The sequence below is a fragment of the Melanerpes formicivorus genome, unplaced genomic scaffold (genome assembly GCF_026170545.1).
Source record: "Melanerpes formicivorus ecotype bairdi unplaced genomic scaffold, bMelFor1.0.p_v2 SCAF_30, whole genome shotgun sequence".
Lineage (NCBI taxonomy): Eukaryota > Metazoa > Chordata > Aves > Piciformes > Picidae > Melanerpes > Melanerpes formicivorus.
Window position 1 is genome coordinate 7,733,649 of NW_027142382.1, and position 251,130 is coordinate 7,984,778.

Sequence of the window (251,130 nt, forward strand, 5' to 3'; positions counted from 1 at the left end):
CTTAATGAAGGAGTGCAAGAACATGAAAACAACTGGGTCAGCCTTCCTCTGCTATATCTTAGGAGTTCCTGGGGCCAATGATCCTCGAGGTCCTTTCCAACCTAAGTTATACTGTGTGATACAGCACCTCTCAGAAGCAAAAATTGGAATCAGACCATCATATTCAATTGCCGCTGGCAGACTTCTTCCATTAGTTCCTCTACTCCCTTTTTTGAACCCATTTAGAGATTACAATTCTGTTATGTCCTTTTATTTGCCAGTGAGTTTGTTCTGGAGTTACACTACCTAAAGCAGCCTTTACACAAGAAAGGAGAAATACAGGAGACCTTCTAAGATTTATTGATGACAAAATATTCTAGGAAAGAAAGGATGTGTCAACAGATTGCAGAGCAGTTAGGTACAGAGCTCCCTATACTGTCTCTGCATGAAATAGCTTTGGATCTGGAAGAAGTAGAAGCATCAAGCTGTGCCCAGGGTAGCTGGTGGGCTGAGGGGCAAGGCAAATCAGCTTGAGACACATCACTATGCTAGCAGTGCAATACTGCTTCTGGGATTCAAGCTTGTATCCCTTCCAAGGCTGCTTTTTCCTCTGAGAAAGACTGGCCCAATCAGACCAGGGCTGGGGATCTGCAACACAGAGATGTGTTGTGCTACACTTGGCACATTCCAAGAAGCATGAAAGCTTTGCAGTGCCTGGGGATATAGACCCACCTCCCCCATGGATCATCTAACCTGGAAGCTGTCGGGCAGTAACTTTTCAGTTCTTTTCAGTTTACAGCATCCTGTTTATTTCCTGGAGTGGGTGCAGATTCACAGGAAGAGTCTTACGCCTCCTTCCATAGAAGAGGTGCATGAAATTGCACAGATCTGCAGACAACTTGCCTCTTACCATTGCTGTAGGGACTCTTGAGGCAGGAGCTGCACCCATCCATTACTGAGATTCTTCCTCATCCCATACAATATTTATTGAGCAGCGCAGATGGTGATGGAACTATGATCTGTAGGATTATTTAAGCACCTCTTATCCAGCGCCAGACTAAGAAATAAACTTGCCTTGCACCGTGCCTTGATTGCTCTCATGTCTGTGTCTAAGCTGAGTCACATCCTGCATCCATCAGAAAGCCCCATGCCCTACATTGTGCTCTTAGGAAGGAGCTGAAGTGCAGCCCCTGAGGCAGGGTGAGTTGCTTAGTGTGTCCAAAAGCTCCCTGCTGCTGCACGCTGCTTTCAATTGATGGACTTTTGGTAAAGTTCTCCAGCAGACCTTGTTCTGCTGACCAAGATTTGTCCACACTAAATGAGTAATCCTCTTCTATTGAGCAGCATGCTTACCAGGGAAGAGGGCAGACCTATATCCCAGCACACAGTCCCAGCCAACAGCCAACAGAGTCATGCTGGCTGACTTTTTGGTTTGTTTTTTTTTTCTTATCCAGGAATTTTGAGTCCCAGAGAAGAGGGCTATTAGCAGCTCATATCCTTTTACTTATGTAAGGCATAATAAGTCACATTAAGGACTGGAACTTTTGTTTTTTAAATCCAGTGAGTGAAGTTAATGTAGATGGCATCTCTTTTATAATAATCTGTATATCTTGGTAGATTTACTCTCATAAATACGGCACTGAACAGGGTCAGAAAGAACACACTGGAATCAGCAGAGGCCTTTTGAAAAGTGCCAGAATACTGCTTATGGCGTTGTGACTGTTCATAGAAAGCAAGAATCAGCATTGCAGTCCATTTCATAACTAACCCATATACTCCACAAGTAGTTTAAAGCACCAACAATGAAGTCTGCTCTTCATGCTCCCTCACCATTTCAGAGATTTACAGTTCAGCTGTCTCAAGGGTTTGCTTCCCTCAGGCCTACTTTCTGAGTACTATCACTGAACCCTGTCAGAACTGTGCTTTTAGTTTGCACTGCCTTCTCCAGTTCTTTTATAAAAATCATCATGTTTCTGCTTTTCCATTTGCACAGGAATCTAAAAGCAGTATCAAAACTCAGCAGGTTTATGCCACTATGGCATCCCGTATTTACAATGTGTGCCTGTTTTGGGACATTATTTTCTATACTTCAAGCAGAAGCAATCACAAAACATGAAGGGGATTTATTTTTATTTTCTTCCTCAGTCCTCTTTCAGAGTGCTATATGCATCCACAGGATGTGGGCACTTCTTTGACTTCTAAGTAAGCATATTCCCTGACTGCACAGCCTCCATAGGCAGCAGGTAGCTCAGCTCCCATGCTGCACACACAGTATGTACCGCAGACTGCCTTTGCACAGTCAGACTCAATTCTATCTGCTTGCATGGGCTATAGCTTGCTTTTTCTTTGTCAAACTCAGGAGCAAATTTTTGCATTATCAAAGGTTTGGTGGTTTGTGGTTTTTTTTCCCCAGTTGGTATAACATAAGCTGCATGTAAGCAGTGTCTGTGGTGACTATAAATTACAGCTTCCCCCTTAGTAGACCATGTAGTGGTAGGATGCTACTCATATAGTTAAACATGACAAAAATGGAAGCTGTCAGAACCCCCATTTTCCTGTCATATCTAGACCCAGCCTTGCCCCTATCTCATATTCCAGTTCAGTTTTGTATCATCACCTCCACTGCTGACAATACTTTTTTTTTCAATGGGAATATCACAGCCATAGCCACTGCCAGAATCCCTTGGCAAATGAGCTGCTCTCTGAGTCAGAGCCTAATGCCATTACAAGGTCTGCAACAGCTGCAGCACTCGTACATCTGCAAGTCATTTGAACATTTTATGATGAATAAAAACTATCCATTACATAGACCTATACATTATATATTAACCCTAATACTTATTCAGTTACACTAACAATAACCTTTTCCCTCTGCTTGCTGTAAACTTCTTTGGCTACAGCATGTGTTAACAGAGATACTTAGAGCTCCGGTCCACAGTGGAGCAGTCCCTGTGTACGTATTACATAACTTATTCTACCTATTTAAACATGAAATGGGATGATGGAAAGAAAGTGAATGTAAAGCTATAAAAAAATCATACCATGCATAAGGAAACCATTTTTGTGTAATTGTATCAGACTCCTACAAATGGAAAGGATACAAAACAGTGAGAAATGCAGGGTAAGAATGAAAACATGAAATCAAAAGATACAATGAAGAGACTTGATTATGATATGCACAGATCTCAAACCCATCCAGATGTCCCCAGCCTGCAACCTGATCTTCAACACCATAGCCAAGATGTGAAATCTAAAAAGTCAAAGTATTGAAGATGGGGTAGCGGGGCTTATGGAGAAAGGAATGGGAGTTGTGAGTAGTTAAAAGCCTTTAAAATAATAATTATAATAAAGAAACATAAATGTGGTTTCCTGAAGGAAATATATGCATGGCCACAAATTACAAAGTCAGCCCTTCAGGACATTCCATTCCTCATGCAAGCTGCTGAGCCCGCTCAATGTAAATAGGTGTAAAATACACTCACCAGCTTAGTGACTTCAAGGATAGAGTCCCTTGTGTGATTCCTTACCAGTAAGTCTTCTACATATGTATACTTTTACAACAGTAAATGCAAACTGGGCAAGACATACCTCCCTATGAGTTTCACTGTAAGAGTTTTAAAGGGAAAAGGCAAAAATCTGGCATGACAGAAATGTATCATGAGATTCACCCAGAGCAAGAATGTTTCTAGCAACTCTCACACATGTGAATACTACTTTATGTTGGTTCATTATCTACCATTTGCAAACCCTTTTTGGGTTCCCAGAAATCTATTGCTTTCCATTCATTTTTACTCTGTATTTCATGTCTCATTCTAGTGCCTAGTGCCTAGTATCACTTTGGAGGCAGCATGTCAATTCACTTGCACTTCCACACTGAATTATATGTGTGGACAAGTAAGCTACAAAATAGTGTAGGTTTTAAATAAGAAGCAGCTATCAGAATAGTTTTACAGTTAGAGAAGTGACTTTTAGGAAAGGTTTTCTCTTCTTGAGCTGCTTCCTCTGTGCAGTCAAGAGTCCAGACTGTTTATTCTACTGGTGATCCATCCTTATTGCTTGTGCTGGCTTTAATATTTCCATTCAAACAATTCATGTATTAAAAATGAAAGCAAAAATTCTGATAAACAGTTCATTTAAAGGGGATTTGAAAGGCATCCAGCAGAGATCTTTTTTTTTTTTAAGGGTCAGAAAAGCATTACATTTCAGGGGTGGAAAGCCACCTTGCCATTGATGAATGGGGTGTTTCACTTGACATGGACAAATCCCCGTGGTGAATTTGTGGAGAACCCACGTCCTCCTTAAAAAAAAAGAAGGAAAACCCTGTCCCTTTTGATTGCAAAGATAACTTACCAAGCATGACGTGATGCAATGATGTCTTTCTAAGTCAGCAGCCAGCCAGCTGTGTCTTTGCTGCTGCTCCTACTTTTCCCATGCTCCGGCAGAGCGGAGCTGAGCAGCCAGGCCAGTTGCACAGCCGCTGTTGAGTCAAAGGGCAAGAGCAAAGCTTAGAATAAACACGTTGTTTTCACTCGCTTGCTTGAAGTGCTGCCAAATCTCTTAACATTAGTACATATAAATCAGTGAGTATCATGGAGCCCGAGGCCCAAACAGCTGGAATCTTGTAGTTGTTACCTGAAGTCTTAATGTCCAAAAAAAAACCCCACCACCACACCACCAAAAAAATGCTTCCCCATTCCTTGGGGCTATGTGGAAAATCTCAAAAAACAGGATCATAAAAGCACGACTAACATCAAGGCAAAGAGCTCCCAATTATTTCTTTCTTTAGTTCTCTCTTTTCTTTTTTTACAGTCATCTCAAATTTGCAGGGGTAGTGAGGGGGAAGGGGGGGTCTTTCTCAAGATTTTCAAACGTGCTGGTTTCCCAAGACTAGCAGAAGAAAGCAGTCACTAATTCTAGAGGCAAATCCTAAAGTTGTTCAGAGAGGAGGAAGACTATGAAGATAAGCAGCTCAGGGCAGGAGCTAAGCAACTGGAGGAAAGGTAGATGGGATGATTTTTATCTGCCCAGCAGCGAGCTTCAGGAGGCAGAAGTGGAATAGAGTAGTAATGTTCCTCCCCTGGACAAAAGCTTTAAAATGGTTCTTCAGTAAGGACTTGGGAGAAAAGGCTCCTTCTCCATATCCAGCCACCAAGAGAAAGGGAGCTGAGAAACACCGAATCCTTATGGCTAATGGGAGGGTGATATAAAAGATGGAGTCCATTGACTGGTGTCCAGAGACAACAACCTGGTATGAATTCCAGCACCATTCCACTTCCCAGCAGCTGGATTTCTCACCAGGGTGGATTGCTGGTTTTGGACACCTCCCCATTTTTTCCCGTCTGTTAACAGTCTTCCACTAGTAAGTATTTGGAACAGTTGTAAAGCTTTTTTGTATCTAAACGGCCTTGCCATTGCCTGAATGCAGTTTCAAAATTGCTGGCATTTCTGCACAAACTATCTGAAAGTGTATTTTTGTCATGCAGCTAATAAGCATTGCATCTCCTGGGAGAACTTCAGCTAGCTCAGAGTTTCTAAACGACGTGCTTGCTCCGTGCAGAAGATGTAAGAAAAGAAATCTTTCCTCTTTTTTCACAAGCTTTTGTTCCGAGTGGCTTGCTAAACAGACGTGATGAGTTGGGACCACTAAATTCTTGTCTATAAAGTGAGGATGAGAATGCAAGAAATGGGGTGACTTGCCAGTGATGACACAAGCAGCCAGGGGCCTCACAAATGGTCCAGAGCAAGTCCAATACCTGAGTCATAAGGACCCTTCTGGCTCTCAGGTCCTGCATTATCCTTCTGTTTTCTATATTCTGAATTTCTTTCCAACTCCCCTCACATTTCCCCCAGTTCTCAAACAATAGAATATAGCTCACTTTCAGGGATACTGCAGGAGAGTTTGGGAAACATCGATACTGAGCAGTCTGATGTGGTGCAAGGTGTCCCTGCCCATAGCAGGGGTGTTGGATCTAGGTGATCTCTAAGGCCTAGCCTGCCATGATTTAAAACTGCATTAAGTTTAGGAAACGCTTTTTGGGAAAAGTGTTTGAAAATGAGAAATTAAAGCATGAAAGGTTGGTTCTTTCTGGCCCCTTTCCAAGCCTCCAGGGAATAGTAACTATTGCCCCTTTCTTTGATATTAGACATTACTGTTTGGATAGCACAAGGTGTGTTTAGGCTTGCATGCTCCATCCGCAGTGCTAGACAGATGCTGTCAGAGTTTAGAAATCAAGTGTATCTCCTCTGTGTAAACAGCCAAACAGAATACCAAGAGCACCTCATAACCATGGAGAGGCAAGGCAGAACCCAAATTTTAAAAAGCCATTCAGTAAAAAAAAAAGCAAGCATAAATAATCTTGAGTAGCTCATATTTTTTTTTTTTTTTTTAAACATTCCTGGATATTAATTGCTATAGAAACTATTTATCCAGACTACATGAAACCCCCTCACAGATTTGGAAAGGGATACTGCCATTTGAACCACGTCAGACTGCAGAGGCAACAACTATTACTAAGGATTTTAGGCATCAGTTTTAACTAAGATGCATGGTGTGGGTTCTGTGAGCATTCAAAGATAACATCCATATAGGCGGTATTCTGTGACACCACAGATTTACAGAACCGTGGTCCTTTTGCAGAGAAGGTTTGTTGAGAGTGCAGGAGTGACCAAAGTAAATTTTGAGCTGACCCACTGGCTCCATACAGACTTAAAATTAATGGGATACCTTATTATAATAAACACAGCTGCTTAGACTTACATCCTTAACTGTGAATTTACACACTCTGCTCTATCCCATGGCTGCTGCATATCCTAAGACTTTCAGAGCTGGGTATGAATTTCCAAATGTAACTGAATGTGTACCAATGGTGTGGTATCCTCCTGAAATGAACACTAAGGATAATATGTCCTATGAGGACAGGCTGAAGGAGCTGGGGTTGTTCAGCCTGGGGGAGAGAAGACTCTGGGGACATCAAGTAGCCTTCCAGTAAGTGAAAGGGGCCTGTGAAGAGGCTGGAAAGGGACGGTCCATAAAGGCCTGTAGTGACAGGATAAAGGGCAATGTTTTTAGATCAGAGAGGAGTAGATTTAGGTTGGACATCAGGAGGAAGTGCTTTACCAGGGGTGTAGTGGAACACTGGAACAGGTTGCCCAAGGAGGTAGTTGAGGCCCCATCCTTGGAGATATTCAAGGTCAGGCTCAACGGGACTCTGGGCAACCTGATCTAATGAAGGATGTCCCCGCTTACTGCAGGGCCTTGGATGAAGGGACCTTTGGTCCCTTCTGACCCAAGCCAATGATTCTATGATCCTATGTAATCACCAAAACTACAGAATTATAGAAAATACAAGTGTTTATAATTCCATTAACTAGAACCACATGAGAGGAGAAGGACCACCTGGAAACTTGATGGGATAGTTTTAGTTAAATTAAAATTATTGATAGTTTAGAGGAGTTTCTCTCAAAGGATAAAATTAAAACAAATAAACAAACAAAGCCACAATATACACCATGACTATAAAGTCAGTCACCCAAATCTTCAAAGATTCTGTACTAAAGTGACTGGATTACCCTTATTGTGTTAGCTCCTTTTGCTTAAGGTTGTGTGAAAACAACAGAATAGCATAGGAGGGTTGTAAATCACAGGCATATAGTGACTACTTGGGTCAAGAACAATGCAAGATTCTTGTTTGTTTGCTTGTTTTTGCATCAAGACACAGTTTGGCCCTGAATCTGCCTCAGACTGCTGGTGGTGCATAGCATCTTGAGGAACAGAAGTCTCACAGGTCCCTTCCCATTCACCACAGAAGATTCCATACTAAGAATTAGGAAGATTAACATCAGTCCCCTTTAGCATGTTATAGCCTGGAGCATAACTCAAGGGGAGGAAGACAGTCCAAGACCAGTAAGGCAACTTGCGCTGGCACAGAACAGAGTGGGATATGCCAAGGGATGCACTGTGATCACACAAAGAGCAAATGGGCCTGGAGCATATTGCATAAGATGAGCCTGAAGGGATAGAAATTATCTAGTCGGGATCTTACGACTACCTTCAACTACCTCTTTACAAGGTATAGAAAGGACAAAGCCAGGCATATAGTAAGGATGAGTGTGAGAAAACAAACAACTCCCAGTTACATTAACAGGTGAAGGTTTTACTTGCTGTGGTTTGTTTTGTTTGTTCTTGTAAGTAATAGGAGTGTTCAAATGCTGGAGAAGGTGACCAGAGAGATTACATCCTTGAAGTTATTAAAAAAATCAACTGGACAAGGGCCAGGACAATATGATCTAATTGCACCTGCTAGAGAAGAGACAATTGATCCTCCCAAGATCTCCCTTCCAACCTCAATTTGCATGATTCTAATGTTATGATGCTACAGTATACTTTAAGCATGCCTTCTGCTCACCCACTGTGCAGTAGGCGTCAACTTGACTCACTAGGAATTAAAACTGCTTGGAACAGGCAAGCAGCCTTTTTCACCAGCTTCTCCTACTCTTTCTCTCAAATGCCACAAGATCACCAAAGCACCTTATGAGCTGTGGGATTTTGATCAGCATAAAGCAGAGAAGCCCTGGACAGTCTGGTGACCCTTATGAACTCATGTCCTCTGAAGCATCAGTGGCTGAAGAAAGACTTGCATATCATCCTGAGACAGCCTTAAAACTTCTCAACATTTTATTCATCACACCTTAAGAGCAGATTCAACATAACTGCACAAGTAGCTTAGCTGATGGCACCTCTTGTGATCAGAATAAAGACCAAGGGGCAGGTTTTTATGGCTTATGGATTTATAGGAAGCCAGAGTGAGGGGCACTGAATGTGTTGATTGTTGAGAGTTTGGGATATACTGTGGAAAGTCTGTAAGCACACCCAGTTAAAAGTCTGATTTCCCAAATTTTGAAATAAATCTTGAAGGTAGCCTCACAGTGCTTATCATGACTGAATGCCAAAGGAAGCACCAGGAGGACAAAAAATATCTTGACCTTATATAATAATAATAATAATAATAATAATAATAATAATAATAATAATAATAATAATAATAATAACAATAACAATAATAATAATAATAATAATAATGATCATATAAACCAGGTTGGAAGAGACCTTCAAGATCATCGTGTCCAGCCCATCAACCAATCCAACCCACCTGAACAACTAACCCATGGCACCAAGCACCCCATCAAGTCTCCTCCTGAACACCTCCAATGTTGGTGACTCCACCACCTCCCCAGGCAGCCCATTCCAATGGGCAATCACTCTCTCTGTGTAGAACTTCCTCCCAACCTCCAGCCTAAACCTCCCCTGGTGCAGCCTCAAACTGTGTCCTCTTGTTCTGGTGCTGGCTGCCTGGGAGAAGAGACCAACCTCTGCCTGTCTACAACCTCCCTTCAGGTAGTTGTAGAGAGCAATAAGGTCACCCCTGAGTCTCCTCCTCTCCAGGCTGAGCAGCCCCAGCCCCCTCAGTCTCTCCTCATAGGGCTTGTGTTCCAAACCCCTCACCAACTTTGTTGCCCTTCTCTGGACTTGTTCCAGCAAGTCAACCTCCTTCCTAAACTGAGGGGCCCAGAACTGGACACAGGACTCAAGGTGTGGCCTAACCAGTGCAGTGTACAGGGACAGAATGACCTCCCTGCTCCTGCTGGCCACACTGTTCCTGATGCAGGCCAGGATGCCATTGGCCCTCCTGGCTGCCTGGGCACACTGCAGGCTCATGTTCAGCCTACCATCGACCAGCACCCCCAGGTCCCTCTCGACCTGGCTCCTCTCAGCCACTTTGACCCCAGCCTATAGCACTGCATGGGGTTGCTGAGGCCAATGTGCAGAACCTGGCGCTTGGATGTGTTCAATCTCATGTCCTTGGATTCTGTCCAGCTGTCCAGCCTGTCGAGGTCCCTCTGCAGAGCCTCTCTACCCTCCAGCAGATCAACTCCTGCCCCCAGCTTGGTGTCATCTGCAAATTTACTGCTGATGGACTCAATGCCCTCATCCAGATCATCAATAGAGATGTTAAAGAGTACAGGGCCCAGCACTGATCCTTGGGGCACACCACTGGTGCCTGGCTGCCAGCTGGATGTGGCACCATTCACCACCACTCTCTGGGCTCAGCCTCCAGCCAGTTCCTAGCCCATTGCAGTGTGCTCCCATCCAAGCCATGGGCTGACAGCTTGGCCAGGAGTTTGCTGTGGGGGACGGTGTCAAAGGCCTTGCTGAGGTCCATAAACCTTGCTTTCAGTACTACTACTGGACCTTGGATTAGTGGGGTTTTGACTGCTGTCCAGAACTTTCTGGGCTCATAAATTGCTTTTGAAAGATCTAAGTGGGAGAAAATTATGAAAAGTAATTTCATTAGCAGTTTGCTAGATTAAAAAATAAAGAAAAATTCAAAGTACCTAAAGTTTGAAAACTACTCCTTCTTACAAGTAGTTGCTTCATCTTTTTAATGAGAAATTAGTGAATTGCACCGTCCAGATTTTCATGTACTCCCACAGTAACACACTATTTACATGGAAAACCTTGCTTGTGAAGTTTATGGTCCTTCTGAAGAGTTGGTTTTCACAAAAACTAAGCTGAGACTTCATTTCTTTCACATCTGAGGCTTTCCAGGAATTATGTAATATCCTGAATTACACGTTCGTTAAAACAAGGTCCTTGACTGTACCTGACAAGTGCCTAGCACAGCAAGACAAAGTTACTAATGTTACAGAATTTAAGCATATTATATGTCACATCCTGCTTGAAATGTAAGTGCTAGCATGACTCAAACACAGTAAAATCATAGAATAGTCAAGTACAAAAAACCCAACAACAAAACCCCAACAAACACACACACAAACACAACCAAAAAAAAACCCAAATCCTTTTGCATTGAAGTCCAGGAAAACACAACAGTGGGAAAAAGTCTTGGTGCCCTTCCTCACATTATCTGCCCTTCCTGGAGCAGACTGGTTCATTGAATAGAGCAAATGTATGACAAAGTTATGAAGTTGTTTGACTTTCAACTTGATTTCAGTGATGCAGAAAAAGATCACTAGAAGACACTGAGGCCAGATTACGCAGAGTAAGAGCATCCCCCATTGATTTTTGCTGGAAATGTGAAACAAGGGTAGCAAAATCCCTAGTCCAGATGCAGATTAGAATCTCCTTAGCCAAAAATGCAACTAAGGAGAGTGTAGGAGTTGACTGAAAGCAAAACACAATTCTGTTTCAACCCACTCCTCCTTAGCCGATTAAACCCAGCATTTATAACACCAACCCTCCTTAGAAATAAAAAGGGTGAACAAGTCTGACTCCAAACAACTAAGAGTCACAGCTGCTGTGGGTAGATTTAGTAAATGCATAAGCATATTAAATTTTCCTGTTTAGATTACATCTAAGAGTTTGGAGCCTCCTTCCACAATCACAGAGTAACTGGGGAACAGAGTTCAGCACCAAATCAGATCCAAGATACCAGGTTGATGTTACTAGAGAGTCCTAGTAACAAAACAGAGCAGTTTTAATGGGGCACTCTAGTGGGCCCTTGGTGAAGGAAGACCCTTTTGCCTTTTCCTTTCATGTTTTTAATGCTAACAGCAAATTTCTTTCCCAAGTACGGTGGATGTGGTACCACTGGTGTCTCAAAGTGACTTTCTGCTCTTTATTCCTGGATTTATTTATGGATTTATACATTTGCTGATTTTTAACTTTCATAGAGTCAGTAATACGCTTTCTAGTTTTTACAGGACAATAAAATTGCTTGCCAGAGGTTTCTGACTTACAATTCTACACAGCAGATTGATGTAGGCCTCTTGATCCTTCTTACCACGTTTTTGCCAAGTTCAAGTATAAAATATCTGTTCTATTAATTGCACCCAGGGATTTGCATCCAATATCCACATAGACTCCTAAAGCTGACTCTGTTTTCCCTTTGATCTCGCATATTCTGTTGCTTGAAAGAATACAGACAGGTGATGGAAAACGCTGGAGATATTGCTCAAAGACCAATTAATTCCAAAACCCCCAAAATGAACAAAAAGCCAAAATGGAACTAAGCCCACAACAGCTGGTGGTCATCAAGGCAGTTTTCCCAGAGGGCAGCAGACTGTTACTAATAGGATGGAAACACAAAATTTACAGAGATCAACTGTAAATGCTGATGATGTATATTGAGAACTGCCTCATTTCTCACATTTTCTGCAGAGCAAGGCTGAAGCTGGACAGCAATTTGAACTTTTATTGGAGAAAAAAAGTAGTGGGAACTGAAACATAGTCCCACTGAACAATTAGTACCAGGAGCTGATTTTACCATAATGCTATTTTTTTCATTGCATTTAAAAATAACATTCAAGCAATTCTACCCCTAGAAGAATGTTATGTCTCAAGAGTTCAATCAATGTAGTATATAGCTCATTAGGAACTGCTCACTGAGACTCTTACATCTTAAACTATTTCAATTACTGCAGAAGCTGGATGTTAGAACCCCCAACAGAAAGTTAAAGAAAGTTGTATGTTTTCCCTTTAAGAGAAGCACAGTTTTGAGATGTTTCAATCACATTACATAACTCTACCAACACAAAACATATACTCTTGCCACAGAAGACAAGTAGAGAATAAACCATTTATTTAGAATAAATCAAACCAGGTTGGAAGAGACCATCAAGATCATCGTGTCCAACCCATCAACCAATCCAACCCACCTAAACAACTAAACCATGGCACCAAGCACCCCATCAAGTCTCCACCTGAACACCTCCAATGATGGTGACTCCACCACCTCCCCAGGCAGCCCATTCCAATGGGCAATCACTCTCTCTGTATAGAACTTCCTCCTAACATCCAGCCTAAATCTCCCCTGGTGCAGCCTGAGACTGTGTCCTCTTGTTCTAGTACTGGTTGCCTGGGAGAAGAGACCAACCTCTGCCTGTCTACAACCTCCCTTCAGGTAGTTGTAGAGAGCAATAAGGTCACCCCTGAGTCTCCTCTTCTCCAGGCTAAGCAATCCCAGCTCCCTCAGTCTTTCCTCATAGGGCTGTGTTCCAAACCCCTCACCAACTTTGTTGCCCTTCTCTGGACTCGTTCCAGCAAGTCAACCTCCTTCCTAAACTGAGGGGCCCAGAACTGGACACAGGACTCGAGGTGTGGCCTAACCAGTGCAGTGTACAGGGGCAGAATGACCTCCCTGCTCCTGCTGGCCACACTGTTCCTGATGCAGGCCAGGATGCCATTGGCCCTCTTGGCTGCCTGGGCACACTACAGGCTCATGTTCAGCCTACCATCGACCAGTACCCCCAGGTCCCTCTCTACCTGGCTCCTCTCCATCTATTCTGACCCCAGCCTGTTTCCAGCCAATAATTTTAACTTCAATCCAGAGTAAATATAACCTCTTCAGAGCTGGGAACATGTTTGTGTGCAAGAACAGCCTGCTGCAGTGCCAGTGATAACACCACCTATTAATATCAGAGTGCATACTGAACATGGCACATGCACCAAGGCCATTAACACACTTTGGGATGGTTGGTTTTGAAAGTTTGGAGACACTGAAAAGTCAGAACTCCTTTAAACTATCACCAAGTAATATATACCGAGAAGTAGAAAACCTATTTTCATTGAGTGATGATTCGTTTGCAGCTCATTCATAACAGTCAAGAAGTGAGGGACTCCAAGAAGAATTGTTCAAAAGCACAAGCATAAGGTATTGTGCAGTTATTTATTATCTGATTTATAATACAGATGAAGCTAGATAGAACAGTGCTAAACAGAACAATTTATCATTCTGCCTGGACATGTGTTTTAAATGTGGTTCTTTCAGTGCCTTGGTGATGGTCTTCCAGAAGATGGCTGAGGCTGCCTGTATTTTGAGAGAATAGCATTATAATCAGCAAAGGTATAAATGTTGTATTCATGGTGCTGAAGGTTCTTGTAGGTAGAATTATCAAATTCTTCTGGAGCAGGCTTGTCAGCTGATGTGGTCTCTGTGAAAACAAATAGCAACTGGTGACTATGAAGAATATGGCCTTCTGATGTGGTACCCTAAATAGTAAGCCACCTTTCATAAACTGCCAGATCCCTCATTCAGTCAGCAGAATTTATTTTCAAAAAGTAAATTAAAAAAATCGAAAGAAAAGGAAAGAAAAGGAAAGGAAGGCAGGAAAGGAAGGCAGGGAAGGAAGGCAGGGAAGGGAAGGCAAGGAAGGAAGGAGGGAAGGGAAGGGAAGGGAAGGAGGGAAGGGAAGGGAAGGAAGGCAGGAAGGAAGGCAGGGAAGGGAAGGGAAGGAGGGAAGGGAAGGGAAGGAGGGAAGGGAAGGGAAGGAAGGCAGGAAGGAAAGGAAGGCAAGGAAGGAAGGCAGGAAGGAAGGAAGGCAGGAAGGAAGGAAGGCAGGAAGGAAGGAAGGCAGGAAGGAAGGAAGGCAGGAAGGAAGGCAGGAAGGAAGGAAGGCAGGAAGGAAGGCAGGAAGGCAGGAAGGAAGGCAGGAAGGCAGGAAGGCAGGAAGGCAGGAAGGCAGGAAGGCAGGAAGGCAGGAAGGAAGGAAGGAAGGAAGGAAGGAAGGAAGGAAGGAAGGAAGGAAGGAAGGAAGGAAGGAAGGAAAGGAAGGAAGGAAAGGAAGGAAGGAAAGGAAAGGAAGGAAGGAAAGGAAGAAAAGGAAGGAAGGAAAGGAAGAAAAGGAAGGAAGGAAAGGAAGAAAAGGAAGGAAGGAAAGGAAGGAAAGGAAGGAAAGGAAGGAAAGGAAGGAAAGGAAGGAAAGGAAAGAAAGGAAGAAAAGGAAGGAAAGGAAGGAAAGGAAGGAAAGGAAGGAAGGAAGGAAGGTAGGTCAGCAGCTATAGCAAAAGAGTAAGGTATACTAAGTTCTGCTGGTAGCTTGTCTGGTCCTACAGCAGCATATTAGTATGCAGGAGTGGAACAGGAATCAGTACAAGTCATCTAGAACAGCACAGCTTTTAAAATCCAAACTACTGCCTAATGGTGGGGGTGGACAGGGCAGAAGGTCTCATTTATATTTTGCAGACATATGTCTGCATTTCCTGGCTTTTTCATAGTTGCCTTGGTTTTCACTCCAGCCAGAACAGTAGGTGACATTCTTAGGAAGCCAGAAGAGGCAAAGGAGCAGTACAAATGATCTATCACCATGTCAGACTACAAGATATAGCTATTAGAACGGCTTTACAGATTGATTTCTTTGCATGGGGAGAAGTGATAGAATTATTGAGATCTCCACAGTTTAATTTCAAATGTGGTTACAGTGAACAGTAATATATCACAAGCCTTTGATCTAATTTCCCTTTCTTCCCAATATAATCTTCTAAACTTTGTATCAGCTCTGCTTTCTAAAAGAATAACCTAATAAATTTATTCAGAATCCCTTACTTCACATTAAAGCCAACATTAATTCTTGCACTTTTAGAATATAATGCAAATGTAGGCAGTAACATTTACATAAAGGCTTCCTGTTACAGAATGATTTTAAAACCAAGGGCATTGGAAGAAATAAAGCTTCACTCTCAATATTGGTTTCTTTCCCCTCACATATCCAGAGTTTTAACAAAAGACATAAGCACAAGCTAGTGAAAAGCTTTGTCTCAAATTTCTAGGTAGTGGTTTAGGTTGGGTCATATTAAACTTCTTTTTGCAATGCAGTTGTCTACAATAAAAACAGGAGGACTCAAGCAACTGAAGACCAGGATTTCCCTTCAATTATGACATAATTATTACGGTGTAACACTAGCAGTTTAGGAGGCATGTACCCCTGAAGTTTAAGCACCACTTGCTTATAAAACAATGTATTAAGCCATGGTTTCAGCAAAACCACACGCAACCTATGAAAGGAAATATCCCTGTGCCTGCTACTCAGTTTCTACTGAGACAGACCACAGAAGGCAACACTACAGATATAAAAGCCAGATGATACAGTCTATGCTACAAATAGCCCCAAGAACAAGCAAGTACAGGCAAGTATTCAACCTGCAAGAGACAGTTGTTTGAAGTTAGGAGACAGATGCTCAGGAAGAAAAAGCAGATGGAGTCTCTCTCACTTTTCCTGCCCAAATACACTGTACTTGGCTTCTTGAAAGAAAAATTTCTTCCAAGTTCATTCTCCTCATACTTCAGACTTCATCTCTGCTTGCTCCCTTGAAGAGCAAGCATTTCACAGGATGTTCTTCCAAAATGAATCAGAAGTATATTTCTGAGTTACCATGCTACTTACTATTTTGCTACTTACTTAGCAGTTCAAGCCAGCAGTTTTTGCTAACTGCTTAACATGCCTCCTGTGAAAAATGGATGATATCACCTTAACATCCAGGTTTGTAATGGGGAAAAAAATGTTTTTACACCTGTAGCACCTCCAATGACCAGTTTGCAGATGAGCAAAGGAACACAAGAAGTACAAAATACAGAAGGTAGCATTAATTATGAACACTGAACATGGAAAAGCAGTAGCTGTTCTCAAAGAAGGCTTTGAAGGGAAGAAAGAACAAGATAGGCCTGGAGATACCAGTAGAACACAGTGTACCTGGGTTTGACTCTTTACTACCCTTTAGCACCCAAAGATATTACACCAGCAGTAAATGGGTATGAACTTGCCTGTACTAACCCTCTCTAGCAGCCACTGCAGCACAGCCATCCAGCACCTACCCAAGAGAAACCCTCCTGCTGTCACAATCTTACCGCCTCCACAGCACAAGACAAGCTCATCAGCAAAAGTGCCACTGTCAGTGAAGCCCGGCCCTACTTAGGAGGATTTTGCTGGTGTGGTTATGACAATGACGGGTCTGAGGCACAGTGGTATCACTGCCCCATGAATACAGATCTGCAGGCAAAGTCTGTCACATGGGCTTAACCTCATTCTGGATTTACATCAACAGAGAAGGCCATTTTACAGATCTTTGATGTGTCATCTTCACAGTATCACAGTACCACCAAGGTTGGAAGAGACCTCAAAAGATCAAGTCCAACCTGTCACCACAGACATCATGACTAGACCATGGCACCAAGTGCCATGTCCAATCCCCTCTTGAACACCTCCAGGGATGGTGACTCCACCACCTCCCTGGGCAGCACATTCCAGTGACTAATGACTCTTCTCAGTGAAGAACTTTCTCCTCACCTCCAGCCTAAACCTCCCCTGGCGCAGCTTGAGACTGTGTCCCCTTGTTCTGGTGCTGGTTGCCTGAGAGAACTTGCTGTTCACCTGGACTGCTAGAGTCTCTTCTACAAGGACATCACTTGAAGGATGATATCCAAGCAGCTTTACAATTATACTGGTTTAACTTCCAAGTAGGCAAATTCTTCAATTCAAAGCAGCAACCAGAAAGGGAGTCTCAAGAATGGTATACTGCCCAAGGTGAAAGGGAAGAATGGTAAGCCACCACAGATCATGACAGAAAGGCATTTGCTAATGAAATACACAGAGTAAGATCAATAGGCAAGTTGACAGAACTGTGAATAAGAAAGGTAAGTTAGATGGGGAAGTATAGCTAAAGATGTGACTGTATGATGCATGATGTTCTTTCCTAAAAAGAAAGTGGTCTCCTCCTCAACTTGCTAAAAAAACCAGGCTGTAAGGTCAATTGTGTGCTACATCAACACGACTAGCTTACAACCTACCAATCTCAGAATCAATACCTGTTTCTGGCATTAGCACATGATTTCATAAAGTCTACTGAAATCTGAAAACACTGGAAGATTATTATATTTTTTTTAAGGAAAGAAAAAAAATCAACAAAACAAACTAAAAAGTCAGCAGGATTCAAGCAAAGAAGCAGATGGCATCAAATTTGGCTCAGGAAAAAGGCTGCTACCAAACCCTTCTGAGAAAAGAGAGAAAACAAGTTTTGTCATATAACCCCCATGATTTTGCTCACAGTGGAAACAGCCTCATCTTCATTTTATAAGTAACTGGTTTATGAAACTGTAAACACAGTGAAATGAACACCACTTCCTTTCAAAGCATAACTGGAAATTGGCTGTTGCTGAGTGCCTATAACAATTAGCAATGAACAAGAATTTATCTTCCAGAAAGTCACTGCTACAGAGCTAGCTTCGGTATAAAGAGAACCCCTTAAAAAAACCCTAGTCCAGATGAGTCAGTACAGTTCAAACAATTTAAAGTTGTACCCTCTATTGTGCCTCTTTCTCCATCCTGGAGTCCTGCTTCTTGAATGGTCTCCTTTGCTGCAGTGCCCACTACCAACACTGTGCTTTCAGAAGTCTCTTGTAGTTCAGGAGCAGCTGCTGCTTCTGCTTCTGCCTTCTGCGCCTCCTTCACCTTCTTTTCTTCTCCTCTGGATACTAGCTTTTGCTTTTTGTCTTCCTGAGTCACTGATGAAGCTTTCATCTGAATAGCTGATACTTGGGTTCCAATGGACTTTTCCTCTAAATAATCAGATTTGTAAGTGACGTTGCCCAGGTCTTTGCTTTCAACCGTGCGTGGTTCTAAGACCAGCTTCTGCCGACCTGCTTCTTTTGGAGTTGATTTTACTTTGGGGTCTCTTGCTTTGGATTTTGGCATTTCATGGCTGACTGATGTTTTAGAAAACGTGACCTGCTTGACAGGAGACATACTAGTTTCTGTTTTGCGTGGGTTCTTCTTGGCTACATATTCTTTCTGGGATTTCTGGGACAAGCTCTCTTTTGCTAGCATTGATGCCTTTACCGCTATGTTCTCAGAAAAGACAGAATCTTGTCTGGGTAACCTGGGTTTTGTTTTAATGGCAGCTTCTGAATCATCATGTTCTTCCTCTGAATCTGAGCTAGAATCTGAATCTGAGCTGGATGAAGATGAAGTTTCTTCCTCAACTAACTCCTTCCTCAAGCCTCCTTCTGTTGCAGGTGAAGTGACGTTTTCCTCCTCAAGGGAAGAAACAGCTATTCGCTGAGGAAATGCAACAAGAGTTTTTCTTGACATGAACTTCCTCAAATCTTCAGCAGAAGGCTTGGAAGCTTCCTCGAGGTTAGTACTAGATAGGCTCTCACCTTTGTTTGAAGATGCTAAGAGAGAGCTAGAAGACAACATTCTAGGGAATTCAACTGGTGCCTTGATGGCTAGCAGCTTGGTGCTTCCCTGTGGTGCCACTACATCTAGGAAACGGCATAAAGAGGATTATCATCATTATATCCAATACTGCTGTTAATTAGTGATCTTAGTCATACGATTTTAACTTTCTGAGATAATCTGGTACAAAAAAGCAAACTCAAAGATGTTATTATACTAAACACAGGCATTATAAAGCAGAAAGTTTTAAGACATTAAGTTAAATAGAGTTCTAGGTAGCACTTAGCAGTTTTCACTGCTGCAGTGCTGAAACTCATGAGATGCCTTTTGCTGCTTGCTTTGCCAGACTCCTTGCCAAGTGCTGCTTTTCTCAGTGCTTCACTGAAAATGGTTTACAGACACCTTTGTATCTCAGATGGACGTTAAGATAGCTTGTGAGCTGAGCTCTTCAAATGTACTGCTACAGAGATATTTGTCTAAGAATAAGACAGCAAAACAGGAGATAATAAACAGATAAAGCAATAGCCAGCATGTTGTAATAGTTATTTTAAAGCAGTAGGCAGGGAGTGACTTCCAAGAGACAAACTAGCAGAGTAAGAGATACCTAAGGCTACACGTTAAAGCATTACTTGTTCACATGTCCATGTGAACTGCCAACTGAATTGTGTCTAATGCAGTTGTTTTCCCAAGACCTTATCTCCTCCAGGCCCCACTGTGTCCACTCCTTTTTTTTGTTTTTTGGTTTGAGACCTCTTCACAAAAGTCTTAGAAGATCTCTGCCTGCCTTCCTTTCTTTCATTAAGCTAAAGAGAAGAGGCCAACAGTTAAAAGAGCAACTTTCTGTCTCTTTCAGAGTGTACCAAATACCCCTTGGATGCTTGTGCCAACTACATCCTCAAGAGGCTGATCCACAACCAACACTGCTGTGGTTACAGAAAACAGGAAGACAAAGAGGACTGGGAGCAGACTGGGATGGTCTGTTAAGAAGATAGACCATTGCTGAAATTTTCTATAGCAAAGCCAGCTCCATTATGAGTTCCACTGCTTCCAACCAGCAGCATAATACAACAGATTTCCAGTCTATTGTGCAGATTTATCTTCTGGGTTTGGAAACCCAGATCTACCTTACAAGACCATAAACTGGATGCAATTTTCCCCCTTACTAGTATTTTACAGTGAATACCTTATATGATCCAAGGAGACACTATAATTAGTTCTGAGTAGGAGCAAGCCTTTAGCACTGCCCAAATGAAAACAACACAGAAGAAATATGAAACCAAATGACACATGAAATTAAATGCAAAGTAATTAAGAAAGAATTTATCATATAGGTAATACTTTTGAATAATTTCAGAGTGACACTTCTTTCTGCCACATGGAAAGTGCAGGGCAGGGAGGGACAATAGAAGGAAGTAGGAGGATGGGCAGCCACCTTTGAAAGAAGCTTGACTCTTTCCACAGTCTAATACAGCCAAAGAGCAGCCTGTAGACACTAATAGGCAAGGAGACATCACTCAGGATTGAAGAGCTCTTCAAAGCATAGAGGAAGGTCAAACTAACAGGGAATGCCCAAAGGGCTGACAGACAAGTGAAAGCTGAGCAAAAGTTGAAGAAGTATTAATGTTAAGACATCTTAAGACACCTACAAGGCAGGTAATATTCCACTTGACCAGGAACAGTAGATGGGGATGGAAAATTACTTCAGACAGTAATTCTTGGAAGATGCTATGCCTTTCAGCTTTTAATCAGAAAGTCTTAACACAACTGGTACAGCTCTTTAGTTAGGGGACTTCAAACTTTGTACCACCCGATCTGCATTTGCATTCCTTTGCCAAAACAGTACATCCAAACCAGTAACACGGCTATTATTCCCAGATTCTTTTTTACTTATCCTTGTAACATCAGTGTCATTACTGGAATGTGTTTAGGACATGTTTGGACTTCAGAAAGATGGCATACAGAAATTACAGGTGTATTCCCCATCACTAACTTTGTAAGTAAACATGATTGTTTTATCAAAGCAGAGAAAATTTGCACACCCTGTTCCAGCTAGAATCTGAAAAAGACAGCTGCATCCTACACACCTTAACCTTAACCATTTGCAGGGTGAGCAGCTGGCTGGAAGACGTGGCCTAAGAGGTCTCCTGACACCTTCTGAAATCAGAGCTGCAGGACAATGAATCTAGGAACTGGTGCTAAAGCACATCTCAAATGTGCTTAAAATAATGAAGAAAATTTATAATAAAAAGTGATTTATTGTTCAATCAAGCTTACAGCATTCTATGCAGCAAAGGTTGCCTTAATGGAATAACCAAACTTTTTTTTCTTAGCATTTAAGAATCTAACATCAGAAGCCAGGTGACTGCACTCAAATAGTCTTTCAGTGATCTTTTCAACAACTGTCAAAACCTCTGATCACTTCAACACATGGCTCCATGGAGCTTTGTTGTTTAAGTACCTGGATCCCTAATTTGGGATGGGAATCCTACTCAGTGAATCAGTGAGTCTCCATCTACTAACAGCAGTTTGCATAAGATATCCTCCTTTGAAATGTGCAATCATGGTTCGACTTTGGACAGGGACAGAAAGTGTTCAGATACTTCTGAATATTCAATGTACTGGAGCAGCCAAACCCAAGTCCGGCCTATGGGGCAAGAAGCTTTCTAACTATATTTAACACCAACAGGGCCATGGTAATTTTTTGCAGCCTCTCAATACTGCTGTCTGGAGTAGATATTAATGTCTTGCAAGTCTTTCTCTCTTTCTGTAAAATGGGATGCTTTTTGACCCCCATAATCCAAACATTTCAAAAGATAAGGGAGAATATATGCATTTCAAAACCAGAACTATTTGACTCATTACAAAAAAGTAACTCACTACTCTCATTTCCATTCATTTTCAGGCAACTTGCAAAGCTGCTTTATATTAAGACAAATGCAATTATAGCGCTTCAAGTCTCCTAAAGCATCACAGCAGCTAATACATTAAGGTGAAGGTTAAGAAGGAAGAAGTGTCAGTCTTGTAGCATGGCTTATGAATACATTCTATGTAGCCCCATTTAGATCTTTACTTTTATTTTTTTTACTACACAGCACGATTGTACAGAAATCCTCATTTACATCGTGACGAACTTTCATTTACTTGTCTTGCACAGCAGTTGTTCAGAATCGTGGTCACAGGCTCTTATTGCCTTTTTAACGGCAGACAGAGGGACCTGAACCTTCAGACGGGTGCTCACCAGTCTGGCAGGCAGACAAACCTTTACGGTTTGGGCACCAGCAAGGGGTGCAGAAATCTCCCATGGAGGGCAGCTGCAAGGGAAGAAGGTTAGCTACCTTGCCGGTTTAGCACCGAAAAGAAGGAGAAACGCTCCTACGAGCAGCTGCAGGAGCATTTCTTTTATTTACACGGCTCCGCCACTCAGAACACAACAAACATCTTACTCGCTGGCGGCGTCCCGGAGCCTGCCGGCCTGGTGCAGAGCGCCGCGGAGGGGGCCGCCCCTCCCAGCCCCCGGGCCTCCAGCCGCAACACCTGCAAGGCACCACATAAAACAAATGAACGAGGCGGCACAACAATTATCTCCAGGGCACAGGAAGTCCCGGCGAAATCCCTGAAGTGCGCGGTGACCCCACCACCTCCCCGGGCAGGCGTCGCACATGCGCACCTCTCCTCTCCTGGGCCCGTTGCGCAGGTGCCGGCGACTCGGGACCAGCCGCGTACCTGCCTCCGAGAGGAGCCGAGCAACTCTCCCCTGCCCCTCTCCCCAACCCACAACGGTGTCCATCCTGCCCCATACCTTGCGGGTGGCCGCCCGGCCGCAGCCCAGCAGCGAGGGAGCAGCCATCTTGACGTGGGTCCCGACGGCGCGCCGCGAGTGCCGGGTCCCGCCGACAGGGCGGAGCCTGCGCGACGAGGCTCTGCCCCGCCCCGCCCCGCCCCGCCCCGCCCCGCCCCGCCCCGCCCCGCTGCCGCTGGGGCCGTGCGCGGCTGCGGAGGTGTCGGGCGGCGGCGGCGGGCGCGGGGTGTGCGCGGCTGTTGAGGTGTCTGGGGGTAGGAATGGTCTGCAGAGGCATCTGGACAGGCTGGATCGATGGGCTGAGGCCAGTTGCGTGAGGTTCAACAAGGCCAAATGCCGAATCCTGCTCTTGGGTCACAACAATCCCATGCTGCTTGGGGCACAGTGGCTGGAAATTTGCCTCACAGAAAAGAACTGGGGGATGCTGGTTGATAACCTTCTAAACATCACTCAGCAGTGTGCTTAGATGGCCAAGGCGGCCAGCAGTACCCTGGCCTGTAACATGACTAGTGTGGCCAGCAGGAACAGAGAAGTAATAATCCTGTCCTCAGTTCTGGTGAGGCTGCACCTCGAATACTGAACTATGTTCAGTTTCGGGCAGTGAGGTGCTGAAGCATGTCCAGAGAAGAGCAATGAAGCTTATGGAGCATCTAGAGCACAAATCTTAGCAGCAACATACGGATCTGGATTTGTTTAGCCTGGAGAAAAGGGGGCAAAGGGGAGACCTTCTTGTTCTCTACAATTACGTGAAAGGAGTCCTGGGTTAACATAGCCCATGCTGACAAGCCCCCCTCTCCCCACACGAGGGAAAAGCCTCTGGGTGGAGAAGGAATCTAAGGAGATAGTGCAATGCACAATTACCTTAGCCTGTTTGCAGAAAAGTGCAGCAAAATGCAGAAGCAGCAGCACAAGCCAGCGACCTCCCCACCACCACCGTGACCCACAGCCCACCCCGCGGAAAGGACCAACACCCCAGAACCGGACATCGGAAGCAGCAGCTGGAACAGAAAGCCACTCATGTGACAATCTGAACTTCAAGCCCCACAATACTTTGCTGCAGCCAGCACTTTCATTTTGAGGCTGGTGTGACTGCAGCATGGTATTGAATACAGATATTCCCGGAATCAACTCAACCCATGACAGGAGGTTATAGAGAAATGTGTATCACTATCTTCTCCCAAGTGAAAAATGACAGGGCAAGAGAAAATGGCCTCAAGTTGTGCTGAGGTGGTTTAGGGTGGAAATTAGGAAAACGTGTCTTCACCAAAAGGGTTGTCAAGCGCTGGATCAGGCAGCCCTGTATCGTAGAATCATAGAATGGTATGGGTTGGAAAGGACCTCCGAAGGTCATCTGGTTCAACCCCCTCTGCAGTAAGTCAAGTAGATCAGGCTGCTCAGAGCCCTGTCGAGCCTCACTTTGAATGTCTCCAGAGATGGGTCCCCAACCACCTCCCCGAGCAACCTGTTCCAGTGTCCCACTGCCCTCAGTAGAGTCATCCTCCCCGGAGGTATTTAGAGGACGTGTAGAAGTGGTGCTGAGCGACATGGTTTACTACTGGACTTGGCTGTGTGAGGTTAATGGTCAGGCTCAGTGCTCTGAGAGGTTTTTCTCTAGCCAACACGATATTACAGTTCCCTGAAGGGCGAGCACGGCGGGCAACTCGGAGTGCCGTGCGCCTTCCGCAGGCAAGGGGAATTTCCAACCCCCGCCCTGACGCGCACTGGGGCAGAGGCTCCCCAACAGCCTCAGCCCCGCCCGGGGCCTCCTCAGCGAAACACAACCTGGCGTCATCGCCTCCTGCCGTGACGTCAGTATCCTGCGCCGCCGCGCGCGCACGTGCTGGTGCTGACGCATGGATGCCGGCGGCGGGGACGGCGGCGGGAACGGCGGCAGGGGTCGCGGCCCCGGCCCCGGGCCGGCTCTGGCAGTCCACGGGGCGCTGATGGTTGCTAGCGGTGGCAGCCGTCTCCTGGTGGCGCGGTACAGGGAGCCCTGGTCAGTGACAGGCGGGGCGGCTGCGGTGAGGGTCTTACCCTGTCGGCAGGCCGCGGGGCCGAGAGGTGGAGGTAGCCTCGCTCCTTTCTGCCGGAGGCTTCCCTGGGGCGGGTCTCTGGGTTCGCTGCTCGTCCCCTGCGGCTTCCGCAGCCGGGGTGGGAGATGATGGGAGCGTGGAAGAGGCTATGCCTGTTCAGCCTTTCAGGAGAGCCCTGCGTGACCGAGCGCTGGCTTTTAGGGGCTCCTCGTGTCTGTGTCCTGTTACTGAATATTCCTTTAAAGATCATAAATCTTAATGGTTTTCTGGCACGATTATGCCCCATGAGATACACGTCACTGGTGTGTGAACAACAGGGCTAATGCTAGCGACAAGAATGTTGCACCTGACAAAATACCACAGTTCCTTTGCCTGAGGGGGCAATTTGTTTTGGCATGCATGTACAGTCCGAGGTTTTAAACTTCTACTCCGTTTGTAGTGCTTCGAGGGCCCATTTGACAGGTGGTTCCTCAAGACAGAGGGTCAGTTGCATAATTAATTGAAATAATAGCATGCTGCTAAGGGGTTGGCACTGTTCATAGTAAAGCTCATGGTTGTTCTAGTTCCAGTGTTTTCAATCTGTTGTTCTTTATTTGCAGTCATGATGGTCTGTTTGTGTATGATTGCACCAGTGCAGAGAAGACAACATTAGGAAATAAAGGGTGAGACTATTTGCTTATGCAGTGGACTGTTTTCTTAGAGGGTGCATCTCCTGAGGTGCACTGAGGTGCAGTGAAGTCATGGGATGACTACTTGATCAGGTGATGGCTAGGCTGGTTTTGCTAACCATTGTAGATATATATGTATGTTTTGTGGTTTTTTTTTTTCTCGTTCTGTTTAATCCCAGAGGGGAAACTGTTCATTCTCTTCCTTTTTTCAGAGAAATACCATCAATATAATCAGTGATTTTGTGTGCCTCTTCTCAGTCAAGATGTTTACAGAGAAATGCTCCATGTTTTTTCAGTGGACCATCTAAGACAAGTTAGGAGTAAAAAAACCAGCACAGCCACTAATCAATTACATAACTCCTTCAGATCAATTCTCTGAGTTATGAGATTCCAGAACCTGGAAAAGTCTTTTTCCTACTTTAAATTCAGCCACTGGACATCGTTTTGCCTGTGGCCAGTTTTAGTGTTTTCCTCTGAATTCCTATCAAGATCTAGCACAAACTGGGGTGTTTGTTTTGTTTTCTGTCCTTTTTTTTTAAGCACACAGTGGTACAGGCTTAGGCCTTACATTGGTTTCCTTTTTCTTGTCTTTTTTCTTGGCATGGATGTTCAAATTGGCTCAACATTTTAAACACAAGGAAGACCTTTAGAGTTGTATTTTGTTCTTCCTGGTCCTTGATAACAGTGAGAATAACCTTCTCTTCTTAAGGATTTCTATAACTCTTAGGTTATTATTTCCCTTTCTCTATTAGGCAGGATGGGAAACCAACAGATAAAGGAAGTGATGACATCCTAGCTTTTGCCTTCTCCCCATCAGGCAATTACTTTGCCTTGACAGATGACAGCAAACGTCTGATACTGTTCTGTACGCAGCCCTCCTGGCAGTGTGTTAGTGTCAGGTAAGTGGAACGTTGCGTGTTGCTTCGTTAGGGACCTCTGGCTGATGAGAGTTAGAAAATAGTATTTGGGATGCTGCTGTTTGTTTTTACTAAGTTTTCTTGTACTTGATAAAATAAGGTTAATGTTCTTGGAAATTCAAAGATATTTGTCAAGGAATGATCTGTGGAATGTTCCACACCAAGATGAGAGTGGAGCTGTTTGTATTACTGGCTGAGGAAAGGATAATATCTCATTCCAAAAGACAATGCTGGCATTTTCAAGAACTGAAACTTCATCCACTCCTAGTGAATGTGTAAGAGTGCTACTGACCAGTTTAGTGAGTGCATGAGGGTCTGTTGATTTGGAGATATTTTGGGGTCTTAAAAGTACATCTTAATAGAGATGCTGCCAAATATTTGCCGTATATAGTATGGTCCTTTTAAGAAGACAGTCTGTGTCTGTCCACCAGAGGTCCTCCAGTTACAAGTTTTCTGCTGCTGCTTGTGAGAATCTTCTGTTAAATAAAAGAACCATGAAGGTCTTCCTGAGAAAGTACCTCAGCATGTGAAGTCTCTGCATCTGGTGGTCTCTGACAAATGTGAGGCCCTGGTTGCTAAATTTAATTGAGTCCTTGTCAGCTTGGCTCTGTATGTGGGGTGCATGGTGGACCTTCTTGGTGGGTTAAACAATATTGTAGTGAGTAAGCAAAAGCTGACAAACCCAGAAACAGCAAATTCTATTCATTCTGTGTTCTGTCTCCCCTGTTGCCCTGCCCTGTATGTGTTACCTGTAATATGCCTTCAGATAGATGTCTGATGTTCCAGTTTTCTACTAAAAGGTCAACTAGGACTTCAGCTGGATTCTTTGGGAATGCCATTGCCTCCTATTAGGATACTAGAAATAGAGGCAAAAGGGTCTCTGCATGGAAAAAAGTGCCAGAGTTGAGCTCTGTCATTTATGTTGTTGTTTTGTGGGAAGTTGTATGAAAGGTTTCACATAGTGCTGCTAGTTGTTGTAGTTGGCTCAGTTCAGACATGGGGAAACTTTTGAATTGTGTTTAAGATCAAAGCTAAAGTACAGTAAACTCAGAGGAAGACTTTTTCTTGTGGGCAAGATAGCCTATTTTGAAAGTGTGCTGACTGAGTCTGAAATGTGCTGTTCATACTTTTTTCACATCATTATGGTGTTGCTTCAAAGAGTCACTAAAAAGTATTAGAGTTTCTGTATTCCTGCATATTGCTCTTTTGCCTCCAGACAGTCACCAGTTTCTGAGTAGATGAATAGAAATGTCTTATGTTAACACACAGGACACAGAGGGATTTGGAAAAGAAGTGTTAGGTAAAGAAAAGAGTAACCGTAGCAGTAATGGATGTTAAGGTGCAGAAGCACTCTCCAAATGAAGTGATTAAACCCTTTTAAAAACTCCTTTTCTGACATATATTGTTCTTACATTTGTCTGAAAAGTTGTAAGAAAATTGCTGCCAGCTACACTGGCAATTAGAACTGTAAGATACTGACAGATGATGAGGGAAAGACAGAGTTCAAGATCACAGCTTTGTCTGGACAAGGTACCCTAAGACTGTGGCTCTCTGACTCTGAGGAGGAAGAGGCCTTGAGGCTCACAAAGAAGGGCTTCCTGTTATGCTATGAATTGGCAATTGGAGAAGTAGTTTCAACGCAGTATTTAAGGTTGTTGTTGCAGAAGTATTTTCCTAAGAGAACTCCTACCTTGTCTTCTCTGTTCCATGAGTTTAACTTGCATTTTTGTTATGGAGAGTGCAAGACAGTCTACCAGATTTCTTTAGAAGACTGGCAGGGCTGCCTAGGCAAAATGCTCACTTGAGAGGGTACCTAAGCAAGTGCAGGTGTGCAGCTTTAATGGTCCTTGCTGTTTTTTTCTCCCATTCCACCAGTTGTTTATTATTACATAACTCAGTCATTTAATAGATCTCAAAAGGGCTTTTGGGGCCCCATACTCTCCCTTAACATTATTCTCATTGCTGCTGTTTCAAGAGTGTTGCGTCTCGGAGCTTTTTGTCCGGTCTCTTGGTCTTTTTAACTAGATCTGAATTCAGACTTGCTGAAGCTGCCATACAGAGCTGTTCAAACTGTGCCACTTTTCTCATAGGTCAGTGAGCAGGAGATGTACTTCCCTGGTTATTACAGCTGCAGAGGATAAGATTCTGGTTGCAGACAAGTCTGGTGATGTCTATTCTTACTCAATAACAGAACCCCAAGCGGATGGAAAGCTTGAGCTGGGTCATTTGTCTCTGCTATTGGATGTGGTAAGTATGTGCCTCTGTGTAGGTAGTGTACAAACTTGCATTCCTGCGTGTGTTTGGGTCTTTTGTTGTTGTTCTTGTCCCAGATTTTTTTCATATGTGGTCTGAGTTTCTTTTTACTGACATGTGTCTGCGGGATTTGGTAAGCAAACAAGCTTGTTAAAGGGTTATGCATTCTGGAGTGTGAATGTTCAAAGTATCTTCATGTTAAAGCCACAGAAGACTTGGTGATGGAATTTATATAGGGATTCACCCAGACTGCCATGTCAGTTAAGCTCTTCAGTGCATTTTTAAGATGCAGTGTGACTTGCAGCTGTACTGTGGCTTTTACTGCACCTGGTAGTCAGTGTCACTTGTCCTAGTGAGTGAGAAAGTTACTTTCCTGAAGGTTTGTGTTTCCATCATCAGTGGAAGAGCACAGCTTAATGTTTGCACCTGCCATTCAGAGCCAGGACAAACAGTTTGCTGCTTATCTTTTTCTCCTAATGTTTAGGAAGAATTGTGTTAAAACAGACATTGAACTGCTGGACACTAAAATTCTTCCTTTACCAACAGGCACTGAGTCCTGATGACCGGTATATCATAACTGCAGACAGAGATGAAAAGATCAGAGTCAGCTTGGCAAAGGCTTCTCATAATATTGTATCCTTCTGCCTGGGACACAAAGAGTAAGTTCCCTGTGTGCAAAAGTTGTATGCAGCTCCTTACTGTGTCTTAGTAATGATGAAATGGATGAAATGGCTGTCTCCTGAAATCATATTGATAAACAAGTAGATCTGTGTTAGAATCATAGAATGCTTTGGATTGGAAGAGACCTTTTAAAGTCATCTAGTCAATGCCCCCTGCCCTGAGCAATGGTACCTTTAACTATGTGAGGTTTCTCAGTGCCCCATTCTTGAATGTTTGCAGGGATGGGGCTTCTACCACCTCTAGACAACTTACTCCAATGTTTCACCACCCTCATAATCAATTTTTTCTCCTTAGCTAGTCTGGCTAACCTACTGTCTTTCAGTTTAAATCCATTACCCCTTGTCCTGTTGCTTCAGGCCCTGCTAAAATGACTTGACCCCATCTTTCTAATATTCCCCTTTGTACTGTTAAGTGCCACAAGAAAGTCTCCCTGGAGCTTTCCACAAGCTGCAGAGCCAAAACTTCCTCAGCCAGTCCTCACAGGAGAGGTATTCCAGCTCTCTGATCATTTTGTGGCCCTCCTCTGGACCTGCTCCTAAAGTTTCATGTCTTTCTTGTGCTGAGGGCTGCAGATCTGGATACAGGACTCCAGGTGGGGTCTCACCAGAATAGAGTGGCGGAATCACCTCCCTCAACCTGCTGACCACAAGATACTGGGGACTGTTAGTTCAGGATGAAGCCTGCCCTAGTCTTAGGAAGTCATTGTGGTTTTGAACAGATGCTAACCTTATGGCATCTCAATGCAGAGCTCAGACTGGAGGTTCTGAGGTAGTAGAATATCAGTAAGAATGATAGAATAGGATAGGATAGGATAGGATAGAATAGGATAGACCAGACCAGGTTAGAAGAGACCTTCAAGATCATTGTGTCCAACCTATGATCCAACACCACCTAACCAACTAAACCATGCAACCAAGCACCCTATGAAGTCTCCTCCTGAACACCTCCAGTGATGGTGACTCTACCACCTCCTTGGGCAGCCCATTCCAGTAGAGCACTCTTTCTGGCTGTGCTTTAGACTTCAGTGACTTAGAGGCTGCAGAATGGTTACATGGTTTAAGGAATCGTGCTTATGTAGCTACCTAACCTTTCTAGTAGCAGGGAAGAGGGACTTGGTGTTTTTTCTTGAGATTGATTTAATTACTATGGGCAAGAAAGCTTAGGCAAGTAGAAGGGTCTGTGAAAGGTGGATCATAGGGGATGCCCCTGTGGAACGATGATGTGTTGCTGTGTTATTAAGTCCAGTAAAATGCAGGGTTTATTCTACAGAAATCCAGGAAGGATGATCTTTCTCTTCCTGTCCTTTGCTTCCTTCTCCATCCTGAAACGAAGGGTTCTCTAATGGTAGTGATTGGAAGGGTGGAAGGTAGCAAAGCAACCTCGTACTATACCGATGTGATTCAGATGTGCTCTGCCTTGCTGGGAGACCAGTGGTTCTTATGGTATAGGAATAGAGGTTATATTCTAGCCAGTTTATGAGGACTTCCTTTTCAGTCTGCAGGAGGGACTGTACTTTTCTTCTCAGTAGATCTTTTTTTCATGAAGGCAACTCAAATGGCAGTCTTTTGGAAGACTTCCATGTCTGTCAGTTGTGGTATTTTCAAAGTCTGTTGCCTTTGTCTTCCACCTCTGCATGATTTCCTGAGCTTTTGGGTTTTTTTTATTGTCAGTTTTTTTTAATAGAGTAGGACTGTTCTGCAAGTGTGGGGTGTTTTAATGTATGTGGCCACTTCTACAATTTGAAGTCCACAGTGACAAGGCAGAAGAGAAGACGTGACCCTGTATAGGGTGCATGTAATTCTGCTTATCTGGCAGCTGAGTTACTTGGGGATAACAACACCCTTCCAGGCACGTTCTTCCTTAGGGTGATGCAACATGGTGCAGTTCACTGTATCAGAAACAAGTTAAACAAAGATGGTGTGACTGGGGAGCTTGAGATACAGGTAGCAAGCTATCTGAACTTGCCTGCCAAGCTGTTCTGATATAGCATGTAGGACACTGATTAATTTGGAGTATCAGTCTGATTTTAATATAATGTAGTCTAACCTGTCTAGAATTGGCATAGTGTAAAAGCAAGAGTCTACTGATGTTCAAGGAACTAAGTAGCCTTTGATCATGTCAGTTTGTATAGCACGGGTAGAGGGCCATGTCTGATGTTTCCACCTACTGTGTACACAGTTGTACTTTCTAATGGCTAGCATTTGATGGTCAGAATGACACATTTAAATGGGAGCTGTTGTGTTTGCACAAAAGAGTTCATTATTGACTGCAGAGCAGAAGGGCAGTTAGTGTAAATTGATTTAAATATATATTTAAAATTCAAAGAACTCCATAAAGTAGCTATGATTATCTTGTTTCATGCTCCTGGGTTTTCTTTTCTCAATGGGGTGCACTGTGATTCTTGCTGGATCTATTATGCCTGCATGCACCTGCCATTACTGCTTTGTCATGAAAGTTTGTATTACAGGGACCAAACCTCTCTTTCTGTTTCTAATGATCTTAAAATTGTGGCTCTTTTCAAAAGCAAGACTGTTCCACTTGGGTAATTTTCTGCTTAGGTTTTAAGTTGCTGAGTTCTAATTACAAACTCCAGAAGTTCAGATCCTCATTCTCGGTTAAAACAAGTCACAGTAGACACAGCAGTATTGCCTACTTCTGAAAAAGCCCCAAGACTTCTGGCTTAATGTGGATACTGGTGGGAAGTTGCCGTGCTTGATTGAAAATTTTGTGAAGACAAATAACATCCTGGCTTGCATTAGAAACACAATGGCCAGCAGGAACAGGGAGGTGATCACCCTCCTGCACTGGTGAGGCCACACTGTACTGTGTTCTGGAGCTTGTCCAGAGAAGGGCAACAAGGCTGGTGAAGGGCCTGGAGCACATAGCCTACAAAGAGTGTCTGAGGGACCTGAGGTTGTACAGTCTGGAGAAGAGGAGCCTGAGGGAAGACCTCATTGCTCCCTACAGCTACCTGAAGGGAGGTTGGAGTGAGGAGGGGGACAGCCTGTTCTCCTTGGTGTCAAGCAACAGGACTGGAGGAAATGGTTACAAGCTGCACCAGGGGAGGTTCAGGCTGGATATTAGGAAATACTTCCTCACAGAAAGGGCTATTGGACATTGGAATGAAGACACAGTCTCAAGCTGTGCCAGGGGAAATTTAGGCTGGAGTTAATTTGTCATTGGAATGTGCTGCCCAGAGAGGTGGTGGAGTCACCGTCCCTGGAGGTGTTCAAGAGGGGATTGGACATGGCACTTGGTGCCATGGTCTAGTCATGGGGTCTGTGGTGACAGCTTGGACTCGATGATCTTTGAGGTCTCTTCCAACCTTAGTGATACTGTGATACTGTGATAGGATGGTCTGCCCAGGCAGTAGTGGATTTGCTGCCTCTGGGCACGTATCAGCACCATGTGGACCTGGTGCTTAAGGACATAGTTTAATGTTGATCCTTCAGTGCTGGTTGAGGGTTGCACTGGATGACCTTTGAGGTCTCTTCCAACTGGATGTTTTCTGTGATTCTGTGACTGCTTTTGAATTATCTTCACTGTGATGGGAGAGATCTGGTACTCTGAAAACTTGAGTCATCACTTGTGTTTCAAAAGCACCTGTTGACTCTTGTTTTTAATGTGCATCATGAATTGAGAAAGGGGAACACGCTACATGAGTAAGTTTGTCTCTCTTGGCATTTTTTGATCTAAATTGTAGTGTCCTCAATCAGGAGGCAGTTAGTAAAATCCCCTCAGTGCAGATGGGGAAGGATTTTTTCTCTTAAGTAGAAAGTCAGTAGTTTGTATAGTATATATAGAGTATATTAAGTACTGGAGACATTTATTTTACTTCTTTCTAATTATTTTGATGTGGAGAATCTGTTTGTTGTAAGTCCTCTTCAGAATTGATGTTTTCTATTACTATGTGTTTAAAGAGAGAATTTAACTTTTAATGGCTTTCTCTTTAGGTTTGTAAGCAGAATACTTGTAATACCCAACCACCCTGACCTGCTGCTGTCAGCTTCTGGGGTACGTATTGCAGTTTCTTCTATAAAGTATTTTTCTTGAAAATTTAGACTTCAAAGCCATTGTTTGCTTGTGGTTTCCCCAGATTCCTTAGAATACTTGGTAAAAACTCCTATGGTTTGCAACTCTCTTTTCTCCTTACCTCCCTTTCTCAGCTTTTTGTTGTTTTCAGCCGGTCTGCTACTAGGTCATGTAAGAGCCACTTGCTGTGCTTACAGGATTACTAGCTTATTAAGATCTTTAGGATGGGGAAACCACAAAGTCCTCATTATTTCTTCCTCATCATTTTTGCTTTGGAGCACAGACAAATTTAGACTATTAAACAACTTGGAAGTAAATGGGTATTATGCCAGCCTGCTATGATAATGGGTGTCTTGAGGATGGATGGCATTAGAATCACAGAGGTTTTCTAGAGCTTTTAAGGTGAGAAAATTGTTCCATCTATATCCTCCCACTTGCTTTCCCCTGCAAGACTTGTTCTGAATTATGTCCTTGTTTGTATGTCCTCATAGTAAGTCCAGTGCATGTTGTGTAGAGATTGCAGTGCAGTGCTACATAATGCTTGGATGAGGACTCAAGAAGTGAGTGTTCCCTCCTTTCCCTCTCCCCAGCTCTTTCCTTTAATTGATGACATCCTCCTGTCACAGCAGACCTATACAGTGTGAGTAGATGGAATTGGTCTAAAAGAAGGAAAACAACATTCTTTGTTTCCTAGACTACCAAAACTGCATAGGAAACAAATAATTTCTGCAAAGATTGTAGTAGTTGTTAGCATTTGATTTCAGCTGCTGCTCTTGCTTCCCTAAGGCTCTTGCCTTTCCTTCCTCTAATTCTTTAAGGAACTGTACCATTAGTGCTGTGTGCAGCTATATTTTGGTCACAGTAAATACTCTTTCATGACTCTTTTTCCAGAGAGGTGTTTAGCCCTTCTCCAGGAGGTTACTAAATCAAATGAGAATTTGAGTGATAACAAAAACGGACAGAGGAGGGCAATCTGAAAGGAGGGGCATCAAACTGCTTAGAATTTGTGTTACTCTGCTATTCCAGGCAGACTTGAGATGTGCTTCTCCGGCTATCCAATTTCTACTTCAAAGGAAGAATTACAGTTAGCATGATTGAATAATTTAGAATGGAAGGGGGAAATTATGTTAATTAAAATGATTTATCTCCAATTTGAGGTCTTAACTAAGTGACTATTTAGCAGCTTCTGTGGGAAGCTCTTCAGGGAAATAGGATTTAGCTGAAGGCCGTGATAGCCTCTCTTTGCCTGAGGTGTTGTTAGTTATAGGCTTGTGTCTGCTTCCATCTGTCCAGGATTCGACTCTGAGACTTTGGGAGTACAAAAGTGGAGAAGAAGTATACTGCTGTCATCTAAGTAGCATCTCTGGGCCTGAGACAACCAAATCTGAGCAGGTATGCTTGTGTGTGTTAGTGCTTTTGTTATCCTCCTGATCCTTACGACTGCAAAATGTGTTCCACTTTGTTAGGATTGCCTCCCTTCTGTCAGCGGGTTTGGAAGTCATGTGAGGCTTAAAAACTGTTGCAGTAGCCTGGGATTTCAAGAAAGGAGGAAAGTCCCTGAAATCCATTCCTGTGTCTTGTGTACATTTCTAAACAGTGCCAAGCAGTGACCAAAAGAAGCTATTTGTAATTATTCCCAAATACAAGTTCTGCACACTAGACAGTACCTTTGCTTGAGAATGTTTCCAAAACCATCGGTGCTTTAGTCTCTTAGCCAGAAAACATCTTGTAACACCTGGAAGACTGAAATATCTAAGAATTCACCCATTAGTGAAAATACTTAGAATTTCAAATGTTAAAATTGCAATTTATCTGGGCAGAAAGCAGCTTTGTAGCATTTGTAACCAGTGCTGCAATAGTGCTGCCTTGTGGAGTCAAGACATTGGGCTTGTTCCGTGGGGTTGTTCTGAAGCTGGGCTGTATGAGACCTATGTGAAAATATCCTAGGAGCTCTCCTTAGCATACAGCTTGTACATGAGCAGTGTCATATGTACACAGTCCAAATGGTACTGTGATTTGGGATGCTAATCTGATGTGAGCAGTGATTCTTGCAGTCCTTGATCTCTGGTTTTGTTCTTTCTTGTCACATGAATTGGCATACGACCTATCGGCAGCAAAACAGCACTTGTTCTTGTCCCTGCTGTGTGCATCCTATTAAGCCAGCTGGTAATCTGTTGGGTCATTTAAGAGGTATTCATCTTAACATCCATCCTGCTGAGTGTATTTTCATGTGAATTTCTGAAAACACTTCTTCTCTGAAGACCACAGCAGTTTCTCAGTTGTTAGGTTACTAGGTGAGCTGTAGCCGTGCATGGCTCCTGAGACAAATCCACTGCCTTGTGTTTTGTTGTGGTTTTGGTTAGTGGAAGTGTGTTGTGCTTGTCCTCTCACAGCAGTTGGACCTATTGCTGGGGATCACTTAGAAGATTCTTTGCTGTCTGTGTAGGTCTGGCCTGATACTGTTACTGGGATTCCCAATTACTGATCTGGGAGCATAACCCACGGGAAGACCAAGCTCAACAGCTCAACATTTCTTCTGTGCAGAGGACACCTTTGTGTTGGAGTAGTAGTGTGCATAAGCCCAGGAAGGCAGCCACTTGCATCAGAGCATTCAAAGCTTAGATACTAGAAAGCTTGGGTTTGGCATAGAGTTCCTGTTAATTCAAGGAATTCAAGGTATCACAGTACCACAGTATCACTAAGGTTGGAAGAGACCTGGAGGATCATCGAGTCCAACCTGTCACCACAGACATCATGACTAGACCATGGCACCAAGTGCCACGTCCAATCCCCTCTTGAACACCTCCAGGGATGGGGACTCCACCACCTCCCTGGGCAGCACATTCCAGTGACTAATGACTCTTCTCGGTGAAGAACTTTCTCCTCACCTCCAGCCTAAACCTCCCCTGGTGCAGCTTGAGACTGTGTCCCCTTGTTCTGGTGCTGGTTGCCTGGGAGAAGAGACAACCCCTTCCTGGCTACAACCACCCTTCATGTAGTTGTAGAGGGCAATGAGGTCACCCCTGAGCCTCCTCTTCTCCAGGCTAAACAATCCCAGCTCCCTCAGCCTCTCTTCACAGGGCTGTGCTCAAGGCCTCTCCCCAGCCTTGTTGCCCTTCTCTGAACACCTTCAAGTGTTTCGATGTCCTTCTTAAACTGAGGGGCCCAGAACTGGACACAGGACTCAAGGTGTGGCCTAACCAATGCAGAGTACAGGGGCACAATGACTTCCCTGCTGCTGCTGGCCACACTATTCCTAATGCAGGCCAGGATGCCATTGGCCCTCTTGGCCACCTGGGCACACTGCCGGCTCATGTTTAAGCAGTTGTCAATCAGCATCCCCAGGTCCCTCTCTGGGAGCTCTCCAGCCACTCTGACCCCAACCTGTAGCTCTTCATGGGGTTGTTGTGGCCAAAGTGCAGCACCTGGCACTTGGACTTGCTGTATGCCATCCTGTTGGACTCTGCCCATCTGTCCAGTCGGTCGAGGTCCCTCTGCAGAGCCCTTCCACCCTCTAACTGACCAACATCTGCTCCTAACTTGGTGTCATCTGCAAATTTGCAGATGACTGACTTGACCCCCTCATCCAGATCATCAGTGAAGATGTTGAAGAGGACAGGGCCCAGCACTGATCCCTGGGGGACACCACTGGTGACTGGCCACCAGCTGGATGTGGCACCATTCACCACCACTCTCTGGGCTCAGCCTCCAGCCAGTTCCTAGCCCAGCTCAGAGTGCTGCTGTCCAAGCCACGAGCTGACAGCTTAGCCAGCAGTTTGCTGTGGGGGATGGTGTCAAAGGCCTTGCTGAAGTCCAGGCAGACCACATCCACAGCCCTCACCACATCCACCAGACGGGTCACCTGATCATAGAAGGAGATCAGGTTGGAGAGGCAGGACCTGCCCTTCCTAAATCCATGTTGGTAGTGTCTATATGGGCCGTTTAACCTGCTCTTGAACATGAAGGTGTACTTTAAAGTACACTCAAACCAGAGACCTCTTGTGGCCGGTTGACGTTGCCCCCTTAAGAAAGGGAATATGGTGGACGGAAGTTGGTAAACGGAAGGAATAGTCTAAACTATTTCATTGGTAAAGTGGGAGGAGGCACCTTCTGAACTGGGACTATACTGGACATTTCCAGCACTTCTCGGTCAGTCTTGCTTCCGCCTCTTCTTGGTGCAGCAGCTCTGCAGCTATCTCTGTGCTGGGCTTTCTGCCAAGGCCTCGGCCTTGAAAACAAGATACCAGGCCTGTATATTAACTCTTTTCCAATTAACACAAAACTGCTTTTAACTTCTTTCTTTCGCTCTCTCTCTCTTCTAACCTAATCTGGGGAAAGGGGGGAAAGAGGGGAAAGAGGAGGTGGGGAACCCCCTCTCTGCCGAGGGGTTTACTCTCATTTCTGTGTTGCTCTGCTGTATATCTTTGTATATATTGTAGATATTGTAGATTTGTAAATATCTCCCTGCAAACCCTACATCGCTGTGTAAATATAGCTCCACTGCTTTGCTAATTCAGCTTGCGAGTTTTTTTTTCCTTTCCCTTCAATTTTTTTTCCCTTTTACTTTACAAAGGGGGAAGGGAGGAGGCTTCTTGGCCTTACCCCTTCCATCCCACGACACCTCTTGCACACATTCAGAGTCTATGGCTCATTGTAGCTTGAGTCTGGTGCTTAAAATCTTTGAAGTATCCATTGATTTTTTTTTTTTTTCCACAAGTGAAAAATGAGTGTACCAAATTAGGCTGCAAGCCATCCACCTGGTATCCTCTTACAGTCTGAGTGCAACAGGGTTTGAGTGAGGAAGGAAGGATTAAGATCGAGGCAATCCTACAAAATTACCACTAGAAGTAAGTGGCTTGGGGAGTTTCAAAGCCAAAGTGTTTTAGCTTTGTGTTCAAAAGTAGCTCAGAAGAGTGCTTTGTTGAAACAACAGGGTTTGACAGCCATCAGATCTATGTCTACAATAGTCTTGCAAAGTATTTCTTGTGGAGGGAAAAAGGCTTATATTTTAAAATGGCCTTCTGTCCTTGTTGGATCATTGAGGACTAGCAAGCAAATAACTGTCAAGTGGGGAATCCCGTGAATCACTTGAAAAATGCTACTTCTTGTTTAGTGTGGCTTAGCATTTAGTAAGACAGCTTGTGTGCAAATTGGTGGTGCTTGATCTCACACTGAATCATAACTCCACTGCTTACCAGCCAGTTTATATATAACTGTGTAATAAACCCTGGACATAGCTTTGGATAAACTAATAAATGTTCCTTTGACAAAGTACTAGAAAAAAAACCCACTCACTGCTGCAAGCAGGGACTCATTTGCCAACTGAACTCCACAGTATCACAGCATCGCCAAGGTTGGAAGAGACCTCGAGGATCAGCGAGTCCAACCTGTCACCACAGACCTCATGACTAGACCATGGCACCAAGTGCCACATCCAATCCCCTCTTGAACACCTCCAGGGATGGGGACTCCACCACCTCCAGCTCTTTTAGAATGTTTTTGAAGGTGTTTGAATGTAGTTTAGTAATACTTGCCTTACCTCCTAACACACCTGATAAAGTCCCTTCCATAGAGTACTTTTCATGCTGATGAAGTCTCAGTAGAAATTTGAGGTGGCCTCTCACTGTTTGAGGAGTCTCTGTTTAGCTTCTTTACCTCACTGTGAGTAAGCAGTGACAGAAAGGGAAACCCCACAAACTGCAGGTTAAAAAGTACAACACAGTTTATTCAGTGTGGCTGAGCGGGAGTTAGTTCTCCTCAGAGCATCTTCCTAGTGCTGTGTTTTGCAGTCCTGCAGCTGGGTGTTGGTAACACACCAGTATTTGGGCTACTGCTGAGCCAAGCACCAAGACTGTGCTTTTCCAGCATTTCTCCACCCCAAGAGTACGCTGAGGGGTGGGCAAGATCTTGGGAGGGGACACAGCCAGGCTAGCTGATCCAAACTGACCAAAGGGGTATTCCATGCCATATGACATCAGCTCAGATATGAGAACTAAGTGAAAGAAGGAAGTGGGGGTATATTCATCAATGGTATCTGCCCTTCAGAGAAATCATTATGGGTAGAGCCCTGCTTCCCCAGACCAACCAGTGTCTGATGGTGGGAAGTAGAGAATAGCCTCTCTTTGCTCTTGCTTCCACATGTGGCCTTTTGCTTGTGCTTATTATTAAATTGCTTTTACCTTATTACTGGATTTTGTTATATCTTCCCCTCTCCCCTGCCTATCTAAGAAGGGGAATGCTAGAGCTGCTTGGGTGGACAATTGGCGCCCAGCCAGGGCCAAACCATCACACAGAGCAGTTAATATACTGAATTCCTGCAGTGCTTTGAAGTTCTTCTGTCCCCTGCCATGTGCGTAATAGCGATCTTGGAAGCCTCAGGCTGGCCTGTTCCTTCAGTCTATGAAGTTCTGCTTGCTGCTCACTCTTGCAGCCATTTTGGAATCTGTCTTGCATGACATTAAATTTGCACAGTGCTTGAGGGATGTGGAAGACTCAGTTGACTTCCAGAGTTCATACGTATTTGTAACAATGATCAGGCACTGTCCCAGAGATTACAGACAGCTGACAGATTGAAACCTTAGTGTGATGCATTGCCACCATTGTGCTGTGTTATCACACAGCTGGCAGTATGCACAGAACAGTTGCTGTCTCAATGGCCAGCAGCCTCAAAAGGGAATAGAAGCATGTCTTTTGCTGGGATCATAGAGCTAGAAATGCCAGAGGTGATGTCTGGTGGTATTGTTTAGTCATACTGTGCATCCAGGTATATTAAAGATCATCTTCACAACTCAGTGTGACATTTATAGTCTGAATTTAAGGGAACAATATCTTGAGTGAGCAGTTTATAGGTTGCAACTAGCCTGCTGTGCACAAATTACTTTGGCCAGCAAAGATCAGATGGGGATGTAAGTGTTTGGGGTTTTTTCTCTTCTTTTGCTTTGCATTCAATTTTGACTGTTGAATTTAATTTTGACTGTTGATAGCTGCTGTGAATGCACTGAAGCTTGAAACACAACTTGAAGCACAATGATAATGGAGTCATCATTAATGGTGGGCACATAAATGTGGGCTTATTTGAGAGCACATAAATGTGGGCTTATTTTGCTTGGCAGATGATGAACGTGTGTGTGTTTTAGGCATGTAGGAGTGTTTTTGACCAATGTAGCTGATGAGTTGCAGATCCTTCTTTCATTTTCCCACTAGAATGGAGGTAATTCTCTAAATTTGTAGTGCTATATAAATATTTTCCCTGCTTTGGAGCTTTCACCTCATGTGATCCTCCTGACAGCAGAGGCTTGTTTAAAGTCCAGAACATGAATTGCACAGCTCTACTCCAGTTCTCCAGTGCATTAATTTTCATGGGGTCAACTCTTCTCACAGATGACATCAAAAATTAATTTTAAGATGTGGGCAGTGTCATCTAAATGCTGAATAAGTTCAGAGAATATCAAGTGAACACCTGCTTATCATAGACTGCTCTTGTAGCTCTTCATTAAGTTAACCAATTTCGTACACTTGTCTTAGAACAAAACCCTGCTCTAGGGCTTGTGTTCACTTTGCTAATTGTTAACTTAGCCACCCACGTAAAGAAAGGAGCTTGTAAAGAAGATCAGCTTTCTTGTCTCTGTCCAGCTGTGAACAGCACTTGGTTCACATAAAAAAAGCCTCCTTCTCCCTACCCCAGTGAGGATGGAGGAGCGCTGCTGTACACTTCAAGTTCACAGAGTCCTTTGTCTCTCTGACAAGGCACTCAACTGTGTAGGTGGCACTTCCCATCGCTGCACTTGCCCAGCATGCTTCTCACGAGACAGGCAGGACAGCAGAGCTTTGTTAGAAATGAGTACTACAGGTTTGGGTTGTTTAATCTTTTGGCCTGTTCTCAATGTCTAAAGAATCCACTGGTGTTTTACAATAGGAGCTGTCAGTTCTACTCTAAAGCTGTGGTGTAAATGGCTCCACACTGCAGTAACTACATTTAGCTTCAGAGAAGCTTTCTGATTCAGCCCACTCATCCTACTCACTGTTTGGAGCCATAAGCATTTTTTATGTCCATGTGAAATGGGGGGGAGCTGAATATGGACTAACACCTTAGTGTTTTTGCAGAGTAGCAAGAGATGAGTACCATCTGTTCCCAAGAGCTCTGAAACGTATCACCTTTTTTTGACAATGCTTTTCATAGAGTGTTTTTCTGTCCAGCCTGGTAATCAAGTATGTGAGTGAGAAGGGTGTGCATGTCCTTGGTCTTGCTTTCCCCCCACCCCTTACGAGATTGTATCACACAGTGGATTTTATTTTAGATGCACTGTTGAACCCTGAGGTTTGCCTACACATATACCATTCATTAACATCCTTTCCCACAACTGTTTTGTCTTTCAGTAATTGTGCCATGGTTTGCTAACAAAATAGTTAGCTTCTGGTATTAAACTTGCTGACTTGGATGCATGGACACTGTGCAGCTCATTTTGCTTTCCTATGTTGATGGCAAAATTCTCAAACAAGCACCCTGACAATGCCTATACATCAGCTGGTAGCTCAAAGGGTAAAGTCCCGTGGTTACTCCCAAACTCAGCTCAAGCTGGTGAACCAGTGGTTCTGTCCACTGAGCAGTGTCATGTTAGGGAAAGAGGTGAGGACTGGAAAGGAGGCAAGATGTGAAGACGCATCTGAATTCTGGCAGCACAATCTCTAGAAGATGTGCTTTCCCTGCCCTGAAGGCAGGAGCTCAATACTTCTGTGGTAGGAAGGTTTTATTAATTAGAAGTGATGGTGTTGCTATTGCTTATATAATATACTTCAGAAGCAGCCTTTTGCTTTTGCAGTTTTGTCCTTCACGTTATCTAACACATACTTTTTCAAAAGCACCCTAGGGCATCTTCTTGCAGTTCCTCTCTCTTTTCAAGTTCTTCCCACTCGAGGAGCCTCAAATCAGTTGTTAGATATTTCAAGTAGTATGGCTTAGACAACAAAGCTATTTCTCTGATTCTCTCCCAGATAAAACTATCTATCTTCTAAATCAGGAGTGTGGGGGGGGAATCTTTTTTTTAATTGATTTTTATTTTTCAAATGAGGAAAATGGCCTCAGGCAGTCTTGCCTTAGTCTTCAGAACAGTTTCTGTTCAGCTACATGACGTTGCCCAGAAGCAGGTTGAAAACAGACAACACAGCAAGGACATTAGCTATGCATAACTATCTTCTTAACAGAGCAGCAGCTAATGGCTTGTGTTTATAATCTCTAAGTTGCTGGTGTGATATCCTGGCTGAGCAGACTTGATGAGGATGTTTTTGCCATTAGCATGCAGGGGAGAATATTTGACAGCAGTGTGCTTTCCCCTCATCTATTTTTTTATCTAGTGAGAGTAGTTCTCTAAAACTTTTGCAATCCCTCTCTTTGGATGTCTGTGAAAGAAGATGTGTGGTAAACTTCATAGAACAGCAAACATTGATACAAAGCTCTACTTGCCTGCTGTTTAAAGGTAGTGGTGCTGCTTAACTTGCTGTAAATTATGGCATCTACTAAATTGGAAAGACTAAGATGTGAAATGGTATATGAATTTTCAGCCCGTGGGTTGTCTTTAGTTGCAAAGATGTTTCTGTTTCTTTTCCTAACAGAAGTATCCTGTGTCAAGAATAACCTACTGCTGTGAAGGTGGTTATGTTGCCATTCTATGTGTATGGTAAGAATAAATGCAACAGTGTCTAAAACCATCACATTTACAGAGTCAGGAGCAGCTTTCCCCATTTGTTGCCTTAACTTTTCCTTAGCCTGCATGGTACATGGTGCTGTGAATGTCTGAATGTCACAGGCCTGTAGTCTCTCAGTGAGCTTCTAAGTCCTTACTGTACTTGGGTTTATTTATTATTACTACTGCTACTGTTGTTAATTGTTATTAGCATTATTACTATTATACTATTGTGCAGAGGTGACTGCAAGGGTTACCCAGCTTAGTTCATAGAATCATAGAATGGTTTGGGCTGGAAGATACCTCCAAAGGTCATCTAGTCCACCCCCCCTGCAGTGAGCAGGGACATTTTCCCCTAGATCAAGTTTTGCATGTTTTGTGATGCCTTTCCTTTGCAAGACAAAACACAAGGCTAGCATGTGTGAGCTCTGTTCAGTGCTCTGGATGTCTACCTAAGTTAAAGTGCCTGACCACGTGGTTTAGGTCCTGTTTGCTGTGGCAATGCAGCAGCCAAACTTAGGTGACTCTGTTCTGTTCCTGTTAGTTGGTTAAAATCATAGCATTGCTTCACTTTAAAGCTGTGAAGAGGTTAGGTTGACTTTTGGCTTCAAGCACTTGAATTTACATAAGGAGAGAGCACTTGGGAGCTGAAAGGCCCAAGTGCTGAGGAATCTTTCAGATGTGAGCAGCAGGGGAGTGCCTTGCTGGGACAGACAAGCCTTTACCCACTCTCATTCAGCAGCCTAGTTCTTCCTGACAAAAGCTTGCCAACAGGAATGGGAGAGATTGCCAGAGCTGCCTGTACTATGAAGCCTGCAGTCTCTCCCCTCAGTGAATTCACTCTTCTCCAGAGCAAGAAGCCTTAGCTGCTTGCTGTCATGGACATCCAAACTTATCCTGGAAGGGGAAGTTATGTCAGCCAAGTGCTTTGCCCTTGTGACTTACCCCAGGGGCTGTGGCATGCTCTGAATCAGGCTTTTATTGCAAACTCCACAGCCCAGAGTTTTTGAACAGTGCTGTCACATGGACCTGGCAGGTGACTCACCAGGGAGTTGATGTGACCTACCTGGAACACTGGGGACTTGTCTCAGGGAGTTTAGGAAGCTCTGCACATTAGAGGCTGTGGCTGTTAAAAAGTGCTGATGGGAGAGATGGAGATGAATGCAGTGCCTGTGTCCTGTCCTTCAGCCATGTCATGTTTTCCTGTCCTTCTCATTTCCTTCTCCCTTCCCTGGCATGTAATTCCTTTCCTGTTTTATTTTGACTGGTGCTCAGCTATGTGTTCCTTCGGTGAAGCCTTGCAGATCAGTGTGCTGTGATGCAACACCCCTGATATAAATGCTTTGAAATTCCATATACTACCTTTCTTTTAAGGAGCAGGCAGTGTTGACTGCCTTTTCTTTCACAGAACACTTGAAAAACCATTTGGCACGTTAGGTGTTTACAGCTTCTGCCTCAGATGATGTAAGCAAACTGCACTTTAAGTGCTAGGCTAATTTTTGCAATTCTTAAGGACTTTGCTTTGGCTCTGTTTGGAATTAGAGTGGGTGTTAGTAGTTTGCTGTACAAGTGATGGCTGTGGGTGGATTTGGTAATAATGGTAATTCAGTTTTTCCCTCTCAAAAGTATTTCCACAGTCTACATCTTTCAGCTTGATGCCATTGCCCGGCAGCTAGGTTACAGGCAGCAAATCTCTTTGAAACAGAAAATCTGGGACATTGCATTTGAGGAAACAGGAAATCTATGGATTTTGGAAGAAGACAGTGAAGCTCCTCTGCAGTTGTATACCCCGTGTGATGGAGAGTGGAAGGTAGATACTTTTGTTTTGTTCACATCCCAATGTTTTGTGTTGTCTTGAGGCTGTAACAAAAATGGAGCGAAATACAGTCCTTGAAAGCTGTACACTTACCTATGTCTTGAGACTGAGTAAAAGACATAGATGCACTTCTCATTCTACATCTGTCCCCTGTGTATAATGCAAAGCTGCTGAGAGCTTGTTCTGAATGCCCCTGTACACTGCACTGGTTGGGCCACACCTCGAGTACTGTGTCCAGTTCTGGGCCCCTCAGTTTAGGAAGGAGGTTGGCTTGCTGGAATGAGTCCAGAGAAGGGCAACAAAGTTGGTGAGGGGCTTGGAACACAAGTCCTATGAGGAGAGGTTGAGGGAGCTGGGGTTGCTTAGCCTGGAGAAGAGGAGACTCAGGGGTGACCTTATTGCTCTCTACAACTACCTGAAGGGAGGTTGTAGACAGGCAGAGGTTGGTCTCTTCTCCCAGGCAGGCAGTACCATAACAAGAGGACACAGTCTCAGGCTGCACCAGGGGAGGTTTAGGCTGGAGGTGAGGAGGAAGTTCTATACAGAGAGAGTGATTGCCCATTGGAATGGGCTGCCCAAGGAGGTGGTGGAGTCACCATCATTGGAGGTGTTCAGGAGGGGACTTGATAGGGTGCTTGGTGCTATAGTTTAGTTGGTTTGGTGGTGTTGGATGATAGGTTGGACATGATGATCTTGAAGGTCTCTTCCAACCTGGTTTATTCTATTCTAAATGCCTGTTCTCTGGTAAAGCTACCATCTAGCAAAGCAGGATCAGGCAGAATGATTGCCAGCTCTTGTACTTTAACCATTGGCTGTGCTTTCTCTGTGCTGCACTTGGGTTATTTAAAAAAACCCCTACAAAACAACAAAATCTCTTTTGGGGTTTGCTTAGGAGTGCTTTCCACACAGCCTTCCCTGTGCCTGCCTGTGAAGGGTCCTTTGGGGAACAAGGCTTTCTGGAAGCATTAGGAACACTGAGACCAGGGAGTCAAATTTGAGGGATGTGCTATCAAGTGCTTTGTAATAGCCTATTAAGCAACTGGAAACTCACTTGTTACCCATGTAATTACGGTATAATTGTGAAGTTAAATTAAACTTCTTTGACCCTTATGTGTTCTTTGTGGTATTCCTTTTCCTCACAGATTAGTAAGTAGGGATCCATTTTCTTTTCCTTCAGACTGCTAAGTTTCCCCAGCAGGCCAAATTTCTATAGGAGTCCTGGAAAAAAAAGAGCCTAAAAGACATCATGGAGGACTTTACATTCTCATCTTATCTGAGATGAGGACATTCATCTCGTCTGAGAGCTGTAGCATTTTTCAGTGTGCTGTGAAACATGAGGTTGTTTATTATTTTCAAATTACCATGCAGTGTTCCTTCTTTTTCCAGCCTGTATTTGATGACAAAGGGTTACAGAAGATGTCAAAATACCTTCAAGACAACTGGACAGTTTTTCAAGGTGAGAAAATTGGCCTAAAGCCCTAGGAAATGCATTTTTTACAGCTCAAGCATAATGTCTAGGAGCAAAATTGGATTTCAGGTCAGTTCATCTGGCTGTTGAAGTCATTCAGGCTTTCAGTTTTCAGGTTACTGTTACCACAAAATGATGTAGTTATTTATGTCTGAATTATAGCTTTATAGCTTTTACATAGACATCTTCTCAGAGAGATGTATCTAAACACCCTGTGACAGAGCTTCTGGAGTCTTATTGCTCTGACACCAAAGATTATTGTTTGACATCCTGTCTCTTCACCTGGGTGTGACACTTTATCTGAAGTACAGAGGAGATCATAAGAACACAGTAGCCATGGGAGGAGCAGCTTCACTGTAAATACAGCTCATTCTGGTCTGCCTTCTCAGGGCAGATTGCAAAAAGCTTGCTGTGGCTGGAGGGTGTGACCCTGGATGGTATCGTCAGGGATGAAATTCATCGATGTCAGCTGGGTTGGTTCATTTTGGTTTTGATTTCTGCCCTGTTTCCAGTCTCTGGCAGAAAAATAGTATGTGGTTTACCAGTTCAGGAGCACCTATGTTTGCAGGAGCTCCTGTATTTAAAACCCATCTTGTTTAAAAGTTTAAATAACAGCAGTGATGGCAGCCAGGTAGAGAAGGGTTGTGGGATGTGCTAGTGGATGTTTCATTATGTATGGAGAGTTGATTAATTGAAATCTCTCTCCTATGCATTGCTAGGGGACTGGGAACCATCTTGCTTTAAAAAAGTGTTGGAGTCCCCACTTACTACCTCTTGGTCTGTTCTTAGTGTCAGACCACATTAGATGAAAGAATTACAGGAATGTGCAGTCTAATGTAAAGTCTCCTTATTATCTAGTATTGGATGGTTTAGGCTGTCACTAAGTTGTCACTAAGTCAGTACAGTCTTTGAAATCTAAGAGAAAGTCAGATACTCCTTTAGAAGGGGGGGAGTGTTTGGATGTAGGTGTTGCAGACTTGATAGTTACAGCCAGGCAGATAATTAGAAGTATGAGGTCTGAGTGAAAAGGAGCAACAGAGGAGTAAAAAGAGCAGGCAGGGAAAGAGAGACTGAGCATAATTAGCCAACATAACAAATGACTGTGGAACACAGTAGCTGGCCACATCTGCTGAGAAAGGAGGACTGCTCAGATGACAGGGTCTGTTAATTAGTAATGGGAGGCTCACTTGATAAGCACTTATTCCAGTGCATAATTAGTGCTTGAAAAGGTAGTTGTTTCCTAAAATATGATGATTACTTTCTTTGAACCCAGTCTTAATCCCTGCATATCATCCTTTTATGAACTTGTTTTGCCTGATTGATGTAGGATCTAAGATCCATAGGTCAGTCTGGGAAGTACACATTGAACAGTTTGATGTTCTAACTGTGCTTAGGAAAAGGCAGAGCAAGATTCAGTGCAGTTAATTCTCTACAGTTAATTTGGTACAGTTAATTCTCTGTTATCTGGGAAAACAATGAAATGGGATAATGAAAAATATGGGTAACACAAAATACTGTAAAATTAAACTGCAAGATCATGCTGAGGTGAAATAGGTCAGGGCTGCTGCTCTGTGAAAGAGTATTTGCCTAAACTTGTAAATGCACTCTCTATAGTACCATACAGAAAAGACTTCCTGATTCATGACCCCTGTTAGATCAGATGAAAGCAGCTCAAATGTTTCTCTACCTGCATCATAATTTGGGAACAAAGTGGATAATCCATCCATAGACATCTGTGACCAACCCTAGGTGATCCAGCTTTGGCAGGGGGGTTGGACTACATATCTTTTGAGGTCCCTTTCAGCCCCTAACATTCTGTGATTCTGTGAGGCATGACTGTGTAAAGACTCCAGTAGTGATCCTTACCTATTTCTTATTGCTGACTGTAGCTCTTTGAGACGCTGTTGCTCCTGTCTCTCTGTTCACTGTTCCCTTGCAGGTTGTCATCCTGCAGCATGGGCAGCAGAGTGAGGTCTCTGAGGCTGCTGTCATAGGAGCATTTGGCAGACTGTGTCTATGTAGGTCAATGGTTGGACTCAATGCTTAAGGATCTTTTCCAGTCAAAGCAATTCTGTGAATTCAGTGCAGACTGGTCAAGTAGAGGGCAGCATGAATGTTCAGACTGATGGCATGCCATTTCTCCCAGGGCCAAAGGCCAACCAATTGGTTACTGTGTGAGTGCAAGACCCTCAAAAGTAAAGGCTGATGAGGATGAGTATGAAAGGATGATGATGAGTATCAGTGAGGGAAAGCTGTTTTGTTGGTGTACCAAGAATCTAGGGGATGTTCTATGTAAGTTACTGTGGAGCAGCACACTAGCTTCAGGAGCAAATCCTAGCAGGTACTGGATTTCCTTGCATTTGCCCTTTGAGATCAAGAATTTTTGGAAGTTGGAAAAGGTAGGAGCACAAAGAGAGCATAAAGTAACTAGCTTCTTCAAGTACCACTATGTGGACCTAGCCAACTAGTCTCATTCTGTAATTCTCTGCAGAAACAATCTGATTGGGTTTTGGGCTTTTTTGCTAGTTCCTTGTTAAACTTGTCTTGTAAACTTACAGTCTTGGAGATGGTGTGGTAAATGTTATGCTGAATTCACAGAAGGTGTAACAGAACCATCAGAGGGGAGAGGTAGAAATGTGTATGTGCTGTAGGACATGACTGTTTGAAGTCTATTTCTATGACCTTCTTTTAAGGTAATGCTCTAAGAGACAAGACAGCTAAGCACAGTTAGGTATCATACACCCTTTTCAGTGCTTAAGTCTTGGGGAAACAGCTCCAGCTACTTGTCTTAACAGTAAAAGGCAACAGCAGTCATTTTAAAAGAGAAGCCTTGAAGTTCTGCAGAAGTCCAATGTGTACTGAGAGCTGTGTGACCTGTGACCTCTTTGCCTGAATGTCAGGTGCTTGCCTCTGTGCAAATCTTTTAGCCCAAAAGCGGAGGCTGTGCTTGGCTCTGTGACTGCAGCACAGGTACTTACCAACATAAATCAGGCTTACACAGTGTGAATGCTGATATTTGATAAAGTGGATAGGACCACAGTGAATGCCTTGAAACACCACTCTCTAAAATGATGGTAGAGGAAGCAATTGGTGAGACTGCTAAGAGAAGTACCACTTGTGTTCTTGCTTTGCCCAACTGCAGGGTTTGTTGGTGCAGAGAGCCACTACAGCAGCCTCTACAAGGCTTCCTTTGATAACATGGCTGCTTACCTGGAGAAGAAAGAGGAACGGTTACAGCAGCAGAAAAAGAAGAAGCAGGATTTGCATGGTTCCAATGGACAAAGCAAAAAGATGAAAACTGAAGAATCATCACTCTGACCCTGCTGTGAGTTTGCAGCTTTGACCTTGCTGAAGGGAACCGATCTGACCGTGGACTGTTTGCAGACATAAACTGAATTGTGGAGGAAGGCCTGATTAAACTTGTATTCAAATCCAAGTGTTCAGGTAGCCTGATAGGAAAACAAGTGTTTTGCTTGCAGCAGGTAATGCTTTTACAATATGCCTAAGCTTCCAGCAGTGTACAGGTGTTAGCAGTTCTATCCTAGGAATCTCTACAAGCATGAGATAGGAATATTGGAGGTGGTGTTCTCCTTGAAACAGGATTTTCTTTTTGCCTACTGTGTTCAGGCTTTCTCCTTCAGGTGGAAGTGCATGGGTTAAAATTGATGTTATTTCATTTCTTTCTTTTTCTTGGTTTGGTTGGGTTAGTTTTAAACTTTTTGAAAGGTCTGTTGCTGTAAGTAACTTGGTGTACCTGGGAAAGGGAATATTGCAGAATTCCTGCTGTATAGGGCAGATTATTTTAGCTGAGACTTCACCATCTCTGTTTTTACCCTTTGCCTTCAGTTTATATGGTGTGGATTTTGCCTATCTTCTAATCCATTGCTTGGTAATTGTGTCCTATTTCTATAGGAAGAAGAGCAAAAATAGATTTTATATGCTGGAAAATAAAACCTGTCAATCGATTTTGTGGCTTCTTTGGAGGATGTTTCTATTGCAGTGTGATCCTAGTGTGTCTGTGAAAATTATTTGAGAGCCCCATGTGCAAAACTTGGGAGTGCGTGCTGCTTCTTTCAACAAGAGCTCTTCTCATGTTGCAGTCAGCCAAGAAATACATCATTTTGAAAAATTAGAAGTTGGCCTTATGGCATCACTTGTTGCTTCATCATGGGGCAGGGGATATGTGTTCATCTACCAGATGGTGTCATGCATATATGGAATATCCTGTACTTCTTACAACCAGGAGCAGAAATCTGTATAATCCATTACAAGTATCCAGAATTAGCCCATGAACCATGAATAGTTCTCTAAGGTCTCTTTACATAACTGTCCTTGGAATATCAGGACACCTACCATTTTTGCAGGTATCTCAGCCTTCTGAAGGACAGTTGCATGCATGAGGTGAAAACCTTTGAGTATGTTAGGAGCAGTAAATACATTGGTACAACACATAGGGTTTGTGAGAGGTCTCGAGCACAAGCCCTGTGAGGAGAGGCTGGGGGAGCTGGGGCTGTTTAGCCTGGAGAAGAGGAGGCTCAGGGGAGACCTTGTTGCTCTCTACAGCTACCTGAAAGGAGGTTGTAAACAGCCAGGGGTTGGTCTCTTCTAGGCAACCAGTGGCAGAACCAGAGGACACAGTCTCAAGCTGTGCCAGGGGAAGTTTAGGCTGGAGGTGAGGAGAAAGTTCTTCACAGAAAGAGTAATTGACCAGTGGAATGTGCTACCCAGGGAGGTGGTGGAGTCTCCATCCCTGGAGGTGTTCAAAAAAGGATTGGATGTGGCACCTGAAGCCATGGTTTAGTTGTCATAAGGTGTTAGGTATTAGGTAATAGGTTGGACTTGATGATCTCTGAGGTCTTTTCCAACCTGATTGATTCTGTGATTCTGTGAACACTGGAAATGTGTATTTTGCTTGGTCTTCAAGAAAGGAGGAGAAATTGCATCTTAAATGCTTGGTATTATGGGTAGGAATGGTGACTTGGAGACTGAGATACCTGCTTTATGATGGTGGCTATTAAAACTTTGTTCTTGTATTCATCTAACTCTTAAGAGAGGGCTTTAGGGGCAGTAGCTGGGGAAACAATTACAGAAACTCCAGCCCCAGGGTGTAGTTTGGGGGTGGTTGTGGTGAAGAGATGTCTGCAGAGATTCGATTCTGTGATCCTGTGTCTTAGGTTTAGTTTTAGAGCAGACTGCAGCATTCTGGAACAACTTTGAATCTGCAGTAGGAGCCTGTGTTGGATCACTTCCACATGTCATGAGGTCATACTGGTTTTGAGGTGGTGGTGTGAGCTAAAGGCAGGGGCTTTTGTTTCATCAAACCGTTATTGTAGCTAGGTCTCCCAAGACTGTGAGGGCTGGCCCCAGGAATTGCTCTGGTACTCTTACTGAACATAGGAGAGATGCAGGGATGCTGGAGGCTGGCGGGGAGAGAGGGGCTTTCCTGCAGAGGATGGCAGTTCTTTGACAGTGCTGCTCACCACAAAGGTTCCTTCCCAACCATACCTTCTCCTTAGCAACTTTGATGTTGAGTGTTTGTGTCCATGTGCATAAACAAACACATTTATTCAGAGAGGAGGAAGTTTTTCTGAGGACAGGTAACTGCTTTCAGTGTGTTGGTCAGAGACCCTAGATGGGGTTTTGGTGTGAATGTCAGTGTTGTTGCACTTCTAAAGTATAAGAGACTGCCACACTGGCAATTCCTATTCCTAAGGAATATTTTTCCCCAGCCCTTTTCTCAGTGCAGGATAGACTTTGGCAGTGATCTTCAATGGCTGTGGGGTGCTCTTGTGATCTCGCTCTGCCTGCTGTCCTGGAACAAACCCAGAATTTCTCCCAGTGTTTGAACTCATGACAGATTGCAGTGTGGGGGAGTAGGATGGGATGTGTTAACTGGCAGAAGTTCCAGGCCTTTTTGTTCTTTTTCCTGCAAGCTTTCCTTTCCCATTCCATTTCATGTTTCCCTTTCTGTGCACAACAGTTCCTGAGCTTAAGAGGCTCTGTATCTCTGTGGACTGTTTTGAATCACTGAATCCTAGAATCATTAAGGTTGGAAAATACCTTTAAGATCCACAATCCATAACCATAATCCAGTCCAACCATAATCCAGCTACCGTGACCACTATACCATGTCCTGAAGCACCACATCTACAGCCTCCTGAACACCTCCAGGGAGAATGACTCCACCACCTCCCTGGGCAGCCTGTCCCAATGACTCACCACTCTCTCAGTAAAGTTCTTTTTAGTTGCTTTTGCACTTCTGTACTCAACCTCATTGCTTCTGACCTGCATGACCAGTGATGGATAATAATCAGAGGGCTGTACCAGACTAGGGAGTTTCCTAGTCTGCCACCTCTGACCCAGCCCCCAGGGAGGCAGCAGACTTCCCTGTGGGATGGATCCAGTTGGCATATGGAGCCCTCTCTTTCCTTCAGAAGGGAATCATCTACAACAATTACTTTCCTTTCTCTCTTAATGCAAGTAGTTCTGATCTGTGGGGCTGGCTGAGTCATCCCAGGTAACCCTCTGGACAGAGCTTCATCTACTTCCTCTGTGAAACTGGCCCTTCAGTTCCAGAGCCCCATACCTGTCGAGTGAAAATGGTTAGGCACCCACAAATCATGAAAAATGATTGAATCCCCCTGCTGCAGGGAGTGATCCAACACTCCTCTTCCTGGTATTTGAACTATTTCTTTCTGGTGGTTAATCCTGATGTCATTTGCTTTTGTTTATTTTCTGAGCCTGAAATGCAGCACATATGTATGCCTAGCAAATTGGGAGTGGGGTCAACTAGGGTGTAGTTTCACAGCAGACCAGGATTCAGAGAGTCATGAGGGGTACTTGCAGGCCGAGTAAGTTCACCTCATACTGCACTAGGCTTTATTTGTGGTGTTTGTGTGACTCTTCTGAGCACTGACCATCCAAAGAGTTTTAAAAAATGCAAGTAAGGAAAGAGTTGAAGCAATAACAAGTTTCTTTTCCTCAGCATTTTAAACTGAACCATATGCTTCCTCCTCCCATTGCTGGGATTTCACTGAAACCCCTTCAGCAACATGTTGAACAGAGTGACCTTTCCTCTGTCATAGCAGCAGGGAATCCTAATCTAATGCAGCCTAGTAGTATGCTTTAGAGCAGTCCTTACATTTTAAACAGCAGTTCAAAAGCTAATTTAAACAAGAATCATAGAGTCAGTCAGGGTTGGAAGGGACCACAAGGATCATCTAGTTCCAACCCCCCTGCCATGGGCAGAATGTCTGTAAGCAAAATGTCTGTAAGCAAAACCATGCCTCTCTAAACCCACCCAGCCAATCAACCCAAAGCCCCAAAACTAAAAAGCAGTAACATAAACACACCCCCACCCCTGCAAAAACCCCAAACCAAACAAAGCAAGCCCCACCAAACAAAAATCCCAATGCAATATAGTTGGTTTACCTTCAGGCTAATTAAAAAGTTGCTGCCAATTTCAATCCATTCCAAAGTCTGTTTCAGCTTTTCTTTGCTGAAATATTTTGTGTGATGTGCTTTGATTTGGAAAGGAAAAACCCCAGGGTCTTGAATGCTGACATCAGCCATGCAGCCTGAACCACACTGAAGTGACTTAGTTACCACATTGAGTGTGGTAGTTCACAAATGAGACAGAACAGGCTGGACACAATTGTCTGGCTACAGAACTGAAAGGCTGTAGAGGCTGACAGATCTCAATTTCCAATGTGTGCTTGCACAAGTTACTGTGCACCTCTGAACACCAAGGTTCTGACAAGTCCTGCAAGAGCTAGAAGTAAAGGCTCTTCCACTCCAGAAGTGGAATATTATTTGATATCCCACATGAGCATCTTTTTACTCAGTGGCCTTCTGCACATTGCCTTCCCTCTGCCAGGTCAAGCTCAGAGTGGAAATTGCAGGGGGAAAAAATATCTCTCAGTAACTAATGTGACCCTGGCATGCAAAGGAGCAGCTGAGGGATAAACCAAAGGCAGCAGGGAGATGAAATGTCTGACAGAAGGTAGGGACCTGTGTGTGAAGGCCACAGCTGAGGGCACATCTGTATTGCACATGCAGGCAGTGAGCTTTTATGGGTCAGTGCTGATTGACTGGGCACATGGCTGCTGTCAACACAGGACCAGGGTGCAGAGCACAGCGTGACAGCTGCCTGCAGTTGTACTCATCTTCACCCTTGCCACTCAAAACAAGAATGGTCAGGCTTTTTGCTCTGCACTGTGGTAGCTTTTCTCACTGCTATCATCCTTTGCTTTAGCCACCCACCCCAGCAGGGGCTGTGGCAGTGGCAGTTCTCTTGGGTGCCTTTAAGCACAAGCCTTGTTTCAGTGCTGAGGTTCCCAAGCAGCAGTGTTACAGCTTGTGTGTATTCACCATTAATGCTGAAGTGCAAGTCTTGTGTAGCAAGTGGCATTTGGCAAGCCAGTGAAGAAAGGCCACCACCTCTGGAAGGGATAAGTAGCTGAGCTTTGTCAAAGCTCGTCTCCAGATTGAGCTACCCTGGCTATGGGTGCCTTGGAGGCTGCATCACAGCTGTGAGTAACCATTAGCAAGATCAAAGGATGTGTTGTGTGGTTTGATGGTTTGTATTCAAGAAAGCTCACAGAATCAGCAACTTGTTTCTTCTAGTACCACATTTCTCCTCCCTCCCTTTTGCTGTTAATTGAGATAATGGATGTATTTGCACATGCAGAAGATGGATGTTCCCATGTGCTTAAAGAATACCCAGGAGTGGCTACCCTCATTTTCTAATCAGTACTTTAAAGCCTTGAGTCCCAGTGCCTTTTGCTAATGCTATCAGAGTCTGTGGCATTGATGTTCATTGGATATGGAAGTTAGTTAGTGCTGGTAAATTAAACTTTTAATTCACACAGTTCATTATAGGTAGGTGGATGAATCAGCACAAAACAAACAAGTAAAAACAAATATGACATTAATGCCATCATGGAGCTCCCCTGCTTCTCTTAACAGTGAGGCTTGAGCTTTGCATGCTTGCTCAGTTGTCTAAGGTCAATCAGATGGCTATCCACAAGAAGGATGTAGTGTTTCTCCTGATTTCCCCTATGGAAACAAAGCAGAATTTTATGGTCTCATCTGTAACTGAAATTTGGAGTTTGGACTGCCAGACCTAGTCATGTGTATTTATAAATACAATAGATGTAAAAATGCACACAAACCCCCAGCCGTTAGTAGGAGACCCAAACTGCTTTCTGACATGATGTAAGGAGACCCTCACCATATATTGTATCTTGCTGTCATCCTTTGGCTTAAACTTTGCTCATACATGGGAAGAGAACAATAACACCTGTGGCCCTTACGTCTCAACCACCATGGGAGAAGAAGGGGACAACCTAAAACCTGTGTGATGGCCAGGAGCAGTATCAGCTTGCACTTCAATTTATTTAGAATAAACCAAACCAGGTTGGAAGAGACCTTCAAGATCATCGTGTCCAACCCATCAACCAATCCAACCCACCCAAACAAACAGCTAACCCATGGCACCAAGCACCCCAGCAAGTCTCCTCCTGAACACCTCCAATGATGGCGACTCCACCACCTCCTTGGGCAGCCCATTCCAATGGGCAATCACTCTCTCTGTGTAGAACTTCTTCCTAATATCCAACCTGAACCTCCCCTGGCGCAGCCTGAGACTGTGTCCTCTTGTTCTGGTGCTGGCTGCCTGGGAGAAGAGACCATCATCCGCCTGTCTACAACCTCCCTTCAGGTAGTTGTAGAGAGCAATAAGGTCTCCCCTGAGTCTCCTCTTCTCCAGGCTGAGCAACCCCAGCTCCCTCAGTCTTTCCTCATAGGGCTTGTGTTCCAAACCTCTCACCAACTTTGTTGCCCTTCTCTGGACTTGTTCTAGCAAGTCAACCTCCTTCCTAAACTGAGGGGCCCAGAACTGGACACAGTACTCAAAGTGTGGCCTAACCAGTGCAGTGTACAGGGGCAGAATGACCTCCCTGCTCCTGCTGGCCACACTGTTCTTGATGCAGGCCAGGATGCCTTGTGTTAAAGAAAAGTGTAAGCAAATGGCTGTTGCTGTTAATCCTTTCTGAAGTGACTACTGGAGGAAGGCAGTTATGAAACACAGTATTCAATATGAAAATCACCAATTAAAACATCAGTTTCAGCATTCCATCTGTGCAGGCTTTTAGGCATGTAGGTTGATTTAACTGCCTTAATAGCTCTGTTGCAACCCACCAAGGCCTTTTGTTTGTAAATAAGAATGGTGTTGCTATATTTTCTCATCAGCATGTTGTCAGGATGGCAGCATCCAATATACATTCTAGTTAGTCTTCTGCAAAGCTGGGTGCCTTGAATTTTTCCATTGACTCTCCCCCTTAATATCTGCAGTATTTCACATTGCAGTGCTTCCTTTGCTGTCTGATACTCCAAAGATCAAGAAAGGTAAGACGAGACACACCAGCTATTTTAAATCAAAAGCAACACTGATCTGATTTCTTTCCTATTTCCTGGCCTATGAAAAAAACCCTACTATTATTATCTATGTGTCCTTTATATTTACCTGAAATACTAATTCATCATCGTATCTAAGGCCAAGAGTGTTCAGCAAATAGACTGGCCCTTAGAAACTGAAGGCTTCTTATCTTCAAGGAATTAGGAACTGTAACAATTAGTCACTGTCTTAAGGTTTGCATGTACTGAGCTTCTGGAATGCTCTACCAAGAGATTCTTCTTTGTGAGCAAGGCAGAACTGTTTTGTATCAGGCAGCTTCTACTAAGAACAATCAAAATGAATCAGTACTTCTCAGTTTTCCTGAAATTTCTTAAGAGAGCTTCTTTAGAGTCTAGTTTCTACCTGCCTGTTTGTCCTAGTTTTGAGCCATAAGATGCCCAGGGCAAAAGGACAGAAGAGATATAGTACCCCTTTTCAAGGAGTTCAATAAAAATGTTCCACACTGGATTGGAAGTTTAAATGGAAATTCTATTGACAAATACATAGAAAAGGCATTATATATATCACAGTGTCACAGTATCACTAAGGTTGGAAGAGACCTCGAGGATCATCGAGTCCAACCTGTCACCACAAACCTCATGACTAGACCATGGCACCAAGTGCCACATCCAATCCCCTCTTGAACACCTCCAGGGATGGTGACTCCACCACCTCCCTGGGCGGCACATTCCAATGGCAAATTACTCTCTCAGTGAAGAACTTTCTCCTCACCTTGAGCCTAAACTTCCCCTGGCACAGCTTGAGACTGTGTCCCCTTGTTCTGGTGCTGGTTGCCTGGAAGAAGAGACCAGCCCCTTCCGGGCTACAACCACCCTTCAGGTAGTTGTAGAGGGCAATGAGGTCACTCCTGAGCCTCCTCTTCTCCAGGCTAAACAATCCCAGCTCCCTCAGCCTCTCCTCACAGGGCTGTGCTCAAGGCCTCTCCCCAGCCTTGTTGCCCTTCTCTGGACACCTTCAAGTGTCTCAATGTCCTTCTTAAACTGAGGGGCCCAGAACCGGACACAGTACTCAAGGTGTGGCCTAACCAATGCAGAGTGCAGGGGCACAATGACTTCCCTGCTCCTGCTGGCCACACTCTTCCTAATGCAGGCCAGGATGCCATTGGCCCTCTTGGCCACCTGGGCACACTGCTGGCTCATGTTGAGGCAGCTGTCAATCAGCACCCCCAGGTCCCTCTCTGTTTGGCAGCTCTCAGCCACTCTGACCCCAGCCTGTAGCTCTGCATGGGGTTGTTGTGGCCAAAGTGCAGCACCTGGCACTTGGACTTGTTGAATGCCATCCCCTTGGACTCTGCCCATCTGTCCAGTCAGTCTATATCTATATATCTATATCTATATCTATAATGTATATATAAAATGTGTATACAATATACATGTGTATATGATATATATTGTGCATATGTATGCATACATGTACAATATATGTATATACAAATATATACCAAAGGCATTCTATTTACAAATGTATACAAATGGTAAAAGGACTACATCTGGGCCTATGAGGCACAGCCTTCCAAAGCCTTCCAGAAACCTTCACCTCACTCAGCCTCAGCAGGCTAAAGAGCAGGACAAACTGCTCCCCCCCAAACTCAGGCTGACTGCAGGCTTCCGCTGGCCCTGTGGCATAGCTGGAAATTCCCTGCCAGCCACAGCCAAGAGAAAAACCTCTCCCCCACAACAGATAACATCACACGTGTCCTGAGGTGGAGAGAAGAGAGTGCTTTGGCTGTACACTCCCTTAAATAGAGAAATACAGGAAAACAGAATAGAATAACAGATTACAATATCCTAGGACAAACTGCCTGTCCCCCTGGGACTCCCTAGACTCTGGAGGACTTTTCTTTGTGGCTATATCAATTCACTCGTGGTTTCCCTGAACCTACAACATTGTTTAACTACAAAGGCTTAGGAACATTTTGTCATTATGTCACAAGGCTGAGCTCTCAGCCTTTTTTTCCCACTCTTGCCATTGCTTTCATTCAAAAACACAAAGGCTTTCCAAAAACCCAACCCAACCAACCGAAACTCCCACAGTCAAATTAGGACAAGATACTCCAGGGATTGCCCTCTGCTGCAAAGCCAGCTATATTAAGATTTTTTAATTGCTTGTCAAAAATAGTCATATCAAATCAGGCTTTGTCCCTTCTCTGTGCCACATGGTACAGCCAGGAGGGTTTCAGCCACTCTTTGTTTAGGTTTCACAGCCCAGCACAGACAGGAAAAGTAAAGTACAGAAAAACACAGGTGTTGAAGTCTACAGTGAAATGAAGAAAAAGAGAACAGTTCTTCTGACTACTTGACCATTGCATCTTAAAATGGCTTAAAATTCAAAGGTGCTCATTGGTCAGATTCTATAATCACAGAGTCATTTAGGTTGGATAGGACCTTCAAGATCATCGAGTCCATCAATTAACCCTACTCTACTGAGTCCACCTCTAAGCTACATCCCCAAGCACCACATCTACATGACTGTTAACCACATCCAAGGATGGTGACTCAACCATGGCGCTGGGCAGCCTGTTCCAATGCCTGACAACCCTTTCAAGGAAAGTGTTTTTTTAATTAATGTCCAGCTTAAACCTTCTCTGGTGCTGCCTGAGGCCAATCCCTCTTGTTCTAGAACTAGTTACTTGGGGGAAGAGATCAACACCTGTGTCATCATAACCTCCTTTCAGGTAGTTATAGAGAGCAAAGTGGTCTCTCCTCAATCTCCCTTTCATTCAGACTAAACAACCCCAGTTCCCTCTGCTGTTCCTCATAAGACTTGCTCTCTAGGCCCTTCACCAATTTAGTTGCTCTTCACTGGACCTGCTCCAGCACCTCAGTGTGATTCTTGTATATTGAGGCGTCCAAAATTGAACATGGTGCTTAAGGTGCAGCCTCACCAGTGCCAAGTACAGGGACATGAGCACTTCCTTACTCCTGATGACCACGGTATTCTTGATACAAGCCAGGATGCTGTTGGCCTTCCTGGCCACCTGAGCACACTGTTGGTTCATGTTCAGAAGGCTGTCAACCAGCACTCCCAGATCCTTTTCTGCTGGGCAGCCTTCCAACAACTTTGCCCCAAGACTGTGACCCATGTTCAGGACCTAGCACACAGCCTTGTTGAAGCTCAGACAGTTGAGTTCAGCCCATCAATCCAGCCTGTCCAGATCCCTTTGCAGAGCCTTCCTACCCTCAAGCAGATCAACATTCCCATCTCATTTAGTGTCATTTGAGGATGCAGTCAATTCCCTTCTCCAGATCATTGATAAAGATCATTGATAAAGATGTTAAACAGAACTGCTCCTAATACTGAGCTCTGAAGAACACCACTTGTGACTGGTTGCCATCAGGATTCAACTCCATTCACCACCACCTTTTGGGTCTGGCTGTCCAGCCAGTGTTTTACCCAGCAGAGCATACACCTGTCCAAGCCATGAGCAGCCACTTTATTTCAAGAGAGTGTTAAGGGAAACAGTGTTGAAGGCTTTATGGAAGTCCAGGTAGATAACATCCACAGCCTTTCCCTCATCCACTAGGTGGGTCATCTTGTAATAGAAGGAGATCAGGTTTATCAAGCAGGACCTGCTCTTCATAAACCCATGCCGACTGGACTCGATTACCTCGTTGCCCTGTATATATTGTACCTAGTGGCACTCAAGATAACCTGTTCCATGACTTTTCCTGGCACCAAAGTCAGACTGGCACATCTGTATTTACCCAGGTCCTCCTTTTGGCCTTTCTCGTAGATATGAGTGTCATGTTTGCAGAAGCTTGGGCAACAGGTGAGTATAGCAGCTCTCTTTAGATGTGCCAGGTACCAGCACTGAACAGCTGCTGCTGCATTTTTGCTTCCTGTTAACGTTGGAAAAAAAAAAACCCACCCTGAGAATGGGCCGTAGAAATCAAAAGCAAGAAGGTGTTTTCCACCCTGGGTTTTTTTATATATACTTACTGGGAATGCCAACAGTGTTATCTAGATAGCAAAGGGGAAGTCCATGCATGAACTAATAATAACTACTGTAACTCTTAGGAGGTCCCCGATTCACTTATTGCCCTGTGGCCTGACTTGGAGCTTTGCTGGCACCATGCAGGCAATGCCCCGTCCTGCTCCTTGCCTGGCCTGTGCCCCAGTCCGCTGGCACCCGTCTGTCCCCATGCTGCTACAGAGATGGCAATGCTGTCTGACCTAGTCTGTAGCTGGGCTCCCCACTACATCCCCTTCTGGGAATGCACAGCACAACGAGAGCTGCTCTCTTTGCCTGGTGGGTATGGGAAGGCTTGTGTGTCTCCTGGGGGATGAAGGACTTCCTGAGCCATCAGAGCCCTATTTCCAGATCTGCCTTGGGCCTGACTTGTCTTCTCCTCTGCTCAATTCACCTTCACACATGCTGCTTGTCCTTTGGCACGGTGCCCAGTGCTTCTGTTCCGCTCTGGGTTCTGACATCTCGTATCTGCAGGCTCTCCCTGCAGGTGTCACTGGCATCATACTTCTTGCTGAGCAAATGTGTGTTTGCACCAGCCAGGTCAGTAACAAGAAACATGGAATTCACTCCCCTGTTAGGACTTTCTGGGGAGTACTGTTGCCCTGCCATTTCCACGTCCATCCTTCATCGCTCAGTGAGAGAAGCCAGGCCATCTTTCCTCAGGTGTAGTCAGGCCTCTGTACCTTGCATCTTGGCTCTTGCTGTAATTGTCACTGAGAGTCCAGTTGATCTTACTTGCCTGAGAACAAGAAGAAACATGCACAAATCCAATTGTTCTGCTTATCTAAACATTGTGATTTAAAACAATAAATAAACACACTATTGAAAAAAAAAAAAAAGTCACATCATCAAAGTTGCAGGAGGTGAGGAAAAGGTCAGGAAATGGTGCGTGCTCCCTGGTAAGCAATGAGGAGCATTGCAGTTGTGGCTGCTGCTTTATTGAATGCCTGAGTGGGAGATAAGAAGGTATCTCGCCACTCAGCTGTTCAGTCCTTTCTGCTGCCACAGGGAATGGGGTGGCAGTGAGAGGGTTACCTGCTGCCCTCACCCATCAGCTTCCCTTCCTTTCATAACTGCAGGCCTGCAGGAGTGAGCCTGACAAAGGCAAACTCACTGAGACAAGCTGACAAGCCGAGGGAGCTGGCTGTGGCTGGCCATCGTGAGGGCACAGAGAAGGAAGTGCTGTGTTTCTAGCGTGGTTTTGACATATTTTCCCACCCATGAGCTGTGGGCAGGGGAGGCAGGTAGGCAGTGCTGCTCAGGCTGGAAGCTAATCCCACCCTGGCCACCTCTTAAGTGGTGGAGGACTTCTGTGGAACCACATGCCAGAAAGGCCAACATGCACTTGGGTTTTCCTGGCAGTGTTGATCCTGAGCTGGTCCACCCAGTTTGCAGCAGGGTGTTATCTAAAGCTGCACACCCAGCTGACACTGGGCGGGCTCCCTGTCGGGACAGAGCAAGCTCCTGCCTGCCTGCAGCCTATCCATCACATAGACACAGCCCAGTCTGCTCTGGCTGAAGGAGGTCCCCCAGGGCCTCGAACCAAAGCCCTAGTGAACACTGAGCACTTGTTTTCAGTCCTGGCATGAGGAAGATCAGCTGCCCTCAGAGAGGCACAGCTACACCACCGCTGCAGCAGGAGGCACTTCAATGAGTGAGCCCTTACTCACTCAGGAGGTGGTAAAGTGTGTGACCTGAAATGACGTTTCTGCCCTGCTCCCTGGGCTGTAGTACTCACTGATGTCCAGCTCACACACCCCTGATTAGTCAAGCACACCCCCAATTACCCTGGGGAGGGTAAAGGCATCCTGGGTTTTGCCCCAGTGTGCTTCTCTTTGTCCCTGTGAGTTTAATGAGCTCTCTGCACTTAGCTGAGCTTTGTGTTCCCAACTCAGCTTATCAATTTCCAATAAAATGATGCCATTCAGGAGGAAAGCATATCTAAATCATCCTGACTGAAACAGATAAGCTGAACACAAAGCCCAGCAATCTAGGCAAGGAAGGAAAGTCTATGGATCCAAGCGTTCAGCCAAGCTCCTCTGAGAAGCAAATAGATCATTTCTTTACAGAGTTATCTAGCAAGCTTCTGTTCAGGTGTAAAGGATCTGCATGTGCTGCCGTGGGATGAATTGGTGCAATCAGCAAATCTTTCCTGAACTACTGCAGAACGAACATGCTGTGACCATCACTGCCACAAGGCAAGCAAGAAACTTCAGATGAAAAAAATACAAATAGGTTTAAATTGCCAATGCACAATTTGAATTAATTTATGTCCCATTTTGGATGATGCTGAGATAGAAACTATGCTTCCCTATGCATTTGCAGACTGGTCAGCAGTCAGGTACCACACTGTGAAGTCTCCTTCCAGCAGGAAGTAATTCATGGGATCAGAAGTGAGAAGAGAACATCTACTCTACCCTATCCCAGGAAGGGGAGACACCTGCTTCCATTTTATCCTTACAGATATCTGTTTCCTGGTGGAACATAGTTGTCCCTGGAGAAAGTTGGATGAATTTTAAACTGAGAGGCTTCCAGTGAAATATTCCTGTTTAAGGCACCCATGTGGATAGCCACTGTAGAAGTGTCCTTATAAAAGCTAGACCACGAAACCAATGTTTACATTTGATGGACATAGTCTAAAATTTGAGCTCAGGGTTGCAACTGAGCCAAATCCATTTGGGATGATTTGTGTTGGAGGCCCTCAATAGGGTCTTTAGCTGCCCAGGCATTTGCTGGAAGAACAAACTCTAGTTCACATGTCATCCATCAACTTTTTGGAGTGCATAGAGGACTTGTTCCTCATACTGAAGTTAGATGTGCCAACCAGGAATGAGGCACTGCTGGACTTGCTGCTCACTAAGCAAGAAAACCTGCATTGTCATATCTCAGTCAGTGACAGCCTCGGCTGCAGCAATCACAGTACTGTGGAATTTGGGTATGCAGAGCTGCAGTTATGAAAGCAAAAGCTCGGCTTGAACTGGAATTGGCCCAAGATGTCAAAAACTTCAAGAAAGAGTTCTTCAGGTACATTAACAACAAGCAGAAACAGAAAGAGACTGTAGGCCCACTACTAAACAGGAGAGGTGAGCTAGTCACCAACAAAGGTGAAAAGGCAGAGGTCTCTTTTCTCCTTCTTCACCTCTGTCTTTAGCAACACTGCTGGGTCCCAAGGCATAGGAACAAAAATGCAAGTGGATGCAGACACAGACCTGCCTTCAGTGAAGGAAGAGATGGTCTGTCAACTATTACAGGAGCTTGATCCATACAAATCGATGGACCTGGATGCCATCCACCCAAGGGTGCTAAGAGAGCTGGCTGATGATGTTGCAAGGCCACTCTCCATAACCTATGAGAAGTCATGGAGATCTGGAAATATCCCTGAAGACTAGAAGAAGGCTAATGTCACCTCCATCTATAAGAAAGGCTCCAAGGAGGACCCAGATAATTATAGACCCATTAGCCTCAATTCAGTCCTTGGGAAAGTTATGGAACAAATCCTCTTGGGGACTGTCACAAGTCAGCTGAAACACCTAACTGGGAAAAACCAACATGGATTCACCAGGGGTAAAACATGCCTGACAAACCTGGTCACCTTCTGTGACAAAGTAACTCCCTTGGTCAACGCAGGGGGAGCAGCTGACATTGTCTGCCTGGACTTCTCCAAGGCTTTTGACACGGTCCCCCACATGCACCATGTAACCACTAGGAGTAGTGGCTATTCTCCCCACCCTGCTCACTTGGTAAGGATCAGAAAACGTGGAAAATGTGAGCAATTTTCTTTGATCCTCCTTTGGCACTTCTTTAACACTATGGTCATGCAGCTGGGAGAGAGGAGACTGATGTGGCTGTCATCCAAGGGATTTCAGTGTGTTTTGTGAAAGGATGATGAAACTGCCTGCTCAGTGCAGCACACTTTCAAAGACTGGAGAGTCCTTTTAGATGATTAGTCCCTTTCACCTGTGAAAAGACAGACATCATTAATTTTCTGCTAGGATATTTTGAAGAATAAGTGCCAGCATGAAAAGAAACATCAGGCTCCTATATGTTTCCTTCTTATTATGGTGCTTTTACATACATAAGACTACATTTAGATGTGCTAAAAGGGGATCCTTAATGGACTAAAGTAGATAATAGCATCCTTTAGGAAAAATGAGAAGCTGGAGAAGATAAAAGGTTTCAGATTTGGACAATGTGGGGAATGGATGGAGCTGATACAAGCTAATGAAGAAGCTTTTGGACATCAGAGGCTATACTCACATCTGATGTAAACACCACAGCCATGATGCAGCATACACCAGGACACCTGCTTGGCCTGCGTGGGTGCCATTCTTGCATGTGCTGAATGCTTAATTGGAATTTTGTCTAACGAGGCTGCTATGCAAATGTGTATGCTTTGTTCAATGCTGTATGGCAAATTGCAAAGCACACCAGTAGCATGGAGGCATTTAACTCTTGTGTGCAGGTGACCAGTACTTCCTATTTTCTGAGCTGATTACTTGGCAGTCCTGTCTGGCACTTTGTTCCTCAGAGCTTGCACAAGTCCTTGTCTTTATTTTTAACAGGTAAAGCCCACGTGGGAGATGCCAATGTCCTAGCTCCTTCTGGCTTTGCAGTGCTAGCTCTTACCTCCATTGCTCTAGGAGGTACATCTTCATGGGCTTCACTGCCCTTCCTAAGACTGATACCCTCTGGTCTTAGCAGCACTGGCAGAGCAGATGTGTGCAACCTTGAATCACAGAATTAACCAGGTTGGAAAAGGCCTTCAAGATCATCAAGTCCAATCTATCACCCAACGCCATCTAATCAACTAAACCATCACAGTATCACAGTATCACAGTATAACTTAGGTTGGAAAAGACCTCAAGGATCATCGAGTCCAACCTATTAACACAGACCCCATGACTAGACCATGGCACCAAGTGCCACATCCAATCTCCTCCCAAACACCTCCAGGGGCAGTGACTCCACCACCTCCCTGGGCAGCACATTCCAATGACTAATGACTCTTTCAGTGAACTTTCTCCTCACCTCCAACCTAAACCTCCCCTGGCTCAGCTTGAGACTATGTCCTCTTGTTCTGCTGCTGGTTGCCTGGGAGAAGAGACCAACCCCTTCCTGGCTACAACCACCTTTCAGGTAGTTGTAGAGGGCAATGAGGTCACCCCTGAGCCTCCTCTTCTCCAGGCTAAACAATCCCAGCTCCCTCAGCCTCTCCTCACAGGGCTGTGCTCAAGGCCTCTCCCCAGCCTTGTTGCCCTTCTCTGGACACCTTCAAGTGTCTCAATGTCCTTCTTAAACTGAGGGGCCCAGAACTGGACACAGGACTCAAGGTGAGGCCTAACCAATGCAGAGTACAGGGGCACAATGACTTCCCTGCTCCTGCTGGCCACACTATTCCTAATGCAGGCCAGGATGCCATTGGCCCTCTTGGCCACCTGGGCACACTGCTGGCTCATGTTTAGGCAGCTGTCAATCAGCACCCCCAGGTCCCTCTCTGCCTGGGAGCTCTCAGCCACTCTGACCCCAGCCTGTAGCTCTGCATGGGGTTGTTGTGGCCAAAGTGCAGCACTTGGCACTTGGACTTGTTGAATGCCATTGTGTTGGACTCTGCCCATCTGTCCAGTCGGTCGAGGTCCCTCTGCAGAGCCCTTTGACCCTCTAACTGACTAACATCTGCTCCTGACTTGGTGTCATCTGCAAACTTGCTGATGACTGACTCAATCCCCTCATCCAGATCACCAGTGAAGATGTTGAAGAGGACAGGGCCCAGCACTGATCCCTGGGGCACACCACTGGTGCCTGGCTGCCAGCTGGCTGTGGCACCATTCACCACCACTCTCTGGGCTCAGCCGCCAGCCAGTTCCTAACCCAGCACAGAGTGTTGCTGTCCAAGCCACAGGCTGACAGCTTAGCCAGCAGTTTGCTGTGGGGGATAGTGTCAAAGGCCTTGCTGAAGTCCAGGCAGACCACATCCACAGGCCTCCCCATGTCCACCAGACGGGTCACCTGATCATAGAAGGAGATCAGGTTGGAGAGGCAGGACCTGCCCTTCCTAAATCCATGTTGGCTGGACCTGAGCCCTTGGCCATCCTTCAGGTGCGCAGTTATTGCCGCCAGGATAATCTGCTCCATCACTTCCCCTGGCACTGAGGTCAGGCTGCCAGGTCTGCAGTTTCCAGGTTCCTCCATCCGACCCCTCTTGTGGATGGGGACCACATTGGCCAGTTTCCAGTCATCTGGGACCTCACCTGTGAGCCAGGACTGGAGGAAAATGATGGAGAGCGGCTTGGCCAGCTCATCTGCCAGCTCTCTCAGCACCCTAGGATGGATCCCATCCGCTCCCATGGACTTCTGAGTGTCCAAGTGGCTCAGCAGGTCCCGAACTAATTCCTCATGGATTACTGGGGCACTACACTGCTCCCCAACCCCATAGCCCAGCTCAGGAGGCCACTCCTCCTGAACTCCTGCCTTGCTGTTAAACATTGAGGCAAAGAAGGTGTTCAGGACCTCAGCCTTCTCCTCATCTTCAGTCACTGTGTTCCCCTCCAGGTCCACTAGGGAGTGCAGGTTCTTCCTGCCCTTCTTCTTATTGTTAATATATTTATAAAAAGTCTTTGACTGTGGTGGCCAGCTTCAGTTCCAGCTGGGCCTTTGCCTCCCTAATTTTATTCCTACATAATCTAACAGCTTCCTTAAACACACCTCGAGAAGCCTTCCCCTCCTTCCAAAGGTGATACAGCCTCTTTTTTTTTTTTTTTTTTTAACATGATCTTCCAATTTAATCCAATACAGACCTTATGGTCAGGTTATGTGTACTAAAAACAATGAGGGTCACCCTTTTTCTGAGCTGTCACGGTTTCTTTAAACAGCTAATAGTGGCAAATACAGGGTAGGGAACCTTGCAGGGCAGTAACTGAGACCAGTAGTTCTGAGTGAAGAAGGAGCAGAAATGTAATGAATTGAATGTCTGGCTGGGGATCGTGCCTTGGCACGGTGCCAACTCTTGGCCCATCTGGTGTCAGGGAAGTTTTGGTATTGATTTCAGAGGAAGCAGAGCATCGCCTCAATGGCGACTCTTGCAGAGGTTCGGAGCTCATGTTCACCTCTCCCAGGGCAAATCATCTTCCCGGGCGATAGCAATGAATCTGTGCAACCCAAGCCTGGGTCTGCTGGGAGATGCAGAGGGCAGTCCTTGGAGTCACAGGAGGGCTGTGCAAGATAGTCTCTTTAGCAAATAGTGCCTGAGGGCACCAAGTGCCTCATCCAGTCTTATTTTAAACACTTCCAGGGATGGTGACTCCACCACCTCCCTGGGCAGCACATTCCAATGGCCAATCTCTCTTTCTGTGAAGAATTTCTCCCTAACATCCAGCTTAAACTGCAAAATCGTTTTAGAATCCTATGATTGTTGGGGTTGGAGGGGACCTCAAGCATCATCCAGTTCCAACCCCCCTGCCACCCCCCCCACCCCCCCCCAGGAAGGGCAGAAGCCCCAGGCTGAGCCCATCTGGGCTGAGGGATCCTACTCTCATCACTGGTGAGTGCCCATGGTGCATACTGAGTGATGGTGACAACAAAGGCTGGTTAGGTAGGGCAATGATTGATGACTCCTCCAGTATCATCCACAGGTGCTGGCTGGGCCTCCTTACTGGGGCTGAGCTCCTCTGTGTGGTATCTTGGCTGCTGAGGGTCTTGCTCCTGGCTCTGGGGTGGGTGCAGGAATGGTGGTGGTGGAGCAGGAGCTGTTTAGTCAGATGATATTATGCTCATTACACTCTTTTTACCTGGAGGCCCCTTGAGTCTGCTCTCATCATTCAACAAATCTCTGCCTTTGTGCCTCATTTACAGACCATTTCTTCCCCCTCACTGCTTCTTTTCAGAAATAAGGAAGGAAATGAGTTAAAAAAAAGCAATAAAGTATATCTGAAAAATGCATTTACTTATCAACCAGCTGTGAACAGGAAACCCTCAAGAAGAAGGGCAGGTTGGAAAGTGAGTATTGCTTCTTATGAATCACATGTGGGACCCTTTCTTTCCCAAGGAGAGCTGGAGGTAAAGCTGGGGCCATGGGATGGGGATTTTAGCAGTGCCAGATTTGCTCTTTTTGCTACAGTAGTATCCCTGCTGCAGGGGCTAATCTGTCCTGGCAGCTGCCAGCTGCCCTACATGTTAGTGACAACAGCAAGGTTGCAGCCATGCTGCCATCCCTGGTGGCTTCATGCTTTTGTCCTTGCCATCTCTACCACCCAAAAAAAGGGTGAGCTATGCAACTGCGCACATTTGGCACCGTTTGGAATGCAGATTGGAGCATGAATTCCCCTTCTTGTAACCCAAAATGCTCTTGCGGTGCACTGAGGGAAATGGTAAAAAGTATAGTTGCAGACCACTCTCTAATGCCTGCTGTGGTACCTTCTCTGTGTGAAGGCAGCACAGGATGCCCTTACAGCACAGAGCATCTGTGGCTATGCTGCCAGTCACCTGGCAGTGAAAATACAGCAACAGCTGGGATAGTAGTGTAGGGGCAGCATGTGCACATGTACCCAGGGCTAATCCATGTCCTTTTATCTGTGCCGGAGTATCTGACCTGCTTATAGCAAAGCTGATTTTCCAGGCAACTAATTGAAGGCACTTGCATGCCACTTCAGGAAGACAGCACTGTGTAAATGCACACTCAGAGAGCAAGTTCTGCTGAGACTCACTTTTTACCGAGGCCTAAAAGACAGGGCTCAAAAAAACCCCAACAAACACTCAGGCAAACCCTATCTGCCAAACAGAGTTTGATTTTGACCCCACTGCATGGAGAGCACAAAGCACAATTCACCTGTGCTTGCAAAGCATGTCCCAGGGGTTGTTACTCTCTTTTACAGTCTGCAAACACCATTCTTACTCTGCAAACTTTGAGTTCCTCTTGTAAGTCACGCCATTGCATCCCCCACCCTGTGCAATGTGTCTTTCCAGAAGGTTATTGTCTCCCTAGTTAAATTTTAACAACTGGGATGAGATGAGACCTTTGTCCTAGAGATAAATTAGAGGTGTTGTAAGCTTATTAGCTGGGAATAATGGATTGAATCTCAGATTTGAGGTGGTGGTGGGGAAAGTGATTCTTCTGAGTTAGATTGCACAGTTGATATTTGGGGGAAAAAAGATCTCTAACGTACTAACTGGTGCAAGTATTAATCAGCTTGTGATCTTTGCAGTTTAATTTGATGTATTTTCCTGCAAAAGGCATTCTGAGCCTTGCTTTATACAACACCTAAATGAAGCTCAATGGATGCCTATAATTCAGTGCAGTTCAAAACTGTGGGTGCCACTATCTGTGCTTTCACAATTTTCCCTGAGTCCTGTGTCCAGTTCTGGGCCCCTCAGTTTAAGAAGGACATTGAGACACTTGAAGGTGTCCAGAGAAGGGCAACAAGGCTGGGGAGAAGCCTTGAGCACAGCCCTGTGAGGAGAGGCTGAGGGAGCTGGGATTGTTTAGCCTGGAGAAGAGGAGGCTCAGGGGTGACCTCATTGCCCTCTACAACTACCTGAAGGGAGGTTGTAGCCAGGAAGGGGTTGGTCTCTTCTCCCAGGCAACCAGCACCAGAACAAGAGGACACAGTCTCAAGCTGCACCAGGGGAGGTTTAGGCTCAAGGTGAGGAGAAAGTTCTTCACCGAGAGAGTCATTGGTCATTGGAATGTGCTGCCCAGGGAGGTGGTGGAGTCACCGTTCCTGGAGGTGTTCAAGAGGGGACTGGACGTGGCACTTGGTGCCATGGTCTAGCCATGAGGTCTGTGTTGATAGGTTGGACTTGATGATCCTCGAGGTCTCTTCCAACCTTAGTTATACTGTGATACTGTGAAATAAGATGCATGCATAGGAATGCATTTTTGCTGCTTCTGAAATGTACTTGCCAGCAGATGAAGCAGAATGACCTGCCATAGCCCAGTATCTCCTGAAGGTGCATAGCACTGTACAGAGATCAGCCATCAGCTGATGCTTTCTGCATGGGTGGAAAGGGCAATGTGAAGCACGGACCAATGAATACATCACCATACAGGATGAATAAATAAAGCAGCTGGTAGGACAAAATGAAACACCATAAATAAAGAAGAGATTCCTGTACTTTTTTGTCCACCAAAGTCCTACAAACCAGGGTCTCCCTAGATGCAGGCTGCCTTCTAGATAGAGATGAATCCTGCCGCCCTTCTCTGGCAGTGTGGCCAGCCTCTGGCAACTCTGGGTGTTGTAGCCTTGGTTCACCTTCCCTGAAATTAATAGTGTGTTCTCTGAAAGCAAAGGAGGTAGGACGAGTCACTGAAGTTGAAGATCTGTCTTTGGCAACACACAGAACATGACAAGGAGGATCAAAGTCTTTCAGTGAGGAAAAATACCCAACAGGCTGGAAGAACTGAAATTGTCACTTATGACACATACGTCGCTTGATGAACTTTCTGAAGTACACAGTGTCTTAGACTTGTTACCCTGTAACCCTTAGGAACATATTTCTTCAGCTCTCCACCAAGATAAGCACCTATCTCCCTGCAGCTGAACCCCACCAGCCAGTCCCAGTGGCACCATGTGAGTCCCTGTGCCCTGAATGATGTTGAGAAGCAATGGAAGGGCAGCTGCCTTTGGGGAAGGGTGCACCAAACTCCCAGGACAAGTGGGATTTGGGCACACCAGTGCCCACCCCTGGCTCTTCCCTGCTTTCTAAGGTGTGCTGGTCTCTTCTCAGATGCAAGGTACTTACCTGCTGCCCACACAGCTCCCCTGGCCTGACCCTTGTCTTCTGCCCCCACTTTCCTTGCCCCCACCCCCCCTCAATCCCAATGGGATTTCAGCCATGGCTGTAGAGTAAAAATATTGGGCAAGTTGTTTCAAAGCAAGGAAGGAAACATGGTGGAAAACATTTCTAATAGGGACATTGTGGGTTGGTTTGTTTCAAGGAGAATTGTACTTTAAAACTAATAACATTATTTGGAAGGGAAATAATAGCTCAGAAATGAAGCAACACATAGGCATTGCTCTGAATGTTCATTTCATTTAGCTAAGGAGTTTTTAGTAAAGACCATTCAATTTCAAGCTTTCAAGTTAGTGCTGAAATATGGAGGGGGAGGGAAGAATTTGCTCATCAAACTGAAAACCTTGTTATTCCTGCAACTTTTATACCCAAAGCTGTGAGGCTGTCAGAGGCTTTTCTCCACCACTCCCCTCTTTCCCTTCCATTATGGACCTGCGGGGGCATGGTGGCCTAGAGTTAGCTCTCCTCCCTTTTCTCCCACCACTTCCTCCCATGGGGGCTGCTGGAGTGCCTTGGACTCAGGTCCAACCCCAGGGCCAGCAGCATGCTCTCTATGGTCCCCGGGGCCTTGGTGCCCATGGCAAGAGCTGTGCTGCTCTTCATGCTATGGGCAATGGCTCTGTCTCACCATGCACTTTTCAGAGCCACAGGCTCACTTGGAGGCTATGCTTATAATTAAACTGCAAGAGGGAATTTCAGTCTCTGGTGCCCATTTGACATGGCCTCAAACGTGCAGGCCTGACAAGGCAGCTTTTGTGTGACAGGAAGCCTGGCCAGTCCCCAGGTGCTGGCTGCCACAGGACACAAACATGGCCATTATGCTTCCAGCATGCTGATTTGAAAAGCATACCAGGCACTGCAGGGCCAGATGGAAAAGTGCTTGAAAAAGCCCCATCCAGCCAAAAAACTAAGTTCCCCTTCAAAAAACAACCTCAACCAGCTTCCCTGCTAGAAAGCTGGAAGGAGCAGAGCAGCCTCAGAGCCAACATCCTGTTCATGTGGCCTTCACTTGGCAAGCCATTTGCATTTATATTGAAGCCTTTGCAATGCCAGCTGCTGATTGATGCCGGTCATGGCTGGGCACAAGAGCTGTGGTGTTCAGAGCCTAACACATCCATCACCAACAGTCCTTTGTGGGGGGACATCTTCACTCCTCAGATATGAAGAGCAGGGGCAGTCAGGCAACAGACAAGCGGCAGGAGCAAGCCATGTACACCCAAGCAGTAAATCTATGTGGGAAACCCTGTGAAAAGCCCATAGGATCTGAGGGTGGAAAATGACAAGGGGATGCTATGTCCTCATACCAAGCTATGGCCTCACTCTCTCTCAGATCCCTCGGTCACTCTGACTCAGCATCGTCTGACTCAGCATGGATTTGGGGGGTGATGATGGATGAGAAGCTGGACATGAGAAGGCAGTGTGCACTTGCAGCCCAGAAGGCAAGTCACATCCTGGGCTGCATCAAAAGATGTGTTGCCAGCAGTTCCAGAGAGGTCATTCTGCCACTTTACTCTGCTCTGGTGAGACCTCCCCTGGAGTACTCTATGCAGGTCTGGAGCCCTCAATATAGGAAGGACGTGGACCTGATGGAATGGGTGCAGAGGAGGGCCATGAAAATGAGCAGGGGGTTGGAGCACCTCTACTACAAGATCAGGCTGACGGAGATGGGGTTGTTCAGCCTGGAGAAGAGGAGGCTCCAGGGAGACTTAATTGCCACCTTCCAGTACCTGAAGGGGGCCTACAGGAAGGATGGAGAGAGACTATTTACAAGGGCCTGTGATACCAGGCTGAGGGGCAATGGCTTCAAACTAGAGAAGGGCAGATTTAGATTGGATATCAGAAAGCTCTTCTCTATGAGGGTGGTGGCACACTGGAACAGATTGCCTAGAGAAGTGGTTGAGGCCCCATTCCTGGAGATATTAAAGATGAGGATTGACAAGGCCCTGGGCAACCTGATCTAGTTGGGGATGTCCCTGCTGACTGCCAGGAGGTTGGACTGGATGATCTTTGGAGGTTCTTTCCAGCCTGGACCATTCTATGATTTTATATTCTTCTGTTTCAGGCCATGCCAGGTCTGGATCTGTCTCTCCAGTGAGGTGCTTGCATAACCAATGGTTTATAGCTTAGCTGTTCATACACAAGCCAATTACTTATAGGTGCTTTAGAGCAACTTGTGTGCTATGGGGTGACTGCAAAGCCTGACAGCTATTGCTAGTACAAGTGCCATGGGACAAGCTGGCTTCCAGGGGTTAACCAGGGGACCTATTAGATCAACATGCTAGAAGGCATGGCTGGGGCACACAGATTTTGAGGAGGATTTATATGTTTTTGTGTCTATTTCCTTGTTGTGTTGTGTCGCCTAGAGCAGTCCTGAGCCCAGAACATAATGGACAGGCTGAGAGCAAGCTCTTTTTGTCTAGAAAGAAATAGAGCTGCTGCAAGCCCCTGTCACCTTGGATCTTCCTTCACAGCGGAGGATCTGCCAGGTCTGTCAGCCAGGCAGTAAGTGCGCTTCCACACAGTTTGGGAAACAGATTTTTTCCTCAGAGATGTTATAGCAAGCGTTGCCTGTGTCAAAACTAGTTTACACTTCCCAAACCCTCCTGGTTCTGCGTTTGTCTTGCAACAGAGCCAAGAGCAGCTGTACAAAAATGACTACAGGCAGCCATTTCATATGTGTGCACACACCTGTAATTCCCAAGTACCTGCCAAAATCTTCAGAAAGATTTGTGTGTGTGTGTGAGAGAGTGAGAAATAAGACTTCCCACTAACAAAGAGCCAGATCTACTGTAACATGAGCATGAAGAAAAGAGGTTTGTCTTGTTGGGTACAGCTTCTTCATTTGTGAGGACATCTCATAAGTTTTTTTGGCCGTAAGTTTCTATGAAGTCATATTTCCTGGAAATGGTTAACTGTTGCTTCTTGCAGCAAGGAGCATTTTACATCTGAACAGAACAAAGTTCTTGACAAAGGTGGTTTTGTCTGAAAGGAGAGGGAAGGCCCTGGGCTGGTGACTCACTCTAGAGGGTATTTGAAGTCATTTGCAGATCTAGGTTTATTTTTAAGACTTACTGGTTTCTTTCACTATCATAGCACCCCCACACAGACCAGGGCTCCAATGCACCAGGTCTGTCAGAATACAGAGAGAAAGGAGACATCACCTGCTACACTGCCATGTTGCCTAGAAAGACAGCACCCAAGCTGTTTTAAACATACTTCAGAAAGCCTTTGCTTCACTTTTCCAGTGCTGAACAGCCTTAATCTCAACGGTGCTGCATAGTAGGGGGCTGTGCACATGGACGGGTGGCTCAGGAGGGCAGAACCTACCTAGTTTCCTCTGAAGCACAGCCTGGAGCTGGGATGTGCCTGTTTCCAGGGCAAGCTCTTGGAAAGTAACTTTTTTACATTAAAAGTTAGAGCGGCAGCTGGATGGCCCTACATCAGGCTTTCCTTTCACACACATTCTTCCTGCAGGCTGGGACTAAGTGCTCTTTGTCACTAAGAGGCGTGTTGCTGTGTTTTGTACCCCACCTTGCCACAGGGAAATCAAGAAGATGATAGTGTGTGAAAGAGCATGACATTGTGTTTGTAGAACAGGTGATTTGCTCCACTGTGTCTACTCTCTAACAGAAACCTTCACAACTAAACAGAATATGAGAGGAGAATAAAATGAAGTGTTTATGCTCCTAATACCACAAACCAGACAAAAAAGGTAAGATGTTCTTCACATGTTTCCAGAGGGAAGGGTCAGTTTGCAAGCTGGAAAAACGAATACTACCTGACAGTGATTCTCCCTCTGAGCTCAGACTCAGACACCAACACTCTGCTTCACTGCCATATGGAACAGATGCTGTGATCATTGCTGCATGGAGGCAGACCTGAGATGAACAGTTTCCATGTACAGATAACTCTTAGGCATTACATGATCTGTGTATTTAACACACACTACATTTTCATTACAAATTGGCTACGGTGGGGCTACTCACATTGTTAGGAAGCTGTTTCCTTCCCAAGACATGCAATTATACTATAACTTCAGTCTGATCTAATTATCAAAGACATACCAAAAAATGCAGTGAGCATGGGGCTGTGGGATCTCATCATTTAAACAATAAGAGAAGCAGCAAAATCCCAGGGCTCATCGTTAGTTTTCCAAGTAAACAGAGCAGAATAGCCCTACAATCTGATCACAGCTATAGGAGTAGCAGGATAAAGCTGGGGTGCATGTGGCACTGTCAGGTTGCTGAAAAGATGCCTGCAACAGATCATGTAAAAGTTCTTTGTAAACTGGAACAACAGCACTGAGATACAGTATTTGGTTTTATTCATTGGATTAGGGAGAGAAAAGTTTAAACCACACTTGAGACATCTGGCAGGCTGGCTAAAAACCTCTTTGTTTCCATACTAAGTGTGGTTTTTAAATGTCACCCTGAAAATGTGTGACATTTTAATGGGCTGATTGCCAGGATTCTCCAGGCTTTTAATTTACATATGAGTCACAACATCAGATATTGCAGAAAAAGTGTAAGAAACTAGAACTATGAGAGAATGCCTTGTGTTCCCCTTGGTTAAACATATGTTGGGAGGATTGTCTCTTAGAAATCTAATATTGCAAAGGCAAATAAGATTAGGAAATGCTGTGGTATTCCTATTTATACCAATAGTGGGTTATGAATGCATGTGGTCTCTCTTACAGCTGTCTATGAAGAGCACTCTAGATGTTGCCTGCACAGTGCATCACAGTACCCTGGCAGTCACTAGTGCATCCCTGGGGAAGGGCTGTGCTCCCTTCTTCATTTTTCTAATGCACCTCCAATAATGTCAGTGGGATTTCACCATCATCTTCTGATCATCTCTGTAGTAAACAGTTTCCAGATGGTTCTGAAAAGGGATGGATCCAAAACCAGCACCAAGGGTCATTGATTTTCAAATTTGTGGTCCAGAGGAGGGCCATGAAAACGGTCAGGGGGTTGGAGCACCTCTGCTATGAAGACAGGCTGACAGAGCTGGGGTTGTTCAGCTGTGAGATGGCTCCGGGGAGACCTAAATAGCAACCTTCCAGTACCTGAAGGGGGCCTACAAGAAGAATGGAGAAAGACTGTTTACAAAGGCCTGTAGTGATAGGATGAGCGGGCAATGGCTTCAAACTAGAGAAGAGTAGATTTAGATTGGATGTTAGGAGCAGGTTTTTGCTATGAGGGTGGTGGAACACTGGAACAGGTTGCCTAGAGAAGTGGTTGAGGCCCCATCCCTGGAGATATTCAAAGTGGGGCTTGACAGGGGTCTGGGCAACCTGATCTAGTTGAGGATGCCCCTGCTTACTGCAGAGGGGGCTGGACTAGATGACCTTTGGAAGTCCCTTCCAACCCAGACCATTCTATGAGTCTATGATTTAATTAGAGAAAGCTGAAGAGCAGGCACTATGCAATTAGCTACTGTACACCAGAGTCCATGTCTAGGCTTGTAAGGGTTAATCACATGTATAAATACTTGTTGAATTAGGGATTATGGTTAGAGAAAATCCTTCAAATCAAAATAAAACTTCCTATCAGGACCTAACTCTTAAAACAGTTTTAGTGAGAGGAGGGTGCAGTCAAGTTCCTATGGCAGGTTTTCTCATCTCATTTAACTAGCTCAGTGCAGGACTTGTCATGTCCTAAGCAGTGGTTTATAGCTCCTGCACAGCATGCCTTCTTTGCAGGACTCGTCATGTCCTCAGCAGTTGTTTATAGCTCCTGCACAGCATGTCTGCTTTGAGAGATGGTAATTTTTTTATTTACCTGTGCAAAAGAAGTGAAGAATTTCCCAGTAGATCAATCTGGGCCACAATGTACATTGGATTTCAAGATTTAGCACAAAAGAAAGGCTCAAACCACATAAATTAAATTCAGCTTTCAGTTATCAAATTTTTGAGGTTAATCAAAACTCAGGCTTAGTTCTTCCATTCATGAAGATGTCTGTGTAGCTTGCAGCTGACCCTGGGTCTTCCCATCTCTTTTGGGGTCCCCCAGGGCTGTTGAAATCCAGGGATTAGACCATTTTCTAGTTTTCAACAGAAGGCTTAAAATCACACACACACAAACTTATTTAAAGCAGAAGGCAAGCTGGGTAGAAGAGGCATCAGCAGAAAGAACTAGCCCTGAGTCTGTCCAGGATCTCTGGAAATGTGTGAGCAGGAACATGGCAAAGGGGTGGATGCTCCAAGGTAATATTGATCGCCCTGAGAGATTGAAGAGTAGCTGGAGTAATAGTTTTGTGCAAAAGAATGAGACCAGACATGACAAATGACACTAGGGGAAAAACCCAATGATTCAGTTCCAAATTCAAATGCTGGGACAACAGGAGAATAAATCTGAATTTCCAAAGCAGGAGGCAGGGTTTGTTGTTCAGAGGTGAGCTTGGTACTAGACACCTGTCACAGAGGCTGAGCATACTGAGGTGTTACCTTGGTAATATTACCTTAAAAGACTGGTCCCCACCTGCTCATCCCGTTTCTGTTTTGGAAAACAAGCTAAGCCAATGCCTGTGGCTCTGGACTTTGTGGATGCATGGCTACTGGTGTTACCCTTATTGGTGATACACCTAGCAAAGCTGATGTGGCAGCCTCAGGAATGGAGCCAAGGAGGAGCAGAGCAACATACATGATGCTTCACTGGCTGCAAGCCCAAGGCTACCAGTGGAGGGAATGCAAGCAAGCCAGGGTGCATGTGCTTCACTGGTTGCAGCAGCCATGCTGTGATAGGAACCAACCCTGTCTGCTGAAACACCCAGGGAAGATGACCTTTTCCCAGTGGGAGATACCAGGAGCAAGTGAGCAGCATGGCAGTGGCTTGCCTCTTGTGGCAAAGAAGGGGGGTTTCTTCTGGCCCCCTCTTTGGCAAGACAGCCCACAGAACCTGACCACAGTATTGCCTGCTGTTTATTTGCATGACTTTAACTACAGGCAGAGCTTGGTTCCCAACCTTTACAAAGTCATCAATGGAACTGAAGCTCTTTTGGTGTTGCGCTTATGATGCAAGTGTGCAACAAAATATGTTTCTGAAGCTTCTGTTAAGAACTGGCCCTCTCCTCTCCTTCACAGCCCCTTAGCTTGTATTCACTCTGAATACTCTGCTGAGACACCCCCCACCCCCTAAAATACAGTGTTTAGTTCTGGTGTCCCCATCATAAGAGGAATGCAGAGTTGTTGGAGTGAGTCCAGAGGAGAGCCACAAAGTTGGTCCAAGGGCTGGAACACCTCTACTATGAAGATAGGCTGAGGGAGCTGGGGTTGTTCAGCCTAGAGAAGTCTCCCAGGGGACCTTATAGCTGCCCTCCAATACCTGAAGGGATTCCACAGGAAGGGTGCAGAGAGACTTTTCATAAAGGTGTCTAGCAATAGGACAAGGGGGAATGGCTTGAAGCTGAGGGAGACTAGGTTCAGACTAGATCTTAGGAAGAAGTTCTTCAATTCAAGGGCGATGAGACCCTGGAATAGGCTGCCCAGGGAGTTTGTGGATGTCTGCTTCCTGGGGGTGTTCAAGGCCAGGTTGGATGAAGCCTTGAGAAGCCAAATCTAGGTGAGAGGTGTCCCTGTCCACGGAAGGGAGGTTGGAGTAGATGATCTCTAAGGTCACTTCCAACCTAAGCCATTCTATGATTCTGTGAAAACATTTGTCGTCAGAAATGTAGGCAGCCCTCACGTGAGCACCATTGCAAAAGAAAACAAGTGCAACACCCCTTTCAGTAGAAGAATATATTATTTAGCAGATCAGTTTAAAAGGTTTTAAAAAAAACATCTGTACATATTTAAAGATTTTTCTTGTTCTTGCCTTTTGTTGTGGTTGTTGGTTTTTTGCATCCACCAGGATGAAAATATGCTTGCACAGTGGTTTCAGCTTTGTGCTCCCTTCTTTGCTCGTGCTGAGGGATCCCATCACGTCTAGCTGCACCAGGCCACAAAGCAGCACTGCCAGCTCCTTAAGGTTTCTTTGAGTTTCTTCTAGTGTACAAAGCAAACAAAAAAAAATTGTATCCCACTCTGCTGGGCTTCTGAATGTACTTGAACACTATAAAGTTCAGAGAATAATACAGAGAAATGTGTCATTAGGGCCTCCTAGGCAAACAAAAATATATGCCAGGTCCCCCTGTCAGAATACAAGCATCTGCTAAGCTATGCTGTAGTTAGCATACTGCTGTACACTCACAGACAGTGTTTTGACTAAACCAGCATTTTCCTTCATTTTTAGATGCCAGAGGATCATTTTCCAGAAAAGGCTTCTTAGCTAAACTCTGCTCTGTCTCTGCAGCTGCAGTCAGTGTGGTCACAAAAAAGGCAAATCTACTGACGGTCTGAGCGGCGCGGCAACCTGTGCAATGTCCACAGAGGAAGTCCTGCTGGGGGGTGCTGTGGTGGGCATGCCAGAGAGTCCTTGGTGACCAGCATCGGCAGTGCCAGTGAGGGCAGGCTGCAGGCTGTAGACAAGGCACCCCAGCAGGCAGGCAGGGCATCCCTGCATGCCACCTCTCCACGTATATGGTCCCAGCTGGATTGTGATGTAGCCACCACCTCTGTTTGGCAAATGCAGCATTTCTCTAAACCAGAATAGCCTTAGGGCTTATGTTTTCTCAATGACTTTTTAGTCTCATTTGTCAGTGCTGCTGGTGGTCAAACTTTCACTTTTCTTTTGCTGCAACTGAAATGAAAAGCAAAGCAGGATTAATACTCACACAGTGCTGCTTTCCACTGCTGTTGCTGTGAACTGAACACTCACTCCTGCACAGATCATGTGCAGCATCTCTCAGGAAAGAGCAGGCAGCAGCTTGGTATATCACACAGGCACCTTTCCACCCAACAGCTGAAGGTGTATGTCCTAAGCAAACAGCACTCAGTCTTTATCTGCCATGCTAGGCTCTCAAACTATTAACTAACTCTTTGTGTTTCAGAATATTCCTGACTTTGGGCAGCTGTTTTTGTCCAACCCCTTGTGCCAGTACAACATAATTAAAGCTCCATCAGGTTGTATAAAAAATCTGTTTTGACAGCTTCTGTAAATTGGAAGTAACATCCCAGCTCAAAAGATGAATAGGACTCAGAAAGCCTGACACTCATATCTGAGTTGTTCTTTCTTCCTTTGAGAAATGCTCCTCTCTAAACAGATGAATGTCCAAAAGACTTTCTTCTTTATAACTTAGTGTCCTCAACACATGTGCCCTTTGATTAGCCAGTCTTAGTATCACAGAATGTTAAGGGCTGGGAGGTACCTTGAAAGATCACCCAGTCCAACTCCCACTACCAGAGCAGGATCACCTATAGCAGATCACACAGGACTTGTGCTGCTGATGAGCTTTTCCTACAAAGCACTTGGGAGAAGGTAAGAGCTACACCAGAAAGCTACTCTTCTCCTCACCCAGTCAGGGATGATCACATGAATGAACTTTAATCAAATAATATCAGTGCTCCAGGGCACTGCCCAATTTATTTTAATGATGGAGTGACTGATAGTATCCTGTCTGTACAATAAATGTGTTCATGTCAGAAAACCTCTAGATTATAATGTCATTTGAATTGCTTTTGTTGTCTGTCTGGGCATGCAAAAGAAATACTTGAAGAGGCATGCAAGGAAGGCATGCAGGCCCAGTGTCACAGGCTGCAGGGTGCTGCAGGAGTTGCACCAGCACGCCAGCTGCTGCACTGTAGGCACCAGGCACCTGTTTACAGTGCCTGAGCCTTGGTCTCTGCCCTGCCTGGCTCCTCAGCTAAGGCACTCATGGCCAGAGACAGCAAGTGTGGTTACATCCTACCGTTCTTAAGCTAAGGGTCAATGTGAGAGAAACTCTGTACCCAGAGATCTCTACTCAGTCCAGGCCATAAAATGGCTTCATTGGTTGTGTGTTTAATCCTGCTGGGTGTTGTGTATGGGAGAGTAATTCCTCATAAAACTTCAAACACATCCTTGATAATAGATATGTGAGTGGAAATTTCTACTGGGAAAATAAACTTACGCACTGGTGCTTTAGTGCCTTGAACTGCCTAACCCCAAGGACATTTTGTTGCAAGCTAGCCCAGGCTAGCTCCTTCACAGGGGAAGATAGCTCCCTCCAGGAAGAAGTGTTTGCTGGTGTGTTCTGGTGGTTATATCTGGGTTTTGTCTCTATGTCCCTGCCTTGGAAGCAGCTCCCTTCCCATGGCTGTACTTGTGTGGTGGCTGCTGGACTTTGCAAGGACACACTCTGGTGTAAGTTTGCTGCTTGTGGTTCATGCCTCTCTCCAGCCAGGTATAATCAATGTGTTTCTCATCACCATGATTATGCCATAGGCATTGCTACTATTTCAGAATGAAGTTGCTATTAAGTTATGACGTTTGACTTATTCAATCATAATATTTGCTTTATCAAAGAGAGATTTAGAGCTCACCTCTTTCATAGCATCATCTATCTGTTTTAACTCCTCATAGCGATCCCTGGATTCCCAAAGGGGCTGGAGCATCACCTCCTCCACTTCTGGGAACAGCTAGGTGAAAACAAGAACATCAACACTTCCTTTTGTATTCATTCACCCGTACCTGCTAGCAATGGGGTGAAAGGCAGGGTGTGAACTGTACATCCCTATTTCCCTGGCTTACTAAACACTTGTTGGAGCAAACAAGAAAGCTCTTTATGCCTCCTCTTTAGCTTGTGGCCTTGAGTGACTTACCTTTGTAACTGTTTCAAACATGGGGATCAGAACAAACTTCAGGAAGCCAATCTGTGCTGTCGGCTTGGTCACTTTATCGCGGTCCATGAATGGTGCCACTGGAAGCCCTTCAGATTTTTCTCGGTCACTCTGGAACAAACCCAGAGTTAATCAATGTTAATCTAGGCTAGAAGCCTAGATTGGTAAGGTACCAAGAAGGTCAGTAGCTAAAGAGCAGGAGACTTTGGATACAAATCTTAGTGGTACTTGAAGACAGCACAGAGTAGCAATATGCTCCCACTATGTGAATGCAACCTGCTTTGTTATATGCATGCATCTGAATAAAGAGCACTCCCTTCAGTTACACCTGCACAGGGCTGGCATGAAAGCATTCACCTCCAGGCTTACAGGGCAATTAGGCCACCTGTTTCCCTTTGTAAATCCATGGGACTCGTGAGGTAAAATATTTCTGAGCATTCAGAAAGGTGGTAATGGCTTTTGTTGCTCTGTAAGAGAAGGTCTTTGATTCCCTCATCATTCTCCAGAGAGTGCTTATTTTCAGGTATTCAACCAGAAATTACATATCCTTCTTCATTAGTGATTAAAACTAGTTTCAGCTAGCAAGGTCAAATGAGAACAATTTCATTGACTGCAGTGAGTGGAACAACTTCCTTATGAGGAGAGACTGAGGGAACTGGGTCTCTTTAGCTTGGAAAAGAGGAGACCAAGGGGTGAGATCATTAATGTTTATAAATAGGTAAAGGGTGAGTGCCAAGAGGATGGAGCCAGGCTGTTCTTGGTGATGCCCAATGACAGGACAAGGGGCAATGGGTGGAAGCTGGGCCATAGGAAATTCCATGGAAACATGAGGAAGAATTTTTTCACTGTGAAGGTGACAGAACTCTGGAACAGGCTGCTCAGGGGGGATATCTCTGGAGATATTCAAAACCCACCTGGATGTGTTCCTGTGTGACTTAGTCTAGGTGATCCTGCTCTGTCAGGGGGTTGGACTAGATGATCTTTTAAAGTTCCTTCCAACCTCTAACATTCTGTGACACTAAGCTACATATCTGACCACATAGCTCCCTGTTTCTTTGTGAGTTCAAAGAGGTTGCACGCTTCACATGCAAATAGGTATGCTACAGCAGACTGTGTCTCTCAATAGTAGGTCTTTCACTAGGTAACCAAAACCAATAAGGCACACAGGACACTGCAATTTTGAGTAAAAAGCTGCAGATGCAGTCAGCAAGGAGTGTTTCTGACACATCATCAGAGGCCTCTGTGTCTTGTGAGAAGCCCTCCCCAGCAGGCATCCTATCAAGGTATAAAGAAAATGCACAAGAAAGCTCTGGCATCTCATCCTCAGAGTATTGCAGCTGTATGTCTCCTGAGAATTCCACTGCTGCTGCATGTACACAGCACATGGAAGCTCATGTGCTGGAGGCAGCTGAGTGCTGCTTTTCAGGGATCCTTGTTTTAAGCTATCAGAAACCGTGTCCAGCTGGGAATCCAGTGAGGAACAATGGTCTGAGGAGCTTAAAATCTGACCTTGCACACCTCAGCAAGTTGTCTGCTTTCTCTTTAGGCAAATGTTCACACAGAGTGAAATTTATCTAAGCTGGTTCCTGTGTGACATGTGATGTATTTTACTTGACAGCTTTCTCTTGCCACTGCTCTTGTCCTCAAAAATTATATATATGTCAAACAAACTTGGAAGACTGTGACTTTACACAGAACAAGCTTCAATCTGCTAGCACTAGGATTTCTAAGTCGCTATTGTCTTTCATCTGCAAATTACAGTCAGCTGCATTCACTTGCTTTCTGAACAGCTTTTCTTGCTGACATCCTTCTCACACTTCTGTCAAAGAAGCCTTTCTGTCCTAGAGGCAGATCAGGCTGTCAGACAGCAGAGCACCTGTAGCAGAGGTGGGATTCAGGAAGAGCAGCAAGTTGTGCAGTTACACCTCTCTCTCATTCTTACCTGCATAAAATATTCCTCTAGTAAGCAATCTACCCAGGGCTCTGCTACTTCCATTGGGCGGACTTCATTGGAGATATCACAGCATTTTATCAGTACCATCTTCAGCTGAAAGAGGAAAACACTTTACTGCTGCAGCCTTATTGCCAGCCCTTTTCCCCTTATCCAGAACCTGTGTCTTTATAATGCAGTGGGAGGTAATGTATATTCAAACAGAAAGGACAGTAGGTCTTAAATGATCTGGATTATTTACCATTCTCTCAATTACCCTGTTTATATCCTCTCTCTGTCTTGGTTTCCCTGTCAGTAGCACTGGGATGTATCACAGTAGGACATGATCTTATCTGCTGCATGAGGAGATTCAGCTGCAAATGACCATGAAGTTGTCTGTGGAGCACTTAGAGGCAGTGGGGAAGCTTCCATGTGCATCAAAGACGATTGGATTATGAAATATAGAAGACTAGAGTTTGTACTTTGGTGGATCCTTTTTACCTCTTGGTAATGGATAACAAGAATTTGTATCCTGACAGAGTAATTGGCAAATTTACTTTTTCTTGATGAGAATCCAGGATTTCTAAAACTGGAATGATCTGTTTCACACAGAGCACTTCCAAATTGCACTTCTTTGTGGTGGGGCAGAGGATCTAAGAAGGATTTGGTTTTGCTAATGTATATTGACTCTTGGGTTTTAAACAAGCAAATGTTAACCTACAAGCTTTCACACTGTGCACAGAGAATGAATAATTGACAAAGCCTCCTTACACAGGTCATGTGTTCTTCATTGGAGTAATCAAAATTCTCCATTTTTTCCTTGAAAGAGTCCAGTATTTCTGCATGTCTCGCCATGTCTGTAGCCAGGATTAATGTAATTATCCCCTAGCAAAGAAAACATGTTCACATATTAACTTGACATTCTTCACAAAGTCTGCTCTTGCAGAGCCAAGCATGGTCATTCTTACACACAAAAGTCCTCAGATCCCTCACATTGTTGACATTGAAAGGGCAAGTTTCTGACTTGAAACTGCCAAGCAAACTGGAAGAGAGTTATAAAGAGCTCATGGTATAAAGATCATGGTTGGATCAATCTTTAACACTGGTGTAATGTTCCAGAGGCATCAAGGGTTTTCCTTCCTGATTGACTAATTGTGGAAAAACAAACTGTACTTCAGGATGTTAAAAAAACCACGCTCTGTTGGCCAGGATCCACTTTTGGCTCCTTGGAGAGCACTATGGGTTTTGTTGCTGACTCTTAGTGACCCTAGGAAGAGGCAGAGATCAGTAGAAGTGGATGTCCTCTGTGCTCATTCTCTTTGAGTTAAGGGCTTTGAAACACACAGATGCAGCCAATGTGTTAGGAACTCTATATCCTCCCACTAGGCAGAGTTTATGATAGGAAAGCCTGTAGTTAATTTAAAGCTGTGGGTTTTCATGCAGATATATCCATTTGTGGCCCACGCCTGATTCCCATGCTCTAGCAGAATCACTAACTTCAACCAGACTGGTATTTGAGCCCTTACACTGATCTGCCTTTTCATTGGGTGTGTAGGGAAGGTGCAACATGGCAACTAAGACTGAATTTTGGCCTTTAGTGTTCTAATGGGCATTGTAGCACTGTTCACCGTCTGAGAGGAAACTATGGCGATTCCTAGCCCACTAGAGTCTCTTCCACAACAGTACAAGTGCTCTGCTATTGTCTTTTCCTGCTTTGAAGCCCCCCTTAAAATTAATGTCCTCTTAAAGCATAAACTTTTGCCTTGAGAGCTTAATTTTTTTCCCAGTCAGAGCCAACCTGCTCTCTCTCTAGACCATATCCACATATATATATGTGTGTGTGTGTGTTGTGTATAGATATGTGTATATACGCTCCCAAAATAGAGGGTTTAAAAGTCAGGATATATTATTTCTCAGCAAGCCATTCCAGGGAGTGCTGTTATGGAAAATTTCCAAGAATTCCTCTTGGATCCTTTCAGTGTGAGGGGCTTTCTGAGTCCTTCCCTCTAAGGAGGATGATTCACTCGCATTGCGCAGCAGGGAACTCTGCACATGCTTACATCTTCAGGAACAGTTTGCAGAGCACAGAGGGGAGCAGCATTCATACCTGTCTTATCTGTTTGAATTGGTCCTGGTTGACATTGGAGAAAATGTTGTACTCTGGCTGAGAAATGATCTGAAAAGCCACAGCACAGTGGTGGTTCTCCAGTGGGGAGATGTCATTGTAGCGCACCGCGAGCTCCGTTCGTGCGTTGATCTGATAGCTGCCGTGAAGGAAATCAGTCAGAACTCCTGCAGACGTGCACCAACTGCTCTAAACCCCGCTGCTTACTACTGTTTATATTCTTTTCAACACTTGCTCCGTTAGCTGCAGTTTGGTTTTTGATTGCTAATACTAACCCAGATTTCTACAGAAGATAGACAGGCTGGAGAGTTACGCAGGGAGAAATTCAATCAAATTCAACAAGGCCAAGTGTAGAGTCTTGCATCAGGGAAAGAACAACCCCATGGACCAGTATAGGTTGGAGAAGGACCTGGGGTGGTTCTGGTGGATAGAAGGGTGACAACAAGCCAGCAATGTGCCCTTGTGGCCAAGAAGGCCAATGGTATCCTGGGGTGTATTAGAAGGTAGTAGATTCTCCTACCCCTCTACTCTGCCCTGGAATATGTCCAATTCCAGGCCCCTCAGTTCAAGGACAAGGAACTGCTTGAAAGTAGCCAGATGATGGAGTGGAACATCTCCCTTATGAAGAATGGCTGAGGGAGCTGGGGCTCTTAGCCGGGAGGCGACTAGGGGCTGACCTCATTAATGTTTATAAACATGTGAAGGGCGAGTGTTGGGTGGAAGGAGCTAGGCTCTTCTCAGTGATGTCCAACGACAGGACAACAGGCAGTGGGGGCAAGCTAGAGCACAGGAGGTTCCACCTGAACATGAGAAGACTTTTTTTCCTTGTGAGGGTGACTAACCACTGGATTGGGCTGCTCAGAGAGGCTGTGGAGCCCACTGGAGACATTGAAAACCTGCCTGGATTTGTCTCTATGTGACCTACTCTAGGTGATCTTTCTCTGGCAGGAGGGTTGGACTAGATGATCTTTTGAGGTCCCTTCCAACCCCTGACATTCTGTGTATTCTGTGTACTTGTAGGCTCTTGGTGGGTTTGGTGTTTGGGTTTTTTGTTTGTTTGGTTGGTTGGTTTTTGTTTTAATTTTGTTTGTTTTAATTTATTTTACTTTATTTTATCAAGTCTGTGTATCTTCAAATGACATAGAACAAGCACAGAAGGAATTGTCTGGGCTTCATTCAACCCCCACTAGTGCTGATGGAGAGATTCTCACTGATCCCAGTCACAACTGGGTTCTGCCCTTATTTAATGAATGGCTACAAATAAATTAGATTCTCTCTCTTTCTTTTCTCACACACACATGCATGCAGACACAAGTGTCCAGAGGTCAACAGTTCTAATTTCCTCATGTCATAATAAGCAGAGTAATATGCACTTCAGGATTGACAATTAGGAAATAATGTGTAAGCTGAATCACCCTTTGCATTTTAGTGTAAAAATTCCATTTCAGCTGATGGAGCTATAATCAATTATGTCCTCTCTCTCAGCTGTGAAATATTTTACCTCATTTCTCAGGAGTGGAGGGAAGTAGAATGGAAATCTGAAAAAACCACTTTCCTGACATGGCCAAGGACAGCTAGCAACCCCAACCCAGACCTGAGTTTTCTACATGAAGCTCTGCTTTGGTCCATGTGTGAGTGAAGAGCAGGGCACTGGGGGAAGGTCCAGCTCAAGCTGTGAGAAGGAAAACTTAATCCACTAATAATATTGCTGTCTACAACTACCTGAAGGGTGGTTGTAGCCAGGAAGGGGTTGGTCTCTTCTCCCAGGCAAGCAGCACCAAAACAAGAGGACACAGTCTCAAGCTGGGCCAGGGGAAGTTTAGGCTGGAGGTGAGGAGAAAGTTCTTCACAGAGAGCGTTGTTAACCATTGGAATGTGCCGCCCAGGGAGGTGGTGGAGTCACCGTCCCTGGAGGTGTTCAAGAGGGGATTGGACGTGGCACTTGGTGCCATGGTCTAGTAGTCATGAGGTCTGTGGTGACAGGTTGGACTTGATGATCTTTGAGGTCTTTTCCAACCTTGTTGATTCTATGATTCTATAATAACAGCTGCTGTTGCCTTCCCAGTATAGCTGAAGACAAAACAAGAGGCAGGCTTACGTATTGTTGTAGCCTGGATGGTCCAGGTCATGGCACACCGCTGCAGTCATGAGAATCAAGATGTCAATTTGGGAAAATTTCTCCTGTAAACCAGAAAATATTAACACACTATTATGATTTCTACATTTCTACCTCCCCTGTCCCCAGGCAAATCTGAGCAAAAGGAAATATTTTTCTATAGATCAATTTGCTGCACTCAATAAAGAGAATTCTGCTGTCCATTCCACTACAAATGATTCAGATTTGCCTTTGCTGCATTAAATAACAGCAGCTCCAAGAAGGCAATTTGCTTGTAACTTGCTTTTACTGGAGAGATCATATAAAGGCACTGAGATATTAGCACAGTCTTCTGTTCATTTAAGCACCCTGATTAGTTAAGGGAAGGCTGGAAGATAGTTTTGTTGCCATTATATTCTACATGAATTTAGGTTATGAAAAGAGGGAGAAAAAGGAAACATTGTGTTCCCAAAGCTCCTGAACAGGATGAGCTTTCATTAAAGCAAGTATTTCTTCATATTTTCTTCATTTCTCTTACTGGCAAGAAAATAGACTTAAGCCAGTAACTAGATGTTTAACTATGGGGAAGCAAGGTGGGGTTTCAACAGAATAAAACTGGTTTGTACAGAAGTGAAATGAATATATAAACACAGGTTATCCAGCCCATGAAAATAAGCAATGCCTATAATCCTGGACAAAGTACAGGTCAGATTTGAATCTTGACACAGTACATGCAAGTCATTATTTGCTGTAGCCTACCCAGGTGCAAACAAACATTTGGAGAAAACCTTTTGTGGGAACATTTTAGCGTCACAGATGAGGACCATATCCACAGACTGCAGTTCAGCAGGCTCCTGGATCTGATCCACAGATATTTCATGCAGAGTGTCATAAGTTCTCCAGTGTACAAATTTGGGATATCCAGGAGGCGGAGGTAGCTTCCTAGCAGCCTCAGACAGCTATGCAGGTTCTTAGGGTCTGGGGTGGGATGACTGGGTGGGCAGTCAGAGGTGGAAACACAACAACTCTCCTCAAGTGAGCTACTGCAAGTGCGACTACTGGGAAGCTCATCACTTGCCAGAAAGATGGTGGCCTATTTTTCAGGAAAGGTGGTGCAGGTGTCATTGTGCTCAGTGGATGAACACGTGCCCCATGATGGAAATGGAGTGATCCTATTGAGGAGGGGGTGATACCTGGAGGCTGCAGAGTGAGATCATGCTGTACATCATCTGGGTCACGCAGAAGCAGTGTCGGAAATTATGAAAGGGGTTGTTCCTGTAATTGTCATGAATGCACAGCTGCAGAGAGAGGGAATGAAGCAGTCAGAGAGAGGGAATGAAGCAGTCAGAGAGAGGGAATGAAGCAGTCAGAGAGAGGAGAGCTCTTTCTTTATGAAAAAAATCGTTACACAGATTTGCTGAGCTCCCTGGAAGCACTGTATAGCCCTACAGGAGCCCTGTGGAGCCCAGTATTATCCTCTGCTAGGACAGAGTGACAGCACAAAGCTCTCTGACACTCCCTTATCTTCCTGGGGGAGGGTGAGAGATTACTACCTTTCAAGAATTTGTCAGATGGTGAAGCTCATAGCAACTTTTCTCTCAATACCAGCTATCAATGAGCAAACACTCCAGCACAGCTGCAAGTGTATCTCAGTCTTAAGACAAGGCTCTGCTCTCATCCTGATTTTGCATTTCAGCCTGTGTGGTGGTTACATGGTGACTTTAGGGTGTGTAAAGTACTCAAAGTACATCCCTATTCCCCTCTCTCACTGAATGTAAATTACAGTTCTGAAATCTTTGAAGCTGAAATGCAGTTATTATTTCATTTGCAAATGCTCAGAGCTGACATTTTGGGAGGTGTTGCTTGGCAAAGTGAGGATGTGAAGGCACATGTACTAGCATATCTTTGTGGATTTCCAGCACTAGGCATCATGGGAGAGATGTAGCCATACAGGCATAAGGCACTGATCTTTCTGTGGTTTAACCTTCCACAGATCCTGGCTATGTGCCCTTCTTACAAATGCAGGCCAAAGCTTGTCTTTCCACATGTCTTTGCTGTGGTCAGCCAGGCCAGCTGAGTGAGGCTAGCACAGCTGGGTTAACACGTCACAGGCATTCTTCCAATGCACTGGATAGTTTTTGATATCCTGTCCTGCACAAAACAGCCAAGCATCAGCAGCCTTGCTGGACCCCTTCTGCTGAGTCCTCTATAGCCTGGACCCAAGAGAGTCCTTATGCACATGCTTCAGTTACTGAGCCCAAATTAATGACACAGACAGAATTTCTGTCTCCTTCTTCAGCTAAATAGTGAATTTACTTCAAGAGTCCTCAAGCTTCATCAGGATCCCTTCAACCTGGGGTATAACTTTTAGGAAGCCTCAATGCACTGAATGAGGTCAAGGGGTCTTCAATGCTTATTCAATATCTGGGGACTTCATTGCAAGAGTTGTTCATACCGTTCTGCAGCAAGTACTTTGGAAATGTGTGATACTTTTAAAATTAATAACCAATTAATAGTTAATGGCATAACACCGTTGACAGCCAGGTACATAGGCACTGAGCAGTATCTCACAGCCTCCACATGGACACCATAGTCATATCCTGTCACTCTATGACACTGCATAGATGTAATATATACATCCAGCAGTGGAGCCCAAAGCATCCCAGAGGACTCCTGACTCAGAGCATTGAAGGGTTGTATTAGTCATCTTTTCCTCCCCTTTCTGGAACATTTCTGTAACCACTGGATATGGGAGATAGCAAGCAAGCATCTGCCTGACTTGGCTGTTTCTTGGGGGTTTTTCTGCAAAACTAGTGTTTAAGAAAGGAAATCTCACCCTGTCTTACCTTTGTAGAAAACACATAATAAACTCCCCTCAGTCAGAGCAAGGCTGCCTTGAATGCTAGTGGAAACAAATTGCTTGGAGATAGAAGCTAGCAGGAAGCTGCCTGCAGTTCTATGTGTGGGTGGCATGTTGATGTGTGTTGACATATCACCTTGTGTTCCCATGTTTTCAGGCTGTGAGACAGGAGGAGGAAATTTTCTGTTTTATCTACACTGTGCTAGCCTTGATTGTATTGAGTTTCATCCCAGCACTTCTGCTCAGCTGCTTTATAAGGTAAATAATACTGAGCTTTTCATCCACCTTCTTTGGGGAGATATTTCCTAGGTCTTGTTAATTTTTTATCTCTCCCTTAATGTAATCAGACAGTTTTTCAGAAAAGACTTAACCAGTCCTGGGCATAAGTTCCAGGTAAGCCTTATGCCTTCTATGGAGACAACAGTTCATTTTATCTCTTCTCCCAGTCACTGATCAGCCTAATGCCTTGTTTGCTTCAGCCAGACGCAGCACACCATGCAGTGACTGTCACTGCCTAGTAGGTGCTGGTGCTCAGGTGCTTTTTGCCCTTGCTATACTTTGATATGATGAATCCAGTGGTTGCTTTGTGTTTTCTAGACACCTTCTGAATTAGTGAAATTCATTCAGGCCATCCTGGGAATGTACATCAAGCACATAAACCAATTCCTTCTATTCTGCCCCTACTCTTCAGGTAATTAAAAGAGGTTAGTGAGATATAATGCTTTGTTACAGGAATCATATGAAACCTCTGTAAAATGAACTTCACATCATGATATTTTCAGTTATTGTTTCAACCCATTTATCAGTTAGAGATGTAAGTTGTGTAAGCCATCATTCAGAATCACAGAATATATCCCCTTGGGAAAGACCTCAACGATTACTCAGTCCAACCACTGAAAAGTCAACACTAAATCATGTCCCTAACCTCCAGAACCACACACTGCTTAAACACCTCCAGAGATGATGACTCCACCACTGCCCTGGGCAGACCACTCCAGTGTTTGAGAACCCTTTCAGTGAAGAAGCATTTCCTAATATCCAACCTAAACATCCCTTGGCTCAGCTTGTAAACCATTTCCTCTAGTCCTGTTGCTTGTCATCAGGCAGAAGAGACTGGCCCCTCCTCACTCCAACCTCCCTTCAGGTAGCTGTAGAGAGCAATGAGGTCTCCTCTCAGTCTCCTCTTCTCTAGACTTGACAACCCCAGGTCCCTCAGATGCTCCTCATAGTTCATGTGCTCCAGACACATCCTTCAGGGTATGCCTAGATCCTATTTAAACAATTCAACATACCAATCATATTTACTGTCCTACAGTCCTCTAGAAATATGATGGGTATTTCTGAGAGAGCAAATTTATTCTGTAGCTTTTTAGCAAATTCTTTCCTATGCTCTCCCTTGGACCTGATAACCTCAGGTTCTAGTTACTCTCATATTTCTTCTTTAAGCATTTTGCTTTTGGTATGATTTCATCTTTACCATGTCTTGCACCTCTACAACATTCTGAAGATTCAAGACCAAGGAAAAGAATGTTATTTAACTTCTCAACAATTCCTTTTACTTCCTGTCTTGCTCTTCTACTCCTTGTGATTTAGGACTTCTAAATCATAGAATCACAGAATCATAGTATCAGTCAGAGTTGGAAGGGACCACAAGGATCATCTAGTTCCAACCCCCCTGCCATGGGCAGGGACACCCCACACTACATCAGGCTGGCCAGAGCCTCGTCCAGCCTGGGCTTAAACACCTCCAGGGACGGGGCCTCAACCACCTTCCTGGACAACCCATTCCAGGGCTTCACTATTCTCATGGGGAAGAACTTCCTCCTCTCATCCAGCCTGAATCTCCCCACCTCCAGCTTCATTCCATTCCCCCTAGTCCTGTCACTACCTGAGATCCTGAGAAGTCCCTCCCCAGCCTTCCTGTAGGCCCCCTTCAGATACTGGAAGGCCACAATAAGGTCACCTCAGAGCCTGCTCTTCTGCAGACTGAACAGCCCCAACTCCTTCAGTCTGTCCTCACAGGAGAGGTGCTCCAGCCCTCTGAGCATATACCAGATCAACAATTCCTTTTACTTCCTGACTTGCTCTTCTACTCCTTGTGATTTAGGACTTCTAAATGACAATTGCATATACCAGGTTTTTGGGTCATGTCTGAAGACACACATCTTGTCTCCCTTTACAGTAGGTACCAAGAACATTCACTAGAAATGAACTGCTTTCAATAGTAGAAAACTCAGCAAACAAATGTGAAACAGTGAAAAAAAGGTCATCTGTTACCACAAGAGTGCAAACATTTGCTGAGGTGCTTAGGTTTTAAGAATTTGTATGGATTGTATAGATGACTGTTTTCAGGGGGATAATAATAATAATAATAATAATAATAATAATAATAATAATAATAAAACAACCAGGTTGGAAGAGACCTTCAAGATCATCGTGTCCAACCCATCAACCAATCCAACCCACCCAAACAACTAACCCATGGCACCAAGCACCCCATCAAGTCTCCTCCTGAACACCTCCAGTGATGGTGACTCCACCACCTCCCCAGGCAGCCCATTCCAATGGGCAATCACTCTCTCTGTGTAAAACTTCCTCCTAACCTCCAGCCTAAACCTCCCCTGGCTGTGTCCTCTTGTTCTGGTACTGGCTGCCTGGGAGAAGAGACCATCATTCGCCTGTCTACAACCTCCCTTAAGGTAGTTGTAGAGAGCAATAAGGTCACCCCTGAGTCTCCTCCTCCCCAGGCTAAGCAACCCCAGCTCCCTCAGCCTCTCCTCACAGAGCTGTGTTCCAAACTTTGTTGCCCTTCTCTGGACTCATTCCAGCAAGTCAACCTCCTTCCTAAACTGAGGGGCCCAGAACTGGACACAGGACTCGAGGTGTGGCCTAACCAGTGCAGTGTACAGGGGCACAATGACCTCCCTGCTCCTGCTGGCCACACTGTTCCTGATGCAGGCCAGGATGCCATTGGCCCTCTTGGCTGCCTGGGCACACTACAGGCTCATGTTCAGCCTACCATCAACCAGCACCCCCAGGTCCCTCTCTGCCTGGCCACTCTCCAGCCACTCTGACCCCAGCCTGTAGCACTGCATGGGGTTGTTGTGGCCAATGTGCAGAATCTGGCACTTGGATGTGTTCAATCTCCTGCCCTTGGACTCTGCCCATCTGTCCAGCTTGTCAAGGTCCCTCTGCAGAGCCTCTCTACCCTCCAGCAGATCAACTCCTGCCCCCAGCTTGGTGTCGTCAGCAAATTTACTGCTGATGGACTCAATGTCCTCATCCAGATCATCAATAAAGATGTTAAAGAGCACAGGGCCCAGCACTGATCCTTGGGGCACACCACTGGTGCCTGGCTGCCAGCTGGATGTGGCATCATGCAAGTAAAGCTAATCTCATGACTAAATGCTTTGTTTATTTTCTTAAATTAGAAAATTTGCAAATATTAGGAATTTTAAATACTTACCAACCACCTCTTTAACGTGATAGGATTGATGTTGAAGTCTTTTACCAACCCAAGGTCATGGTACATATGCTCCAAACAACTCAGCATCTGCAGCCAGGAACAGATAGGTTGTTGGCTTGGTAAAGATCGCTTTACTTTATGACACATTGCAGAGTGAATTTCCTCCTTGCAAAGCCCACTTATTAAGAGGAAAGAAAGATACTCAGAGGTTGCAAAAGGGGAGACACAAAGCTTCTGAAAGCTTTTGCATTAGACATGTCGCTGTAGACTTCATAGGTTTTGTGCAGGGCTTTGAATCACACCAGCTCTCTCTATTGTAGCACTTCCTTCTCACAAAAGAACTATTGCCATTTTTCTGGTTCAGCTGACTCCAAAGGCCCTAACAGTACAGAAATGGATCAGGCTCCAGCTGTAAAGAAAATGGCAGTAGAAAACAGACACTCTTAAAGAAACATTCATTCCAGGTAAGTGCCAGTATCCTCCTTCTTTGTGAATTTTTGCTGAGTTCCTTAATCCACTATCTTGGACTTCTTGTTTAACACCATGAAATAGCAGCAGGTTTATGACCATCCACTCCCATGGGTGAATCTCACTAGCTGAAATGCAAAGGCAGGCTCATCTTTTGAGACAACATCTGCTCTGTGGTAAGAAGGTGGATGCAGATAGTTTAGCACTACCACTCCTGCTTAATCTTCCAGGTTTGGAAAGGTTGTAAAAGACAAGTAATGACAATTTCATGTGTCTGGGCACTTAACAGCTGCCACTAGTCAGAAATCAACAGACTTCCAAGAGTTCAGGAGTTTGTGTGTCTCCATTCCTATTTCTGAAGGCAATATCTGCAGGGGATGAAATTTACTCGTTGCATTACAGGTCTTAGACTGTAGCCTGATCTAAGAGTTTCTACCATGATGAGTGTAATGTCACAGATATGGCCTTGGAGAGGTTTTTAATTAGGTTTCTGTTATTTAGGCTCTTAAAAACTCCCCAGAAAATTATTCAATCTAATGAAATTGTATCTGGGGAGCACACACAGTTCATCAGTAATAAGAGGGTTGGTTTTTGCATCATCCAAACAAGAAGGAGACATTCTTGCAGTACTTGAAGGACTATGTCATAAGCTGAACTGTGCTCAGATCACATGGCCAGCATTTTGCTGCAGACCACCTTGTCTGGTTCCCAGCTCCTGAGGCAGAATGGATAATTTGCAGCAGTTTCAGGGAAGATTTTCTGAGACAATAAACTTGATCTGGAAGGGCTGAATTACTCTCAGAAATGCCTGTCTCTCTCCAGCTGTTGCCAAGAGAGCTTTGAGTAGTGAGTGGCAGAATGACTGAGACCCAAAGACCCTGCCCCTGACCGTATAAGAATTTCAGTTTTGATTATTATCTTTCTTGGCCAAGAGCAAAAGCCTTAATATTGAACTCTACTAAGGCTTAAAAGTGGCATTAAGAAAGAGAACACAAGTTTGCTGCATAGCTCTCTTACAGAGAGGCAGAGCACAACATTATTCATTTGCTTGCAGAAGACTGTGGTTTATACCCTGCTGTCCCACACTGAGCATGTGGGCAAGTGCTCATTGCTAAATAAGCATTGACACCACTGAAATATTCTAAGTAAAAGTAAACCAGAGGTAAAAGGAGGAGATAAACCTGCAGAGTGCCTAGCTCACCAGATTTTGTGCTGTGTCTTATTTTTAAGCAGCACTCCTCCTTCCTCACAGGGCATGTCTAATCTGCACCCTCTTGTTAGCCTTTTTCCTGCCACCATATAGTATTTCCTAGTACTCTGAATGAATTACTGTGCTAAAATACTATGCTTCAGCATGCAAGAATCCGTGGAGACCTTTTTTTGTCTCTCCTTATACTTTCTTAAGAGTCAGAACAACAATCCAGCAGAGTTATGGTCCACCTGGAGGGCCATAATTCACTCTTGATGTAAAGACCTGACAGGCATTCAAAAGCTGGGGGTGAGCCCTTTTGCCTGAGCAGTTGTATGGCCACGATACAGAGAAATGAGGCTGGAGAGGAAGCAGCAATTGCAGAGCACCAGCCTCAGGTTGCCATGGACCACACATGGGAAGCTCTGACAGCCTGTGTGAATAGGAGATGGACCTAAAGCCACCAGAGAGTCCTTCTGCTGTTCTACCAGCCAGAAAAAATATCCTGAAGGGAACATGCTTTTCCTGTGCCTGCAGTATGGGGTATTTTCCCTTGTCATGTTGATCTACTGCTGCTGAGCCACAATGACTTGTGTGCACATCCAATCAGAAGGTAATTAACTGCTGCTGGGGCTGCTGCTAGAATCCTAGCAGGTGCTGCATAATCCTTCCCCTGGGAAAAACCCAACACCAAATCCCTACTAAATCCTTAAAACTCTGTCCTCCCATTCATTTTTCCTAGGTGAGATTTGCTCATATTTGCTCAGCCGAGTTTTATATTGTACTATAAATTGGCCATTACCGAAACATCTTTCTCCTTCATGCTTCTGCAAAGGTTTACACATGAGCCTTCCAGAGAACCTCCTGCAGTACAAGTCATGAACAATGAATAATACTAATAACAATTAAAAAAAAAAGAAGCAGCAGTAAGAAAATACCAATAGGCCTTGCATGCACTTTTGCAACCTCTTCAGAATGCATCACAGAAAAACCCTTATCTCAGAGGGTGTGAATCAATGGATGGATCTCTGCCTGGATTCACACAGCACCATGCACCTTCATCGATTTGAACAGGGTTATTGGTTGCGCTCTGCTAGGCATTGATTTAGTCAAATGAAATGGCCACTCACGTGGCAGCAGTGACAGTGCACTGGCTGTTGTGGGATGCTACTGGGAGGACATCAAACTCAAAATAAAGAGGGATTGGATTATGACAATTAGTGTAATCTATCTTGCATCTGTAGGGAAAAAGTACTGTATTCTGATGTGACATGGAGACAAAAGACAGAGGGAGATGAAAGGGCAGAAAAGGGGAAGAAGTCTGTAGACCATCTCAAAGGGCTTTCCTGGTCTTGCTGGCTCTCAGAAAGAGTGCTAACCCAGCTAACATGGCAGCCTTACCTCATTGGGCTCCCACAGCCAGACGTCAAAGGTTGGTTTCCGAAGTGCTTCTATGGTCTCCTGGGACAGCATGTACTGCAGACAAAAAGGCAGTCAGCGTGAGGGTTCTCTGTCCCAGTGTAGGATTTGCCGTTGGCATATCCATGGGACTCCTGGGGTCCCATTCACACAGGATTTAGCTGCATTTGCCACAGATAAAGCACCTGATCTCTCCCTTTGCCTGCCCAATCCTCCTCTCTCTCCCCACTTGTGGTCATGCCAGGATACCCACATCTGGTGGCCAGCAAGTTTCCAGGCAGCTTGCTGTCAGGGAGGTGGAGAGTTTGGGAGAAAAGGGAGGAGAGTGAGGGTGTTACAGTCAGGGTAACAGGCAGATTCTACAAGGGGATGCAAGGACACAGGGCACAGGTCCATCACTGGCTGCAGAAGATCATCAGTGACAATGCAGCCAGTCATGGCTGGGTGGTGTGAAGTGTCTATGCTTGTAGTGTTACATTAGCTGGTGGGCATGATAGATTTACTTTCAGATTATTTATGCTCTCATTTAGAGTATTTTTTCAACAACACCCTTATTTCCCAAGTGGTTGTCAGCCTGCAAGATTCAAGTGATGTTTTTTTATCATTATGCTCAGAGGTTTCCAATAAATTCAAGCTCATAGGCCAGCTATGAGTTCTATTAAAAAATACAGTAAAATACCCAAACAACCAACAAAATAATGTGGAGAGTTAAAAGACCAGGGGAGATTTGGACTCTAACAATTCATATTTTCGAGGCTCTATTGATCAGAGTCTTTCTGGGACACAAGCTGCTCGTAGCTTTAATTGCCTAATTTAACACCACTGTCTCTAACTAATTTTGTCTTACTGTACTGAGCAGGTGAACTAATCTTTCAAAGTCATCAAACTGCTGCTATTTAATCCAAAGGAGAATAGCACTGCAGATTAATTTCCTTCCTTGAAAAGCCAATGGTTTTTGCCTTTGCCTCTATAATGTACATTTAATATGATGTTCTGCAAGAAACCCATGGATTAGCAGTACAGATCTGTTATTTGGCAACACTGTTGTGATGTTTTCTTTCAGTTGCCTCATTGCTCCCTCATCTCACTGACATTGAACAAATCCATCACTTGACATCTGAGGACACATTTCACAGATCTGCCAGACAGAACCCAAAACTCCTATAAGCTATGGTGTAGGGACAACGTGGACTAACAGTTTACTTTGCAGTCAGTAAGTAGAATTCTTTTTTGCACTTGCTGTTAATTCAAGATCCTAATATCACAGCAGTAGATCAAAGGTTGACCTTTGACACAGATCAAAGGGAAAAAATCATTTGTAGAGCTGATACAGTTTATGAGAACATGCCTTAGTGTCAGAAGCACAAAGCCTCCTGGGCACAAGTCAATTAAAAGAGATGTAAGTGTCATGGTGCCTGCTTTAGAGACCTAGAGATCACTTTTGTTATGCAGAGCACAATAAAGAGCAGCACCTATCCTTTGTTGCTCTGTAAGGTCCTGAAGACAAATATGGAAGGATGCAGGTCCACATCACACACCTGCATCACATGGTGACCTTGAGAGCAGCTCAGACAGCTTTGATGTGTGCAGGTGAATACCCATGGCAACTATGATCTGCACGTGTGCGAGGATGTTTTGTCACAGTGTGAGCTGGCCACTGTGCAGACAAAATCTAGCAGCTTTAAACAGCTCCTGTGCAGACACTGCTGGTGCTAGGACCAGAGATCCTGTGTTCTTCATGATTTCAGCCTCATTTATCACTGTGGATTTGTACTTGCACTTGCCCAGTAGACATTTTTCTTCCAGCATTGCTTTTTCTCTATCAAATACAGTAAGTCATTTTCACAGGGCCAATGAATCATTCTGGAGACAATCCAATGTCTCATTTTCTCTTGGTTTCCCTAGGCTAAGCAGCCCCATAAATTGCTTTTGAAATTAAAAAAATAATCCATTAAGAGAAAGCAGACATCAGCACTATTTTTCAATTAGGGTGCATCATTACAGGATATTTTTGATTGTTTGCTCAGAAGACAGAGAATAAACAAATATGACTCGATAAAAGAGCATTAAATGCTGACGAATGCAAAACGTTCATTAACATTTCAAACACTAACAAGCTTTCATGTTATTAAAGACTACTGAGGATCCAAGTTTAAACCATTGCAAGCAATGAAAGGTTTTTTCATTGGCTTCCAGGGAGTTTTGGTCCAGGCCCTGGGTTTAGCATTACTAGGAGGTAGATGTCTAGGGAGCCATGCATTGTAAACAGCACTCGTTGGGATGGCAAGCCTGTGGTGGGGTTCTGGGATGAGCAAGCGTTGCGTGGTACCTTTGGATAGGATGGTACATCCCGCCAGGGAGTTGGCCTCTTGTTTTCATCCAAAAAGCTGTACTTGCAGGGACAGTTAGTCCTGAAATGAAATAATTAGCTCTTAATATAGTGGAAAGATAACCAGAGTGCCTCAGAAAGTGCTGGAAGTGCTCTAAGTAGACATCGCTCACACTCCCCAGCCTCTCCCTTTCTAATGTGGTATTGCTCAAGTGGTTTAAAAGTGTGAGCTTCTTTAGGATTTCCTCCCCTTGTGCAACACCAACATTACTCCTTCCCCATCTATTTGAATACAAGCAAGGAGCATCTGTCTTCAGGCCTGTATCCATGGATACCAAATCACTTCTGTTTAAACCAACTAACTTTCCTTTCAGTGGTCAGCTTGCTGTCTGTTGCAGGCATAGCTGTTTGAGGAGAGCAGACTCTTGCTAGAGGCCATGCAGAGCACCAGCTCTGGCATGCCTGTGCTTATTTACTAGCGTAGGCACCTACTGAGCCCATGGCTTATTGCAGCCCAGCTCCAGGCCTCATATAAGCTTGCACAAGACCATCTGTTTTGATGGCATGACCATCTTGCCTGATGCCCTTTAGGCAAGACAATGAGGCATAGGCTCATCAGACACAGTCTGCTTGACTCCCCAGTCCTGGAGGAAGGGAGTCACGGCCAGCAATTAGACATCATTAACACTTGCCTGGTTATTAACACCAGCACCTGTTATCTGCTCTTTTTTTCTTTGCATGTGGAAAAGCCAAGCTGATGTCATCCTGTCTGAGCAGAAGACCTTAGAAGCAGGAGGTGCACACCAGCCTTACTAGCTTTGCAGAACATCTAGGCTGCTGCATTGCAGAGTGAGAGCAGTTTCTTGCCTTACAGCCACAAGATGCACAATAGACCTAAGAGCTCTGTGACATCACCAGTGGCAGTCATGATGCTAACTCAACATGGGTCACACGGACTTTAATAACTCTCCTGTGAGGAGATCAGCTTGTATTTTGCATTTATCCCTGTAGCCCTAACATTTGGATTATCCATTCTCATTTTTCAAGCCTCTTGTCCAATGTAGTTGAAAGAAACACCAGAAGAACCTGGGCAAAATACTCCATTTACTTTATTCGTCCCTTCTAAAATTAGTTCCCATATCCTGTCCTACAACTCTTCTTAGTGCTTTTCTTCTCTGCTGGGAGTTGATCTTTTTTCTTTCCCCTCTTAACACTGAATCTCTCTTTTCTTTCCCCTCTTAATGCTGCTGTCTGCTATAATTTCTGATGATGTCATCTGAATCCTGACAACAAATTTTGTCAGGACAAAATCCTGACAAAAATCCTGTCATCACACAGTTTCTGGTGGTCACCTGGCTTCAACTGGCTGCCTTTTCCTGCCCTGTTTAAGGGTATTCTCAATTGGTGAAAAGCTGTCTTAATAATTTCTAAAGCTGTTTCCTCAAACCTCCACTCTGAGGGGTGTTAATAGGATAAAAATAGTGAGACTGGGGCATTCTGTGCCCTAATTGGAGCTGGCTGCCAGGGTCAATGGAGGGTCAGCCAACTGTCTCTGATTCCAAGCTGCAGCAAGACATCCTACCTTCATCCTACCACACTGGGGAACATACTAGAGCCAGGATGCATTAGACCTTTACCAATGCAAAACTGTGTCTGCAAATGATCATGATTTTAAATGACACCATGATGTTATTAGCACCTGTCGACAGTGAGTGCAAAAAAAACCCCAGCCATTTGAGGAGGTGCAAGTGAGGCTGCTTTGCTCTTCTGAAGAGAAGATGCACAACTGACTGTGTGATGACTTTTACAAACCTAGCTGTTCATCCTTACTCTGTCACTTGGTAATGTAACAGCAAATGTAAAAGTATGGGAACACACAGGAATACAGCTGTGTGCTGTGACATTTTGGGAGGAATATACATACTCACATGTACCCATCCACATCAATTAAATTTAGAAGTGATGCCTGATTGCAGCTGTAACACGTTATTTAGCAATGTTGCACAAGGGATGACAAGTCTAAGCAGGAACAAAAACATTTTCCCTTGCCCTGGGATTCCTTTGCTCTTCTCTCCCCCACCCCCAGCGCTTGTATCTCGCACCAGTGGGAGACAATTTGCTCAGCCACTCTGAGGTAAAGCACCCCTATGCTAGAGTCAGCAAGAACTGGCAGCATGGCACTTGCTGAGAAGTGGGCACTTGGGAACGTGGAATCACAGCTCATTGCTCAGCAGCTCATGATGGGGTCACCCTTAGCAGGCAGCCATCAAGGAGCATCCTCTCCTCAGTCTTACAGCAAAGAAAAAAAAGTGCTCTTAGGGTACAGACAATCGTGGGCAGACTTTTGTGTAAGAAGGAGTTTTTGTGCACTTGGGAACAGGAAGTCCTAGCTCAAGGCAATCAAAAAAACTCAAGGTATTCAAGAATAGCTGTGACAAGTAGCTGCCACACTGACACGGCCCAAAGTGCCGCTGAGCAGGGCAAGTTAGGCTCCCGCTTCCGTGAAAGCAGCTACGCGGTGTGAGCTCCAAACGAGCTATCTTTGCTGTCTGCGTCCAGCGCTAACTGCCGCTGACCACCACACCCACTTTTACACAGCTTTCCAGCAACGCACCACTTGCTGGCGCCTGGCTTTTGGCAGCTGTCTTATCTCACTAGGAGCCCTCAGTGAAGAGTACACCTCAGTGGGAGCTGGCTGCCCTGGGTAGATGAAGCACTCTGCATTCCTGTTTTTCTTGTTACTAGATTGTTGTTTATACTACAAAATACAGATTGTAAGGTGACAAGGTCTGGGACAGGAATGAGTCATGGCTTCTGCTAGGACAATCTCCTACTTCCTGATGCGTGTGGCGGCAACCAGGCGAGCATGGAGCGGCTGCAACTTTTTTGGGGGTTTAATTCCCTGTCTCCCTGTGCATCAGTGTAGTTGTAAATGAAGCTCTCTCAGCTCCCTACAACAGCTGAGGAAAAGTAAAGACACATGTAGGGCCACATACGTTATTCCCCCAGTGCAAACCAGCATACATGGTTTTGCATTAGCTGCCAGTCTCAGCTCTAATTTTTCTAATGGGATTTCCCCACACACCTGACCGAGAAACAATGCAAGTCACAAGGCGAGCTGCAGTCCGTCCTACTGGTCTAAATCTGGAGCAGATGTGAGGTTAAATAATGTTGCATTGCATTTATGCTAGTATGACAGCTGAATTTGGCCTTAGACCTAATAGCAATGTGTAACACTGTGCCTCCTGACATATCTGGAGAGCAAAATGTGTGAAAGCAAGTGATGATACAACCTAATTCTTTTAGCAAATCTCCCATTGCCCTCAATAGAAAATAGCTTTGATTGAAAGTCAGAGAATTTGACCTCAAACGAAGAACAAGAGAGTGGTTGTCAAGACAGCATACTCACATTTGCTGAGAAAAATCCCTTTCACCCACACTTTGAGCAATGCAGTATATCCCTTTCAGCAACCTTCCCAGAAGTGTTCATAATCTCACAGTGGTGATTTGCTTGTCCTAGTGGGGTATGTCAGTGACAGAGGGGGCAGGCTGTCCAGCTGAGACTGTTAAAAATGATTTTTCTTATTTTTTCCCCCTGCTGTTTTAATTACAGCTAAACCAAGCCTCAGAATCACAGTGAGCCTTGCATCAGAAAGCAAGGTCTCCCTTTTTTGTTGAGTTTGAAAAGGATGTTTTATGAAAGCATGAGATCATAATTAGAAGAGCTGCTACATTTTTCTTTGGTATTTTCCCAGAATATATTGGAGTTGGTTTGAGTGTTAGCTGGTTCCCAACCAAACAGTAGACTATGCAGAAGTTCTTTTCCCATTCCCTTTCTCACACTAAATCTGGAAGAAGAATTCTCATTCTATGTGATGAAAAAGAACTCATTTGCAAAACCTTTTTCTCTGCTCCTGTGGCCTGAGTTATTTTAATTGCTGAATGGCTGTAGGTCTTCAAATGGTAAATTAAAGCTGCTGTCCTTAGTGGTTATTGGTTTCTTTGCTCTTGTACTTCTAAGCCCAGAAGGTAACTCAATTCTGCAGAAAAGTTGCATTTGAGTTTGAAACCAACTGTTATTTCTTTAGTTAGGTCCAAAGCAGAACTTACCTGCTGTTTCTTGCTGCCATTTCCTCCCTCATCTTTTTAATGTCGCTCTTGCATTTCTCAATCTCCACTACTTTCAGGCCTTCCACTGTCAACAAAGGAAAACAACAGACACGTTACCATGGCAAAAGTTGAAGGATCTCATTTCACAATTGTGCAAAATTTCAAAGGGCTTGCACAGTGGGGTTATCCAGTGAGCCGGCAAGCTCTTACAGTCCGCCCCAGTTCTCAGACACGCAGGTGCTGCCAAAGCAACATATCTCAAAAACCCCTAGGAGCTCTCTGCTGCCAATTTTAGATAATAGCTACAGTATTTTAATTCACAGAATGGCTATAACATCCCAGCTTTTCCACGACAGTCAGCAGCAGTCAGCTGTCCTGATGCTTTCGCTTCTCTGCTGTAGAATACGAATCAAAGGAAATCCTGAGCGAAAAAATCCCTTCCCTTGATGGGATGATAAGCACAGCCAGGCAAACACGTCCCACCAGGATTAGAATTCCCATCAAGATAAAAGGTTTTAATTTGAAAGTTCATGCAGAGCATTAAGGAGCTCTGAGAGGCACTACTAGTTAGAGAGGAACCAAAGTGAGAATGCAGGAGAGAGAGAAATGTTAAAAAGTTTTACTCTAGTGATTGATTTAATTTTGTTTAGATATTGAAGATCTGTCACTTCTTTTTGCCAGTCAATTTCATAACCAAAGGTTATTTCTGCATGTGGCACACACACACACACACACAATCCTATATTCTCTTCTGCATGTAATTGTGAAAGCCACGAGGCAAAAAGTTTGATTGCCTTTTCATGCAACAATGCACTTCACTCCATGTAGCCGTGAGAACCTAAGGCAGAGCAAGTATGAGAATGTTCTCCCTTTTCTTCACCTTTCATTGAGTTATCAGCATGCTCAAGGACATAATACAGCATCATTTACTAAGTACACGTCATTCGTATGCAATCGCTTCACAGCTCATTTCTTTACTGAACTCATTGTTTGCATGGACAAGCTGTGGTTCAGGGGAACACAAGGGAATGTGCAATCCTACCATCGGTCTTCAATCACTGTCTTAGAAAAAAACCTACTAGTAAAAATCGCACTGGTCTGGAGGGTAGTAGTATTTAAGTGATAAAAAATGCCCTTGGAAGGGCACAACTCTGTAGATAATCAGAGACGTCAGTTTGTTTTCCTTATGCCAGTAACAACAAAGATTGCTGTGGCAACTGGGAAAGGGGAAAAAACAATAAATAAAAGAAGTGTATGGACTAAGTAAAAAAAACCATGAAAGAAATATACAGGGGTGTGAAGGAAAGATACAGGGGTTTGGTTTATGTTTGATTACAGAGATACTCCTCCCCCTTAAATATTCCATCTCCAAATTAAAGGGGTTTTTTGTGTCTAGCATTGTTACAAGCAATTTCTTTGGGTGATCACAATGTGGTGATACAGGCAAGATGCCGCCCTGCTTATTCAATGTCTTCAGCCTGGATATATGGCTGCACTTTTACAGATTCTTTGTTCAACTGCTGCGATGAGTTGCAGCTGACTTGCAAGCCCTGTGCTGCTATGTACCACCCTTGTGTATTCATCTGGAATAAGTTTGTGCCAAACTGCCTAAGTGGTGGCCTGTGCCTATTGGAAGCAGTGAGTGAAACGCAGACTTATCAGACTGAGAGTGTACTGAGGCAGGCAGCTGCAGAGAGAAGATGAATTATGGTGCAAAATGGCAGCCCTGAACACTTCTTCATATGGTATCTTTAGTTTGCTTCCAAAACCTCTCCAGGGAAGCAGAGGATTTACATAATTCTGTAGGTGTGAGATGCTTACAAATTGTAAAGGGTTTTTTCCAACTTCCTTGTTCATGTGTGGGCTGCTGTGCAAACACTGGAGCAGAGAAAGTCAAGCCATGGGATAAAGCATTCCCCCAGTACTTGCCCTGCATGGACACACTTTCCAGGGGGAAGTCACAGGCTTTAGATGGGATTTAAAAATCATTTGTAAAATTTGGCTCCTTGAAAATACATCCATGTGATGCAGTCTCTGGACAGCAACAGGAAGGAAGCTGAGAACATTTTATGAGAGGTACAGATGTAGGGCTGTCATGAGCACTTATCCCCACACACATATCCCCTCTAGGGAAGAAATCCTAGAGATCACATGTGAAAGTGGTAGAAAAGGGATCTCTGAAGGAGGTAGGAGAAAAGGCAAAACAAAAGCACAATTCTATTGACATTTGGCTTGTAAATGATAAATGGCCTTGTCATGTGCACTGATTAAGGTCTCATTATATTATCCTGCAGCAAGAAATACCTTCTGAAAAGACCCTGTGCTGTCTAAAGAAATCCTTGGACTGAATCCAACACTGAAACATGGCTCTTAAAGCAACCTCTGGGAGTCCAGCTCAAGTACAGAAGTTGGACATCCTTTTTCTCACAGTTTTGCTTTTTAAATGTGAAAGCCTGGGATTCTCTCAAAATGTTACAGATTTGGCTCTGTTGGAAATTCTGGAAGTCCAATTTCAAGTAGATGGGTGCCCTTGTAGGCAAGCAACCCAGGGAGCTCCTTCCCACAGGCTGAGGCTGCTGGAGAAGGGATCAGCAGAGCTCAGGGAGAATGGAAAGAGATTGCTACATTTGCTGTGATTTCCATCAGTCCTGAGACCCACTTAGAGAAGGAAGCCTCATCTGAGGACCAGTGAATTCTGTTCACCTGCATGGCAGGTGTGGGTAGGCTGTTCCCTCAATAGCAATAAAATGCAAATGTACAACTCTTCCCTGCCAGGAGCAGCATGCAAATCTCCACCGGATCCCTCTCCACTGCTGCAGGCTGCCAGTGCTGAAAGGCAGCATGTATGCAGGGTGCAGCCAGGGATCCCAAGGTGTCGTCAGGGGATTCAGGGGCCAAAGCATCCCCTAGCTGGCTGGGATAGTTGCTTGCCTGAGCTGTCAAGGGGATGGGAAGACCCACAGGAGCACTTGCCTTGTTTGCTCTGGACCATGGCTTCTAGGAGTGAGGACTGGAGTTCGTCAGCAGTTTCACAGAGAATGCAGAGTAACTAAGCTGATTTCGTTTCCTCTTCATATTTCTCTCTCTTTTTTTTTTTTTTTTTTTCCTCTCTTTCCATTTTTTTCTCCCTCTCTTTCTTTTGGACAAAAGAATGATTCAGTGGAACCTTGGGAAAAATGGAAGCCAAGCAAACAGGGAGGACTTGCGGCGGTTTGTGTTGTGGGTAGGGACGCCACAGGGTGCCTCCTCCGCAGCTATTGCTGGAGGGCTCCCACTGCATCTGGGATGGCCCTCAGGGAGAGATTCCCCTGCAGCTGCTCTTTGAATAAGGACATTTTTTTCCTCTCCCTGCTGACAAAGGCATCAGTCTCACTGAGCAGCTGCAGGGTCAAGGTAGCTTCTGGTCAGGGGAAGTTTCAAGAAAACAGCTTCAGCTTCTTCCATGAACCAGAAACTTTCTTTTTTCTTGTTTTTTCCCCCCAGAACAGCTCTAGTGAGAAAGTGCTTTCTGCAGTGTAGTGCTGGGGAAGATTCTGCCTGCTCCTAACTGAAATGCTGTGTATAAGCAAACATGTGGCCTTTGGTGTCAAAACAGAGATGGGTGACAGTGCCTTATTCATACCCCTTGCCTGCCTCTCTGAGACCTGTCTTCCTCATAATATACTGAAAAACAAGCCCAACACTGTGTGAGAGAAACAAAACAAACAGCAGCAGCAACAAAACCCAGAAAAGGAGCTCTTTGACCAGATGAACTTGGCTGTTGCCCAGTAAATGAATATGGTTGTGTTGCTGTTAACACACTGGGCAAACACTGGGAATTGATGCCACATAGTTTGTCAGGCAGTACGGCCAGCAAAGGGTGAAGCCCCATGTTTGCAGCCCAGAAGTCACTGGCCTGTGAGCAATGTGCTCTTGTGGTCAAGACGGCCAGTGCTGTGCTGGGGTGTATTAGAAGGGGTGTGGTTAGTAGGTCAAGAGAGGTTCTCTTCCCCCTCTACTCTGCCCTGGTGAGGCCACATGTGGAATATTGTGTCCAATTCTGGGCCCCTCAGTTCAAGAAGAACAAGGAACTCCTTGAAAGAGTCCAGTGCAAAGCCACGACAATGATTAAGGGAGTGGAACATCTTCCTTATGAGGAGAGACTGAGGGAGCTGAGGGCTCTTTAGCTTGCAAAGGAGGAGATCAAGGGGTGACCTCATTAATGTTTATAAATACATAAAGGGTGAGTGCCAAGAGGATGGAGTTAGACTGTTCTTGGTGATGCCCAATGACAAAGGGCAATGGGTGGAAGTTGAGGCATAGGAAGTTCCATGGAAACAGGAAGAAAAATTATTTCACTGTGGAGGTGACAGAACACTGGAACAGGCTGCCCAGGGGTATTGTGGAGTCTCCCTCTCTGGGGATATTCAAAACCCACCTGCATGATCTGGTATAGGTGATCCTGCTCTGGAAGGGATGTTGGACTAGATGATCTCTTGAGGTCCCTTCCAGCCCTAAACATTCTGTGATTCTGTGAGACAATGAGACCTACCCCCAGCTGCATGGGAACACATGCTCTGCTGCCTGTTTATGAATGCTCTGTTGTTCGTGCTCTACTTGTGCTGCATGGCACCAAGCAGAAACACAGCCAGCCCTAAGTTCTGGGCCTCAGTCAGCCGTGAGGTCCAACCTGACCCTTTCACATGCAGTAAACAACTTTCTGAAAGAAGAAAGTCTCTCTGCAAGAAGTGTTTGATCCATGCAAGTGTCTGACTTAAAACAGAGGGAAAGGACCTTTGTTACCCTCTTGTCATTAGTGACAAAACACAGCAGCAAGTGCCCCAGTTCTGTCAAGGGAGCAGACCCGTGCAGGGAGTGCCTGTGCAGAAGCATGGAGGTCACCCCTGGGTGCTGGGGAAGTGACAGGAAGATGGGGCTGGGGCATGTGAGGACATGACAGGTCAGGCCAGGGAGCTTGGAGGTGGAGGGCAGGGAGTGGAGTAGTGGAGACCCTCTGTTGCGGGGATATAGTGGCCAGAGACCATGGTCTTGGGCCCAAAGCCTGGTGGAGAGCTCAACAACCCCTAAAGGGAAGGGCAGGAGGTGCTCCAGATATCTGCAACACCAGATGTCCCTCCCCAGCCTTACTTTCTCAGTGGGTGCTACCACAGGCTCTCTCTTTCCAATGCCTGACTCTGGGCTGTCCAGGGCCCTTTTGGCTTCAAGACTGGCCAAAATATAAGCAACTGTAGAAAGCAGAAGGGCTGTAAGGAGCGGGACAGACCAGGAGTACAAGGAGGAGAGTGAGGTGGGGGTGATTCTGGAGCACCATTTCCCCCTGCAGGATGAATAAAGGGACACTCACATTCAACCTTTTTCTCCAGCATGGCCAAGTGGTTAGCTACTTCCGTTTTCAGCTCATTGATTTTAAAAACCCTGGAAAGAAAACTCTCATGTATTAATGTTATACATTTACTGCCATCTCTATCCTAGGTGCAAAGCATTTTTGCTAGCAAGGAGTATATTTTTCAGAGAATTGCTGTGTCCAACTGCAGTTGCCCCAAGAACAAGAAAATTTTCCATGGGAATGCTGAAATTTGAACAGAAAGTACACTCAAGTTTAATTTTCAGAAAAAATGGTTTTGTTGTGGCCCTGGGAATGTGCTTGGGCTCTGCAACACTTCATTAGCCACTCTCTCAAAAGTGACTTGTTATTGTACCCCTACGGGGAAGCATAATTAAATTGATGATGTTTTGTGGAACAGCAGCATCTTGGTGTCTGCGTGCTCTGAAGCCCTCCTTCTCTTGAGTTACATTGGTGATTTGCTGAGCTGTGCTGGCACTGATCTGCCTTACTGAAACCAGCTGGAATGAAATAAACAGCTATACAGCTATGGAGAAGTCTTCTCAGAGGAGAGTCATGTTTGGGTGATAGAGGGAAAAATGAAACAAATCATATCATTTGACTTTGCGACAAAGCAGCATTCCTTGTGCTTCCTGAGAGGGGAGGAGCACAATGAGAGCACTTACATTAATTCCTTCATTTCTTTTTTAGGTCAAAGATAATCACCAAAATGACTTTTGGTTTAAGCTACCATATTGCAGTCAGCAGGGAATAACATGTGTGCTAGGCCTAAATTTGGCAGCAAGAGTGGGATTTGCAAGAGATCTTACATGCCTCCCTGTCTTCTGTAACAAATTTACTTCAAGCTGATAAAAGAAATCATATTTTAAATTAATAACGATGTTCAGCTTCTTACCTCGAGAACTGTTCAGCAATCTGTCCCAGTAAATTCTGGAACAGTTCTTCTTTCTCTGAAACAAGAAATAAATAAAAAAATAGGAAGGAGGCATAACAGAAAATGACAGAGGAAAGGCAATCTCCTCAACCCCCTGCAGCGTGGTATCCACAGAGTTCCAGATCTCACGGCAAGGCATTTGGCCAAAAAGTCATTCTGGTCCTTTGAACAGTGACAGTGTTTGGGAATGACTCCTCGCCTCACCTGCTGTCCTGTGCCTGGAGATTACAGTCAAGGTTTCTCAGAATTATTTTTCAGGGGTGCTGGATCTCTGAGATGTGACTTGTTTAAAAGCAGCACTCTCTTAGTTGAGACACCCAGAATCACTGCCCGCTTCTGAAAGGTTTGGCTCGCAAAGACGGCTTCTGCACCATCAGCATACTCTGCCAGGGTGCCCACGAACAACACAACAACAGCTTATGAACACAAGAAAACTCAGCTTGCCTTTCAGATTTAGATGGGGACATTATCCTGGAGAACAATTTTTTTGCTGGAAATTCATGGGGATCACATCGCAATGCGTAAACCTCAGGCAAGCAGGAGATGCCAAACCAACTGCCCGGGCAGAATGAACTCCACCTTTTCTGGTTTGTGGGACAGACACAGCATGGCGCAAATTTCCCACCCCACTCTGCCTTGAGAGCATAGCTCGGACAAAGCTGATGCAGGGATCCCATCAGGATCCTGCCACTGTCTGAGCTGCTGCTGCAGTAGCTGCACTGGGAGCACTCACACTAGCAACTTCCCACCTCCCACTGCCAACTCCAGTGCTCGGGTGCTACAGCCAGCTCGGGAAAGGCAGCCCGGTGAAGCCTCAGCCCCCTTCCTGAGACCATCACAACCGCAGGATCTAACAGAGGGAAAAGCAAATGAGTCCTTAAAACGAGACCCTAGATTTTAAGGGACAGTACACTTCAGGTCCTAAAAGGAAGAAGTACAACACCAATGTTTTCCTGCCTTTCAATCTATCTACACTGTACTCACACAGTCAGGACAAGTATAAATCACCTTTGCTGAGCTTGGACCTGCTATGTTGAGATTGCTCCCACTTTCCCCCACCAGCTAATTTAAACTGCGCTGTGGTGCAGCCTTCTTACACCTGCAATGTGGATGAACTCCTGGCTTTTCAAGCCGAAGGTGGGGAAACATTGCATGCTCTCACATACATGCTGCAGATTATAGAACACCCATTCATACCCTGCTTAGAAATACCCTGCTGGCATTTCTGAAGAGACTTCTTGCACTTGCCAGGAGGAGCACAATGCCTCACAAGTGCAATCGCCTAGGCAAGACACAGGAGAGAGAAATACAGCTCAATGTTTGCACTGTATTTCTAAACAATAGCTCTTGTACCTGTTGAAACGATTTGCAGTTCCTCAGGTATGGGCAATGCCAGAAGTCTTTGTCATGAGCGTTCGCTTTGCTGGTCAAAACAATTTGGGTGTTACAGCTGTGTATCTAAACCGGATCAAGCGCTCTGTGCTCTCCCTGAAAGTCTCTGATCCAGTTCCCAGTTTTTTTGTTGTTTTGTTTATTTTGCTGTGATCCAGCTGCCAGCAGAGTGGCTAGCAGAGCAAAGGAAGGCATTAGTGCTTTTCTCAGAGAGCCGTTTCTCCGTTTTCTCAGGAGCCCCCTTGGAAAGCTCACGCACTGAAACAAAGCAAACACTACGTCCTAATTAAGACAGGAGGAGAGCTTACCGTGCGCAGCACCTGGGATGGTACCCGAGTCCAACAGTGAAAATAAGCAGAGCAACCCGTGTCCTTTCACTTCGATGCTGCTCAGCTCTCTGACAGTGGCTGTAGCATGCCAGAGCCTGACAAGTTTCCTATAAACACTGTTCCAGTAGAAAAAAAAAAAAAAAGCCAATCTTACTTTCACTCCCTCCCCCTGTCAAAACTCAACTGGAGTGCTAGGACATTCCCATCCAGGGAACAGTCAGCTGCAATCTTATGTTTATGGACGTAATAAAAGACTTTCAAAATGAAGATGTATGTTTTTACAACCCTAGGGTGCAGTAAAGATATACGACTAAGAGTGGCAGTTTGTCTCATCTTAAAGAGACAAAGATCCATTTCTTTGCCCTCTTCCTTTCCAAGAGGAAGACCTCTCCTGACTGCTGATTCTGAAGAAAAGGAGACATCATTCTGATATGGTTCAATCTCCATGATCTACCGCATCGTCAAGCAGGAGGGCTAGGTGTTCTTTTGCTCCCTTCATTATCCTTTGTCATCTACTTTTCATGCCCCTGGGCAGGGCTGATACACCAGGTGCGTGCAGCTACCTTTTCCTCTCTGTTGCTTCATTTGTTTTGCTGCGATTCGCTCTGCAAGAAGGAGATCCTGCTGCATGTAGCATGGGCAGCCGCAATCTCTGCACCTTCCTGAGAGTCTCCAGCTCCTGCCTGCGGCACCCCAACCGCCAGCAGCACCCCCCTTGCCAGCTCACCCCACACTGGCACCATGAATGCACAACGTTTGCAAAGGCAGGCGTGTGGCAAGTCAGAGTTTTGCACAAGGCGCGGGGTGTTTTAGAGCTGACACATGAACATTAGAAACCCACCTTCCATAAGGTGCTGCGATGGGGCAATGCCATGCAGGGGACAAGCCAGCTCAGACCTCCCCGGGCTTCCCGCAGCTCATTCTTGTGCTTGCTGCGGACAAAGGGACTTTGGCTCCTTGTCTGCTGGCCCTTGCCAAGCTCGGCAGGGAGCTTGGCCAGGACATCACCGAGCAAGGAGCCATTTTACTCTCCCTCCTGGCAGCCCCAGCTCGAGCAGGTCTGGACAGAAAGCAGGTGCAGGGGAACATGGCAGCAGCACTTTTTCCTGTGACTCCCGCCGTGGCCAGATCGGAGGGTTGGCAGTGAGCACACATCTTCCCTGCCAGAAGGGGCCAGGTACACACTGGAGCAGATCAGGTTGCTCATGCACTGCCACAGATGGTTTATAACCCACTGGCACCACCCTCTGCTTCACATCACCCTGCTCAGCAGCAACTTTTCGTCTCCCATCTTACCTGCAGGGATCATGGATGGTAAGCTACCTCCACTCACCTACCCTCTCCAGCTTCCCTCTCCATTCTGCCAGCCTCAACAGGGTGCAAGCAGAGAGTGCATGGGGTTGTGGGGGTGGGCTCATTTCCTCCAATCTTTTCTGCTGTGGCCAAGCAAGGCTGGGAGGACATGGGTGTCTGCCTTTCCCTACCAGCATCAGGCTGGTGAATTCCTGCCACAGAGTCTCTTTCTCACATATTCTTGTGCCTCTGGCTTGGACTCCTGTCTGTATTTCACTTTCTGTGGTTTGTTTGGATGTGGGCAGTCAGAGGAGTTTTAAAACCACAAACAGCCAGGTGGACATAAGCCTCAGGAAGGTGTGTGCTTCAAGCCCAGGCCCACACCTGTGAATCATGTCATATCAAACTCCAAATGTGATTGATATCTCAGGCTAATTTGAGCTGTCCCATGCAAATCCCCACTCAGGTGAGTAATCCTGAAGCACTTGTCCATGTTCCAATGCATGCATCCACATGGAATGCCTGTAAGAAGTGGCAGGTGGGAAGGGGGATTTTTCTCTCACAGTCTCTGCCTCTTCATTCTTGACTGAGATGCAAGCATGAATATGCCTCCAGATGGAGAAGAGAGAGATCTCAGAATAAGATTCAGACAGTTTACCAGTAGCAATATTCACAAGACCTTGTGTATTTGATCATTCAGGGGGAAAAAGAGGTCCCTGTGAAGCTCTGGTGCAGTTTGTGGTGGGCTCAGTGGTGGGCAAGGCAGGGTTAGTTGTGATTCAAATGTAGGCCCTTCTAGCAAGTGACTACTACACAGGAGGTCTTGGCTGGGCTAGCTCTCCTGCTGCAAGCTGATATCCCTGGGGAGAGACCCTGGGCTTTCCTCCATGCAAGTGCTAGAAAGCTTCTTAGCTGAAAAGGCAAGTAACTGGGTGGTGAGTGAAGTGGGAGGTAAAGATGCTGCCTACAGCCTCAGCTTAGCCAAGCTGCTCTGATACATGCTGGCAGGGCTCCTCAGCACTGAGGCTGCTGAGCAAGGAGTGGCAAGTGGCAAGTTCTCTCCACTTGCTGGCTTCCATCCCAGGCAGGCGCTGCTTCCTTTGGGTTTCCCTCTCCAGTTCCCCAGGGATGGGAGGGACACTTGTATTGAAGGACCCACCAGAGCAAGCCAGAGACAGGGATGCAGAGGCAACTGGGGCTAAGCTTGGCACATCTCATGTTCTTTCAGGTTACATGCCTGGTGAGATCTTGAAGTGCTATGTGCTTTGCTGCCCTAACTTTGGAACTGTAGGACTAAAGCCCCCAGTTGTATCTCCTCTCTGTTTAGGACCATGGTGGATTAGGCTCACTTGAGGTCCACAATTTCTCTTTTCTCTGCACTATCAGAAACTATTAGACTTCAGTTTTATTTCTCAAGAGTGTGCTGCTAGTAGGCTTTGTTCATTTAATTGGCATCTCCAGCAATATTGCAGAGTGTCTGAATCCTACTAATTACAGCCACAACACTGTGAGTTTTGAGCCTGTTCCACCACAAGGATGCAGACCAGAGCCTTTCTGCTGTCAGGAGGGAGAAGAGGTCCGTTGAATGGGTTGGAGTTTGAACACCCCAGATAGAAGGAAGAGTTTGCCACCAGGGCCTTGATGCTCTACTCAGACAGCTGTGCACCTTCTGGTCCAGGGCCACAGGAGGAGGGGCAGCACGTGATGCAGTGGACCCACAAGCTCAGAGCCAGCCAGCTGGAGCCCTGCCTTTGCCTTGCAGACAGCTGACCCTGTGGCGATACAGAGGTCATTGCTGCTTCCAAAAGATGCTCACTGGAATAATATTTTTTTTTCATTCCAAATGTCTCCCATGACTACAGCCAGGAAATGAAGAACAGTTTTGTAGGAAGACTGCAGTGGATATCTCCTCTGCTGGATAAGAGCCACTGCTTATATTTTCCTTCCAAAGGACGGTATTTTCCAGTCTTACCTTTTACAACCTTTGTCCCACTGAAACATGAGTCATTCTTTTCCAGCTGCCTGGGAGACTGCTGAAAAGAGGTGCATAACTCCCCACTACTATGAAAGCTGGGGGGACTGCTTTTTTTTTTTGGCATGTGTTTGTACAAGTTGCTTTGGGAAGCAGAACCATGCAGGCAGAGTTGTTTGAGAAGTGAAGAACAGAGATGCTACCTTTTTTAATGAAGAGGAACAATTTCCCACTCTGTTTATTCTTCCTACTCTCAGCAAAATGTCAGGAATGCTCAAGATTAATGACAACCCATGTGAAAGAGAAACAGATACCAAGGAACATTAGTTCCATCACACTCAGTTCAACTTTCCTCCTCTTTCCATAGCAGTCTCTGTCTTAGGCTTTGGCAGAATTTTTCTTGCCCTTTTCAGCTCAGATCTTTGGAAATCCTTGTTTTATAAAATGCAGGGAGGGAAGAAAGTCCTTGCTGACAGTTTGCTGTGCTCTGCACAAAGCAGAGCCATGTGCTGTCAGCTGGGGTGAAAAATGAGGGCCCTGGGAGAGTGTGAAAAGTCATACATGGTCTTATAAAAATATACGGTTAGCTTCATGTTAGGGGAAAAAAAAAGGCAGTAGATTTTCTAGGGAAAAAAAAAAGAAGGCCTATTTTCCAGGCAGCCCTTCAACCAGCTTCCCAGCTGTGTAACACAGTGGCATTCCCTGGCACAGCCCTGTTGGCCTTTTATGCCACTCTTTCTCCATGTTGGGGCAAATGACTATCTGCCTACACCAGCCAGAGACACACGCTCCAGTTAATACTTCACCTTCTCAGAGATGAAAAAGCAAGTACTGTACTCCTGGAGCAGAAGAGTGATGCTGCTCCTACAGAGTTTGTTACAATAAGGACATTGTTTAGGAGAAAGCTTCTTTCCCGCTAGTCATGTGAATCCCTTGGCTTTGACTGCCTCCTTTGAGCAACAGTGGCAACCACTGGTGTGGAACCTATTTATGGTTTGTAAAACATCTTACTGTGATGAAGTTCTTCCCTGTTTCCTGACTTCTTTGTTCTTTTTGCTCTCTACATGCACATGGTTACCACTGTTGCCTCTGTCATCCTTGCATATCCTCCTAAACTGCCTTGCTGTGCCCTTTTCCTACAGGTGTTCCCACCACAGCAGCTGTGGGTACCTCAGAGGGTGGCTTCGCTTCCCTGTGCCTCCCCATCTGAAAAAGGACAGTGCTACCAGGCACCGCTTCCTTGCATAACACAGGAGCCTAAGAAAGAAGAGGTAGGACCTGCAATTATCATTACTAAGAAGACAAGATGGGACCAGCAAAACTGCCTTGCCCTGGTCCTAAGAGCCTCACCCATTCCTGTGAACTACATTTCACAGCCCCAGACCTCCTGGCTCTGTCTTGTTCTTTCTGTGTACTTTCCTTTTCCAAGGAAATCTGTCTCCCCATTTTACTGCTCCAGACGGTGTCTCCATCTGACATCTGCTATCCTCCTGCTGCCCCTGTCTCAGTGGCCAGTCTCTCCCTCTAGCACCATGCTGTACAGGCTAGGGCTCTAGCTCAGGCTGCTTCATAGTGAGTGGCACCAGATACTGGAGTTACACAGATGGGAGAGACAGATGCTCTGTAGGAATTGCCCCAAGAAAGTGCTCTGCTCTGGTATCTGAGAGCTACTGGCCTGAACGTGACACTGGCAGGTAAAGAGAAATGATAGAAGAGCCACTTCAGTTCTGCCTGTGGAGTTCAACAGTGTTGTGCAGTAGGGTATTTGTTCTAGATGGGTTCTGCTTTGATCTTGTCAGGTGTATTTAAATATGTATTACACTCAGAGCTACCATGCCCACAACAGAAATTATGTTCTGTCCTTAGCCATTTGGAAATAACATGGGGTTCAAATGTCATGCTTTCCAATAGAGCTTTGCTGGGAGCTGCACAAGGTTGACAAAACACTGCAGGACAGGCTTTCAAACAGCTTCTGCATGGCCTGAAAAAACAATCAGCTGTTCCTTGTGAGACTTCCCCCAGAAAATCATTGGTGTTGAGTCAAATCAGAGCTAAGAACTCTGAAAGTCCCCTGGACCTCAGTCCTTCCACCTCCCCCTCAAATATTTTGAAATGTGGGGACTTTTTTTTTTTCTTTTCTTCTTCTTTAGCTTTCCTTCAGAGCACTGTGATCAAACACTTCCTATTCTGCTATAGCTACAACCACAATACCATCATCATTCCTTTTTGTTTCATAATCACATAATTTCCACATACAAATAGTCACAAAATTCAGCTGTAGTAAATTCAGTTCAAAAGGGTCATTTTACCTGAGAGCTGCCCAGTGGCAACAGGTATCACTTTGTATGGAGACCTAGAAGAGTCAGAGAGGGCTGACCTTAGCAACACTCAGAAAGCAGTTTGTATTTTACATCCTCACTACCTGAGAAGCAGGAAAGAGTATCTGAATGTGTTCTCAGCTTTCTTGAAACCTTTCAGTTCAAACATGCAATGGGCACTTTTTTAATGAACACCCAAACCCCTGATTTACTGCTGAACTAGAAGACAGAGAGATCTTCCTTGTGCTGTATGACCATGTAATGAACATGGTTAAAGTGGCATCTTTGGCAAGCCTTGAGAGATTGTGAAATGGGATGCTGAGGAAATTTTGTATGTTAGAAGGGAGTTCCATTTATGGGAATCATCTTCTTGCTCTGTGTTTGTGCATTGTCCTCTTGGGCTGATCCCTCCCAGCTGTTGGGGTTTTGCCATGTGGAGTCAGTGAGAGTAATGTCAATGGTAAGTAATAATGAAGTAAACAATGAAGTAAATAATAGCAGAAGGAGTAACTGCAAACAGTCAGAGTGAAACTAAAAGTGCCAGGCTGAATAAGTAACAGGAAGCCAAGGAGAAAAAGAGAAAGGGATGTGGGAAGGGACAAAGCCAGCATGGAAGAGACCCACCCTCATCAAAGACTTTGACTTCTCTTTGCAAGTAATGTCATGCTTGTGTCCTAGCAGAGCAATAAAGAAGTGGGGAAACAAAGGAGCTGGGATTCTTCACAGCAAACAGTGTGGGATGGCAACAGATGTTCCCCATTAAATACTTAAAAGTAGTAATTTTTCCTCAGACAATGACTCCTACTTTAATAACAAGTAACAAAGTCTTCAAAACCAGCAGGCATTGGTGTTACAAACTAGCATGCGATCCTTACTGTCATCTCCCTCCAGGGAGCTACCCACCTCCCATACAAAAGGTGTCTACAGCAGCCACCCCCAGTTCCTTTGGGCTTGGCTGTTCTTCAAGAGCGGGTTGCAGCAAGGCTTACCTCTCTGAGTTTGCAGGCATTGTCGGATCAATGGATACCATACAGTTGTCTGCTGTCAAAAGGGAGATGGTTGTGTTCCTGAAAAGCATGTTTCAAAGAGGTTTATTTGACCTAGAAAGGCTGGCTGAAATTCTGGGCTGCTGCATATTGTGCAGCAATCTCTGCAGCTCTCCTCACCTGGCCTGGCACTATCTTGGACCCATTTTACCTTGGCGCAGGAAGGGTCAAAGCACAGGGCAGGGTAGGCTTGATGCTTCCCCCACTTCTATTACTGCAGATTTTTCTGGCAAAATGTTGTGTGATCATCTTTGATCTTGGAGCAGACTTTGTTCCCTGCTATCTTATGTATTCTTTTGACTCACCAACTAATAATTCCTGCTAAAAAGTGATACTTGGTGATAAATTCACTCCACAGCTCTGTATTGACTCACAGTATGCAAATGACTACTGGTGCTATGAGTGTCATGAAATTAATTAGTTACTCTTTTACCAAACCACACTTAACAAATGCCTTGATGAATGTGGGAAATGTTCTTCTTTTTCATTTTCTCCTACTGTGCTATGTGTGATCTCATAAGCTCAGGCTCCAGAAACCTGAAATGAGCAGTTGAAAGCCACATTTTTTTTTTTAGAAGTCTTCTGCCAAATATGCAGTGAACATCCTGATCATGAATCACTAAAACTGCTAAACAAAATTTCCTGGGTGATGGAGTAGAAGTATATGACATCATAGGCAAATGAGAGTTATCAACTTCTCCAGTGTCAGATGAGAGGAAATAGCCAGGCTAAATATCAAAGGGCACTCATTCTGCCCAGCAGCTCGTGTAAATTCTAAGTCAATATAAACAATTTTGTCTTTCAATCCCCAGAGCTGGAGTCATGCAATAAACATTTAATTAAAGGATTAGCATACCTTTTCCTGTGCTTTTTCTCTACTGCAAGGCTGTAAGGACTATGACTTATTGATTGTATGCTGCTGTGCATCTGGCCTGTGCTGCTCACCCTCTGTATGCAGACAGCAGATGTCCCCTCTAGGTGTGACTAAGAAGCTTCCCTCCCCATGCACCATCAGGCAGTGCAGAAGTGCCTGGATGTTACACCATGTCATCCTCCACCAGGCACTGGCCTCCCTCACCCTGACATACACTGAGATTTGATCATGGGTCCTCACAACTCAGAGAGTTAAGTTGGGTGTTGTTCTCTAGGTTGAAGGTAAGAAAAACCCTGCAGGAAATCACAGCAGAGAGAGATACATGGACTTTGCAGGATAACATAAATGAGGAAATACTTGGCCCAGACAAATGGATTTGGGGATATTTATGTTCTCTAAAATAGTTCTGCTGTTTGTGTTTCCAATACTTGGTGTTAGATTGTACTGTATCAAAATAGAAAGCTTAACACTTAATGGCAATGCTTCTTCTTGCCCCCAAACTTCCCCTAAAATCCAGCCTCTAAGTGTATGGCTGCATTTCATTCAATATGGGCAGAATTGTTGTGCTGAGGTATTACTTGTAGGTGCACTTAACCTGTGTGTACCCAAGGCTGAGATTCTGCACTTGCTTTTATTTTTTTAGAATATATCTTTATTCTGTTTTGTTCTATGCCACTCTGTTCCTCAGGCACAGTCAGCACTGAGGTGGCTCAATACCTGTCAGAGCTTCATACCCTTTTCCAACTGGTGATCCTTGAATTGCCCTAATTTCTTCTTCCAGGAGACTGGAACACAAGAGAAATCTGACTAGCAGGTAAATTAACACTTCATGGCCTGTCTTTAAATTCTCCCCAGAAATAAAGGAACAAAAGTGAAATGAATGTCTCAAATGAAAAGAGAGACCTACCTTGGTAGCCCTGTTGCAATGCAGAAGAGGTCCATAATATCTTTGGAGTTGCAGTATTTACTAAAGAGCACCTTCCAAACCCAACAGCAGCAGGGTGGGAGGGGGGAAATTAAGACAAAGAGAAAGGACAGTTAGTTCCCATTGAGATATGAGCTCTATTCAGACATGAATTGGGCTAATTTTAAAGCTTATCCGACCGTTTCAATTCTCTGATTGGACTCAGGAGCTGCAATATTTTTCTATTCCTGTTTAATACCTGTGTCTTTATTTGCTAAAGGAGGTGAGCACTGGAGACCTAATTGCAGTGTTCAGAAGTAGAGCAATAATGTATGTGAACTGAGAGCAAAAGGTTTCTCATAACGCAATATTGGTGCCCGATGGTAACAGCTGCAGATTTAAGGATGCAAAAGCCCAGATTTAGGAAGAAAATAGCCCAGATTTGGTGAGGTCCTTGGATAGCATAAAAGAGCACTGCTTTTTGGACTACACCATCCTGAGCTAGCTTTAAACTGTACAGAGAGTTTTTTCCCCTCAGGCCATGCCAAATCTCCTGCTGACTATCAGGCTGTATCAATCCTGCTGTTAGGTCAGAACTCAGACCTTGAATTGCAAAGTCTGCTGCTTGTTTCCCATGCCCCCAAACATCTTTTCTTTCCCCTGCTCTTCCACACGCACCAGGCAGCCCCTGTGCAGAGAAGACTATTTGAGCAGTGCATCCCCTGAGCTTCTTGAAGTGCAGATATCAGGGGAAGGGGTGGGAGAAAGCTTCTCTGTGTGCCTTTGGCTATGGTGGAGGCTTTGAACTTGCCATGGAAATAAAATGCCTCATAGCAGCCAGGTTCAGGTCATCTTCTCAAAGCCAGAAATGACAGTGAGTGGCAGGGCTGATTTCTCTGGGGGGCTGCTGGTGTTACCAGAGCAGAGCCCAGATTACTGTGGGGAAGAGGGAGAGAGTCATCTTCCCTGGCCAGTGCTGGAGCCTGCCTACTTCACACTTCCCATAAAGAAAGAGCCACAGAGCCTCTAGGTTAAGGATGAAGCCACTCAAAGGGACTTGTGGAGACCTAGTAACAAAGCTCAGGGAGAGCATAAAAGTGCTGTTTTGCAGATAAGGTTGTAGGCATGGAGACATCAAGGTCAGAAGTCTCCGCTCCTCTCCTCTCCTTGCAAGCGCCTTACTGGAAATGGTATTTTCTAGCCCCACCACCACCCGCGTCACATAGTCTCAGGCACAGTTTCTATTGCTGCCCATGATAGGCACAGAGAGTGTGCACAACCACAGATCAGCCTTCAGATTGATGACCCAGAAAATGAGGAACATGTCACCCAGGATTGCCTTTCAACTGTTTGTTTTCATTGCCTTGTCTTATGCTGCCAGGCAAAGGCAGGGACTGAGGGTCATGAGAGCTGCTGCCACCCTCCTCAGATTGAGCAGGCTCTGTGTGTTCAGTGAGGCAAGGACCATGCTGGAAAAATAACATGTCCCCATCTAATTAAAGACTTCTGCAAGGCAGAGGTGCCAGAAGTTAATGAAGCCTGCAGCCTCACTCCAACAGCCTTGGCCTTCGTGTGCTTTATTCTTAAATTGGAATAGCGTGGCAGTCACATGGTTCCCATGAGCCCCCTCTAAGGTGCCTTTTAAACACCTAGAGAAATCCTTCATCCAGAGGTGTTGAGCAGTACCAACCCAGACCTCTGCTACTGGCAATGGAGAAGCCATGGGAGAATACACAGGATACTGTGTCAGCGAGGCTCTGCTAATGTTTGCTCATAGCCTGGGGTATCACAAGCCTGAAGAATCCAGAGAGCCAGGGCAACACTTCAAGATCTGGCCAGCCTGACTGAGAGCTGTTGTGCCTAGGATCAAGTGCACATACACTTGAGCTGAGGCTGAAGCAAGAACTTCAGTCTTGTTTTCACTGGTGGTGAGAAGCTCTCTTACTCTTGAGCAGAGCGTCAGGTGTTTTGTAGCAGAGAAGAGAACGATGTTGGTCACCTCAGGAGGTCATTGATAGACATCCACCGTCCTTGCTTTCTGACCCTGATGAAATCATACCTGGCATTATCTTTACTTTATAATACACCAAGGCACTTGATTGCTGAGGCAGTTAGTAACTTCTGCCAGGAAAATGGGTCGGATTAATGCCTGGGTCTGTTTTGAAAGCCTACATTGCCCAGCGATTGACCCTTGGTAATTAAAATACAGCAGCAATCAAAGCAATAAAACATGGCCAATCAATTTCAGATAGGCCTGAACCCCCAGTCCTAGCAGAACACAGCATCCTGCTGGAGTGATAGCTGCTAAAATTGGCTGACAGAGCATCGGAGGGCAGGACAACTCGTGCACGTGGTGACCGAGCAGATGATGTTAATTGCGGCTGAACAGAGGGTAAAGGCTTATGATGTGCCAGGAGTGCTATTTCAGGTATTGAGGCTTCTTATTCTGGAAATCAATTATTATTGACCAGGACAGATAAGATTAAAAAGAAATGGTGGGGGTGGGGGTGGGGGATGATTAAAACCCATAAAAGGTAAGAGAAGCTGACCTAACTCACAGAAAGCAGCAGGAGCTTCAATGCATCAAGGATGAATGTTAATGCTTCCTTTCACTCCGTGTAATAGTGAAAGAGTGGGAAGCAAAACAAAGACTGTAGAGACTAGATCATGAGCTATCTCCATACATGCTTTTTAGCTTTCCATACTTGGCATTTTTACTTAAGTTTGCTAAAAGTGGATTTGTGAATCACCCACCACACTTTGGTACTCATCTCAGGATGGTTGTCCTCAGATGTCTGAGTTTTTTTACTTGAACTACACTTTGGTACTCATCTCAGGATGGTTGTCCTCATGTCTGGGTTTTTTACTTGAACCACACTTTGCTACTCATCTCAGAATGGTTGTCCTCAGATGTCTGGGTTTTTTTAATCAAAGAGCATATGCTGCTAAAGTTTTCTTCTGTTGAAACCTACTGAGCTTTTCTGACCAACTAGCTTCTGTTCTAAACCAAAGCAGCCAGCCTCAGACATTTCCCATCAATATGGAATTGTTATTGTCTGCAAGTTATGTTTCCAATAAGGTTCATGTCAGTTGTGCGGATGGAATATGATTGGAATGTGTTTTGTAGAAAGAGCAGCACAGTACTGTGTACTATTGATGGCTCCAGTGCAGTATAGGAATTGTATTTGCCTAAAGTCATTATCATTGCAGGGACATCAGCCACATGAAGGCAATATAGTGACATTTGGCTTTCATCCATACTTCAGCCATCTAGATCACATGGATCAGGGAAGTGGTTGACCTGCAGCTTTGAGGACAGGCAGCCCTGCAGAAGTAAGCATCTAAAGATGTCTTTGCTTGGATAGTTCTCCTGAAGCAATTGCTGTTCAGTTTGGATCTCCACAATTACACTTCTCTGGCATTGTTTGTAGGTCTGATCCATATTCACAGGCAGTCCTGAGGGACTTCATCTTCTTTCAAACCTGTTTCATCTGACTCTGACCCACAGTCATTGTCTTGGTTATGTCCTGTTCCCATGCCTGGGTGGAAAGTGACTGCTACAGCTTCTCACAGCAGCTCCTTCCCTGCATTAACACCTGGCACTGGAAGATGCCATTGTTTAGGACAGGACTGAGACCTTGCTGTGGAGTATAACAGAGGTCAAAGACAGGATCCTACATGGGCTATGATCACGTGCGTATAGAGCACAGACAGGTTTCCCCACAATGCACATCCAAAAAGTGCATGATCACACAGGTCAGCACAGCTCAAAAAAGCCAGGGATGCAGCTCCTGACACACCTCCTCCAAAAAAGGAGTGGACACAGGGACTCACAGGGATCCATGCTAGGGTGCTGAGAGAGTTGGCAGATGTGCTAGCTAGGGCACTCTCCATCATTTTCCTCCAGTCCTGGCTCACCGGTGAGGTCCCAGATGACTGGAAACTGGCCAACATGGTCCACATCCACAAGGAGGGTCAGATGGAGGAACCTGGAAACTACAGGCCAGTCAGCCTGACCTCAGTGCCAGGGAAAGTGATGGAGCAGATTATCCTGGCAGCAATAACTGCGCACCTGAAGGATGGCCAAGGGCTCAGGTCCAGCCAACATGGATTCAGGAAGGGCAGATCCTGCCTCTCCAACCTGATCTCTTTCTATGATCAGGTGACCCGCCTGGTGGATGTGGGGAGGCCTGTGGATGTGGTCTACCTAGACTTCAGCAAGGCCTTTGACACCGTCCCCCACAGCAAACTGCTGACTAAGCTGTCAGCTCGTGGATTGGACAGCAACACTCTGTGCTGGGTTAGGAACTGGCTGGAGGGCCGGGCCCAGAGAGTGGTCGTGAACAGTGCCACATCCAGCTGGCAGCCAGTCACCAGTGGTGTCCCCCAGGGATCAGTGCTGGGCCCTGTCCTCTTCAACATATTCGTTGATGATCTGGATGAAGGGGTCGAGTCAGTCATCAGCAAGTTTGCAGATGACACCAAGTCAGGGGCAGATGTTAGTCAGTTAGAGGGTAGAAAGGCTCTGCAGAGGGACCTCGACCGACTGGACAGATGGGCAGAGTCCAATGGGATGGCATTCAACAAGTCCAAGTGCCGAGTGCTGCACTTTGGCTACGGCAATCCCATGCAGAGCTACAGGCTGGGGTCAGAGTGGCTGAGAGCTGCCAAACAGAGAGGGACCTGGGGGTGCTGATTGACAGCCACCTGAATATGAGCCAGCAGTGTGCCCAGGTGACCAGGAGGGCCAATAGCATTCTGGCCTGCATTAGGAATAGTGTGGCCAGCAGGAGCAGGGAGGTCATAGTGCCCCTGTACTCTGCTCTGGTTAGGCCGCACCTTGAGTCCTGTGTCCAGTTCTGGGCCCCTCAGTTTAAGAAGGACATTGAGACACTTGAGCGTGTCCAGAGAAGGGCAACAAGGCTGGTGAGAGGCCTTGAACACAAGCCCTGTGAGGAGAGGCTGAGGGAGCTGGGATTGTTTAGCCTGGAGAAGAGGAGGCTCAGGGGAGACCTCATTGCCCTCTACAACTACCTGAAGGGTGGTTGTAGCCAGGAGGGGGTTGGTCTCTTCTCCCAGGCAACCAGCACCAGAACGAGGGGACACAGTCTCAAGCTGCTCCAGGGGAGGTTCAGACTCGAGGTGAGGAGGAAGTTCTTCACCGAGCGAGTCATTCGGCATTGGAACGGGTTGCCCAGGGAGGTGGTTGAGTCATCGACCCTGGAGGCGTTCAAGAGGAGATTGGATGTGGCACTTGGTGCCATGGTCTAGTCATGAGGTCTGTGTTGATAGGTTGGACTCGATGATCCCCGAGGTCCTTTCCAACCTAAGTGATACTGTGATACTGTGACTCCAGTGTTGCCTGCTGGTACAAGAGTCTCCTGTAAGACAGATGGCACAAGACACTCAGCTGACAGTGTCATTTCTGAAAGCCAAGTCAAAGCCAAAATCACGTGTAAGCAGAATCACAGTAGTGATACACTGCATGGGAAAGGGAAACAGTGGCCTCTGCTTCATCTTGCAGATTGATGACTAAATGCCATGAAGAAAATCAGCCACATATAAGCCCTGTTAATTACATTTCCCCTGGATTCGTGCCAGGAGGGAAAGAATGCATTCCTCAAAAGCAAGGCAGCATCTGCACACAGTTCCTTTCTACTGTGTGAGAGTTCAGTTTATTTCACATTTCTACCCTTGTTACTGTTAGCAAAGCTTCTACCAAGTCTAGGAAAAAATGTCAGAAAGACTGGTCTTCTCTGAGTGCTTATCTTGATTGTTTCAACCAGTCTCCATCAAGACCACGAGGCAGCCATTTGATTGAATACTGTCTGTCTGCCTTGGAAAACAAAACAGAGCCAAGCAGAATGGATAATAATGGAGGCTTTTTGGAGTGGAAATAATATTGTGGTGAAGCATGCAGTGACTGTGAAGTAGAACAGGGCAACTCTATGGGGATGCCTGCTTCCTAGCCCACAGTTTGCTTCTGTGAGACTGGCTTCTTTTCCAGGGACAGTTCTGCATTTTTGGGAAGCATGTTGTTCTGAAATAGGAGGCCATTGTCTCTTGGTCCATAGTATCCACCTCTGCATATAAGGCAAAGATTAAAAAACCCATCTCAGAAAGAGCAGGGATTGAGAGCTGTAGTACCCTGTCTGCCTTTCCCGCTCAGAGAAGCAGTTCAATATTAAGGACTGGGATAGAGATATTACTGAGGGACCACTGTGCACACACTCTGCAGTCTACCAGTTTACAATTAATCACATTACATTTTGCTTTCAGATAGGATGGGTAAAAACACAGCTTACAAATCCAATTCCTGTTCTGTATTTGATCCTCAGAACAGCTAATCCTCTCTGTAAACTGCAAACCCTGCCCTGAGTGCTGTCCTGTTCTGATCTGCCATTGGTAATTGCTTTGTTCTTGTTTTCACCCTAGTAAAATTCCTGAACAAATAATGCAGAAATCGTTTCAAAGCCCACATACTCAGTTTCCTGTCCCTCTGTTGCTCTCAACCTGCTGTATTCCAGACTTTTAGCACTTGCTGATGTCTTTTCACTCAGCTCAGTGAGCAATGTTCAGAGTCAGGGATGAAATTGCAGAGTTGAAACAATCTCAAATGATAATCTTTCACTAATGAGATTGGAGGGGAGTGTGTCAGAAAAGTCTCTTGTAAACTTGGATATGTATCTTGCATGACCTGCAAAAACTGCTGCTGCTCCTGTAAGAACAGTTTACATGGAGGATTTTGGAATTGCTAAGGCAGAGGGATGATATGAAACTTTTCATTGTGAGTTTTTTCTGTCTCTCTAGTGGTCTTTGTTGTCCATCTCAAGATGAAGCAGGATCCAGACTTTCAGATACCACTCTGTAGAAACCACTGGAAGGGATTAATAGTTTTAAATGTGTAAGCAAAGAGGTTTTCTTCAAAAAGCCACACCAAAAAATAGTGCTAAGTGACCTATCACCCATAGGTCCCAATACCCAGCAGAAGCCTTACCTAAAATCCCATTTCTAAACATGTTCCATGTTTTGCACTCTTTGGACTCAGATATAAGTATAGCATGAGCCCAGGTACATCCAAACTACCTGCCTGCTTTTTACTTCTCACACTAATTAGCAGCTGGCATTTGTGAACACTGCTCAGTTTCTCTACGCTTCAACTGTTAGGTAGTATTAAAAATAGTATGCCAGATTTGCCATCTGTTTGATACAGTAGGAGCTCCTCTAAGAGAAGAACAGAAAATGAGTGCACATGTGGGGAAGAAAACAAGAGAGCCCTCAGCTGGGACTGTCCAAGCCAAAATGAAAGCTCCCCCAAGCTCTTCAAACATCACTTCTGTCAAAGGGTGGGGGAGCATCATAGAGGTTTTGCGTGGAAAAAACAGAACTCTGTAGTCCTGCTGATTCACACTTAGCTTCAGGCAGTGATGCAGCTTGACAGTGTTCAGCAGGACACCCGAGTGAGAGGTAGGGCTGGGATGTGTCTGATGTAAGTTTAACCATCTACAAGGTCGGCATCTCACGCATGTCACTCTGCTAGAATCACTCTCTCCCCAGCAGAGAAAAAGGACAACTTCCAAAGGGTAAATCAGCTCACATGTCTCTGAAACGCAGTTTGAGGCATGATGAATCACTCTCTGGAGACACCACCAGAGGTTGTGGGGGAACCTGTGTGAGTAGCTTGGAGCAGTCATCACTAACTTGTAGACAGCTGCAGTGAATGGTTAAGTGGGGTGAAGCCCTTTAGTTTCCTAGTCATGTACGTTAGCTTCAAATAAGAAACAAGAGCCTCCAGAGAGAGCTGAGGGATCAGGATCCTGAGGCATGTGGCTATATGGTAAGTCACAATTCCCATCCCTGTAACATCCCTGAACAGAGAGCTATATTCCCATTTCAGGAAAGAGAAAACATCTACAATAGGCTCATTCATATGGCCCCCCTGGCTCATCTTGGACGTCCATTGAGAGGGCCAGCATGGCAGTGGTTGGCTATTTCACTATGAGCCAGGATATAGCTCTTTACTTTTTAGAGTAATTGGGGCGTGTAGAAGAAGTGAGATTACTAGTGACTGTACTGAGGGATATATTGCTAATATTCAGTCTTTCAGTACTAATGATTAATGGCACAATATTACCAGGAACTAGAAAGGCTGATTGTGAGAGGCTGAGCTGAAAGTTTCTTCTCTGCAGCAGCCATAAAAGTATTTCAGCCTTTGACAAATAACACAAATGTCCATGCTCTGCCTTTTCTTAACATAAAAAGGGCACATGTTTGCTACTAATGGAGTACTAAGTGCAATTAACCCTGTAGCACAAAAATGCATTAGGCTTGAAACCAAATACCCTCACTAAGGGTGAGTGAAGCTAGGCTGCTTGCTTCAAAGCTACTCGCAATCTATGTCTGACATTACAACCTTCTTGATCATAAAGGACTGTTTGAAGGACAATGACAGTTAACAGAGTTAGGAAAAGCAGCTGTGGTGGGAGGCCAGTGAAAAGGCAATTGGCAGATGTAGAAGTAAATTCACTAGAAAGGTGCTAGAAACAAAATGAGTTTGTTTTGCTTGTGCTAAGAGAGAAGAGCTGTACACGAGTAGCATAAATTGCTAACAGTGGCCTGTGCAAATCCATCAACAATGCTAGCAGGAGAGCTTTACTCTTACACTTTGTCTTGGCTAATGTGAGATTAAACTGCTACAGCTATACTGGACAGCATGTGACTTTGGGAAGGTAAAAGCAGTAAACAAGGCTTTCTGGGTGATGGGTATAGAGCTATGCTGGAATTACAGAGATATGCTGGGATTATGGTTTGTCCCTCTAAATGCTCAGAGGAGCCATTGTTGAGGAGGAAAGAGAAGGAGCACAAGAGAGAGAGGCCTTGAGTATGACATTTTCTTTCACATTTTTAAAAGCATGCTTTTAAGACATTTTTACTCTTTCAAATGTTTATGTGCTGTATTGTGATGGAGGTTTATGAACCTGCTTTTCATTTCTTGCTGCTGTACAGCAAGAACATCTAGAAGCTGCCCTGAGTTGACTGGGGCCAGGGAGGCAAGGTTAGCCAGGACCACTGGCCAGACACAGGCTGTGCTACCTTGCACACCTCACCCACAAGGACCTGCCAGCACTAAGAAAATGGCTTTAATCACACAAAAATATACTTATGCCTCACTGTGCTAAGGCTGATTTTGACATCAGCTTGCCCATCCATGGGAAGAACCTGCAAACACCAACAAGACAGAGTGGCTCCTGGAGGTATCTGTGTCCTGACTGCCCATGAAGGGGGGGGCTTCTTTCCCCCCCTCTGACAGTCATCAGCTGAAAGGGTGTTGTCCTACATCCCCAGTTTGAACAAGTAGGAATGAAGTCCCTGGGCACCAGCATGCAAACATATTGAATCGCTTGGAACTGATCATCAAGTCCTTAGTTTTCTGCTGTGTTTTGGGTTTAATCTGAATCCAGTTTGGCATGTTGAAAATAGCACTGGGAGCTAAAATCTGTTGGGTTTGATAGAGTCTGAGCATTTATACCACAGTTGCTGTTGCTCTAATTAAAAGGAAAAGCTCACGTGGCAGAAATTATTCCTGTACACTGACATTTCAATGTAGTAACTACAGCACCAAAGCACTCCAAGTGTGGCTCTGTTCATTGTGGACCTTGAGTCAAGAGGAAGAATGGTTGTGGAGGGCTCAGTGTCCTGCTCCATGGGTCAGTACAGTAGATTACCAGAAAGGTTGAAATCAGTAAATTTCTTTGAGAAAAGAAAGCAGGTCATTTCTCTGGCACCCAGAGTGGCTCAGTAAACCAGAAACAGTGACTCAAAAATTCTTTGCTTGGTTTCTGAAGAGGAAGAAAATACCACTCTGAATGATTTCATAGAATCCATGACAAAGGCAGCAGTTCCTTTCCTCCTCCCCCCTCCCCCCAGTTAGTTCAGGCTCTGTACCCCTATGACATTCCATCCTTGTTACAAGTGTGGTGTTGATTAAGACACTGGAAACAAACCCTCTCAAATAAAGCATGTTGCTCCTTACAACGCTGTAAGTAAAGCCCCTAGCCTGTCAGAGTTGTCAATAAGAGCCTTGAAGCCACCCACCCGGGAATAAGACCACTGGGTGGTTTGGCTCTGCTACCATTTCAATCTCAAAGGTCAAAAGAAAATGTTCCCAAGTAGCTTCTTTGTGGAAAAAAAAGGAAGAGCATGAGCTAGGGAACATTTTCTTGTTGGTGGATTTTTAATTGGAAACAGACTCAATAGGATTCTTCTCTGAAAAATGCAGACAAAGGGTTAATAGCATTATGAAGAAAATAGGACTCCAGATTAGGCTGAAGTTTGATGCATTAAACCTCACTTCTCAGCTAGCAGGTTGGGGGTTTGGGTGCTTGACCCCATCTAGTGGCACTCCAGGAACAACAAGCACCACACCATGGTGGTACTGCAAGATTACCTTATCTACATGATATGGCCGTGGCTTCCCCCCTGCCCTGCCCTCTTCTCAGCCTGGCAGCAGAGCCGGCTATAGTAGAGGTGGCACACGGACATGTTTGAGGGGTGTGCTGAGCAGAGGGAGGTGTGTGTCCCGGAGTGCTGCACCGCTCTGGGGGGGAGGCTTCTTTAAAAAGAGATAAACGGAGCAGCGCTTGTTTCCCCCAGGTGAACGCTGCCTTTGCTCAGGCACTGGGTAGGAAGTGCATTACTCTGTAATTTCGTGTTTCAATCAGCTCCCAGAACAAGTGACATCTTTGAAATTGGTTTGCACAGAGCCCTGGTTCAGTGTATGATTATAATGCCATAAAGCTTTGATCTTCCCTGTCTTACAGCACTGGCACAGCTGTCCCCTCCATCTCTTGCTTTCTGCTTGGCTCTGCCTTCACCAGCTCAATAGGTGACTGTCTCATGGGAGACCTCCATCCCCTGCCCCTTGATTGGGATGCAGCTATTAGCCCAAAGCCTTCCCCTGACAACCCTTCTGGGGATCTTGATCTCATGTGCCTGTGGGGGTACCATGGTTGGCACCCTGTGGGTTGGGCTGGGTCATCTGATGTCCCTCCCAAAGCAGAACTCTTGCTGCTCCAAAATGGAGAAATGCTCAGTCAGCTCTGCCCACTGGAGGACATACCATCTCTATAGTAAGCTTTGGGGAAGACCATTTTGTGCCTGCCTATGCCTCTGACAGGTCAGTTTATCAAACAACCAGGAGTCTTTGGAGATGCAGGCAGAATGAGGACAAGGGGAAAGGGCAGGAGCCATGGAAGTTGTGGAGACAAGGGCTAAACTTCCCCAATGTGATGTAGAAGTAATACAGAGCAGCACTGGGTTGGGCTCGGCTCCTCTCTGCTTCTCACCCCTCACCTCCCACTTCCCTCCCACAGGAGGCTTCTGGACTCCTGGGTGTTCATGGCACTGGCCTTGTGTGTATGTGGACCTCAACCCTTCCTCTTGGGCATTCTAGTCTCCGATGTGGTTCTACATTCAACCTCCTTTATTTCAGTGATGACTGAGAAGGGTTTCAAAGCCAGCAAGCTCCCCTTTGTTGACGGCTGCATCCCTTTGCCCTCCCCACTGTGCCTCTCTGGGCCTGCCAACACACAAACCTACTTAGCTTAATTCAACTCTCCTGTTGCAGAGCATTTTCGAGTGCTCATCTGCAATGCGTGGGTTCCCGGGGGAGATGGCAAGCAGCTCTCTGTGCCTCATTTGTCCCTTCAAGTACCTTGAGGAGAAACAACTTCTCCCAAAGTCAGCAGCACACCCTACGGTTGCTCAGGTAGAAATTCAGGATGAGGCCATGGAAACACCAAATTACCTGTGCATAATTGCCACCTCAACTAGTGCTATTGTAGGAGGCCCATTTCCATAGCATGACTCTATGATGTCCAGCAAGCCATTTCAAACTCAACAAGTGTTGCTATAATGAAGCTTATACCTTATTACAGGGTTGATGAATAGCTTAGTATTGATTTAATGAGCTCCCTTTTAGAAGCCTCCAATACTGCGTTCCTAGGAAGATTAGGGGTTGGTGTGGGGTTTTTTCTTTCTAATGATGTTGTTACTTAGGAGGCATGAGAATCTGAGGCATGCCCTGCTTACCCCTGGGTGAACCCCATTTACATGGTGTTTTTACAGCAGGAATTCTTCCAAACATTGCACAGATGGAATTTCACATATGACAAAAGAAACAGATTAAGTTTATTGAGGAAAAATAACTCCTTAATACTGCCAGAGTATGCATTTGCTCGCTCCTACAGTTGTGCCTCTTCAGTGTTTTTAGCGTCACAAGTGCTCGCCAGAGACTGGTTCTGAGAAATGTTTTGTTCTTTGTTGGTTTTGTTTTCTTAAACCAGCACAGATGATAGACAATGTGTGTTACCAGCAGCTATGGAAACACTCACTATCCTTTCAAAATACTGAAACATTTTCATACTGAACTGTAAGGATGCCAGAGCTTCATCCGAGCCTTGCTTCTAGGGACTGTCAGGTAACCAACTCATTAAACCCCAGCAAAATCAAAGCGGTGCCTCCCGCACAGCAGAGCCAGCATGCTGCTGCCCACCAGTACAGAAGAGCCCACAGCAGCAAAGGGACCACTATCACATGTGAGCCCTGAGATGGTTGAAGGGGAACAGTCTGCTCTGGGGAACCTGGCCCAGATTTGGATTCTCTGAGGTCTTGTTCCTGAGGACACAACTTTGGTGGTTGTGGTGGGTCTCCAGGGAAATGGCAGAGAGGACCAGAGGTAACAGAGGCAGGGGTGATGGGATGAGGCTGGGAGTATCAGCTTTATCTTTCCTTTCTTTCTGTGGTCACCCACACAGCAAAGGGCAGGGAAGGAAAAGGATATCTTTGCTGCTTCTTTTTAAAGGAGAGACATAATGTGAGGCTGAGTGAAATTACAATGAAGAGCAGAAAGACAAGAGAGAGAGATCTGACTTTTGCCAGTCGGAGTTTACTTGCTCTTGAGCTTGGCATCAGCTCTCTGTTACCACAAAGGCAATTGGTTTGTGGCCAAGGAATTGCTGACAAAACAAAGACGACCAAAAAATACCCACAAAATCGCGGCGGCATTGTTTCTGTTTAAAAGCAGCGGGCTGTCAGCTCAGCGGCGTGCGAGCTCTCCCTGTCAGCCAGAATACATCTCTCCAGCAATTTTCTCTGCGCTGTGAACCGTGGTTAAGCAAACAAGGCAGGCTAATGGAAGTGAAAGTTTTAATTAATGTTTACCGTCATTTACGAGCAACTTGGCAAAGGTGATGAGGACACCACGGCCCCCCCAGCAATGCAGCAGCACACCCCATCGCGCAAAAGCCGGGCACCTGCCTGCCTACCATTAGGAAATGCCCGTTGCTAAACCCCCCCCTCCCCAAGCAGGCAGTCTCCAAACAACTCAGCACAACATGGTTTCCAGCTCCCTCTGCTTGGGTGAAAACATCTCCGCAGGCAAAACTTTGTAATCACATCGCGATGCTACCCGGGGAGAGGAAGTCTGCATGGCTAATAAAGCAAGGATCCCCTCCTGGCAGTGCCCAGCCCTTCCCTGCTGACAGCCTCCCCTTCCCCTTTAAATAAACATTCATGTACAAAGCAGAACCCACTCAAGATCCCCCCGCCCTTCCTCTTAAAAAGAGGTTTGAAGCCCGCAACGCCGCTGAATGCAAGCCGGAGTCTAACTCGCGGCACAGAAGGAGGTCGTGCGGCAAGCGCAGCCTGCAGCCGCCGCCGCCGCCGCCGCCGAAGATGCTACTTTGTGAAAAACGGCAAAAGTACCTTTTGAATTCTTCCGTCGATATCCAAATAAATGCACTTGGACCGGTAAGTTGAAGAGGCAGATCCCATCTTGCTACAGCTGGGCTTTCGCTGGACCTTTTTGCCCGGCGTCAAGCAGAGCAGAAAATAAGGTTTATTGTAGCGAGCCGAGCCACCGCTGCCTGACAGTTTGGTGTCCCCGCGCTTCTGTATCCCACTGCACTCTCATTCTGGGAAGGTCCCTCCTCTAACGTGCAAGCATTTTGCTGTGCCTCTGTCTCTCTCTGCCACCTCCTTTTAGTTTTGCTTCCCTTCAAATCCAGCTGCCTCGGACAGGGAAAGACAGGCTCCAGACGCTGTCTGTAAGTGCCCTCTCGATTCCCATAGCAACAGCCCCCCTTGGCTTTAAGGCTGAGAGCTGCTGGGCATCCGCATTGCCACTCTGACCCCGAGGCTGACCGCCTCCTGTTAGAGGCAAGATCCAGTGTCACTTATTCCTTGGGAGGGGCTGGGAGGTGGGAAAACCTCTTTCATCAGGGTGGTGAGAGATGCCATTTGTTTTTATGCTGAAATAGGACCATAATTAGTAATTAGTGCCAGCCCTTCTTGTGAGCTGCCTGCAGCTCCTCGCAAGCAGTGTGGCGGGTTCCCAGCTGTGCCCTGCATTGGAAGTGAGCTCTTAGACACCCGCCACATATGGGGTTCAGACTGTCTCAGCCCAAACTCAGTAGCTTAATTTCCACATCCCTCCTGTAACCATCACAAGGACAGAAAGAAAAAGCACCAGCTTTTTTTCCCCCTCCCTGTAAACTCCAGGAGCTCAAAGAAAGTGTAAAGCCCATGCTCTCACCCAGTGCCATCTGTGCCACCCCCAGAGTGAAGGAATTTGTTATTTGATGGAATGTGAAGTGTCCTGGCAAAGGCATCTCCCATGGGAAGGCACAGCCAAAATCCAGGAGGGTGCAAACCGTCCAATGGTCGATTCTCTGAGCAGATGCCAAATGCCATCTGCTGTGTGTCTGTGCTGTGTTGCAGTGCCTGTGATTGTGGGGAGCTGAAGCAGCAGTGGGTGATGCTCAGCCACAGAGGGGAGAGGGTGTTGGAGGCAGCAGCTCCTCCAGCCTCACCTGGGAGAGGCTGTCTGACAGGCCACAAGCATGCACAGTGCCTGGGAACAGCTCATCCTGCAAGTGCCAGTCCTTGGTGTTTTCTGAGGCTTCTGATGGAGAAGCTGCAAAAACACTTCCCAGCACTGCAGTCTGGGACAGCTGGGCTTGTGGGTTGGTGCTGTCCTCCCTGCCCACCCCAGGCCCTGGTGAGAGAGCAAGACATAACTGACCTGCAGAAGAGGCCGAGGCAGCCCTCCAAGCTACGGCCTCGGGTGCCCTCGGCAACATGCAGTCAGGGCTCCTTCCCTCTACAAAGGGGATTTGTAAGAGACTGCAGGGCTGAGCGGGCCCTGGAGCCAGTCTAGTACTCAGAGCCAGGCTGGCCTTTCAGGCTGAAGCCATCAGTAATCCCACTGCACTCAGAGCAAGGTGAGTCTTTTGGGAGGTACAAGCCTTTGGTTCACATCCTTCCCTTGCCAGCTTGAGGCAGGAACTGGAAATCTTCCAGGAAAGAAGACTTCCTTGCCACTGTAGAGCTATGCTGTAAGATATTCTTTAGGCTATTTTGTGGCCAATCCCATAGTTTGTGCTGTAAAACATCCTGGAGGTTAATCCCTCAGGCTATCCCATAGTCTTTTCCCATGGCTATTCTGAGGTGGGCACCGCCTCCCCCCCTACAACAGCCTTTCCACATTAAGCCCACCACTTCTGTACATCAGTTAGGACATACATGACTAATCACTCTGATAAGCATTACTTTAAACCTGTTTCAGTATGGTTCACTCCCAAGTGACTTCATTGACTTTGATATACAGCAGATACCTAAGGAAGGCAGACATGGCAATGAAAATGCAACCTTTTAGAGAGAGGCAGTAAGAGCACTTGCGCTGGGAAATGCATAGGAGGTGTAGAGGAGGAGACCAAGATCTCATCCCTGATGACCTGCTCCAAGCGTGCTTGGATGAAGTCACTTGTGCATTGCAGGAATTGATCCTACATTATTGAGACATCTAATGATCAGCATTGTGCACTGATGAGACTCTATGTTTTGATTCCTGTTTTAAAACTGAGACCAGCTGCTCCTGTTAGCAAAAAGCCAAGCTCTGAAATTCAGGTAATGACCCTGTTGCTGCCTCTCCATGCTGCTGCCATATCTATCATCCCTACCTGTTTCAGTTGTCTTTCTTAAGCTCCAGCACAGACACCCCCCCCCCCCCCCCCATTAATTATATTAATACTATTATCTGGTGAGACCTCATCTCGAGTACTGTGTCCAGCTATGGAATCCTCAACACAGGAAGGACACAGGTCTGCTGGAGCAGGTCCAGAGGAGGGCCAAAATTATGATCAGAGGGCTGGAGCACCTCTCCTATGAAGACAGGCTCCAGCACCTCCAGATCCTTCCTGTAACAGGGGTTCCAGAACTGGATGTAGTACTCTAGGTGGGGTCTCACCAGAGTGGAGTAGAGGGGGAGAAGCACCTCCCTCAACATCCTCCCACTGAGGCTGCGTGGGGCTGGACTCAACACCAAATAGCTTGCCCCAGCTGAAAGGCAGGGAGAGGTGCCTGTGCTCACGGCTGAGAAGGGAAAACTTTGGGGTCTGTGCAAAGCTCAGAAAGTACCCCGGTGTCTATGGAAGGGGCCAGTTAGGGTCTCAGGTTGCATTTGACTTCCTGGGCCTTTGGAACTGGAAAGGTGCAGTCTGGCCTGAGAAGATCACAAAATCACAGAATCACAGAATGTGAGGGGTTGGAAGGACCTCCAGAGATAATCAAGTCCAATCCCCCTGCTGAAACAGGACCATCCAGGGCAGGCTGCACAGGAACACAGCCAGGAGGCTTCTGGAAGTCTCCAGAGGAGGAGATTCCACAGCCTCTCTGGGCAGCCTGTTCCAGTGATGGGCAGCTAAAACATGCTTCAGACCAAGTATTCTCAGAGCACTGACAAATTTTGAACAAAGTTTGCCTAGGGAAAAAAAGAGAACAATATTTTTTTTAAACACCCAACTACTCCATATCTAAGAGCCTCAGCTACTTCCTCCACCCACTAATCCTTTCTCTTGCAGGTCTCCTTCACCTGCAGGTCTCTTGCACATGTCTGCCTGTCTCCACATTCCTACAGGGCCTCATCTTACTGCTTTAGCTCTCCACGGTTCCCTCAAACCTACTGAGATGCCCAATTGTCCACGGGGCCAGGAATGTTTCCCTTTCACTCTCCCAGCTCCAATTCCCCCCTCAGGTTTGCTTAGTCTTCTCCGTGTTCTTTCATCATCTTTGGTGTTTCACCACTCTTGCTGATAGGTTTTTCTCCACCACAAACCTGTGAGTCAGTGTTGAAGCTCCACAGGAATGAACTTTTCAGGGCAGCTACATTTTTATGGCTGAACCTGTAGCCATGGCCCTGTAAGCTCCTCCAGCAGGCCTATTGCAAAGCATGACTGAACTTCTCAGTCCAGCTCTCCCTCGTTTCCATAACCCTATGGAAAGTGCATGACTTGTTGTGTAGAGAAATTTTATCTCATTTCTTTGCACATTTCTTTCATACACTTCTAGGTTTCCACAGGACCAGTCCCAGAAATCATAGAATTGTCAGGGTTGGAAGAGACCTCAGGAACCTCCACCCTCCCTGCCATGGGCAGGGACACCTCACACTAGATCAGGTTGCCCAGAGCCATATCCAGCCTGGTCTTCCAGGAATGGGTCTTCCACCACCTCTTTGGACAACCTGTTCCAGTGTCTTGCCAGCCTTATAGTGAAGAAGTTCTCCCTAACATCTAATCTAAATCCACCTTCCTCTAGCTTGGACCCACAATGATCATATTTAATGCTAATTACAGAATGACTGATTATTAATACTAGGACAGAATACAAAATACAGAATCAACCAGGTTGGAAAAGACGTCAGAGATCATCAAGTCCAACCTATCACCCAACACCATCTGATCTACTAACCCATGGCATTAAGTGCCTCATACAGTCTCTTTATAACACCTCCAGTGATGGTGACTCCACCACCTCCCTGGGCAGCACATTCCAATGGCCAATCACTCTTTCTGTGAAGAATTTCTTCCTAACATCCAGCCTACACCTCCCCTGGAGCAGCTTGAGACTGTGTCCTCTTGTTCTGTCACAGGTTGCCTGGGAGAAGAGACCAACCCCCACCTGACTACAACCTCCCTTCAGGTAGCTGTAGACAGCAATAAGGAGCTTTATATGATTTGTCTGTGCAGGCCCTGGAAGCCTGTATTTGGCCCATTGACAAGCAGCAGCACAGCTTCCCACATTGCTTGTGGCTCCAGCCCCATCTCCGTGTCTGTTGCTCACCCCAGCTGCACTTCCAATCCATGTGGTGCAGCGGTAATCGCCTGCATCCCAGTTTCCATGGCAAATCCCCAGGCATGTGGGCTGTCAGGGAGTTGCAGCATCTCATGACGTGGCTGACCCAGGGCACTGGGGTGCAGATACAGAGTCTCGTGGGCTGGGGATGTAGTATTACTCACTCCGGAAGCAGTCTCGCAGTGCTGGCCACCTCGATGCTAACATCTGCCTCTATCCTGATTACAATTGTTGTTACAATTCTGGTACCAGTAGTTCTTGCTTGTGTCTCTGCACTCACACAGAGCAGTTAATAGGCTGCAATGCTGGGAAAGTGAAAACAGTAAACCCACAGGTCCATGTGTGCAGTACTGGCTTTGAGAAGCAGAGCAGTCTCAAGCTGCAGGCAATCCTTCCACTTCATGACAGTACGTGTCTGTTGCAGCATCTGGCGCTTCTTGACTGGCTTCTTTTGTCTACTGGGGGGGAAGTCCCTTCTTTATCCAGCTCTACACTAGCCATTCTTTTAGTAATCTGCTTCAGAAAGCACTGGCAATACCTGGCAGCTCCTCAGGTTGATTTCCTGTAAGTCTCCCAGAAGAGGGAACCCATTGTCTTCCCCTGCTCCCTGCTGGGTGTGGAGAAGGCTCAGCCTCCACAAGCATTTATTTTCTTTCCAGTGCTAGCATTAGGTCCCTGACAAAGACCCAGCAATGCAGTGGCACAGACAAGCCTGCGTCCTGACTTTGCTAAGAACACTTTGCACCACCTCCTGGGGCAACACTTTCTCTTCACCAGGAGTGAGCAGGACCTGGAGCATTGCCAGGCCCCATGCCTTGGTGCTGAGTGCTGCCAGATGCCTATGTAGAGACTTGGCTACTCTCTCTTCTGTTGCAACCTCTCTGCTTATTCTCAGGTTCCCTTCCCTCACTTCTTTCCATTTTCCATCTCTTCCCTTCATTTCTCATTCCACTCCCACCTTCTCAGTCCAGCTATTTGTTCCTGGGCCCCCATTTAAAGTGTCAAAGTGGAGCCAAGAATGCCTAAGTGCCTTGCAATCTTGCCTTAGGCACTGCTGTAGGCCATAGGACCAATACAGAGGTACTCACATAGACCCTAACTAGCTGCTAATGACACACAGAGTCAGCATGCAGCATCCCTGGTATAGATCTTCTGGGAAAGCCCAGCTATATAAGCTGTGTTTTCATAAGGTTATGGAAGAAATTAGCAGGCTCAACTGGAACTTGCAAGAGCTGATGAGAAAAAAATGGATTAACTGTGTCTGGAGTCACCCACTAGATCATTCGGAGGGATGACAGCCCAGAAATGGAAAAGTCAGTTCCCTCTGTTGGACAAGGCTGGCTCATGCCCTTGGCAGAAAAGCCTGAACAGGGGCCACAGCCATGCTCCCCAACTGGAGGGAAGCAATATATGGCTCAACTTGAAGCAAACTGCCTGGCATTTTATGTGGTGCAGGAAAGTGAAGTTACTTCAGATGCCTGTTTTGGAAGACTGCCATCTGAGCAGCTCAGAGCTGTTCAGTGACTCACTGTAAATCAGTTATTTCCATCTTTCTGACAAGCAGACCTCAGACACCCTAAAGTCTTGGCAACCCAAAGATTAATGAAGGGCTGTCAACACCAGTTTCAGCCTGGCTGAATGTATTCCACAAGCTCCTGAGGTGTGGAGCCTTGGGGATGGTGGCATCCATGCACACTTGTGTCTGGGCTAAAGACCCAACATGGGCAGAGCAGATACAATCACTGCTACATCTGTGACTCATCCCTGGGTGCCTCCCCATCTCCATGCTGCCCCTCACCCCCTCCTTACAACACCGAGCCAGCACCACATGGGCAGGAATGGCTGTGAAACCTTTCACTACTCGGGGTTGCTTTTCAGCAAGCTAGGTGCATTGGCAAAGTTCACACCCTGGGTGAGACATTTGTACCTCAGCTGTGTCATCACACCTGCAGCTCACAACAATCAGAACTAGCCACGTGGATACCTGGGGGTTTGGCATAAGGGGCCTTTGCACAGACCTTTGTACTACAGATTTCTTTGCAGTACATGTTTCAGTATGATTTTTAAGGTACAGACCTCCATAGACAGCTGGGTAACATCTCAAATAGAGAACACTTTTCTGCAATGCATAGATTTTCTCATATTTGTGCTGTTGGCACAGACCATTCAGCCCTATTTCCATTAACAGGCAGAAGCACATTTGTTCAACAAAGAGACGAGAGAGTTTCATCTTTTCAGGTGGGAGGCCAGAAGAGAGACACAGACACTGTGTGAAAAGGATGACAAGAGCCTCAGGAAGCACTGAAACTGCCTGAGCTGCTCCCACAGAATACTCAAGGTTGTATGAAATGGAGAAACGTTTACCTATTCTTGTAGTTTCCAAAATGACATTGAGTTCAGTGATACTTTCTCCCAAGGAGACTCACCCAGAAAATCACCATCAGAAGTCTCTCTGTCAGGACTGTCACTGTCTCTAAAATGATAACATTCACAACCAAAGAAACTCCAAAGACTGGCTGAGGAGTCATTAGCCTCTGCTTTCAAATAACACATTTGTGCCTTTCCTTTTTCACATGTCTCCTGCCTTCTGGGCCCGGCTGTTCATTCACATCACATGCATGAACTTCCTGAAAGCCAGAAACTTTCACCAAGGAATAGAATTGAACAGAGATTTTTCATGCAGTAAGATGACTCTGTTTCCCAAGGAAAACAGTGAACATCATAAGTAATGGCACAGTCAGGGGAAAGGGCATCCCTGAAACATTTCAGAAAGTGAAATGGAAGTAGTTCATAGGGGAAGAGAGAGCCTCACACAAAAATTGGCTTGTTTTTTCCTTTTGGTAGATATTTTTCGCAACCCTTCCTTCATCCCCCATTGGATTTTGCCCTGCACAGCCCAAGCTTTCACTGTGGTGCTGGGTCTCAGCCAATCCCTCTTCCTTTCAGTCCTGCAGCCTTCCCTTTCTTAGAGGCAAACCCTAAGACGAGTAATGCTTGTTCTGAGATGTGAACATTCAAGTCCAAGACACTGCAAAAGGTAAAGAAAATAAGCTCAAGCCAGTAGCTTCCCTTCATAGCTCCTGCACAGGGAAAGACCCAATGTCACCATGTTGAAGCTACCTCTGCAGCATGTATTTATCCTCAAAATCTAGGAGAGCAGCTCACAGAATGTCACTTGGGACAGCTCTCCCAGCTGTCCTTGAGGGCTTTTGGCATGACAGCTACGGGCATTTAATGAGAAGCTTTATCCCAAGGGGCTTTCCTCTCTTCACAGAATCACAGAATGTTAGGGGCTGGAAGAGACCTTGAGAAATCATCTAGTCCAATGCCCCTGCCAGAGCAGGATCATCTATATCAGATCACACAGGAATGCATCCAGGTGGGTTTTGACTATCTCCAGAGAGGGAGACTCCACACCCCCCCTGGGCAGCCTGTTCCAGTGTTCCATCATGCTCACAGTGAAAAAAATCTTCCTCCTGTTTCCATGGAACTTCCTATGCCTCAACTTCCACCCATTGCCCCTTGTCCTGTCATCGGGCATCACTCCCATGCAGCTGAAGCAATGTCTCCTTCCTAGACTTCCATTCACCTCTTCCTCTTTCCTTCCTTTTCCTTCTTCTTTGAATGAATTTCACTGAAATCACCCAGATTTTTTAACCTTTTTTTTTTAATCCTCATCCCCTCACCTGTAGCTGCTGCTGCACAACCTAGACAATGGTTGTGAAGATTTCCCCCTCCTTAGATCACTTCCTCTGACCAAGTATTTGATCAAAATGTACTATTGCTCCTTTGACACTATTCAGAAACATCACATAGGCAGCAAACAAGCTTTTGTACAAGAAACTGAGAAGAGCAAGAACATGGAGAAAGAAACACACAGAAATAAAACAAGAACCCAGCAGCCTTCCACTGAAAAGAGCCCAGCTCTGCCCTCCAGCCCCACACCTCTTCCTTCACTTCTCTTTCTGTTTGTTTCTCGTGCTGCTTTTCCATCATCATCTCTTCTGATCAGTACTCTGTTCCCCATTATCTGCCCCAGTGTCTTGGTCTGCTGTGGCTGCGGGAGTTTCACACTCTTCCCTCTGCCCCATTTCATCCAAGGAGCACAGTCTCCCTGTCTTCTGCCATCCTGCTCTCCTGCCATCAGCCAGCTCTATGCCATCCCTCTGCCCAGGAGAAGAGTGCCCACAAGCGGCAGAAAAGCCACCGAGCCAGGATCCTTTCCTGACAAGATGGGATTCCTGCAGAGATGCCAAGCCCTGCTTGCTTTGGAGCATTTGAATGCTTGAGACTCACGCTTGCCAGCGAGACAGCCAAAGGCAACACATCAGTTTGTTTCTCTTAATAAAATGCTGCTTTTAGTGTATTTATCTTCCACACATCTTTCTCCCCTCCTCCAACCCAATCACACCAGGTTGCCAGAAGCATGCTGGTTGCTGAGGAGCTGCTGCTCAGAGGGACATCTGGTTTGTGTGCTCATCTATGTACAGCGATGTGTCTGAGTGAGCCTCTATAAATCTTTGCACAATGGCAGGCATTAGGAGCATATTCCCAGCCACAAACACACCCACCCCTCAGAGGGGTGATGCCCACCATGAATTGCTACCATGCTGGAGCATCAGACTGCAATATGCAAAACATCACCATTGCTAACTGTTTCCACATTGCTGAAGATTGTTTGTAGGAATGTTCATGGAGCCTTCCATGAAGACACCCAAGTCTCCTTCAAGGTTAAGACATCCCTCTGCTACCTGAGAGGAGCTGTATGCTCTCCTTGTGCCTTTGGAGTCCTCTTTCTCCCCAGTGCTGTCACCACTGCTCTCTGGGTACATTTGCTGTGTGCTTCTTTTGGTGTTGGTTGCTTGAGAGCCTGTCAGCTTCAACAACTACCTCTGCCTCATATTCTGTGGTGGGTTGAATAGCACAGAATAAAATAGAATAGACCAGGTTGGAAGAGACCTTTGAGATCATCATGTCCAACCTATCATCCAACACTATCTAATCAACTGAGCCATGACACCAAGCACCCCATCAAGTCTCCTCCTAAACCTTGAAATTAGCCCCCAGCATAAACTTGCCAGACCAGCTCAGTTGAAAGCAAATGAAGCTGTATTTACAAGCAAAACTGCAATCTAGAAATACAGAATGCAATGAATATGTACAAAATACACAACAGTTGCATTTATTTACAATTTATAAACAGCACAAGAACCCCCTTTGACAAAACCAGGGAGTTACCTACAGCTTCCCCCTCTCCACCTCTTCCCTCTTGCACACAGGACAAGGGAAAGAGAAGGACAGAGCTAGTTAGTACTTAGCCATGAGAAAGAAACACAGCCAAGGTCAGAAGCAACCAGCTAGTATCACAGAATGTTAGGAGCTCAAAGGGACCTTGAGAGATCATCTAGTCCAACTCTAGTATCTGCTAGAGCAAAAGAAGCTGAAAAGAGAAAGAGTTACTTTACACAACTAGCTTTATGTTAGTAATCAGACCAATGGGGATTATTTAGACCTTATAATTATTTTCCCTTTTACATCCAGTGGTGATTTATTTACATCCTACTAATTTTCTACTCAATCTGTGGTAAATTTTCCTAGGCACAGCCTAAAACTGCCATGTATTCTAAAGGTGAACAGGTTTAAGCTTGGATGAGCTCTCCCAAGACACAAAATCCATCACAGTGGATCACACTGTGAAAGTGTCCTGTCCTTGGCACCTCAGCCCAGGCTCTGACAGCCAGTGCATCCCCTCAGGGACCATTAGCTGCCACAGACAGCCTACATACCTGTGCAGACAGAACCCAGCAAAGACTGCCTACTCCAAAACAATCCAGGATCTGATTCTGGGTGAATCAGTCTGTAATTCACAAAAGAAGTAACAGCTTGAACAAACTTGCTTGCAAATAGACTCAAGCCATGGAACACTAAACTGACTGGAAACTCCTGCAGCCCCTGAGTGCTTAGTAAATGTGGTTTTGGACATAAAAATTAAGACTAGCAAGATAGTTTACCATGGAGCTATTTGTCATTGTTTTCAACAGACCAAATTTAGGAGGACAACTTTAACTGTGCTTGAAAAACAGAAACAGTAGAAGGCAGTTCCTGATGGGAGCACAAGGGATGCCTAAGGTGAACGTACCAGAGCTGCTAATCATCCATTTTGTCTGCTTTCATGGGGCTAGAAGAAACTGTGTGCAGGAGCCACTCTGCACTTAGCAACAGTATTTCCTTTCTGATGACACAGAAATGACATTTAGATACTGCTTTGACAGATGCATTATTTTATTAGAGGACTGCAAGCTTTGCTTTCACTGTTGCTGTATGACTCACATTGTCTGCAACCTTTCTACCAAGAGGTCTCATTTCCAATTCCAGTGAAAATTGTTCCTAGATGCTAACTCTACTTCAGATGTTCAGGGGATTTCATCCATTCATCATTTCTAGGTGCTTTGCTGGAGAGGGATTTCATCCTCCTCAAAAGTTATTTTCCTAGAATCTGGGGTTAGTTTAGAGTCTCCTGAGTTGCCTGGCAGCAAAGTATACATAAAGTCAATCTAATGTAGCTCTAATGCAGATCAGTTCTCAAAAGCCCATTCTCAGGCTCCTCTGCCTGCACCCTGGATTTGTCAGGCAGCCCAGTTCTGCCTTTCTGGGCAGTTTTATTTTGAGAACTGCTGCTGTAAAAGTTAGAGCAAGAAAACCAGAAGGTTTCTCTTTATTTCTCTTTGCTTTCACCAACCACACCATTTTGCAAGGAGACACACAGACCAACTGTGCTATTTCATTCTCTTGGTGCCCTGCAAATGGGCAAACGTTCTTACTTCCAAACCCATCCCCTAGCTCAGCCAGCAAGAAAGTAAAGAACTAGCACCAAGCTTAGTGCACTCATGCTTAGGTAGGGTGACAGCCACCTGTCAGAGATGAGCCTGCAGGCCATTACAGCCCCTTCTCTTTTGGAGAGAGAGGATGCTTTTGATACTTTCTTGTGATCTCTTCTGTTCTTTGTTAATATGTTTTCTTCCTTTCATGTAACTGGTAAGCTGCAGCCAGAGGAAAAGGGAAGGAAACTTTATAAAGGCTTTTGAGAGGGATGGCTAAATCCTTCTTACATTTAGTGGTATAAACCCAAATGTGTAGATTGTGCCACAGAACAATGTAACATTCAGGTGTTTCCTACCAGGCAACCAGAGCAGTTGAAGAATAGGTCCAGAGCCTGCTGTACTTATTAAGCTGAAGCCTCACGTGCCCTGTGGTGAAACTGGGTTGACTCAGACTCAAAACCAATACTCTGTCCTTTGCAGCAGAAATAATATCACTAGGCTTGGCAGAAGATGCAGAAGAAACCCATTCCCTCCAAAAGTTTTGCCTTTACATCACTCAGCTATGAGGGGCCTCCTGTAACAATTACCTTTCCTATCACAAAAAAAGAAAGAGCAGGTGAGAACTGAAGATACTGATCTTCACTGCTTCGTTTGAGCTAGACTCCCTGTGCCTGTTGGACAGTGAAATGCAGCTGTCTTGGTTTAAGCTGACTGGCTCCAGCAGAAGCCCCCCTTCCTGGCAGTGACACAGTGCAAGCTGTATGGTTACTCTGGATGCATTCCTGTGCAGACTACCCTAGGTGATCCTGCTTTGGCAGGGGGGTTGGACCTGATGATGTCTGGAAGTCCCTTCCAACCTCTAACATACTGTGATACACCATGCTGACAATAATGCTCACTGAATGACAGGAAGGGGTTGGTGGGAGCTTATTTATGGCACTTGAAGTATATTCTGTAGCTTGCAAAGCTTCCTGTTCCTGTTTTTTGTGTTCTTTTGCCCTGGCTTCCAGGCACAGAGGTGCTTCCTTTTTGCTGGTCCTTCAGTTTCACAGGGGTATGCCGCTGCATACTTCACTATTTCTGTTTTCTTTTGTGTACTCTCATATCCCTGTAACAGAGTAGCAAATTGTTCTTACCTCAGCAACATCTCTGCCTCCTGGGTGCTTTTCCTCCTTACCCACCCAGAGGGGAGGGAAGGAAAAGAAGAAATCCCTCAATCTGTGGACAATAGGAAGAAATTCTTCACAGAAAGTGATTGGCCATTGGAATGTGCTGCCCAGGGAGGTGGTGGAGTCACCATCCCTGGAAGTGTTGAAAATAAGACTGGATGAGTAACTTAGTTGCATGGTTTAGTTGATTAGATGGTGCTGGGTGATAGGTTGGACTTGATGATCTCTGAGGTCTTTTCCAACCTGGTTAATTCTGCGTGATTCTGTGTGACTTACAGATTGCTGGTGCTCAGTTGCCAACTGCATTAAAACCAGGAGAGTCCATATTTGGTGCTCAATGTGGGGCCTGAGTGTTGAGGTAACAAGAGAATTCAATTCTGCTGGAGTAAATCTTTTCACCCTTTATTTGCTTTATTATGCTTCCCTTTTCTTGTTGTGTTGCCATTTCTGGTTACACTACATAAGCTCTTGCACATTTCATGCATTTGTTTTCCTTATGCTGTCTTTTGTGGTGCTGTTTGTCACTTTGGGGAAATGGTTTAAGGCTTGCCCTTTGCCTGGAAAGGACATCCAAAATCCAGCTCCACTACGGCTTTCTACTACCTGCTTATTTAACTCTGCATCCAACCTGCCATCGCACAAAGGAGCACAATGATGTCAAGAAGTAAAAAAATAACTGAGCCCTACTGGATGCAAGTCCTGTGACAGCTCCACAGGGTCCTGCAGAGACCCTCAGTGACTGTGGCACTGAATTAGGACCAACCCTCGCAGGCACTGGAACCAATTAGTTCCTGGGGGGTACAAAAAAGAGAAAACAATTATGGATGTTAGAACAAAAATGCCAACCTTCAAATGAACCCTTGGGCAAATGAAAAATCAGACAATTCTTCAAGCCAAAGCATCTGTTTATTTTGCAGGTTATGTAGGCCAAAATAATATAAGAGAAAGGACCCAGTAGCTGAGTAGCTCCACAGCAGCCCTCTTCCTTCAGTCCCTGAGAGGCTCCCAAGTTCTCCACAGGCCAAGCTGGTGCCTGCCAGAAACACATAGGGAGTGTGTTCTTGCTTCCACCTGCAAACACTGCTTAGCACACAGAATCTTTGGGGTGAGGGTTTTGTTTGTTTGCATGTTTTTTATCCAAGCACCAGGTTTTCACCTCTTCACAGTTTTCAAGTCAACTCAGTTTTTCACACTTTGTCTTCTTTGCATTTTTACCCTTACCCCATCCCACTTTCCCATTTCCCTAGCACCTCAGTTACACTCTGCACTTAACTGTGTTACCACTTGATGCCCTCCATTCTTTTCATTTCCAAAAATTGAATCATCTTTCTGTCCCTGCTCCAGCTTCAAAAAGGGAAGTGCAGATTTTCCATACCAAAAGGCCATTGCTCTCTTACAGACAAAATCCTTTCAAGCTCTTGAATGAAGCTTTCTGCTTGAATTATGCTAATGGACTCCTGATTTCCTTTTTCTTTCAAACCTCACTAGCATGCAGATATAACTCTAGGGTAGGGAAAAGAAACCAAACCAACAACCAAAAGACAACAAACCCAACTGACACTGGTTTGTGTTTATTTACACCTGGATAGTTATTTAACAGCCACGAGCTGGGGGTGTGTGAGTGCCCTTGTGTATGGCACAGAATACATTCACCAACTCCTCAACCAGAAAGGCAGAATCTTATGAAGTTGTGGCACAAAGCACTCATGAAAAGAGTTCTTAATTGTCTTCCATTTCTGAATGGCTGGTGTCTTCATTTAAAGAGCAGACAGATATCATTTTACTCCCAAAGGAAGTAAAACTAAAGAAGCTCCCATTAAATTGGAGAGAAATGCAGAATTATGTTCAAAAATGTACAGGATGCTACAGAATATGTGAACCCTGAACACCTAACACAGATACAGATTACACGAGAACCCCTAACACCTAATACACATTACACAAAAAACCCCAACCAGACTAAACCACAAGCCCCAGGCCTCCTTTTCTCCCTATCCCCAATTGTCTCCCTTCCACTAGGTTTAAACAAGGCCAAAATTATGCAGGATAAATCAGCCAGACCTCCTCCCCCATGTTACCAAATAAGAACTCCCTCTGGAGAGCCAAAAGGAGGGAGGAAAGAGACCCAGTTGGCCTGGCTGCCAGTTTATAGAATTATGGGACTGAGTAACAAAATTACAATTTCCTGGGTCCACCTCCTGGACTGTCTAGCCCCTGGAGGATATTCTGTCTCTGTGGTTAAGACTTCCAGTGATTAACCCCACAATAGCTGGAAAAGCCTGGAGTGAAGACTGTGATCAACCCCTAGGAAGGAAATATCCCATCAATCTCATTGAAGCGAGAGACATTACCTGGGGCATCAGCCTTTTGACAGCATTCCAATGGTTAGACTTATGTGGTAGTACACCTGAAGTGTAGAGCCCTCCTCTGCCTGAAACAAACAAACGGGCCAAAGGGAGCATTGCATTGCTTCTATAAGAGAAGGGAGAGAAATCCTACCCCCAGGAACACTACGAGGTGAAGAATCATAGAATTGTTAGGGTTGGAAGTGACCTCAAGAATCATCTAGTTCCAGCCCCCCTGCCATGGGCAGGGACAGCTCACACTAGAGCAGGTTGCTCAGAGCCACATCCAGCCTGGCCTTAAAAACTTCAAGAGATGGGGCATCTACGACCTCCTGGGCAATCTGTTCCAGTGTCTCACCACCCTCAAGGTGAAGAACTTCTTCCTCACATCCAATCTGAATCTACCCATTTCTATTTTTGTTCCATTCCCCCTAGACTTATCACTAATAGAAACCATAAAAAGTCCCTCCCCAGCTTTCTTGTAGGTCCCCTTAAGAAAACACCCTTAGAATCCTCTAGGTAAGCACAGCATCAAGAAAAACCTTCAACACATTTTTGATGCTTAATCTCCTGATGCAGCAGATGAGCAGGTCCCCTGAAATATGCCTACAGAAAATCTGGTTCTTTAATTCACAATTTAGAGAAAGTTTCATTGCAGCAGAAGGGTAACCAGAATAGAATAGAATAGAATAGAATAGACCAGGTTGGAAGAGACCTTCAAGATAATTGCGTTCAACCCATCAACCAATCCAACACCACCTAAACAACTAACCCATGGCACCAAGCACCCCATCAAGTCTCCTCCTGAACACCTCCAATGATGGTGACTCCACCACCTTCCCAGGCAGCCCATTCCAATGGGCAATCACTCTCTCTCTATAGAACTTACATCCTAACATCCAACCTAAACCTCCCCTGGCACAGCCTGAGACTGTGTCCTCTTGTTCTAGTACTGGCTGCCTGGGAGAAGAGACCAACCTCTGCCTGGCTACAACCTCCCTTCAGGTAGTTGTAGAGGTCACCCCTGAATCTCCTCTTCTCCAGGCTAAGCAACCCCAGCTCCCTCAGTCTCTCCTCATAGAGCATGTGTTCCAAGCCCCTCACCAACTTCGTTGCCCTTCTCTGGACACACTCCAGCAAGTCAACCTCCTTCCTAAACTGAGGGGCCCAGAACTGGACACAGGACTCGAGGTGTGGCCTAACCAGTGCAGTGTACAGGGGCACAATGACCTCCCTGCTCCTGCTGGCCACACTGTTCCTGATGCAGTATACTACACCCAGAGTGAAATACAGAGGAAGAAATAAACCCCAAGAATCAGGTGGTGATGGTAACTAATTCTCTCCTTATTCCAAACTGAAAAATAACCAAAAGAAAGGAGACAAAGAAGGGAACAACAGCAGCAATCAAGTTTAATAAAGTCAGGCAGTGAGACAGAAAACATTAAGGTCACTGAGATGAGGCTGAAGCATACCAGCAGCAAAATCCTCTTTTCCCCTTCCCACCTTAAAGGATGACAGATTTTTAACTGAGCATTGCAAAGAATGTGGTTCATGTGGTTACCCAAGTCACAGAGCATGCAGATGCAAACCTCCCAGTGAACTGTCTATAAGCATGGCAGGCTGTGAAAGGAGAATGGGAGGTAGAGCCTGGACCATTGCATGGGTAGTTTAGCAGAGAGCAAAACAAAATTGAACCAGACTTGCTGTAAGGTGAAAGTGACGTAGTTCAGCAAATCAGAACATCATATCAGATATACCCTGAGGTTGGGACAAATAATGAAATAATCTAATCTAACCTCTTTTATAATATGCAGGCCATAAAATTTCATTCTGGCCAGAGGACACCACTGTTATCAATTCCAGGCCCCATCATTTGATGGGATTGTAAACAATCTCCCTCAAATTAACCCCATATGAAGACCAGCTGCCTCCAACAGCTCTAAACATCCTCCAATTCAATTCATACCCTCTTAGCATCTACCTAGCTTTGAGCAACACTTCCCATAGAAACAGCCCCATGTTTCAGTCACTGGAGAGACATACCAACAGCAACCAAATGCCCAAGAACAGGCATGATGAGGTCACCCAGTCTGAGGCAGTGTGACATTAGCACAAGCACACGAGAAGGATTGCTATTGCTGCTGTTGTTCTAAGGACACTGTGCCACAGACACATGCAATAACCTCCCAGAGCGGATGACAGAACCCCTTCTGGAATTTCCTAACTGGCAAAGCATATGGAAGTGGATCTCTGTGTACAGAGCACATTACCAGTTCAACCTAGAGGCAAAAGAAGTCTCAAAGTGACCTGTGAGCATGACACTACCTCCCCTGCTACCTATTCATCTTTTTCCCACTCTACAAACCCTTCCTACACAGGATGGAGACGTATCTGTACTGTAGAACACCCAGCAACTGCCAAAGTACTCTCAAGGATACAAGCATCCTCCTGGAGGCTCCTGCCGATTCAGGCAGAACAGAAATGGAATGTGAACCACTCTGCTTTTGCATGATGCCCTAGCTACTATTTGCTGCATCTGGGAGGCACTTTGGATACATTTTGATGAGAAATTCTGTATAATGCCTCAGATACCTTTTTCTAACCAAGAATTGTTTTCCTTTCTACACTGTTTTACCTCAGCACACCTACCATTTTGGACATAGTATTTCTGGTAGAGACACAAAAACCTCATCAAGCATCATAACAGAACCAAGACAGTAACTGTTCAAGATGATTAGAGGTAGAGAGAAAAGATGCAGAACAGGCAAACAAAAAAGCCATCTTAAAGCTGTGCTGGAGGAGCTGGACTCAGCCCCTGACTCAGGTGGGTGTCCTTCCCTGTTAGACCAAGTAGGCCAAGAAGGCCAACAGCATCCTGGCCTGTATCAGGAATAGTGTGGCCAGCAGGACCGGAGAACTGATTCTCCCCCTGTACTTGGCGCCGGTGAGGCTGCACCTCGAGTACTGTGTTCAGTTTTGGGCCCCGCACTACAAGAAGGGCATTGAGGTGTTCAAGCATGCCCAGAGAGGAGGAACGAGGCTGGTGAGGGGTCTTGAACACAAATACTATGAGGAGCAGCTGAGGGACCTGGGGTGGTTCAGCCTGGAGGAGGCTAAGGTGAGACATCATTGCTCCCTACAACTACCTGAAAGGAGGTTGCAGTGAAGTGTGACCCAGCCTCTTCTCCCAGGTATCAAGTGACAGGACAAGAGGAAATGGCCCCAAGTTGCACCAGGAAAGGTTTAGATTAGAGATTATGGGAAATTTCTTCACCTAAAGGGTCACTGGGCACTGGAACAGGCTGCCCAGGAAAGTGGTGGAGTCACCACCGTCTCTGGATGTGTTTGAACGACGTTTAGATGGTGTGCTCAGCAATATGGTCTAACAACTGTGTACAGGGAGAGGCTAGGTTATGGTTGGACTTGATCTTAAGGTCTTTTCCAACCAGGTGATTCGATGATAAGTAAGCAGAACACAGCCATCTGGTGCAGCTGGCTGGAAATAGAGATGTTGTACAACCTACAAAATGTGCCTGTTCCGGTTGAGGAGGGCATTGTTTGCAAACCCAAAGGCTCTAGTTTGTTCTTCCACTGAACCATTTTCCTTACCCTCACAAGAGACAGGAGCGCTGTCGCAGCAGGGACACGGAGATATAAAAGATTAAATAAACAACATTTCTCATTTTAAGGAGGTTTTATTCAACACAGGAAGGTAAATGGATGACATTCACAACCACCAGCATTAAAACCAACGCACAAACCCTGCAGCCATGTTTAAATCTGGCTCTACCTACTGGCCACTCACATTTCTACACAGAAAATGTTGTCAGTCTTGCCCATTTCCAGATTGATGGATATTGGCACCCAATAGTAACAAACCCCACACAGTTTACTCACAACTTGAAGAACCTTTAGGGTAGTTAAGAAAGAAAAGCAAGTATTTTCATCTTTTTGTCCAACAAATCATAGATGGGAGGAACTGAAATGCTGTACATCAGCAAGGAAGGGCACACCAGTACGCTATGAGTCCTAGAGCTCCTGCCCACAATCAATGGAAGGAAGGACTCAGCCCAGCACCTCCAACACTCTGAATTCCATATCTAAGTAACTACAGTGCAAAAGCTACTCAAATAAATAAATAAATAAATATGAGCAGCAGCCCCAACAAGTAAAACAGAAAATCCAAACCACAATTTGTAACTATCTTTACAACGTATAACTTAAATATAACTGAAAGCATTTTAACCTAAGACTTCTGCCCATCAGGGACAGCCACTCAACATCTGAGTGCAGCAGTTTAAATTGTTTCAATAAACTAATACATAGCTCCACATACCTTTTCCAGGGCAAGGGCTTGGCATCTTCAGCTGAAGAAGTTCTCCTTCCCTCCCTACTCATGCAGACATTGAAGCTGTGCCAGTCCAGGGTTTTTTTGGGGGTTGTAATGCTATTTTTTTCTTCCCCCCCCCCCCCCCCAATCAGAGACCTGATTCCTCTCCAGGTCTGGCCAGCAGTCCCCTAGGGTCAGTGTGGCTGAGTGAGGGGGCAGTGTGCCATGCCACTGGGATGGAAATCCTTTCAACTAACAGTGCTGCAGAATTCTGTCACATTTAAGTACAGCCTAAAGCCCAAACGACACAGCCCAGATTTATGACTTTGTTTGTTGAGCATCCCCATCGGTCTCAACAGGTTTGCTCACAATATGTGAAGTTAACCATTCATCTGGGTAACTGCAGAGTTAGGGCCTACATAGAACCTTCACTTGCAAGGACTTTGGTACCTTCTGTAAGTCTTTGTGGGACTGAGGTCTTCCCTGTAGTTAAAAATTAACACATTTTTACACTGTTCAAGTCAAGCATAAAGCATGTGCTGAATCAAACCAGTGGGAAAAACAACTCATTAAAGACTGAACAACCACAAAACAGCCCTGGAAATGAAGTGTTGTGCCAGCACATGGACCACACCACCAGACATTTATCCATATCTTGCCAGGGCTATTTCAGGTGTGCTGTTTTGTTTATCAAGTTTAAAGACCACTTCATTGTTTCACAAAACTCAAAAGAGCATAGTTCAGAACAAGACATTATGCCTAGGGCTTTAATAAATACAGTCACAAATAGTACACAGCTTATCTAGCTCTGCTGATCCAAGTATAAACACTTCATACAAAAACATTTTTACTTTGTACATCTTGCAGAAAAACCAAACAATAGAAAAATCACAGAAACATCTGATTTGCAAAGGAGACAGCAGTACCAAGAAATGATGTGTTTTGAAGACATGAAACCATCAGTTTGCTGAGTAACACTAGTTACTCAAATGTTGCCTTAAAACCTGTCACCCAGCTCATTTTTCCTTTGTGGCAGTTTAGCTCCAAATCTGGAATTCAGAGCCACTTCAAATTAGCCACCTGAAAGAGATTTGTGGGTTTGAAGGCCCTGGTCTGACAATGACTTCCATGTGCACACACCAGCACCGAAGTCAGGAAGCACCCAATGGAGATCACTGCGGCAGCAGGCACTAAAGCAGCTCATCTGTTCAGTCCTGTAGTACTGAAGCGTGACAGCTCAACTGTTCTCTGCCACCCCAAAGGTGGCCTTTTCAACCCAGCACAATTATGTGATGTTAGCACAACCAGTTTATAATGCCCTGGAAATCATTAGAGCTCACTCCCTGGAAATTCTGACTCATAATCTACATTTGTTGCTTCAGATTCCTTTTCCCACAGTCCTAACATCCATCCAGAGAGGCTGTGAGAACTGCTAACTGCAACAGCCAATTCCATTTCATTACCTACCAAAAGAAAGGATGTTGTCCTTGGGAAATAGAAGTTGTACTGTAGTTAAAAAACTAATAATGCAGTGAGGTTATTATTGTCTCAGCAGCTTCAGAATACTAAAAGCAGTGCATCTTAATAACCAGCTGGTACTGTCCTCCACAACATGATGCCCTTGATGTGTGCAAGATGGCATAAGGGATACATACTTTGCTCACTGACACTGGGGAGCTTCACTGCTGTACCATTTCAACTTCCTTCTGCTCTAGTTTTGACTTGTTTCTGGAAAATACACAAGTTGGCATTTTAAGTAAAAACATTCTATCAAAAGAAATAAAAAGGCACTTGGCATTTCTCTTTGGCTCAGTTGAGGCACACTGCTAAAACCTTCCCACTGTTCCTGTCTCTTCTGATGAATAGTCGCCATCCTGAGGTACTTGTGCGAAAGTAAGAGCTTCAGGGGTTTACCAGCTGCATCTCTCACACTGCTTCCAGTAAATACATACAGTTCTTCACCAAACAGAATCTCTTCAATACAGAATAATGCATTCTGTGGAGTCTGTTTTACAGGGAAACGCTCTGGTCACTGACACAGTCCTTCTGATCTTGCAGCTCAGTGCTCTTTAAACCTGGGAAAGAACAGCAACCAGACAGGAAAAGGTAAGGTGTGAGGTGTAACAGTCACTAACTTCCAAATGCAGGATCCCAGTTCAGGAAGGACAGGGATCTACTCAAGAAAGTCAAATGGAGGATTATGGGGATGATGAAGGGACTGGAGCACTGCCTTATGAGGAAAGGCCAAGAGCCCTGGGGCTTTTTAGTCTGGAGAAGACTGAGAGGGGATTTAATAAATCTTTACAAATATCTGGGGGTCAGGAAGGAAGGGACAGCCTCTTCTCACTTGTGCTCTATGATAGGACAAGGGGCAGTACATGTAAACTACAGCACAGGAAGTTCTACCTCAACATAAGGAAGAACTTTGTCACGGAGCACTGGAACAGGCTGCCCAGAGAGGTTGTGGAGTTTCCTTCTCTGGCGACTTTCAAGACTAGATGCATTCCTGTGTGACCTGCATTAGATTCTATGGTCCTGGTCTGGCAGGGTGGTTGGACTCGATGATCTCCACAACCCCTAACATCCCTTCCAACCCCTAACATCCTGTGATCCATCCCTTGTCGTGTGTTTTCTCACACTCTGTCCATTTTACCGCAAAACTACAACGAAGGGGCTCAGTTTAGATTCTGCACACGCAAGTCTAACTCCATCGAGTCAATGGATTATGCTTTTCCCCTCCATTCAAAACACTGTAAGTTCAGACACCCTCTCCTTTAAGGACACCTCTTGGAACAAGTTACATTTGAAACCATTAATAAACAGAGGGAAAGCAGTTGAGTGGCTTCTTATTTCTCACCTGCGTGCTCCATGATAAAACCCAGGGAGATGACATGTTTAGAGAAAAACCAAACCATAACCAAGAGACTGACAGAGCTGTTTTCAGAGCAGATACTTCTCAAAATAAAAGGTTCTGGAGGAAAATATCAAGGGTTTGAAAACACCAAACTGAGATTAGCCTTCTGAAGCAAAACTAAGCCAGACAGACAGGGACATATAGAAACCTCAACACATTCAATCTGCATGAAGGTACCAGGGGATAAAGGCTCAGCAACATGTTTTCCAACTGTTGCTAGAGAGCAACAGCCATGCACAACACTTACAGGGTGTGATCTGTGTGACACCGAAGTTCCTTCTGAATAAGACGGAGTAAGAACTGCAAAAACAGTCACAGTACCTGTGTCAGGATCTATACACACATGTAAATAAGCCAAGATTCACTGTAAGATTTTCACTGTTATTCAAAGAGCTCCTCATGTAAAACATTATCCTGTAATGCTGAACTCAAGTTAAAACAGATAAATAAATCAAAGGATTTACAGGTGCTTAGTCCGTGTTTGGAAGAGGAGTTTTCACAACAAATAGCCAAGAGGAAAGTAATTTCGTTTTCACACTTGAGGGCTCCATTTCTTAGTAAAAACCTGAATGCTTTCTAGTTACTTTACCAGCAGATGTGCAAAGAAACCAGCAGGGGGAACCCAAGACCTCAAGGAAGCACACAGCAGATAGAAATTTTGGACCATAAAAGCATTTTAGCTGCTATTCTGAAACATAACTCTGTATGTGAAAAGCTTTGGGCACACAATTAGTCAAGACAAGCAGTCAGTCATGCTTCCTTGCCTGGGCAGGGTCAGGACTCACAAGTGCACTTTAAAAGATGTAGTGAGACACAGGAAAGTGATTTTACAAGTAAGATTTGATGATTCCCAGGGACAATAAAGACAGAACTTCCAGGGTTCCTCACTGTTACAGGTTTCCTTATCCTCAGAGGCTCACTGTTATAAAGGGAAGTTTCTTCACTCTTCAAAGTATTAGTCCTTTAAGAAGTTAATCCTTACATTCCAGGATGTCCTGGTTTTTAACTCAGCTGGCAACTGAGACCCAGCAGTCTGCACATGGCAGGGATTTCTTTCCACTCCCTCTCCCCTCCCCTCTGGGTGAGCAAAGAGGAAAAGGATCCAGAGATGTTAGTTGAGATAAGGACAATTTACTACTCCATTGCAGGGACATCAGATTGCACAAAAGAGAGCAGGAAATTCTGGGGTATGCAGCAGCAGGGGTACAGACAAAATGCAAACCACCTGCACCTGAGAAGCCATCTCGAAGGATGGGCAAAAGGGACACAACTCTGCCCATAAGCCAGGGGAGTGAAAGACAAACAAAACAACACACACAAAAACCCCAGAATAGGAAACTTTACAAGCTATAGAATATACTTCAAGTCATAGTATCATAGTATCAGTCAGGGTTGGAAGGGACCACAAGGATCAGCTAGTTCCAACCCCCCTGCCATGGGCAGGGACACCCCACACTAGATCAGGCTGGACAGAGCCTCATCCAGCCTGCTCTTAAACACTTCCAGGGACAGGGCCTCGACCACCTCCCTGGACAACTCATTCCAGTGCTTCACCACTCTCATGGTGAAGAACCTCCTCCTCACATCCAGCCTGAATCTCCCCAGTCCCTCCCCAGCCTTCTTGTAGGCCTCCTTCAGATACTGGAAGGCCATAATTAGGTCTCCTCAGAGCCTTCTCTTCTCCAGACTGAACAGCCCCAACTCCTTCAGTCTGTCCTCACAGGAGAGGTGCTCCAGCCCTCTGATCATCCTCCTGGCCCTTCTCTGGACACCTTCCAGCACCTCCAGATCCCTCTTGTCATAGGGGCTCCAGAACTGGAGGCAGTACTCCAGGTGGGGTCTCACCAGAGCTGAGCAGAGGGGGAGGATCACCTCCCTTGCCCTGCTGGCCACACTTCTCTTGATGCAGCCCAGGATCTGATTGGCTTTGCGGGCTGCAAGTGCACACTGAGAGCTCATGTTGAGCTTCTCCTCCACCAGCACCCCCAAGTCTCTCTCCTCAGGGCTGCTTTCCAGCCAGTCACTGCCCAGCCTGTATTTGTGCCTGGGATTGCCTCGACTCAGATGCAGGACCCTGCACTTGGTCTTGTTGAACCTCATGAGGTTGGCTTGTGCCCACCTCTCCAGCCTGTCAAGGTCCCTCTGGAAGTCCCATAAGCCCCAGCCAACCCCTTCCTGTCATGCAGTGAGCATAATGTTAGCATGGTGTAGAATACATGATGTAGCTTGAACTGCAACACTGTGGGGGTGTGGGGAGGGAGAGCAGCCCTATGCCCTGTACCTTCTAGTGGGGCCAGCCAGTGCAAATCTATACAAAGGGGTATGGCAGTGGCCAAAACTGAATGCCACCTAAGAGGATAAAGCACCATGAGATAACTTCTAAGAAGTAACACCGGAACACAGGCATCTGTATGCTGTATGCAAAGAAGAGGAAAAGCAGAATGAACAAGAGTTACAAAACCCAGGATATGCTACAACAGCAGAGTCAACCCCCTCAACGCCAGGGCCTTACCAAGGCCTTTCAGCTGCTGCTGTGAAGAAACTGGGGATCTTTCTCATTTGATTTTAGCAAGTAACTACAAGAGAAAAAAACCTCAACAGCAGAGCTTTAGTTTCCCTGCAACAATCTCCCAAACCTCACTCCACAGCATGGAATACCTAATGCTGAGAACAGCACAAATCAGGAATTAGAGAGCTGCTGATCACCAGTGGTAACACACTTCAGCTATTAACTTAACCAATTTATTTACTTAATGTCCTGATATTTCACATCTTACATGGGGAAAATTTAACTTTTTATTCATTTCACTTTAATTAATTTACTTCCAGTTAACTTGAATTTAGACCAAAAAAAAGCCTCCATCAGTCTGCAGAAGAGAAGGCTCTGAGGTGACCTAATTGTGGCCTTCCAGTATCTGAAGGGGGCCTACAGGAAGGCTGGGGAGGGACTTCTCAGGATCTCAGGTAGTGATAGGACTAGGGGGAATGGAATGAAGCTGGAGGTGGGGAGATTCAGGCTGGATGTGAGGAGGAAGTTCTTCCCCATGAGAGTGGTGAGACCCTGGAATGGGTTGTCCAGGGAGGTGGTTGAGGCCCCGTCCCTGGGGGTGTTTAAGAGCAGGCTGGATGAGGCTCTGGGCAGCCTGATCTAGTGTAGGGTGTCCCTGCCCATGGCAGGGGGGTTGGAACTAGCTGATCCTTGTGGTCCCTTCCAACCCTGAATGAAACTATGAAACTATGAATAAATCAAAGCAAGACTCTACTTTTCTCATGTCACACCGGGCATTAGCTCCTCTGCAGGAGCGCTGAGCTGAGTGCAACACCCTGCAGGCACAAGCCTTTGTCTGGGCACAGCCAGTCTGGAGGACGAAGTATTTCTGAAGTGTTTCATAACCACCCTGCCCTTTCATGAGCATTTCCACCTGGCACTTCAAAAGGAGGGAATAAGTAGGTGACACCTCAGGACATCTATGAGGTAGGCATGGATAGTGTTCTTTGCTGCAGAACAAAGCCAATACACAGGTAACTGCCAGGAAAACCTGTGGCAACTGCAAAAACATAACCTACAGGCTAACCCAGAGGTGAGTGCAGGAACACTGACTTCAAAATGTACAGCCCTGTCTCATCTCATGTCTTCTTTAGTCTTTAAAAGCAAGCAGAGAAGTCAGAAGTGAAAAAAACCAACACAACCAAGGAAAAAACCAAACAACCTAAAACTAAACCAAACCAAACAACAAGGAACTAAAAAGCTTTTCAGCTCTTTCTATCAATCATACTGGATCTCAACAGGAGAAAAAGGGGAAAATGGCTGTGCTGTGCACCAGGCCACTATCTGTGTGTTGCACTCCCTTTCCCTAAGCTTCTCAGATGTTACAATGCCAGTTTTTCATCCTAGTACAGCAGCTTTGGGGCCCATCTGGAGGATGTTATATATTAACTTCCAGCAGCTTCATTATCATGGTGATATAGCAATGCAGCAAACATTTGCTACTGCTTTGCTAAACAGGCTTTTTAGAAAAAAGAGGTAATTCTTCTGTGAGTGGAATCTGGGGTTGTTCAGCCTGGAAGAGAAGTCTCTTAGGGGACCTTATTGTGGCCTTCCAGTATCTGAAGGGGGCCTACAAGAAAGCTGGGGAGGGACTTTTTAGGGTGTTGGATAGTGATAGGATTAGGGGGAATGGATCCAGTCTTGAGGAGGGTAGATTTAGCTTAGATGTCAGGAAGAAGTTCTTCACCATAAGGGTGGTGAGACACTGGAACAGGTTGTCCAGGGAGGTGGTGGGAGCTGGAGTTTTTTAAGGCCAGGCTAGATGGGGCTCTGGGCAATCTGATCTAGTGGATAGTGTCCTTGCCCATGGCAGGCAGGGTGGAACTAGGTGATCCTTGGGAACCCTTCTAACCCTGACAATTCTGTGATTCTAGGTCTATATATGAAGGTTTAGTTAAAATGATGCCTGCTGTAATCCACTCAGCCAGCAGTTGACACATGTGCGTTTGCTCAGGAGCTGAAGTGTATCAGAACTAATCTGCACTTTTGAAATTCTCATCTAATTTTAATCAAAGTGAGCAAATTTGCTGCTTAATTGAAAATTTCCCACAGAACTGGAAATTTTCTTGAAGATGAAGCACTGCAAATGCAAAAGGAAAATGTGCATTTTAAGATTGTCTAGCACAAAGGAAGTACATAGCCATTAAAAGAGTATTTTTAGACTTACTAGCAAGGCACATGCATCTGCCACCATCAGCATGTAAAACACGTTGTTCCAACCAGATGGGGAAATCAGGCCAGCTAGGAGAGGCCCCAAAGCTGCACCTAAAACATCAGATTGGTATTGTCAGAATGATGCAATGTAAGATTTACTATGCTCAAAGTCAGTTATTCTGAGTTGGACTATCAATTTTTCCACCTAGTTAACTCAGCATAGTCTGATGTCTCAAAAGGTAGGGATAGTACAGAACATTACTGGTACAGCTGCAAGCCAGTGGGCAACCTAACACAGGAGAAGCTGGAAGACTGGAAGTTTGGGAAATGTTTACCTCTAGCTCAGCCAAATGTCCATCCAGTATCAAGCTACTACTCAGTCTTCCACATATGAGTGCAGAGGGCATAAATAAAATATCCCTGTCAGAAACACCCCAACATCATCTGCTTTTGCTGCTTGTGACCAGTGTAAGTCTACCATCTTCTTTGTGTTTCCCCTTCAGTGTTGGGTCCAGGGTTGGACTGGTTACTCTTTGAGGTCTCTTCCAGCAGGATGCATTCTGTGATTCCTTCTTCCCTCCCTCAAGTGTGGGATTAGAGAGCTTTAAGTCTAAGTTTGCTCTACTCCTCATTACCAAAGGGAACTGGAGAGAGAGTGGTTTCTCAAAGACCCTTTGTCTGACCCTACCCCAGCTCAGGCAGGCTATGCTGCAGCTCTGGCTTACCTACAGATCCTGTTCCATCGATGATCGCTGTCACTGTGGACAAGGCTCTTGCGTTCCCTTTCAGGCTTTTATGGGTACCCTGAAGTGACAAAGATGGATGAGACCTATCCTAAGACAAACTCTGAAAAAGCCCTTACAGATTATTTAGCTCACAGCCCTGCATATTAGATGTACATTGTGAAGAGGCCTTAAATACCCTAGCTCATACCTTTCATAATTAATTAAAGAAGCCTTCTACCCCTTCAACCTGTCACCTATAGCATTTCACTTTATCAAATCATGCTGTTTAAACTCCAGGTGCCAAGAAGCTTTCTGCTCTGCATGTTGTGTAGTCAAGCAACAGGGATGGCACTTCAGTTTTGCATTATGCTGCTTTTCCCATGGCCCTCTTTTCCCTCACTAAGAGAGAAAAGCTCTTTAGAGCAACAACAACAACAAAACATCACTGTGACAGCAATACTGGAGTACCAGAATTGTGGATATATACTGAAATGTTAATCCAGAGAATTCTTGAGCTAAAAGAAGTTTTTCACTACCAGTTTTAGAAGCCAGGCCTTCAGAACAAAACAACTGATAAAAAGAGTAATTTACAAGACAGAGAAATGGAATAGTTCAGCGAACTAATAATAAAAGACAGCTCTTTGCCTCCAGAACACTGAGGAGAATCCAGTCAGGTAATCAGTAATTTATATTAACTTGTGTGAGCTGTTTTATTCTTGACATACAAAGCAGCTGTTAGCAGTTTCAACCCTCTTCTCAAGGGCCAGATTGGGATCCTATGCCAAACCCTACTTTCTAGCTAGCAGCCCCTTCAGAGCACTCCAGAGGACGTCTGCAGATTTCTGTCCTGCCCCTTTTCCTATGTTAAGAGCATTTGTTGTTAGAGGACTTTTGCCTCCTGCTTGGTGCCTTAAGGAGCCAACACCTTTGAAAGCAACCTTACAAAGCTTGCCCAATGAAAGATACCAGAGTCAGTGTTTTTACATGGCATTTGTGATATGACTGACTTGATGCAGCTGGAAGTGCTGGCAACCAGAGTAACTACAAGAAAGGGCAGAGGGTAGCAGGAACAAAAGCAAAGCTATGTGCCAGGTATAACTTCACACACCAATGGAAATTAACTCTCCAGCTCATCTCTCACAGAGGTACAGCTCCTCTCCCCATTTAACAATGCAAAGTATAAACTGGGAAAAGGCACCTGTTTTCCATGAAACCTTCACGTTCACTTTGGGTTGTTGTGAGAGACTAAAAGTTGGCTCTCCTGGTGTGACTCAACAAAGATAAAATCACTTGCTGCTTGCCCAGACAATAGCTGATATGTGTTGGGCAGAGCCCTTGGAAGGAAGGTGCAAAGATCATGTAGGAATCCTGTCTACCAATCCTGGATGCAAATTACCTTGCGATTGCATCATGATAACACTGGATTGCAGCTGGCCTACAACAATGGACCTAGGACCCAGCCACCAGGCCTTCAGGACAAGACCTAAGGATGATTTCCTGGGCCCTGAATTCCTGAGGGACAATACTTGGACACATACCTAAAAACTGTATAAAAGACTTTAGCAACTACTGGTTTGTGGAAGAAAAATGTGGGGGACTGTGTCCCCCGGACTGGATGATTAAAAGAAAGAAAAATGCAGGAGAAAAACGGAGATGAAGGAAAACACAGAAGAAGGACCACGCCGCTGAGAAGGAAAAGCCCAGGACAATGCTGCTCTGGAGAAAAGAGGCCGTGGAGCCTGGAAGAAGCTGATCTGCCTGCTGCAACTCATGGAGCTGAAGAGGCTGCCCAGAGGACCACAGCTCTTCTCCAGCCAAAGCCTCAACACCCTTTCTCTACAGACCCAGGCTGCCCAGAGGACCACAGCTCTTCTCCAGCCAAAGCCTCAGCACCGTTCCTGTACCAACCCAACATCTCCTGCAGCACCTTTCCTCCACAGACTCAAACTGTCTTGGGGGGGTGAGGGGTGTGGTAACATAATTCCTTTCCTCTTCTCTCTCTCTTCTCTCTCTCCCTCTCTATTCTCTCTCCCCTTCTGATACATTCACTTAATTTATGCAATAAATAGTCTAGCTGTTGATATTTTGGCCTCATTTGTGCCTCTCGTTTCACAACACGGGAATGTTCAAAAGAACTGAGTCTCTTTCCCTCTCCGGACTGAGACAGTTGTTATCTGCAAGACTTAGTCTATTTTGTTCATAGGTAAGAATCATTTAAAAGCTTCCTGCAAACTCAAACCCAATCTCAATAGCTGAGTTCAGCACTGCCTATCCAGCTCCTTAACCCTTTGCTTTGAGACAATACAGCCCCTTCACTGACAATCTTGGAGAAGTCAAAGGGCTCTCTCTGGAGGGCAAAGCAGAAGGAAACCCTGTGGGAGGCAAAGGGTTCCTCGGCCCAGAGGAGCTCGACCTTGATGAAACAAAGTTGAGATAAGCACAGATGCCTTCTGAGGGGATTTGCAGTGAGAAACGAGATGCTGGCTAACCTTCAGCAGCTAACAAAGGAACTGGGTGCCGTGGCAGAAGACCAATCACGGTTTGCAGCAGAGCGCGTCAACTGGAGGCTCTACCCCATCAGACGTGCGTAGACAGCACGTGGCTTAGCAGGAGTAGCATATGAGCACAAAAAGCATAACAGGAAAGGTCTCTGATCTGCACATCGGAGCCCATCACCAATGGCGGCAAAACCCAAACTCACCAAGTCAGCAGAGACGGCAGTGGTGATCAGTGCGTAAGGGCCGTTCACCAGGGCACCACTGATAAGCAGCATCACTATGGAGAGCAGAGAGAAATGGAAAACATGAGAGCCTGAAAGACTGTTAACCATATCAACAGGAGATAACAGAGTCCATGGTGTGCGAATGAATAGGATAGGACAGGATAGGATAGGACAGGATAGGATAGGATAGGACAGGATAGAACAGAACAGAACAGAACAGAACAGAATAGAATAGAATAGAATAGAATAGAATAGAATAGAATAGAATAGAATAGAATAGAATAGAATAGAATAGAATAGAATAGAATAGAATAGAATAGACTTAACCAGGTTGGAACAGACCTTTGAGGTCATTGACTCCAACCTATCATCCAACACTATTTAATCAGCTAAACCATGGCATCAAGTGCCCCATGCAGTCTCTTCTTAAACACTTCCAGGGCTGGTGACTCCACGAGCTCCCCGGGCAGCCCATTCCTATGGCCAATCACTCCTTCTGTGTAGAATTTCTTCCTAACATCCAGCCTAAACCTTCTCTGGTGCAGCTTGAGACTGTGTCCTCTTTTCTGGTGCTGTTGCCTGGGAGAAGAGACCAACCTCTGCCTGGCTACAACCTCCCTTCAGGTAGTTGTAGACAGCAAGAAGGTCTCCTCTGAGCCTCCTCTTCTCCAGGCTAAGCAACCCCAGCTCCCTCAGCCTCATAGGAGAGCCTCATAGGGCTGTGTTCCAAACCAGCTTTGTTGCCCTTCTCTGGACACCTTCCAGCAACTCAACATCTTTCCTAAACTGAGGGGCCCAGAACTGGACACAGGACTCAAGGTGTGGCCTAACCAGTGCTGAGTACAGGGGCAGAATGACCTCCCTGCTCCCACTGGCCACACTGTTCCTGATACAGGCCAGGATGCCATTGGCCTTCTTGGCCACCTGGGCACACTGTTGGCTCATGTTCAGCCTACCATCAGCCAGTACCCCCAGGTCCCTCTCTGCCAGGCTGCTCTCCAGCCACTCTGACCCCAGCCTGTAGCACTGAATGGGATTGTCCTGTCTTAGTTTTAAGAGCAGAGAGAAATGACATTTTACCCCTCAAATGAAGTAAATTAGAAACGCTCTCACAGGGGATTGGAAAGAGTTGGAAGTTTAACTGGAAGTACTGTTCACACCTATAGACAGACATCACAAAACAACCAAATTCACTTACAGTCTCAGCCCAGTCCTTCCACCTGCACTTACAAAAACTTCTTTCAACTTTTCAAAACCTCTCCCAATTAGGCCAAAGCCCCAGGTCTCCCTTCCCCCCCACCCTTTCCCCCTATGCCTCTAGGCCCAAACGGTGCAGAAGAAATCCACTTTTCCCTGGCAAACCAGGCTGCCCAAGGCTGAAACCCTCCCTTGAAATACCAAACAACAGATCAGCTCCATCCAGGAGAAGAGGAGAGAGGAAAAGGGCAGAAAAGACAGTAATGTCTATTTATAGAGAGGAGTAGATGCAGGCATGATGGAATGAAGTAACAGATGATTACAATTTCCTGCATCCCCTCTGGAACTCCTGGAGGACCTCTCTGTGGTAGGACAGCTAGGCTAGTCCTCAACCCACAACAGCTCCCTTGAGCCCATTACAGAATTGAGAAAAAGCAACATACATTCCTAGCTTACTTCAGTGCTTACTGCAGGATGTGAATTATCAAAAACAACAGGAGATGGGTCTGAGTCAAAAAAGTGCTTCCCAGGGCTGTTGTGGATCCTGGTAGGTCAGAGAAAGGGGAAAAATCTGGCAAAACTGACTCTGGAGAGCATGACACGCTCACGGGATCCACCCATAAATCTCTCCTCTGCTCTTCTACAGCATCAAGCACCAGAGAGCCTTAAAACTTAATGAAGTCTTTAGGGTGGTGAGATGCTGCTATCTTAGATTTCACAGTATCACAGTATCACTAAGGTTGGAAGAGACCTCGAGGATCATCGAGTCCAACCTATCACCACAGACCTCATGACTAGACCATGGCACCAAGTGCCACATCCAATCCCCCCTTGAACGCCTCCAGGGATGGTGACTCCACCACCTCCCTGGGCAGCACATTCCAATGACTAATGACTCGCTCGGTGAAGACCTTTCTCCTCACCTCCAGCCTAAACCTCCCCTGGTGCAGCTTGAGACTGTGTCCTCTTGTTCTGGTCCTGGTTGCCTGGGAGAAGAGACCAACCCCTTCCTGGCTACAACCACATTTCAGGGAGTTGTAGAGGGCAATGAGGTCACCCCTGAGCCTCCTCTTCTCCAGCCTAAACAATCCCAGCTCCCTCAGCCTCTCCTCACAGGGCTGTGCTCAAGGCCTCTCCCCAGCCTTGTTGCCTTTCTCTGGACACCTTCAAGTGTCTCGATGTCCTTCTTAAACTGAGGGGCCCAGAACTGGACACAGTACACAACAGATAGAAAGCAGCAAGTGGTTAATGTTGCTGTCAAAAGCACTACAAATAATATTTAAACAGCCTCTGACATTTGGCATAGGGAATATAATAAAGCCTGTGCCAACACAACAAGCTCCAGAAAGAACACTAGTTAGATTAACTAAAGCATTATTCTCATGCCACCCTTCATGCATTTCCTAGCCCTCCTTCCTCATGCTGTATAAAGCCTGCAAGAAGTCATCAAGGAAAATTTGATTCCATGCTTCCTCCTCTCAGAGAAAATGTAGAAGGGAAAAAAAAAAAAAAGCATCAAAGGATTGTAAATTAAAAGTTAACAGAAAGCCAGACAAAGGATTTAGAACTACTCACCTACAGTGGCCTCAAGGCCCATTTTACTGACTGCAGAGAACATGTACAGCTGTAAAAACAAAACAAGCCAAGCATGATGAATATCAACATATGGACTAACCCTAGGTTCCTGATTTCCCCCATGTTAACTACAAAATATCTTAGCTGGCACTATGTGAAAGCTAGTTCTGGGTTTTTCAAGACCCTTTTAGACCACTGCAGAATGACTGTTTGATTTGCCACAGAAGGGAGACAAGGGGTCCTATTTCTCCTATTCCTCAGTGTGTCCTCTCAGAAGAAAGGGCTGTGTTACAAGACCAGTCAATTTTAAAGTCTCAGGTTGCCAGCTCTGACACAGCACAGAATCCTGTTCACAAAAGAATCAAAGATGCCCAACTGGCATTTTCCCAGAAGCTACAGCACAAAAATTTTCACTGTTGAGTGGTCAAAATTCTGGCTAAGAATCACACAACACATTGTATGAAGGAGTGATAAAACTTTCTATATAATCCTGTAACAAGCAATATGTTAAACTTCTTTGCTTAATTAGTAGAGGCAGCCCTAAGGTCCATGCTTGCTCACATGCTCGAGTTTTTATGTCAGCTTTTAACTTGGCCCAAACTCTTTCTATCTGAACTAGAAGGTGCTGTCTGCAGAGCTTCTCAAGCAATGCTGCCAAATCTCAGCCACAGTGGTAAGAGAGGTGCAAACTCTTACCGTGGGTGCTGCAAGCAATAACATCATTCCACAGGTTGATGCCCTCTTCTCCAGCCTGTCTGATATCAGGCCTGCCAAAATTCCACCTGAAACAAGACATGGGTGTGTGAGGAAAACACTCAGCATGTTTTACACAGAAGACATCAGTTACACTTAAGGAAACCCAACCCAGATTAGAATATGATACAACTTCTAATGCAGTTATACACAGCAGCACAGAGTGTGGGATTGACAACACAATTCACACTTCCCAATATCCTTATTAACCCAACTGGTTTTAACTTCAAGGGTAACAGAACAGACAGCTGCTATTCCTTGTTGTTTACTCCAACCAAATATCCAAGGTGACACGGGTCGGGGAGAGATGACACGGGTTGGGGAGGGATGACACGGGTCGGGGAGGGATGACACGGGTCGGGGAGGGATGACACGGGTCGGGGAGGAATAGAGATGGAAGAAATGTTTAGAAATCATTCTTTTGCAGCTTTTGAATGAAAACACCTTTTTATCAGGTGCCCCATTGCTGGCATTCTGGAATCCAGCTGTGCCCAGCTACTCACTGGTCTCTTAACTACTCACAGAAATCACAGAAAACATCCGTCTGGGAGAGACCCCAAGGACCATCCCATCCAATGCCTGACCCAGCACTGAAGAGTCGACACTAAACCATGTCTATGCCCCTCTAGACACATGCTCCAATTAGTACTTCTGTGTACAGTCATTGGCAGACACAAGAAGTAAGAAAAATCAAAGAGCCTCTAGTGATTAGCTGGAGAGAAAAACAACTACTTCATTTGCCCCAAGACCTACAATAGTTCATTTCCCTTGCTTGCGGTGCGACATGAACAGAGCACTCAAGAGTCAAGTTTATTGTTGCATCAAACACTGGCATGGTCTGCCCAGGGCAGTGGTGGAGCCACCATCCCTGGGGGTGTTCAAGTGGCATGTGGACCTGGCATGTAGGGACATGGTTTAGTATTGATCCTCCAAGTACTGGGTCATGGGCTGGACTGGATGATCTCTGAGGTCCCTCCCAACCAGATGTATTCTCTGATTTTGACAGGTGGTGTGACCAAAACTTACAGGCCAGAGCTGATGAAGCCATAAGATTCTGTAATATATGGCTCTTACAAACTGTACTGGACAATATGTGCTGGATGGGAGGTTGACCATGAGCCAGAAATGTGCTCTTGTGGCCAAGAAGGCCAATGGCCCAAGAAGGGGTGTGGCTAGTAGGTTGAGAGAGGTTCTCCTTCCCCTCTACTCTGCCCTAGTGAGGCCACATCTGGAGTATGGAGGCCACAGTTCTGGGCCCCTCAATTTAAGAAGGAAAGAGTCCAGAGCAGAGCCACAAAGATGATTAGGAGAGTGGAACATCTCCCTTGTGGGGAGAGACTGAGGGAGATGAGGGCTCTTTAGCTTGGAGAAAAACAGACTAAGGGGTGACTTCATTCATGTTTATAAATATGTAGAGGGTGAGTGCCAAGAGGATGGAGCCAGGCTCTGCTCAGTGGTGCCCAATGACAGGACAAGGGACAATGGGTGGAAGCTGAGGCATAGGAAATTCCATGGAATCATGAGGAAAAAGTTTTTCACTGTGAGGGTGATGGAACACTGGAACAGGCTGCCCAGGGGGGTGTGGAGTCTCCCTCTCTGGAGATATTCAAGACCCACCTGGATGTGGTCCTGTGCGATCTGGCATAGGTGATCCTGCTCTGCCAAGGGGGTTGGACTAGATAGTCTTTTGAGGTCCCTTCCAGCCCCTAACAATCTGTGACTCTGGATATCACTGGCTCTGTGAGTGGCTCAATTAAAGATATTTTGCTAGGTCTTCAACAACCAACACAGCTTTCAACCTAGCACCTCTACTGCTGCTTTTCCTGAGCTGGTCTGTTTAAGAGGGAAATATGGACTCAATGATCTTAGAGGTCTTTTCCAACCAAAACAATTCTATGATTCTGTGATTTATCCATAAAACTCACCAAAGATTCCACCCACATCAAACAGCGTAGAAAGGTCTCCAGCTCTTTTGGCATCAAGGTGCTCTAATGAAAGAAGAAAAACATTTGTTTCATTTCCAGACTACAAAATGTAGCAATCTCAACACAGTCTTGTCATGCTAGAATAAAAGCTTCTTACAGCAGAACTGTTTGTTCTCAGGAATAAACTGCCAGAAGCTGTCACAGTATATGACAATTAAGAACCTAACATAACTGTGTACTCAGACATAGTGTCTTCTGAATGAAATTATACCAATGGCAGGGTAGTTTCCTACTTTAACTGCTCATACAGTCCAAGCAATAGAGCTGTTAAAGTCTGGACTAACAATATTCTTGTGAGTGAATAGCCACTGATTCAGAAACAGTTAAGAGATGCTTGTGAGGCTCTTTAAAAGCATGATTAGTGTACATTTCATTCCCTTACAGAGCCCCATCCTGAAGCCTCCATCAATATGACCAGTAGTAGTTGTCATCATGCACTGTGCTGCTCCTGGGGACGAGGAAGAGTCACTGATTTCCTGAACTCCACCGTTTGCACATGTTTACCTTTAGTCTAATGGAGTTACTGCTAGGCTATGGGGTCAGGTTTCCAAAAGCACACCATGAAGCTGGGCTACCCAGCCCTATTGCATTAAACCTCAGGTTTCAAAAAGGAGCTGAATTGCTAAACCCCTTTGGCACTTTTTCCCCAGAGTCTCTGAGATACAACTGAAAGAGCAGTATGGGCTAAACCAGTGGGGTCAGTGGTAATCCTATGACCTCACCAACATCTGCCACAGCACAGCTGGCAGTGCTGTGGCAAGCATCAATACATTTTATTATTAAAAGCCTGCTGCTTACAAGGTACCCAGTCCTGCAGAAGCACTGATTATTCGGAGTCCACACATAACAGCCTCTAGCTGTAGGATTTGCATCTCTGCCTGTTTCTGTAGGGTGTTCAACCTGTCCCTCTCTGCTAGCTGTTACTGCCATACCTGTCCAGCATAGCTTTTTTGTTAGTTGGGGGTTTAAAGGCCGTATCATGGCTCACAAGACCACAGATTCCTCTGGCTGGGCTGAACTCCTTTCTCTACCCTGACAGCACAAACCAAAGCAGCAGTACTGAACAGATAAAGAAGCTCATTCAGGTTTTTCTTTTTTTTTTGGATATAAATTTAAATAAGCCACTTCAATCATGTCAAGACATTGTCAGAAAGCATACCTTTCTGACTGGTTTGCAAGAGCCAAACACAAAGCAAAGATGCTTGAAATTGTTGAAGCTAAATCAGATTCTTTGGGGTTTGTTTCGAAAATGCCCTGAATTCACAGAACTGAGAAATATGTTAGCTGGTGAGTTACAATTCTCCTGCTGCTGGAGCAGAGGGAGCTTGTTTCTGAAGCAGTAAAGTTTATTTTCTTATTTCAAGCTCTTATTCCCAGATACTTTATAGTCATAGCATTGTGATACTTACCTACATTTGTGATATAGAGGGGAAGCCAGAAGAGGAAAGTGTAGCTCACCAGCTTTGCAAACAGGAGACAAAGGGAGAATTCTATCACTCCCTGAGAGGGGAAAAGAAGGGGGGGGGTGGGGGGAGGGAAGAAAGAAAGTTAGTTTCTTGATAGAGGCTGCTATTTACTGTCAAATATCACCATGGCAAAGGAAGACCAATAGATGTTATCTATCTGGACTTTTGTAAAGCCTTTGACACTGTCCCCCACAACATCCTTCTAAGCTGGAGAGATATGGATTTGATGGGTGGACTGTCCAGTAGATAAGGAATTGTTTGGATGATCTCACACAAAGGGTAGTGGTCAATGGCTTGATGTCCAAATGGTGATGGGTGACAAGTGGTGTCCCTCAAGGGTCTGTATTGGGACCAGTGCTGTTCAGTATCTTCATCAACTATACAGACAGTGGGATTGAGTGCAGCCTCAGCAAGTCTGCTGATGATATCAACCACACCACTCAGCTTGGTAAGACTGAAGGATGGGATGCCATTCAGAGGGACCTGCGCTGAGGAGATTCTCATGAGGTTCAATAAGGCAAAGTGCAGTCTTGCACCTAGGTCAGGGCAATCCCACATATCAATACAGGCTGAGGGATAATGAAATTGAGAGCAGCCCTGCAGAAAAAGACTTGGGGGTGCTGGTGGATGAGAAGTTGGATATCAGTCAACAGTGTGCGCTGGCAGCCTGGAAACCCAATCACATCCTGGGCTGCATCAAAAGAAACATGTCCAGGAGGTTGAGTGAGGTGATTCTGACACTTTGTTCTGGTAAGACCTCACTTGGAGTACAGCATTCAGCTCTGGAGCCCTCAATACAGGAAGGACATGGACCTGATGGAGTGGACAGCCACGACAATGGTCAGGGAGCTGGAACTCCTCCGCTATGAGGACAGGCTGAGGGAGCTGGGGTTGTTCAGCCTGGAGAAGAAGAGGCTCTGGGGAAACCTGATAGCAGCCTTGTGGTACCTGAAGGGGGCCTACAAGAAAGCTGGGGAAGGACTGTTTATGAAGGCCTGTAGCAAAAGGATGAGGAGCAGTTGTTTTAAATTAGAGAAAAGCAGATTTAGATTGGATGTTAGAAATAAGTTCTTTACCACGGTGGTGGTGGAACACTGCAACTGGCTGCACAGTGAAGTGGTTGAGGCCACACCGCTGGTGATATTCAAGGTCAGGCTCAACAAGTGTCTGAGCAACTAAATCTAGTTGAGGATGCCCCTGCTCACTGCAGGGAGGTTGGACTAGATGACCTTTGGAGGTCCCTTCCAACCCAAATCATTCTATGACTCTCTGAAAACGGTTTCTACAGCTGGCATCTGGTCACAAGCAGTGTTCCTCAGGGTTCATGACTAGGGCCTGATCTCTAATATCTTCATCAGTGATCTGGATGAGGGGATTGAGTGCACCCTCAGTGAGTTTATAGATGACACCAAGCTGGGTGGCTGTATCAATCTGCTAGAGGGGAGGGAAGCTTTACAGCATGATGTAGACAGGTTACACTGATGGGCCAAGGTTTATTGTATGAGGTTCAACAAGGCCAAGTGCCAGGTCCTCCACTTGGGTCACAACAACTCCATAGTAAGCTATAGACCTGGGGATGTGTGGTTGGAAAGCTGTAACTTGGAAAGGGTCCTGGGGGTAGTGGTTGATATTTGACTGAATATGAGTCAGCAGTGTGCCCAGGTGGCAAAGAAAGCCAATGGCAGTCTAGCTTGTACTAGAACCACTGTGGCCAGCAACAACTGGGAGGTGATCATCCCCCTGCACTCAGCACTGGTGAGGCTGCACCAGTTGAGTTCTGGGCCTCTCACTATAAGGAGGACATGGAGTACTGGAGTGTATCTAGAGAAGGGCAACAAGGATCATGAAGGGCCTAGAGCACAAGTCCTATGAGGAGCAGCTGAGGGAGCTGGGGGTGTTCAGTCTGGATGGAGGAAGGAGGCAGCCAGCCTCTCTGCCTTGGCAGCATGCAACAGGACCAGAGGAATGGATACAAGCTGTGCCAGAGGAGGTTTAGCCTGGATATTAGGAAATATTTCTTCACTGAAAGGGTTATCAGACATTGGAATGGTTTGCCCAGGGCAGTGGAGGAGTCACCATCCCTGGAGGTGTTTAAACAGCATGTGGACCTGGGACTGAGGGATGTGGTGTAGTGTTGACCTTGCAGTGGTGGGTCAAAGGCTGGACTGAATGATCATGAAGGTCTCTTCCAACCAAACATATTCTGTGATTTGCTTTTGTAAGAATTCCCAAGAAGCACTCTTCCCCTGAGAGCACAAAGCTTACACTCAGAGCACACTCTCATGTCATTTTATTTACATACTTTCTCTTCTCATAATTGCACCAAATTGACAGAAGAGAGAACACTGCATTGAACAGGAAGGATTCGATACTGTTTGGAAAAACTGCTTCACTTCTTATCCTCATGTCAAGAGCTTTTATATATCATTATAGCAGATTTGGAGCATATTCAGGAGAAATTGGCATAGTTTGGTATTCTTTAGATCCTTCCTTCAGATGAGTCTGAGATTTCTCCCTTGTTTAACTCCTTACAAAAAGCCAGCTACCCAGTGGGATACAGTTTAAATCATTACATTGTAAGAGCAGGGCACAGACAGGGCATATGTCCACTTAAAAGAATAATTTGTTCCATCCTCTTTCCTGCTGCATACCTGTAAATTATACTTACTGTACAGGGCTGCAACAAAAATGCCAAATTCAACTAGTTTTCATTCCTTTCACCTTCTAATACATTTTTGTTTGAAACTGCATTTCTTAAAAGCTCTGGTGTGGAGTACTGCAGTTATCAGCATGGACTACACAGAGACACAGCTGACTGTACTTCACATATGGTTGTGACCATTCCCAAAACCACACAGGAAAAACACCACAGAGTTACAGAGATTCCAAGTGGCAGCAGTAGCAATTTTCCTACTCATTTCTTCCATTCTGAATGTGGCACTTGAAGCCAGGGTTTAATTAGTCGCGAGGTGTTGGGCGACAGGTTGGACTTGATGATCTCTGAGGTCTTTTCCAACCTGACTGATTCTATGATTCTAAATCTACTCTTCTCAATTTCAAACCAATCATCTACCACTCCATCTAGAACTTCATGGGAATATGAACTCTGTGGTGAAGCTGAGCTCTCAGAGGAAGAGGCAAGAAGAGCAGAGGCACTCACAGGTATTCGCAAAGCCCCAAGGAAGCTGATGGCTGATGTCCCATGTCTACCTTCCCCAGTGACCACAGTGCTGGAGTTCAGCAGCATGCTGCAATTTTCACTGTCAAGAAGCAAATGCTGCATTTCTGGATCCTGCAATTTTCCCCAGCAACACCATATGAAAAACAAAGGGAACAAAGCATCAACAGCAGATATCAAGGAAGCAGATAATTTCGAAACGTTGCAAAAAATAAAGACATGTTTTATCACAGAAAGCTACAGCTTCACCAACCTCTTCACTTGGATACACAGTGTACATAAACTGAGTATATACAGAGCATCAGGTGAAACAAGCCTGGTTGTTCATGTCTGAGAGCATAACACTCCATCACAGAATCAAGTTTCTGTGCTGTTGTGGCACGATTTCAAGTTGCCAACCCCAAGTATTAGAGTATGGTTTAATGGCACAAAACAATTGCCAGTCTTCCCTAATCCCACCACATAAATGAGCTCTAATTGAAGCTGACAATACACACATTTGTGTACAAAAGCATGCATTATTTTCCTTCTGCACATATATTAAGCCCATTTTTCAGATTCTGCAACATCATCTTATTCAGCAGTTTAAATACAGGCCATCTTTCCAATGGAATTATGGAGACCAAGTGCTTTACTTCCTCATTTTTTCACGTTTCACTTGAGCATTGGAATTCACACATGATAAACCCCTCAATTTTAGCAGTATTACTGAAGTTGTGAATGCCAAGTTCTTTACTAGCACCAGGGAGGATTTTACTTTAATAATTCCACTGGCTGCTAAGAATACTGTGGAGCAAGTTTGTGGAGCAAGTTATCCCTCAACAAGAATGAGCCATCCCTGTCTAGCCATGAGGACATCTTGTTATTTTTATCTATCCAGCACATTGAAGTGAGCTCTCAGAATAGAACTGGAAGTTTACATCTCACAGCTGTACACAGAAAAAGAGAATTCCAGTATAAATACTCCTGAATACTTCTTTTCCAATCCAGAAAAAGGATGAGATGCAGCTATTGTACACTGCACTGGTTAGGCCACACCTCGAGTACTGTGCCCATTTCTGGGCCCCTCAGTTTAGGAAGGAGGTTGACTTGCTGGAACGAGTCCAGAGAAGGGCAACAAAGTTGATGAGGGGCTTGGAACACAGCCCTATGAGGAGAGGCTGAGGGAGCTGGGGTTGCTTAGCCTGGAGAGGAGGAGACTCAGGGGTGACCTTATTGCTCTCTACAACTACCTGAAGGGGGGGTGTAGACAGGCAGAGGTTGGTCTCTTCTCCCAGGCAGCCAGTACCAGAACAAGAGGACACAGTCTCAGGCTGCGCCAGGGGAGGTTCAGGCTGGAGGTCAGGAGGAAGTTTTACACAGAGAGGGTGATTGCCCATTGGAATGGGCTGCCTGGGGAGGTGGTGGAGTCACCATCACTGGAGGTGTTCAGGAGGAGACTTGATGGGGTGCTTGGTTGCATGGTTTAGTTGGTTGGGTGGTGTAGGATGATAGGTTGGACAGGATGATCTTGAAGGTCTCTTCCAACCTGGTCTATTCTATTCTATTCTATTCTATTCTATTCTATTCTATTCTATTCTATTCTATTCTATTCTATTCTATTCCATTCCATTCCATTCCATTCCATTCCATTCCATTCCATTCCATTCTATTCCAACTTTTACCTACTCAAGGAGAAGCTTACCAAGCTCTGTACTTTTACTAGGTATGGATGTATTCTACGTACTGCCTTCTTTCTTCTAGTTCTTGTGCATTTGAATAAAGCCTTAGTGAAGAACTAAGTGTCAGGTTTGGCAGTAGGCTAAGTTAGTAAGGATAGAATGGCAGGCCATCCCATTTCCAGTAGTTATAACAAAGATGAAAACTTTCCAATTACTTCCAAGAAGTAAATAAATAAAAAGCAAGTGCTGGGCAAATTAAATTCTGGTTTTTTACACATAAGTCTAAGTAAGTTCTGCTTCTGACATAGTTCACTTAGCAGAAGACACTAGAGAACAATCTGGGCACCTGAGCCAGGACATTTAGCATAATTTCAGAAGTCAGCATCAAAAATATTTGCACAGGATAGATAAAGGATTGACAGGAAACACTGCCACTTGATGAAGCATTATCTAGAAGACAGGGGAAACATCTAGGGACCTCTGATACGGCACGAGTCCCTCCGGCACCATCGTAAGTATTTACCCTTTGAATTACTTGAGCCGCTTCAAAACTTGAATGATAGCAACTCAAATCATCAGGCCATCAGCACTTAAAAAAATAAATAAAAGGAAGGGAAAGAGAGAGGCAAAGGAAGAAAAAGAAGAAAAGGGTTTAAGCACTGAAGCTCCTCACTGGGTTCAATGAAAGACACTTCTAGACAGTATCCTAAGCTAGTATTTATTGCACAGTTTGAACAGCAACTTCAACCAGGACTGTGAAATAAAGCTGCTCATTCCTCATACAAGTACCTCTAATTCTGTTTAAGAAGAGTGGGCTAAATAATGAAGAGAAAGTGACCAAAGTCCAAACACTTTATTTAGCTCATCAGGCTGGAAACTTCTTTTGACAATATGGGATTTTTATGCCACACACAGATAAATGATAAATAAAACCAGCAGCTTGTGCTTGGCAGAGAACAGTTGTGCCAGTCTGTCCCAGACTGTGATTCAGCATATGGCACACTTAATCTCTGGGGAAGGACTCATTATCCCTCAATTTCTGTGTAATTTTTAAGAGGCCAATTTTACATAAGTAGTAATGAACACATAGATGTATTTAGGTCATGCAGCCAAAACCACATTCTGCTTTCAATCACTGCATACCCTGAATATTTGCTTTCTTTTCACAGTAATTGAAGAGGTCAATGAAAAATCAGAGTCTTTGAGGGAGACCCGCTCAAAAGTGCAAAACATCTGTTGTTTCTACAGGCACAAAAGCTGACTGCAATAATCAGCTCAGCATAGCTGTAACACAGCCACTGTAAAAAGGAAAGATCAGCTCTGCTTTGGCAGGAAAAATACCACCTTCTATCACTGGCAGAAAAAACAGGGAGTCCAAAAGAGTGACAAGCAAATATTTTTCATCTTTTATTGATTTAAAACTCTTGTGAGGACTCCGTACTACAAACATATAATCCAGCTGGGGGTGGGGCAGGACACAAGATGGAGAGGAGAATATTGGCAGGATTGCCAGCAAGTGCCCTCATTCTTTCTAATTCATATTGTCTCTGTCCTGCACACAAGGGAGCACCAGGCAGTGAGCAAGGGAGCACATTTTCCTTGCCCTCTTGTTATGCAGAATCTTTGCACAGGCTTACTGTAGAGGTACTAGCACAGTTAGAAAAGAAATCTTTGTGTACTAATTTGCCAACTATATTTATCTCTGTCTTCATGACTTGTCTGAAGTCACTCAGTGATATTTTTATAACTGCTCCCCTTATCTTCCAGATGGTTGTAAAAAAATACTACCAAATAGTTTCTGGAGACTGTTCTTGAGCAGCCCAAAACCAACGTGACTAAACTCAGTACAGAGCAGGTTAAAGCTGCACTCATCAGAATTATGAGAAAAATATTTCCTTAGAAAAAATGTCAAAACCTTTTCCATCAGCACTGATTCTTGCACCCTCTGAAGCCTGATTATTATTCTATGGGCAAAGAATGAAAAAAAAAGTCTGTAAAAGTCTGAAAGGAGTTCAAAAAAACCTCAGTTACTCTCTCAGGATATGATGTCCCCAGCATACTGAATACAAATACAAGATTTCAAAGGGATCTCTTCAGTTAAGGTCCATCACAAGATAAACTTTTTGCTCACAGAGAGGCAAACCCAGAATTTTCCAGTGAGAATTATCAGCACTTACAGTTAAAAGTTTTAATCATGATTCCTGTGAATAATTGCTCTATTTAGAACACTCCATCTCCAAGTATAATCCTGTTAAGTACATACATCTATTACACTTAAAAGGAGGAGAAGTGAGACTGCAAGGATGGCACAAGCATGATGTAAGTAGCTTAAGGACTTCAGATCTTTAAGTCTTTAAAATATTTTGCAGGAACTGTATAAAGATCACAAGAGAAAATCAACCAAGTAAATATCTCATTCAGCTTGGTTTGCAGTACTTATGCTAGATAAGGCTTAGTTCTCTTGCCTGAAGTTACATTTGTGTATCGAAGATTGATTTCAGCACCACAAGAGGAAGAGCAATATTTACTAAGAGTAAATTTACTGCAAACATTCAGTGTGCTTTGGGAATGTATTTTGCAACAATATATTACATTTTACCTCAGGTTTGCTGGTTTCCTTAGCATTCAAGGTTGTCTGGACTCTGAATCGAGATGCACCATTCAGGAAGGTTTTAGAACTCTGAAATAAACAAAATAAAATCCCTCATACTTTAGTTGCTTGGTTTTGACAGGATTATAACAGCGTTAATCAGTCCTCTGTAACAAGTGTCTTTGTGCATTTTAACTTCAATATAACTCCAAGTGGAGCATCTTTGGAGGTACTTAATGGATTACACAGACCTACAGCAATCTACACAAAGTCCTGTCACAAATTTATTTGAAGGTTAACTTGGTACTGTTTCTATACAGAAGTAACACATTAAATTAAGAGCACAGCCATGCCATTCTGAACATCTTTAACTGCTTTCTCCTTTACTGAACTTTCACTGACATTGCAAACAGTTTTTTCTCATAGGCAGGTAATAAATACAGAGGTTGAAGGGTTTCAAGAAAACCTTGATTCTTCATCTCCCTATCCCTTATTAAAGAAATACCCCTTTAGGATATAGTAAGCATATTTTTCTAACTCAGAATGGATGATGCTTTTGTGGGCAGGAGGGTTAATTAAAAGTCTGAGCATCTCAGGCATGGTCAGTAGTGAAACAAAGGTAAGAAGCCACATTTTAGGCCCCAGATGGACCTGCTTTTTATACTTACTTATTAGCAAGTATATTAGCTTATCAGCTCACACCAGAATTTCATTCATTGGAAAATGTAATTCTGAGATCTTTGGTTTAAAAAGATTTACCAGGGACATTGAGGTTTGCATGCTGAATTAAATAAACAGCTTCAAAGGAGGTTTGCATCCAGGCAGGGACAACCTGTTGCTAAGATCAGAAGAGGCACTGTGTATTCTTCAGGGTTGAGATGTTTAAGAGTCTAATCACACTCTGGATGTCACATTAAACCCACCTCTCACCAAAAAAACCCCAAACAAACCCCAAAACCCTGAACACCACCAAAATAAAAAAGAAATCCCCAAACTATGCCTTATGTCTATACCCCAAGGCCACCACCATAAATCAAAAACCAATGCCCAGCCTGACTGAATGTTGTAATCCAAAACTAATCACTAGCTAATTCTTCCCCCACAATATAAAGATCTGTATTGCAGCAGTGCTTAGGCAAGCTTGCTATTCACTGACCAAATCCTTCCAAGGCAAAAAACTTTTCAGAACAAAACTAAGCAATTTCTGATGCTCAAATATAGAATGGAGTTGGAAGCAGTCTTGGGCATACATTCTCCAAACCAAACACCACCCAAATCCTTTGGGCCTGGTAAAACAGGTTTTTAACATTTTATCTTGCAGAAAATGAGGCTCTTGTCAAAAAAAGTGATTTCCCAGAACCTATCGGGAAGAAAATCCATTAACTAGAAACAAGTCATCCACATCTCTAGTCAGCAGCTCATCAGAGGGAAAAAAATTACTTTTCTATTTGACTGTCAAAAATAAGATTTACTGTGGTAAGGAGGAAATATCTGGGGAAAAAGACCTAGACTGAGAGGCTACACATTTAATACTTGTCATTTCTTTCTCCTTCTCATAAGGTAAAAGCTGCAGCCTGGTGTATTTTAAATGCACAAGGACTATGCCACAGGAGTTCAAGAGACCTAAGTTTCCTGGAAATACAAAGTCAGGATGAAGGAAGCTCCTAGAACATAAAGACAGGTCTCAATGAATATGCTGCAACAAACATGTTTACCTATGAATGAAAAAGAGACAGACAGGAAAGATGACAAGCAATGAAGCCAATTCTAAATCAACACATTTCAAAAATGCTGTTAAATCTACTCTCTAACTTCCATTATGAAAGTGCAGCAAGGCTTAATAAATGCACACCGACTTCTTGCTTGCATTTGTCGTAGGTACAGCCTATGACAAAGGCACAGATTAGGCCTAGCATTTTATCGTGCTCAAATATTTGTTTTGAAACAATTGTCAGTTTGATAAATCAGAGCCAAGGTGAATACAAGCAAATCAAGCCAGAAATTCCTGAATAACAAATAAGAACCCTGCATTCAGGGCTCTGTGCCTGCCTCTCCATCTGTGCTCCTGGACATTTCAGAAATCAGATTACTCACCACCACAAACTCTGCAGAAATATTGGTCTCATGATCGTGCTGCAAATAAACAGCAGACCAAATTCCCCCAAGATAGTGGTGTGGCAATGCCAGCGACGAGCAGTGTGAGCAATCTGGCAGTGCAGGCCTAGAGCCTGACATGGTGGGAGGCCATGCTCAGAATAAGTGCAAAGCCAGCTAGCAGTGGAGCAAAACAGTGCTGTGCCTGCAGCATGGAACTAAAACAGGACACTGGTAGCTATAAACATGGACAGTTATCTTGGGACAACAGGACATGCACCTGCATCAACAACCTCGTTGTGTCATTAGTAGTTGGACCAATAATCTGTAATAGTGCAATGTGTGGTCACTCATAGGGAACCAATGGAGCTATGCCAACGAGGCTCTCCGAGTTTATATAAGTTGTAGCAGCTGCCTTGCTACGCACTTCTGCCTTTCCTGTCTCCTGTTTCTTCTACACTTTACAGTGCTATACTTGCACTACAGGACTGCTCCATAGGCCTGCACCTCAGGCCTGCACCATAGGCCTGCACCACTGGAACAATAAAGGAACAATACTCGATCACATTGGTCAGCCATATTGATTCCCAATCTCCGTCGTCCTACATAGTGGTATCACACAGAGATGAATCTGACCCATAAATCTTACTCTAAGTCTACCTTATGTTCTTCCCTCATGCTGAGCATTTATTTCAGGTGTGTTTAAACTGGCTTCATTCCTCCACAGCGAGGTTCCATTTTTGGCACCAGCTGGCAGAGCTGCCTGCACCTAACCAAAACTTCTGACCAAAGTGACCTACTACAGCCTAAAGAGCAAAGCTGGTGTGTATGTGTTGGTTTTTTTTTTGTCTTGGGAAAAAACATTTCTAACTATTTGCCAAAGAACACAGGCTGTGCAGGTTGTCACGGAAATGACAGGAAGACTTGTGGATGTCAGCATATGGAATAGGGAAAGAAGTTCTACCTTTTGCTCTGGAGAGCAAGGTTCCAGGAAAACATTTCATTTTCTGAGACTGGGGGAAAGGGTGGTGAATGGAAGTGGGAGGGAAGCTCCTAAAACACTAAAATTTTGCTTAAAATATCATGGCAAGTAGATATTGAATGCCAGATTTTTCCACAGCAGCTTCTTGAGACATACAAGCCACACACTGCGTACAAGCCTTTGGTTATGCTTTCCAGTAAAAGCACATCTGAAACAAATAACAAGCATTTAATTCCACTAAGTTTAACAGTAAGTTCTGTAAACATGATGCTATAGGTATTAAAAACAGTGACTGAAATGCCCATGAGAGCGTTTCTGAGCTCCATAAAATCTAAGGAAGAAAATCCCTCAAGAGGCTCTACAAGTCACACAACATTTCTATACTTGACAGAAGGTACTTTTAAGAAATGAAAGAATTAAATTACAAGCACACAACACATTGTAAGCACACCTTATCTCACAGTAACAACCTAAGATAGGAGTTTCAGAGACCACTAAGAGTATTCAGAGGTTTCATCAGGAGCACTTCAAGAGGAGAGAAAAAAATAATCCATTAACTAATACAGACAAGAGAGACAAGAAAAGTCACCTAGTTACCACTCAAAATGAGAGCATTTAAAGTGTAAAAAGCCATCTATATGAAACTATTAAGAGAGTGTTGAAGAATCAGCTATCATTCCTGTACAATCTACCTGTGAGATTTGCATAGTTCAGGTATACCTCCACATGGAGACCATCTCCATGTGTAATCCCCTAGCACAGGAAACCTACGTACGTTCCTATAGAACATTCCCTTCAATACGTTCCCCAACAGCCCTGATTTGCCCTCACTCATGTGAGACCTAAGACTTTCTTTGCCCATCTTCCCCTACTACTCTTCCAAAAAGCTAGCTGAAAATGTGGCAGACCTGATTGCTGGGATCCAAAGAAGAAAAAGCCTGGAGCAACATGCTGCTCTAGGTTTTGGTTACAGAGGAGACAAGCACATACTGGAGTCTTACGGAACATGAAACAGACGAATCACAGAATCATAGAATCATAGAATCAGTAAGGTTGGAAAAGACCTCAAAGATCATCAAGTCCAACCTATCACCCAACACCATCTGATCAACTAAACCATGGCTCCAAGTGCCACATCCAAGCCATTTTGTAACACTTCTAGGGATGAGGCCTCCACCACCTCCCTGAGCAGCACATTCCAGTGCCAGTTTTGGGAAGAACTTTCTCCTCACCTCCAGCCTGAACTTTCCCTGGCATAGCTTGAGACTGTGTCCTCTTGTTCCGGTGCTGGTTGCCTGGGAGAGGAGACCAACCCCCTCCTGGCTACAACCTCCCTTCAGGTAGTGGTAGAGAGCAAGAAGGTCTCCCCTGAGCCTCCTCTTCTCCAGGCTAAGCAACCCCAGCTCCCTCAGCCTCTCCTCACAGGGCTGTGCTCCAGACCCCTCCCCAGCCTTGTTGCCCTTCTCTGGACACCTTCAAGTGTCTCAAATGTCCTTCCTAAACTGAGGAGCCCAGAACTGGACACAGGACTCAAGGTGTGGCCTAACCAGTGCTGAGTACAGGAGGAGAATGACCTCCCTGCTCCTGCTGGCCCGCAGACACACTCCTAAACAAAACAGGGCTATAAATGACATTCTGTTAAGAGAAGTTATCCTAATGCTCTCCTTTTTGCTACCCTTACTTGCTTTTTATTTTTCTCTTGTTCTATTTGGATTGCCTCCCTCCTCTTGGATCACAGCTAAGCCAGGCAAGAAAGGAACTCTTCATATGTGGTACCTAAAGCTTCCTAAGGCACATCTTTCTGCCACTGACATGGTTTTCTATATTTCTTGAGTACATGAACTGTTGTATGTGAACTTTGGTTTCAAAAGCACTGGGCAAGCTCCCTTGTACTAGAGCTTAACTACTTCCAATCTTCTTTTAAAACAGTGTTTAAACAACCTTCCATTAATACTTAACGGCAAAATTTCCCTTTCAGAAAGGCACAGGGAAGTATTCACACAATGTTCAGCAACCCCAAGGACGCTTAGACATCTGCACATACACTCACACTTCAATCCCGCTTCAATGATGCCTTAAACAGTCAATCTTGTGTTGAGAGTCATATAGAATAGAATAGAATAGAATAGAATAGAATAGAATAGAATAGAATAGAATAGACCAGGTTGGAAGAGACCTTCAAGATCATCCTGTCCAACCTATCATCCAACACCACCCAACCAACTAAGCCATGCAACCAAGCACCCTGCCAAGTCTCCTCCTGAACACCTCCAGCGATGGCAACTCCGCCACCTCCCCGGGCAGCCCATTCCAATGGGCAATCACTCTCTCTCTACAGAACTTCTTCCTAACATCCAACCTAAACCTCCCCTGGCGCAGCCTGAGACTGTGTCCTCTTGTTCTGGTACTGGCTGCCTGGGAGAAGAGACCAACCTCTGCCTGTCTACAACCTCCCTTCAGGTAGTTGTAGACAGCAGTAAGGTCACCTCTGAGTCTCCTCCTCTCCAGGCTAAGCAACCCCAGCTCCCTCAGCCTCTCCTCATAGGGTTTGTGTTCCAAACCCCTCACCAACTTTGTTGCCCTTCTCTGGACTCGTTCCAACAAGTCAACCTCCTTCCTAAACTGAGGGACCCAGAACTGGACACAGGACTCGAGGTGTGGCCTAACCAGTGCAGTGTACAGGGGCAGAATGACCTCCCTGCTCCTGCTGGCCACACTGTTCCTGATGCAGGCCAGGATGCCATTGGCCCTCTTGTCTGCCTGGGCACACTGCAGGCTCATGTTCAGCCTACCATTGACCAGTCCCCCCAGGTCCCACTCTACCTGGCTGCTCTCCAGCCACTCTGACCCTACTTGTGATCCGGGAAGAATGCATTCCACAGCTTGTGTGTGTGGTAGTCTGTTAACAGCTTAGTGAAGCTCACCTCCTTCTCAAAATTTAAGCCCTTGAGGTATAAACTCTCACAGTAGCATGATCCACTGTCTTGATATCAGTAAAACATGTGATTATTATAAAAACTTAGCGTATTAACAAAACAAAAAAACAAAAAGCCACCAAAAAACTCCACCAAAAAAAATCTGTGTAAAAAAAGCATCTCTATTGCATGAGGATTTAAAAATCTGACAGACAAGTCCTTAACAATTTGATCCAATAGAATAGGATAGGATAGGATAGGATAGGATAGGATAGGATAGGATAGGATAGGATAGGATAGGATAGGATAGGATAGGATAGAATAGAATAGAATAGAATAGACCAGGTTGGAAGAGACCTTCAAGATCATCATGTCCAACCTATCATTCAACACCACCCAACCAACTAAACCATGCAACCAAGCACCCCATCAAGTCTCCTCCTGAACACCTCCAGTGATGGTGACTCCACCACCTCCTCAGGCACCCCATTCCAATGGACAATCACTCTCTCTGTGTAAAACTTCCTCCTGACCTCCAGCCTGAACCTCCCCTGGCGCAGCCTCAGACTGTGTCCTCTTGTTCTAGTACTGGTTGCCTGGGAGAAGAGACCAACCTCTGCCAGTCTACAACCCCCCTTAAGGTAGTTGTAGAGAGCAATAAGGTCACCCCTGAGTCTCCTCTTCTCCAGGCTAAGCAACCCCAGCTCCCTCAGCCTCTCCTCACAGGGCTGTGTTCCAAACCCTCACCAACTTGGTTGCCCTTCTCTGGACTTGTTCCAGCAAGTCAACCTCCTTCCTAAACTGAGGGGCCCAGAACTGGACACAGTATGTCAAAAGCTATGTCAAATTTAGACCTACCACAAGCAGAGGGTAGGGCCATACCATGTCCAGAGGTCCTGTCTCTTCCAACTGAAACTATCCTGTGATGCTACATCAACTAAAGCATTGATTTGTCATGTGACCCATACCTCTAAGCACAGATTATCTCTCTCCTTTTCACAGCCCTTTGTTAATGTCAGTTTGCATTAAATAAAGACCATATTATATCATGACTGTCACAGACTGATTGCTCCAATCTCTTCTCCAACCTCAGCTTCATATCCATCCCTTACTTCCTCTTTTTCCTAGCCACGTGCTCCTGCTGTCCTACCTTCTACCAAAAGGAACCCCCCACCTTCCCTCCCCTGCAGATGCAAGGTTTATTGACACTATGTCAGCAAAAGAGGTGTTGGCTCTCTCCACAATGCCTAGTACAGGATTCTCAGTAAGACTCCTCCCAAGATACAGTTAGCAGCTCTCTTGTTATGCCATACCTAAGCAAGGCAAGCAACAGCAGGAGATGGTCAAAATGCTCTGAAGATACTCAAGAAGACTGGAGGAATGTAATAAAAATAAATAACAATGCAAAAAGAACCATTTTTACTTGGTTTACTCTGGTAAGATCATCTATTCCAAAACTGCAGTTAAAACAAACTCACCTCTTGATTCACATTGCTTTAATTGTTAGTAAGCTACTAGTTTATCAGTGAAGCACAGAAGAACAAGCATTCACCCAAACACAGGGCCAGCTATAACAGCCTGGCACAAAAGTGGCACACAGAGTATCTCATTTCCAGAACTATCAAAATAAACACGTGTATTAGGAAGCGAAAATCAAAACAGAAGTATTGACTTACACTGGATGGTGTGCAGGAGCAACTTACATCTTTAGGATCTGAAATATAATACCATGCATAGTTAATAGTGAAACCAAGCATAATGGGTATCTCTTAAAACACAAGTAGTCTAATTTACTGACAGTAAACCAACAGCACAGACAACACAGAAGTAGTTATTGTAGAAATGTCTATCTGTAGCTTTAGAGAAAAATGAAAGAGCGCTCCATGGTACCCTTCCCATCCTATGGCCACACCGAGTTCTATTCTGGGAGTCCAACTCATAACAGCATTTGAATTACATTTGCAGAAATGTTTACTGCCCAAGATAGGACAGTCACAGTAAAATGAGCATCCAAACTAATACATGAGTCTACATAGGGTCAAGGCAGGGCATTCCTTTTTCAGTTCCAGTTCAAAGTGACAAAGCTTGGTCTCTCTGCCAACTGCTGTATTTCATAGTACAGAATATGGATGGCATGGGTTGAATGATAGCATAGATTAGAGATTACAGCCAGGTGGGACTTTCTTCTAAGATACACTTGAATAATTTATGAAGACAAGGAACCAACAACAGGGCACTGAATTGAGTTCTGAAGTGTCACTCTGTTGGGTATGCCAGTCTCGGTGTATAAACTCTTTAGACATACACAGGTTCTTCTAGCATGAAGCTCTTTAAGTACCGGCCCAGCATGAGGAATATACTTTGCACAGGGTCATTTAGCTTAAAAACCTTGGTTTTCCACCCATAATGAGCCCTCCATGGTTTTATCCCATAACAGCACTTACGTTCAATAAGAAACAGGAAGCAAACAATCCCCATCACAGCAATGATAACACCAGGCATCACGAAGGAGAGACCCCAGCATGTTGACACCCAGTAAGCAGCAATTAGAGATCCCAAGATATTTCCCACTGAAGTGTGTGAGTTCCAGACTCCCATGATCAAGCCTCTCCTGCATTTAAAAGAACAACATAAACGTTTCTTACTATTCCAACACTAAGCATCACCATGTTCAGAACTAGTGGGGGGTGGGGAGATTTAAAGTAACAAAAAGAAAGGTGGAATCAGTTGCCATGTATCTTTTCTAAAGTTAAATCTTCACATTTCTCTAAACTTATTAGAAGACATTACACAAAACCAGACTTAATAGAGTTACACCCTGACAACTGCACTGAAACACAAATGGAAACACCAGAACTTCCACACTGAAATGGCATAACAGCAGTATTTATTAAAAGTGGGCTTAGACAATTTAGTTTGATAAACTAAATATTTACCACAGAAAACTGTTGTGACATGAGAGTGAATATTTTAAACAGATGTACAAACTGATCAGCCTAACAAAGGAAACTCTTCTCAAACATCTACATAAGTGCCCATTTCATCCAGAAAAAAAAAACAAACTACTGAAGCAAAAGAATCATAGAACATTAGAGGTTGGAAGGGACCTCCAGGGATCACTGAGTCCAACTTCCCTGCCAAAGCTAGGGCAGGCTGCACAGGAATGCATGCATGTGGGGTTTGAAAGTTTTCAGAGAAGATGACTCCACAGCCTCTCTGAGCAGCCTGTTCCAGTGCTCTGTCACCCTCACTGTAAAGAAGTTTCTCCTCATGTTGAGGTGATACCTTCTATGTTCAAGTTTGTATCTGTTCTTCCTTGTCTTGTTACTGTGCACCACTTAAATGAGATTCGACCTCTCCACTTGACATCCACCCTTCAGATACTTTAGACATTGATGAGATCCTCTCTCAGTCTTCTCTTCTCAAGACTAAACAGCCCCAGGTCTCTCAGTCTCTTTTCGTAGGGGAGATGCCCAAGTCCCCTAATCTGCACTGCACTGCACTGGTTAGGCCACACCTCGAGTGCTGTGCCCATTTCTGGGCCCCTCAGTTTAGGAAGGAGGCTGACTTGCTGGAGTGCATCCAGAGAAGGGCAACGAAGTTGGTGAGGGGCTTGGAACACAAGCCCTATGAGGAGAGGCTGAGGGAGCTGGGGTTGCTTAGCCTGGAGAGGAGGAGACTCAGGGGTGACCTTATTGCTCTCTACAACTACCTGAAGGGAGGTTGTAGACGGGCAGAAGTTGGTCTCTTCTCCCAGGCAACCAGCACCAGAACAAGAGGACACAGTCTCAGGCTGCACCAGGGGAGGTTTAGCCTGGAGGTTAGGAGGAATTTTTACACAGAGAGAGTGATTGCCCATTGGAATGTGCTGCCTGGGGAGGTGGTGGAGTCACCATCACTGGAGGTGCTCAGGAGGAGACTTGATGGGGTGCTTGGTTGCATGGTTTAGTTGATTAGGTGGTGTTGGATGATAGGTTGGATGCAATGATCTTGAAGGTCTCTTCCAACCTGGTCTGGTCTATTCTATTCTATTCTATTCTATTCTATTCTACTCTACTCTATTCTATTCTATGACAGGTATTTAAATTCCATATAATATTACAGTCCAGAATGTATTGATTTGTACTTCCAAGACTTTGGATTACATAATATTTACCTTCCTTTTCCAAACCAGTTGCCAATACATGTAACAACACTCGGCCAGCCAGTAGTTTGCACCAACCCATTGGCTATCTGAAAATATACAAAAGTAATAATAAATAAACATACACTATAGTAAGTCAGGCTCCTACAGAAGCCCTGCCAAGTGCTGTATTGGAAAGAGGAAACTTTGGGTTTGGAATTTTACTGGGGAAGGGCAGGGTTTGAAAGCATTTTTCCCCAAGAATAAACAGGTTACGACGGTTTGCGGAGACTCTCCAGTCATTTTATGATTTAAACCACAAAAGACTGTATTTCAATCTCATGCTTATTAAAAACCACACTGCACTGAACTGAACAGAGAAACAAATTCCCCATACTCAACAACAACATAATACTTTTGTCAGTTTGAACACACAGCAAAGCATGTTTGCAATCAAAACAGATAAAAGCCAGCAGAAAACTGGAGGAGGTTGGAGAAATTAAAACATTAACTGTCAGATGCTTACCAGACACCTGTAAACAGAGGACAAACTTAATTTACTAAATTCAGGCTGAAGAATGGAGTATTTCAGCCTCCACATTGCACAGAGCATAATCCTAATTCATCTCAACAGCTAAAATGCTCCCTGTTTGGAATTACACATTAAAACAAAGACCACAAGACAGGAATTCATACGTAAAATGAACATTTGAACACACAATGAAACAACCTCATTATACCCAGCAAAACCAATTAGGCTGGTGATAGGAGAACATCCTTGGTATTACAGGATTCACTGACCAGACTGAGCAGTGCAGCACTGGCAGAGTTAGTATAGCTTAACCCTAAGGAACCCAGCCTGTCTTTTAAACAAGGTTAAGCCAGGAGTGCTGGATGACTTGGTGGAATGGTTAATAAAAGCCTGCAGTACCCATGTTAGTACCACTGCCTGCCACGTTGCACAATCCCATGCAAACATGCCAGCAACAGAAGTGCTGCTACAATGACACAAAGAAAGCAGCAATGCAAGGTGCAGACCTGTCCAAAATGACACTGAAATCCTAACCGTTATGCTGGTCCTGAGCATTTAAGCCAATGGTAAATATTCTTGTGACACCTGACTAGATGTACAAGTGCTCTGAAAAAACCCAATGAATCCTGTGACAGAAACTGCTTGTTCTCAGCCACCAATGTGGGAGACTGTTCATCACTAGCAGCATAAATACAATTTTCCTGCAGAGAAAGCCAGGATGTGTCACTCAGGTGCTGGCAGGCTGACAAAAGTAAATACATTTGTTTTAAATACATTTGCCCACGTTTAAGCTTGCAAAGATTTGATCATTGATTTGACACATACTGAAAGATATTAATTTGTTTTCAAAGTTTTTTCCCACAAAAAAAGTAATCAGAAATACACCCAGAGCCTATCCACTCTGTCATTTTTGCCTGTTATCAACAACAGCAACGACCTATGTCAGCGTTTACATCCCACAGCTAATCACTGCTTGCACCTGAAAAACCAACAGTACAACACTTAAGAGCGCCATGGAAACTCAGAGCATCTAAATAGCATCATGCCTACCTGGGCCATTATGTAAAACCACAGGTTATGTATGTTATAGAAATAACCCAATCCAAACATTGCTGTGAAGAGTCCGCTAGCAAGCATCCCAACGGTCAGGTAGTAGCGGATAGGCAGCCGCTCTCCTATTATGCCACTTGGAACATGGATGGGAACAAAAACAAAGGCAATAATTAAAAATTAAATCATACCCCAAGTTTTCCCAAATTAAAAATATTGTGTGACAATTCTGGTTGAGGAGAGGTTTTCCTGGTCACTCATGCTTTCCTTCACAGAAGCGAGTAAGCACCCATACCATGTGACAGGGAGATAAAACCAACAAACATTTGATGCTCACTAATTGTCAACCACTGACACGGCACAGCCATCTTTCAGGGAGATACTCACCTGAAGCACATTGGAAGTCATAAACTTACAAAATTTATAGCCATTTAAAATGAGACTTGTCTCCCTTGCTAAGGATTCTAGTTACAAAGGGTCTGGGTTTAGTCAATAAAAAGAAGCATCTCCAACCAGCAGCCAATAGTGCACATTTTAAGATGGGTTTGCTATCACTTTTCTGCCAGGACACTCAGTTCAGTCTACGTGTGCAAGTTGGAGACTGATAAAATACCTCAGCATACATTCCTTCACATTCCACATGACAGAAAGCCAGGGTGGATTGCTAGATAGCATTCCTACACAAGGCAGTCAGGACAGGTGCAGGTAAGAAGCTTTCTATACACCAACGGGTATCATTCCGCTTGGGAACTTGGGATGATGTGGTTTTGGTCCTCAGCAAGCAAGTACTCATTCTCTTCACCAGAAACATCACAGCAAGAAAGGACACTATCTCCAGAGTAGTACAGCCTCATAAATTAACAGTAAGAGATAAAGCAGGTTTCCAAGAGTGTGAGGTTTACCTTAAATACATTCCAATTGCGTATGCACACAGAAACGAGTAATCCAGTGCTCCCAGTAACTGTTTGTAGTTGTTCTTATCTAGGAATAATTTTCAAAACAAATGATCACTTTAAATGTACTAACAGTTTCCCAGCCATTCTTACACATTACAAGAATGTTAGTGAACGTTACACCTTCAATAGGAACTTTTAGACTTAAGCATGCATTTTGAAAAGCATTTTATTTAACCAATGAAACCATTACTCAGTCTGTAGCATATGAGGAAAATATTGGTAGACCCATTCTTAATTCCACTTTACTCAAAAGAGGATTTTGGAAGAGAAGAAGAAGGAGATTTGATGGGGTGCTTGGTGCCATGGGTTAGTTGTTTAGGTGGGTTGGATTGGTTGAAGGGTTGGACACGATGATCTTGAAGGTCTCTTCCAACCTGGTCTATTCTATTCTATTCTATTCTATTCTATTCTATTCTATTCTATTCTATTCTATTCAACAAGGTATCCTGTTCTTATAGGTCCTTAGGTAAAAGAAAACCCAGACTTTAAAAAGTCACAAGATGTGTTGCAAACATGCAAGGACCTAACAGCCAAAATGGCTAAACAAGCTATCATAATATAGGCTTTTAGGAAGCAGCTTTATATGTATAAATAAATAAATTAAATGAAGACTTTTGCATTTTATAATGGCACAGAGACAGAGGACTTGTTAAAAAAAAACACAAGAGAGTTCTGCTCTGTACAGCACATGACCAAAATCACAATTAAAATGGGACTTGCAGGCAAGATGGAGAGAGCAGGAGGGACACCACCCAGATAGAAACACTAGTCTCAGGAGGCCTGAGTTCATACCAAGAAAGGCAGTTTGTGTATTTTCAAGAAGCCACAACTCCCATTGACTTTACAGTCAGTTATTAAAGCATTCCTTCTTTCAGTGTCACTCTCAACTCACCAGCTCTGTTTCCCAAAAAAAGAGCTGAAAGAACAAGTCCAGAGTGCCATCCCAAAGGGGTAGCTTTGCAATAATGTGTGCTTATGTAAAAAGGAGGGCACTGGAGCTCAGAAGTATCCATTAAGAAAGCAAACTAATGTTTCAGACAAGCAAATTCAGTCTCCCCTTGGTCTAGGGACAAGAAACAGCAAACAAGTTTAACTGCATCCAAATATGGTTGGAAACCTCTGGGACTAAATGATGTCAGTAGGCTGACTGCCTTGCAGCAGGCAGTTAATATAGAGTTTTGTCCATAGAAAACCCAGGGCTCAGATCTTTAATTATGTTTGAACAGAGTAGGACCTTTTTTTTAATTGCTAATTAAAGACTAATTAGAACGGATGGCTAGATAGGCTGGACTGGCCCACTGACAGAATGCACTATTCTACTTCACTTAAGTTCTTGGTAGTGATAAAAGTGTCAAGGAATGAGTAGAAACCTCTGTTAAATTGAAATACAATTAAATTCAAATGTAATGGGGAGTAGGCAAATATTTTTCTGTTTAACTGAAAGGCCAGGTTCATAAGCTATTGAATAAGCTGTCAATTCTATTCTGCAAGGAAGTCTGCCATTCTGGCAGAAAAAGACTGTGAAAAGTTCCACTTTAGACAGACACCAAGTAATTTTTCCCCCAGGGATCAGTGCTGGGCCCCATCCTCTTTAACATCTTCATTGACGATCTGGATGAGGGGGTTGAGTCAGTCATCAGCAAATTTGCAGATGACACCAAGTTAGGAGCAGATGTTGGTCAGTTAGAGGGTAGAAAGGCTCTGCAGAGGGACCTCGACAGACTGGACAGATGGGCAGAGTCCAACAGGATGGCATTCAACAAATCCAAGTGCCAGGTGCTGCACTTTGGCCACAGCAACCCCATGCAGAGCTACAGGCTGGGGTCAGAGTGGCTGAGAGCTGCCAAACAGAGAGGGACCTGGGGGTGCTGATTGACAGCTGCCTAAACATGAGCCAGGAGTGTGCCCAGGTGACCAAGAGGGCCAATGGCATCCTGGCCTGCATTAGGAATAGTGTGGCCACCAGGAGCAGGGAAGTCATTGTGCCCCTGTACTCTGCTTTGGTTAGGCCACACCTTGAGTCCTGTGTCCAGTTCTGGGCCCCTCAGTTTAAGAAGGACATCGAGACACTTGAAGGTGTCCAGAGAAGGGCAACAAGGCTGGGGAGAGGCCCTGAGCACAGCCCTGTGAGGAGAGGCTGAGGGAGCTGGGATTGTTTAGCCTGGAGAAGAGGAGGCTCAGGGGTGACCTCATTGCCCTCTACAACTACCTGAAGGGTGGTTGTGGCCGGGAAGGGGTTGGTCTCTTCTCCCAGGCAACCAGCACCAGAACAAGGGGACACAGTCTCAAGCTGTGCCAGGGGAGGTTTAGGCTCAAGGTGAGGAGAAAGTTCTTCACTGAGAGAGTCATTCGTCATTGGAATGGGTTGCCCAGGGAGGTGGTGGAGTCACCATCCCTGGAGGTGTTCAAGAGGAGATTGGACATGGCACTTGGTGCCATGGTCTAGTCATGGGTCTGTGGTGACAGGTTGGACTCGATGATCCTCGAGGTCTCTTCCAACCTTAGTGATACTGTGATTTCATTTAAATGATTGCTGGACCTTGGAATTAAAACAGCAGAAAATTACTATGATTTATTTCATTCTTTATCTGTTTTTCCCCCTTAATGTAGACATTCTAAAGACAAATTTCATTTTCTGATAGAAAACTGATCTACTGAAAACTGATAGCTATACAGGTAAAATAATATCAGTTGTTTAAAATACTTTAAGTAGGAAAGACATCATAAGGTAAGCCCCAACTTACCATTCTTTGGAAAAATCAGTAAGAACATGGAAAACAAAACACACCTCCCATACACATCTCCTGAATCCTTCCACACACAGAGAAGAAACAGCAAGAGGCAAATCATCTAATGATGAACATCAGATCATTATTATGAAAGAAAACAAAGGGAAAAAAACAAACACCCCTTACCAAATGGCTCCCAACCACACTGAGACATATTAGATGGCTTTTTGACAGGCTGAATCTGGGCAGCATTCTCTTTGAAGGAGTTGAGTTCAACTTCACGTGAAACAGCGCAATGCTTATGGAGCTCTCCCTGATACAGAAATTTGACAATGAGATTTTCACTTGTGACTGCTAATCCACATACAGCAACCAACTGAAACATGCTAGCTCCATAGGAACCTGTGTCAAACCCACTGAAACCTGTAAAATTGTTAGCCATTATTAATTGCTTGCTATGTTGCTGGGTGAGGCCACCATTACTTTACATAGCAATTATGTGGTTGGAAACCACATGGTGCAGTGAACTGGTGCTTCTGATACCACAGAATGTCAAAATTCTTCACTAACATCAAACTATCTTGCCAACTATGACTCATCAGTCATGTGCAATACAGCTGTGGGGGATTTGATTTGTATTTGGCAAAGTTGCACAGGCCAAAGATTAAACCAACAAACCTAGAAGTATATCATTGCCCTCTAAAACTACCTGAAAGGTGGTTGTAACCAGGAAGGGGTTGGTCTCTTCTCCCAGGCAACCAGCACCAGAACAAGGGGACACAGTCTCAAGCTGTGCCAGGGGAAGTTTAGACTCGAGGTGAGGAGAAAGTTCTTCACTGAGAGAGTCATTCGCCATTGGAATGTGCTGCCCAGGGAGGTGGTGGAGTCACCATCCCTGGAGGTGTTCAAGAGGAGACTGGGCGTGGCACTTGGTGCCATGGTCTAGTCATGAGGTCTGTGGTGACAGGTTGGACTCAATGATCATCGAGGGCTCTTCCAACCTTAGTGATACTGTGATACTGTGATTTTGCCACCAGCTTCACTGGGAGCAGTCACAACTGCACAGACAACTTTGGCTATGGTGTTCAACAGTGCTTGGAACAGCCTTGTAAATGTCAGTGGAACTTTGCCACACTTAACTCATCAGGAATAAACAACTTCTCTCAAACATAGGAATGTAAACCTGTGCACTCTGAACTCTCTATAATTTGATTATTTTAGAGGCTTTCACATATGCTACTTGACATAGCTTTTTCAAGTCTTGAGTCCTAAGATAAGATGTACATGCAATATTCTAGGTGTGGTCTTGCTAAAGTTTATCAATTAAACATCACTATGTACTAGCTTTATCAGCTTTTCATCTTTTAAACCATTCCAAGTTAAACTTTAACACTGCCTTTCACAAAAGGAAATAATGAAAAAGACAAGTACTTCCGTGTGTGATGCTAACAGAAGGATGTTTAAACAAGGACACAGCCTTGCTTACCTTAACTATACTAATAGGTTTCCTTGATAAATGGAAGCTGGCATACAAGAAGAAAGTGAGGGAGAAAATGAAGGCTCTATACCTACAAGGCAAAACAAAGAGTATTTGAAAATTATTTCATTCAGGTGTACTTTTAGCACTAAGTTACAAAAAACATTACACAAGACATTGATGACTTTTTTAACGTTCTCCAACAGCCTGAAGAACCACCCAGGCAGTTCCACCACTTAGCATTTGCTCTAATCTAGCTTTGGGAAGCACACAGGTATGGGCAGGAGAACACAGCAGTAGTCTGGAGTCCACAGCCTTTCCTTGGGGGCTGTAAACAAGGCAGTACATTAAACATACTGACAATCAGATTTCACATTTCACTGTCTCATGGGGTTTTCTGGCTCTGTAAATTGTCAGTCTGGCTACTGTGAGTTACTACTTCTTTCTTTCCTTACTGCTTTTAAGATTTTGCTTTACTTCTGCCTTCCTCAGTACCCACAGAAATCAGCAATTTCTAGACATGGACAGGGAGATGGACAATGAACTTGTACTGTCAGCTGGTGCACAAGAACATAATAAACAGCTTTGAGACTGAGTCTTCCCTTGTACTTCACTGGCATCCTCGGGTCCCTCTCTGCAGTTCATCTGAACTGAAAGCACAACGGTCAGCGGGTTACGCATCGGACCCTTAATGGGAAGGTCGTGAGTTCAAGCCTGCAGTGGGCAGTAGTGTCCTCCCTACTCTAGTCATGAGGGCTGTGGTGACAGGTTGGACTCGATGATCTTTGAGGTCTCTTCCAACCTTAGGAATACTGAAATACTGAAACTCAAACTCCCTGTCACTGCAAGTGTTACACAAAGATCACAGCTGGATCTATTCTATTCTCCACTTGCAGCACATTTCAGCTCTTTCAGGAGGATGGTGTTTTAACAACACACAGAGATCAGTGCCTATCTCCTGGCTCCTTTCAGTCTTGATTTTCAAATTAAGATCTATAAATAAAAGTATATATAGACATAAAAAGATCTGATATCACACATCCTTTTTCAATCACCTTCTGCCTTATAAAGTTTTACATTACAATTGTCTTGTTTTGTAGTTCTGGCATATTCACAGAGGCATTAAAGCAAGTGAGTTGTCCTAACTGAAAACGCCCTCACAAATAACGACACTGAAATGACTTTGCCTTTGCTGCTCTACTAGACAAAGCATGTGATTAAATTGCTCAGATGGGAAGTGCTTGGTCTTTCATTTGTTATTTTTCTGTTATTCACACACAATTGACTCAGGAAGCACAAGAACTGATGCCATCCAGCTTCTGGGATTAGTTTTCCTACAGCAAAAAGTTTTTAGGGTTTGTTTCATGGGGATTTTTTTGTGTTTTATCACAGTCACAAGAACTAAACCATGCAACTGTAATTCTAGAAGTCTGTATTGCACATCAAATTTATGGGGAAGAGAATACACTTCCTGTTAAGAAAAGAAAGATAATCTGAAACACCCCTCCCACCCTACAGTCTGAAAACCCAATAATCTGACATTTCTCCCTTCAAATGCATGCCTTGCAAACAAAGAGACAAACGGCTTTATTCTCTAGCACACGACACTAGGAAGGGTCTGGGTGGGTTCTTCCAACAACGGATCTCACTTTTTGAATATCAAGCAATGAAAAAACCCAAAAACCCAGAAAGGCAACAGCACCACCTCCCCCAAACACAAACTCACATCGTCCCAAACAAAGACCACCACCGTAACAAGTCAAGACTTACCACTGATCTCGTGAAAATGAAGTGATGAAGCGAATCCCGGGAGGAAGCTGAGCCATCTACTCTACAGCTGGTATCGAATTTTAGGTCACACAATTCTGCACTTGTGACAATGCAATCTGTCCTTCAGAATGTGTAACGAAGTTCCTCCCAAAGCGTGCGCTGGCAGGCTGATAACAAATGTGGAAGATCTGCAGCTGAGTCGATCTCCCCGTCACTTGTTTGTCACGACGTGGCAGAGTCTTCACCCTGCCTTTGTTAATTGCTGATCTTCAGATAAGAATGTTTACTTATCAGTTTCCCTTATCAAGTTACTCTTAATATTTTTCTAATCATAATATTTGAATCAGCAATTATCTAGTTCAGAGACAAGTAATTACCATAACTAACCTCCTAGACATCAAAAGTGTAATGGAGAATTTTAAGCTACCATAAATCACAGCCTGTTCTGAATCCTATGATGTATTATCTATTTTGAGAACTCATCACTGTATAAAGCAGAGTGAACACAAGAGAAAGATGCACTTAGAACACGATCCAAAGCCAGATGACACCCAAACACTCCGCTCGCCTCCGAAAGACTGCAAATTGGCAAATCCTCAGCTTACAAAGCTGTATTCTAACACATCAGAAACATTCCTGAGGTTGAAGTTTGTTCGGAAATGACTGCAATGTTTCAGCCAAGAACAGAGACTCCTCCAGTTTGAGAGTGGGTGCTGCTGAACAACGCTGCCAGTAAAACTTGACCAGCACTCCCTCTCCTGCCCGATTTCCCTTTCCCAGTATCAGTGCTTGGAAAAGAATGTGTTTTCACCGCTCACCAGCTCATCCAGCCCTCGGAAGAAGGCAGGCTCACATGCATACATGACGGGCAGGGAACAGACTCCAGCAGCATTGGTTCAGTTTGGTTTTAGTGTAGATCTCCTCCTGTTTGTTCAAACCTGGGCCAAAGTCCCTTAAGAGAAAAGGATGTACACTACCCTTCAGCACTACTGCAACAGGAACTAGCTGCACTGTTATTTCTCACTAAGGCTGAGCCAACAACTGTCAATAAGATGATAAAAGGCACTGTAGACAAAAGGTGTGACTGCAACTCATGCATGCCGACCGAGCTTCCCTGTGACCTAGCAGCAGAGCATGCTCTCCTGGTGAACAACAGAAGGCGACCTAAAGAAAAACCTTCTTTGAAGAAAATACACCTGCCAAGACCAAGGGTTAGTCTTAACCTGGAACTTTTAGAGGCTGCCACAGGGCAGGCAAAGGTGTGAGCCTCACTCCTCTCATCTTTACTGCCACATCTGACTACAGAAAACAAGACTGCTTCTCATCAGTCAGCTAAATTACACTGCCAGGCAGTATCTGCTGTGTCAAAGCTAGAAACCTGAAAGCACACAGGCTTTTTTTTCCCAGGAATGGAGGAAAACTATCACGTCTTCACTTAACAAAATATCCCACCAAAAGATCAAGGCTCTGCTCCATTATGCTAACACATTTTTGTTATATCTTTATTTTTTTCCCCAGTGTCTCCATTGAGCTTGACACCTCCCTCCCTTAAGTGTCAACTGACTTGATAATCTAGTTTGGCATGTTCCACCTCCTTCCTTCTGCCCCCGGCCCTGAATCAGACAACTGGTTGTGCAATCGATCAGCAAACCCCATAATCATTCCCACCTCCTGAGGTTACAGGTTAGGGAAAGTGCAACCCCACACTCCTCCCCTCTTCCACCCTCAGCTGTAGGTCCCTCCCTCTGCATCAGACCTGGTAGTTACACAGAAATGGCTCAAGTGGTTGATCCACCACAAAACCTGCCCTGAGAAACTATTGATCCAATAGAGAATCTAAATTAACTCTGTGGCCACGAAATCACTATGCAGGATGAATTTAAAGTAGGAGGAGCATAAAGGCAGGGAGTAAAAATGGGACCGTCCCTTACAGCCATGGCTAGCTAGTTAGGTCAGCTGAACTCTCATCTGAAACCAGCAACTGCTTGTCAGTAATGTCTTGTTCAGTTGACATGAGTTGTGGATAACTCCAGTGGGACCTCCAGCTTTTACAGAAAAAGAGGAAGGTCTAAGCAGCTGACAGTAGCAGTGAATTTTTGTTCCAACAGTAACAGATCTATTTTGGGGTGATCCCAAATCCCATTTCCCCTCTCTCACAGTCATGCCAAACACTGAAACTATTACTTAACTGACTACACTAAGTAAGGTGACACAGATTATCTACTGGAAAAAAGCAGCCAGCAAAGAACAAAAACTTGAGCTCATAAACCTCCATAAAGGTTCTTTTAAACATAATGGTGTAAGAGAATTATCATCACAAAAGTGTGTTTAACAGGTTACTATTTAACAGCTTTAGAATAGGAAGACTTCACACATCCTACAAACAGTTTCAATGCTAAGTGGTCAAGTTAACATTTCCATTTTACTAATTGAAGCCCGAGGGCAAGCTTCAATTCAATCACTTGAATTAGTATGTTCTTTCATCTTCACCAACTATTGTTATCGGCCAGTAAATACTTTCACTACCTTCGTGTTGTATTGTAAAGCATAAAGCAGTATTCTGGTACTTACTTTGAATCTATATTTACCGTTCAAACTTCTTACTGCTTCTTCAAGCTTTCCACCGCACTGGCTGAAACATAGCTCCCTCCCTGTTTCAGGAATACACAGCCATTTGTGACTGGCCTTTGCCACGGCAAATACTGCAAACCTTGGCTCAGCTGCTCTGCGCGCAAGGGAGATGGAGCGGAGCTCCGGTCTGTCCCCTGCCCCATTATGCACAGCTTCCCTGGAGGGCAGGCATTAATTCTGTGCATGCAGACAGTGGGCAATACAAGTCGTCATCAGGGTATCCTTAAAGGACTCAAAAGACCTTCAGACACATGCAGATCAAATGTATGCTGTGCTCTGCACCTGAGCCACAGACTGCTAAATCCATCAGCTTTGGCCCTTGAATGGCCATATGTCTTCCACTTCACACAGAAAGCAAACAGCAGTTAATCCTGCCTTAGCAACAGGGGACGAGAGTCCTTGTGAACGCACACTGAATCCGCGCCTGGGTCCCGGGACCCGCATCGCTGTCCGCCCCGCACCGGGAGCTATCGCGACACGAGATGACCCCTTGGAAGCCCGGGCAGCCACCCAGGCTCTCTGAAGCCGAGTCCAGGCCAAGCACAGCACGACCTCACCCCGTAGTCCTGCGGGGCCGGGCTAGGAGCATGCAATGGGAAAGTGACAAGCACATGGCTCTCCCTGGGCAGGCCTTCCACAATGACACGAGGTGCGCCTGCTCGCACCCCACGAAGGGGTCAGGCAGAGCGACGCCAGCCGAGGGCTGGTCTCTGCCCCTAGGCTACAACTGCTCATGGGCTCCTGTATGCAGCCGCGCACCCTTAAAGGCAAAAGCCTACGGCTGCTCCCACCGCTAACAATGAAACCTAGAGGTGCCCCCAAAATAATCCTCCCCGGCTACGGGGCCTGATCCCGCCGCCTGGGGGCGGACGAAGGGTGTCTCGGGGCAACCCAAGCCCTAGAAGAAGTAGAACGGAGAATAAAAGACAAACGGTGAAGAAAGGAAAAGGGAGAGCCGAGAGCGGTGATGGCCAGGCAGGTGAACGCCTCCGCCCCTACAGCTGCCTTCCCAACGCCTACCAGCGGGCAGTAAAGAGCCGCCGCCCCCCTTCCGAGCAGCCCTGCGGGAGCAGGGGCCGCCGCACAGGCGGGAAGCAGCGGCGACTCCCCCGCTCCGCCCCCGCTGCGGGCACGGCAGGTGCACGGCCGCCCCCCCCGCCCGACAAGCTCACCCGCTACAGCTGCCCTTGCCCTCCCGCCGCCGGTAGCTTCCTTCTTCCTGTCTGGCCTGCGCCGGGCGGGCGCGGCTGCGGATCACCGCCCGGCCGCGGGAGCTGCGCGGCGGGACCGGTCTGCTAGGGCCCCTCCCCGCCGCGGAGGAGGAGGGCGCCTGGCGGCGGCTGGGCGGGCCGCCGCACGGTTGGGCTCGGCGGGCAGTTGGGCACCCACGGCCGGCCGTGGCGGCTGCTAGGAGACAGGGCACGGGCTGGCCCTTCCCGGCAGCGCGCCCCGCGGAGGCTCTGCGCCGCCTCTCAGGGTCGGAGAAGCCTCTGAGGACTCCCCGGGCCTCGCCGCTGAGGGGAGGTGGCTTCTCGGCGGGGCCCCAGCCCGCCGGGGAGAAAAAGCCGCTGCTTGAGCTGGCGCTACTTGCTGTCCCTGCCAACCCACCTGCCACCCCAGCGGCCTCTCCCCATAGAGCGTGTGCCTGGGGGCGGCCGCACGCCGCCTGGGCTGCCCGGCTTGGCCCCAGCCATCCTGAGGCAGGCCCCGGGCTGAGTGGGTGCCCGCAGTCGCGTCACCAAAAGACTGCCAGTCGCCTGCCTGAAATACGCGAGGGCAGTGCCGGTGTCAAACGGCAAATGTTTAAGAAATCACGCAGCAGGACGTCTGAAAACGAATGAAAAAATTCGGGGGCGCTTTATCAAAAGCGAAACGATGCATTCGTTGTACTTGTCTTACAGTTTCCTAATCCTGCTGTGCATTTTCAATGTCAGCAACTATATGCATTTCAAAGCTTATTTATAGAAATGCAGACTTAGGGCGGCAGGTGCATTTTTTTGTTGTGACCACATCGCCAGTGCGGGTAGTCCTATGCTGCCTAATTCATCCACCACTGAGTAGCTGCTAACAGTTTCGTTGTGCAGGCTTCATTTATATGTATAACTTTGCCCCTTGTAGAACATCACTTGCCTGGCACCAGCGAACCACTTTAGGCAGTCACTGAATTGCTCAGTTTCATTTTGTTTCTTCCCTCCAGTCCTGTACTGCCTGTTCTAGTAATACTAGTACAAGAAATGCTTTAACTCCGAGTGTGATGTTACTTAGGGCTCACATTTCAAACACTTTGCTCCACCGTAGAATTATAGAATCAATAATATTGGAAAAGACCTCAAAGATCCTCAAGTCCAACCTGTCACCCAACACCTCATGACTACTAAACCATGGCTGCAAGTGCCACATCCATCCCTTTTTGAACACCTCTAGGGATGGTGACTCCACCACCTCCCTGGGCAGCACATTCCAATGGCTAGCAACTCTCTCTGTGAAGAACTTTCTCTTCACCTCCAGCCTAAACTTCCCCTGGCACAGCTTGAGAGTGTGTCTTCTTGTTCTGGAGCTAGTTGCTTGGGAGAAGAGACCAACCCCCTCCTGGCTACAACCTCCCTTCAGGTAGTTGTAGAGAGCAATAACGTTTTCCCTGAGCCTCCTCCAGGCTAAGCAACCCCAGCTCCCTCAGCCTCTCCTCACAGGGCTGTGCTCAAGGCCTCTCCCCAGCCTCATTGCCCTTCTCTGGACATGTTCAAGTGTCTCAATATCCTTCTTAAACTGAGGGGCCCAGAACTGGACACAGTACTCAAGGTGTGGCCTAACCAGTGCTGAGACAGGGGCACAATGACTTCCCTGCTCCTGCTGGCCACACTTGATGCAGACCAGGATGCCATTGGCCTTCTTAGCCACCTGGGCACACTGCTGGCTCGTGTTCAGCCAGCTGTCAATCAGTACCCCTAGGTCCCTCTCTACCTGACTGCTCTCCAGCCACTCTGACCCCAGCCTGTAGCTCTGCATGGGGTTATTGTGGCCAAAGTGCAGCACCTGGCACTTGGACTTGTTGAATGCCACCATGTTAGACTCTGTCCATCTGTCCAGCCTGTCAAGGTCGCTCTGGAGAGCCCTTCTACCCTCTAACCATCCCAGTGGCACCTTTCTTTCTCCCAGTCAATAAACGAGCCCTTCTTTTTTATGATAAGGTTTGCAGAACTAGGGTCTCCAAGCTGCACCCACACCATTGCAAATACAGATGGTGTTGCATAATCTGATGCTTTTGTCACTTGCAGATGTTGGTTCCTTCTCAAGCCTGTATCCTTGAAACTGAAGTTTGTAAGCAGTTAACCAGAGATTAGAAAAAAAAGACTCTTCACCTCATCTGCCCAGTTTCATCCAGTGTGCACAGTTGCTTTTTGACAGTATGGTCCAATGCCCCTTGCAAATCCAAAATTAAAATTACCTGCCCCAAGCTCTTCCACCTCAGCTGAAATGGCTGATGCCCTGGGCAGCAGGACTAGGTTTAGCAGACTTTACACTTGAAGTGTAAACAGGCAGGTCCTAGAGCTATTTTACCTCCCCGTGTTTATTGTCCCCTGTATGATGGTGCATGATCTGGAGAAGGAAATACTTCAAAGCCTCTTTATTCTTCTGAACAGGTATATCATGGAAATGCCATTGCTTTATGGAGAGGACATTTGCTTTCTGGGGTGAGAAAGCACACGCTAGCATCAGATGGGGTGATTACAGCCAGAGCAGAGTGTCTATGTACGAGTAGGTTTGGATGAAGCCTTGAGCCACTTGGTATGTGGAAGGTGTCCCTGCACATGGTGGGGGGTTGGAAGTAGATGATTTATAAGGTCCCTTCCAAACCAAACTATTCTATGGATCTATGTAATTTTTGCTCTAGCAACCATTTAGTAGAGACAGAACTAGTCAGGGAATGCTTTTACAGGAACAGTAGTTGGCATGAATCATGTGACTGCACTTCTACAGCAGCTTGGGAAGGCACCCAGGCACCATCTATCTTGACTGGCACACACACGCACACAGAAATGAAGATTTGTCTCTTAACAGCAGAAAAGGTCAGACCCATCACAGTGCATTTGTTTGCATACATGATTAGCTATCCCAAATTATAACAACTATCATCATCACATGGGATCCTCATATTTTTTTATATATATGTTGGCTTGGCCCTTTTAAAGTTCCTTAAAGAATTTAACCTTGCTTGAATATGGTTCTATTTTTGTTTACAGGCAGCTTGCAAAAAGCATGAGCCAAACAGCCACAGAAACTGCTGATGTTTTTCCTACTTAAAGCGGAAACTGTATCTTCCATTAAAATTAAGGTCACTTGTAATCCATTCCTCTAACATCACTGAAAGCTGCTCTCTGCTATGCCAGTGCTGGGCAGCAGCAGCCAGAGTTGCCAGAAGCCATCGAGTAGAGTGCAGGGAGAAGGAGCAGCCTGAGCTTGTGCTGCTGGTTGCACAATGGCCTGCTGGTGCAGAGTATCAAAGGCGGGTCAGAGGTGTATCAGAGATAAAAAGTGGGCGACAACCAGGAGTAAGTGGTTTAAAAACAGAACATGAGAAAAAGCTGTTTTAAAAAACTGTATGTGATCTAGAGCCTCTGTTTTTATTTTTCTAAAAATAGAAAGGGCATTTTGCAAGTTCCTTTCTAGAAGGAAGTACAAATGAAGGACATGGTGCAGTACATGGTTGTATTGGGTAGTAAGTGTGGCAGCAGCTTGGCTTTCTGAGCCTGTGATATAGTTCATACTAAAGCAAATAGGAAAGGGCACTGTCTGCAAAGGCAAACAAGTAAAGATGTATGAGTTGACAGATGCTTATGTATGCTTCTCCTGATGCTTCTCTTGGAAAAGATAATCTAATTTCCTGGCTGACAGTTGAGTTTTGCTTGCACAAAACAAAACTGGTGCTCTTAACTCCTCATGTCCTGATGTAGCAAACTGCTTTGAAGTCAGTGGATGTCAGTATAGTCTTTCCTTTGCTGAATATGTGATGCTGGCTGAACAGAAGTCTGAATGCAGATTATTGATTCCTTTAGCTGTTTAATGTATTTATTTTCTTTCCAGTAAGCTGCACAAATATATTTTATGATTGATAATTGCACAGGTGGAAATGGCTCCTCTGTTTAGCCATTGGGTGATCTCTTTTGTTCATCAAAGTTCATCACTTTTTTACACAACAATGGGTTCTTATATAGTATTTTGCTGTAAAAAAAATAAAATCAATATTTACTTAGACTTTATTCCACACAAGTAGCAAGATTCTCAGGAATGCTATAATTGCTGCTTTTAGTTGCTTTTATTAGTTTTACATGCTTTGTTATCCCAACAGAGCAGCTGGGATATTGTATAAACAATTCACATCATCACTGGGTGCAATCCAAATATAACCTGCCATTGAGCTTTGACAGACAGAAAAAAATATCCAAAAGTGTGCACACACACACAAACACACACATACAGAGAGAGAGAGAGAGAGAGAGAGAGAAAATAAAGGCTGTGAAAGCTGTGTCTGTGTGCATGAGAGCAGACAGGTATAGCCCTGCTGTGTCCACACTCGGGCAGGGCTGGAGGTAAGCCACTCGTGCTCTGGAAGGTATCTAGCTGAGTATGTCCTGCCTGTCTGTTGATGAAAAATTCTAGTGCTGGCACAGCTCCACACTAATATGACTACATACTTTCCAGGCTGGTATTGTCATCACATCTAGCTTGCCAGAAAGCTAGTGAGAATCACCAGTGAGTAGCTTCAGGAAAAGAGACCAGCTTTAAGAAAAGAGACCACTATGCACAGCATTTTGCCCAAACAGAGCAGAATGGTACCTAAATACTAAAGGCTACTTATGAAGAAAAACCTCTATAGCCTGTGGAACGTGGAGAGGGAGGACCAGTTAAACTACCTTCAGGCCTCTTATATAAAGACAGATAGTGCTCTGACAGCGGGGGCCGTTTAGGAATAACGGCATTTATGTGAACGCATGAGTTGCCTATCACACTCTGGTTTCAATCAGAAAAACAAGATCAATGGTGCTAACAGTATGCTACTCTGACTCTTCCCAGGTCTTTCCAGAGGGGTACAGAGTAGGACTGTTAAATCACCTCATGTCATCGAAGGAAAGATCTGTAGAAAAAATAGTTATAGCAGCAGTGGTGTCAAATGGGGTAGGATCTGCTGGGGGGGAGTCCTGGGCAGAACTGCTGCTTGTGACCTGCTGCTACAGTGGCTCCTATAGCTAGGAGGGAGGTTCCTTGGTTAGAGATCCAGATCAACTCCCATATCTTCACCTACCTGTTCACAGAAAAATGAACAAGAATGTACCAGATCACAGAACAAAATAAACCCAAAAAAAGGTAATATACAACCAAGCTGTATTTTGGTATGTGGAATCTGTCAGGGGGAACTAGATAACCTTTAAGGTCCCTTCCAACCCAAATCGTTCTATGAATCTATGCATCTCTATATACCATCTTTCATTACAAAAGAACATCCATTTTGAGGAACATATCTTGAAGAATTTAATTCTACTTCCAACAGGAAGTGGAAATATGTTACTTTGCTTTTATTTCTACTCTTAAATTTCCTGGAGAAGTGAGTGGAAGTGAAAGAAATGGCTATGAAAACAACTGCTGAGGAGTAAATAGATTGAACTGGACAGGCAGACTACTGATAGATTTAGTTTCCTCATGCTTGCAGACTTAATCACTGGAGGGTAGTTATAGAAGGGAGGACTGAGGCATATTTTAATAGAACTCAAATACCAGAACAGACACAAATACTATGCTGAAATAGAAAGCAGACCAGAATAGAGTTCATACTAAAGAAGACACCTTGCAAGTCATGTATAAGGAGATGAAGTGTGAAGGTATTCAAACTAACAGGAATGAGAAGGCAGCAAATTAGTCCTATCTACCTCAATTGTTTCATTCTTCTCTATTGAATTCACTGAAGTCAGGACTTCAGATGGTATGAATAGAAGGACTGGGCTGCTTTAGCTTTATGCCATTACAATCTATGCCTAAGTAAAGAAGCTGTGGTTTAAGGTTTTGTTTATTTAGTGAAATAAAACCACTTTCCAGAGACAAGTAGAGTAAAATGCTTTATTCTTATACTGACCATATGAGATATTTTTAAATCTCATGAATGCCAGCTGCTTTCATGGTAGCAGTAGTAATGCTGGCTGTCACAAACCCTTGAGAACAGATGTAAGAAACAATTTCCTTGAGGGAACAGAAGTGGCCTGTATATGTCCCTGTTGTACTTTAGTGGAAAGGAAGACCCTTTTAGGTAAAAAAACAAACAGACAAACAAAACCAACCCAACAAAACCAAACACCAGCTTGATAATTCTCCCAAATTCCTTTCTGGGGAGTGGAATGCACTTCAGGATGAGCAGTAAGGTCAGAAAAAAATGGGAGACAAGGGTATAAACAGAGCAGAATGCTTTTCCTTGGATATTTTGCAGGAGGGAACTGTTATATTTAGCCAAGAGGGAGAAAAGTATTCCTGATATTTCAAGAACAGCTTTCATAAAAACTTCTTTTTTTCTAATAATCCTGCCTTCAGGATATCCCAGTACTAATTGCACTTGGAGGCAGTTGTAACCTAAGTGGCTAGAAAGATCATTTACTTGGTTTTCTGGCTTGGTTATGAGCACAGAAAGAGGCTATCTTTACTTGGCATACAAACATACTAAGCAGCTTTCATTTTGCCTATAAAGGGCTTAAACAGGGAAGTTGCCATTTTGTAAAGGATTTTGACATTTCAGAATCTGCCTTCATTCTGAACTAGAGTGAAAAATCATGTATGGAAGTTATTGACAGTAAATTCCACTTTGTTGATTGTTTGCTCCCATAATCTAAGAAAATGTTTTGAATCCTTTGAATGTGTCCCATGGTGTATATTGCAGAATAACAAAAAGATGCGAAGTATGTATTCCCAAACAAGAACTCCCTTTTATTTTAATACTTTAATCCCACAGTTTTCATCCAAAAGGCTGATGAAATCAACCTGGCTTATATTTAAATTTCATGAGGAAGAGAGCTGATTCCAATAAGTTTTTCCTGACAGCTCCCGTTTATAGTTTGTTAGTATCTGGTATGATCATGCACTGTACTTGGCAGTGCTTTTAGCTTTTATAAAGAGGAAGATGTAAATTACCATCTTCTAAGACATAACAAAACATTTCCCTGCAGATTTCTGTCCTTTAAATTCCTGTCAAAAGACATAATCTTGCCCAGGTCTGCCCTGCCAAAAGCAATAAATGGTCATTTGTATCTCTAATTCAGCCCAGAGCAAAACTCAAACTGCTTTCAGTTCCCAGGGACTGGAGCTCACAAAGCAAACATCTCTGTCAGTAATGATTGAATATTATGTGAAGTATGGGGAAACCAACCTGTGAATTAATTACCTCCACTCTTCCTATTAATTTTGATGTCAGAATTTGAAAAGGCAGCTCCCATGAGCCACGTGGCTGATCAAGTGCAGAAAACTGATCCACAAAGGCATTGGCCCTGGAAGAAGGATGCATGCTAAGATAGGGGCATAGAGCAGAGACCTCTAAGAAGCATGCCACCCTTATACGATATCAGAGGTAATGTGTGCCAGCCTATTGCATTATCCCCACTTTGGAGTGTGACATGATTAGAACAGAACAGAACAGAACAGAAAAGACCTTTGAGATTGAGTCCAACCTATCACCCAACACTATCTAATCAACTAGACCATGGCACCAAGCACCCCATCCAGTCTCTTCTTAAACACCTCCAGTGATGGTGACTCCACCACCTCTCTGGGCAGCCCATTCCAATGGCCAATCTCTCTTTCTATGAAGAACTTCTTCCTAACCTCCAGCCTAAACCTCCCCTGGCACAGCTTGAGACTGTGTCCTCTTGTTCTGGTGCTGGCTGCCTGGGAGAAGAGGCCAAGCCCTAGCTGGGTGCAACCTCCCTTCAGGTAGTTGTAGACAACAGTATGGTCCTGCCTCTCTAGCTAAATTCAGAGTGAGGACCTGCCGTATAGGAGGCACCTTACAGGAGGATGCCGTACCGAGCAGCCTTTTGCTTTGCCATGTGACTGTCTTTCCCTGTTTGTAAGCACCTCTGGCAGCAATGGCTTCTGCTTTTTCTGTAGCTGTCTCTCCCTGTGGGGCTTCTGCTCAAAGTGCAGACCAGGAGTTCCCCCATGGCGGCTTGAAGCTCTGGCAGCTGCTGCCCTCTCCTGTCAGTGTGACTGGCAATCAGTGCCAGCAGCTGCCAGCTGAGCCAGCAGTAGGAGCAGAGCAGATAATCAGCACACCCACTAGCACTCTCAAGCCTTTTGCTAAATGGAATTTATGTACAAGATCAGCAGAGATTTTCAGTGTTACATTGGCTCTTTGATGGAAAGAAAAGAACAAGAAAATAAGGGGGATAGCAGCCCTTCCTTCAACAGTAACATACTTAATTGGTATGTTAAGTAACATACTTGAAGCTTGACTTTAACCTGAAACACACCCAAATGCAACTGGAAGGCCTGAAACTACAAAGTGTATCCTCCCTGTCATTAATTATAGGCATCTGTATAAGCTGTAGTTGTCCTCACAGGACAGTTTCTAAGTGTAGAAAACATTAAATGATGCCACCCTCATTTATGTCATCCTGCCATACACACATTCCTGCTATCTGCCACTTTAAGGTTCAGAACAGTGTAAATTTTGTACACAAATAATTCTTGTCTGCTTCCCAAGAAAAGTGAACTGCTTGTCCTTCAGACTCTTTCCTCCATCAAGGATTCTGACACAACACATAGAGCAGTTAGTGATTATTAATGGGAGTGTTTCTGACAGCTTGCCACTGCTTCCTGTTTGTGTCACAGCTCATCCCTAGGCTAGGTCAACCTTGAAGCCGAAAGACATATCTGGTTATTTTTTGTCATTGAGCTTAACAGAGAGCATCTCTATATGCATCCCAAACATATTTTCCCCAACAATTCTGAACTGCAGTGTCTGCTAATAATTGATGTGCCACTCACAGACAACATAACCAGTTTTATAATTTGAGATAGTACCTTATCATAGATCAAATAATTTAGTGAAAGAAGAAACTTGGGCATCATCAACAGTGAGAAAGGAGGAAATGCGCAGACTATGCCTCAGATTGTGTGTGCTTGTACCCAGTTCTGCAGGAGGTAAGCAATTGGAGCAGTACTTGACATACTTTAGTTGCTCATTTACAGTATGGCCATTATGCAAATTAGGCCTCCCTAGTCAAATGCTGGGGATGAGCTGGAAAGAGAAATAGCTCTACAATTTGGAATTAATAAATGTATAGCTTTTTAAAGCTCTTCCAGCTAACAAAATTTATTTCAGTGTTCTTCAATGTTTCAAACAGAAAGTACTCCTGAATTAGTAATTTGGTGCTAACTCAGAAGCCCAAACATTTTCTGTCAGCTAAGAATGTGATGGTATTGAGCAATAGTTCTCTTTCTTTTTCATCTTTGCCCAACTGAAAACAAAAAGACACACATGCCACATGAATGACACATGTTAATAAAGAAATGTTATCAGTTTTGTATTTAAATGGTATTTGTTTAGATTCATAGATTTGTTTAGATTCATGTGACAACTAAGAAAATGTTCTGAATATATGGTGCATCTTTGTATAGAGAAATGACTGCTTTTCTTGTGATTTGAGTGGAAAAGCTTTTGAGCTAGGGCATGAGGCGACCTCCACCATGCTTTCTAACTGCTTGTCACTCCTTTTGCTGCCTGACTCTGAAGCATCATCTCCTCTGCCTAGTGTTTAGTTAGCTAACTGCTTTTCACCATGCATATCCTCATGTCTTGTGAAAGCTTGGCCATTAAATTACTGTACAAAGTAATAGTTATTTGCCTGATTCGTTTATCACTGGCAGGCACTATAAAGCTGTTGCTTTGTGGAGGAGTGAAGCACCACTTGCAGGCAGTAAGCCAACCTGTTCTCAACATCTCCAGGAAGTGGGCATGAGCTATAATGCAGTCATCAACTCACTTAGCCAAGGCAGATTGTTAGGGCATTTTCCTCTTAAAGAATAACAGAGCAGTACTCTGCACTGAGGCAAAAAAGATTTTTAAAGAGTAATTGTTTTTGAATACTGCAGATCACATAACAACATTAAAAAATGCAACATAAAATACAAAGCAAGTCTCTTCCACCTGGGATTACAGTATCACAGTATCACAGTATCACTTAGGTTGGAAAGGACCTCGAGGATCATCGAGTCCAACCTATCAACACAGACCCCATGACTAGACCATGGCACCAAGTGCCACATCCAATCTCCTCTTGAATGCCTCCAGGGTCGATGACTCAACCACCTCCCTGGGCAACCCGTTCCAATGACGAATGACTCGCTCGGTGAAGAACTTCCTCCTCACCTCCAGTCTAAACCTCCCCTGGTGCAGCTTGAGACTGTGTCCCCTTGTTCTGGTGCTGGTTGCCTTGGAGAAGAGACCAACCCCTTCCTGGCTACAACCACCCTTCAGGTAGTTGTAGAGGGCAATGAGGTCACCCCTGAGCCTCCTCTTCTCCAGGCTAAACAATCCCAGCTCCCTCAGCCTCTCCTCACAGGGCTGTGCTCAAGGCCTCTCCCCAGCCTTGTTGCCCTTCTCTGGCCATGCTCAAGTGTTTCAATGTCCTTCTTAAACTGAGGGGCCCAGAACTGGACACAGTACTCAATTACCAATTAGTATGGGCTGAGGGTGGTTACGATGTACCAGCTTCTCTGCCTTGTAAGCTACTCCTTTCTACTGTTATTGGCCTTTTCAGAAAGGAGAGCCCTTCCCTTGTCTCCCTGCACTGATTTAGCTGTTAATCATATCAGTGTGGGAGGCTCTTGAGTGGTTGAGGTGACTGAAATAATTATCAGAGTTATGTAGATCTTGTCTGAAATCAACTGGAGAGAAGTCAGAACACAATTTCCTACATAGTAAGATCATTGAGAATTATAGAACCATAGAATTGTCTAGGCTGGAGAAGACCTTTAAGATCAAGTCCAACTATTGTCTATCTTTACCAAGTCTGCTGCTAAACCTAAGCTAAACCCTAAGCACCACATCTATGTATCTCTTAAATGCCTATGGGGATGGTGATTCAACCACCTTCCTGAGGAGCCTATTCCAGTGTTGGATAAGCCTTTCAGTGAAAAAGGTCCTTGTAATAGCCAACCTAAACTTTCTCTGGTGCAATTTGAGGCCATTTATTTTTGTCTTATCACTTGTAACATGGGAGAAAATACTGATGCTCCTTTCGGGGAATTGTAGAGAGCAGTAAGGTCTCCCCTCAGCCTCAGGGACTAAGCAATCCCACTTCCCTCAGCTGCTCCTCATAAGACATGTTCCTAGACCCTTCACCAGCTTTGCTGACCTTCTCTGGACAGGCTCCAGCAACACCAATGTCCCTCTTGTAGTAAGGGGCCCAAAACTGAACACAGTATTCAAGCTTTCCAGCCACTCTGCCCCAAGCCTGCAGAGTTGCATGAGATTGTTGTGACCCAAGTGCAGGACCCAGCACATGGTTTTGTTAAACCTCATACAACTGACCTCAGCCATTAATCTAGTCTGTCCTTTGCAGAACCTTCCTACTCAGGCAGATCAGCATTACTGCCCAGTTTGGTGACATCTGCAAACTTACTGAGAGTACACTCAATCCCCTCATCTGGATCAATGATTAAGATCTTATAGAGAACTGGCCCCAGTACTGAACCCTGGTGAGCACTAGTGACTGTCTTAAACTGGATTTAACTCCATTCACCAACAATCTTTGGGCCTGGCCAGCCTGCCTGTTTTTTGCCCAGTGAAGCATCCACCCATCCAAGCCATAAGCAGCCAGTTTCTCCAGGAAGATGCTGTGGGAGACAGTGTGGGAGGCAGGCCTTACTAAAGTCCGGATAAACAATATTCACAGTCTTTTCCTTATCCACTCAGCAGGTCACCTTGTTGCAGAAGGAGATCAGGTTCATCAAGCACAGCCTGTCCTTCATGAATCCATCTCAAACCTCACCAGCCTGTTTCATGACACTAAAGGTACAGGTCAGGAAAAGCTAAGCTCAAGAAGGGAGATCAGTGCTAGGTAAAGGCAACACACCAACCCTACTCCACCTCCCCATAGTTTATTGATGCAGCAGTGATGTGGTAGTTGCTGCATCCCTCCAAGGACTGCTGTGTCGAGAGCCACCAAGCAGCCCCACATGGTAGTTTCAGGCTGTGCCTTGAAAATTTTCCACAGATCTTGAACAGAAAGTGGTAGAATGTAAATAAATCACCATTGGATATGAAAAGGAAAATAGTGATAAGCTCTACATAATTCCACTGGATAGAGAATAAACATCAGGCCGGTAAGGTAAACTTTCTCTCTTTTTGCTTCCTCTGTTCTGGCTGGTGCTTCTGCTGGCTTTTGCTGACCTTGGCTGTGTTCTTTGTTGTTGTTGAATATCTAACAAAACAGCTCTCTGCTCTTTCTCTCCTCCATCATGTACAGCTGGGTGTTAGGGAGCAGGGAAAGGGGAAGATGTTACCAGCTCCCCTGGTTTTGTCCAGGGGGGTTCCTGTGCTGTTTATAAACTGTAAATACCTGTAAATGTGTGTGACTAGTGTATATTTTGTACATACTCGCTGCATTTCATTTTAGATTGTAGTTTTGCTTGTAAATACAGCTTCATTTGCTTCCAACTGAGCTGGTCTGGCAATGCAATGTTGTAGGGGAGTTTTCAACCTAGCGCTCCCGGGAAGCCTCCTGGGGGGGCGATGCTCTCCACTCGCGGTTACTGCTCGGATCGCGGTGCTTCTCCTCAGCGGCGATCCGGGACGGGGCGGCCCCGCTGCCCGCTGCCCCCTGCCGCCGTGCAGTGAGGGGCGGGGCTGGCCGTTGCTCTCAGCACCGGGGACAGCAGCACGAGCCCCCCGCGCGCCCCGCGGAGCGCCGGTTGCCGTGGCAGCACCGGCCGGCAGCGCGCCCCGGCACCCCCCCCGCGCGCCTTGGTTGCCTTGGCGACGGCGACGCCGCGGCCATGTCGGACCTAAGCTCGGAGGGGACTGAAGAGGCTGAGACCGATATAGGGGTCCGTCGAGGCAGCCGGGGTGTCGCTGGCGGCTTAGCAGCACGGGTGGAGGCGGCCCTGCTCCGCCTTCCGGCCCCTGCTGCCGCAAGGGGCTCGACCCCTCTGGAAGCATCGGCCGCCGAGGGCGCTGGGGACAAGCGGGGCGGGAAATGAGTCACAGCCACGGGAGCCTTGGGCAGGGGGTTGGGGATGGGCAGCGGGGAAGGGAAGAAAGGACGTTGCCGGTCGCTGTGTCCTAAACAGTGTCCTCCGGCTGTGCCGAACCTGGGAGAGCTCCCGAGACACTTCTTCCGTGGGCAAAGGGAGTTTTGGAAGCGGGGCTGTACCGTTTCAGTTGGGACCTGCCTGCCGTTCTCCACTGAATGAAAACAAGTCATCCATACTTCCTAGTAGCGTGACATGACGTGAGGAAAGCCTGTGGGTGCCGAGATCTGCTGCAAGTGTCTGCACGAGCATCTGCTGGCCAGGTGTTCTGCAGCCTGTGTTTCAAACCGGACTGGAGCAGCTTTGAGAAATCACCTGTTTGCTAACGAGAGACAGTCAGGTTTAGGCCTCTTAAACACTTTTTTTTTTCCTTTTCCTTCCCCCCTCCCCTTTCCTCAGGAGTATGATGGTGAGCGCAATGCAGAAGGTGAGCGACACGGGCGTGGCAAAGCGCGCCTACCAAATGGCGATACGTATGATGGAGAGTATGAAAACGGCTTCAGAAGCGGTCAGGTAAAACAGTGACAGAAGGCAGCGGTGGTTATGCTGACGTTTCAGCAGTTCTGGGCACTATATTGAAACAGGACTGAGAACTGACAGATATTCTGTCTATGTTTCAGGGGATCTACAGGTTTAAAAATGGTGCCTACTACACTGGGGAATATCTTCAAAACAAAAAGCATGGCAGGGGGATTTTCTTTTATCCAGATGGATCAAAATATGAAGGTAAAACACTGAACACAGTTGCAAGGATTTTTGTAGCTGGAAGGACACATTCCACCTTCACTCTCCAAATGCAAGGAGACAGTGAATTTGAGAATGTATTATTTCAAGGAGACAAATTTGCTATAAGCTGTTTTCCTTTTATTCCTCCGGTTATTACAAGCAGGTTTTATTTATGGGGCTTTATGCTGGTTATTGTGACAAGTGTGGTATTTAGTATCAGTTTGGTCTTGTCATCCCAGCTTGTATTAAAAATGCTGTGTCCAGCAGGAGCAGGAAGGTGATTGTCCCCTTGTACTCAGCTTTGATGAGGCCACACATTCTGTATTGTGTTCAGTTTTGGGCACCTCAATAGAAGAAAGGTGTGGAGGTGCTGGAGTGAGTGCAGAGGAGGGCAACGAAGCTGGTGAAGGGCCTGGAGAATAAATCTTATGAAGAGCAACTGAAGGAGCTGGGGATGGTTAGTTTGAAAAAGAGGAGGCTGAGGGGAGAACTCATTGCTCTACAAATACCTGAAAGGATGTTGTAGAGAGGCTGGTGCTGGTCTCTTCTCGCAGGTAATTAGTGATAGAGCAAGAGGGAAAGGCCTCAAGCTTCAACTGGGTAGGTTTAGAGCAGACATTAGGAACATTTTTTTCATGGAAAGCGGTCAGGCATTGGAATGTGCTGCCCAGGGAGGTGGTTGAGTCACCAACCCTGGATGTGTTTAAAGGTCATTTGGATGTGGTGCTTGGGGATCTGGTTTAGGGGTGAACCTTGTAGAGCAGGGTTATTGATTGGACTTGGTGATCTTGAGGGTCTGTTCCAACCTGAATGTTTCTGTGAGTCTGTGATTCTTTGAGGTATTCCAAGCACTGAGAAATATTAAGTATCTTTTATAAAACCAATGCAATCTTGATAGAAGAAAGTATGGTTAATTATTTCTGAATGATTGTTAGCACCACATGTGTTTAGTATATAGCATTTTAGGACTTTACCAGGTTCATCCTTAAAAATAGTGTACTGATTAGAGCACTTAGGGATTGGGATGCCTCTGAGATCTGAAGAAGCTGAAACTCATTTGACTTCTTCCAGGAGAGAACCTGAAACACTCTGAATATCAGTTAGGCTTCAAGAGACAGTATTCCTCCCCCACCCCTCCTTTCTAAGCTAGGTAAGAAAGAACATTCAGATTGTGAGAGCTAGAAGTAGAAAGCAAAATGAGCAACCAGAAAGCAAAAAGAGCAACCCATTCTTGCCTTATGGGTAGAGCAACCCATTCTTGCCTCATGGGAGCGTATGCACATGTGACTCCTTTTTTTAAACTACTATTATTTTAATAGCAAACTAATTAAGGCACACAACCTAGCATCATTTTGAGTCTACATGCCCCATGACTGACAGGACAATTTTAGCAGATGAGTCAAAGTAGTCCCTCTCTTTATTTGAATGGAAATGTCACATTGTCTAATGCAACTGTAATGCATTACTAAATTTAAAGGTAGGAGCAGGTTGTTACATGGCTTCTTGTGTTCCTAATGATAATGGAGAGTGATAACTGAGACAGATTGTGATAGACAAAATGAAAGGGAGGTTTGGCAGCTGCACAAATACATGGGGAGAGGGACATAGAGAATTAAAAAGAGCAAGGTCTTAGAGTTAGGAATGGTGTAAGGAATGGTAGGGAATCACAGTGGTGTCAAAGCTTTCTTTCCTTCTCTGATAATTAATGTATGGTAACTTTACAAAGTGAATTTCACAATATCACACAATAAAATGAACCTCATCTCACTGGTTTTGTCGTGTTCTCATTAAAGGAGACTGGGTGGATGACCAGAGACATGGCTATGGAGTGTATACGTATCCAAATGGAGACACCTATACCGGAGAATGGTTTAACCACAATAGGTTTGTTTCATTCTTACAGTTGTGTTTCAAGTCACCCAGTGGGGTTGAAATGCAAAGGTTTCTTTCAAAGCATGACTGACTGCAGCAAACCAAGCTCTACTGCATGGCTTTGGCAACTAAGTCCAATTTGAGTCATTTCAGCTACTTCAGTAATACAATTTTAATACCTTAAGTGTAACAACATCCTAAATTCTTAATATTAACAATAGAAACCAAAATTAGTATTTTCTCCTTAGGCATGGCCAAGGTACATATGTCTATAAAGACACAGGATCTAAGTATGTTGGTGGCTGGGCAAATGGAATCCAGGAAGGACAAGCAGAACTTATCCATCTAAACCACAGATTTAAGGGCAGATTCTTGAAAGGAAATGTAAGTGTGCTGAAAAATCTTTCTATTAATATGAACAGTTAGGATGGAATTGCCTTAATGTGGTCTGGTTTGACTTAAAATAGGAAGCTAGGCTCCTGATCTTTTATAGTATTTCTTGTACTGTAAGTGTAAGTTTTCTAACAGAATTGATCTGCAGGATAAAATGCCAAATTTCTCTGCAACTTTGCTTTCAAACTATATTGCTGTAGACTGTTGTATGAATTTCATAGCAAAGGATATTTTACATTGAGATGTTTAGAATCCACTAACTTTATAACTCTTCTCACTTTTTGTATCTCTGTGCAGCCTGTAGGTCGTGGCAAATATGTCTTTGATATTGGTTGTGAGCAGCATGGTGAATACATACAATCAAAACAGGTAAAAAATAGTGAAAATTACACTGAATATCAGAGAACTAAGTAAATCTGATCTATAAAATGCCTAATAGACACTGATGTCAAAGTAGTTCTAACCAAATAAAAAAGAGTAGAAACTTGTGCATTCTTTTGAACCCAATGAGATTTCATTCTGCTTTTTACTTTAGCTTCTCTATTGTGTAAGCTTTGACAAGTGCAGAGTATCCTTTTTCTGTTACTTGAAGACAGGAATCCTTGTTGCTTAAAGTTTAGAAGAATTAGGACCTTCCTAAAACATTTGAAGGGTAGAGAGGCTCAGCAGAGGGACCTTGACAGGCTGGACAGAGGGGCAGAGTCCAAGGGCATGAGATTGAACACATCCAAGTGCTGGGTTCTGCACATTGGCCACAGCAGCCCCATGCAGTGCTACAGGCTGGGGTCAGAGTGGCTGGAGAGCGGCCAGGCAGAGAGGGACCTGGGGGTGCTGGTCGATGGTAGGCTGAACATGAGCCTGCAGTGTGCCCAGGCAGCCAGGAGTGCCAATGGCATCCTGGCCTGCATCAGGAACAGTGTGGCCAGCAGGAGCAGGGAGGTCATTCTGCCCCTGTACACTGCACTGGTTAGGCCACACCTCGAGTCCTGTGTCCAGTTCTGGGCCCCTCAGTTTAAGAAGGAGGTTGACTTGCTGGAACGTGTCCAGAGAAGGGCAACAAAGTTGGTGAGGGGTTTGGAACACAGCCCTATGAGGAGAGGCTGAGGGAGCTGGGGCTGCTTAGGCTGGAGAGGAGGAGACTCAGGGGTGACCTTATTGCTCTCTACAACTACCTGAAGGGGGGTTGTAGCCAGGAGGGTGTTGGTCTCTTCTCTCAGGCAGCCAGCACCAGGACAAGAGGACACAGTCTCAGGCTGTGCCAGGGGAGGTTTAGGCTGGAGGTTAGGAAGAAGTTCTACACAGAGAGAGTGATTGCCCATTGGAATGGGCTGCCCGGGGAGGTGGTGGAGTCACCATCATTGGAGGTGTTTAGGAGGAGACTTGATAGGGTGCTTGGTGCATAGTTTTGTTGATTAGGTGGTGTTGGTTGATGGGTTGGACACGATGATCTTGAAGGTCTCTTCCAACCTGGTCTATTCTATTCTATTCTATTCTATTCTATTCTATTCTATTCTATTCTATTCTATTCTATTCTATTCTATTCTATTCTGTTCTGTTCTGTTCTGTTCTGTTCTGTTCTAACCCACAGAATAATGTAAATGTTTTTGTCTAGACATTTAGCCTGCATTCCATTTTGTTCTGAATACCACAAAACAAAAGAAATTTTCTTATGTTGCTGAATTTCTTGATGCTATGTATGCGAATGGTAATTTCCAGCAGATTTGTGTTTTGGAAATCTGTCCCATGGTGTGTCCTGGTCCTGGAAGGAGATTAACATTCACAGCTCCTAATAACTGCAGGGAACATCTGGGGGTCAGGGTCTGGTTTTCCATTACTAAGACTCCTTCATATTTGGATAGAATAAAGATGTCTTGCTTAAGGGAAAGACAAAACTTTGAAGAAAGCAAGCTTGCAAGAACTGGCAACAAGGCTGGTGAGAGGCCTTGAGCACAGCCCTGTGAGGAGAGGCTGAGGGAGCTCGGATTGCTTAGCCTGGAGAAGAGGAGGCTCAGGGGTGTCCTCATTGCCCTCTACAACTACCTGAAAGGTGGCTGTAGCCAGGAAGGGGTTGGTCTCTTCTCCCAGGCAACCAGCACCAGAACAAGGGAACACAGTCTCAAGCAGTGCCAGGGGAAGTTTAGACTCAAGGTGAGGAGAAAGTTCTTCACCAAGAGAGTCATTAGTCATTGGAATGTGCTGCCCAGGGAGATGGTGAAGTCACCATCCCTGGAGGTGTTCAAGAGGGGATTGGACGTGGCACTTGGTGCCATGGTCTAGTCATGAGGTCTGTGGTGGCAGGTTGGACTCAATGATCCTTGAGGTCTCTTCCAACCTTAGTGATACTGTGGTACTGTAACTGGTCATTAGTAATAGCCAACTGACTTCATCAATGTTGAAAGTGTAGTTCTCTTCCAAGATTTGCAGCTGCTGAAGTCCTTCCACCTGCAAAAACTTTAAAGGGCCACATCATTGCTGTTTTGAGAGGTTTTAGTGTACAAAACTATTATCTTAGTTACTTCTCTAATGTATGTGAGATGACATGCTGTATTTCATGAGTTGCTTTCTAGGATAAAGGGGAGGAAGAAGAAGAAGAAGAGGATGAACCCTCGTTACTTGTTGAACCAAAATGGAAAGCATCAGAAATTACCAAATTAACACTCTGGACCCCACATGGGGAAAACCCACCTTCTCCCAGAAAAGTCTCCCTGGTAACAGCAGAAGCAGCTGCATCAGAAGCAGTGGAAGAAAGAGCAGAAGCAGCAGTAATTGAAGAGGAGGAAGACCCACCAATTGCAGGTTTGTTCCCCTGGACAGCTGGCAACTCCATTCTTTACCTGTCCCTTGAAATGATGTTTTTCAGGTTTAATATCGAGTGGTGTGAGAGGTTTGGGGATTTTTTGTTTGGTTTGTTCATTTATTCTGTTTGTTTGGTTTTGGTTTGGTTTGGGTTTTTTACTTGTATTTGGTTTTATTTGTGTTTGGATTGAGTTGGGATTTTTTTGTTCTGTTTTGTTTTCCTATAATTTACTACATATGGAATGTTAGAAACTTCCATGTCTGTTTGTAAACTACACAATATGTGTGCATCTTGTTTAACTCATGTAGCATAATGAGATACAACTGTCTTGGGGAACCTGCTTATCATTTTAGACTTTGTCATTGCATACCAATACAAATTTGGTTATAAACAGTTAGAGACAATTTGTGGGATATCTCATGTGAGTAAAGACTTCAGCAAACTTAGGTAAGAGTTACAGCTACTGCATGAAAGAAAATGGCTGAGTGCAAATCTGTAAAATTAATTCTCTGTGATATTTCTAATTTCTCATTTTTCAGCCACTGATGAATCTGCTGAGGATAAGGATGATGAATCTTCTCTTCATGAAACTCTTAACCCAGGAAGGGATGCAAGAGAGGCAGAGGAGGAAAGCAAACGGCAAGAAAATGAAGATCAGGAGCATCAAGGTGAGGAATGGAGCATGCATCATTACAATAATAATAATACTAGTAATAAAATTGAGTAAACCATTGCTTTAAATGCTGCATGCCAATCAGCTGAAGTCATGCTGCTGCTAAGAGGTCCATTTATCAAACCAAAGAGACCTTAGGGATATCTGCCTTTCATCAGCAAATTTGCAGATGACACCAAGTTAGGAGCAGATGTTGGTCAGTTAGAGGGTGGAAGGGCTCTGCAGAGGGACCTTGACCGACTGGACAGATGGGCAGAGTCCAACGGGTTGGCATTCAATAAGTCCAAGTGCCGAGTGCTGCACTTTGGCCACAGCCACCCCATGCAGAGCTACAGGCTGGGGTCAGAGTGGCTGGAGAGCTGCCAAACAGAAAGGGACCTGGGGGTGCTGATTGACAGCCGCCTAAACATGAGCCAGCAGTGTGCCCAGGTGGCCAAGAGGGCCAATGTCATCCTGGCCTGCATTAGGAATAGTGTGGCCAGCAGGAGCAGGGAGGTGATTGTGCCCCTGTACTCTGCATTGGTTAGGCCACACCTTGAGTCCTGTGTCCAGTTCTGGGCCCCTCAGGTCAAGAAGGACATCGAGACACTTGAACGTGTCCAGAGAAGGGCAACAAGGCTGGGGAGAGGCCTTGAGCACAGCCCTGTGAGGAGAGGCTGAGGGAGCTGGGATTGTTTAGCCTGAAGAAGAGGAGGCTCAGGGGTGACCTCATTGCCCTCTACAACTACCTGAAAGGTGGTTGTAGCCAGGAAGGGGTTGGTCTCTCCTCCCAGGCAACCAGCACCAGAACAAGGGGACACAGTCTCAAGCTGTGCCAGGGGAGGTTTAGGCTGGAGGAGAGGAGAAAGTTCTTCACCAAGCGAGTCATTAGTCATTGGAATGTGCTGCCCAGGGAGGTGGTGAAGTCCCCATCCCTGGAGGTGTTCAAGAGGAGATTGGACATGGCACTTGGTGCCATGGTCTAGTCATGAGGTCTGTGGTGACAGGTTGGACTCAATGATCCTTGAGGTCTCTTCCAACCTTAGTGATAGTGTGATATTGTGATAAGGGGAGCACTCCTCTATAGATGCAAAGCGGTTTTGATAGTCAAGTTCCTCTACTGTAACAGCACATAGTAGAAGTGACACTTCTGTGCAGCATTATCTATGCACCTACAGCTGACAGCACTTGCAGAGCTGAGCTTGTAAGTGATTGCACTTGCAAATGTTTTTTTGTTGCAAAAATGTGAGAGAAGATTTCAGACTCTGGGAAATGTAGGGGGTTTTGAGCACTCTGTTTTTCTGTCATGAATGGAACTTCTTATTCTCTCAGCTGAAGTTCAAAAGCAAGCAAAACAAACCTGAAGAAACAAAATTTTAATACCGTTATGCATTTCAGGTGGAATAGTCTCTGGTTGGTTTGTTTCTCCTATAAACCAAAGAGATTTGGAACTCAGATGCTCAGGTTTTCTTCCAGGCTGTTCAGAAGCCTGTTTTGAGTGCCAGATTACCAAGAAGCAACAAAAGGATGCATCTATGTTTCTGCATATTCAGCCTATAGCCTCCACCCAGTTGTGTTGTTTCTACTTATTAACATAGACAAGCTTATGTATAGATGTACAGAACAGAAGATGAAGGTATCCATTTTTAATCAGTCCATTTTACAGTAAGTCAAAGCAAAGCACTATCCATAGGGATTGATAAGGCTATTAAGCCATATGAAAATGCCTGGAGGTGTACTCTAAACATTTAGATCAGCTCTTGGAATTTGTATCGTTTATTTGCTAGCATTTTTTACTCATCACCTCTGAAGGTGTTCTCTGGCTTTAGCCAAACTAGCCAGCTAGCTGATCTGATGTGTAGAACTGACATTGTACAGGACCCCCAGGTCTGAATCATAAATATTAGCAGGTCTCCTGCATAGCTCTGCTTTGGATTTGGCAAAAGTTCATTGAGCATGGCTTGTCTCATAGTCTCTTGGACTCAAATAACCATTTTGACTGAACCTAGTTCTCATAATGAACAATGAAACTTTTGATTGCTTATTGTGTTGGGTTTTTTCCCCAGAACAAATGGACAAATGGTATCTGCCAGCGACAGCCTAGGTGTAGAGACCAATGCATGACAACATTAGAATGTGATAGATGTCAAATTTCCTTCCAGCTCTGTTTCTCTTAGGGCTCTATTGGAGAGCGGGATGATTTTATACACTTTTAAGCAGTAAGACTAATGAGATAATATATTGTTCGCCTTGTCTTTAGCAAGAGTATGTTATAGTAAATTATGTGAAGAAAACATGCATACTGTGAAGAGCAGATGTAACAAAATCTGTTTTCTTGCAACCTTATATTCTCTCTCCCATTGCCATAATTTTTTTCAACACAGGAATTCCATCCCTGTTGCTCCACATTTCTTAAGATACCGTCTAAGTAGGAAATGTTCTTTGGCTATTAGAGTGTTACATATGGGCTGGCTGGCAGTCAGTATGTGTGCACCAAGTCTGTCTGGCAGCTGACAAACATTGTAGAACAGTTAAATTTGAGTATTGGCAGTGCAAGGAAGTGGGGAAGGAGGTCTGAGGCAGAGACCATAGTCCTGGAATGATGTGCTAGGTTCGAGGGATTACTTGCCAGTACTTCTACAATACAATGCATCTCTATGTACTGTCTTCACCTCCACAGGAACTACGAGTGTAGAAGAGAAGGAGGATGAATGAAAGGAAGCAGAGTAATTTGATATAACTAAAAAGAAAGAGCCAGAAAGAAGATTTCAGAGTAAATCATTTATTATGGTAAACCATCAATAGTTTTATTCATAAAAAGTAGAATTAAGATACTTTGAATAAAACATATCTGTCACTGTTCTGTCTGGAATATTTATTTCTGGAACTTTCACCATTTCAGAGTGCACAGTCTTCACAACTTTCTTTACTTCATGCAGCAGGTAGTCACATGCAGAATTTGGTGCAGGATTATTCTGCATTCATGAAGTTGTGTCCTCACAAGTTTGCAGAAGCAAACTCAATTTTCTCCTACTACCGGTAGTTCTTCTTTTGCTTGAACCCTGCCTCTGGGCACCGAGACTTAGGGTCCTGCTTGTGAAGACAAAGGCAGCACTGGGCTTCTCTAATCTATCTGTATCCCCTGTCACTGGACCACCAATTACAGGCCTGCATTGTTTATGTAGCTGGGGAAGCTCTTGTTGCCCTAAATCTCCCCTTGCCAATGCAAATTTAATTCTGCATTCTCAGCACACTGGCACAGTGTTTTTAAATTCTTCCTTTGCAGTCTGTTTTTGCTTCCACTTTCTGGATACTGCTACTTTTTTTTTTTGTGTGTGTTGCAGCCAAGTTTCTGCTTATCATGCAGCCTTCCTTACGCTGTTTAAAGGAGACTGTCAACTGATCAGGGTGAGAAATCAGATCTGCAACAAATTTTCTAGCCTGATTCTATTCTATTCTATTCTATTCTATTCTATTCTATTCTATTCTATTCTATTCTATTCTATTCTATTCTATTCTATTCTATTCTACTTTACTCTATTCTATTCTATTCTATTCTATTCTAAATTCCCAGCACTCTGCCACACTTAACATCCTTGTGGATCCATAAGCTCTCACCCAGCATATTGTCCATAGTATAGAAATGCTCCGTGCATTCTAGCATGGGGACCCTGCTGACAGTCTGTTTGTCCTCAGTAGTGAGCAGTCTGCATGCCAGCTTCTGCAGGTCCTTGGACACAAAGTACCTAGATCTCTGCACATCTCATGCAGGGGGGGAACCCATCACCTGCAGCCCCATGAGAAACACAGACATAACATGTCCATGCCCAAGACATGTCTAGGCTGGCATCACTAACACGCCAAGGGTACTTTCTTCACCTGTAGCTCATCAACATTGGCTTTGCACAGTCCCACATTGTCTGGAAGAGTTTCTGCCTTACTCCAGCACCCACACAAAGTACCAAAAGCTCTACTTGCTGTATTCCTACCTCCCAGCTGAACAAGAATCCCCACGCAGCAAACAAAACCCCGCCAAACACCCCCTAATCAGCAGGCAGTTAATGACTGAACATACAGCTCCTTTTAAATCAAGAACCTGTCAGTCAGCAAGCAGCCAGCAGGAGATAGCAGCTGCAGAAGGCCCCTACCAGACTCAGATGGCATTTCATAAATAATTAAGTTAAAAGCATGGAGCAAGGCAGGACTGCACAAAGGGCAGTACAAGCACTGAGTGCCACAGACAATTTTTCCTCCTCTTCTGCAGGAGAATAAATCTTCTCTGAGGCATCTTTTCTTTCTTTTTTATGTCACAATGTGAGCAATACCTTAATTATTAGAAAATACATCTGTCTGATTACAATTGCCTCTCTCCTACTGTGTGAATATTTATGGGCCTGAAGCCTGAGGCTGGGATTTGCTTTTAAAGTAAAATCACTAGTTTTGGCCCAGCTGGGTTAAGAATGTTTTACTGACATTGCTAAAATAAGACCTGCATTTTTTCATTCTTCATCTGTCTCAGTTTAAGGAGAGAGACAGGCTCTCTAACTCTTCCCAAAGTAGTTAAGGAAAAACTCCACACAGGATTGGATAGAAATACAGATTATTGAAAGTTTAAATGGAATTGCTATCCATGAACCACATCCTACAGTGCAAAGCATATAAAATACAAAGAAATCCGTAGGCCACTGTTATCCAAGAACCTCCTTAGGCCTAAGTATTCCCAACCTCCACCAAACCAAGCCAAAATCCAGGCCTCAAATTCCACCCCGCCATACTCCCTGCTACTGCCCCCCACACCACACCCAAAATGACACAGATAGAAATTCAACTTTGCCCAGCTAACAGACTGCTCGAGGACAAAACCCTCCCCCATGCCAAACAGGAGATAAGGGAGCCCATGTCAGAAGGGAGAAGGGAGAGGAGAAGGGGAAGAGGCGGCTCATGCTGTCCCTTATAAAGACTAAAGGCAGGCATTCTGGGAATGAAATAACAAAAAAATTACACTTTCCAGTTCAGCCCTGGACCTCTCTAGTCCTCCTGTAACTCTTCCCTGTGGTTTCTTAAAGGCACCCAGCCTCAAGCCATGACATCATCTCAGAGCAGGATATCTATACTCAAATTTTAGTTTAGAAAGTAAAAAGGAAAAAGACATTTTAACAAGTCCCTCTTCTCAAGAACTCACAATTTCAGCAATTTCACAATTTCACAATTTCAGTAGTTTGCAAGATTATGATAAAAACAGAGTAACAGAAAGTAGAGGTAAGGAAACAAGTCATAGACTTCCTGCAGTTTTTCTCCTATCAGAAATCTCAGAGTGAGAAAATTCCCGTGCAATCTTTCCCCTCTTATCTAATGTAACTTTGTTTGCAATTTTTGGTCACACCAATTGTGACTTCAGTGAACATTTTTAGAGGTGGTTATCTTTTTCTCCTTTAGCTTTCTCTTTGGGGAAGTGCTGCATTTCCATTATTCATGTAGCTAGATCAAAGCAAAATTGATTTGCTAATGTTGGGGGTTTTGTTGCTACTTAAACCCCCTAAAGATTATGTGTTTTGCTGTAAGTTTGAGAAACATCCACACAGTGTAGACCCCGACTCATTTCCATTTTAAGGTAATCCCCAGTTCAATGTGAACTCATTCTTGGCTGATGTGTGAAATTGTCTTCTCCCCTCCAGCAGCCAATGCTGCACTCTTTATTAGTACATGAGTGACCTCCAGTGGTGTACCTGAAACAAACGCATCCTGGAGAGCCAAGAGGATGATTAGGGAACTTGAGCATCTCCTCTATGAAGAGAGACTGAGAGACCTGGGGCTGTTTAGCCTTGAGCAGACTGAGAGGGGTTCTCATCAATGCATATAAATATCTGAAGGGTGGGTGTCAAGTGGAGGAGGCCAATCTCTTTTTGGTGGTGCGCACTAATAAGACAAGAAACAACAGATTCAAGCTTGAACATAGAAGATTTCACCTCAACATGAGGATAAACCTCTTTACAGTAAGGGTGAAGGAGCACTGGTACAGGCTACCCAGAGATGTGGTGGAGTCTCCTTCTCTGAAGACTTTCAGAACCCACCTGATGCATTCCTGTGCAGCCTGCCTAGGTGAACCTGATTTGGCAGAGAAGTTGGACTCGATGATCTCTGGAGGTCCCTTCCAACCTCTGATGTACTGTGATACTGTGATCCAATCCTAAATTTTTCTCAAACCAAGAAGGTCTTACAGTGCATTGATGATCAGAGGGCTGGAGCATCTCTCCTATGGAAACAGACTGAGAGAGTTGGGGTTGTTCAGTCTGGGGAAAAGAACCCTCTGAGGAGACCTTATGGTGGCCTTCCAGTATCTGAAGGGAGCCTTCAAGAAAGCTGGTGAGGGACTTTTCAGGGTGTCAGGACTAGGGGGAATAGAACAAAAATAGAACTGGGTAGATTCAGATTGGATGTTAGGAAAAAGTTCTCCACCATGAGGGTGGTGAGACACAAACAGGTTGCCCAGGGAGGACGTGGAAGTGCCATCATAGTATCATAGTATCAGTCAGGGTTGTAAGGGACCACAAGAATCATCCAGTTCCAACCCCCCTGCCATGGGCAGGGACACCCCACACTAGATCAGGCTGGCCAGAGCCTCATCCAGCCTGGGCTTAAACACCTCCAGGGACGGGGCCTCAACCACCTCCCTGGACAACCCATTCCAGGGTTTCACGACTCTCATGGGGAAGAACTTCCTCCTCACATCTAGCCTGAATCTCCCCACCTCCAGCTTCATTCCATTCCCCCTAGTCCTGTCACTACCTGAGATCCTGAGAAGTCCCTCCCCAGCCTTCCTGTAGGCCCCCTTCAGATACTGGAAGGCCATCCCTGGGAGGCTTTTAAGGCCAGGCTGGATGTGGCTTTGAGCGACCTGTTCTAGTGTGAGGTGTCCCTGCCATGGGCAGGGTGGTTGGAACTGGATGATCTTTGAGGTCCCTTCCAATCCTGACAATTCCATTATTCATTCTGTGATTTCATTTCCACCTGAAAATGAAAATGTTTTCAATACCTTCAGAGACAGATCCACAGATGATAAGGAAACAGAGACTTGTTTGACCTGTTGCATAAAACCCAAGCCTTCCTGTCTTTCATCCACTTTGTGCTAAGGAAATCCCTTCCATTTTCCAGAGCACTCTGATTTCTGTGTGCAAGGTGTGGGAAACAGTCCCTATGTGAGTCATTACTTCCTGCAAGTTTGAGGGATGGCAGGGGGAAGATCTTGTAGTATCAGAGCCTTTTCTCTCCTTAAGAGACTCCGCATGTAGTGGAACTGGCTTGATGGCCGCATCCAAAGAGTGGCTGCCCATGGGTCCATGTCCCAGTGGAGGCCAGTGACAAGCGGAGTCCCTCAGTGATCAGTCCAGGGACCAGGCTTGTTCAACATCTTTGTGGGTGACATGGACAGTGACATTGAGTGCACCCTCAGCAAGTTTGCTGATGACACCAAGCTGTGTGGTGCAGCAGACACGCTGGAGGGAAGGGATCCATCCAGAGGGCCCTTGACAGGCTGGAGAGGTGGGCACAAGCCAACCTCAGGAGGTTCAACAAGACCAAGTGCAGGGTCCTGCAGCTGGGTCGAGGCAATCCCAGGCACAAATCCAGGCTGGGCAGTGACTAGCTGGAAAGCAGCCCTGAGGAGAGAGACTTGGGGGTGCTGGTGGAGGAGAAGCTCACCAGGAGCTCTCAGTGTGCACTTGCAGCCCACAAAGCCAATCAGATCCTGGGCTGCATCAGGAGAAGTGTGGCCAGCAGGTCAAGGGAGGTGATCCTCCCCCTCTGCTCAGCTCTGGTGAGACCCCACCTGGAGTACTGTGTCCAGTTCTGGAGCCCCTATTACAAGAGGGATGTGGAGGTGCTGGAAGGTGTCCAGAGAAGGGCCAGGAGGATGATCAGAGGGCTGGAGCACCTCTCCTGTGAGGACAGACTGAAGGAGTTGGGGCTGTTCAGTCTGCAGAAGAGAAGGCTCCCAGGTGACCTAATTATGGCCTTCCAGTATCTGAAGGGGGCTACAGGAAGGCTGGGGAGGGACTTCTCAGGATCTCAGGTAGTGATAGGACTAGGGGGAATGGAATGAAGCTGGAGGTGGGGAGATTCAGCCTGGATGTGAGGAGGAGGTTCTTCCCCATGAGAGTGGTGAAGCCCTGGAATGGGTTGTCCAGGGAGGTGGTTGGGGCCCTGTCCCTGGAGGTGTTTAAGCCCAGGCTGGATGAGGCTCTGGCCAGCCTGATGTAGTGTGGGGTGTCCCTGCCCATGGCAGGGGGGTTGGAACTAGATGATCCTTGTGGTCCCTTACAACCCTGAATGATACTATGATAATATGAAACTTGAGTGAATATCGTTGTTCTTTGCTACGTGCATTGTGCTGGAGGCATTACAGTTTTTTCCTCTTTCAAAGGCCAATAAATTTGTTACATATTGTAAGGTAGTTTTTTTTTTAAACTGTCCATGTACTTTTCAAATGTTTTCAGCCTGTGTACGTTTGCCAAATTAGAAATAATGTCAGAAATCAAATGTTAGGTGAAGAAGACAGTTAAGGATCCATGAAATTGCTTTTATAATTGATGCAACACCTTCCCCACATAAACGCCTGTGTGGTTTAAACCCAGTAGACAGCTGTGGGGGAGAGAATCAGAGATCTATTTCCTCCAGCTTTTATTGCTGAGCACAACCTCACACAGTCTGGGATATCTCTTGGATCAGTGGGCCTTAATGCTGTGTAATTGCTGTTCAGCAATAGCTGAAACTTCCCTGTATAACCACAGTATCACAGTCTCACAATATCACCAAGGTTGGAAGAGACCTCAAGGATCATCAAGTCCAACCTGTCACCACAGACCTCATGACTAGACCATGGCACCAAGTGCCACGTCCAATCCCCTCTTGAACACCTCCAGGGATGGGGACTCCACCACCTCCCTGGGCAGCACATTCCAATGACCAATGACTCTCTCAGTGAAGAACTTTCTCCTCACCTCGAGTCTAAACCTCCCCTGGCACAGCTTGAGACTGTGTCCCCTTGTTCTGGTGCTGGTTGCCTGGGAGAAAAGACCAACCCCTTCCTGGCTACAACCACCTTTCAGGTAGTTGTAGAGAGCAATGAGGTCACTCCTGAGCCTCCTCTTCTCCAGGCTAAACAATCCCAGCTCCCTCAGCCTCTCCTCACAGGGCTGTACTTAAGGCCTCTCCCCAGCCTTGTTGCCCTTCTCTGGACACCTGCAAGTGTTTTGATGTCCTTCTTAAACTGAGGGGCCCAGAACTGGACACAGGACTCAAGATGTGGCCTAACCAATGCAGAGTACAGGGGCACAATGACTTCCCTGCTCCTGCTGGCCACACTATTCCTAATGCAGGCCAGGATGCCATTGGCCCTCTTGGCCCCCTGGGCACACTGCTGGCTCATGTTTAGGCAGCTGTCAATCAGCACCCCCAGGTCCCTCTCTGTTTGGCAGCTCTCAGCCACTCTGACCCCAGCCTGTAGCTCTGCATGGGGTTGCTGTGGCCAAAGTGCAGCACCTGGCACTTGGACTTGTTGAATGCCATCCCGTTGGACTCTGCCCATAATCAACAGTACTTTGCTCAAAAATCCCAAATATAGGTCCAGAAAAGATACTATGAAGAAAGTTAACTCCATCTGCAGTAAAAGGTCCTGCCTTCTGGGTATCCTCATCAACATCCCAGGAAGCTCAGGGAGATGCCATTTGGAAGTTTTGCTCAGTTTTGCTCTAAGGTTTTCTTCTGACTAGGTGTTAAGATCAGGAGCTTTCCAGAATCTTTATGATCTCCAGAAAACAAAACCAACCAACCAACCAAACTATCAAATCCCATGATTCACTAACTCTTCCTTATTCACAATAGGATAATCTTTCACTTGTGCAAAGCTTTGGTGCTGTTCTATGAGTCATGAGCACTTCAATTTTTAATCACTCAGTAATGAAAGCACTAAAAGATCAAGACCAGAGCCATACATTCTTTGGAACTCACAATAAACAGCTGCATACAGTCTTTTCCAAACATTTCCTTTTCTTTTGGAACATTGAAATAACACAGCTCTCAGGAGACAGTCAGTAATCTGCTCAACTCCCCACCTGGTGGTTTTAAAGTGTGCAAAGTAAATGGCAACAGCTAGTGTACTCAGTCATCAGAACTGCACAGACCCTTACACTAGTATCATTGTGGGTACAAGGAAAGCTTTGGAAAAATCAGGAACAAGGCACTGATAGCAATTTCTTTTGTCTTGCTTTTCAGAAGAGCTGGACAGATGGGCAGAATCCAACGGCATGAGATTTAACACATCCAAGTGCCAGGTTCTGCACATTGGCCACAACAACCCCATGCAGTGCTACAGGCTGGGGTCAGAGTGGCTGGAGAGCAGCCAGGTAGAGAGGGACCTGGGGATGCTGGTTGATGGTAGGCTGAACATGAGCCTGCAGTGTGCCCAGGCAGACAAGAAGGCCAATGGCATCCTGGCCTGCATCAGGAACAGTGTGGCCAGCAGGAGCAAGGAGGTCATTCTGCCCCTGTACACTGCACTGGTTAGGCTGCACCTCAAGTACTGTGTCCAGTTCTGGGCCACTCAGTTTAGGAAGGAGGTTGACTTGCTGGAACAAGTCCAGAGAAGGGCAACAAAGTTGGTGAGGGGCTTGGAACACAAGCCCTATGAGGAGAGGCTGAGGGAGCTGGGGTTGCTTAGGCTGGAGAGGAGGAGACTCAGGGGTGACCTTATTGCTCTCTACAACTACCTGAAGGGAGGTTGTAGACAGGCAGAGGCTGGTCTCTTCTCCCAGGCAGCCAGTACCAGAACAAGAGGACACAGTCTCAGGCTGCACCAGGGGAAGTTCAGACTGGATGTTAGGAAGAAGTTCTACACAGAGAGAGTTATTGCCCATTGGAATGGGCTGCCTGGGGAGGTGGTGGAGTCACCATCATTGGAGGTGTTCAGGAGGAGACTTGATGGGGTGCTTGGTGCCATGGGTTAGTTGATAGGTGGGTTGGATTGGTTGATGGGTTGGACGCGATGATCTTGGAGGTCTCTTCCAACCTGGTTTATTCTATTATATTCTATTCTACGTTACCCTCTTGTAACTCAATATTACCTTTTTCCAAGCAGTTCTGTCTAGTAGTAACTCCAAACATTATGATGTTTGCCATGCAAACATTATTATGCTCCAAACATTACACTTTCTATGTGTATAGAAGGAACATTCTTGTTTGGAATAAAAGATGATTCCTCTCCTTGTTATCCCTCAATCACACCAGATTTTGTTTAGTCGTGTAGATCTGAGGTGGTGGTTTCCCACAAGGTGTCACCATTGATTAACTTCACTGTAGGACTTGATAAAAAAAATAATGTATATGTTTAGTTTTTAATATGTAGATAAAACATTTAGGTTATCTAGGTAGCGCTAAAAGCATCTATTAAAGTACATCACTTTGTAATGAAATAGATAGAATTAAAGAACATTGCATTGGAATAAAGCAACAGCTATTTTTAGGCCACACCTTGAGTCCTGTGTCCATTTCTGGGCCCCTCAGTTTAAGAAGGACATTGAGACACTTGAACGTGTCCAGAGAAGGGCAACAAGGCTGGGGAGAGGCCTTGAGCACAGCCCTGTGAGGAGAGGCTGAGGGAGCTGGGATTGTTTAGCCTGGAGAAGAGGAGGCTCAGGAGTGACCTCATTGCCCTCTACAACTACCTGAAAGGTGGTTGTAGCCAGGAAGGGGTTGGTCTCTTCTCCCAGGCAACCAGCACCAGAACAAGAGGACACAGTCTCAAGCTGCACCAGGGGAAGTTTAGGCTGGAGGTGAGGAGGAAGTTCTTCACCGAGAGAGTCATTGGTCATTGGAATGTGCTGCCCAGGGAGGTGGTGGAGTCCCCATCCCTGGAGATGTTCAAGAGGAGATTGGATGTGGCACTTGGTGCCATGGTCTAGTCATGAGGTCTGTGGTGACAGGTTGGACTCGATGATCCTCGAGGTCTCTTCCAACCTTGGCTATACTGTGGTACTGTGATACTGTGATGTACATTGAAGACATAATTTCAGCTCTGATCCTAACAAGTGATGTGCAGAGGTGAAGTTGTGCTTGAATGGAAAGGCAAAAGAAGCATCCCTGTGAGTAAAAGAGCTTGAAATTGCCCTTGCATTATTGAGACTGAGATACAGTTGCTTATTTCTGCTGTCTGTTTTTTTCCGTTCAGTTGATTTGGGTGGTAAATATAGGCAACTGTTTATAAATTAAAGAAAGACCTTTGTAGCTAAGCATTTGTCCTCACCTACTCAGTGCTGTCTGGATTAATAATCTACACAAGAGAAATATTTAAGTCCCTAGACTCTTTCCCCACATGCTCCTACAGCCATATCCTTTTTCCTTCTTGACACCTGCTTCCATGGTAGCCAACATGCAATTGTTTTTGATTGAAACTTGATGGACAATGACTGTTAATAACATAATTTCTGCAGGCCAAAAGGAGTGAAAAGCAAAGAGAAGTAATGACAGCAGCAGCAATGTAGGAAAGCTGTTCAGAGAATGGCAGTGGTGCTGTTCTTACAGGTTACTTTTAACTACAGACCCACCCTGACAATACTTCTGATACCACTGGGAGAAGAGACAGATGTCATTTGGTATTTTATTTTGGTGTATAAAAGAAGACCCAGATTCTTAACCCAGATTGGTATTTGCAACACAATTTAGGATTAATATATAAAAGCATTACAAAAAAGCTCCCACATGATTTCTTAAAAGTTAGGGGAAAGTTTCTCATGACAGCAATTGAAATTTTATTTCACCAATTCTTCTTCACCAGTCTTCTAAGCGGTTTTGAAAACTCCTGTTCCTGTAGGAGTTTTTTTTCTTCATGTCAGTTAGTGTCAACTCCATTGGTAGGTGTGCCTCAAGATGCAGAAGTCTCACCTGCCTCTCTTATCTGCCTCTGGCTTCATCTCCAGAGAGGCAGTGTGCCATCATGCCTCTCTTGGAGTGTCATTTGAACATCAGGCATTTTCCTTTCTCATGTGAACTTGGAGCACTGCTGTTGCTCCACCCAATCTTATCCTCACATGGGCTTTTGTTTTACTCCCACCAGCCTCTGTGGCTGGGTCACCAAGATCAAGACCTCCCCTTATGCAATATAGTTGCATAAACACATTCACCACTGGAGAAGAAAGGCACTCCCCAAAACTTCCCTGTGTTTATTTTCATGCAAAGAGAAAGGATCAGCCTCAAGGCTAGAGCAACTCAAAAGACCAAAGGCAGATAGTCTGAAACCTGGAACAGTCTGCTGTCCCCAAAGCTGTACCAAAAGCCAGCTTTTCAGAGATAAGGGACAACAGCTGCTACCATGTGTTGAAACAGAACCATGTCCTATTTTGCTGTATTCCTAGCAAAAGCTCCACCAGAAACACACACCACTGCCTGCACAACCCGGGTACCACACATACCTAGGCTATGGGCAGAGTTGTGACCATCTCTCGCAGTTTCAGTCTGGAGTGACAGTGTCTCTGATGACACCTGTCCCAAGGCTTGAAATTGCTTGATGAAATTAGAGCAAATCACACCAAAAGCAATAACTTTCATAGACAGAAAACCCCCATAGGAGCTATGTGGATTGGGAGCTGACTCCTCTATGGGCACTGAGATCAACCCTCCTGAGAATGACCAGATACGTGCCATGCTCAGGGCCAAATCATTGCCCCATTCTGCTTTTTTTGTCCCACTATCCCCATTTTTCTCTTCTTTCATACTTGGACAGGTTTCTTGGTAAAGGGACAAGACACTCAAGAGGGCTGCTTTTCACCAACAGAGGGTGAAAGCCCAACCTGATGGAGAGGTGGAGTGGTGGGACATTCGTGCTGGTTGCTGTTAACATGGCTGAGTGCAAGGCAGAAATTGCTCTTCCCCTGTGGGTCGGTTTTCTTGTATCGTACATGGGATGGGGTGAGATGTAAAGATGTAACCAAGCCACAATCTTCTCAGAGCTGCAGTGGTATCCTGCTCCCCTGCAGCCTGAAGAGGCTCTGATGGCACTTCGGGGTTTTATTGTTTTCTGGGGCTGCATCCATAGCCACCTATATCACACACTTGAGCTGCAACCAGTGATGCAGTCCTATGCCCTTTCTTGCATCACTTGCTAGCTAAAGAGCTCCTGCCTTTGCCCTGTGGCATTTGATTGTCTCTATAGAACTACAGTGCTATCAAAAAAAGCAAGAGCTCAAGCACCTTCACCAGAGCTGGAATGTCAAAATGAAACATTTCAGGCGCAAGACTGAGATAAAAAAATCTCTACACCCACAGATAAGAGTGCTTGTCAGACATCTCTCAGCCCTAAAGACTGAATGCTATATGGCCCTATCACATGCCCTGGCATACAGGCAGAGATACGTCAAGAAGGAGCAGGGAGATGAAGAGGGAAAATATAAACAGCTTTAGTCATGCCAACAGAGAAAAAGAAACCTCTTTCCCCCCCCTTTCATTTAAAGAAACACTTGAGCTTTCCCAGACTGACTTAGATCTGAGGGTGTAACTAGAAGGGAAAAGTAGAAAGGAACACAGACTGTGGAAAGGCATGTTCCTGTTTGTGCATAAAATTCCAGGTCTATGCTCCCTTAGATCACCAAGAGAAGAGCTACAGAGACCTCTCAGGTGACTCATCTGGTAGGTGTGTCACTATTTTATACAAAGCAAAGCTGTTGTCCTGTGAGTGCCATCCCAGGAAGGGTTCAGCAGTTCAAATTGCTCACATCACAATTTTGTCACCAGTACCATAATGTAAGGCATCTTCTTTGTCCCAGTAACAGCGAAGCAATCAGTTCAGTTTTCTTCCAAAATGAATAATTTAGTCCCTTTTGCAACGTAGATTGCTTGGGAATCGTGGAATGGAGACCTATGTGACAGAAAATGGACCTTCTTTGTAGAAGAGTTAAATAAATAGTCAATCCTTTCTCTCATGGAACTGACAGAGGGAACTGGAAACCCAGCAGGTTTAGGTAGAGCTGTTCTCAGTCCTAATTTCTCTGCTTGTTTGAAAATATCCAGCTATGATAAAAACCCCAAATTCTTCCTGGATGCAGTCTAGACTTGGAAAATGCAACAGTGTCTACTTTAGAGCCTTTAGCAGTGGAATTTATGATCAGGTAGCTCTGTCCTTATTAAACACTGGTATTGTCAGAGAAGGTTAAAAGGTACTTCCTTCATCACCAGAAGAGCTATTTCTCACTTGCACACCAGTTCCTAGGTTCCTTCTTGTCAGCAGCTGAAACTGAAACAGTTTCAGCTCCAATTCAGGCTCCAAACTTGAAAGTATTTTTCTGTGCTCTGACAACTCAGAGTGGGTAACTCCCACCCTCTGCAAGCCTTCTGGCTGAATCACTGGACTGTGCTGAGCCATAACCTGCCTTTGGCTCACTTTGGATGACTGCAAAGGCAGATATGGCTTTCTTAATCTTCCATGATCCCATTTCTCCAGTTGAAGGCTGCATTTGCTCCATGAGTTAATGTCTTCACTGGTGGGTGGACCATCTGCCATTGTTTTTCCTCTTTCATCTCTTCACAGAAACACATGCCCAGTGAAGGGATCTAGGAAAGAAGTTACCAGCAGGGTTACTAGCAGGGTCATTGCTTTGACATGAAAGAGTGGGCTTTACTACAGAAGAAAGCAGAAATTGAGACTGTTCTGAGGGGAGAGATCAGGACATTTTGCCACTTCTGAAATGAACTAAAACCAGACCAGTGGCCTGCAGGATGTAAGCTGAACTTGTGTCATCACCCCACATTAATACTTGGATTTGATGATCAAAATATGTTCACTCTTATTGCCTTGACAGTAATAGTAAGAATATTTCTGAAGACTGAATTCTCTATATAGTGATACCTAAGCTATACCAAAGCAGATGGTAAGGAAGACTGGGCTGAAAAATTCTGCCACCAGTGAGAATCCACCAGTGAGAATCCACCAGTGAGAATCCACCAGTGAGAATCCAATGGCATGAGATTGAACACATCCAAGTGCCAGGTACTGCACATTGGCCACAACAACCCCATGCAGTGCTACAGGCTGGGGTCAGAGTGGCTGGAGAGTAGCCAGGCAGAGAGGGACCTGGGGGGACTGGTCAATGGTAGGCTGAACATGAGCCTGCAGTGTGCCCAGGCAGACAAGAGGGCCAATGGCATCCTGGCCTGCATCAGGAGCAGTGTGGCCAGCAGGAACAGGGAGGTCATTCTGCCCCTGTACACTGCACTGGTTAGGCCACACCTTGAGTCCTGTGTCCAGTTCTGGGCCCCTGAGTTTAGGAAGGAGGTTGACTTGCTGGAGTGAGTCCAGAGAAGGGCAACAAAGTTGGTGAGGGGTTTGGAACACAAGCCCTATGAGGAGAGGCTGAGGGAGCTGGGGTTGCTTAGCCTGGAGAGGAGGAGACTCAGGGGTGACCTTATTGCTCTCTACAACTACCTGAAGGGGGGTTGTAGACAGGCAGAGGTTGGTCTCTTCTCCCAGGCAGCCAGTACCAGAACAAGAGGACACAGTCTCAGGCTGTGCCAGGGGATGTTTAGGCTGGATGTTAGGAAGAAGTTCTATGCAGAGAGAGTGATTGCCCATTGGAATGTGCTGCCTGGGGAGGTGGTGGAGTCACCATCACTGGAGGTGTTCAGGAGGAGACTTGACAGGGTGCTTGGTGCCATGGTTTAGTTGATTAGGTGGGTTGGATTGGTTGATGGGTTGGATGCAATGATCTTGAAGGTCTCTTCCAACCTGATCTATTCTATTCTATTCTAGTCTAGTCTAGTCTAGTCTAGTCTAGTCTAGTCTATAATACACAAATAAATTAAACAACTTCCCTTGGTGACAAAGTCTCAAGCAAAGCTAGCAAGAAAACTCTTCATTCTGTAGCTAAGCACTCTAGTTGTGAATTTACAGTGACCCAGAAAACATCCAGCTTCTTAAAGCGTGACTCACTGAGTGTAGCTGCAGGTTACACTTACAATACTATGAGGAGGAGGGGGAAGGCTCCTAGCCCTGTTTTTAAAGGAAGGAGACCAGTCCAGGTGGAGAGGTTTCCAATGTGCTGCTTGTCTGTAGGTGCTACTTGTTATAGGCTTTCTAGAGGAGTTGAATGAAAATCTTCTCCAAAGACTTTGCTACTAGGCACATGCTGCTCACCAGGAGAAATTCCTTCCCCTGCCTTTCCATGCTTTGCTAATACTACACAAGATTCCCTTTGTAAGGAGAAAGCTAATGTCACAGGTACTAGCCTGCAGTTACACGCGTGTGTCACCACATAAGCAGGTTCCTTATTAAAAGTATACTGTAAGAAAAAGAAAGCTTCCTACTGAAAAAACCTATCTTCTTACCTTTCTTACCACCTGGGCAAAGTCCTGGCTGTCTCTGGCAGGAAGTCCTATCAGAGGTCGGGTGAGGGATGCCAAGGAAGAGCCATGTCCCACAATGAGGATGACACCTGATGCATCAGAAAAAGCAAAGAGAAATAGTAAGAGAGATGCAGCATTGCCGGTTTACCCAGCAGCAGAGGGGTATGAGGCTCTTTTATTATTCTGTGAATGAGTCTATCTTATGCCCTGTGCAATACCAGCCACTCATGTTAGATGTGTTCCTGTTGGTAAATCTGTGTCAGTTCCTGTTACAGAATATGCGACGATGTGAAACCTTTACCTTTGCTGGAGCAGGCAGTGATGATTTGCTTTATAACTGCAGAGCTTCTGCTTACATATTCTTCATAACTTTCTGATGGCATCAGAGAAGAGAGAGAGAAATTACCCCTGAAAGTAAAATCACAAATCACAAATGTTAATCTAAATGAATACTAGGACACAGTTAGCACAACTGGATGACTGAATAAGAGAAAAGGCACTTGGTTAAAAGGATGTAGGTTTGTCTAATGACTTGGTTGACTTACTGCCTGAGTCTAAGACAGTTCTGTTGACAATGACACTGCCCAGCTATGTACTGCAGACTTCCAGAGCCATGCAACTTTAGCAATTCTGGCTAAGTTCAAACCCAGGTGAGACACTGATGATGTGAATACTTTCAAGATTTGGTGCCTCAGTGTTAGTCTCTTTAATAAGCAATTCAAAATCATCAACAAATGAGGCAAGCTCACATCACCCAGACAAATGGATAGCAAAGACTTTTAAACTCACAGAGCTAAAAAAAAATGTTTCAGGGAGATTAATCACAATTACTCCTAAATATCTTGGTACTTCTGCTGAGACTAGGCTTTCTTCTTTCTTTTATATAGCAGAGCTTTTCAGGCACTGAATAAACATATTTTTAAAAAATGAAGAGCTAGACCTTCAAAGTGCTGTGAGGCAGGGCAGCCCCACAGTAGCACTACAGCTTAAGCTGATGGACGCCATGCACCCTGCACAGACCCACCCCAGTTGGGAGGAGCCTGCGGGGTCCTGGCGTGTGGTGGCTGGTAGTGCCAAAGGTAGGTGGCTAGGAATCCAAATTTCTCAATGATGGGTGGCCCTGGCAACCTTCCCAGAGCTGTGGGACTGGCAAAATAGGCATCAGGGACATAGTCAGCAGGCTTCTGTCTTTGATAATTACCTGTGTATATGGTGCTTGAATCAGGGCTTCTTGGCAACAGGGTAAAATTTCTCCAAACTCACTACCTATTTTTCATGTCATCTTCTTAATCTGTCCTCTCTAGGAATGGGAACCAAATAGTTTGCAGTGTGTTGTGATACAACAGAGGGTGTACATTTTTGTTCTACAAACACCTACTTCTATAGACAACGGAGACTGGAGTCAATACAGCTGACCAATATGATCGAGTATTGTTCCTTTATTGTTCCAGTATTGCAGGCCTATAGTGCCAGTATAGCACAGTAAAGTAAAGCAAAGAAGAAGAAGGGAAAGGAAAGGCAGAAGTGTGTATCAAGGGAACTTCTACAACTTATATAAACTCGGAGAGCCTCGTTGGCATGGCTTCATTGGTTCCCTATGAGTGACCACACATCACACTGTTATAGATCATTGGTCCAACTACTAATGACACGTGAGGTTGTTGATGCAGGTGCATGTCCTCTTGTCCCAAGATAACTCTCTGTGTTTATAGCTACCAGTGTCCTGTTTTAGTTCCATGCTGCAGGCACAGCACTGTTTTGCTACACTGCTAGCTGACTCTGCACTTATGCTGGGCATGGCCTCCCACCATGTCAGGCTCTAGGCCTGCACTGCCAGATTGCTCACACTGCTCGTCGCTGGCATTGCCACATTCTTCCTCTCCTCTAATTTGATTATCTCCTTGTTCAGTGAATGGGCAGGAGTGAGACTAGGTTAATATATTGTATTAAAGTATGGTATCACTGTGTACTTGCACAGGCAAGACCTCAGTACATTGTGTCAGCACAAGGGCAGAAGCAGAAAACAGGGGGCAAAACCATGTGAAAGGTTCATACTGGATTGTTAATCAGAGCTAATATTGATCCTGGATAGGTTAAAAAAGTCTAGATTGCACTACTCAAAACTAGTCTGCTGAATTTGGCAGAGTGGCCTTTTGGGTTTTTTTTTTTAATGGGCTGTCCTGTTGGCACCTCAGCCCCTTTAATGTTAATCATGCTGTTCACCAGCTACCCTGCAGCAGAACTGAGCATTCCCAGCACTAGCTCAGGTGGTTTCCAGGCTAAATAGCAAAAGGAGTGCTCAGTCCAGGCTAAGATCTTGTGGGAATGCTGTGTCCAGCTATGAGTGCTACAGGGCAAGTGAGATGAGGACTAACAAGTGAAAATCTAGAGAGGAGCAGTGAACAGAGGCCCAGAAAGCACAGCCTGTAAGGGGAATGGGAATAATTCAGCTCAGAGGGAAAGCTGAAGAAGGACATGATAACAGTTTACAAAAGGCTGCTGCGAAGAGGCAAGGAAGGGTCTCTCCTCCCTGCAAGGGATGAAGAGGGAAGAAATGAGCAGCTTACACTACAACTGGTAGTCTTTAACAGCAGAGGCAGAATTTATCTTGCTTTGGGACAGGGAACATCTACAACATTCTGCTTCTGTAAGACTGTGAGAGGAGAGGGAGAGCTGTGTTAATGTCACCCAAGTTCAGCTGCCTGCAACTTAATAGTCTGGCTGGGTCAGTGGAGAAAAGCCCCTTCAGAGGGCAATTCATGCTATCTTAAGTGTTTGACATAGGCTATCTAAGATGGAAGATCACTAGTGGTCTTGGGACCTCCCTTCTTTCCACCATGAAGAAGGCTGCTAACTAACCATCACAGCCTAGGCACTTGGTTCTTAGTGTGCAGCTCCCTGCAGTGAGGCACAGCACACAACGAATGAGCAGCAAAAGTTTTGATACCATTCACACTGCATGTTAGTGACACTGGAAAGGGGAGAGTTTGGGTCACGCTGACTGCTGTCAGAGAACAATCAGAGACTTAGCTTACTTGAAGGTTATAATTTGCAATGGGTGAATATGGCAAAACCAGCCAGTGGGACCTGAGGATTTTGAACCCTGAAGGTGACAGAAGAAATTGTCATCATATGTGCAAGTCTATAGTTCAGCCATCCTACTTTTCTCTGGACTTGAGAGGGCTGTGAGAGGTCTGAAGCCTGTCGTTAGCATTGTTTCAGAGATTCCCCTCTGAACTACTCATTTACAGTTTATTTTGAGGCAAGAGATTTTGTAGTGGTAAAGCATTCTGTTGGTGGTAAAACACACCAGAAAAAAAACCCACTATGATCCAAGAAAATGAAGGATTTTGTTCCTTCATACAATTCAAATGAAGGTCCTCACTTGGCTGTAAGAAATGCACCAAGATAAGAAAAGTTTCAAAAGTTTCCTTTCTCTCTTTCTTATGTATGTGGGAAATCCCAGAAACACTTTTATTAGCTAATTTCCTGGGTCTGGCTGTGCAGTGCCGGCTTGTGAGCAAGATGAGGAGCCAGGTTGAATTGGAGGCTTACAATTTCCTGCCCTGTTGTGGTTTGCAAACTCAGAAAAGACATCACTCCACCCACCCCACCTTGCCCCCCAAGATGTGAGTGCCCAAAAAAATCCTTATTGAACACAGTACTAATCTTTGAGCAATACAAAACAACACGACACCCTTCCTCACCTCATTTGGTATAAACATCAATTGCAGTCAAACACAGTTATCCTACCTGCCCCCTAAACCAGAAGGACAGCTGGCTCATGTTGAGCTCGTCCCTTTCTCTATCCTGTGTGGCTCTGCTCTAAGGTGCACAGGGCCCCCTCACTTTCCATTTCAATTGTACCTGTTACTTCAGTGACAGGAAATAGCAACATTTCAGGTGTGGAGCTGTACACCTTGCCACCTCCCAGCCTGGGTGCACCCTCTGTTGTGGGGCAGTCCTCTTGCTGCTGCCCTGCAGACCCTCAGGAATGGACTTGCTAACCTTTGCTAAAGTTACAATTCTAGATTGCTGAAAACCAACATGTTATTTACCCAATGCATTATTCTTGCCCAGAGGGGTTGTAGAGTCTCTGGAGACTTTCAAAACCTGTCTGGATGCATTCCTCAAAACCTGCCCTAGGTGATCCTGCTTTGGCAGGGGGGATGGACTCAATGATCTCTAGAAGTCTCTTCCAGTCCTTAACGTTCTATGATTCTGTGATTGACATTTCTAAGGTGGGTTCCACGTGAACCAAAGGTAAAAGCAAAACTCCTGGTTTCTGACTCTAATGCATGTAATACAGCTATGCTTGTTCATGACAGGGCCTGAGCCAGCAGATCTGAAGATGACACCCAGGTAGGGCTGCTCCCATATACAATTACTGGATGTTAGTGCACGCACAGGTGCACCTGAGGGCTGTGTTCCCAAGTGGGCATGTGTGACTCTGTGTCAGAGCAGCAAACAAAGGTGACCCTTGACACGAGACAGATGACAACGTACAGTATTTTGGTAACAGATCACGCAGACTTGAGTTTGATCAGAATTGCCCACTTTTTGCGGGGTTCATAATGGTTTATGGCAAATGAAAAGATGAAGACACGCTGCAGGGAAAACCAAAACCCAACAGCTTTAACAGCTGGAAATGTAGCAATTACCTGTAACTTGTGTCTATTTTGTAAGAGGCCTCTGCCAGTTCTGTCACAGTCATGAAGTTAGGAATTGCTCTGCTTGCTTCCCACTTGGTCCACTCAAACAAACCTGGTTCCACCCTAATTTTGACTTTTTGATCTAATTTAAGCCCTGCAAAAAGAAGAAATATTTATTAAGGAAAGCACACTCATTGTGATGCACTTATGCCATACATTCTACCTTGTTCTCTGTGATGTTTTCCCTAATGAAGAATTACTCATTGTCAAACAAAAGAGCATCAGGTTGATTCAATGAAGCCAACATTATATTCTTGTCTGACTAATGTTAAGGCACTATGAGTTCTTACATCATCATCATCATCATCATTATTATTATTTCTGCAGCTCTATTGTGATGATCTGCAAGGTACAGGAGAGAACAGAAGAAAAGACCTCAGTAATGTTGTAATCTGGATGGACTTTAGACAGGAAATGTTTTAACCATTTTTATGTAGTGTTTTGCTCAGTGGTCCTTTGGTGCAGATGAATTACTGCCTCTGTTATCAGCTCGACAAAACCACCTTGTCTTCCCTGCCTAAATATAGCAATAAGTAACCACAAAGTCATACATCTTCTTAGTTATCCATCTCAGAGACTTCACAGAAGTTTGATGAAGATATTTTCACCACAACAGAAACACCTGACCAGTTTTTCTGTCTTACCCTGCAGTACATGTTGAGCTGTCTGTATGCAGCGCAGTGCGGGTGATGAGTAGATGCAGCTGACTGTCACCCCCTGGTCCAGCAGAGCTTCCCCTGGATGGGAACAGCAAAGTGAGTTGCTCTCACTCAAATTGAAACAGATGAGAAAACACTGCAAAATACTTTCTGCAAAGAACAGCTTGAAGGTTTTCAGGTTCCGTGACAAGGAACATCACAACCTCTTTCTGTTAATTTTTGTTCACACAGTTGGCTGATCAAGTACACTAGAAAGTTCTGTGCACTAGAAAGTTCTGTGCACTAGCAAGTGGCAGCAGCAAGTTTACACTGAGTGTTGGAAGGAGAATTACAGAAGATTCCAAATTTGCAGACAGCAATGAGGCATTTGGCTGTCTGCACAGAGCTGAATCATCTCAGACAAATATTTGCACCAGACTTTCATTGCCCCAGTCAGGCACACTTGCTCAGGGAGCAGAAACCACTTTACCTGGTGAGTGAAATGAGTCAGGCTAACCTATGCCATCCAGTTGTCAGGTACCTATGATGAGGAGGCTACACTCTGCTGACCATGAAGCTACTTCTTTTGGCCAGCCTCTTCATTCCTCACTGCCCATTTAGTAACAACTGTGTAAGACATTAGCCCCTTGCAGACAAGCAGTGGGGCACAGGTAGTGTTGCAGCTCCTTTCTTTTAACTTTATTTGTTTCTTCAGAGACTGTCAGAATGAGACTCAAAGATGAGCAACCAGTCCTGCCCTCTTTTTTACTGTTTAGCAAGATTTTGCAGTGGTTGCTCATGGAGAAGTGTTACCACAAAGAGTGCTGCTGGGAAAGATTTTTTCTACTGCAAAGCCAATATGAGGTTTTGCAGAAGATGAAAGCCTGTTTCTCAAATCCTTATGTTTGCAGCAGGATATTATCCAGCTTACCTATAAGTCTGGACTGGAAAACACCACAGCAAGATAAAGGAGGATCACTTTCAAAATGGTTTACGCTGTCTTTCCGCTTTGGCAGGGTAGAAGGGAAGTTCAGATCTGCTCTGTAGTATTTTCCTGAAACAAGGTGGGACATTTTGTCACAGCACAAGGCAGGCAGCAGCTAAACACATGGATGGCATTTCATTATAATGACTTCATTCCTTCTGAATGGTTAGATGTCTGCTTCTAAAAACTCAGCCCAGAGTGACATCTCCATTGGTAAATGAAACAGGTCAAGGCCCATTCACCTGCAACAAGGGCAAGTGATGTTTGCATTTACATGTTGGAGACTGAATCTCTTACACATTAATGGGCTTCATTGCCTTTGGTTCTGATTTGCTAATATGCTCCCATTATCTTACTCACCATCTGCAGTTAAACACTGTTGAAGCCAAGATTTGCCAAAGACCTGATCAACTCTTTCCCCATGGCGCATCACCAGCACACCTCTTTGCAGGGTGGAATTCTGAGACAGCTGTGTAAAAAGGGTTTTTAATTACAATATTACAGATAACCTGCAAGAAAAGTCTGGATTCCTGGATGCTGCTTGATGAAGGAACAGACTTGTTCTGGGAGGTTTACAACAAGCACAGAGAGGGAGAGAAAGAAGCTGCCATAATAAAGCCTTTATTTGTGACAATATAAGCCTAACTAGCCTTCCACTGAAGGCAAATGAAAGAGATCCATGAACTTAATGTGCTATAGATTAGGTTTTAACTCTATGTTTATATTAGTGAAAGGTAGTACTGAGAACAGATCTTTTCATTCCAGTGTGGGAAGGGATTATAGTTTTAACAGCTATAATATGGCTGATGTAAACAAAAGTGGGAAACTATATAAGATTCAAGTAGTAATGCTCTTTTCTACACCAGGACTGACACCAAGCTTGTCCTTCTTTTCTTAATGAAAACACTGCTTACATGTTTTTGCAACTGTGTGGCCAAGTCAACAGTGAACACAGATCTCCTTTTTGCTCAGCCTGTATGGAATTATAAATAAGTTCTAAGCAGTTTTGAGATGGTATACAATGCATAGTAAATACACATGAGAAGATGCAGAGGAACAGGCCAAAGGCTTTACAATTTTTTCCGTGCTGACTCATGGCAGCATTGCTGCTGTAGCACTGGGGTTAGCAATGGTACCTTCAGCAGCAGAGATGGGAATTGTTAAGAAGTGGTATGAGATTAATATTAATTTATTCTGCTAAAGAATATTGTATTGTTCTCATGAAACACACATCCACCACCACAAGATCAGAGTTTAAAACTAAGGTTTTGTGGTCTTGCTCTTCTGCTTGGGAAGAGCCCAGAGCCTGAGGAAACTCTGACTGTAGACTTGTACATCTGTAAAATATTTTCCTCAGGCCAGGAAGTGGCTGTGGCACTGAGCTAGATAAGAGAGGCCAAGAGCAATCCAGAGACAATGGGAAGACATGTGACTCATTCTGAGGATTCTCTTTTGCAGTCATATGTACAACTTCCGGGGGGGCCCAAGGATGGAAGTTTCCTCAGGGTGCCCTCAAATTCCTCTGATGTTAGCACAGCTTGGGACTGTGTCCTCTTGCTCTGGTATACATCTTATATGTTACAAAATATGCCATATGGTATGAGCATGTGAGTGTGTGTGCATTACAGCATAACACAAAAGTGTGAGGAAGAAAAAGGAGGGTACTATTCAATGTATTAAACACTTTTAATTAATAGCATGTCTGCACAAGCACGTAGCAAAGAAAAGAAATGGAAAAGAAACGGAAAAGAAACAGGTACCTGCAGAGGAAGTATGTTGGTTAGGCTTCTTGACATACTAGAACTAGGAACTTCTCCATTCAGTTTTTCATTAGGTTCATTTTTGGTTTGGGTTAAGAATCTTGGAGCTGCAGCAAGAACATATTCCCTGTAGAAAAAGCAGAAGCAATGCACACACAAACATGTGGGTGCACCCATGAATAGAAGGGAGTTTTAAGTCATTGCATAGTATACAGGCAGGTGTAAGGCAGGATTCATCTTCCATTCAGTATTTTTTGCACATTTGCTATCCACTTCGTTGCTTTGTTCTTGATTTAGAATATGCCCAGTAAAATGAGGTTAAAATATTAGGAACTGATAGCGTGTGTTTGGTGTAACCTTGTTAATGTGTGACCTTTGAGCAGGAAATACTACCTGCTTGCCTCCTGTCTGTCTCTGGAGACTCAGGAAGAAGTGCGCCACAACTCCCTGCTAAGAAAAATCAGCTTTAATCTACAAGTAGCATGAGGTGCTCTGTCAGCTGCAGGGTAAAGTGCAGGAAGCCACACAGATGCCTGCTGATACAGGGTAAATCAACAAGACAAGGGTGGGCTCAAGGTGGTGGAGTAACCTTTATGTGGTTTCATTTCAAGTTAATGTTTCAAACTCTCGAAAAGAGAAAAATGCAGAAAGAAGAAAGCAGTGAGCCAGGCTGGAGACTCAGCCTGCTTGGCAGTACAAGGTCTTTTAAAATTCATTAGGATGTTCAGGTTGTTCAGGAGTGAACAGAGGTCATCCCTTGAGCAGCTGAACTAATGAACTCTGGGTGTTTGTGGGCATGTGTCCTACCCTTCTTTCAGAAGTCTCAGCATCCCACCCAAACCCCCAGGGCCCTCCTTTCCCCTGCCTGCATCACCTCCAACTCCTGCCTGGCAAAAACAAATGCTGCCATGGCTTCCCAGCAGAAAAAGCAGCTGAAATAAAGCAACACTCAGCTCACCTGTGCTTCACCCATGTGTCTGACTCACTGGCCCTCTCAGTGTAGTTTTCTGGAAGGAACCCCCTGCAGCCAGTCCGATGCGAGGTCCCAATCACCCAGCCTTCGCACACATCACTCTGCTGCGATGGGTCAACGTAGATGAAGTCCCCAGTATTGATCAAGAGTTCATCAATGTTCTGGGGCTTGTACTGGAAGAGGGCCCTCAGCGTCTGGGGGAACAGGCAGCAGGGTCAGGCTGTTGCCCAGAGCCCACTGTTGCACATGCCACAGCAGTTCAGGGGGCGCTTGCTCAAGCCTCTGCTGGACACAGAGGCAGATACTATTTTCCACGCTGCAGTGGGTTCTTTAGTGGCACTTTGGCAGAGAAAAATAAGACATTGCCACATTTGCAGTATGTGTTACAATAGACATTTGGTTTTCATAAAAATGCCTTTCTCCTGCCACTAGTACAGGCTTATTTGAAAGCAAACATAGCAAGGGTGTTAGCAGCTGGTTTTGTGATTACTTGCAGCTCTCCTGAATCTGGCCATGGCAAAGCAATACACTGATCTGATTGGTCCTTCAAGTGGCTCAGTTGGTAGTGCATCAGACCCTTAATGGGAAGGTTGTGAGTTCAAAGCCTGCAGTGGGCAGTAGTGTCCTCCCTACTCTAGTCATGAGGTCTGGGGTGACAGGTTGGACTTGATGATCTTTGAGGTCCCTTCCAACCTTAGGAATACTGAATACTGAACAATATTGATCATATCATAATATAAAATTGGAAATAAGAACTGGAAAAATGTTGAGTGATCTTAACTAAGAGTCTTTCAAGTGGAAAATTGTCAGTGAGAACTGTGTGTGTCCTGCTCACTGGTGTGATTTGCACCAGGGCTGGAACAGCCAAGAAAACTAATTTTGCTGAATGGAATTTTCCTGAAAAGCTGTGATCTAAGAAATCCCAGCAAATATTCAAACATCATCTCATGTTCTCATGCCATGGTAAGATTAGTTTTTTTCTGCTGGAGTTTGGGATTAGAACTTGCTAACATGCAGGTCAAGCAACCTTCCGTAAAGGTGTTCTTCTGATTCATGAGTACGGTTTCTCAAGGCAAAGAGGTACTAGAAACAACCATGCTTTTTGAAACACTGTACTGTGCATGCATTGATTTCATCCATAGAAAAGAAGAAGGAAAAGAAAGGGGAAGGGGAAGGGGAAGGGGAAGGGGAAGGGGAAGGGGAAGGGGAAGGGGAAGGGAAAGGGAAAGGGAAAGGGGAAGGGAAAGGGGAAGGGGAAGGGAAAGGGAAAGGGGAAGGGGAAGGGGAAGGGAAAGGGAAAGGGAAAGGGAAAGGGAAAGGGAAAGGGAAAGGGAAAGGGAAAGGGAGAGGGAAGGGGAAGGGGAAGGGGAAGGGGAAGGGGAAGGGGAAGGGGAAGGGGAAGGGGAAGGGGAAGGGGAAGGGGAAGGGGAAGGGGAAGGGGAAGAGAAAGGGGAAGGGATGATTGTACCAAAGAGCCTGACCACAGGCACAGGAAATTAAATACATCTGATAATGGTACCTGGTAATGCACAAAACGCATGTCCCGTGAGTAGAGAGCAGCTACCCACTGGCAGGTCTCCCCTGGGTTAATGCATTTGGCCAATTGTTCCAAAGTTTTCTGATGATGAGGATAAAACTTATGAGCTAAGGTAAGGTGGAGCTGCTTTAGACAGGGCTTCACATGGCAATCTATGAATGAAACAATCACAACACAATATAGAAGTGAAGGTCATTTAAAGTTCCTTTTCTTGTTTTATCCTACATGCTTTGCATGAATCAGGAAATATCACAGTAGTTAGTAGTAAAGTAGGTCACAGTTCTGCTGAAGAATGGTTTTGCAGAATGTCATGGTTTAATCATGCCAAAAATAATTCACAAATCTGGATTGGATTTGCTTTCTGGCTTCAGCTAGGAAAGAAAAATGAACAGGGTTTGAGTCCCTCTCCTAGTCTGAGATGTATTGAACACTTTTCTCTCAGACAAATCTGTGCTGGGCCTGTGTTCCTTCAGTCTCCTCTGGTGATCCAATTTCCCTTAGATGTCACTGGGGTGGAGATTAGGATTTATTTCTGAGAAGCGCAGTCAAACTATCAGGCTAGGTTACAGCACTATGAGGATGGAGGTCTGGGAAGAGGGCACAATATCTCATCTTAGATATTCCAACTGATGACCTGTCAAATTACACAGCCAACCATTTCAGCTTCCAGACAAAGGCTCTGTGTCTTCAAAGTATAAAACATGTTCCCCTTCCCTCATTGTTTTCAATTATGTAGGAGGAAAGAGTGCTTGCTGCCAGTAAAACATCACCTAAGCTCCTCAGAAGACACAGGAGACATTTTCAGTACCAAGCCTAAGCATTTGTGCTACTATCCACCCATTTTTCTCCCTGATGTTGGTCCTACCTGCCAGGGCCGAAGCCTCTGATGAGAATGTCACAGCAAACTCTTTGAGGATATTAGCATGGCTGTCACCAACAAAGAAGCCGAGGTAGCTGGTGGATGAATGTAAGGATAGAGAAAGAGATGGTGGGAGGCGCTGTGAAAAGTTGTCACTGGCTCGCTTTAAGGTGTCATACAGTATTTCCACTTTCTGGTCTTCACACTGAGAGGAAACAGAGGAGGAACAGGCTTTACTCACCACTTCAGTAACCACCTGTGTTAATACAGCAGCACTAGAAAACAATGGGGGCATTAGACTTTCTGAGAAAGACAACACGTCCTACAAATTTATCTGTTATTCCAGGTACTAAAGCCAGTAATATTGGGCAGTTGGATCAGCACAATATCCTGGTGCTATAACAGGAGGCAGAGCCTTCTGCCAGCAGGAGTATCTAGCCTAGTGTGGTTTGGGGCAGGACAGATTGCTCTAATGCCCCTGGGGCAAAAGGAGAAACTGCTTCATGCACAGGATTAGAGTATTGGAAAATTCAAATGGCAAATCTATTCACAAGCTACAATACTACGATGTTACAATGGATATTGGTGAGCACAGCAAAGCATACTAAATACAAAGGAATGCATGATCTGGATATAACATAGAAGCTCATTAAGCCAAAGAACTTCACACAATACCTCCACCAAATCAGACAAAACCCCCAGTACTCCTTTTCTCCCCACCAGGGGTTTCACATACACCCCAGGGCTCTTTCTTCCTCCCCATTGCTGGGCTGGACTCAGTCTGGCCAGCTCTGAAACTGCCTCATGTTGGTCCCTGGTGTCAGACCTAAACAGGCCAAGGTTGCACAGTAAAAATTAGTCAGGCCTTGAAGGCCACAGATGAGACTGGAACCATCCTCCTTCCACACCAGATAAGGTATCTCACTGTGTCCAGTGAGGAGGAAGGGAAGACAGAGAAAGAAACTGACTTTGCAGCCATACATAGAGAGAGATGCAGGATTCATGGGAGGAAATACAAAGATTGCATGTATACCTCCTGGACACTGTGTACCTTCTGGAGGTCTGCTTTATGGTTCCTTTTTAAAGGCACCCAGCTCAAACTGAGACACCTAGGTAGAAAAAAGCTGAAAGACGTCTGACAGGTGTGCGGTAACCTGTCTGCAATGAGGCAGGGACCATCATCTCACTCTTCAGTTCTAAGTAAGAATCTGTGTGATTGTGGCGGTTTCAAGCTATGCCTTTAAAAGTTAGCTGCAGAGTTGGAGCAGAAGAGTGGAGAAGTCTAAACAGTTCACAGTTGGGTGTGAAAAGGAAAACAAAAGATTATTCTAATCGAATTTAATTGGGCAGGTGTGTGACA

General features: G+C 45.1%; 6 protein-coding genes across 19 annotated transcripts in view; 2 read left to right on the forward strand and 4 right to left on the reverse strand.

Moving 5' to 3' along the window:
* Nucleotides 1-13,645: 13,645 nt before the first annotated feature.
* On the reverse strand, nucleotides 13,646-22,862 carry NDUFV3 (NADH:ubiquinone oxidoreductase subunit V3). Of its 2 annotated transcripts, XM_068155197.1 has the most exons (4): nucleotides 22,745-22,862; nucleotides 22,389-22,479; nucleotides 18,069-19,031; nucleotides 13,646-13,929 (listed from the first exon to the last, which is right to left on the reverse strand). In XM_068155197.1, exons 1-4 carry the CDS (start codon nucleotides 22,790-22,792, stop codon nucleotides 13,763-13,765), a joined length of 1,269 nt encoding a protein of 422 aa, XP_068011298.1. In that variant the 5' UTR covers nucleotides 22,793-22,862; the 3' UTR covers nucleotides 13,646-13,762. The 2 variants fall into 2 exon arrangements, with proteins under 2 accessions (XP_068011298.1, XP_068011299.1); XM_068155198.1 differs by lacking the exons at nucleotides 22,389-22,479; nucleotides 22,745-22,862 and adding an exon at nucleotides 22,184-22,274.
* A 1,722-nt stretch (nucleotides 22,863-24,584) lies between these two features.
* Nucleotides 24,585-50,257, forward strand: WDR4 (WD repeat domain 4). Its single transcript, XM_068155195.1, has 11 exons — nucleotides 24,585-24,740; nucleotides 25,377-25,439; nucleotides 26,198-26,344; nucleotides 28,453-28,609; nucleotides 29,162-29,274; nucleotides 33,250-33,310; nucleotides 34,622-34,720; nucleotides 42,938-43,002; nucleotides 44,635-44,818; nucleotides 46,211-46,280; nucleotides 49,435-50,257. Exons 1-11 carry the CDS (start codon nucleotides 24,598-24,600, stop codon nucleotides 49,608-49,610), a joined length of 1,278 nt encoding a protein of 425 aa, XP_068011296.1. The 5' UTR covers nucleotides 24,585-24,597; the 3' UTR covers nucleotides 49,611-50,257.
* A 28,987-nt stretch (nucleotides 50,258-79,244) lies between these two features.
* PDE9A (phosphodiesterase 9A) lies at nucleotides 79,245-134,788 on the reverse strand. Of its 4 annotated transcripts, none has more exons than XM_068155199.1 (18): nucleotides 134,379-134,788; nucleotides 120,618-120,688; nucleotides 118,780-118,857; nucleotides 112,187-112,323; nucleotides 110,448-110,502; nucleotides 109,553-109,623; nucleotides 104,209-104,293; nucleotides 100,099-100,180; nucleotides 97,752-97,826; nucleotides 94,694-94,780; nucleotides 89,561-89,665; nucleotides 88,371-88,453; nucleotides 86,255-86,411; nucleotides 84,919-85,032; nucleotides 84,160-84,264; nucleotides 82,200-82,328; nucleotides 81,921-82,016; nucleotides 79,245-80,199 (listed from the first exon to the last, which is right to left on the reverse strand). In XM_068155199.1, the coding sequence occupies exons 1-18, from the start codon at nucleotides 134,445-134,447 to the stop codon at nucleotides 80,149-80,151; spliced, it is 1,650 nt and encodes a 549-aa protein (XP_068011300.1). In that variant the 5' UTR covers nucleotides 134,448-134,788; the 3' UTR covers nucleotides 79,245-80,148. The 4 variants fall into 4 exon arrangements, with proteins under 4 accessions (XP_068011300.1, XP_068011301.1, XP_068011302.1 ...); XM_068155200.1 differs by lacking the exon at nucleotides 112,187-112,323 and adding an exon at nucleotides 117,782-117,825 and having other exon boundaries at nucleotides 134,379-134,785; XM_068155201.1 differs by lacking the exons at nucleotides 109,553-109,623; nucleotides 112,187-112,323; nucleotides 118,780-118,857; nucleotides 120,618-120,688; nucleotides 134,379-134,788 and having other exon boundaries at nucleotides 110,448-110,492.
* A 19,419-nt stretch (nucleotides 134,789-154,207) lies between these two features.
* On the reverse strand, nucleotides 154,208-201,478 carry SLC37A1 (solute carrier family 37 member 1). Of its 9 annotated transcripts, XM_068155203.1 has the most exons (22): nucleotides 201,368-201,478; nucleotides 200,136-200,215; nucleotides 198,383-198,516; nucleotides 197,565-197,831; nucleotides 195,804-195,885; nucleotides 194,504-194,630; nucleotides 191,535-191,613; nucleotides 190,633-190,768; nucleotides 189,084-189,160; nucleotides 187,372-187,538; nucleotides 186,604-186,641; nucleotides 178,946-179,026; nucleotides 174,668-174,799; nucleotides 171,451-171,541; nucleotides 169,982-170,044; nucleotides 168,000-168,085; nucleotides 167,304-167,352; nucleotides 164,511-164,584; nucleotides 161,810-161,888; nucleotides 161,098-161,195; nucleotides 156,630-156,682; nucleotides 155,552-156,439 (listed from the first exon to the last, which is right to left on the reverse strand). In XM_068155203.1, the coding sequence occupies exons 4-22, from the start codon at nucleotides 197,618-197,620 to the stop codon at nucleotides 156,409-156,411; spliced, it is 1,599 nt and encodes a 532-aa protein (XP_068011304.1). In that variant the 5' UTR covers nucleotides 197,621-197,831; nucleotides 198,383-198,516; nucleotides 200,136-200,215; nucleotides 201,368-201,478; the 3' UTR covers nucleotides 155,552-156,408. The 9 variants fall into 9 exon arrangements, with proteins under 9 accessions (XP_068011312.1, XP_068011313.1, XP_068011304.1 ...); XM_068155211.1 differs by lacking the exon at nucleotides 155,552-156,439 and adding an exon at nucleotides 154,208-155,543 and having other exon boundaries at nucleotides 198,383-200,215; XM_068155207.1 differs by lacking the exon at nucleotides 198,383-198,516 and having other exon boundaries at nucleotides 197,565-197,731.
* Nucleotides 201,479-213,035: 11,557 nt separating this feature from the next.
* Nucleotides 213,036-223,735, forward strand: RSPH1 (radial spoke head component 1). Of its 2 annotated transcripts, none has more exons than XM_068155299.1 (9): nucleotides 213,036-213,246; nucleotides 214,884-214,997; nucleotides 215,105-215,210; nucleotides 217,004-217,094; nucleotides 217,331-217,466; nucleotides 217,773-217,844; nucleotides 220,043-220,271; nucleotides 220,812-220,940; nucleotides 223,605-223,735. In XM_068155299.1, the coding sequence occupies exons 1-9, from the start codon at nucleotides 213,202-213,204 to the stop codon at nucleotides 223,637-223,639; spliced, it is 957 nt and encodes a 318-aa protein (XP_068011400.1). In that variant the 5' UTR covers nucleotides 213,036-213,201; the 3' UTR covers nucleotides 223,640-223,735. The 2 variants fall into 2 exon arrangements, with proteins under 2 accessions (XP_068011400.1, XP_068011399.1); XM_068155298.1 differs by lacking the exon at nucleotides 213,036-213,246 and adding an exon at nucleotides 214,214-214,280.
* Nucleotides 223,736-233,568: 9,833 nt separating this feature from the next.
* Nucleotides 233,569-251,130, reverse strand: part of UBASH3A (ubiquitin associated and SH3 domain containing A) — a 26,377-nt gene continuing 8,815 nt past the window's right edge. Inside the window, exons 4-14 of the mRNA XM_068155213.1 lie at nucleotides 249,777-249,975; nucleotides 248,894-249,063; nucleotides 247,360-247,568; nucleotides 246,402-246,528; nucleotides 245,002-245,110; nucleotides 244,588-244,710; nucleotides 243,663-243,755; nucleotides 242,968-243,112; nucleotides 238,608-238,714; nucleotides 238,289-238,395; nucleotides 233,569-236,518 (exon numbers count right to left, since the gene is read on the reverse strand). Of these exons, the coding sequence (XP_068011314.1) occupies nucleotides 236,381-236,518; nucleotides 238,289-238,395; nucleotides 238,608-238,714; nucleotides 242,968-243,112; nucleotides 243,663-243,755; nucleotides 244,588-244,710; nucleotides 245,002-245,110; nucleotides 246,402-246,528; nucleotides 247,360-247,568; nucleotides 248,894-249,063; nucleotides 249,777-249,975 (1,527 nt within the window). The 3' untranslated portion in view covers nucleotides 233,569-236,380. The remainder of the gene's footprint in view (nucleotides 236,519-238,288; nucleotides 238,396-238,607; nucleotides 238,715-242,967; nucleotides 243,113-243,662; nucleotides 243,756-244,587; nucleotides 244,711-245,001; nucleotides 245,111-246,401; nucleotides 246,529-247,359; nucleotides 247,569-248,893; nucleotides 249,064-249,776; nucleotides 249,976-251,130) is intronic.

Bases quoted from the DNA above. Each gene is read 5' to 3' on its own strand.
- NDUFV3 (XM_068155197.1), bottom strand. From the start codon at position 22,792: ATGGCTGCTCCCTCGCTGCTGGGCTGCGGCCGGGCGGCCACCCGCAAG. The intron at 19,032-22,388 runs GTAAGATGTTTG...GCCGTTTCCTAG, and splicing joins CTCCGGGACGCCGCCAGCGA to ATGTAGTGGCACCACAGGGA. The intron at 13,930-18,068 runs GTACAACTTTAA...TTGTTTTCACAG, and splicing joins AGAAAGAGGCACAATAGAGG to AGACCACATCAGCTGACAAG.
- WDR4 (XM_068155195.1), top strand. From the start codon at position 24,598: ATGGATGCCGGCGGCGGGGACGGCGGCGGGAACGGCGGCAGGGGTCGC. The intron at 25,440-26,197 runs GTGAGACTATTT...TTTCTCTATTAG, and splicing joins ACAACATTAGGAAATAAAGG to GCAGGATGGGAAACCAACAG. The intron at 33,311-34,621 runs GTACGTATTGCA...CCATCTGTCCAG, and splicing joins TGCTGCTGTCAGCTTCTGGG to GATTCGACTCTGAGACTTTG.
- PDE9A (XM_068155199.1), bottom strand. From the start codon at position 134,447: ATGGGATCTGCCTCTTCAACTTACCGGTCCAAGTGCATTTATTTGGAT. The intron at 112,324-118,779 runs GTAAGCCTTGCT...CTACTGGAACAG, and splicing joins ATGCCTGCAAACTCAGAGAG to TGTTTATAGGAAACTTGTCA. The intron at 82,017-82,199 runs GTAAGTCACTCA...GTTTTCACCTAG, and splicing joins TGTTTGAAACAGTTACAAAG to CTGTTCCCAGAAGTGGAGGA.
- SLC37A1 (XM_068155210.1), bottom strand. From the start codon at position 197,620: ATGGCTCAGCTTCCTCCCGGGATTCGCTTCATCACTTCATTTTCACGA. The intron at 187,539-189,083 runs GTAAATATTATG...TTTTAAATGCAG, and splicing joins AACTGGTTTGGAAAAGGAAG to GAGAGGCTTGATCATGGGAG. The intron at 186,642-187,371 runs GTAAGTGCTGTT...ATTATATTTCAG, and splicing joins CTTCCTGTTTCTTATTGAAC to ATCCTAAAGATGTAAGTTGC.
- RSPH1 (XM_068155298.1), top strand. From the start codon at position 214,230: ATGTCGGACCTAAGCTCGGAGGGGACTGAAGAGGCTGAGACCGATATA. The intron at 214,281-214,883 runs GTCCGTCGAGGC...CCCTTTCCTCAG, and splicing joins AGGCTGAGACCGATATAGGG to GAGTATGATGGTGAGCGCAA. The intron at 220,941-223,604 runs GTGAGGAATGGA...TCACCTCCACAG, and splicing joins TGAAGATCAGGAGCATCAAG to GAACTACGAGTGTAGAAGAG.